Raw genomic sequence first — 288,358 nt, 5'->3', positions numbered from 1 at the left:
CTGCAAAATTGCTAATATTTTCTGTGTGGTCCTTTATAAAAAAAATGATACCTTATTCCTGTCCTATGCTTCAGTCTGGGCATAACTTTAGTCAAGGCCCAGACAGAAAAAAAGTAGGACCCTGAAATACATGATGTAAAGTTTGAGGAGATGGTTTTGAGATCCTTCGATTCCCAGATTTCCCTGTACCCTCTGGCATGAAACAAACTAGCAGTATCCCTTTTATAGAGGAGATAAGACCTCCCATTTCCTGGAGACTCGATATTAGGCAGATGTTTCACATGATAATGTTTGACCTCCTCAAACTGGTAACTAGAGTTAGATCTCAGCAAGACTTAGGCAAGTCCTATAAAAGAAAATGGATGAGTCACCAATAGGTGTTTAGAACACAGTTAATATGTTCTAGAGAAAATGAGAACAATATAATTCAAACCAATTAATTGAACAGACTCTAATGACTAGTACTGAATTTGTAGCCAAGGAAACCCACCAAAGCCCAGAAGACAACCTATTAGCTATTACCCTTTAACTTTCTACTTTTCGCTAAATAGATAACTTGGTTGTAAAAGAAGGAAAGGTAAACCTTAATATGAGATCTGAAAGCTTAACTACACAAGAGAAATTCTGAAAATAGCCCTTTCTTCTATCTTCTTACTACTCTTTTTAAGAGCTTTTAAGAGAAAAGTTTTACATTCAATGATTCAGAGACTGAGAAGAATTCTAGATGATATCAGTAAGACCATGGAAATTCTCAGATTCTCTGTCCTATGGGATGAGAGCTATGATACATAATAGAAAGGCCAAGTGGAAACTTCAAAACTTGCCCTCCACCAGCCAAGAAATAAAAATTAATATCATATCCTGGGGAACGGGGATGATGGAGGTTAGCGATGCCATTAAAGACCTGTAGGATGAAGGTCATTATTATATCTCTGATTAATTCTCTAGTTTGGCCCTTGAAGAAACAGGGTGGATGTTTGTTTGTTTGTTTGTTTGTTTTTAAATAGCCTACTGTAGTGTACCACAGGTATAACCAAGTACTGTAACCAATGTCAGGGGTTGTGCCAGTTGTGGTATCATTGCTAGAGGAGACTAATAAGAACGTAAGTAGCTGGTGTGTGGCTGCTGATTTGATGAATGAGTTATCTTTCATTCCAGTTATAAAAGAGGATCAGCAGTAGTTCATGTTTGTACAAAATAAACACAATTATTCATTTATACATTCCCCTCATCCTTATTTTAACTCTCCTCCCCTCTGTTATAATATTGTATGAAGGGTCTAGACCACCTTGCCATTCGACAGATCTCTTATGTTGGTAGCATCATGATGATTAGATAGGATGAGAAATAAGTGACTAGTACACTGTGCACCGTAGTGAGGTACATATGTTTTATAGTGTGGAAGATAAACCCAATGAAGATAGAGTCACCTTTCATATTAGAAGATTTTAGGGGTGCCGTGATGAAGAACATTTTAGTATATCCTCTCCAAAGTCAAAGACAAATAGTTGCATGTTGCATCCTTCCCATCAGGAAAGAAACACTGCACTGAGTGAGCCCCTTCATGTCCTAGAAGTAACACATCCCACATCCAAAAGAAATATGCTGCAAGCTTAAAGTTGATCCTAAAGCAAAAAAGTGCTCTGTAGTAGACCCAGGTCACAGTGCAAGCAATTATGCCAATAAAACCATGCATATATTAAAATGTTGATGACAGGAAACAGAGACTTGCTTTGTGGGCCATATGGTAAGGTCCAATGGGATAATCACATTGTAGAATTTGGATTTATAGAGCAAAGCCTGACCAGCCCTAGCAAGGAATTATGTGTTCCTTGAGAAATAGCTCTTAAGTGTTTTAATGGTAAAAACTGAACTTGACCACTGGATGCCAAGTAATTATGTGTCCAGAACTGATAGTATGAGTTGGGTTCTATAAGATCCCAGCAAGTCATAAATTTGGACATAGTAAGCAGTGGCCATCATATATTTGAAATGGAATATACTGGGTTGAAGTTAGACAGGACTAGATACTACAGGTAAGTTGCACAATCAGGCAGATCAAACCCACATGATACCCTATCTGTGTCAGAACCCTTTCCCTGAGTTGCAACTATGGTCACATGAGAGCCATGTCTTGTCAAGTGAAAGAGGAAAAAGCCCAATTTGTTTCACAGATGTGTCAGCTGGTATGTAGATACAAGCTACTAATGGATGGGCAGAGATGTGAGTGGTACCTTGGTCACCACCTTAGGGAGGAACGGAAAAATGGCCTGAAGTAAGAATGTATACAACAGATGCCTGCCCATTTTCTTAGAACCCTGACAGCAAAAGCACTAGAAGATGTGAGACACAGACATGTGAAGTAGAAGGATGTTTATGAACACATGGCAACAGACATGAAGTGTGAAGGTTGTGTATCATCCACTAGAAAGCATCCACCATGGAAGAAATACTGAGCAACTAAGTAGACAGAGTGACTTGGCCGGTTGAAGTTGTCAGGCTTTGCCATTGGCTGCGCCAGAACTGTCAGGATGGACACCTATATGTAATAATTTCTGTAGCAGACATGGTGGCTATGTATGAACCTAAAAACATGGACTCCCTCTTACCAACATCAGTATAGCTACTGTGGCCTCTGGATTTTTCTTTTTCATCAATAGCAGTAGGTTGTTATTTTCTGTTGAGAGGTCTCTTTGGCAGTATCAATCAAAATTTAAATATGCATATCTTTGAAGTAGCAATTTCACTTCTAGGAGTATATACCAGGAAATACTTATATATTTAGACAAAGATTTTATGGAGTATACAATTTGACACATCACATATGTAAGTCAAATTGTCTCAGAATAATTTTATTGCACTTACAGAGTTTTGTTTTTGTTTTTGGTTTTGGTTTTGGGTTTTTTGGGGGTTTTTTTGGTTTGATTTTTGTTTTTGTTTTCTTTTGTTTTTTGGCTTTAAGATTTTTTTCTCCCTCTTTTCTCTCTCCCACCAGCTATTTTCACCTCTTTCTTTTTTATTGACAAAGGAAAAACAGACAAGAAAAACTTTTAAAAGTATGTGAGGGTGATTGGGTTACCTCAGACAAGCTTAAATACAATAGAATTTTAGATATTCTGCTTTTGTCTTCATATATGCTGCTGAAAATATATACTAAGAGAGGTGAATGCTTGGAAAACTTTATTTCTCCAAAGATTGCGATGACTCTAAGGATAGAGTAAAGCAGGAAAATGTATGCTCATGATACTGGGGGCATTGTTGACATCTGGGATAGTGAAAAATGAAAAAAAAAGGACAAGTTTATAATTAGTGCCATTGACAGGACTTGGCAAATCCCAGAGAAAGTCACTGTGATCATGGGTTCTGTTTGAAAAGAAGCCTCCAAATTGGAACCAACTTTGATCCCCAATAGCAAAGGGAACTGCAACTCTGAAAAATATTTACTGTTAATTTTAACCATTAACAATGTTAAATCCAGAAAGTACCTAAATGATCACCGGATCCCAAGGTTTTATTTTGTAGATGAAACGACTGTCATCTATTTGCTTAAGTCAGACCACAGCTGTGAGCTGCTCCTTCGCCAGGCTAAGGTCTCCATCCTTTCTTGTTTTAATGCAGTTTCTTTACCAAAATGATCTTTATAAATGTCATTTCTCTCTTTCTAATGATTTATCTATTTTATTTTTTAAAAAGTTGTATAAATTTTAATCTATCACAAAATGCAATTAGTATTTACATATTTTGACTGAGAGTGAACGCTTAACGAATCGCACAAAAAATAGGAATTTTGTCCCCCTTTGTTTCCTGAAAAATGGGAAAAATTAGGCCATCCAGAAAAAGGAGAAAGTTTGAACAAATTCATTAGGTTGTGATTTTTACGTCACTATTTTCCACATCACAAAGCAATTAGTGTCCGATTTTTTAGCTGTGCTCGTCTGCGGTAACCTAAGACCTTACTCTGGGTTCATAGCAGAATCTGACAGCAACAGCATATTAAATTATAAACGGTATTATTTCTCTATGGGTTACCCATTAGGTGGCAATGTTATCATATCCGCCTGGAGTTTTAGATGTACTTTTAAGCAATACTAAGAAAAATAATGTAGCTTTTTTGTTTGAACAGCTCAAAAAATAAGATTTCTAAAGGACTGCTACTGTACAGTTTGGGCGTGTACAAGAGCACACTCCTGCGTGGGTGTGTACGTGCTGTGTTTGAAAGACGACGTCTTATGGCAAGTTCGCACCTCTTGTACAAGGCCTCCAATGCTTCCACAGTTTTAAACTATGAATTCTGTATGCAACCTTGATCATTCTTCCTAAAATCTGGCCCGTTTATGAAGAGATTTGTGCAAAAGAAATGGAAAATCTATTTCGTAGCATATTACTCCGCTCAATGGAGGTGAAAAATCTTCTTTTAGTATAATTATTTTAAGAGCAAAAATAAACAGCAACAACACGATTGCAGAATGGAGTGGTGATAGAGAATATTATTTGATTGGAAACAGTGCTTGGCTACTGAGAATTGGGTGACCTTTAGGAAAACAGTTCATTTGTCTAGCCTACCTAAGAAAAGCATTACCCAAAATGTGGACTGTTGACTCATGGTTGACCTGCAGATCCACCTTCATCAGAAACACCTGGAAACTTACTAGAAAAGCAAATTCTCAGGCAGAGCACAGAATGTAGACTTTCTGTGGGTAGGTGGGATTCAGCAATCTGTGAGTTAACACACTCCCCAGATAATTCTTATGCCCGCTAAAGTTGGAGAATCTCTGCCTTAGATTTGCCACTGGACATGAGGAGTTAGGTTATATTACTGACTAAAGTCACCACAGTTAAGTTAAATGGCTTATTGATTAGAAGTCATAATTGAGAGGTAACAATGAAAAATGAAAGAAGATAAATTTAATTTTACCATCTCACTTGCTAGTTGAGTTGTATTTTAATACTTCGGAGGCATAAAAGATAAAACTAGTCTTTCAGAGGCACCTGGGTGGCTCAGTCGGTTAAGTGTTTGACTCTTGATTTGGGCTCAAGTCATGATCTCACAATCATGGAATCAAGCCCCACATCAGGCTCTGGGCTGACAGCGTGGAGCCTGCTTGGGATTCTCTCTCTCTCCCTCTCTCTCTACCTCTCCCCTGCTCATTCTCTCTCTCTATCTCTCTCACTCAAAATAAATAAACATTAAAAAAAACCTAGTCTTTCAATAAGATGGTCTAATATCAGGCGTATATATTTTATTTATTATGTTTTTTAAGTGTATTTATTTTGAGAGAGAGAGAGAGAGAGCGCACACAAGTGGGGGGAGGGGAGCAAAGAGAGAGGGAGAGAGAAAATCCCAAGCAGGCTCTGCACTGTCAGCATGGAACCCGACATGGGGCTCAGACTCACAAAGTGTGAGATCATGAGATCATGAGATCATGATCAAGAGTCAGACGCTTAGCCAATTGAGCCACCCAGGCACCCCGAGATGAATATATTTTAATCATTAGGTCTAATTTGATTACCTTCATTAACTATGTGTTTTTATTTCTTAACTAAATCTTTTTTAGATGATTATAGATTCATATGCAGTTGTAAGAAATAATTACAGAGAGATTCCCATGTATATCCCATTTCCCCCAATGCTAACATTTCACAAAACTACAGTATGCTATTACAACCAGGATAATTAGCATTGATAGGGTGAAGACACAGGAAATTCCTGTCTCCAAAAGGATCCCTCTTGTGACCCTTTAACAGCCACACCCCGTTCTTTCCTGTTCCCATACTTTCTGTAACTCCTGGCAACTACTGTTTTCCATTTCCATAATTCTGTCAAAGACTGTTGTGTAAGTGGAATTATGTGGTTGTAATATTTTTTAATTGATTTTTTTTCTCAATATAATTTTCTAGAAATTCAACCAGGTTGTTGTGTGTATCAATAGTGTGTTCCTTTTTATTGCTAAGTGATATTACATGATAAGGAAGTACCACGGCCTATTTACCCACAGTTGAGTGTTTCTTAATTGTTCACCCATTGAAGACTAACTGAATTGTTTCTGGTTTCTGGCTATTATTAATAAAGCTTCTAAACGTGCATGTTTTTATGTGAGCTTAAGTCTTCATTTAGTCAGAATAAATGGTGAGGAAAGAAATTCCTGGATCATATAGTAATTGTATGTTTAGGTTCGTTCTAAGAAACTACCAAACTCTTTTTCAAAGTGTCTATATCCTTTTTTATTCCCACCAACAATGTGGCCCACTTTCTCTGCATTCTTGTCATTATTATTATTATTTTAATTAGTCTGTCTCATAGTTGTGTAGAGATATTTTGTGGTTTTAGCTTGCATTTTTCTAGTAGCTAATGATGTTGCTCACTTTTTTATGTGTTGATTTGTCCCCTCCATGTATCTTCTTTTTTCGTAAAATGTCTCTACACATTTTTGCCCATGTTCTAATTGGAGCATCAGCTTTTCACTATTGAGTTTTGAGAACTCTCTATATATTCTACACACCTGTCTTATATTAAATATCTAGTTTGTAATTTTTTTTTCTTTTTCTGTACCTTATCTTTTCATTCTCTTACCAGGGTCTCCCATAGAGCAAAAGTTTTTCACTTTGATGGAGCCAAATTTACCAGTTCTTCCTCTTATGAATCGTACTTTCCGTGGCAAGTCTAACTACTCTTTTTTTTTCTAGTCCCGAATCTTGAAGATCTTCTCTGTATTTTTCCAAAACTTTTATTGTAGTTTTGTGATTTATATGTAAGTCCACTATCCATTTTGAATGAATTTTGGTATAAGTTGTGAGAATCAGGTTACAGTTATTTTGTTTTTTTCCCCTATGAATGTCAGTTGCTGCTGTACCATGTTTGAAAGGCTATCCTCTACTAAATTGCTTTTGATCACGTATCCCTTATAAGCATTTAAAAAGGGTAGTTATTATAAGCTCTTTGGTATAGAAAGTCGAGAAAGAAAGGGTATAGTGGTATAAAACCCTACACAATATTTAGAAATGTGCCTTTAGGGAGCTGTAAGGAATTCTGGTGTGGATGAGTACTCATCTGCCCCTTTAATCTGTAGTAGGAGGCCTCCAAGTGGGAGTATGACAGACAACCCATTGAGATGTGAAATGAAAATGTTAGAACTTTATTTATTTATTTTTTTTAAATATCTGTAGGCTGGCCGCCTGGGTGGCTCAGTCAGTTACGCGTCCCACTTTAGCTCAAGTCATGATCTCACGTTTCGTGGGTTCAAGCCCCACGTTGGGCTCTGTGCTGACAGCTCAGAGCCTGGAGCCTGCTTCATATTCTGTGTCTCTCTCACCCTCTGCCCCTTCCCCACTCACACTTTGCCTCTCTCTCTCTCAAAAATAAATAAGTATTAAAAAAATTTTTTTAATAAATAAAAATATTTGTAGGTATAAAAGACTCTCAAATATAAGGAGTATAAAGAATAGTGATTTAATTAATATCAAGTTAAGAAATAAAGTAATATAGTTTTCACATCCCCTGTGTTCCTTGCCTGGTCCATCCACCTTCTTTTTCACCCAGTTAGATTAAAAACCACTATCTTGAATTTTGTGTTTATAATTTCCTTGTTTCTAATAATTTTATATGTTATTTCTAATCTATAATTACATTTTATATGTTTATGATGAAATTATGTTGTCTGTTTACTCCTGTGACTTGTATTTCTCAATAATAACCAAGTTTTTAAGATCTGTTCATGTTGTATATAGCTGTAATGTACTCAGTTTTAATGTTGCATCATATACTCTAGATGATGAATATAGGAAGGACTTAATCCATTTTTTGAATGGATGATAATATTCTTCCCAGGTGTCTGTTAATCTATGGCCATTGATATTCTTGACCTAGTCTCCTGGAGCTTATTAACAACATAAACTTCTTTACGGCATATTCCCAAGATTAGAATTTATAAGTGTTTTGCATATGTTCAAATGTATTAGATAATACCAACTTTTTTTTAGGTTTGTTATACCATATTACATTGTTCCAAGTAGTTTATTAGCTTCTGGCTATTCTACATCTTTTCTTTTTTTCTTTTTCTTTTGAGAGAGAATGAGGGAGAGAGAGAAAGAGAGAGAGAGAGAGAGAGAGCGAGAATTTTAGGCTCCACGATTAGCACAGAACCTGACTCAGGTCATGACCTGAACCCAAACGGAGTCACCCAGGCACCCCTACGTCTTGCCTAATACTTGACATTTTCAGATGTTAAAATTCTTGCCTAGCTAGTGCATGTGTGAAATAACATATTATTGTGATTTTAGTTTGCATTCCTCTGATTTCCAATGAGATTAGGCAAGTTTTCATAAATTATCAGTTGCTCTTCCCCCTGTTATAGGCAAGATTTTTGCCTATTTTTCTATTGGGTTGTTCATATTTTTCTTGTTGATATATATAGAACTTCCTTTTGATAATATATAATAGATGATATATGATGTTATAATACACATACACACATACGTACATACAGACACTCGTGTATACAATTGTTTTAGCAGTAGTTGTTAAAGGGCCTGTCCATGTACAGTGAGCTGCAAAATCAGTCCTATTCTTGTCATTTCCTAAGTGTGTCTTTCTAAGTATCTATTACTGATCTCTATTCTGTATTCATAAATCTATATTTATTTCCTTAGACCAATATTATACTGAATTATTTACTTTTTAATGACACTTCATATCTGGTAAGTCAAGTTCATTCACATTGTTTCTTTCCTTCAGGAGTTTTTCAGCTATTCTTGGTTCTTTGCTTTTAAATGTAAATATAGAGATTTAGTTTGTCAATTTCTACAAAAACCAGGTTTTATTGTTTATTTTTTATTAAAAAATTTTTTTAATGTTTATTTATATTTGAGAGAGAGAGAGACAGAATGTGAGAGGGAGAGGGGCAGAGAGAGAAGGAGACATAAAATCTGAAGCAGGCTCCAGGCTCTGAGCTGTCAGCACAAAGCCAGTTGCGGGGCTAGAACCCAGGAGCTGTGAGATCATGACCTGAGCCAAAGTTAAATGCTTAACCAATTGAGCCACCCAGGTGCCCCAACACCAGTTGGTTTTTTAATTGCATGGAATTGCACCAATTAGAAAAGAAGTATGATATTTAAATATTTAGTTTTCCAATCAATGAACATAGTATTAATTTGCATTTTCTTTAGTTGAATCTTTTTAAAATTCTTTAATAAAGTTTTATAAAATTTTCAAAAATATTTTGAACACTGTGTGTTAAGATTTCTTTGATTTACTCCTAGAAACTTTATATTTTTAATGATAGTATAAATAGGATAATTTTTTTTTGCTGGTGTTCAGAAATTTACTCTTTAATTTTTTTGTGTATTTTTATTTATATTTTGAGAGACAGACAGAGAGCAAGCAGGGGAGGGGCAGAGAGAGAGGAAGGCAGAAACCAAAGCAGGCTCCATGCTGTCAGCACGGAGCCTGATGTGGGGTTTGAACCCATTAACTGTGAGATCATGACCTGAGCCGAAGAGTCAGAGGCTCAATGGGCAGAGCCACCCAGGTGCCCCAGAAATACACTCTTTTAAATCAGACATTTTTATTGAGTTAGAATATTCTTACATAAAAGTGCACAAATAAGTTTAATGAAATTTTAGCAATTGATTTGTATACATTAATTTCTTAAATCTGGTACACTTGCCAATTATCTTTTTAATTCTAGTTATTTATATCTGTGTTTTTTTTTTTTTTGAGTTTTCTACATAGAAAAATACTCTGTTAGTAATGACAATTTTATTTTTCAAAGCCTTTTTTCACTCAGATTTTTTTTTTAATTTTTAAAAATTTTTTAAATATTTATTTTTGAGAGAGAAAGAGACAGTGTGCAAGTCAGGGAGGGACAGAGAGAGATGGAGACACAGAATCCGAAGCAGCCCCAGGCTCTGAGCTGTCAGCACAGAACCACAGAACTCCACGCGGGACTTAAACTCATGAACCATGAGATCATGACCTGAGCCGAAGTCAGATGTTTAACAGAATGAGGCACCCAGACACCCTCAGATTTTCTCTTCAATATTGAGTCAATAATAGTTAACTAGTTTTATCAATTTCTTCCAAATTTTTAGAGTTCTGTACATAACGATTTGTAAGCTTGTTTATGCCTCAGCTCTGTACTCAGGAAGCATTTCCAATCCTATTACAGTTTGTGTGTGTGTGTTTTCCCTCTGTTTTGATCAGAATGCTCTATGCATGATCACTTATGTTTTTGTTTTTGTTTTGTTTCAAGATACTGGATATTGACTTTTTGAGGCATTTTATTTTTTGTTTTAATATATCCTTTTTCTTTTTTGTTTTATACTTTCCTAAGTTTTTAATTTTTTTCCTAACACATTAATTTCAGCTTTTCATTTTGTATATTTAAAGCATTTATAGAAATAAAATTCTAAGAACTGCTTTATCTGTATCCTACACAATTATATATTCAGTTTTAAAATAATCAATTATTTGGTTCAATAGTATAGTTCAAAATGATTTTGATTTCTATCATAATGTTTTCTTTATCATAAGTCATTTCAAAGTACATCTCTTAATTCCCTGAAACATGTATTTTTATTTCTTTTCTATAGTATTTTTAATCTTATTTGACATATTTTTATAAGAGAATATGCTATGTATAATATCAAACTTGAAATTGACAGTGGTTTTATGTCCCAACAAGTGGTTAATATGTCCACTGCTTTGTTCATTTAAAAAAAAAAAAAGTATACTTTGCAGCTCTCAAGTGCAATGTCTATTAAATTAAAATACTAATAGAGTCATATCCTTACCAGTTTTCCTTAAATTAAAAAAAAAACTGTCTCTTTCTATAAATAATAAATGATGTTAAATCTCTCACTGTGATGGTGGATATGTCTATTGTTTGTAATTCTTTTACGTTTGTTTCATATATGTAAAGGTTAAATATTTACTCTAAAATACCTACAATTAGCATATATAGTTGGTGAATTAACACTTTTATTATTATACAGAGACCTTTACTTTCATCAATATTTTTCCCCTAAAGTCCATTTTGTCCAATATGAAAATGTTACCTCAGCTTTCTTACTGTTAGCACTTTCCAGATATACCTAATTCAGGTTTTTTACTTTGACTTTAAAATAAGGACACTGATGTTCAAGCTCTATTTCTAATGAGTTGTATACAATTGTATTTAATTTTTATAAACTTTAGTAACATATTAGTTTTTTTAAATGGAACATTTAGTTCATTTATATTTATTGCAATTACTGATTATTTACATTTAGTTTTTGCCATTTTAATTTCCCTTTGTCTTTTAAAAAATATATTAGGGGAGTCTAGGTGGCTCAATTGGTTAAGCTTCTGACTCTTGCTTTAGGTTCAGGTCATGATCAGGTCAAGTTCAGGCCCTGACAACATAGGGCCTGCTTGGGTCTCTCTCTCTCTCTCTCCCTCAAAATAAATAAATAAACATTTAAAAAATATATTATATTTATGAATTGGTCATATATTTACACTTCAAAACAAATTAAAATTATAAATTAAGATGTATTCGCACCACCTTGTATATGTGTATCATGCTTTGTCTCCTCTCTTTACTAATGTAATGCCTTCTAATTGTTTACCATTCCAGTGTTTTTTATGTAAATAAAAGCCAATAGAAAAATATATTTTCGTATCATCCATTTCCAAGATAAAATGTAGAAGTCCATGTAAATTTTCTAGATGCTGTTTATGTCCTGTGGTTTTCCATATAAGGAAAAAAAAAGACCTCTACATTCCTTTATTTATTTATTTATTTATTTATTTATTTATTTATTTATTTATATTAGAGACAGAGGGAGAGCACGTGTGAGCAGGAGAAAGGAGCAGAGAGAGAGAATCTTAAGCAGGCTCTACACTCACCATAAAACCTGACATGAAGCTCGATCCCATGACCCTGGGATCATGATCTGAGCCAAAATCAAGAGTCAAATGCTCAACCCACTGAGCGAAGCAGGCACCCCTCTATGTTCTTTTTTAAGCAACTTCATTTTATCCCATTACATAATTGCACCCTAGTTTAATCTTTTTTCTTTCCTTTTTCTCTTTCTTCTCTCTTGTCTTCTTTTTATTGAAAGTCCATTAAAAATGTAGCTAAAGAAAAGTTTTATGTGTTAAATGATAGTTTCAGTGCTTGGCTTACATAACTGTCTTGCTAGCTCATCAATGAATTTAAGAGTTCTCCCCACCACATTATTTGTCAAGCATTTTTAGCTTGGAAGGTCTATCAGGGAAGATTTTCTGTCTTATTCCAGGAACAATGCCTTTTTGTATTTGTTTTGTATTTTAAAATTTAAAACCTAAATAAAAGTTTTAATGTATTAATATTCAGAATGATCCTAAACCTTAGTGCTTTTAATCATTTTGTCAGATGACCATGTGTTTATGATTTGTGTTATCTTAGGGTTGGGGAGTAATAGAATATATAAGATATTGCAGTATTATTTTAAAATTATTTCTACCAATTAACTTGAGATTTTAAATAATTACAATAATACAAGAAAAATAAATGCTAACAAATACCACAGCTGACCCTTTCTCCTAGTATTAGCTTGCTGTTTGCTGTATTACAGAATGAAAACAATATTATATCTATAACAAGCAAACCCCCCATTTATCAAGAATATTAAGTTTTTAAATACATACAAATTAAAATATTTGACAGACATTTTATATAACACAGAAATTCAGTGATAAACAAATCCACAAAATGAATATGTTTTCTTTTCCTGTGTAATTCGTTACCTATTCTCACTCATAATATTCTTGAAATTCCAAGGGGAGTTTACATCTAACAAGCATAAACAATCAGAATTCCTTTCTGATGATCCAGTTCAGTAACAACATGAAGTCTGTCTATGTGTCAGTAACAACATGAAGTCTGTCTATGTGTCTGGATCTATGTGAAGATAATGCCTGATCCCTTCCCCTATTTTCAGAGCCTGTATCAAAATGGTTCTGTCTACGGCAAAGGCAATCTCTCCTGATGCTTCTTTTTTCTATTTATAAACTTGCCATTTTTAAATGAGTTTTTTCAGTTATGGTAGAATAGTGATTGTGTCATCGGTTTTCAACATTGGCATCAAGTATACAGTCATTTACAAGAGAGAGCAAACAACTGCACAGTGACAAACCTGGAGGGCCCTGAGAGAATTTCATGTTAAAAAAAAAAGTAAAAACAAAATATTGCAAGTGGTAGAGACTGCATACAAGGAAATGTTTAAAGATATAATTTGGATAGATTTCTATTAAGCCAACTGGTTCACTTAGATTTCTTACTTAATGAAGCTCTTCATCTCTAGAGCTGTTCTGTTTCTTCATATAAGTGCCCTATGGGATAGGACTTATACTGGTAACATTTGGAGTTTCTTAAACATAGCTTTTTTCTTGCCTGCTAATGAATATGAGACAACATCTCTAAAATTTGGCACATGATTCAGTATGCACCTAGGATCTATGTATTGGCCAGACCTACCAAATCAGAAGTAATAGAAAAAAAAATGAGCAGTTACTGGAGAATATCCTGTGGTTGAATCCTCTAAGGAGGGATGATTCCTTCTAGGCAGAGTCTGGTCCATCTTAGGGTTTGAGGAGTACGACTACTATCCTCTGATGGAAGAGTTTCTGAAGTCAAATTCTGAAGCTGCATCTGGTACATCCCTTTGAAATAAGGGAATGAGCTTCTCCTTTTCCTTAGTTCAAGGAATATGGCAATCTTAAGTTGTGAATTATGAGGATCAGAGAAGTATGAAGATTGTGTTTCTGCCTACATGTAACAGATGATACTCAGAGTGTGCAAGCACTCCTCCTTTTCCTACAAAGTCACCATATGTGGGTGCTGCATTGTACTCCTCGCAGTTGTAGGGAGAGAGCCCATTCCTCCTGTGCCGGGTTCACTTGCCCCATTGCAGTTTTCCCTTTCAAGGGCAGCATCCCTGAAAACTCCCATTTCTGAAGGGCTGGCAATAATAACCCATAGCTGAATTCTGGGCTGCAGGGAAGGCTCAAGCCCAAGGCTATGCCCATTCTCAGGGATAGCCCACTCCAAATGAATGGTGGGTGGGGTTAATTTGCGAAGTCAAACTCTTCCTTTCCCCAGACCTGCTCTCCTCGGTCCCTTAGAAGTATTCAACTCCCCTCATCAGCCTCCTCTCTCTCAATTATATACCCCTATACACAACGTATGTACAAATCTCCGTTTTATAGTCTGTTTTCTGAGAAACAACCAACAGAACGAAGGTGTGATGTTGGCAATTCTGTATTTTCCAGAGTCCTGCATGACGCAGATAATACAGCTTTCTCCTGAAGACCCTCTCGGTCATGAGTACATTAGTGCTGGCCAAGGATATTTGGCAGATACTTATATTACAATAACAGCAACCCCCTTTGCCAATCTAACTTCTCATTCTCTTCATAAAAAACTGATACCCAAAGGACCTATCATTTAATTGATTCAGTTCCAATAGGCCTGGAATCTGATCAAGATTCAAACTTGGGCCCCCTGTATTTTTTCTTCCTCTTTCTTTCTTTCTTTCTTTCTTTCTTTCTTTCTTTCTTTCTCTTTCTTTCTTTCTTCTCCTCCTCTTCTCCTCCTCCTCCTTCTTCTCCTTCTTCCTTTTGAAGTTTTGGGTTGTTGTTGAATAATAACTGACATAATTGACATAAAATATTGTTTTAGTTTCAGCTGTACAACATAGTGATTCAATATTTATATACATTATGGAATAGCCATCACAATAATTCCGTTTACCATCTGTTTGCTGTATTTTTCAAAAACTATAAAGCATAGTGTCTAAAGAGCAGGCTTTGGAGACAGACTGAGTCTGAGTATCTTTTTCAACAAACTACTAGATGTGCAGACTTGATCAAATTATACTCTGTTCCTCAGGGTTTTGTTGTTTTTTTAATATATGAGAGCTAGAACTAGTACTCAACTCATAAGGTTGTAAGATAATCCGTGTAAAGGTCTGAGAAAGTGTTTGATAATCTCCCCTAAGAGATATGTTGAAGTTCTAACTCCCAGGAACTCAGAATGTAACATTACTTGCAAGGAGAGTCATTGCAGATGTAATTAATTGAGAGGAGGTCATAGTGAGGTAAGATGACCCCCTAACCCAATATGACTGGCGTCCTTATAAGAAAATAGCTTTGGGAAAAAAGAGACTCACAGAGAGAAAGGCATGTGATGGCAAAGGCAGAGATTGAAGTCATGAAGCTTTAAGCCAAGGTGCACCAAAGATTGCCAGCAAACCACCAGAACCTAGCTTTCAGACTTCTGGCCTGCAGAGCTGGAAAACAATAAATTTCTGTTATTTTAAGCCACCCAATTGGTGTCACTTTGTTATGGCAGACTTAGGAAACTAATACACCAGCGTTCCAAACATTTACTGCTTTGTTCCCACTGAAATAAAGGCCATATTTCAGATCATTAAAGATAGTTTTAGATATAAGATTCAAAATTTACCAGAGTGTGAAATTGCAAAGGGTCTTAAAAAATTGAGGCCTGAAGTATCATTTTATAATTAACTATATTTAAATGTGGTAAAATGACATCTAAAGTACTAAATTATACATCCTGAAAGATATAACATGACTTCAACGATAATCCAATAAAATTAAGTTTATTCTTAAATGGATCAGTTTTTCCCAGGGTTGTATAAGCATGCATTTAGGTCTGCAGCAAGCCTGGATAGTGACTTAGAAATCCAGGGCAACTGAAAGTCAGTGTGTCCTTCCCCCTCCTTACCCTGCAGTGCCAGGACTATAACTGGAACTGGAGAAATATTGTTGCCCAATTGAACACTTTGTCTTTAAATAGAAACTTCCTAACAAAGCAACAGAGAGCCACCTACCAATTAAAGCAGTTATGGGCAGAACTCCATTATAGTTCAAAAGAGCATCTTACCTTCATTTGTTTTTACTTGTGTACTTATTCTAGAATCTATCCCGCTGGCCCTGTATCATTCAATCAACAAAAATTTGTAGGGAACCTCTGTGTGTCAGTCCCTTGATCTATGGTGGTGAGTAAGATAGATTAATAAAGTCCTGCTTAGTCCTGCTTAGATTGCTTATTACATGGTGACTTTAGATGTTGTCACCAAGGCCCAGTTGGTAAACTGGGTGTGAAAACTGAAATCAAGTTTTGCCACAGAGGCTCTTGATATCCCCTCAGGATTCACTGTGTCCTCAGCTCTGGATTTTTACACTGCCTTCATTTGAAACTACTTCCTGGCCAGCCACCAATCTCTGAGATCTTGGTTCTCACTGTCTGGTGCACATCTACACTGAGATACTTCAAACATCCCTGGAAAGGCAAGAGAGAGTATTTCATAGTTGGCTCGATGGTTGACCAAAGTAGCCGAGCTGACATAGGTTTAACACTTGCAGTTACTTGTACATAACTCAGGCTCAATAAATATTTGTAGATTTCATTCTCTGGTGAACATCGGTTTATTGTTTAATCTGCTTATTTGTATCCCAGAATATTCATTAGATTAAATTTTCATTTTGTGTTTATTGATGATCCATATAATCTTTTGAGCATAATGGATTTAAACACTGTCCTAAGTATTGGAAACAGTCTCATCAACTCACTCATCTGGACTACTGACTTTAAGATATATTCATGTGGGGGCGCCTGGGTGGCTCAGTCGGTTGAGTGTCCGACTTCGGCTCAGGTCATGATCTCACGGTCTGTGAGTTCGAGCCCCGCGTCGGGCTCTGTGCTGACAGCTCAGATCCTGGAGCCTGCTTCGGATTCTGTGTCTCCCTCTCTCTCTCCCCCTCCCCTGCTCATGCTCCGTTTCTCTCTGTCTCAAAAATAAATAAAAACATTTTAAAAAAATTTAAAAAAAAAGATATATTCATGTGGTAAAAATATATTGTGCTGATATTACCAAGAGAATCACCTTTCTTCAACTACAAAAAGTAAGCCATTAACCTACACATAAAAAAAAAAAATCCAGAATAATTTTTTTACTGGAGGGCATTATGGAGGGAAATTCTCAGCTGATGTTCTTTCTCCAGCTTCTACTTCTGGGGATTGGTCATTTTTCCTCACTCTTGCAGTCTCTGAAATTACTGCCTACTTTATGGCTCCCAATAGTTTTCTTCTTTACTCGTATTTACTCTTGAGCTCTAACTTACAACCACTGCAAACAGACAGATTTTGTTGTTAGTGCTGGTGGTCAGTATATCCTGCTACTAAACAGCATGTCCCAAATCATGTCCTTTGCCACTAATCTTATTTTTGTGTACCCTCACTGAAAAAAATTAATATATGTAAAAAATAAATCGTATATATTTTGCGTATATATACATCTTACATTCTGTATGTATGTATATATACACTGGCTGTATACACACACACACACACATCTTATCACCACTATCAATCACTCCGTCACTCTGATTTATAACATTAACATTCTGCCATACAACAAGACCACGCCAAACATGAATCTCACTCTTGTCCTTCAACAGGAAACTTCTATTTTCTTTAATACACTTTAAATGTATATAATTCACTACCATGTTTATGTTATTTTCCTCTTCTCAAAAAACAGTCCATTTTATTTATGCCTGGAGTAGAGTATAGGTAATTAAATTCCTGGAAAACAACCTGAAATTATTTTTCCTTGCTAATATTGTTAATATATAGTCTAGAAATCAATTACATTAGGACTTATTTGTTTTGTTATTTATTTAATATACTCTGCTTTATTCCAAAGAGGATTTAAATTAGTTTTAGAGTTGAGATAGTTATTTTTCAATCTTGTCTTGAAACCTAATCTTTGAAGATACTGTTTTGTTTCTGAAAGAGTTTAATCTGTGTTCCAAAGAACTGACTCAAGACAGGCCTCATGTAACACAATGTATTATATGGATTATGGGCATGAGTTTACATATGCTTAGATACCCATCTCTTGTTGCACATATTAACTATATGTCAAACAAAACTCATAGTAAAATGAAAGCAAACAGCTTCAAAATGCACTTCTATATTTCCCACAGAGACCAATTAGCAAATACCAATACATTCCCCAAATTTATGTGGAAACATTGAAAGATGGGTTATCACACAGAATTACAATCAATTCCCTCTGGATTTAATTACAGGCTATAGCAAAATATAAGGCACTGTGTGTAGAAGACAAACAAATCTCTTTGGATTTTATTACAAGATAGCTATACGACATTTCTCCTCTTCATATTTTACCTGGAAATCTTCATTAATTTAGGAAGAAAGTACACTGTTTCTTGACAAGTGAATTTATATAGTACTTCACTGACCATCACATTCAATGTGTTATATGGCACAATTATGTCTGAAAACAAAAACAGAATTGCCATCGAACTGCAAACCAATGGTAGATTTTTATACGCAACTACACATGTCTAATTCAGCCATTGACGCTTTCATTTCTAATGTTTTTATTCTTTCTGTCGCTCATTCTCCAAAGTTTATTTTTTAATTTTTAAAAATGTTTTTATTATTTATTTTTGAGAAAGAGAGACAGAGTGTGAGCAGGGGAGGGGCAGAGAGAGAGGGAGACACGTAACCTGAAGCAGGCTCCAGGCTCTGAGCTGTCAGCACAGAGCCCCATGGGGGGGCTTGAACCCGTGAACAGTGAGATCATGACCTGAGCCGAAGCCAGACATTTAACCGACTGAGCCACGCAGGCACCCCTCAGAAACAATTTTTAACTTAGTTATTTATAAATATTAGTACCAATCCTGAAGATCTTTAAAATATTAGGATGTATCAGTCTTTGTGAACTTACAAACTATTATTGAAGAATAGGAGGTCATTATGCATAACCCTTAGCATCCGGTAACTATTCTCTACCGCTTCGTCTAAAATCAAGTTTCCCTGAAGTAGCACATTGATGAACAACAATACTTAGATATTATTTTTTTTAACTACCAAGTGCAGAAGAGTCACAGTGAAGAAGCATAAATATAATGGATTGTAAAAAATGATTGTAAAAATATAAAAAAAATATGCTTGAGATCCCAGTTCTTTATTTTCTTGCTAGCTTTGTTCTTTTTCTTTTTAGCTCTTAAGAGACAAATTATTTTAAGTTAAAAGAACAATCATTTATTCTCATGCTCATGGGTGTGAGAGCTGGCTGCAAATTGGTTGGGTGAGATTAGACTCAAGGCTCCAGATTCTGGGTCCCAGCCTCCAGGCTGCAGATATAGATTCAGGTTAGTTCCATATTTATCTCATCTTCCTGGAACCATCAGCTACAGGGATTGTGGTCTGTTTTATGTGCCCCATTTTGAGGCCTACATTATCTGGGGCATATTTCTCTCATGACAGATCACCAGCTCGTAAGACCCAAGCCAAGTCTTTGCTCGTAATAACATCATTATATTCCATTAGTCAACATAAGTTACATAGCCAAACCCAACATTAATGCAAGAAGGAAATATACTGTACTCACAGTGTCAGGGAATGTTGAATATTTTCTGAAAAATAATCCAAATGATCATTTGTGTACTTGTATTTTGTATTCTCCACCTTTACCTTTGTCCTTATATTCTAAATTAAGGTTATATTTTAGGACTTTTATTCCATTAGATTTATTATTCAATCAAATTGGATTTTTTTTTTTTTAATTTTTTTTTTAACGTTTATTTATTTATTTTTTTTTTGAGACAGAGAGAGACAGAGCATGAACGGGGGAGGGTCAGAGAGAGGGAGACACAGAATCTGAAACAGGCTTCAGGCTCTGAGCTGTCAGCACAGAGCCCAATGCGGGTCGAACTCACAGACTGAGAGATCATGACCTGAGCCGAAGTCGGACGCTTAACCGACTGAGCCACCCAGGCGCCCCTCAAATTGGATTTTTTAATTGCATGATTTTAATAGTTGTTTTTATTTTAAATAATGTGGTAACTACTCAATGTCATGAATCTACAATGAACACACTTTAATAAGTTTTATTTAAAGCTTTCTTGCTCACCTATTTCCTTTCAATCATGAACGAATCCGTTACATTAATTTCAAAAATCACTTTCATGCAAAACAATTTATAGTTTCATGAAAATATGCTTTGAACCAAGACAGCTTTGAAGATTTGTTTGTGTCCTCACCAATATTTATTTTAGAACTTTCTTACTCTAAATTAATCTCGGCAAGTGACTTTGAGCATCTCTATATTTTGTAAGGAGTAAAAACTGAATATGATTTCTAAGGGCCCAGTCCAGTGATACAGTTCATACCTATAAAATAACAATTATGTAACTTTATTTTTCTATTTTTAACATCAAATGATACTCAGAAATGTAAATAGAGAGGGCCTTGCATTAATTCTGTCCAAACCTTCTACCAAGGATGGAACTCTCTATTAAGCAATTAAGAATATACAGTTCTTTACTGAGTAATTATCATTCTGCTCTTCTTTTTTTTTAATGAAAGAGAGATAACATACTTTAAAGAGGGAGTTTCCAAGTGTCTTTTTGCTCCTATAAAATTTGATCTATAATTTGTCGCTTTTTATAGAGATTGTCTAGCTCATTGTTTTCTATTGGAAATAGTAGAGGAACCATGAATTATTTGGCTTTTTCTACATACTACTTTATATTGATACAATATTATACATGAATCATACCCAGGAATGTGGGAAGCTAGGGAAATTGTCTTATAGAGCATGTATTCTAGGGGCCTTTAAATAGGGTCATACTTTCAAAACTTCTGCCGTTAATTAGAAAAATATCTAGAAACAATTGTTTCTTGTGTGGTGCCTATTCTTAATTGATTCTAAATAGCTACCAAATATCTGGATGGCTAATAAAGAGAAACATATAAAGGTCATTGACAATATTAATTCAGCCACATTCTTTAGTATAGAGTAAGAAGCAAATAAGCTGTTCAGAAATCTGGTCACTTTGTTATCACCTGTTAGAGCAGGTGTTTGCCAAGCCTACTGGGGAAGTTTTTGACCTGTCATTTTGGGGTTTTAACACTTCTTGCCATATGGCTCTAATATCTCATGTAGGGTCCTAAGATCAGCTTATGGAGAACAGAAAAGATATAGGAGATGATTTCTGCTTCCAATATAGATACAAGCATGTATCAGGATGTAGCCATACAGCAAGGTATGCCCTCTGAACTTGGATGAAAGAGGTGGTAGTGACGATTATTGGGAATGGAATCATCTTATGTCTAATGCAAAGTAGGTTTGATGATAGAATATGTGAATTATAAAGAATAAAATATTTTGTAAGTCCATTTGACCCAGTGTATGTTAGGTCATCCTAACATACTGATGCTAAAGAGTCATCCACATGCTGATATTGACATATGTTACTGCTATCCCTGGAATTCCTAATTTATGTAAATCTAGGCACTCCCACTGACCTCACAATTCTACTCAAGAATCTCTACTTTTGTGATACTTCCCTAATGATTACAGCTCCCTGAAAGCCTTAGTTTAAATTCCGTGCTCTTTCTGTGACACATAGATGCTTTTACTGCTGCAAAGATCACATTACAATGTATTTATTTTTGCAATAGCTCAGCTCAGGAAACTGTGCCTTGTTTTCCTCCCCCCACCCCCACCCCCCCCACCCCCGTCTTAAGACTATGCTTGGCAAATGATAGTTACTAAAAATATACCTGTTGAATGGAAAGGATGTAAGCTAAGAAATGTGAAGCTCAAAAAACTTTTATTTTCAATCATAGATTTACTGGTTTTTTTCATCATATCCAGATTTTTTTTCTCTCTACCATAACTATGAGCCAGGAAATATTATAGTAGAAAGGTATGAAGAAATGCCATTTTCGAGAAAAACTATTAAAAAAAATTAGATGTGTATATGTTGGCTTTGTATAAAGGGTGTAGGAATTTCTTGTGGATTATCAGAATTCCAATCACCAGGAGTCTAAGCTAAAGAATTGGAGGCGTGGGTCAGTTTATTGTAGCCGCACTAGAGGAAAAGCCAAGTGATGAATTGCCCTTGAGTAGTACACAGGTGAGGAGAACTGAGCATTGAACAAGGAAGTGGGGAAGGTTTTTCCAAAAGGACATTACAAGATATGTAGAGATAACCGGAAAGCAGCAATTCAGCAATGCAGTGCAAAATAGTTTATGTTGGCACCATTTTCTAAAGGATGCTTTTGTAACCCTGATACCTTTTGAAGGGTAGGTGAGAATAGGAATTTTCCTTATGAATGATAAACTTTCATTTTACAACCTCTGGGTTTTTTTTTCTCATAAATGTTAATTTAATTCACAGGTTTTGTGGTAGAGTCCCCTCCCTAAGGAATGTGGTGATAGGAAAAAATAAAAATAAAAAAAAACTCTAGATAAAAGAAGGCAACCTGCATATGTGACATTCTTCATGACTCTGTATGTCTGTACATGACATCCCTCACAACCCTGGAACATGAGACCACCCAATCAGACTGTATGTCTGTGTGTTACCATGTATGGGAGACAAAGAAGTAGAAAATTTATAAAGGTCTGCACTACCGTGCACTCAGGGCTCAGGTTTTCGGATATGAACCCAACAGAGCCCGTGCCGGCACAAATGAAGTTGCTTCCCAGAAAGAAAAGTCTCAGTATCACAACTCTGTGTGAACCTTGGTCCCGTTACAGTTTCAGCATACTGACTTTTAATAAAATATATATTCCATGTTCTGTTATGTAAAATATACCCACGTTTTCTTTTCCATATTTTCCCAAATCACAGTATTAATTCCTAACCTGCCCTTCTTATAACAGTGGTGACTTGAAAGGAAAAGAAAATTAAGTACACTGTTGTCAATTCTCTCAGACCTGTGTGAACATAGAGTTCTGAGTTGCTAGCATTCTTTTTCTTTCTTGTTTCTAATTAGACTTGTTCAGAAATTTTGCCTTTAGAGTTAAGTATATGAAAAAATACAAATTCATGAATAAATTCAAATTTGCTTTGAGGTCCTCATTAATCATGTTAGAAGATGTTGAGCCAGACTGAGGATTCCTGACTCTGACCAGCTGCGTGTTACTTCCACAGATTCATAAGGGAAAAGTGCCAAATAGATTCTTCATGTGGAATCACTCTATTACAAGACCCTTCAGCCTTCTGTAGTAATAGCTGCCACACACGGGCCTACCACTGATTTCTTTTGCAAAAGCCAGCAGAAGCCTACAGTCTGTAGTCACAGCAAATGGAGAATTGCTTTGGGAGTTTTCTGGAATGTTTTATGACCCTATTGGCATAAAAAAGTGAACCTAATGTGGGAAGGAAATATCTTTATAATAGACTACTTTAAGTATTCACTCCATTCTTTCTTTCTTCTAAGTTTCCCCTGTCTTCTACTTGATTTTTTTAGGGGACAGGGGGCAATGTTAGAGAGATTTCCAAATTTCTTTCACTACCGGTGATGAATAAGACTTACATGCCAAGAAGGCTTGTCACCAGAAATGGATTCCAGAGAAAAAGAAGTAAAACGAACACACAAAACAAAACAACCAAGCCTGCAGAAACAGATACATTGAAATCCATCTTCTTTGAGCACAGAGCTCCACCCAAAGTTACATGATTGTACAATGAATATACCTGGATTTGATTGAATTATTTCATTCTTGCTCAGGAGGTAAAGGAAATCAAAAGCAATATTGAACTCTCTGCAAACCAATAGTCTGCAAGCAACACATTTTGTATAAATTAATGACTGTTCTAGATGCACCTTTGGATTCTAGATGCACCTTTGCAATAACCTTTTTTTTCACTTTCTGGTTCTACAGGCATCCAGTGTCATTTCCAGGATCTCAGAATTCTTGATTTGACAATCTGCATTCAGTTGCTAACAGGAAAAGAAAGAGTAAGCTACAGACCAACCAGGAGATTTCAGGTGTCCTGTCACATTGCTGATGCTCCACATTCTATTGGACAAATTTAATTTATTTTTTTAAAGTTTATTTATTTATTTTGATTGACAGAGAAAAAGTGGGGAAGGGGTAGAGAAAGAGGGAGAGAGAGACTCCCAAGCAGGCTCTGCCCTGTCAGCATGGATCGCACAAACCATGAAATCATGACCTGAGTTGAAATCAAGAGTCAGACACTTAACTGACTGAGCCACCCAGGTGCCCCTGGGCAGACTGAATTTAAAGACACTAGGAATCTTAGATGTTAGGAATCTGGAGAATGGAAGGAAAATAAAATGATTGGATGAACATATTGCATGTCTCTGCCCAATGACAAATCACTCACTATTTTTTCTACACCAGTCAGACCACAGATCAATGGAACAAACCTATATTTAGACAGTCATATTATTCAACAAAAACTGAACTTTACTAATTTTCCTGAAATGGTCACTATTCCTGGGAGCCTGTAGGAGAGTGATGGGAAATAAATTTTAAAACAACAAACTGCAGTGCAACACAATATGATATAAGATCTCACTGAGGTAGAAATAAGAGCTAATTATAATGTAAATATCGAGATTTCAGGAGAACTTTTGAAGGATTATTCTTGAGCTGGTATTTGACAGATGAGTAGAAACCTTTCAAGTGGAGGCAGTATGAAAGCTGAGGCCAAGAGGAACTTAACTGGCAAAGAAAGAACAGAACAAAAACATAAGGGACTCATTAGGGATTTTAAGATAGTTCAGCCTGGCTAGTACATAGGGTCCAAGGCAGACACAAGAAACAGAAAGGTCACTGGGGGATATGAATCATGGAATCCTTTATTGGTCACTTAGGATTTTACACTGAAGATGATGAGGAGACATTAATAAATTTTAAGCAAAGGACTGACTAGATTTCAATTTAGAAATGTCACTCTGGTTACAGAGTGAAGAACTGGAAAAAGAAAAAGGAATAGGGCAAGAAAGGAGATGAATATTGAAATAACCGAGGCAAAAAAATCATATAGCCTAGAACTAAGCAGTTGGTATGGATTTGAGAGCTGTTTAGAAGTATAGTTGACAAACATTTTTGTCTACATTGATGTAGGTACTGAGGAAAGTTAGGTTTAGGATAGTGTTTAAGCACTGGCATTTGAGGAAGTGGAAATAACAATTCCAGCCATCTATCCCAAGGCATGTAGAATAGCGATCTTTCCATGAACGTTACATGATTTCTCATGTTTTCTGGTAAAAACTGATGGAATAACTTCTGGAATTATGAAGTGTTATGGGGTTTTGGAGACATCTAGGTGGAAATGTTCAAGAGAAAATCAGAAATGCAGGACTGAAGAGGAAAGAATATTTTTGTAAATTGATGTATATTTGGGAGTAATCAGCTTCTACAATATAATTGAAACCACAAGTGTATCGTTAAGAAAGCTAGAGAGTGTCACAGTTAAAAATTGAACTAAGAAGGAGTAGTTCATAAAAGAGAGTGAAATTCAGTGGTCAGAAAAGTAGAAGGCACTAGAAAAAGTTGACATTAAATCACCAGCATCCAATTGGGACACAAAAAGGCATTAAAAATGACTACTGAAATTAATACTTAGAAGATTATAGATAACTTGAGAAAAAGTGATTTCAATGAAATAATGGTAGAAGTCAGGTTTCAGTTGTTGGAGAAATAAATAGAGAAGAGAGAGATCAAGGCCATCTTAGTATGGCTATATAAAATACTGTTGCATATACATATAAGGGGATAAAGGAATACAAACTAGTATAATGCTCCCTGCAGGGTACTTTAATTTTAACTATAATTGTCTTTACATTAAACACTAAAAGCTGGTGAAAATTCTATGAATCATCAAAAGCACAGAAAAAAGAATGGAGCACTTAAAACATTAAATACCAGGTTGGTTAATGATCGCTAATTAGTCAAGAAATGTGATAGGGTCTCTCCTCTTGTTGAAGGCTATATTTATATGACATGCACACCAAAGAAGAATGTCTAGAGATGAATCACATTTATCTGAATTATATAGACTAGGTTCCCTGCTATTATAAAAGGTAGGAAAGGAAAGGAAAGGAAAGGAAAGGAAAGGAAAGGAAAGGAAAGGAAAGGAAAAGAAAAGAAAAAGTTTTTCTTAAAGCTTTAGTATTTCTTTTTGCCTACATTTGTACATTTTATTAGTTAACTATAAAATCCATTGCATAAAATTAATAATGTCACCTTCCTATGACACCAACGCACCTGTTATTTCCTTCACACCAATTTTTCCAGAAGTCAATAATATGTATTTTTCATAATTTGTTAAATTATTCAAAACATACTCAAGTGAGTATTTGATTATAATAGATATGATGCAAAGAACTAAGGATGGATGAGAAAATGTATGTCATAGTCTCAGCTATCCTGAAACTTCATCTGTAAGAAAGTTGAGACATGTTCATAACTAAGTATAAAAGGTAGTGCAGATTAATGTTCCACTGGTATGTGCTAATCATTTTAGAGGATCAAAAGATCTCTTCAGATTGTGGGTCTCTGTCATCATGGATAAGGTAGTATGTGCCTGGGAGCTGAAGGATCCTAGAACATTGCTAGATGAACACAGGTGGAAAGTTAAAACAGATTTTCTAGGGAAAACGATGACACCAGAAAGGGAAGTCTGAATTGGAAAGTGCAGAGCTTAGATTATGCAAGTTCAGGTGGAGGCTTTCACTGTGGATCCAGGAATTACATAATATACATCTAAACAAGGAAGGTAGTAGTAGAAATGGAAGGAGAAAGTCATTAAGAGAGATGGGCAGGAAAAATAAAAGGTGCTGAGGACTATATTGATAGTATGAAAAAGAGGTAAAACTGACTCCAAGGGGCTGAAACTGAATGGGAAGAAAACTGAACAAAGGAGTCAGTGCAGTGCTATTTTAGGGGAGAAAAACCATTTGATTTTAATCATTTGAATTTTATGATAGAAGCAAGATTCTACGTGAAAATGTTCAGAATAAAACAACATACCAAGGGAAAATAACCTACAGATAGAACTTGTTGTGTGGCAAAATTTTTCCCAGCAAATTTTACCACTAACTAGTGTGCACATTTAAGAGAGAGAGCATTTATTGCCATAAGTAATGGAAAATTCCAGGCTCTCAAGACATTTAAATTATTTCCATGTAAGTCTTCACAGTTTTAATATCGTTATTTACATTAGCATGTGGCCTTTGGTTTTCAATTCTTACTGTTTGGAGAAAGTGCACCCTCATTCACCAGCCATCTGTCCTTTGGATTCCTACATAGTTTGCAGGGTTCCATTACATACTAACCACTCCCTAGATTAAATCTCCTGTCAAGATTTTTCCTGGAAAATTTCCACTATGTGCCTTCAAACAGACATCTGTACTCTGCTGCTTTAAAAATGTCTCCATATATAACTTGTATATAAAAAGTTTAAACATAACGTAATACTAATCTCTATGCATATTGTAAAGAAAGGCAGGGTCAAAATAACATCACATAGGATGAAGACTATGAGAAGAATTTTATTTTTGGGTACAGTTTTGTTAGTAAAACAAATAAGTCAGCAACCCCTTCATATGTTAATGGAAAGCCTTATCTATTATTTATTTAAGTGCATACTTAATTTGCCTACTTATTTATGTTTGCAAGTTTAAAACACGTTGCTGGCAGACAGTCATTGCTTGACAAGTTGAGATGATCCTAAAAGTGCAGAAACTATTTCAGTGCATATTTGGATTTGGAATTACTTTGCTGCCCTAAACTGATATCTAATATGCTAGGTGTTAGCTCTGTGAGACCAATCATTGAATTTTATCCTTAACCTGAAGCTTTATACCATGAACTAGAAGCCTATCTTTTCACTTATATTTTTCTTCACCTGATAAATTCTATTACAGATGGTTTTCACTTAATTGTGAACTTTAAATGGCAGACATCAAATATAGTCTATAGACAAAGGTATACAATCCAATTAGTAAATATGAGTATGTGTAGCAAGTCATAGAACTAAAATGGGAATCCATCCATTGAATTTCTTATATTTCATCTATGAGAATGTCTACTATAATTATATGAATTATATGATACAATATTACTTCACTTTGAATTTTAATGCCACTTAGATTTAATAGATTTTTTTGAATCATCTTACTTTTAATATTAGACTTTAAATATTTAAAAAACTGAAAAGACAACTTAAGAAAAAATTTACATCAAAGAAAAGAAATAAGCGTATGTATTTTTTCCCCAAAAGTTTTGTGTATAGAATTGGAAATTCCATATTCAATATTGGCCTACCTAGAAGGGTTTGCCAATTTGACCATATGGGATTTCATGAAGAATTTATATATGTAAACTAATCCAGGTTATGTCTTTGGCTACATAGATCCATACCGTTGAATTTATTTTTTTCTCATGTCCATTTTTAAATTGTTTTCCTCAATTTTCAACTTTTGTTGTATTTTTTGACATTTTGGAAGTCTTTTTTGTATTGGGCTTCCATTAAATTGAAGTAATACAACATAGTTCAGAGCTGCACTCACTAGGGTAGAATGAGAGATGAGAAGAACTATCTGGGTTTCAGTTAATACCCTAAAGTAAAGGAGCTGCACAGATTGAGCTAGTGTCCAAATAATTTGGTAAACATAGGCATTAGTCTGGCAATATTCAGCAGTAACTGGTACAACATCAGAGATGGAACAGAATGGTGGAATATTTAAATAGCCAATGATTGTTGAGAGTTGAGTAAAAGGTGATCATTCTTGAGAGACTGGTTATAAACAGCAGGGCTTCCAGAAGAGAATGGAATATAGGGACAATATGACTTGGTCTTTTAATTTAATTTAATTTAATTTAATTTAATTTAATTTAATTTAATTTTAATTAATTAATTTATTTATTAATTTATTGAGAGAGAGAGAGAAAATGATTGGGAGAGGGGTGGGGGGAGAGAGAGTCATAAGCACAGGCTCCACTCCCAGCACGGAGCCCAAGGTCAGCCTTCATCTCACCACCTATGGTGAGATCATGCCCTGAGTCGAAACCAAGAGTCCCATGCATAACGGACTGAGCCACCCAGGCGCCCCATGACTCAGCCTTTTTTAAAATATATTTTTAAATTTTTAAATTTATTTTTGAAGGCGGGGAGGGACAAAGAAAGAGGGATACAGAAGATCTGAGGCAGGTTCCATGCTGAGAGCAGAGAACCAGATGGGGGGCTGTAGCTGGATGTGGGGCTGGAACTCATGAACCGTGAGATCATGACCTGAGCATTAGACATGGGACACTTAACCAGGTGCCCCAACTCAGCCTTTTTAAAGGAGGGTGGTATTGACAGTAGCTGGGCAGATTCCATGGTCCTAATCAGGGAACATGATTCAGACTGACCAGTTTCTGATGGGACTAGGCAGAGTGACTTATTATACTGTAAAGGAGATTTGAGACTGATACGAACATGACTTGTTGAAACTTGAATCATCCATTCTCAACAAGTGCTAAAATTCATGGATTATTTCTAAAGTTAAAGAAAAACAGTCATGATTGCTACCAAGATATGTATTTGGGGAACTTATGTCAGGCCTGATGGACATAGGGCTCCTTTTACTCTTCTTGCTTATGGCATAATTGGCTCAAAAACCACCACAGACCTGGAACTGTAGATAGTCACCATCTGTAGTCTCAAATTTTAAAAAAAATGAAAAAAGAAAAGCATTGCAAAAAAGACAGAGAATGACATCTTTCCTTGAATACACGAGACAGATTACTTTATATTTAAAATGAAATATGTGTCTCCTCATTGATGACTGCATAAAATAGATATGGTGAGTAGATTTGTGATTGACATGAACTTTAATCATCCACCAAGTAAGTTGTATTACATTACAACAGAAAAACATGAAAGGTCATGTTTGATGAGAATCAGCTTTGGAAGAAACCACAGTTCATGAATAATAAACTTCAATAAAAGGAAATGTAAATCACAGAAATGTTATCAAGAGAGGAAAGTGAGCATCAGTGTCTGATATGGTAGTCTATTAACTGATGTAATGGAAATGAAGATCTTTCTAGTGAAAAATCTATACAAAGGAAAATGGACCAGCTGTTCATAGCTCATCTGTCTTTAAAAATCAACTCAGTGAGACTCAAAGGACAGTGATTTCTGAAGCTAAATATGAATTTATTTAACATGTTTTGAGAGGAGTCAAGCACCTCATTTAATTTCACTTTCCTCATTCATGCTGAATAACATTTTCCCACTTTTCACATTTGAGCTAATATATTTGTTTGTCCTTCAACTATGTATATGGGAAAAATCATCCACAGTTCTTAGCGATAAAATTTCTAACATATTTTTTTTAGAGTTTTGAAGTACAATGTGTGTGTTAAAAGACCCATGAAGTAGAAATGTGCAATTTAATTTCCTAATATACAGTGAGTGGTCACATAATTACCACCAAAATGGAGAAATATAGTATTGCTGGCACTTCAGAATATTTGGCTTCCTTATAATAAGCTCATTTCTGCCCCATAAAAGTTATCACCCTCCTGACTTTTATGTTAAGAAAAGAAAATCTTGCCTTACTGTTGTTTAGTTGTTGTATTTTATTATCTCAGGAGACTGGTGTGCCTGGATGGCTCAGTCGGTTAAATGTCTGACTTCAGCTCAGGTCATGATCTCATGGTTTGTGAGTTTGAGCCCCACATAGGGCTCTGTACTGACAGCTCAGAGCCTGGAGCCTGCTTTGGATTCTGGGTGTCCCCCTCTCTCTGCCTCTCCCCTGCTCACATTCTGTGCCTCTCTGTCTGTCAATAAAATAAATGTTAAAAAAATTTATTATCTTAGAGGAAAACCCCTCATTAGTTTTGCCCATTTAAAAGCTTTAGCTAAAAAGAAAAGAACCATGAAGTATATATTCTTTTGTGTCCATCTTCTTTTACTCAAATACTGAAATGAAAAATTCATTATAGAAATTCAATGTCAGATTTTAGCATCCAGAAGAAAAAAAAAAATCAGTGAAATTCAAGATAATGCATTGGAAATGATCCAGTCTGAGGACTGATGAGAAAAAAAGGATGAGGAAAAATGAACAGAATCTAAGGGACGTGAGGGACACCATCAACAATAGAAAAATACATAGTGTGAAAGTCTCGAAAGGAGAGGAGATTGAGAAATGGGCAGAAAAAACATGTAGTAAAACTAATAACTCAAAACTTCCTACATTTGATGAAGACATGAATCCATATAGCCAAGAATCACAATGAAGAAACAGAATATAGTCCAAGAGATCCATTCCTAGAAACATTATAATAAACTGTTGAATTAAAAAAAAAAAGCAAAAATAAAGAAATTCCAGGACCAGATAGCTTCACTGGTAAATTCTACCAAGCATTTAAAGAATTGAGGGGGGCACTTGTTGGGATGAGCACTGGGTATTGTATGTAAGTGATGAATCACGGGAAGCTACCTCCCAAACCAGAACACACTGCTCCAACTTGACAACAAATTATATTTAAAGGAGGAGGAGGAGGAGGAGGAGGAGGAGGAGGAGGAGGAGGAGGAGAAGGAGGAGGAGGAAGAGGAGGAGGAGAAGGAGAAGAAGAAGAAGAAGAAGAAGAAGAAGAAGAAGAAGAAGAAGAAGAAGAAGAATTATTATTATTATTATTATTATTGAGGGGCATCTGGGTGACTCAGTCGGTTAAGCTCTGACTCTTGATTTCGCTCAGGTAATAATCGCACAGTTCACGGAGTCGAGCCTGCATGGGGCTCTGTGCTGACAGTGTGGAGCCTGCTTGGGATTCTCTCTCTCCAACAAATTAAATCAAACAGCACACTGAAATAATAATATTATTATGACCAAGTGGCATTTATTTCAGATGTGCAAGATGGGTTCAACATAAGAAATCAGTGCTATGCATCACACTGATAGAATGAAAGAAAGAATGATCACATAGGATCAGTTCAATAGATGTAAAAAGAATTTGGCAATATTCAACACTCTTTTATGATAAAAAAAAAAAAAACTCAGTAAACTAGAAATAGAAGACAATTTACTTAAAGCAATTTACCAAAACCCACAGCCACCATCATATTCAATGGTGAAAGATTAAAAGCTTTCTCCTCAAGATCAGAAACGAAATAAGAATGACTGCTTTCACCATTGCAATCCAGAAGTCCTAACCAGAACAATTAGGCAATTGTGTAACCACCATTGCAATCAAGATATAGAACATTCTCATCACTCCAGAAATGTCCCTGTGCCCTTCTGTAATCAATCCATTGTCACCATCACCACCCCCTGAGAACCACTGATGTATTTTCTGTCCTTTGATTTTGCTTTTCTAGAATGTCATATAAGTTGAATTGGATGTAGTATATGAATTTGGCTTTATCACTTGGCATAATGCATTTGAGATTCACCCACTTTGCTACCTATATCAGTATTTTGTTTCTTCATTGCAGAATTATATTCTATTGTATAAACATGCCACACTTAAGTAATCCATTAACCAGTTGACAGACAAATGTTGTTCTAAGTTTTGGTGATCACAGAGTCACTGTGAGCATTTGCATGCATATGTGTTTGCAGGGACATGTGCTTGATTTCATCTATTTCCTCTGAGTGACCATCGGTAGTTTGTGACTTAAAGACTTTGGTGTCGTTCACCTAAGTCATCAAATGTGTAATCATAAAGTTGGTCACAATAATCTCATTGTCTTTTTCATTTTTATGTGTAGTATCTATTTATTCTGTAAGCATTCTAAACATGTTTGTTTAAGGTATTTTTTTCAGACTATTTAAATTCATTTAGATTAAACTGTTTTCTTTGTTGTTTCTTTGGGTCATTGGAGATTTTTGCTTGCTAGATATTTTTGGAGGAAGGCTCCCCTTATTACTGAATCCAACCATTTTCACCCCTAACTTTTCAAGTGGGTTGTGCTGTCTCTAGCATTTTTGGGGGGACTGCATGACAGATCTACATTTTGTATCGATGATTTGGGCCTTCTTTATATCTGTGAATGTGGGAATTTGGAAACAGCAACAAGGCAAATTACACATTTAGTTATTGATTGCTTATTTATATGTATACTTTTTCTTCTGATGCCATGCCCTCTTACAGGCCAGTGCCCCCCCAAATGGCTGGCCACTGCTTTTCTTCCTTTCATGTTCCTTCTCAGACCTTTTTTTTTTTTTTTTTTTTTAGGAGATATGCTTTCCTTTCAGTCTGACTTTGGCCTTCTACCCTACAAAGGACCAACTTTTTGGTCTACTTTATCCTTCAGGAACTGAACTTCTGGGCACCTCTGTTTCTCACTGGACATAGAGCCAAGCAGTTCTGCAGTATCAGCACTCCCCATGGCTCATTTGTGTGAAACAATTCATTCAGTTTCAGGTGCATGCTGATATTTAGCTTTTTATGTGAGTAAAGTTAAATGTTTCCAATGTTCTCTTTGTCATCTCTGTGTGTATCATATAACAGAGTTGCCTCAAACTATCTTATATCTTTTTTTAAATTAAATGTTTTATTATTAATTTTGAGAGAGATAGAGCCAGAATGAAAGGGAGAGAGAGAGAGACAGGGAGAGAGAGAGAGAGAGGGAGAGAGAGAGAGGGGAGAGAGAGAGAGAGAGAGAGAGAGAGAGAGAGAGAGAGAGAGAGAGAGACACAATTCCAAGCATGCTCCGTGTTGTCAGCACAGTGCCATGATACAGGGCTCAATCTCACCAACTGCAAGATCCTGACCTGAGCCGAGATCAAGAGTCTGGATGCTTAACCAACTGAGCCACCCAGGCACCCCACCTTACATCTTAATCACAAGTTTGACCTCTGTGTTTTTCAGAAGTTCCTAGTCACAAATTTTATAAAACTGAGATATTTGGGGGAATGTTGTGGTTACAAATATAACAGAATAAAAGCAGGCATTTTAGATGCCAATCAGACTGTGCACACACATTAAAAATGCAAAGTTAAAAAATGCTAAAAAGAGGAATATTATGAAACAAATGAATTTGTTTTTTAAAAATAAGTATTCAAAACATCACTTTTTAAATTTTTTTTTATGTTTATTTACTTTTGAGAGAGACAGAGACAGAATGTGAGTGGGTTGGGGCAGAGAGAGAGGGAGGCACAGACTCTGAAGCAGGCTCCAGGGTCCGAGCTGTTAGCACAGAGCCCGACACGGGGCTTGAACTCACAGACCGCGAGATCATGACCTGAGCCAAAGTCGGACGCTCAACCGACTGAGCCACCCACGAGCCCCAATTCAAAATATCACTCAACCAAATTAGAATTTCTGGATATAATTATATTGATTGGTTTGAACATACCCTTTAGAAAATGTTCTAAAGGAGAGAATTGTTGAAGAACCAGATAACTATGGGAACAAGAGAAGACACAAGGCCAAATATAAATCATGCTTTTTTTCTCCTCAAAGAAAGCTTAAAAAAAAAGAGAATTGTGAATTCAATATAAAATTTCTGTTCCATCAAACTAGTATATTTACTCATACAGCTTCATGTGAATTCCTTTTTTCTTATCTAGAGTTTAATAGACCTTGCTGTTAGTGACAGTATTTATGTCAGGAATGTAGCAACAGAGGACATTGTATCTTTTATTCATAAACAATTTAAAAGAAAATAAAAATACTTTTTGTTACTTAGTTTGTTTTTAGTTTGACTCTAGAACATTTTATGCAAAATCTTGAAACAATGCAACATGATTTTCAGTAGATTAACAGGAGTCTAAATGCTGAATCTTCACTATCTTTTGATCTTACCATTTTTCTTTGCCTCTTTATGCTTCTATAGAAAGTGCCACTTTTAAAACTATGGCACACTTCTAAATATAATGATTGATATGTTAAAACAAAATTTATTTTAAAATAGAGAATGACTTTTTATTTCAATAATTTTTAAACCCGGTTATTGTAAATTGTAAATTTATTACCTGTATTTTTATTCCCTCATAGTCCAATGTCTTAGTGTGTTTGGACTATGTAGCAAAATATCATACTGTAGGTAACTTACAAATAACACAAGTGTGTATATATCTATATATATAGATATATATATAGGTATATATAGATATATATTCATTCAAATTTATTATTTTAATTCCAGGTAGTTAATATACAGTGTTATATTAGTTTCAGGTTTATATTATAGTATTCAACACTTCCATACATCACCCAGTGCTCATTATGACAAGTGCACTCCTTAATCCCCATCATCTATTCACCCATCCCCCACTTACTTCCCTTCTAGTAACCATCAGATGTTCTATATAGCTAAGAGTCTATTTCTTTTTTTCTCTTTTTTTCCCTTTGCTTATTTATTTTGTGTCTTAAATTCCACATATGAGTTAAATCATATGGCATTTGTCCTTCTCTGACTGACTTATTTTGCTTGGCATTATACTCTCTAGTTCCATCCATATCTTTGCAAATGACAAGATTTAATTCCTTTTTATGCCTGAATAATACCCATTTTATATATCTCTATCTATCTATCTATCTATCTATCTATCTCACATCTTCTTTATCCATCCATCAATCCATGGACACTTGGGCTGTTTCCTTATCTTGGCTATTGTAAATAACACTGCTATAAATATTGGAGTACATATATCCCTTTTAATTAGTGTTTTTGTATTCTTTGGGTAAATACCAGGTAGTGTGATTGTTGGATCTGTAGAGTAGTTCTCCATACTGTTTTCCAGAGTGGCTACACCAGTTTGCATTCCCACGAATAGTTGCACAAGTGTTCCTTTTTCTCCATATCTTCACCAACAGTTGTTGTTTCTTGTGTTTTTTATTTTACCCATTTTGACAGGTGTGAGGTAATATCTTATTGTAGTTTTGATTAACATTTTCCTGATGATGAGGGACGTTGAGCATCTTTTCATGTGTCTGTTGGCCATCTGGATGTCTTCTATGGAGAAATGTCTATTCATGTCTTCTTCCCATTTTTTAATTGGACTGTTTTTTGGGTGTTGAGTTTTATAAGTTCTTTATATATTTTGGATACTAACCTTGTATCAGTATATCATTTGAAAATATCTTCTCTCATTCTGTAGATTGCCTTTAAATTTTGGTGATTATTTCCTTTGCTGTGCAGAAGCTTTTTATTTTGATGTAGTTCCAATAGTTCATTTTTCTATTTGTTTCTCTTGCCTCAGGAGACCTATCTAAAAAAAAAAAGTTCCATGGCTGACGAGCAGAGAATTTTCTGCATGTATTCTCTTCTATTTTTATGGTTTCAGGTCTCACATTTAGGTCTTTAATCAATTTTGAATTTATTTTTGTGTATGATGTAAGTGGTCCAGTTTCTTTCTATTGCATGTCACTGTCCAATTTTCCCAACACCATTTGTTGAAGAGACTAACCTTTTCCATTGAATATTCTTTTCTGCTTGGTTGAAGATTAATTGACCATATAGTTGTGGGTTTATTTTTCTATTCTATTCTATTGATCCATGTGTCTATTTTTCTGCCAGTACAACACTGTTTTGATAACTCCAGCTTTGTAGTATCTGTTGATAACTGGGACTGTGATTCCTCTAGCTTTGATTTTCTTTTTCAAGATTGCTTTGGCTATTCAGGATCTTTTGTGATTCCATAAAAACTGTAGTACTTTTTTCTAGTTCTGTGAAATAAGCTGTTGACATTTTGATGGGGATTGCATTCAATCTGTAGATTGTTTTGGGTAGTATAAATATTTTAGCAATATCTGTTCTTCCAATCCATGAGCATGGAATGTCTTTCTATTTCTTTGTGTTATCTTCAATTTCTTTCATAAGTGCTTTATGTTTTTCAGAATACAAGTCTTTAATCTCTTTGTTTAGGTTTATTCCTAGGTATCTTATTATTTTTCATACAATCATAAATGAAATTTTTTTCATAAATTCTCTTTCTGCTCCTTCATTGTTGGTGTATAGAAATGCAACAGACTTCTGTACATTGATTTTATATCCTGTGACTTTACTGAATTTGTTTAGCAGTTATAGCAGTTTGTGTGTGTGTGTGTGTGTGTGTGTGTGTGTGTGTGTGTGTAGTCTTTTGTGTTTTCTATATATAGTATCATGTCATTTGCAAATACTGAAAGTTTTATTTCTTCCTTACCAATTTGGATGCATTTTATTTCTTTTTGTTGTCTGATTGCTATGACTAGTCCTTCCACATTTACGATATTGAATAAATGTGGTGAGAGTGGACATTCCAGTGTCAGTTTTCCCCATTAACGATGATGTTAGTTGTGGGTTGACACATTTATTTCTCATAGCTCTGAAGGCTAGGCAGTCCAAAGTCATGGTACATGCAGGTCTAGTGTTTGGCGAAGTTCTGCTTTCTGGTTCATAGACGGTGACTTCTCATTATGTTCCCACATGGTGCAAGTAGTAAGGGAGTTCTCTGATGCCTATTTTATATGGGTACTGTCCATCTGACCTAATCATCTCCCAAAAGCCTCACCTCCTAAACCCATCACCTTGGACTTAGAATTTCAACATATGAATTTTGTGCAAACACAAATATTCAGTCCACAGACCCTGGAACCAGGCATTTCAATACATGTCTCTATTCTTTCCTTTATTTGCTGTTTCTCTTAGTCAATGTATACAATTTCTCATCCACAGTGATCTCAAATAAATATGCACAATATTTATTTCAAATAATAATAAAATGATGTTTGTTTGTTTTTTAATGTTGGTTCATTTTTGAGAGAGAGACAGAGCATGAGTGGGGGGAGGAGCAGAGAGAGAGAGGGAGGCACAGAATCTGAAGCAGGCTCCAGGCTCTGAGCTGTCAGCACAGAGTCCGACACAGGGCTTGAACTCAAGAACCGCAAGATCAGGACCTGAGCTGACGTCAGACGCTTAACCGACGGAGCCACCCAGGAGCCCCTAAAATGGTACTTTAAAATAAGGTAAAGCACATAACAAGTTTAGGAAACTGAAGTAGACTCTAAAAACACATAGATTTATGAGGAAGTTTAGCACAGAGTTTAGTGGGCAGAATCTGGGTTGAAGTTCAGGCTTAAACATTTATTAGCTGTGTGATTTTGGCCAAGTTATTTCTCCTTTTGATGCCTCAAGTCTCTATCCTGGAAAATGAGAAAAATAACGAAGTGCTTCCTCATATAGTGGTTATGAGGATTAAGAGAGATAATAAATGTATGGTGCCATGACAGTGTCTGAGAGGTAGTAAGCATTCTATAAATGTTTATTTCATTATTATTAATACTTTACCTCCTTGAAATCACTGGGCTTAGTCCAAGGGTTTCTTGAGCTTCCTTCCTTTTCTAAGCCTTATATTATATTTTTAAAATATTACATTGCTCTCCTAGACTACTCTAAATTACTATGAACTATAAAAAATTTTATATAGATAAATTATGACACACAGAGAAAAAGCATTACTAAAATATATTAAATTCAATATATGACAGCATATTTTTTATTCTATATAGCAGAGATGTATGGAAAACAACATATCTTGGATTATGGATTGACAGTAAAGAGCTATGGGCTAATATAACTGGGGCTCAGGTGTGCTATTATTTGCTGGGACAGATCATGAATTCTGAAAATGCTGAATAAAGAAGTTAGTATGTACTTTTTGGGTAAATGTTATTAATTCAGCTTCAAGTTTAAATAGATGACTATGGTGTGTAAATTTCTGGATGTTCTAAAAATTTTTTATGCGATTAAGTTTTTACTATTGTTTGTTCAAAAGTTAGCAATTATACAAATTTGCCAAAGAGGTAAGGCAAATGACATTAACAACTTAATGTTGGTTTATTATCAGTTAATAAACTGAGAATATATTCTGTTATAAAAATTTCCTTTTGTGTGTGAATTCTAAATAATAATTATAGACATGCACAATAGATGTGTGTTTGTTATATTATAGAAGTCATTAGTAATTTTACTTCTTTTTAAATTAATTACAAAAATTAATGAAATTTAAAAGTAATTTTTATTTTTCCTGATTTAGTAAATAACAGAATTTATGGTGGCCACACCCAAGGATAAAGTGTTTTAGAATAGCAATAAACTAACTTAAAATTAAATTTAAAACAAAATCTCTGCCTATCCACTTTTTTTTAAGGCTTGGTGGATGGTTTAAAGACAGAGGATGCAAAGTGGAAGGTAGTCTGTGGCCAATCATATGGATTCAAAAATTTATTGGCCTGTGTTCATAATCTTACTATTGCCTTTTATATGATCAATGACTTTAGGAAAATTTCTGACCACATTTAAACTTTAATTTTCTCAGAGTTACAATGGAGCAACTCAAAACTTCTTTACACAAGTATTATCACTATTAATGAGATGATAACAATATTTAAAGTTCTGAACACTGTGCCACAGCATGTAGGCAGTGAATAGTAGCTTCTTAGGTTTTTTCATTTTCTTTTTTTGGTAATAACGCTTAACCTGAGATCTATCCTTTTAACAAAATTGTATGTATATAACACCATATTGTTAACAAGAGGCACAATGTCATACAGCAGATGTCGAGCATTAATTATCATGCATAACTGAAACTTTATACCCAACAAATAAAAACCCCCCTTTGCCTCCTCTCATAGCCCCTGGCAACCACCATTCTACTTACTGATTCTGTGTATTTATCTATTTCTTATACCTAATGTAAATGCTATTATTCACTAAAAATATGCATATTACCGGCTTGTTTCACTTAGCATAATTTCCTCAAGGTTCATCCATGTTGTCACAGGATTTTCTTTTTTAAGGTTTAATAATGTAAATGATATTCACATTCAAAAGAAATGAAATTAGACTCTTATCTTACATTATTATACTATACAAAACTCATAAAGGCCTAATAGAGTAAGACCTGAAACTGTAAAATTCCTAGAAAAAAAATAAAACAGCACAAAGGGGAAGTGTTCCTGACCTTGGTTTAGGCAATGGTTTCTTAGATACGGCACTAAAAGCACAGATAACAAAAGCAAAAAATATACAAGTGGGACTACATCAAATTAAAAAGCTCCTACAAAGGAAACAAAGCGATTAACAAAGTGAAAAGGCAACCTACAGCCTGTGAGAAAATTTTGAAAACTATATTCTGGTAAGGGGTTAACAGCCAAAATATATAAGCGTCTTCATTACCTCACTAGAAAAGAAAAACACTAAAAACAAATAATCCAATTAATAAATGACAAAGGACTTGAGTAGGCATTTTTCCAAGGAAGACATACACATGGTCAACAGATATATATGAAAAGAGGCTCAACATCACTCTTCATCAGTGAAATGTACATCAAAATCTCAGTAAGATATTACCTCATATCTGTTAAGATGGTTGTTATCATAAAAACAGAAGATAACAAATGTTGGTGAGGATGTGGAGAAATTGGAACTCGTGGTGGGAATGTGAAATGGTGCAGCCACTTTAGAAAACAGTTTGGAGGTTCTGCAAAAAAATTGAAAATAGAACTACCATATGATCCAACAATCTGGATATATATCCAAAAACCTTGAACTTGGAATCATGAAGAAGTATGTGCAATGCTACTTTCATTGCAGTTATTCACAATAGCTAAGACAGAGAAACAACTTAAATGTCCATCTCTCAGAAGAATGAATGAGGAAAATGTGGTGTGTATGTAAAATTGAACGATATTTAGCTTTAAAAAAGGAAGAAAATCTATTGCTGTCTTTTTTAATGTTTATTTTTTTTGACAGAGTGATAGAGAACAAGTTGGGGCAGAGAGGGAGAGGGAGAGAGTGAGAATCCCAAGCAGGCTGCGTGCTGTCAGCACAGAGCCTGATATGGGGCTCAAACCCACAAACCATGAGATCAGAACCTTAGCCAAGATCAAGAGTCAGGCATTTAACCGACTGAACCACCCATGTGCCCCTATTGCTGTTTTTATGATTATTAGCCTTATGTTAAAATTATCATTCTTTTCAATGCTTTTCAAAAAAAAAATCTTATTTAGAAGTAAAATGTTATAAGGTATAATTTTAGCTTAAGTATACTGATCTCAGGGCAGACTTCTTTTTTTTTTTTCCCAGAAAAGACTTTTAAAAATTATATTAGGCAAAAACTTTATTTGAATATTTATTTTTGGAAAGCCACGTGTTTTATCTCCTGGGAATATGTCAGTAATTAAATCATCCATTTGAACCCAAATCATATGTATTGCCTGGTTAAATGTCTCTCAACTTATTTCACTTGTGCCTAAACTACTTGAGAATTCTGAAAAATTTATAGATCAGTTCATATCATTTTGTGTTTAAAAACAAATTGTAACAGTGGATTATTTTATGGCACTAATGAAAGCATACGCTAATATAATATTCTATGTGCAATAATAGAGACTCTGTCTGACTTATTAATTATAAAACATTCGGTGATTCATTTAACACATATGGTTAACTAACATGACTGAGTGGTAGGTGAGAGGCAAGTATTTTTGCGAGGAAAATAATTCAATATTCTTGGTATAGAAAGAGATTTTAAAAGTGGAGGCATGCAGAGGACCCAAGATGGCAGAACAGCATGGAAGTTTTTTGTGTGTCTTGTGTCCATGAAATACAACTAGACCAACACTAAACCATCCTGCACACCTAGAAACCTGATTGGAGGATTAACACAACAATCTACGCAACCTGAACCACAGATTCAGCAGGTACACGGCGCGGAGAAGTGAAATTGGGGAGCAAGAAGCCATGGAAGGTAGGGAACTGCTTTTGCGGCGGAGAGAGGACAGAGACTGGGGAGGGGGGCAGAATACTGGAAAAGCACCCTCCCCAAAAGCAGCTAGAGAGAAAGTGGAAAATTGGAAACAGCCACAGGGACTAAACTAAAAAGGGAGAAAGGAGAAAGGAGAGGGTTTAAATTCCACTAAGAGTGTAAACAAGGGGAGCGCAAAGGCTGCAACTCCGCAGCTCCATACCTGGCGGTGCTCTGGTGGGAAGGGCGAATCCCAGGAACAGAGTGGGGTCCGGGAAGTCCTTGGGCCACATGGGGAAAAGCAGTTCCTCTGCTGGAAGGACATTTGGTAGAGACTGTTGAAGCCACCTGGTCCCAGCAGACCCCAGAAAACGGCCACATTCGCTGGTGCTGGAACAAGGTCCTTAAGGGTGAAGCCTGGTGCCAGATATGTGTGGTGATTTTCCATAACCCTGAAACGCTGCTGCTACACTATCCCGCAAACTTTTTCTGGGGCGGGCTGGCACCTGGCCGCAGTCTTGGGTCACCAGCAGCAGCAGGGTCCAGCAGGCGTTCCTGGGTGCAGCGGCATTTGGGCATTACTCTTTCGGCCATTGCTCGGTGACACCCTCCCGCAGAGGGGCGGAACGGGTCAAAGCTGCAGTCCTTTAGAAGTAAGGGGCCGGGGAAAACAGACGCATCTGAGACAAAACTTGGGACAGAGGTACTGCCTGGGGCTTGGTCACAGACAGTGAAAAAGCAGGGAGTAGACGAAAGCTGAAGATAGAGGACGAGTGCGCGATTGCTGATTCTGGAGAACAGACTGGGTAGCTGGGTGACCCTAGGTTCATCGCTCCCGCACATGCGCAGATGCACCTACTAGCACCACAACACTCAACCCCAGTAGGCTAGCAGCGCCATCTAGTGGAAAGCAGAGCTATTACACTTAGCCCCACCCAAATGGGCCAACTTCGCTCTCAAGAACACAAATCTCACCGCTAGTTTAGTTTATGGACTATAAAGCGATACATAGACTGACTTCTAGGGGAAAATGAAGCAATTTCAGTGCTCCTTCAATCTGTTAGCAGGTTCATCTATTCAATTAACTTTTTTTCTTTTTCTCTTTTACACTTTTCTTTTTCTTGAATACAGAAAGAGAAAAATTAATCTTTAATTTAAATTTTATTGAAAATAATTTTCTTTATTTTTATTACTATATTTTTTACTTTTATATATTTTTTTCAAACTCTATTTTACTTCCATCATTTTATTTTAGTCTACTTCAGTGTATTCACCTTTTCAAATTTTCAAACAATATCCTTTTTTTCTTTTTCTTTTTTTCTCTCTTTTGTTTCTTTATCTTGAATGCAGAAAGAGAAAAACTTCATTTTACTTTCAATTTCTATTAAAATATTTTTATTTAATTTTTTTACTATATTATTGTTTTATGTAAATATTTCCAAATTCTATTTTACTTCCACCATTTTATTTTAGTCTGCTAGAGTGTATTCACTTTTTCAAATTTTTGAACGATTTCCTTTTTTCTATTTTTTGTTTCTTTTCTTTTTTCTTAAATACAGAAAAATAAAAGCTTCATATTTATTTTTAATTTTTATTGAAAATATTTTCTTTAATTTTTTTCTACTATATTCTTTACTTTTGTGTATACTTTTTCAAATTCAATTTTACCCCTATCATCTTATTGTAGTCTACTTCAGTGTATTCATTTTTTTCAAATTCTCAAACTATTTCCTTTTTCTTACCCCCCCGCCCACTTTTTTTCCTCTAATCTGTCAAACCACTTTCAACACCCAGACCAAAACACACCAAGGATCTAGCATAATCTATTCGATTTGTGTGTGTGTGTGTGTGTGTGTGTGTGTTTAATTTTTAATGTTAACATTCTTTTAATTTTAATTTTTTTATTTCAATTTTTATACCTCATTAATTACTTTTCTCTCTTCAAAATGACAAAATGAAGGAATTCACTCCAAAAGAAAGAGCACGAAGAACAACAGCCAGGGATTTAACCAACACAGACACAAGCAAGATGTCTGAAACAGAATTTAGAATCATGATAAAAAGAATACTAGCTGGAGTCAAAAATAGATTAGAATCCCTTTCTGCAGATATAAAAGAAGTAAAAAATAGCCAGAATGAAAATGAAAATGCTATAACTGAGCTGCAATCACAGATGGATGCCACAGTGGCAAGGATGGATAAGGCAGAACAGAGAATCAGTGATATAGAGGACAAACTTATGGAGAATAATGAAGCAGGAAAAAAAAAAGAGGGGGATTAAAGCAAAAGAGCACAATTTAAGAATTAGAGAAATCAGTGACTTATTAGAAAAGAGCAACATCACAATCATAGAGGTCCCAGAAGAGAAAGAGAGAGAAATAGGGGAAGAAGGTTTATGTGAGCAAATAATAGTAGAAAACTTTCCTAATCTGGCAAAAGACACAGACATCAAAATCCAGGAAGCACAGAGGACCCCCATTAGATTCAACAAAAACCGACCACCAACAAGGTATATCATAGTCGAATTCACAAAATACTCAGGCAAGGAGAGAATCATGAAAGCAGCAAGGGATAAGAAGTCCCTAACCTACAAGGGAAGACAGATCAGGTTTGCAGCAGAACTATCCACAGAAACTTGACAAGCCAGAAAGGAGTGGCCGGATTTATTCAATGTGCTGAATCAGAAAAAATATGCAGCCAAGAATTCTTTATCCAGCAAAGCTGTCATTCAAAATAGGAGAGATAAAAAATTTCTCAGAAAAACAAAAATTAAACGAGTTTGTGACCACTAAACCAGCCCTGCAAGAAATTTTAAGGGGGACTCTCTGAGGGGAGAAAAAATGAAAAAAAGTGTATATATATATATATATATATATATATATATGTAAATAAATAACAAAAACAACAAAGATTATAAAGAACCAGAGAACACCAGCAGAAACCCCAACTCTACAAGCACCAAAATGGCAATAAATCCATATCTTTCAGTACTCACTCTAAATGTCAATGGACTCAATGCTCCAATCAAAAGACATAGGGTTATAGAATGGATAAGAAAACAAGATCCATCTATATGCTGTTTACAAAAGACCCACTTTAGACCTAAAGTCACCTTCAGGTTGACAACAAGGGGATGCAGAACCATCTATCATGCTAATGGTCAACAAAAGAAAGCCGGAGTAGCCATACTTATATCTGACAATCTAGACTTTAAAATAAAGACTGTATCAAGAGACGCAGAGGGCATTATATCATAATCAAGGAGTCTATCCACCAAGAAGACCCAACAATTGTAAACATTTATGCATCAAATGTGAGAGTACCCAAATATATAAATCAATTAATCATAAACATAAAGAAACTCATCGACAGTAATACCATAATAGTAGGAGACTTCAACACCCCACTCACAACAATGGACAGATCATCTAATCAAAAAAACAACAAGGAAACAATGGCTTTGAATGACACACTGGACCACATGGACTTAACAGATATATTCAGAACATTTCATCCTAAAGCAGCAGAATATACATTCTTCTCCGGTGCACATGGAACGTTCTCCAAAATAGACCATATACTTAGACACATATCAGCCCTAAGTAAGTACAAAAAGATTGATCATACCGTGCATATTTTCAGACCACAATGCTATGAAACTCGAAATCAACCACAAGAAAAAAATTGGAAAGGTAACAAATACTTGGGGACTGAAACATCCTCCTAAAGAATGAATGGGCTAACCAAGAAGTTAAAGAGGAAATACAAAAGTATGTAGAAATCAATGAAAATTATAACACCACAACCAAAAACCTCTGGGACACAGCAAAGGCGGTCATAAAAGGAAACTATATAGTGATCCAGGCCTTCCTTAAAAAGGAAGAAAGATCTCAGATACACAACCTAACTTTATGCCTTAAAGAGCTGAAAAAACAACAGCATATAAAACCCTAGACCAGCAGAAGACAGGAAATAATGAAGATTAGAGCAGAAATTAATGCTATCAAAACCAAAACAACAGTAGAGCAGATCAATGAAACCAGAAGCTGGTTCTTTGAAAGAATTACCAAAATTGATAAAACACTAGCTGGTTTGATCAAAAAGAAAAAGGAAAGGACCCAAATAAATAAAATCAAGAATGAAAGAGGAGAGATCCCAACCAACACAGCAGAAATAAAAACAATAATAAGAGAATATTATAAGCAATTATAAGCCAATAAAATGGGCAACCTGGAAGAAATGGACAAATTCCTAGAAACATATACACTACCAAAACGGAAACAGGAAGAAATAGAAAATTTGAACAGACCCATAACCAGTAAGGAAATCGAATTAGTAATCAAAAATCTGCCAAAATCAAGAGTCCAGGGCCAGATGGCTTTCCAGGGGAATGCTACCAAACATTTAAGGAAGAGGTAACACCTATTCTCTTGAAGCTGTTCCAAAAAATAGAAAGAGAAGGAAAACTTCCAAACTCTTTCTATGAAGCCAGCCTTACCTTGATTCCAAAACCAGACAGAGACCCCACTCAAAAGGAGAACTATAGAGCAATTTCCCTGATGCACATGGATGCAAAAATCCTCAATAAGATATTAGCCAACCAGAACCACAAAACATTAAAAAAATATTCACCACGACCAAGTGGGATTTATACCTGGGATGCGGGGCTGGTTCAATACCCACAAAACAATTCACGTGATTCATCACATCAATAAAAGGAAGGACAAGAACCATAAGATCCTCTCAATAGACACAGAGAAAGCATTTGACAAAATACAGCATCCTTTCTTGATAAAAACCCTCAAGAAAGTAGGGATACAAGGAGCATACCTCGAGATCATAAAAGCCATCTATGAACGACCCAACACTAATATCACCCTCAATGGAGAAAGACTGAGAGCTTCCCCCTCAGGCCAGGAACAAGACAGGGATGTCCACTCTCACTACTGTTATTCAACATAGTATTGGAAGTCTTTACCTCTGCAATCAGACAACACAAAGAAATAAAAGGTATCCCAATTGGTGAGGAGGATGTCCAAGTTTCACTCTTTGCAGATGACATGATACTCTATACGGAAAACCCAAAAGAGTCCACCAAAAAACTGCTAGAATTGATTCATGAATTCAGCAAAGTTGCAGGATATAAAATCAATGCACAGATATCGGTTGCATTCCTATATACCAATAATGAAGCAACAGAAAGAGAAATCAAGGAATTGATCCCATTTACACTTGCACCAAAACCCATAAAATACCTAGGAATAAATCTACCCAAAGAGGTGAAAAATCTATACACTGAAAACTATAGAAAGCTTATGAAAGAAATTGAAGAAGACCCCAAAAAATGGAAAAAGATTCCATGCTCCTGGATAGGAAGAACAAATGTTGTCAAAATGTCGATACTACCAAAAGCAATCTACACATTCAATGCAATCCCTGTCAAAGAAACACCAGCATTCTTCACAGAGCTAGAACAAATTATCCTAAAATTTGTATGGAACCACAAAAGACCCCAAATAGCCAAAGCGATCTTGGAAAAGAAAACCAAAGCAGGAGGCGTCACAATCCCAGACTTCAAGCTCTACTACAAAGCTGTCATCATCAAGACAGTATGGTACTGGCACAAGAACAGACACTCAGATCAATAGAACAGAATAGAGAACCCAGAAATGGACCCACAAACGTATGGCCAACTAATCTTTGACAAAGCAGGAAAGAATAGCCAATGGAATAAAGACAGTCTCTTCAGCAAGTGGTGCTGGGAAAACTGGACGGCAATATGCAGAACAATGAACCAGGACCACTTTCTTACATTGTACACAAAAATAAACTCAAAATGGATGAAAGACCTCAATGTAAGACAGGAAGCCATCAAAATCCTTGAGGAGAAAGCAGGCAAAAACCTCTTTGATCTTGGCTGCATCAACTTCTTACTCAACACGTCTCTGGAGGTAAGGGAAACAAAAGCAAAAATGAACTACTGGGATCTCATCAAAATTAAAAGCTTCTGCACAGTGAAGGAAACAATCAGCAAAACTAAAAGGCAACCGACAGAATGGGAGAAGATATTTGCAAATGACATATCAGATAAAGGGCTAGTATCCAAAGTCTATAAAGAACCTATCAAACTCAACCCCCAAAAAACAAATAATCCAGTGAAGAAACGGGCAAGAGACATGAAGAGACACTTCTCCAAAGAAGACATCCAGATGGCCAACCGACACATGAAAAAATGCTCAACATCACTCATCATCAGGGAAATACAAATCAAAACCACAATGAGATACCCCTTACACCTGTCAGAATGGCTAACATGAACAACTCAGGCAAAAATAGATGTTGGTGAGGATGCGGAGAAAGAGGATCTCTTTTGCATTGCTAATGGGAATGCAAGCTGGCGCAGCCACTCTGGAAATCAATATGGAGGTTCCTCAAAAAACTCAAAATAGAACCGCCCTACGACCCAGCAATTGCACTACTAGGCATTTATCCACAGGATACAGGTGTGCTGTTTCAAAGGGACACATGCACACCCATGTTATAGCAGCACTACCAACAATAGCCAAAGTATGGAAAGAGCACAAATGTCCATTGATGGATGAATGGATAAAGAAGCTGTGGTATATATATACATTGGAGTATTAATCGGCAATCAAAAAGAATGAAATCTTGCCATTTGCAACTATGTGGATGGAACTGGAAGGTATTATGCTAATTGAAATTAGTCAGTCAGAGAAAGACAAAAATCATATGACTTCACTCATATGAGGACTTTAGGAGACAAACCAGATGAACATAAGGTAAGGGAAACAAAAATAATTTTAAAACAGGGAGAGGGACAAAACAGAAGAGACTCATAAATATGGAGAACAAACTGAGGGTTACTGGAGGGGTGGTGGGAGGGGGGTGGACTAAATGGGTAAGGGGCACTAAGGAGTCTACTTCTGAAATCATTGTCACACTATATGCTAACTAACTTGGATGTAAATTTTAAAAAGTAAATAATAAAATGAAAAAAAAAAGTGGTGGCATGCAGAACTCTCTGAATTCAACAATGTCCTCAAAACTTCCAGAAATTCCACTTGTGAAATACACTTAATAGTATAATACATTAAAAAGATCAATTTAAAAAAATGAAAATTATGTTTTCCTTGAAGTGATTTTGATATCTGAAAAGTGATATCTCAAGCACATTTCTTAGTCTATATTTTATACAAAGTTGATAAACTAGACCTTAAAATGCAATAGCCATAAGGGAGCTAAGAGATTGAAACATATATTTGAGCTTACAATTTGGTTTTAATGAAATCATCCGGCTGAGTGTAAAAGCAAACATCTGCATCCTTGTTTTCTGCAGGAATCTGTGGCTAATTTTTGTGCAGGACAAAGAATAGAGTAATTAGCGTGTTTGATGAGTTTTTTAAAAAATATTTTCACTTGCCAAAAGAGAACATATAGTTCTCTGATCAGATGTTGGGCAAACCTGAATTAATATCAGTGATTTTCACCACAATACTGAAACAGAAAAAGGATTGTTTTTCTACTTTATTCAAAATCAGTGCAATTATCATTACTCTTTAAATTTTATATAAATACCTTTTGTAGGGGTGGCTGGGTGGCTCAGTCGGTTGAGCGTCTGACTTTGCCTAGTCATGACCTCACGGTTCGTGGGTTCGAGCCCTGCATTGGGCTCTGGGCTGACAGCTCAGGCCCTGGAGCCTGCTTCAGATTCTGTGTCTCCCTCTCTCTCTGCCCCTCCCCAGCTTGCTCTGTGTGTGTGTGTGTGTGTGTGTGTGTGTGTGTGTGTGTCTTAAAAATAAACATTAAAAAAATACCTTTTGTGATAACAGTTGCATCTGCTTATATTAATTCATATGGAGCATCTGTATTATAACTGCATTAGTCTAAATCAAGAGTTTCTTAACAGTTTTGGCAGTTTTGACATTTGGGCTAGATAGTTTTTGTAGACAGGGGATATTCTGTATTGTGTAATGCTTAGCAATAGCCTGACCTCTCCCACTAAATGCCACTAGCTACACACTAAATGGCAGTAGCAACTTCTCTCTCTGCAGATTTGATGACAAATACCACTGTTTCAGGCAATGCCAAATGTCTTCTAGGGGATAAAGTCAAAACCAGTTGAAAAACAAAGCTAAATGAAGATTGAATAACCATTTTCATTTCAAATTCAAGATTCATTCATCCATTGGTTGAGCTTATACTATGTAAGAAACATGGCCCAATGCTTTTTTGAAAACTAGAGACACAATAACTGCCTTTGTTTATTATAGGTGTCTGAAAAGCCTAATTTGATGAACTTATAAATCCATGAGGTCAAAGATTTATCCAATTTTTTTCAACCTTAAACATTGCTGACTTCCTTTAGTGTGGTTATATTTTTTCATTTGTTGTTTAGTTAGCTTCGTGGTTTTTTTGTTTGTTTTGTTTTGTTTTGTTTTGTTTTGTTTTGTTTTATTCCTGTATGTGTTCCAATCTGGGTTCCCACCACCTCCAAAACCATTAAGTGATTTTAATTACTCACTTATTAAGGGGCATGTAAACATGAATATGATTCTAAGAGTAAAAGCTATACAAAGTAGACCCATCATAATGACCCCTCCTCTGCATGCCTATTACTCAATTCTTTATTTTCACCATTTTCCCATCCAGCCCCTTTAATTGATCAATCTCTTTTATTTTGGGTTAACCATCCTAATTTTCTTTTGCATAAGAGTGTGTCAGAATGGTTTGAATATTTGTGTTACTCCTAATTCGTATGTTCATATGTTGAAATCCTAATACCCAATATGATAGTGTTAGGAAATAGAGTTTTGGAGAGTAATTAGATCATGAGGGTGGCATAGCCATGAATGGGATTAGGGCACTTAGGAAAGGGACCCCACCTACTTCCCTTAGCCTTCTCCACTATGTGAAGACATAATAAATCTGCAATTGGGAAGAGCACTCTCCCCCAACCATGATCAGGGACCCTGATCTTGGAGTGCCAGTCTCCACACCTGTGAGAAATGTGTTATTTAGAAACTATCCAGTCTGTGGTATTTTGTTATAGCAGCCCTAACGATTAAGATATATAGCTATGGAGGCATTTTCCCCTTAGGTCCCTTTTCTTACATGAAGAATAGCATATATCTGTACTCTCTTGCATTTTGCTTTCTGCATATCCTGGAAATAATTCCAGATCAGTTTATAGAGATTTCCTCAGTCTTTTTACAGCCAGATCGTATTTGTGTGTGTGTGGATATACCAAGCGTTTCCCACCATTCTTCTAGGTTTAGGCTCTATGTTTCTAATACGTTTCAGTTACAAATAACGCTGCAATGAATAACCTGGTGCATATATATGGTTGCAGGTTTATTTTCCAGTAGTTTCTTAGCAGTGGGGTAATTGGGTCAAAAGGTATACATTGCAATTTTTTTTTTTTTTTTACATATTGCCAAATTCTTCTCTTGAATGATTGTACCAGTTTGCATTTCAACCAACAATATGGGAGCCTGTCTGTTTCCCTACAACTTTGCCAACAGAATGTATAATCATACTTTTTAATTTTTGAGAGAGCTTAAACACTCTTTCATATTTTTAGTTCCATATATTAATATGATATTTGATATATGATTATATCATATGACTTATTTTTGACATATATTTATATATGCTATATATTATATATATAGAATTGTGTGTTCACGTCTCTTGTTTTGCCACTGGGTTTTGGACAATTGTTTCAAAAAAGATGTTTTACACTGTCCTATTATTATGTTTTTATCTATGACTCTTTGCACCTCTTATAGATTTTTGCTTAATAAACAAGGTTGTTACATATGAGGAGTCTGGCTCCAGGCCAGGATCCTATGTGTGATCTTTCAGGACTAACTGTAGTCCAATACAAAGGCTTTTCCTGGCAGGCAAATGGCTTAAACAACAAATATTTGTTTCTCCTTTCTCTGGAGGCTGAAAGTGCGAGATTGGAGAGATAGGTGTTCCGTCTTGGTCTGGTTCTGGTAAGGGTTCTCTGCCAGGTTGCAAACAGCCAACTGCTCCTCACATGGCAGGAAGGGAGCTTTCTGGGGTCTCTTTTATAAAAGGCGCTAATCCCATTCATAAGCACTCTACCCTCATGACCCAATTTCCTCCAAAAGACTCCACCTTCTACTATCATCTCAGTAGGGGATTAGGATTCGAGCACAAGAATTTTGTGAGATACAAACATTCAGTCTGTAACAGTGTTCTTTTTTTTTTTTTCCTTTGTTACCCAGTTGCTGAAGCGTGTTTCCTTTTCTCTTCTCCTCTCCTCTCCTCTCCTTCTCTTCTCTTCTCTTCTCTTCTCTTCTCTTCTCTTCTCTTCTCTTCTCTTCTTTCTCTTTTTTCCTTCTTTTCTCTTTTCATTTTCCTTTCCTTTCCTTTCCTTTCCTTTCCTTTCCTTTCCCTTCCTTTCTCTTCCTCCTCGTCCTTCTTTTCTTTTTTTTTTTTTTTTCGGACTTTTCACTTTCCCAGAGTCATACATCTGTTTCCAGGAATGCCCATTTCAACCCTGTTTGTGTCTTTAAATCACATGCACATTGGGGTGCCCTTCCCTGTAGCCCATGCTATTTTCTGGCCAGAACAGTTTTGTTGTTGTTGTTGTTGTTGTTGTTTTGCTGTTGCTGTATTTTAATAATTTTAAATTTATGATAAACTTAGGTTTTTAGGCAGTCATTTCAGACGAATACACACAATTGTTAATTTCCCTTTTTGTATTCCCCTCAGTTTTCCCACTTTGTCTTTCTTGCCACAAAATCTTAAGGTGGGTTGGGAGTGGGAAGGAAGCACACAAGTTTGTGTGCAGCTTTAGTGTTTCTTTTTACTTATTACTATTTTGAAGTTTGGGCAATATCTGCCTTCAATATATGGTGAGAATGTGGTTTTCGGTCAACTTTAATCTTTACTTCTTTTGTTGTATGGGGAGGAAATACTGGGAAGTAGGTGGCTATTTTGTCACCATTGTTATCAGCTATCTCAAAGTGCCAAACCATTACTTTGTAAAAGAAATCCTTACTAACAAATATGTTCTGGGAGAGAGATTAGACTTCAATTAAGCAAGTCAGGGGAACATGTAGAATAAATTTTATGGACTATAAACAAAAAGACATAATTAATAATTACATGCATAGCTTTATTCATATAGCCCCATTACACATTATAGTTAATTATCATCTTGGTTTTAGTGTCCATAATGCATAGAGCAAATGTGTACATAGAAAAGTAAGAATAATTTTAGGGAAAATCTCAAATGATCCTAAGGTTTTGAGGCACTCTGAACCATTCAAGTTGTATCTACAGACCCTGAATGTATGATATCCAACTAATAGATGAACAGCTCAGATGACAGTTGTCTCCACATCTATCATAGCTGCTTTGAAATATATGTTATTTTTCAAACAGGCTTATTTATTTATATACAAATATTGCCTTTCTATACCTTCAACTGATGAGATGTTTTCTCCATGAATCAAAATTACAGTTAATAAGTATTTAAAAATACTTTCAAGTTAATAAATATTTATAAATCTCTCTCTTTAATGTCTTTTCCCCAAACAGAGCTGTATAAATGATCATGAAAGACCCCCATATCTTTATGTTTTACTGTAGTAGTTCTCAGTATCTAACAGATTAACAAAATATTCAGTGAATATAAAGTCAAAGTGTAAATATCTTCTAGGAATATATACAACAAATGTAGACCTTCCAAAATATGTCAATTTTTAAAATATTAAAAGACAGGCATAATGCACTCTAAATGTTACGAAACCTTTAACTTTATATTATGAAAATTTGAGTAATTTTTTCATTATGGTCACCACTCTTGGAAATGCTAGATTCTTTAATGTTACTCCAAAAGCTGGAAACAATAAAATAATCTCTTTAGTTAAATTCTTCGAGTTTCAATTTAAGAATCTTTAAAATGGATAAACTTTTACTTTGAAAGGTTATTGTGAATATCATCATCTATTAAAATACCAGATGTTTTTATAAAACACCTTTATGAAATATTCCCTTAGTTAATTATCAATTGATCTGGCAAGAACTGTCATATAGTAGCTTGATCACACTTAAACACAGACAAGAGATTTATAAATAAATACTATATATGGGAAAATTCTGTGCTAGAAAGATTATTATTATTATTTCATTTTTTGGCAACTCATCAGCATATTGTACAATTTACTTGGTCCAGATAGAGCTCTTGGATGCAGTGTAAGAACTTCTGTTAAAAAACAATATATTTTCTTTTAAAAATAGGTTATGATCTATAGTTCTCCCTTTTTTAGGGTCTCTGTCTAGTTTTAGAGTCAGGGAATGCTGGCTTCAAAAGAAAGTATTGGAAGTCCTAACATCAACAATCAGACAACACAAAGAAATAAAAGAATCCAAATAAGCAAGGAGGAAGTCAAACTTTCATTCTTCATGGACAACATGATACTCTACTTGGAAAACCTAAAAGACTCCACCAAAAAAAACTGCTATACCTGATACATGAATTCAGCAAAGTCATAGGATATAAAATCAACATACAGAAATCAGTTGCATTTCTACACACCAATAATGAATCAACACAAAGAGAAATCAAGGAATCAATCCCATTTACAATTGTACCAAAAAACATAAAATACCTAGGAATAAACCTAACCAGATAGGCAAAAGATCTGCATACTGAAAACTATAGAAAGCTTATGAAAGAAATTGAAGAAGACACAAAGAAATGGATAAACATTCCATGCCCATGGATTGCAAGAACAAATTTCGTTAAATGTCAATACTACCCAAAGCAATCTACATGTTCAATGCAATCCCTATCAAAATAACACCATTTTTTCACAGAGCTAGAACAAGCAATTCTAAAATTTGTATGGAACAAGCAAAGACCCCAAATAGCCAAAGTAAGGTTAAAAAAGAAATTCAAAGCTGGAAGCATCACAATTCTGGACTTCAAGCTGTAATCATCAAGACAGTATGGTGCTGGCACAAAAAACAAACACATAGATCAATGGAACAGAACAGAGAACCCAGAAATGGACCCACAAAGGTGGGGTCAACTAATCTTTGATAAAGTAAGAAAGAATATCTGATGGAAGGGGAGAAAACTGTGTCTTCAGCAAATGGTGTTGGGAAAACTGGACAACAACATGCAGAAGAATGAACCTGGACCACTTTCTTACACCATACACAAAAATAAACTCAAAATGGATGAAAGACCTAAATGTAAGGGAGGAAACCATAAAAATCCTAGAGTAGAAAACAGGCAACAACTTCTTTGACCTTGGCCACAACTGCTTACTTGACATATCTCCAGAGCCAAGGAAAACAAAAGCAAAAATGAACTACTGGGACCTCATCAAGATAACAAGCTTCTGCATAGTAAAGGAAACAACAAACCTAAAGGCAAACTACAGAATGGGAGAAGATATTTGCAAATGACATATCAGATAAAGGGTTAGTATATAAAACCTATAAAGAACTTATCAAACTCAACATCCAGATATACATAATCCATGAAGAAATGAGCAAAAGATATGAACACATACTTTTCCAAAGAAGACATCCAGATGGCTAACAGACACATGAAAAAAATGCTCAACATCACTCATCATCAGGGAAATACAAATCAAAACCACAATGAGATACCACCTCACACCTATCAGAATGGCTAAAATGAACAATTCAGGAAACAGATATTAGCGAGGATGTGGAGAAAGGGGAACTCTTTTGCGCTACGGATGGAAATGCCAACCGGTGCAGCTCCTCTGGTAAACAGTATAGAGGTTCCTCAAAAAACTAAAAATAGAACTACCCTATGCCCCAGCAATTGCACTACTAGGTGTTTATCCAAAGGATACCAAAATGCTGATTTGAAGGGGAACATGCACCCTAATGTCTATATCAGCACTATCAACAATAGCCAAATTATGGAAAGAGCCCCAATGTCCACCAACCAACAAATGAATAAAGAAGATGTGATATGTGTATACAATGGGATATTACTCAGTAATCAAAAAGAATGAAATCCTGACATTTGCAACAATGTGAATGAAACTAGAGTGTATCATGCTAAGTGAAATAAGTCGGAGAAGGATAAATATCGTATGATTTCAGTCATATGTGGGATTTAAGACACAAACAGATGAACATAGGGGATAAGAGGCTCTTAAATAAAGAGAACGAACTGAAGGTTGCTGGAGGAGTGTTGGGTGAGTGGATGGGCTAAATGGGTGATGGCATTAAGGAGGGCACTTGTTGGGATGAGCACTGGGTGTTATACGTAAGTGATGAGTGCACTCTTAAACCATTATTACACAATATGTTAACTAACTTGAATTTAAATAAAAAATTAAAAAATAGACTATGAAATGGATTAATAAGAAACTGTAGTATATATAAATATTCATGTCTTCACGGTTATCTTATTCCAAACTCCTTCTAGAAAATAAAAATATAATAAATATTATGCCCTTTAAAAGAGCCTGGAAGTTTTTCCTTAATGGAGGCATGACAGCTTTTTTGTTTGTTCTGTTTCAGACTCTTTCAGAATAGTTGATGTGCTTATCTATATCTAGAACATAAGTTCTAAAGACTCAACAACTATAGAAGATTTGAGTAAACTGTGTATCATATTGTTGTTCCATTTTCTGTATACATGGGAAAGCAGCATGTTACATCTGATGTCTTGATTCACTTTTACTGAATCATGAAAATGTGCCAAACTCTGGATTATATCACTAGTGCAGTGAAAAGTAGAGCTCCCGTGACATGAAGTGCATCTGAGATTCTCTGTATCAAAATCATGACTGGACGTTTTTGAATTTTTTCTTAGCCTTTCTTAAAAAATGGTAAATATTATTCTATTCGAAAGGAACTATAAGGTGTTCTATCATTTTTTTAAAGAGAAGCCATCTGGGGCACCTGGGTGGCTCAATCAGTTAAGCTTCTGACTTCACCTCAAGTCATGATCTCAGGGTTCATGGGTTTGAGCCCCACATCAGTCTCTGTGCTAGCCACTCGGAGCCTGGAGCCTACTTCTGATTCTACCCCTCTCTCTCTGCCCCTCCCTCCACCTGCACTCTCTCTCCCTCTTTCTCTCTCCCAAAAATAAACAAACATAAAAAAAAAAATAAAGAAAAAAAGAGAAGTCATGAATAGCCTGACATTTCATACTGTGTCAGTTTACATATGACATGTCTTAGCAAACAGTACAACTAGAAAATAGAAAGTAATAGCATGAATTTGTTGATGTAAATAATTATGAAAAAATCATGCAAAAAATGGAACTACTTAAAAATAGTGCTGTGTCAAAATTTAAAAAAAGAAAAAGGTCTGGGTTTACAAAGCATGTTAAGCAATGATACTATTAGAACACAGAATAACAATATACAGACTTTCATAAGCTTATGGAATAATTTGTCATTATCACATTCATTAATTTTGAAATGGTAGGGGTTAAAACTGTAGTATTAAGAGGTAGCCTGGAGAGGACGAGGTAGAGAGTTACTCCAAACAAAGAGTCAATAGAACTTGACAAGCAAGGTACAGTGAGACCAAAAAATAAACAAAGATAAAACTGAGAACTGGGTTTTTTTTTCTTAATAGTTTGGATAACAGCAAATAACAAAAACTTTGACAGAAAAATTTGTATGTGAGAATGATTAATTCAATATTTGGCATATTACATCTGATCAAATAGTAAGATAAACATGAAGAAATAACCCATACGAAATTGTAGGTTTGGAACCAAATCTCAGTAGACACAAAAATCTCAGTTGTAAAACCTACTTATGGAAAGATTCCTACAGATTCTGATTTCTACATTAACATTGGACCTAGTTATTTGATGTTATGGAAACATGGAAAATCTAATATGGAAAGAAGAGAAATCTATTTTAACTTAATCTATTTCCATACTTACACAGCAATAAGCTGTCAGTTTATGCACTTGCAAATTTCCATTTTCTTTCAAGATAACATGGATTTTGTATGTACAATTTGTGTCTAATTTTATCACATACTGTTATTTTAAGGCAATGCAGCAGATCTATTTTTGTCAAGATAGCATCATAATTTTAGAACCTGTGTGAAAATTAACTTCCAGATCTACAAAATCACATTCAAGTTGTCATCATTAATTCCTCCTGGTACTTTTCAAGAAAAAAAAAAAACACATTCACTTCCTCTTTAAAATATGCAATATAAATTCTGCTATGTTAATTGGTTCCACAAAACCAATGATTATCATTCAGTACTTAAATACTCTGCAGGTTGTTGTTTTTTTTTTTTCCCCCTTTTTACACTTCCAGTCTCTCTAACCCTCTGAAGAACTCCTAATTGAAAATTTTTTTTTCTTTCCAATGGCCGCTCTATACTTTAATGACAGTGGCTGCATTTCATTGGATCTCATATTTGTGTATTAGCCTATAAAAAAAATAACCCACGTTATCAGAGACATCTATTGAATACTTGCAATGCATTAAATGTTGCATGAAGTAGGTAATATTTAAGGTAATATTTAAGCAGATGGAGCATGATGTATTAGTTTTCTATTACTTTGGCAACAAATCACCACATACTTGGAGCCTTGGGAAAAATGCAAAATTGTTTTCTTAAAATATTTGGGAACATTTTAAGAAATATTTGGGAAATTAGAAGTCCAAAAAACAAACAAACAAACAAACAAACAAATAAAGGTGTTGGCAGGGCTGTGTTCCTTCTGGAGACTTCATGGGAGAATCTGTTCCCTTGTTTTTTCCAGCTTCTAAAGACCAGCTACATTCCCCACCCCCTTCCTCCACCTTCAAAGTGCATTGTTCCAACCTCTGCTTCCAGTTGTCCCAGCTCCTTCTTCTTTTGATCTTCTTACTTCCTTTGCCAACGGCATTTTGATTACATTGGGCCCACCCAGATAATCTAGGATAATGTCCCCTTCTCAAAATTCTTTTCTTTTTAATTTTTTTAACATTTATTTATTTTTGACAGAGAGAAACGGAGTGTTAGCAGGGAAAGGGGCAGAGAGAGAGGGAGACAGAATCTGAAGCTGGCTCCGGGCTCTGAGCTGTCACCACAGAGCCCAGCTCAGGGCTCGAACCCACGAAGTGTGAAATTATGACCTGAGCTGAAGACGGATGCTTAACCGACTGCCACCCAGGTGTCCCTCAAAATTCTTAATTTTATTACATCTTCAAAGATGCTGTTGCCAGGTAAGGTTCTAGGGATTGGGAGGTGGGCATCTTTAGGAAACCATTATTCTGTTTAACCTTCATGAGCCAGAGAGATACATATCTTTCCAATGTTGCTTAGCATGTTAGGTAGCAGAGGTCAGAACAAATCCAGATTTTATGACTCTGAAATAGCTCTTATAGCCTCCACCGTTCTGAAGCCATCTAACTACTTTAACTCCCAAGAAGAGTACCAGAAAAACACATACTGTACATATTAATGACTGCAGAAATGAAATAGCCAAAGAATACCTTTTTAACTCCTTCAGAAGTAATATGGGCATATATTACTTTACTATAAGTGTTGAGAAACTTTTTATATTTCTTTTCACTGCTAGACAAAATAAAGGGTATAGAATTGCATTGTTTGACTTTGATTCTAAAAAACATCCTCTTCTTTGCCACATGTTCTCCCTACCTATATTTATTTAAAACCAGTGTGTTAGACCTCTGTGTATCCTGTATACATGTGACAGCATTAAAAACATATCCAAAGTGTATTAACTTTTCAGAGCAGTGGATACCCACTTTAAAATTATTGAATAAGAAGACTTAAAGAATTGATATGATACCAAAGCACACAGGATAGACAACTCTAGGACGCCAGGTCAAAGTAGAGTATATCTTGCTGTCATTGACTCCTTCATCTTATTATATACGTTCTCTTGAGGCAATGAAAATCATCATGTGCTCAGCAGAATTTCATCATGTGCTCAGATGTGGAAAACAAGAGAGAATATCAGTAAAATAAACAACCAAGTTGCTACTTGGGAATGAGGGTCTCCAAATATATTTTAAATTCTACACTTAGCTACATAAATTCTTCAAATAATATTTATTGGGTACTCACATTAGAAATTAATCTGCATATAGATAAAATATCTCATTTTATTCAGAAGTTCATAAAATTGAGATTCTTATTTCCCAGTCTCTCTTGGGATGTCTCTCTTCTTTTCCATCTATTCAAATATTACTATACCTGTAAGACAAAACTAAAACTACATTTTCACTTTGAAAGCAGCTTAGTTTCAAACACTCACTGTATTTTGTACTATCTGGTCACTTCTGGCACTTCTGTACGATATAATTTAATTATTTATAATGTATTTTCTGGGACTAGTGCCTCTTATAAACAGTACACAATAATCTTTTAAAATCAGAACAAAATAAGCCTTTTGAAAACAGGATCACACGATAAACACCTTTATACCTCCTTAGCACTGCAGCTGTAAATATATTGTGTACACAATTGGTATTGAATACAGATTTCATCAGACAAGTTTGTACCAGATAAGGTCCTTTTCCCTTTTTTATAGAATTAGACGAGAATGGGCAAAACAAAATTTACTCAAATAATAAGCATACATGCAGCTAACTAATCTTTCAGTTTTCCAATAACATATTGGCCTAGATGTTTATTTATAAAAAATAGATGAGTGACGATAAGTTGATACATGATTAGAAACTCACTAAAGCAAGCACAATAGACAATGTGTGTAAAATAGGCTTAAGTGTCATCTAAAACTCAAATGTTATTTAATATTTGAGTAACTCTCTTATAAGAGAGTGAAAAAGAATCCAAGTCCTAACTTCAAAAACGGTACTGCCATGAGTATTCAAATAGACATATTAGGTAGCCAGGCAATTCAGCCCAACTAGAGATTTAAACAAGACAGCTAAGTACATGAGATATTGTACATAGTCTTTTGTTTCCAATTAGTATGCTAAAAATGTGAATTTTAAATTAATTGTAATTAATAAATCTGTGAGAGAACATTAAATAGTAAATTACATTTAAGGAGGCTAATATATAGATTATATTTAATAAATATAAATATTTATTTATGCTATTTTTTAAGCTTAAATATGTTCTCTTTTTATACTTGAATTTAAAAAGAGGGAAATCAGATGCAGAATTCTAAGGAAGAGTCATTTTATTTTCTCTTCCCCTTCTCCTCATCCTTGTCCTTGTCTTTTTTTTTGGGGGGGGTGGTTGTTGGTAATCTATGGAAAGCTCCAAATCATTATGCAAGCTATACAAAAGAGCTTTTCAATTGAGGAAGAGTCAGGTCTTTGTGTCTTTGCATTTATGCAAGATTTTCTCACAAAAGCTTAAAGCCCTGTGCAGACATTGTATTTTTTATAGTACATACTAAACAATTTCAAATGTGCTGTCAAACTCTAATTTTCTACTTTTCATGGGTGATATACTATCCTGGAATAGAAGAAGAGTCCTCCATTTCAAGTTGATGATTTAAACCAGCACATTTGAGTTTTCTTCTTTTAAAACTCTCATTGAAATGCCACAATGTCTGATATTGTTGTACAAAATACAATGTAGAAGGTCCTGGACAAAAAGAAATACAACAAACATGTGGGATGATCAGTTCAATGAAAAAGTTCACCTGAGCAGAAGTTGAATAGAATCTTCTAAAAGAGTAAAAAAGAAAAAATACTTCAAGTTAGTGTACCAGGTGCTGAAAGTGAAGGGTGGCCATGACAGAAGGTGTTTAGGCATATATCAACTTTAAGAAGCACGTATGGATGTTGAGTAAATGTCAGCACGAGAAGGGGTGCTGTAACGTAATACCACTGAAACTAAGGAGAGACACAGAGATTACTATGAAGGAGGTTTTTGCCAGGACAGGCTCTCAACAAGACCAAATATGCCAGTGTTAAAAAGACAGACACCAAATGGAGTCGCTTGTGCTAAGCCCCATATCAGTAAACCAAGACTTAATATGTAACCAAACTGCATTTTCAGCCTTTCCCAGGAATATAATGTAAAATCAGTCAATTTTCACCAGAAATTTCCTGGTGAACAGTAGAGGGGTATTCTGCCTGACAGACTCTCTTCTGTCCCCTAAAGAAGGATGAGCAATCAGCTCTTCCCTTGTCTCTGAATCCTTCTGCCTATAAAAGGCTCCCATTTTGTACAGTTCTTTGAAGTTTCTCTCTATTAACTACATGGAATGCTGTTCACTTTATGAATTGTTGAATATTGCCAGTTAGATCTTGAAATTTACTCAGCTGAATTTTTGTTATTTAACTACATGTTGAGAAGAATGTTGCCCCAAGCTGATATCCAACTATCAAAAATAATCCCATGGTGGTAACTGTTTCTTCCATCCCACATTTCTTCTCTATGGAGCTCTCTCTTTCTATGTGTTTTGTGTGAAAAATACAGTTCTCAGTTAAGAACACAAGAATGCAAACAATATCGTTTTCCTTTTTTGCCTAAGATTAATTTTCCAGCTGTACTCATAAAAAACCTATTAGGACAGTCTTAATCATAATGGGGAGGAGCCAAGATGGAGGAACAGCATGGAAGTTTTCTGTGTGTCTCACATCCATGAAATACAGCCAGACCACTAAACCATCTTGCATACCCAGAAAACTGATTGGAGGATTAACACAACAATCTGCCCAAACTGAACCACATAATTCAGCAGGTATGCAGCGTGGAGAGGTGAGCTTGGGGAGCGAGAAGCCACGGCGAGCAGGGAGCTGCTTTTGTAGTCAGAGAGAGGATGGAGATGGCAGGGGTGGGGGGGCGCGGAGAGAATATGGGAAAAGCATCCCTCCTCAAAAGCAGCTGGAGAGAAAGTGAAAAATTGGAAACAGCCGCAGGGACTAAACTAAAAAAGGAGAAAGGATAAAGGAGAAAGGAGAGGGTTTAAATTCCATTGAGAATGTAAACAAAGTGGAGCGCAGAGTCTGCAACTCCGCAGCTCAATACCTGGTGGTGCTCTGGTGGGAAGGGCGAATCCCCAGGAGCAGAGTGGGGTCCACGAGGATCTCAGGCCACATGGGGAAAAGCGGTTCCATTGCTGGAATTTGGTAGAGACTCTTGAAGCTACCTGGACCCAGCAGACCCCAGAAGGCAGCCACATTTGCTGGTGCTGGGGCAAGGTCCTTAAGGGTGAAGCCTGGTGCCAGATGTGTGTTGTGATTTTCCATAATCCCTGAAACGCTGCTGCTACACCATCTCGCGAACTTTTTCTGGGGCAGGCTGGCACCGGGCCACAGTCTTGGGTCACCAGCAGCAGCAGGGTCCAGCAGGCATTCCTGGGTGCAGCCAATATTCGGTCACTGCTCATTCGCCCATTGCTCAGTAAGACCCTCCAGCAGAGGGGTGGAATGGATCAAAGCCACAGTCTTTCTGAAGTAAGGGGCTAGGGAAAACAGTCGCATCTGAGACAAAACTCAGGAGAGAGGTACTGCCTGGAGCCTGGTCACAGAGAGTAAAAAAGTGGGGAGTGGACAAAAGCTGAAGACAGAGGATGGGTGCGTGATTGCTGATCCAGGAGAACAGACTGGGTAGCTGGGTGACAACATTTTCAACTCTCCCGTGCATGTGCATTCGCACCTACAAGCACCACAACACTCCACCCCAGTAGGCTAGCAGCGCCATCTAGTGGAGAACAGAGCCGTTACACTGAGCCCTGCCCAAATGGGCCAAAGTCTCTCTTCCAAGAACACAAGTCTCACTGCCTGTTAGTTGATGGACTATAAATCGCTTCATAGTCTGACTTCTAGGGGAAAATGAAGTAATTTCATTATTTAATTGATTTTTTAAATTATTTAATTTTTTTCTATGTTTTTTGCTTTTATGTAATTTCGTTTCAAATTCTAATTTACTTCCATCATTTTATTTTATTCTGCTAGAGTGTATTCACTTTTTCAAATTTTCAAACATTCTTTTTTTTTCATCCTTTTTCTCTTTTTCATTCCCTTTTTCTTTTTTTTTTAATTTTTTTTTAATATTTATTTATTTTTGAGACAGGAAGAGACAGCATGAATCAGGGAGGGTCAGAGAGAGAGAGAGACAGAATCTGAAACAGGCTCCAGGCTCTGAGCTGTCAGCACAGAGCCTGATGCAGGGCTCAAATTCACGGACCACGAGATCATGACCTGAGCCGAAGTCGGATGCTTAACCGACTGCGCCACCCAGGCGCCCCACGTTCCCTTTTTCTTACACAGAAAAGAAAAACTTCATATTTATTTTTAATTTTTATTGAAAATATTTTCTTTAATTTTTTTCTACTATATTCTTTACTTTTGTGTATATTTTTTCAAATTCGATTTTACCCCCATCATCTCATTTTAGTCTACTTTGGTGTATTCATTTTTTCAAATTCTCAAATGATTTCCTTTTTATTCTCCCCCCCCCCCGAACTGTTTTTCTCTAATCTGTCAAACTACTTTCAACACCAAGATGAAAACAAGCCGAGGATCTAGCATCATCTATTCGATTTGTGTGTGTGTGTGTGTGTTTAATTTTTAATTTTAATATTTCTTTAATTTTAATTTTTTTAACTTCAATTTTTTTACCTCATTAATTCCTTTTCTGTCTTCAAAATGACAAAATGAAGGAATTCACTCCAAAAGAAAGAGCACTAAGAACAACAGCCAGGGATTTAACCAACACAGATACAAGCAAGATGTCTGAAACAGAATTTAGAATCATGATAATAAGAATACTAGCTGGAGTCAAAAATAGATTAGAATCCCTTTCTGCAGATATAAAAGATGTAAAAAATAGCCAGAATGAAAATGAAAATGCTATAACTGAGCTGCAATCACGGATGGATGCCACAGTGGCAAGGATGGATAAGGCAGAACAGAGAATCAGCGATATAGAGGACAAACTTATGGAGAATAATGAAGCAGGAAAAAAAAGAGGGAGATTAAGGCAAAAGAACACAATTTAAGAATTACAGACATCAGTGACTCATTAGAAAAGAGCAACATCAGAATCATAGGGGTCCCAGAAGAGAAAAAGAGAGAAATAGGGGAAGAAGGTTTATGTGAGCAAGTAATAGTGGAAAACTTTCTTAGTCTGGCAAAAGACACAAACATCAAAAGCCAGGAAGCACAGAGGACCCCCATTAGATTCAACAAAAACCGACCACCAACAAGGCATATCATAGTCAAATTCACAAAATACTCAGGCAAGGAGAGAATCATGAAAGCAGCAAGGGATAAAAAGTCCCTAACCTACAAGGGAAGACAGATCAGGTTTGCAGCACTCCTATCCACAGAAACTTGGCAGGCCAGAAAGGAGTGGCAGAATATGTTCAATGTGCTGAATCAGAAAAATATGTATCCAAGAATTCTTTATCCAGCAAAGCTGTCATTCACAATAGAAGGAGAGATAAAAAGTTTCCCACACAAATAAAAATTAAACGAGTTTGTGACCACTAAACCAGCCCTGCAAGAAATTTTAAGGGGGACTCTCTGGGGGGAGAAAGAAAAAATAAATATATATATAAATACCAAAAGCAACAAAGATTAGAAAGGACCCGAGAACACTACCAGAAACCCCAACTCTACAAGCATCATAATGGCAATAAATTCATATCTTTCAGTACTCACTCTAAACATCAATGGACTCAGTGCTCCAATCAAAAGACATAGGGTTACAGAATGGATAAGAAAACAAGATCCATCTATATGCTGTTTACAAAAGACCCACTTTAGACCTAAAGTCACCTTCAGGTTGACAACAAGGGGATGCAGAACCATCTATCATGCTAATGGTCAACAAAAGAAAGCTGGAGTAGCCATACTTATATCTGACAATCTAGACTTTAAAATAAAGACTGTATCAAGAGACACAGAGGGCATTATATCATAATCAAGGAGTCTATCCACCAAGAAGACCCAACAATTGTAAACATTTATGCATCAAATGTGAGAGTACCCAAATATATAAATCAATTAATCATAAACATAAAGAAACTCATCGACAGTAATACCATAATAGTAGGAGACTTCAACACCCCACTCACAACAATGGACAGATCATCTAATCAAAAAAACAACAAGGAAACAATGGCTTTGAATGACACACTGGACCAGATGGACTTAACAGATAATTTCAGAACATTTAAAACATCGCATCCTAAAGCAGAAGAACATATATTCTTCTCCATTGCACATGGAACATTCTCCAAAATAGACCATATACTCGGACACATATCAGCCCTAAGTAAGTACAAAAAGATTGATCATACCGTGCATATTTTCGGACCACAATGCTCACAAACCAAAATCAACCACAAGAAAAAATTTGGAGGGGCGCCTGGGTGGCACAGTCGGTTAAGCGTCCGACTTCAGCCAGGTCACGATCTCGCGGTCCGTGAGTTCGAGCCCCGCGTCAGGCTCTGGACTGATGGCTCAGAGCCTGGAGCCTGTTTCCGATTCTGTGTCTCCCTCTCTCTCTGCCCCTCCCCCGTTCATGCTCTATCTCTCTCTGTCCCAAAAATAAATAAAAAACGTTGAAAAAAAAATTTAAAAAAAAAAAAGAAAAAGAAAAAATTTGGAAAGGTAACAAATACTTGGAGACTGAAACATCCTCCTAAAGAATGAATGGGCTAACCAAGAAGTTAAAGAGGAAATACAAAAGTATGTAGAAATCAATGAAAATTATAACACCACAACCAAAAACCTCTGGGACACAGCAAAGGCGGTCATAAAAGGAAACTATATAGTGATCCAGGACTTCCTTAAAAAGGAAGAAAGATCTCAGATACACAACCTAACTTTATGCCTTAAAGAGCTGAAAAAACAACAGCATATAAAACCCTAGACCAGCAGAAGACAGGAAATAATGAAGATTAGAGCAGAAATTAATGCTATCAAAACCAAAACAACAGTAGAGCAGATCAATGAAACCAGAAGCTGGTTCTTTGAAAGAATTACCAAAATTGATAAAACACTAGCTGGTTTGATCAAAAAGAAAAAGGAAAGGACCCAAATAAATAAAATCAAGAATGAAAGAGGAGAGATCCCAACCAACACAGCAGAAATAAAAACAATAATAAGAGAATATTATAAGCAATTATAAGCCAATAAAATGGGCAACCTGGAAGAAATGGACAAATTCCTAGAAACATATACACTACCAAAACGGAAACAGGAAGAAATAGAAAATTTGAACAGACCCATAACCAGTAAGGATATCGAATTAGTAATCAAAAATCTGCCAAAATCAAGAGTCCGGGGCCAGATGGCTTTCCAGGGGAATGCTACCAAACATTTAAGGAAGAGGTAACACCTATTCTCTTGAAGCTGTTCCAAAAAATAGAAAGAGAAGGAAAACTTCCAAACTCTTTCTATGAAGCCAGCCTTACCTTGATTCCAAAACCAGACAGAGACCCCACTCAAAAGGAGAACTATAGAGCAATTTCCCTGATGCACATGGATGCAAAAATCCTCAATAAGATATTAGCCAACCAGAACCACAAAACATTAAAAAAATATTCACCACGACCAAGTGGGATTTATACCTGGGATGCGGGGCTGGTTCAATACCCACAAAACAATTCACGTGATTCATCACATCAATAAAAGGAAGGACAAGAACCATAAGATCCTCTCAATAGACACAGAGAAAGCATTTGACAAAATACAGCATCCTTTCTTGATAAAAACCCTCAAGAAAGTAGGGATACAAGGAGCATACTTCGAGATCATAAAAGCCATATATGAATGACCCAATGCTAATATCATCCTCAATGGCGAAAAACTGAGAGCTTTCCCCCTCAGGCCAGGAACAAGACAGGGATGTCCACTCTCACCACTGTTATACAACATAGTATTGGAAGTCTTTACCTCTGCAATCAGACAACACAAAGAAATAAAAGGTATCCCAATTGGTGAGGAGGATGTCCAAGTTTCACTCTTTGCAGATGACATGATACTCTATACGGAAAACCCAAAAGAGTCCACCAAAAAACTGCTAGAATTGATTCATGAATTCAGCAAAGTTGCAGGATATAAAATCAATGCACAGAAATCAGTTGCATTCCTATACACCAATAATGAAGCAACAGAAAGAGAAACCAAGGAATCGATCCCATTTACACTTGCACAAAAACCCATAAAATACCTAGGAATAAATCTACCCAAAGAGGTGAAAAATCTATACACTGAAAACTGTAGAAAGCTTATGAAAGAAATTGAAGAAGACCCCAAAAAATGGAAAAAGATTCCATGCTCCTGGATAGGAAGAACAAATGTTGTCAAAATGTAGATACTACCGAAAGCAATCTACACATTCAATGCAATCCCTGTCAAAGAAACACCAGCATTCTTCACAGAGCTAGAACAAATTATCCTAAAATTTGTATGGAACCAGAAAAGACCCCGAATAGCCAAAGCGATCTTGAAAAAGAAAACCAAAGCAGGAGGCATCACAATCCCAGGCTTCAAGCTCTACTACAAAGCTGTCATCATCAAGACAGTATGGTACTGGCACAAGAACAGACACTCAGATCAATAGAACAGAATAGAGAACCCAGAAATGGACCCACAAACGTATGGCCAACTAATCTTTGACAAAGCAGGAAAGAATAGCCAATGGAATAAAGACAGTCTCTTCAGCAAGTGGTGTTGAGAAAACTGGACAGTGACATGCAGAACAATGAACCTGGACCACTTTCTTACATTGTGCACAAAAATAAACTCAAAATGGATGAAAGACCTCAATGTAAGACAGGAAGCCATCAAAATCCTTGAGGAGAAAGCAGGCAAAAACCTCTTTGATCTTGGTGGCAACAGCTTCTCACTCAACACGTCTCTGGAGGCAAGGGAAACAAAAGCAAAAATGAACTACTGGGATCTCATCAAAATTAAAAGCTTCTGCACAGTGAAGGAAACAATCAGCAAAACTAAAAGGCAACCGACAGAATGGGAGAAGATATTTGCAAATGACATATCAGATAAAGGGCTAGTATCCAAAATCTATAAAGAACCTATCAAACTCAACCCCCAAAAAACAAATAATCCAGTGAAGAAACGGGCAAGAGACATGAAGAGACACTTCTCCAAAGAAGACATCCAGATGGCCAACCGACACATGAAAAAATGCTCAACATCACTCATCATCAGGGAAATACAAATCAAAACCACAATGAGATTCTACCTTGCACCTGTCAGAATGGCTAACATGAACAACTCAGGCAACAACAGATGTTGGTGAGGATGTGGAGAAAGAGGATCTCTTTTGCATTCTTGGTGGGAATGCAAGCTGGCGCAGCCACTCTGGAAATCAATATGGAGGTTCCTCAAAAAACTCAAAATAGAACTACCCTACGACCCAGCAATTGCACTACTAGGCATTTATCCACGGGATACAGGTGTGCTGTTTCAAAGGGACACATGCACCCCCATGTTTATAGCAGCTTTATCAACAATAGCCAAAGTATGGAAAGAGCCCAAATGTACATCAATAGATGAATAAAGATGAGGTAGTATATATATATATATATATATATATATACATACACACACACACACACACACACACACACACACACACAATGGAGTATTACTCTGCAATCACAAAGAATGAAATCTTGACATTTGCAACTACATGGATGGAACTGGAGGGTATTATGCTAAGTGAGTTTAGTCAGTCAGAGAAAGACAAAAAATATGACTTCACTCATATGAGGACCTTAAGAGACAAAACAGATGAACATAAAGGAAGGGAAACAAAAATAATATAAAAACAGGGAGGGGGATGAAACATAAGAGACTCATAAATATGGAGAATAATTGAGGGTTACTGGAGGTGTTCTGGGAGGGGGAATGGGCTAAATGGGTAAGGGACACTAAGGAATCTACTCCTGAAATCATTCTCGCACTATATGCTAACTAATTTGGATGTAAATTAAAAAAAATAAAAAATAAAATTAAAAAAAACATAATGAGGAGCGAACACATACCTTCTTGTAAGAATAAGCAAAGTGAAAAAATATCAAGTATATATAAATATTCTAAAGAAAGAGATTTACATAAATATGAAAAAGTAAATGTTCTCCTCTTAGAGAAAAGCTCTGATACGCTTGAGAAAGGTTTTCAAAATCTCTTTTTATAATCTTAACAAGGTTTAAGATGTCAATGAATTTATGAAAAATTCTGAGATAAATGCTAATTTTTTAATTGTCATTACCAAACTAAAAAAAAAAATCACTTAGCAGGAAGTAATAAATAGCAGAAAGAGTGAAACTGAATCAGTGAGGTAAAAACCCAGTTTGAAGAATCCTCTAAAACACTAAAAGAAAAAAGCCAGTAAGATTGTGTCAGGAGCAAAAGAGCAAGGAATGTGTAGGTAATTCACTGTTGATCTAATGTATTCTAATGCAAATGCAGGAAAAAAAAAAAGGACCTAGAGAAGAATTCAACAATCATATGAAAAGTAAAGAAAGATCTAGGTTCTTGGGCCAACAGGGTCTTGTAGGTATTAAGAAAAGCTTTTGCTAGTTTGAGTCAAAATTGTCTTCCTACTTTAAAGGAAACCAAAACAATTTGAAGTCCAGGATAATACTGAAATACTGATTTATATTCTGCTTTCATGCATTTTTTCCTTCTCTTTTATCACAGTGATTTCCTTCTTTGCCTCAGGCTGGACTGTATAATCATGCCTAAAGCAGAAATTGTCTGGGAAAAAAACAAAAGAAGATAAAGCACAAAAACAAGAAAAACGTAAGTAAATCTTGCTTTGGTTTTTTAAAACATAGTTGAGAAAAACATAATTGAAAGTGTTCAGGGATTCTATAGGAGAAAATAAAAGGTAAGTGCTTATGAGGGGTAGATAAGAAAATGGAAGCATTAGAGAGAGTAGTGACAGATATCTCAACATATATGTGGCTACTAATTAATATATCTGATAAGGGGTTAATATCTAAAATACATAATAAAGAACTCCTACAACTCAACAGCAAAAAATCAAATAACTTGATTAAAAATGGGCAAAGAACTTAAAAAGATACACAGATGGACAACAGGTATGTCAAAGGATGCTCAACATTATTAATCATCAGGAAAATGCGAATCAAAATCACAATGTATAAAGCCTCACACCTGTTAGAATGGTTGTTATCAAAAAACAAACAAATAAAGAAAACAAAAGATAACACATTTTGGCAAGGATATAGAGAAATTGAAACTGTCATATAGATTGGTGGGAATGTAAAATAGAGCAGCCACTGTGGAAAACAGGATGGCAGTTCCTACAAAAATTAAAAATAAAACTACCATAGAATCCAACAATTCCACTTCTGGGTATTTATCTGAAAAAATTGATATCAGAATCGCGAAGATATATTTGCACCCCCATGTTCATTGCAATATTATTCATCATAGCCAAAATATGGAAGCAATCTAAATGTCCACTGACTGACAAATGGATAAAAGGTGGTATTTACATTCAATGGAATATTATTCAGTCATAAAAAGGAGGAACGTCTGCCATGTGCAAAAACATGGATAAAACCGTAAGACATTATGATAAGTGAAACAAGCCTGTCACAAAATGACAAACACTGAATAATTCAGTATATGAGGTATCTAACAATTGTCAAACTCATAGAAACGAAGAGTAGAATGATGGCTGTCAGTGCCTGGGGGTAAAGACAAATGGAGAGCTGTTCAGAAGGTATGAAGTTTCAGTTACGCAAGATGAAGAAACTCTAGAGATCGATGTCACAACAAGACTATAGTTAACAATTCAGTATTGTACACTTAAAAAATTAAGAGGGTAGATCTCATGGTACATATTCTTACTACACAATAATAAAAACAACAAAAAACAAACAAAAAGTCCAAAGAGGAAGGAGAATATTTTTGGAGGTGATAGATATGTTGTAGTGATGATTTCAAGGGTGTTTTTGTATCTTCAAACTCATCAAAGTATATGCATTCAAGCATCCAAGGTTTTTTTGTGTGTTTATGAATTATACATTAACAAAACTGTTTAAATTAAGTTAAATTAATATAAGTGACAAATTAGAAATCTGCATTAACATGAACATCAGGGATGGAATTCAAATGAGAAGCCCATTTATTAACTCTCTAATTTAGACACACGGAGATATTTAGGTACACAATTGAAATTTTAAAACGAAAACCAAACTAACCTATTTTCTTCTAAACCAAAACCTCACTATAAATTATTATAAACTGTAATACACTTAATCAATGTCAATACTTTCTTCCTGATTTCGGTCTTGTCAGTTAATAATAAGCGAGGGTTTTTTTTTTTTTTTTCCTTATTATTTTGACTCAGACACAAATGCATCCCTTTGATGCATTTCTTTTCACGTTTCTTTCTAGACCCTTAAAGTTTAACTTTACAACTGTTCCCTGTTCTTTAAAGTCTCTGTCGTTAAGTGGTGAGTGAAACATTTCTCAATACCCTGTCGTTCTAATTCTTATACCCTTTTCTAACACTAACACATGTCTAAATTGCCCGACTAGCTCAAGGCCCTTAACAACCATCTGCCTGACCAAGAGCTCTTCCACTGGCATTTTATAAAAAGTTCTCTACTCCAAATCTAGACCTTGTAACATTGCCTCAGGGGATTTTTCTAGCCCTCACTTTCCTAAGAACTTATTTTCAGTTGCTAGTTTCTAAACTTGTTTTTACTCCTTTGGGCTTAATTATTTTTGGTATGCTCCTTTATTTTCTAGCCAACTTCTGCCTCTCCAGCGCAGCATACAGCCCAGATCCACCCTCCTCCACACCCCTACTCAGCGTCACTCAGATAGGATACCAGATACATTGCACATGTAGCAGAAAGAACTGATCCAGGCATCTAGCTAAAAATGTAGACATAAATCTTTCCAGACAGAGGAATATCTTTTAATGTAAATCATTTCTGGAGGAAGACTTGATGACAAGTTAGTCTTTCAGTGTTTAATGATTCTGTAAATAAACTCTACTATATCGAGATTCAGATTACATTGTGTCTTTATTTTTTCTTCCACAGACACAGACATGAAGCAGCAATAAAATTCTATATCACAATGATCCTTTAGAAGTTTAGAGTACATGTATTTTAACATTGTCAAATAATGTGATCAAAGTTTAATCTCAATAAGTCAAAGTATATTGAGCTTTTAGTATCAACTAGGTAGTATGCCTATTTTTTTTTCCAAAAATTATGTATAACCTTTACCACAATCCAAGAAAGCACGTGTTGTTATCTTTACTTTACATATGATACCAAGAATGGTTGAGGAAACTTTCTCAAATGGCGATTTATGTCTTTAGACACATTTGTCAGATGAAGGATTTTAAACTTGGTCCCTATGACTCTAAAGGCAATATTTTAACTACTTACTATGTTTACCATTCTCACCTGTAGAAAGAATCTGACCTTGGATTTATTTTTTTTTAATGGTGAATTGGCAAATATTTATTATATTAACTGACAAGAAACTTCTGTATTTTAAGTTTATTTTTATTCTTTATTTTGAAAGACAGAGAAAGCTCAAGTGGAGGAGGGCAAAGAGAAGAGAGAGATCCCAAGGAGGCACTGTCAGCACACAGCCTGATGTGGGGCTCGAACTCACTCATGAACTATGAGACCATGACCTAAGCTGAAGTCGGATACTGAACCGGCTGAGCCACCCAGGTGGTCCAAGAAGCTTTTATCCCTGTAATGTTTATTTATTTTTGAGAGAGAGAGTGTGTGAGTGGGGGACGGACAGAGAATGGGGTATAGAGGATCCAAAGCAGGCTCTGCACTGACAGCAGTGAGCCTGATATGGGGCTTGAACTCACAAATGGTGACATCATGACCTGAGCCAAAGTTCGACACTCAACCAACTGAGCCACCCAGGTGCCACCCCCACCCAAGAAGCTTTTTAATTTCTTAGGGTTACTTTACATTTTGCGAAGTTCATGATATTTATGAAGTATTGCATTGCTTTAATTCTGAGAATATATTGATCTTCTAATATATTGTGATGTTAACATGTTTTTAAAGAAAGGAAAGTCTATAGCATTAAATATATTCTTCAATGTTTAGATACAACTCTATTTCAAAAATATTAAAACAGCAGCAGCATAATGCTGAACACGATAAAATAAATGTAATAATGATTAAGCTTATAACACATTTCTAAAGTCTAGACCCAAAGACTCTCCCCTTTATCAAACTTAAGTCAGGCTCCTCTGAACCCTTTTCTCAACTAGCCCTTGGCATTGATCTCTATGCTTGCTGAGCCTGCATAGCTCAGGTGTAGCAAGAATCCTGCCAAGTCAGTTTGGAGAGAATCCCCCACTCGTGATGTCTCATCACCCTTATTGTTGATCAAACCCTTCATCTCTAACTTTTGATATCTTATCACCTGGAATTCCTTGAGCAAGGATTCTCCTACTCTTAACAGTCATTTTCCATCCATTCACCCTTTCATCCTGCTCTTTGGCTATCAATCCTTACTTTTCCTTGTTGCATTTAGAATTGAGGCTAGTTCTACACTGAGGTCTTTTTTTTTTTTTTTTCTCCTATTGCAATAGTTCCTAAATAAAATCTCCCTTGTAGCTCTAACTACTATATGGCTCTGGTCCTCTTTAACAAGGTTTGTTCAATTTAAGTGCTAAATATCCTATGGTATCAAGTGCAATATTTTTGGCACTTAAATTTAAGCCAATAACAAATTCCATCCAAAGCTGTTGGATAAAAGGATGAATGACATTCTTCTGTCCACAGCAAAGAAATTTGTACTGGATTAATTTCTCCAAACAGGGGCAAAATATAAAACAGGGGCAAAATATAAAAGACAATGATTTTCAGGCAGTGAAGAACAGGGCGACGTTATGATCTCTGATAGAGAAGTTTGAGAGATAATCACTTAACCCATGAGCTCTCCACATGAGGGCAATTTCCTGAAAATACCACAGAGGAGAACAAAATTTTCCTGCTAAACTGAAGTTACTAAAATTAGGATTAAGGAAACATCAAGAGTCTGGGAACTTTAGATAGAGCAGGGAGCTACACAGAGTTGAGGCCCCAGTGTCTGTTTGGAGTTGCTCATGAATCCATAGTTGGGGTCCGAGCTGTACCTGCACAGGAGGGCACCACTCTAGGATTACCTGCTGCAATGGATTGAGAGTGAATTAGAGATACCAGATATAGAACAGTGTGGAGGGAAAAGAATTCCTGGGGAGTATTGTAATTCTGGCCAAGCCAAAGCAGAGATATCTTATTAGCATTTAATAATAATTATGGCTTCTAAGTGGAACCCCATAAAAGTCAATGTCTTAGGAATAATCACCATGCTGTAAACTATTAGATTCTTGGCATCTGCCCTAACAAAATGCAAAACCAAGCTTTGATAAGATTTCTAGATGGGAGTGAATGTGAAGGTTGAGGGCTTTCAACCTTTGATTTTTCATGGATCGGAACTAACAAAGCACAAAACCAATCCTTAACAAGCTTTCATGGTGGTGATGATCCAGTAATTGAACTTCTTCACAAAATACAAATTAAAACTTCTCAGTGGAAGATAACAGAATCCAAACAATCTATGACATATTACTCACAAGGTCTAGTATCCTATCAAAAACTATTAGAAACACACACACATGCAAATACCCCCCCACACACACACACAGAAAAAGTAATTGTGATCCATGAAAACTTTTTAAAAATCAGTCAATAAAAAAATGTGAAAACAAGATGATCAGATGTTAGATGTAAAAGACAAAAACTTTATGGCAGCAATTATAAATAGGTACAAAAATTAAAGGAAATATGTTCATTGAATTAAAGAAAAATATCACCTAGTGAGTTGACACAGAGTGCATCTGAGCAAAGGAGTGAAAATATAAATGTACAATAAAAATTCTAGTACTAGAAAATAAAATAACTGAAATAAAAATTTCACTAGCAAAACAGAAAATAAAGTTGGAAATGACAGAAGAAAAGATCATACAAATAAGTTTAAATTATCTAATCTGAAAAACACAGAGGAAAAGAAACATTGAAGATAAGCAAAGTCTTAACAAAGGAAAGAGAGTATGATCAGGGAAGAAAAAACACATTTGAAGAAACAATGGCCCAAAAGTCACACACATAATGAAAAACACCTACTTACTGATCCAATAAGCTCAGTCAACCACACATATAAAAATATAAATGTAAAGCAAATCACATCTGGCAGTATGAGAGTCAAATTGCTGAAATAAAAGATAAACAGAAAATCTTGAAAGCCACCAAATAAAAAAGACATATTGCATAGATGTATTTATTGTTAAAAATAATAAAGACTAGAAGGCAGTAAACAACATATTTAAAGTTAAAAAATCAATCATCTAAGTAAGATCTAAAGAGTCAGCCGAAAAAAATCCTCTTCGAAATAAAGGTAAAATAAATACATTTTCAGAATAACAATAGGTGAAAGAATTTGATGCCATAATACTTGCAGTACAAGAAACAGCAAGGAACAGTCTTGCTAGAGGGAAATGATGCCAGAAGGAAAGCTACATCTACAAGAAGGAAGAAAGAGCACAGGGGAAGTTAAACAAGCAGATAAATATAAAAGGTTATGCTTTCTTTCTTATCTTACTTTACTTAAAGAAAAACTGGCTGATTAAAGTAAATGATAACACTGTGAGATGTGAGTTTATAACATATACAGGAATAAGAGATATGACATCAGATAATGGAATTATAAATCTTGTCACTCTAATGGCCTGGTAATGGAATCTGTGGCTAAATTGAGTTATATTGTTGTAAGGTTAATACATTTGTAAAACAGGAAATGAAAAGTGGGCAGAGAGAAATGCAAAGTGTGAATCCATAAGAAGCAAGGGTGAGATAGACCATATAACATATCAGGTGTGAAGCAGGAAGTGGAAAGAGTTCAGAGGAACAATATTGTTTGTTAATGTATTTTGGTCAGATAAGAATAAATGGTTAGCCTTAGAGTAACCACTAAAATAAACACTAGTGAAACAAGTGATACCTAATAAGCCAATGAGTGACATAAAAGGAAGTGATAAAAATTTCAATTAACCCAAAGGAGACAGAAAAGAAGGAAAAAGGATGACAAACCAGAAGAGGTAAATGGAAAACAAATAGCAGGATGGTAAATTCAAACCCATTCAAAGGCAGAGATTAACAGACTATAAAAAAGCAAGAAACTATATGTTATCTATATGATATACATTTAACATGTTATAAAAAGAGATGTATCATGCAAACTGTAAGCAAGAAAAGAGCATGACTATATTAATATCAGAAAAAAGGGACATAAAGACAGAGTCCTACAAAAGAATGAAGGACTCTAGATATCAATAAAAAAAAAACACAACAATTTTCCAGGAAGAACTGACAACTCAAGATATGTATGCACCTATAACATGAGACAAAGAAAAGTAGAACTAAGGGAAGAAACAGACAAATCCATAATTATTGTTTAGGATTTTAACACTCTTCTTTTAATAACTGATAGGACAAGTAGGTGAATAAAAAGAGCTAAAGTATTCAGGATTTAGACAACACAACCTAGCAACTTGACCTAATTGACATGTAAGGTGGAACATTGCAACCAGCAACGCTAAAATGTGACTTTCCAGGATGCATTGAACATTGGCCAAGAGAAGTAATATACCTGGACATAAAATAAGTTTCAATAAGTTTTAAAAAGATTGAAACCTGACAAGGAATTTTCTCTGATAATGAAGAAATTACATTAGAAACCAATATCGACAAAACATCTAAATATTCAGAAATTTTAAAAATGCGCTTCTACATAATTCATGACTCAAATAAGAATTCCACAATATGTATAATAAAATATTTCAAACCAAATAATAACGTAAACAAAAATATTTAACTTTGCATAATAAACTAAAGCACTTTCAGGAAGTCTACATAGCATTAAATAACTATAAAAAAAAAGAAAGCTTAAAAACGGTGACCTAAGTCTCTTCCTTAAAAACTTAGAAAAGTAAGTCTATTTTTCTATGCAGAAAAATAGAAATAATAAAAATCACAGCAGAAATCGATGAGTGTGAAAAAAAGCTCATAGAGAGTATTAACAATGCTCGTATGTTGGTTCTTGGAAAGCCTAACTCAATTGCAAAGTCTCACATAAATAATGAAGAAAATAAGAGACGATATCTCACAGCATGGTAGTTATAGAGTTACTGCACTTCTTGCACAGTGGCTGTCTTCCAAGTGTCAAGTAAAAGAAACTGACCCAGTAAATGCTACATGCAGAATCAGCCACCATATTTTATTAAACAAAGCAGTCCCAAAGTCTGATCAAATTCAAGAGATAATACACAGACTCCAATTAGCAAGGTCCCACTGCAAAAAGCATGCTGGATGGGAAATATTTTGCAACCATTTTTTAAAAATGCCGAACACTGTGCACAATCACATGCGATAAAAAGCATCTGGCAAGAATCAATACCCATTGATGATAAAAATTCTCTGCTAAATAGGACTAGATGAACAAAGACCTATGTAGATATTTAGACATCATTTGATATGATTATTGCACAACAAAGAACTTTTAGAAGTGTCTTCTAAATGAACAATTATTTTAGATGTTAATGGTGACCTACAAAGATTAAAGAACTTTTTGACTGCCCATTTGTAAAATCAGTAATTATTTTTATAATTATTTGATTATGATTAACTAAAAGCAATTCAAAGTATATGAACATAAAATATTTCACCAATAGAAATTTTACTTTATGAAAAGCAAAGATCTATTTAAAAATTATACTGTAGCTTCCCTTACATACAAGCCTGTAAGTCAGATTATTATACTTTGTTTGTTGTTTCATAAATACAGTACTCAAATAAAATTTTTATACATATTAATTGGATTCATCACCAATTAATATGTCTGCATATTCAGGTAACACATTTTATTTTACATTCTGATGAAATCAGTCTTTCTTAAAAAGAGTTCTTTTGTAATTTGATTACTTTTTTTCCCACCTCAGTGATTCAAATATGATCAATCTTTAAATGCATAGTCCTCAGGGCGCCTGCGTGGCTCAGTCGGTTGAGCATCCGACTTCAGCTCAGGTCATGATCTCACGGTCAGTGAGTTGGAGCGCTGCGTTGGGCTCTGGGCTGATGGCTCAGAGCCTGGAGCCTGCTTCCGATTCTGTGTTTCCCTCTCTCTCTGCCCCTCCCCCGTTCATGCTCTGTCTCTCTCTGTCTCAAAAATAAAAATAAATGTTAAAAAAAAAATTAAAAATAAAAAAATAAATGCATAGTCCTCTTTAGAGATTAATACTAATATTCCAATTTATAAGATTCTTATCACCGAATATATCAATAATTACATAATTATTGTTATATCACAATGTTTTTGTTGACATTATTATCAGTTGTTGAGTAGGAAAGTTCTATCAAGATTTTTTGTAGTCTTAATGGTCAAGTCTCAATAATCTGAGGTGATGAGAAGGACCCTTCAGTCCATGATGAATGCAAAGGTCTCATTTCAATCCATTTCATACTCTCGTGATTTTAAGAGGATCATATAATAGAAGCATTTGTTGATTTAAATTTCCCACATGGTCTATTCCTTACAAGACTTCTGGTGTTAATAAGCAGTAAAACCACTATAAAGTGGGCAATGGAAAGATGAGAGATGAATAAAGAAAATGGATAATCCCCAGATTAGATAATTGAGAGATGACAGATATTCCCAAAGTCATAACAATTATATCTTTCTTTTCATAAAAAGACACCCTGCTTGCTTCCCAAAGCAATTTAAGATACATTTTATTTGATTAGAAATACAGACAGGATTTTATAAAATCTTATGTTTAAATTCAAAGGGGTTTTTCAGATGATTGGCACTTGGAACCTCAACACAGAGATGAGAAATTTGGGACTAGATGTGGTTATGTGACCCTACTGCAATCCAGGTACCTTTCAGTCACTCATGCGTTGTTTCTCCTGTGGTTTTTGGAACTTGCGTGACTACTCTTCTTTCACACGTCTCTGTCATGCTGCTTCTCTCACTCCTTGTGATTTTTCTTTGCTCTTTTAGGGCCTTCTATTCATTCTCTCCACCTAATATATTAATGTCATATGTATTATTAAAAGACATTTTATAGTTTTATAATCCTTTTTTTCAAATAGTACTTTATGGGGTGCCTGGGTGTCTCAATTGCTTAAGCACCCGACTCTTGATTTTGGCTTAGGTCATGAACTCACAGTTCAGGAGTTTGAGCCCCGCGCGGGGCTCGGGGCTGTCTGCTGTCAATACAGAGCCAGCTTCAGATTCTCTGTCTCCCTCTCTCTCTGCCCCTCCTGCACTCGCACTCCCTTTCCCTCTCTCAAAAATAAAATATACAATTTTAAAAAAATTCTGTAAATAATAAATAAATAAATAAATAGTTCGTCTTAATATTATACGTTGTAAATATTACAACTAAGAGTGGAAAAGATACTCCAACCCATGAAATATATAAAGTCTTGAGCCCATGTATAGTTTTGTTATTTGTGTTAAATATGCCCAATCTCCACAAATGGACTTGTACTTCTATTAAGAAAGAAAATTACATGTGAAGTCAAAGTGGACCTCCATGTATGACTGATGAGATAATTTAAAAACACTGTGTAAGCACTCAATAAATTTTTGATGACCTGTTAATTTAAGCACACTAGGAAATAATTGCTTTACTTAAATATACTCACTTATGTACCATTCTATCTAGCTAAAGTGAAAACAATATAATCCTAAAATAAAAAGTGGAAATTGGAATCTGGATAGATATGGGAAGCACTGTAGGCTCATAACTTGAAAAGTAGCCTTAGAAATGATCTAATACAATGTCCTACTTCTAGTACAATGTTCCAGTTAAGGAACTCTGGTTCAGTGTTTATTGAGCTTCTGAGTGAACACTCCTTTCGAACTCTATGTGACTTGTGCCATATGTTTAAATCAAAATCTGACTCCATCTCTCAATTATATAATTTTCATCAATTTTACATACAATTTAATGATAATAATCCTCTCTTCCTCCCTTCTCTGCCATGCTTCTTTTTCTACACATAATTTTCCCATTTCTCTAATTGTCAACTCTTTTCCTGTAACCTAATATCCCAAAGCCTCATCATTCCATTTACGTCTTTGCATGCATCTCATTTTTAAAATATAGTTCTTAAATTGTCAAAAGCCAAAGTAAACATAATGCATTAGATGGATGATTATTAAGAAAGAGTAGTGTGTGAACATCACTGTTTCTGAACATATTTTTAACAAGGCAACATAACATAGGATGATTTCTTATAAGAGACACATGACTTTATTGTTGAACGTTCTGTTTACAATCAGAAAGCCACCTCCCAGTGCTGCACTTAAATGATGTATTTATTTTCGAATCAGAAAACAGAATATTACATTTATCCTTCACAAATACTTTTCTAGATATTAATGAAATAATAAAGCATATAATTTTTTTTCATGAATTTATGAGCCAGTAGGGGGCACACAGGAAACATCTAGCTCACAGTAGACAGTAAAATATTTACTGAATAATTGAATAAACTAATTTTAATACATAAAAAAAGAATTAAGTATCCTCATGGAGATATAAACAAAGTGTCAAAGCAGAAAAAGGGAAAAAATTATTTTAACCCAAGACTTCAAGAAAGGTTTCAGTGCATAAGAAATTTTACTAAGTTTGAGAAGATGGAAAAAAAAATGTTGAAACACTGTATTGCATTATTATTTTTGGTTGTCTTCATCTCTCATGTGATGTTTCTTTTATGGTAGTGACCCATCCTAATACTTAATTGTCTTTAATACCATATATAGACCCTTGTATAGTTTAGACACCACCACATTCTGCAATGGATGAGTAAATTACAGAGAATATTGGGAAATGATATAAGATTGAGAAAATATTATAAGAGGAGTGACACAGCAGGTTCTTTTTCCAAGGTAACTGTAATAGAGGTTTCATGGGGAGATTGGTTAAAAAAGACAGTAGAAAGGGCACTTAATGTCACATAACAGCAGTTGTGGTTGCCATGGTAAGAATGTTAATGTGTGGATCCACGACACTATCCGAAAGACAAGTGATATATGATTGGCATGGTTTTCTAGAAAAAAGACGCTAATCATAAATGGGAAGGCACTGGAAAGGTTCTGTTAGAGTGGCAAGGCAAGATCAGCAACTATTAAGATAACCCGAGACAGAATGAGAATTATCAAAATTAAGGCACTGTCAGAAGAAAAATTTTTTTTAAAGCTGGTTACAATTCACATAATGGAGATACAAATTATAGATTCCCTTACTAACTTTTAGTTGAGGTATTAGGGAAAAAAATCCAGAAACCTAGCTGTGCATCTAAGACTGGGATGACTTTAAAGGAAATAGTTCTCTCACCCGTTCTGTTTACCCACTACTCTGTCCCCATCCATCTTGCCCTCCCTAATTCTTATTTATTATTCAGATTTTTCTAGTTTTCCTACTCCTTCTGTGCATCCAAACTAACCTTCACTTATGCTGGTATTTAGCTTATGTTTTAATTCTTTTTTTAAGTTTTATTTTTTCCTAAGATGTTTACATCTTGAAGGCAGGGGTGATTTCTGGCTTATTCAGTGTTGTGTCCTGATGTTTAGTACCTTATATATAATATATGAAATGTAATAAATCTTTTCTGAAGAATTCTTTCATTGCACGTATATGGAATCGAAGGTAAGTTATTTTATCTTCTGGGCTTGTGGTCATCAATTTATGTATGAATTCATTTAGGCAAATATTTATTTATTCTTTTATTTAAACACATTTCATATTTCTGTGCACTGTTCTAGATGATAAGCACAAATGAAGTATAAGACAGCCATATTCTCCATGGAATTGTTTGTTTGAAGTTTCTTGATATTAATTTCTGTCTTGCAGAGATAACCAGAGGAGAAAGTGCTAAGAAACCTTTATTCTGTTATCGATAACTTTCTTAGATTTTTTTTTTTTCAAATCCAGTGCTCATGTATTGCTCTTTCCTCTGAACTATCCATCTTTATCCAATCCCTAATAGCACAAGAACTTAAATAAGGGTAATACATTATATAGAATATATTCAAAAAATATAATATCAAATAGGCTGATGATTTCTGTAATTTTTTAATGGTTATAAAATATATTTTTGAAATTATCAAATATATGTATGTATATATATATATATATATATATATATATATATGGGGTATAAAAGGAAATATTTTCTGTAGAATTTTATTCTCAAGAAAATGTGTCTTTCAACCAACTGGAGGAAAAGTAATCAGCAAATCTGTTGCTTTTGGTTTAGGTATCCTGTCCAAAAAATAAACAAGACTCCTATCAAGTAGCTTTTTTATACCTTTTTATCTGTGAGTTTCATTATTTCAGGTCATATGTTTAAGTCTTTAAGCCATTTCAAGCTAATTTTCCTGAGTGATGTAGGTAGGGGTCCACTTTCATTCTTTGACATGTGAACATCCAATTATCCGAGCACCATTTATTGAAGAAACCAACTGTTTAAATTCCGAAGATGGGGACAAGGGACTGTCATGGCCTAAGAACAGATGGACAGGACTGTTGGCTTGGTTCCTTACCCAATGGAGGCTGTGGGGTGGGCTCCACACTTCCTTGAATAGTCTGGCCAGGCCCAATAGATGTTTGAGACTGGGTATTATATTTAGTAGTTAATGAAGCTATGCATTTGCTGCCCTACCCTAGCAGGGAAAAATTGAAGCAAAATTTTCACCATTTATTTGTTTTCTCTTTTGTATCAGAAGACTATCAAAATATCTGGCTGCTACTGTAACGGTTTATTAAGAGATCATGAACAATGATGTCACCACGATGGTGACATAAGTTGTTCCTAACTTCTCTCCCCTTCATGAGAAAAACAGCTAATATCTATTCAAGAAGAAAACACCACTGAGAGAATCCTAGAACATAGGGTGAGGCTGAAGCAAACTCCTGAACCTCAGAGACCTAGACAGACTGCATTGAAGGGTAAGAGAAGGGGGCTACATATTGACCACATTGCCCTTTCCTTAGAATAGTATGGCATTATATGGACAGGGTTCTCCTGAGCCATCAGTTCCCCAAGTGGGAAAAGAGAGACCAGGGGGAAAAACCAGCTCCCCCGACCCCTGGCCCTGTGGGTCATTTTGTAAGAGCCCCTACTCTGATCTCATACCACAGGGATTGCAGAAGAATCTGAGGGGCTCCACCTGTGATGGAGAAAGGGAAGGGTGCTTGCAACAACCAGCAAACAGATTTGCAGACAGAGTTCATACCTGTAGTGCCCAAGTAGTAATCCCAATTAGTGGTTTTACTCACTGACTCACTAAGTGGGGGGCACACACTGAGCAGGGCACTTAGTGGGGTACAGATCTGAGTGATTTGGCAAATGAGGAGTTTTGCTGGCCTTGGAACCCAGTGTGTTCATGTCCAAATAAGGAGTCACAGTCCCATCCACTGTGGAGAGAACACCTTCCAGCCCTATGTGGTCTGAAGGGCTGTTGCCAACTTCAGAAGCTGTGTGCCCAGTGGTGCTAGAGCCAACAGAAGTGCAGACAGCACAAAGAGTCCCCAGAGCAAAGCCAGTAGTGGGCATGCGATTTTTCCAGGCTATGCACAGGCAGGGCGATTAATTCATTCATAGGTCTGAGGATAGCTCCTGGACCTTTCCAACTAGACAGACTGGAAAATTGAGTGTAGCCTGGAGTGGCCCCTCCCTTCCCAACCAGGAACGGTAGTTGAGACACCGCCCCCCCCACCTACTCTGGCGAGTACCTTTCAGCCCCATCTGACTAGAGGGGTGGTGAAAACTTGAAAGGGATTAAAGACTTAAATGTATGACATGAAACAATGAAAGTCACAGATGGAAACATAGGAACAAAGTTCCTTGCTATGAGTCTTATTAATCATAGCAACAAGCAACAAAATCAGAAATAAACAAGTGGGACTACAGCAAACTAAAATGCTTCTGCATAGCAAAAGAAACTATCAACAAAGCAAAAGACAACCTATTGAATGAGAAAACACACCTGTAAGCCATATATATGATAAGGAGTTAACATCTAAAACATAAATTACTTATACAACTCAATAGCAAAAAACACAAATAACCCAATTAAAAAATGTGCAAATACCTAAATAGACATTTCTCCAAAGAAGACATATAAAAGTTCAACAGGTACATAAAAAGATGCTCAATATCACTAGTCATTAGGAAAACACAATTAGAACCACAATGAAATATCCCCTTGCACCTGTTAGTATGGCCATTGTCAAAAAGACAAGAGATAACGAATGCTGGCCTGCACATGGAGAAAAAGGAACCCAGTTGGTGGGAATGTAAATTGGTACAGTCACTATTAAAAACAGTATAGAGTATCCTTAAAATATTAAAAATAGAACTATCATATGATCCAGCAATTCTACCTCTGGGAATATATCCAAAGGAAATTAAAATACTGACTCAAAAAGATATTTACACCCCCATGTTCATTAGCAACATTGTTTACGAAAGCCAAGATATGGAAACTATGTAAGTGGTCATCGATGGATTAATGAATAAAGAAGTGTGTGTGTGTATATACATATATATTCATATATATACACACATATATGTACACATACACATATATATGCACACATACATACATACATATGCAATGAAGAACTATTCAGCCACAAGAAAATAAAGAAATTCTGCCATTTCCAACGACATGGATGAGTCTTAAAGGCATCACACTTGAAGTGAAATAAGTTAGAAAGAGGAAGACAAAGGTTGTATGATCTCAAATATATGTGGAATTTCAAAAAAAATTCTTTTTAATTTATAAAGAAAGAGATCAGACGTGTGGCCACCAGAGGCAAAGGATGAGGAAGGGCAATTATGGAAGATTATCAAAAGATACAGATTTCCAGTTGTGCAATAAATGAGTATTAGGGATGTAAGGTACAATATGATGACGATAGCTAACACTGCTGTATGATTTTTGGAAAGTTATTAAAAGAGCAAATCCTGAGTTCTCATCATAAGGAGGACTTTTTTTTTTCCTTTTCTTCTTTTTCTTCTTCTTTTTAATTGTGTATATAAGAAGATGAATATTAGCCGAACCGGTTGTGATAATCATTTCACAGTATCAAACCATCATACTGTGTGCCTTAAACTTATCCAGTGCTGTATGTCAACTGGGAAAAAAAAAAAAAAACAGATCATGAGGAAAGCAATCTAGATGTGTATTAGTGCATGTTAAAATCAGTAGATTGTTTCAGTTTATAAGTACAATAAAAGGAAAGTCAATCATAGGTGTTAGCACAAAATTTGAGCTTAGCATGTTACTATGCATATAACAGACATTGGATAAATCCTGAGTTATTCAATAACTCTAGTGACAAACTCCTGACCATTTGGGACAAAGTGGAAAGATAGCTCAATTTGTTAATTTCAGGTAATTATAATTTAATAATAGCCTCTGCACATAAGTTAAAAGCTTGGAATATATGAATTTCTTCAGTCTTGTATCTGAAAATTATAAACAGCAGTAAAGTATGTATTTCAAATATATTTATTAAAATAAAAAGAATTATAATCTTTCTATAAAAACAGATTTATAGGGGCGCCTAGGTGGCTCAGTCGGTTGAGCGTCCGACTTTGGCTCAGGTCATGATCTCACGGTCTGTGAGTTCCAGCCCCGCCTCCGGCTCTGTGCTGACAGCTCAGAGCCTGGAGCCTGTTTCAGATTCTGTGTCTCCCTCTCTCTCTGGCCCTCCCCCGTTCATGCTCTGTCTCTCTCTGTCTCAAAAATAAAATAAAAACGTTAAAAAAATTAAAAACAGATTTATAAGGCATACACTCAAGGGCCCAGTTTATTTCCAAGTATGCTTACCTACAAGTATCACATTATATCCATTATTAAGAAACTTGCTGTTTTTCACTTAATAATGAGGCTCAGAGAAATTTCTTTTTTTTTTTAAATTTTTTTTTTAACGTTTATTTATTTTTGAGACAGAGAGAGACAGAGCATGAACGGGGGAGGGTCAGAGAGAGAGGGAGACACAGAATCGGAAGCAGGCTCCAGGCTCTGAGCTGTCAGCACAGAGCCCGACGCGGGGCTCGAACTCACAGACCATGAGATCGTGACCTGAGCTGCAGTCGGACGCTTAACCAACTGAGCCACCCAAGCGCCCCAGAAATTTCTATATCTGTACATCAAGATATGGACTATGGACTTTCATTATTTATTAAACACATCTTTTTGGTTTTCATTAGTTTTCATTATAATTCATGGTGTTGTAAATATTTCTTTCCCTTACTTTGTATGCACATGCTCATGCACTGAAGAGAAAGAGGGAGAGCGGGAGAAAGAAGAAATAGAGAACTAGAAGTCCAACTCGCACAATAAAATTTATGCATTTTTCTTTTGCGTGGACAATTCTAATTTCCTCAATTTAAATGGAAGATTTCACACTCCCACCAGAAATGTGTGATGATATACATAAACTTCACCACACACTTATTAGCAATTGATAGGATTAATATTTTTATACTTAAAACTATGTTCAGTTGGATGTTTTCTTTTTATTGATTTATTATTTATTTATTTATTTATTTATCTATTTAAGAGAAGAAGAGAGAGACAGAAAATGAGTTGGGGAGAGGGACAGAGTAAGAGGGAAAGAATCTTAAGTAGTATCCATGCGCAGCACAGAGCCCAGATGAAGGGCTTGATTTCGTGACCCTGAGATCATGACCTGACCTGAAATCAAGATACCTATGCTCAACAGACTAAACCACCCGGGCATGCAGATGTTTTCTTTTAATTATATTTTCTAATAGTAATTTTGCTAATAAATGGGAAAATTGTAAATTTCTTATCTCATATCAAGCCATATTAAGTCATATTAGTTTATATATATATATTTTTTTAATTTTTTTTTTTAACATTTATTTATTTTTGAGACAGAGAGAGACAGAGCATGAACAGGGGAGGGTCAGAGAGAGAGGGAGACACAGAATCTGAAACAGGCTCCAGGCTCTGAGCTGTCAGCACAGAGCCGGAGGCGGGGCTCGAACTCACGGACCGTGAGATCATGACCTGAGCCGAAGTCGGACGCTTAACCGACCAAGCCACCCAGGCGCCCCAGTTTATATATATTTTGAGGGTATGTTGTGTTTTTTGCATTATTATTATTATTATTATTATTATCACATTATTTAATATTAGGTTTAAGGCAGTGAAATTTTAGCATGGCAAATCAGGATTTGGAACTCAGGTTTAATAGTGACTTCTTAATCTTAAGTAAATTCTTTACATTTATAAAAGGTCTTGACTTTAACTTTGACTACCCATTCTATTTCTTCTATAGTTTTTAGTCTAGTCAGGTTTCTGCCTCTTGGTCAATTTTGGTGCTTTGTATATTTGTAGGAGTTAACCTGTTATATCTGATTTTAAAATGTATTTTTGTGAAGTTGCTTTATGCCCACTAACTTTTATCTATCATCTATCTATCTATCTATCTATCTGATATTTGTCTATACCTTTACTAAATTGTATTATCTTTGATAGCTTCAACAAAGTTGTGCTTTAATTATTTTATTATGAGTAGGCCTACACTGTTATTGTAAATTTCACTATTTTTACTTTATATCTATTATTTTACCTGAAAATAATTTTGACGATACTTCAGAGATATGGGATGGACAATTCTACTTGCCTTTGATTTCTGAATTATATAGCAGCTTAAAGAATCTTTTTTTGTTTTATTTATAAGTGAATTTGTATGTGAGCATACTTTTAAGACTATGCTTTTGTTGTTTTAGTTTGGATTTATTACATTTTGGTTAAATAATATGAGTATGCATGATTCTTAAGTTTTTGAAACTCATTGGGATTTATTATGTTTTCTAATATATCAAGTTTGAAAATGATGCTTCAGTGGATGTTTATTAATCGTATACTATTTTTCTTTGCTTATTTATTGAATACATGATTTGTCATTCTTTAAAAGAGACTTAATGAAGCTATTAGGATAAATAAAAAATTAAAAATTTTGTCTCGTGTCCAATATTTTTTGCTTTACACATTTCATAAATATATTGTTAAATATAAATGAATACTCATTATTGTTCTGTCTCCTGGGTGGATTTAAACTTTTATTAATGTGAAGTATTACTCTTGTTTCCATTTAAAGTATTATGTCTTCGATTTTATTTTATATTAGATGTATTACAATAGAGTGCTTTAACATTTCCCATGTTATTTTCTTTCATATCTAGGCATAAGACAGTTGTGTCTATAACATTATTTCATGTTCTTGATTAATGTATACCTTTATAAATGAATATAAAAATATAGTATTTTTTAAATTTCCCTCAACAATGTGTTTTGCACCAAATGTTTTGGGGAAGTTTAATTTTTGTTTTCTTCAATTTGTCAATAAATTTTGGAAAAATATATTTCAGAAAATGTCTCTTATTTAGTCTGTGTATTGGAATGTTTGTTTTTCTGCATAGGATGATAGGTTTAAAATAATTCTCTTTCCGGTTGTCATTGTCTTTTAGTAACGATGAAAAATCCTACGCCGAGGATTTTCTGTTGTTGATTTTAAATCTATTTATTTTTGGTGTTTGAAACTTGAGACAGATATGTCTAAATTTGTTTCATTAAAATATGTTGTTGGTTTTTTTTTTTCTTTTTTTTTTTCTTGTTCTTGCTTAAAGCCCTTGTTAGTCCTTTCCATTTTAAAAAGAGTGTATTTCCACAACTCTAGGAAATTTATTCAGCCACGTCTTTATTTTTCTCTGTTCATTTTTTCTGTTATTTATTTTTACTTCTCTTATATAGATCTTGGAACATATGGATCTTTTCATTTTTTCTACTTTTTCTTTAATATATTCTACCACTTTGCCCTTGACACAGCATCCAAATAGAAACTTTCAATGAGACCTTCCAATTTACTAAGTCAGTATTCAATCATGTTTGTTTTGTTTCTTTTTAAAAATAATGTTGTTTTAATTTTTTTAAATACTCTTTATTTGTGTTAGCTGCACGTTTTTATTGAAGATATTGAATACTCAGTTTTTACTATAGCTAAAAACTGCATGATTCTGAAGAAGGAAACTCTGCAGTTAATTGTATTCTACCTACAATAATTGTGCACCCCTCTTAGGCTCAAGAATTTGGGGACTTCTCTACTTTCTCTCTCTAGCCAGAGCCTGCCATGTCAGAGGTCTTGATCCTGAAAGGGTCACTGCTTCTGCATGAGATCCTGAGTCAGATCTGTTTTTTCTCTCTTTGTTTCTGCCTCAGTAGTCTTTGTGGTGGTATGGATTTACATCCTCTCCTGAAAATCTCCAGTCTTGACTATTACAGTAGGAGTTCTGCCTTAGCAGATGGCTCACAGTGTTTAGAAAATGTCTGAGGAAGATTAAGAGTGAAGACTACCCATGATGCCCATGGGCAGCTTCTCAGAATAAAGATCTTAAAAATGCTAACGAATGTCCTTGGAGATTCCATCTTGCTTTTGATTATTACATCATTTAAGATTGTCTCAGAATCTTCCTTGGTGTGGTGTTGATTGTCATTTTCTCTGCTCTTTCTTATCAATTAATCTACCTCATAATTTCCAAGAATTTCTGGAAATATAGGATCTATTGCTTGCATATTATCTGGCTTTCCATCATGATTATGAGTTTACTCTTTAAAAATGTACAGAATCTGTTATATCATTTCAAGGACTTCTTGGGTAAAAAGCAGGAGAGATGGGGCAATTGTGCTATTGGCTTTTCATTAAAAATATAAATATTAATTATTGTATATGCATCCTTCCACTCAATAATAGTCTTTTCTTCATCCTCTTACGTTGTTGTCTTCAGTATCTTTGTGTTTATTTAGATATATGTATTTCATACTTAAGCAACTGTGACATTTAATGCAGCCATTTTTAGTGCCAACTTTTTTTTACTATACACTATGGAAGGAACTTTGTATGAAGACCTTTGATATAAAATAATAGCAAGCAATTAACTTTAGGTACGAATAGAACTGAATTTGAGTTCTAGTTTTTGCAGCTACTAGTTGTGTGACCTTGAAATATTTGTTTATTGTTTCTAAACCTCTGTGGCTGGAGATACACAATTATCATCATCATCATCATCATCATCATCTTTCCATTGTGAGAGTTAAATGGGATAATGATGCAAAACATTTAGAACACCGACACCAGTAAATACTCAATAAATTCTAGTTTATTATTAATAATATTAACAATATCAATATAATAATTTAAATATTGCTTTTTATATTATAGGTTTCAAGTTATTTTACATACATTGATTGATGACTATAAGTTTTTCCAAACCATAACTAGAGTATTATTGAAATGAAATATTATGAGTTTTTAGTGGGCTGGGTCTGGACAGAACTTGTTACTTGACAACAACTCCATGCCACATGAGAAGAATTTACCAAATTACTTTGGTAACTGTAGTGTTTAATGCTGGACTAGTCCATACAGAATGATTGTCAGAACATTCCAGAAGTTTCTGAACATGAATGTCCAAGCTGAGCAAGGTGTCATAAAGAGCTAATAGAAACTGAATTGGAAAGAAAAATCAGAAGACCCACTGTGAGTATATTGTATATAAAAATAACAAAGCTGTTACTGTGAAGAAATTCTTTACAGAATAAGATCATAACTTCTCCTACTCTTGAGGATTATGCTGAAGATAGATGTTAGATGATAGTTATACATACAGATATAGATGTGGATATAGAGAGACACAGGCCTACCTCAGAGATATTTCCAATTCAGTTCCAGACTACCACAATAAAGTGGATATCATAATAAGGTGAGTCAAATGAATTTTTGGTTTCCCAATGCATAGAAAGTTGCGTTTACACTTTACATAGTCTGTTAAGTGTGCAGGAACATTATGTCTAAAAATACAATGCACACACCTTAATGAAAAAATACTTTATTGCTAAAAAATGTTAACCATCACCTGAGCTTATAGTGAATCATAATCACTGATCACAAATCACCATAACAAATATAATAATGATGAAAAATTTTGAAATACTGTGAGAATTACCAAAATGTGACACAGAGACACAAAGTAAGCAAATGCTGTTGAAAAATAATGTCGATAGATTTGCTTGATGTGGGGTTGCCATAAACCTTCGATTTGTAAAAAAAAACAAAAAAACAAAAAAAAAACAATATTGTGAAGCATAAAGAAGCAAAACAATAAAATGAGGTATGCCTGTATATATATATAGATGTAGAGCTATAAAGATATATAGATACAGATGTATTTTCAAATGGAGAGTTAGTATTTACTAGAATTTGTCATGGCTATATATAAACTTACTTAAGCTCTGCTATGAAAAAACTACCAGAATAATAGTCAGGATTGCTATCAATTTTAGATTTGAATCCTCTTTGAACTGAGTAACTACCTGATGTCAGGGCTTCTGTTGTTTTATCAACAAGTCAGGTATGGGGCTATCTTACAGAGATGTTGTAAAATGAAATTAATGACAGTTCTCAAAGCATCACACACTTAAAGTTGAATTTTTTCTGTCTCCTTTTAAATGCCCCCACGAAGCTGAACACCTTGATGTTGACTTAACCTCCATACCTCTCTAGATCTACCTTCTGTCCCCCCATTCAGCCTTCACCCTACTTGCTCACTCTGCCTTCATCTCGCGCGTAGGTTTCCATAATAGACTCAACAATGATCCTTAGTCTTGTTTCCTGTCTTCCACCCCACCCAAATGACAGCAAGAGTTATCTTTCTAAAATGGAGATGGTAATTTAAATTGTATGATATATCTCTAACCCACCTTCTGGTTTGATCTCCCACCACTCATGCCATGTTCTATCCGCATTAGTTGCACTGGATTGCAACCCAACATGGGAATGCCCCATGTAGTTTCACCATGTCTGCTTGTATGCTATTTCCTCTCCCCGGAATAATCTTTTTTTTTTTTTTCCCCTTCCTAGTCTGAAAAAAAATCCTATCAATCCATAAAGTTAACTCATATAGCTCCTTCTTTGGGATTCTTTTACTTTTAGTTCATGTATTTGCACAGGGTCATAGCCCATTGCATTGACACTATCTCATCTGTTAGGTGGCTCATTTCCACTATGAAGCCAGAGATTCTATATTTTTAATTTTGAATTCCAAGTACTTTGTACAATATGTAGTTGAATGTGTGAGTACTTAAATTATTTGAATTGCACAGTCCTACAAATCAGAGTGCTCCTTATTTTATTAACTGTATCAATGAGTATATTCTGGCTGGTTGGGAAATTTTAACACTCTATTTTCTGTCTAATGTGCTTGTGGTTCATCTGGTTGCACTTGCCTTAGATCTGTACTAATATATTTAGCATTATTACATTTTAAGGGAAAATATATAACCACTTTCACATTTAACACTAGTGTTGAAGGATTTTTTTTTACCTCAATACCTGGGGTTTGTTGTCTCACCACTTCAAAGAATAAAGAGGTAGGCACCAGATGAGCAGCAGGCAAAAGTTAAAAAAGAGTGTAAGATTATAAAGGAGTATAATATTAGAAAGTAAGAATATTGGGGCGCCTGGGTGACTTAGTCAGTTAAGCATCCAACTTCCGCTCATGGCTTGTGAGTTCAAGCCCCGCATCGGGCTCTGTGCTGACAACTCAGAGCCTGGAGCCTGTTTCAGATTCTGTATCTCCCTCTCTCTCTGCCCCAACCCGGCTCACATTCTGTCCCTTCTCAAAATTAAATAAACATTAAAAAATTTTTTAATAAAAAAACGTAAGAATATTAGGAAAGCTCTCTTTACAGAGAGGGGACATTCAAAAGTGAATGCTTGCAGACTATAGGTAACGGTCCTTGTTTTATAAGGTTCTGATCACCACCCCTCCCTTTCCCCCTCTTACTTCTCAGATCCTACCCTTACTGACTTGATAACTCTAGGTGCTGTGTTGTCCATTCTTTATTGGCTTATTTCCATTGTATGAGGGGTGGTCTATGGCCACATCCATTCCTTGTGGGTCATACTTTTATGGTCTATTTATTTTTAGTCAGGTCTTTTGTCAAATTCCTAAGGGAAACCTGGGGGGAGTAGGTGGTGTCTGTTACATTCTTTTTTTTTTTTTTTTTTAACATTTATTCATCTTTGAGAGACAGAAAAAGACAGAGCGTGAGTGGGGGAGCAGCAGAGAGGGAGACACAGAATCTGAAGCAGGCTCCAGGCTCTGAGCTGTCAGTAAAGAGCCCGATTCGGGGCTGGAACCCATGGGCTGCGAGATCGTGACCTGAACCAAAGTCAGACGCTCAACCGATTGAACCACCCAGGCGCCCCTGTCTGTTACATTCTTAAGAGGAACCTTAGGCTCAAAGAAGTTTGCTTGCTGTGGTCAGAAGCCCCCCCCCCCCCAGCATTGTTCCAAAATATATGTTTTTCCACACTGAGGGAACTCAGGTCCTAATCTTTCCCTCTCTGCCTACTAAATTCTATCTTTTCCCATAATACTAGCATTCTTGATATCTCCCTGCCGCCTTTGTTCTTTTCTCATGTGGTGCTTTGGTTCTAAAACAAAGTGTGAATAATAACATTTGAGAAGTAACATGCTGGTGTTGTCTTATGAAAGAGTGCTAAGCTGGTGAAAATAAGAAGGCTCTTATTTGTAGCTGCTATCTTTCACAAAGCAATTATCTAACATCAATCACTTGGCTAATAGGAAGGTACCTTTCAATCATTAACTTTCTTTCAAAGGATATGACTTCCTAACAGCTGCGAAGACAATTAGAAACAAGAAGTCTACTTAGAAATTGTAGAGCAAGGACAGACAAATCTATACTGCAGAAATTCAGAACGTATGTTCATTTCTTCCTCACATTCACACAGCCTATCATTCACAGCAAGAATTCATTTGAAGGACAGCAAGGTCTTGCTATAAAGTTACATAATAATCTTCTGAGGCTATTGTGATATGCTCCTTTATTTATTTCTAAATTTTTACCACCAGAAAACTAGAAGTTCCAAACGAGATTTTTTTTAATGGCAGAAGGAAATGATGATAGACAAAACATATGTTTGCATAACTTTGTGAATAGCAAGAACCAGAATTTCGCTACCAATCACAGGGTTATCATAAATTGCATCTGCTAAATCCAGACCTTACACTTAACACATGTGAAGATGTACACAGCAAGCTTATGCCTCTTCGCCATGCAGAGAAGACAAATTCACATAGCCTGTTTTGTGTCTGTCTCAACCTATTAATAACCACTGTTGTGGCTTGACTAGACCCTGTGATTTTTATTATGACTGCAAGAACTCCTCAGCAATAATCATTAGCTTGGGGGTGGGGGAGGGGGAGGAAAGGTGGTATTTCTTCTAAGTAAGTCTGGAAAATTGCTTGGCACACCTGGAGCCAGACAGCCAGGTCACATGGAGAGAGAGCGAGTACGTGTACCTGGGGTCTGTGTTTATTGGGGCTGAGGGTGGGGACCTAGGGTTTCCAGGGCTCAATCTTTATCGGTGAATTTAAAATAGAAGATTGGGAATTTAAAGTGTGGAAAGAGAAAAACAAGCAGCCCAAATGGTCACTTTTTGAAAGCAACTATGATCTCTAAGACAGAGGAGATGCAGAGTGGCCTGGCTCTTTATCTAGTCACATGTCTGGCAGTGTGTTTGGGATAGCCAGGTTTGAAGTGGGTGCTTCTTTGAAGTGAATGAACAATCAAACTTAAGTCAGACACTCACATTATAAAAAGAAAAGATGGGGGCACCTGGGTGGCTCAGTCAGTTAAGTGTCTGACTTCTGCACAGGTCATGATCTCATAGTCTGTGAGTTCGAGCCCCACCTTGGGCTCTGTGCTGACAGTTCAGAGCCTGGAACCTGATTCGAATTTTGTGTCCTCCTCTCTCTTTGCCCCTCTGCTTGCACTCTGTCTCTCTCTGTTTCTCTAAAAATACATAAACATTTTTAAAAAAATCAAAAAGAAGAGGTGGGACAGCACTTGATCTAGTGGTTGTGAGTTCAAGCCCCACGTTGTTGTATGTAACAGCCATTGCTTCAATAACAACGACAACAACAACAGAATCCTAAAAAGAAAAGACAAGAAAAGAAAAAAGAAAAACCAATGTCAGGGCTTATGCTACAATCAGAAAGCCTGAAATTGAAATCACATTAAGATAATCAACACTGAAAATGCTGTAAGGAAGTTAGTAGGCTTATTTATTTATTTATTTATTTGTAAGATGAAACAACAATATTTTGGAAGACAATTTTGAACTTAAATAGAATGGTATTTACATAAAAAGGTGTAGCATTTATTTTTTATTTTTTAAAAGTATTTATTTTGAGAAAGAGAGAACACGAGCGATGGAGGGGCAGAGAGAGACAGAAACAGAATCCCAAGCAAGCTCACTGCTGCCAATGAAGATCCCGACACGGGGCTGGAACTCATGAAGCATGAGATCATTACCTGAGTAGAGATCAAGAGTAGAACACTTAACCGACTGAGCCATCCAGGGTACCCAAGGTGTAGTATTTAAAAACGTGGACTCAGAAGTTCCAGAAAACTCTTTCCAAATCTATGGTCTATCATGTACTGGCCACATACACTGGGTAAGGTACTTAGCTTCTCTGGGCACTAGTTTCCTATTGTGCAGAGGAATGCTAGGTTTTGGATTATAACCATAGGTATTGGGTTATGGTGAAGATTGATTAAGGGAATTCATCTAAAGTAGTTAGCACCATGTCTTGTACATTATAAATTCTCAATAAATCATAGCCATTTGTAAAAAAATAAATAACGACATTTTTTAAAAAGATTTTTTAATGTTTATTTATTTTTGAGAGACACAGAAACAGAATATGAATGGGTTAGGGGCAGAGAGAGAGGGAGACACAGAAGCAGAAGCAGGCTCCAGAAGCAGAAGCAGGCCTGATGCAGGGCTTGAACTCATGAGCTGTGAAATCATGATCTGAGCCAAAGTCGGACGCTCAACTGACTGAGCCACCCATGTGCCCCTAAATAATGACATTTTTACAACATGGCTAGAATTGTATTTGGCTGACTCTTTTCATTTCCATCACAACTTAAGAAAGCATACTATATTTATTTTATCAGTTATAGATACATAAAAATAACACACATACAAGGAAACAGATACATATGCATGCACATATATATATATATGTATATATATATGTATGTATATATATATGTATGTATGTATGTCAGTTATATACTTACATGTGTATCAGACAAGTTGAACTTGAGAAGAAATAGTGTATTATAGAGAAAGGAGATTTATAAGTATATCACAAATATCTAAATTATTACACTTTAAAAATGAAAATATTTTATTTCCTCTACTTATATGAACAATTTAGGCAGTATGTAAAGAATTAAGCTAGTAGCTTTACCCATACAATTCAGAAATGTTCACTGTCAACATTTGCTAAATAACCTCCTAGGTGTTTTCTTATGAATATGCAAATACACATATGTTTTTAATGCTGGGTCATTGCTGTTCATACTGTTTCATAAAATTTTTCATTTAAAGGTATGTCCTCAACTTCAAAATATTAATTTATTTAATTAAGAGAAATTTTTCCATTTTGTCATCATTAGTATTTATTACACTACCAAGTATATAGTAGGTGTTCAATAAATATTTTTTACACTACCAAGTATATAGTAGGTGTTCAATAAATATTTTTTCCAATAAATAATTGTTAAGTAGGGGCACCTGGGTGGCTCAGTCGGTTAAGCATCCAACTTCAGCTCAGGTCATGATCTCGTTCGTGGTCCGTGAGTTTGAGCCCCACGTAGGGCTCTGTACTGACACCTCAGAGCCTGGAGCCTATTTCAGATTCTATGTCTTCCTCTCTCTCTGACCCTCTCCCATTCATGCTCTGTCTCTCTCTGTCTCAAAAATAAATAAACGTTAAAAAAATTTTAAAAAGTAAAAAATAAAAAAGTAATTGTTAAGCAAATGAACACCTAAATATTGGCATCATCACGTCTGAGGATGAACAAATGTCTGTATTATTTTAATAAGCTAATTTAAATAAATTCTATTGATGTACATTTATCTAAGTGACCCATCCTTGTGGAACATTTAGGTTGTCTCTATATTTTGTCTATTTTAAATAACACCATGCTAACACATTAGTACATTAGTACATGGTAACTAATTAGTACATAATTAGTATAGTACATTAATCTACATACACTTCACTTGGCCAACACCAGAAATGGAGATGAGAAAGCTGTTGCACCAACTGCCAACCACAGTTTCCCATCACTTAACTACACTTCGCAATCTAAAGATCAAGAAGTAACCACCAGAACCATTGGCTCCAAAGTCACTACACGCTTACTTGCCAAGTGGAGGCCTTGCCTCTTGTATCCTCCTCTTTATCTACATCTGTCTGTCTCTGTTTCTCTCTGATCTTTCCTCGCTCTTCCTTATTTTAATTCAGTTTTCAATTCAGATCTCATATGAACACATCTGCTGATAGAAATCTAAATCACACATAGCTGTATGAGAATTCAGCTGCTGTGAATTCAGGGGCTCTATTTCTTTGCTTGCTAATCTCTGCAGTACAGGAAATTACATGGGAAAGAGGTTAGGATGGATGATGGATAAACTAGAATATTGAATATGTACACCCTCTGGCTCTGGCTCTCTGCCTTAACCTCCAATAGGAAATATTGTTATGTTTTCCTCGATTTTCTACAAGATACTTCCAGTAACTCTCTTCTGGTCTCTGGAAAGGCATTTTCTGTTACCATCTGATATCTTACTTCAACTCAGTTCAATCTGCACTGCGTGCCTCAGACACTCCAAGTTGTTGAGATGCCATTGCCTGGTACAATGATGAAATTATGGAAATTTATTTCTCTTCAGCTATGCTTTCTCAGAGAGCATAGAAAGAATGTTCTCTTCAGTTCTCTTCTGGGTGCCTGGGTGGATCAGTCAGTTAAGCGTCTGACTTCAGCTCAGGTTGTGATCTCCTGGTTCATGGGTTCAAGCCCCACTTCAGGCTCTGTGCTGACAGTTCCGAGCCTGGAGCCTGCTTAGGATCCTGTGTCTCCCTCTCTGTCTCCCTCTCCCCTGCTAATGCTTTGTCTCTCTCTCTCTCTCAAATATTAAATAAAACATTAAAAAAATTAAAAAAAAAAACCCAATATACAGCTTTTCTCTCTGAAGTTCCTTATTTTGAAGCTGATCTGAATGTCTTGAATTAAAAGGTCACTTAGTGCATTTAAAATGACATGTTAAATAAAAACTACATTTAGATCAAGATTTCTCAATCTTGGTGTTATTGACATTTTGAAGAAGAAAATTACTCGTTGTGCAGAGTATCCTGTGTGAAACATTTATCCGCATCCTTGCCTCTACCCGGAAGAGAGTAGTAGCAAACCCATTAGGGACCAAAGTTGTCTCCAGACATTGCGAAATGTCCCCTGAAAGTTGTCATTGCACTTGATGAGAAGCGCTGCCTTATGTGTTGTTTTTAGTGTTTACACTAGGTGATTAGACAGCACATTTACAAAGCCGTGAGTTCTAGAGCAGTCTGTAGTTAACACAGTATTCAGACTTAAGCAATCTTTTTTTAAATTGTTATTTATTTATTTTAAGTGTATTTATTTATTTATTTTAAGAAAGAGAGACAGAGAGGCAGGGAGGGGCAGAGAGAGAGAATCCAAGAAGGCTCCACAATGTCAGTGCAGAGCCTGATGCAAGGCTCATACTCATGAACTGTGAGCCCATGACCTGAGCCGAAATCAAGAGTCACCTGCTTAACTGACTGAGCCACCTAGGCACCTCAAGACATAAACAATCTTACTGAATCTTTGGCTCACGTTTTTATTTGTGAAAATATTATAACCTAAAGGAATTGATAGTGAGGGTAAAAATGTATAAGTATGTTTGGATGCACTTACTTCCCTCTTCCCTTTTGCTTCATGACTATTAATCCTGGTCTAGATTTAAGAAAGTAAATGAGTGTTAGAAGGAAGCCTCACCACTTAACAAAATGCATAATACAGAGTGTTATTTTCATTTGGGGAAAGAATGGTGACTACTAGTTACGCTGTTTAAAAACAAGCATATATTTACTTATATGTAATATATTTATAATTTATATTTAATATATATAATTTATGCAATGTTTATATATATTTCCTAACTGATGAGTTGGAGTAATGATATCCAACCTAAGGAATAAAATCAGTTTAGATAACATTGTGTTTAGAAATTTGATCTCTCATTAGAGGGGACACAAAGAGGAAGGAACTGCATGTAAAATAATGGTCAGACATGCATTTGTAGAGAAGTCATATATATAACTAAAATATTTGTGTACTTTTGCATTAAAGTGCAATAGATTTGTTTACAAATAGAGATAGAATTACAAGTTCTTTATATTCATGGCATATTTTCAAATATTACTAAATATAATAGTTTTAATGATATTTTATTTTAAATTTTAGACTTGATTCAGAGCTTATCAACAGTAAGATTCTAAGGCAAAGTAGATACTGTAACTTGTTAAAAGTCAGGGTTACAGAAATTATTTTTCATAAATCATTTTTTATGATATGAAATAACTTCAGAAATTTTATCATTTTTCCTAAAAATTGATGAGTCACAAAGTTAAATTGATTATTTATTAAACATAGTAAAATGCTATGGTATTTTGGTAAATATAATTTCAATTTTTGTTTAGGTTTAATTATGAAGCAAAGCGGGAGACATTTTTGTTTTGTTTTGTTTTTAGTTTTTATTTCAATTCCAGTTAGTTAACAATGTTAGTTTCAAGTATACAGTATAGTGATTCAACAATTCCATCCAACGCTCTACATGCACTCCTTAATCCCCATCAGCTTTTTCCCCCACCCCCCCAATAATCTACCCCTTGTCTAACCATTAGTTTGTTCTCTATAATTAAATGTCTGTTTCTTAGCTTGTCTCTCTCTCTCCTTTTTTCCCCTTTACTTATTTGTTTTGTTTCTTAAATTTAACATATGAGTGAAATCATATGGTATTTCTTTCTCTGACAAATTTATTTCACTTAGCATTATACTCTTTAGCTCCATCCTGCAAATGAGAAGATTTTATTCCATTTTAAGGCTGAATTACATTCCATCGTGTGTGTGTGTGTGTATCACATCTTTTTTTTTTTTTTAGTTTTTATTTAAATTTCAGTTAGTTAGCAATACCACATCTTCTTTATCCATTCATCAATCAATGGATATTTGGGCTGCTTAAAGTGGGAAATATTTTTTTAATGTTTATTTATTTTGAGAGGAAAAGAGAAAAAGTACATGTGTGCATATAGGGGAGGAGCAGAGAGAGAGATGGAGAGAGAGAGTCCCAAGCAGGCCTCACATTCAGCATGGACTCATACCCGGAGCTCGATCTTATGACCATGAGATTATGACCTAAGAGGAAATCAAGATTAGAACGCTTAACCAACTAAGCCACCCAGGCACTCTGTGTGGCAAATATTTTTGATGCATTATTTTTGTTTGATATTTGGAAGTTTTTGTAAAATATCAAGAATTTATCTATTTAAAAAAATAATACATGGGGCACCTGGGTGATTGACTTGGTTAAGTGTCTGACTTCGGCTGAGGTCATAATCTCACAGTTCATGGGTTCAAGTCTGGCCTCAGGCTCTGTGCTGACAGCTCAGAGCCTAAAGTCTGCTTTGAATTATGTTTCTCCCTCTCTCTCTGTCCCTCCTTGGCTCGCATTCTGTCTTTCTGTCTCAAAAATGAATAAACATTAAAAAAAAATTTTAAATACATGAATGAATAAAACTGTATTTAGGTTGCATTTTCTAAGACACGAATTTCTCTTACCAATTTATTTTCTGGGAAATTCTCAAAAGAAGAAAAAAAATGAAAAAAAAATATGCAAGATATTTCCAGAAAGATAAACACAAAAAATCCAGAAACCCTCTGCATTTAGTATCTTTTCCATTCAGCTTTACTATATTTGTACATTCTTGATTGGATTGGGGGGGGGAATGAGGTATTATTCAAATGTTTTTGTCATATTATTTGACCTCAAAGTTATACAGACAAATATAAAAGAATGGGATGCCTGGGTGGTTCAGTCGGTTAAGCATCCGACTTTGGCTCAGGTCATGATCTCCCGGGGGTTTAAACCCCGCATTGGGCTCTGTGCTGACAGCTCAGACCCTGGAGGCTACTTTGGATTCTGTGTCTCCCTCTCTCTCTGCCCTTCCCCTGCTTTCACTCTGTCTGTCTGTCTCTCTCTCTCAAAATAAATATAAAAAAAAAAGTTTTCAATTTAAGAGATGTTCAAAGTTGTTACCAACTCTGTGTAACAATTGGTGTTTAAGAGCGTCACAGAATTTTACACTTCCCATTACTTCTAGTAAACTTTCATAATTGTTTCATAGGATTTGCTTTATACTTAAGTTCTTGTCATTTTTAAACCATAAAAATAAGTGGAACATGTAAACACAATAAAAGTCATTTTTCTAACAACACCTGAAATTACTCATTTTTATCTTGTATGAATCGCTTAGTATAATGACTTTTCTATGACATCAGATTAAAGGATTCTCTGCTTCTCTGAAGTAACAGATAGGAATGAACAAATGAATTCACCAGTCATTTCATTTAACAGGTTTCATTTTCTACCTTCAATTGGAAAGAGACATCTGCTGTATTTTTCTTTTATAATCATATGACCAGTATTTCCATCCCATAGTGTCTTTCACAACTTTTATCCACTTCTACTTCTGTCTTTTTAAATGTTTGCAAATAATACTTTAAAGTACTAAACAGGGGCGACTGGGTGGCTCAGTCGGTTGAGCGTCTGACTTCGGCTCAGGTCATGATCTCGCAGTTGATGAGTTCAAGCCCCGCGTCGGGCTCTGTGCTGCCAGCTCAGAGCCCAGAGCCTTCTTCAGATTCTGAGTCTCCCTCTCTCTCTGCCCCTTCCCTGCTCATGCTCTGTCTCTCTCTGTCTCAAAAATAAATAAACTTAAAAAAAATTTTTAAAAAGGAGCTAAACAGTTCTTTAAATGCAAAAGTAGGATTTTGAAATATAATTATATATTTATTTGTTTCCATAAGGACTGAAGAAAATCCTGCTTGTTCATACATATGAAATTATTACCTCTCCTTATAACCAGAGTAATAATAACACCTAGATCTTTCAAGCAACATCCATACCTGCAACATACCACTCACTCATTCATTTATTCTTTATTCTAACAGAGGTTTATTGAACCAGTACTCCAGTGATGGACATCAATAGTCACCAAGAGTGGAAAATACCTACTTTAGTTGACCTTATGTTCTAGTGCGAGGAGGCAGGTGACACACAAAAATTAGTACATGAAATATACTTGTCTAATGGTAATTGCCTGAAGAAAATAACATAGGTTAATGGAATAGAGAGTGACTCATCAAAAAATAATATTTCGTTTAAAAAATAAAAGTGAAAACTCCTCCAACTGAGTCTCCATTTGGCACGTAAGATAAGAAAACAGAATATAGTCAAAGAATTAGAAATAATATATGCATAGTGTAGGCAAAACAGAACTGTTATCGCATTTTCAATCTAATTTGCTATGGGAGAAATTCAGTTTTAAAATTTTCAGGCTTAAATCACACATATACTCTAAGGAAACTAAATTGTATATGTAAAGGAGGATTAAGCTGAAAAATAGTGAAGCTGTACAACTGAGAGTCTCTGCCTTATACTAACTACACACTAATTGTGTGATTGTCTTCTGTGGAGATTGTGCTTTTGTGATGGAAGAGTGCAAATTAATAAAGAAAAGAAATTCACAAGTTAACATTTCTATCCAGTGTGGGACCCAAGGAATTTAACAAAAATCCCCTACCCCTGGACAAGCAGAGCAAGACTAACTCCATTTTGTGCTACACCCACCATCTCATGTATAACCCCCACATGACCTGCTTATTGCTTAAGACACTCCCCCACCCTAGTCAAGCCGCTGAACACACCCTTACTGGAAACCGGCTCATACAGGAATGCGGAACCCCTAACCGCCAAAGAATGTAAACCCCGCCTTTTGCCCGCCAAACTTGCAAGCCAATTCTGACCAGAGTGATAGGCTAGTTCAAACAGTTACTATAGGGTAAATTGTAATTCAATTGGCCACCTGCGTGTGGACTGACATGAATGTGCAACTTTCTGTGTGTGTTACAATCTCATTGGCCACTGGCCCCCGTAAAACTGCTACGTCTCTTAACCTAGGGGTCCAAGTCCCTGCTCCGCTGTGTCAGGTATACTTGGGCCCAAGCTCGAGCATGCAAATAAATCCTCGTGCGTTTGCATCGGTATCGACTCCTTGGTGGTCACTCGGATTCGAAATCGGGGGCATTACACCAGAAAATATTTTTACCTCCAACCAGCTATTTCCTCTTCCTAGAATTGTCTACCTGACTCCACCACCAGCTTACCCATTCACGGCTTTGACTAATTTACTCCCAAACTCATTGCCGTTTAGAGAAAACTCCCAGGAAATATTTTTCCCATCATCCAAACTGGGTCTAGGCTCATATTTAACTCTCATAATGTCACATAGATTTTTTCATCATTAGAGTCAGGCTTCTGCTTGTATCTTTATTTGTGTGACTCCTACTGTCTACTCCTTCCTCCACATTGGGCAACTGGAAGAAACCTGATGACTTTGAGGTAGCCGCATTTACCTTTAGATTAATATTGACAAGTAAAAAAAATTAAAAAAAAGTTTTAAAACTTTCAGAAGAAAACATACACACACACATGCACACACACACACGCGCGCACACACACACACTCAATAGAGTAAAATTTCCTAAAAGTACTTACTTCCTCTCAAAATAATTTCAATTTCTTCTCCCTGACAATTGCTAAATCTGTCTCTTGATATTGGTCAGTTTTAAAATAGCACATAGGAATTGTCTCTCTTTTTCATAATCACTATTCTTTTTCTACTTTTCTCCATTTCCCACCTCTCTTCACACACAAAAAAAATTAGCTTTTTGAAATATTTATTTCCATTTACCACCCTGACCTACAGCAGGACACAGCAGCCAAAAAACCCAAAGAAAGGATCTCCTCTCCTGGACCCCCAGGAGCAAGGTTTTGGCGGCAACAATACACTCCTTGAGGGCAGAGGTCATATCTATTTCCCCCCTCATTCTTCCCCATTACCCAGCACAGTGCTGGACCCAGAAAAGTCACATAGTAAGTGTCTAATAACTATTCATGAATGAATGTGTAAAAATGGAATCAATTGACATTGAAGAGACCCAGTTTTGTGGGAAGAGCCATTTGCTTTTGCTTCATCATTGTTCTTTTGAATCAGAATATGGAAAAGATAAAAGATAAGAAGGATTAAAGAAAAAAAAAAGGCAGTTGAGAAGTCTCCATTTGAAATTCAAATTCCCCTTTAGAGACATATAGAGCCAAGGCCATTTTAACTAATAGTAATTATTAGTGCTAGACCTAAAGCCTTTTAATTTCCTACAAACATTACCTGAGAAATGATGAAAGCACATAAGATTGCTCCCAAAATACTTAAAAAAATTCTGACAGTTATCAGTGTATTGCTTCTCAGCTCCAAATTCACTCTTCAATACCTGTTCTGTAATAATGACAGAATTCTGTAAAACATTTCTCTTTCACAGTGAGCATGATGTTAAGCCTTCTCAGGAAGGGTCTGGAGGGATGTTGCAAGAGGGGCTTCCCTTGGTTCTGGCCACAGGACTGTTCCTCAGCAATACAAATGTGAAAATGTTTGCTTGTACTTTCCTATAGCCACATACCTACAATGCGAGGTCCCGGGGCAGTGGGCTTCTGCCTGGCTTAATGATCACCTCCCTTTGGGCAAGTACGATTTTTTTTTTAATTTTTTTTTTTTTTATCGTTTATTTATTTTTGAGACAGAGAGAAACAGAGCATGAACGGGGGAGGGGCAGAGAGAGAGGGAGACACAGAATCAGAAGCAGGCTCCAGGCTCTGAGCCATCAGCCCAGAGCCCGATGCGGGGCTCGAACTCGCGGACCGCGAGATCGTGACCTGAGCTGAAGTCGGATGCTTAACCGACTGAGCCACCCAGGCGCCCCCTTTTTTTTTTTTTTTAATTTTTTTTTTAATCGTTTATTTATTTTTTAGACAGAGAGACGGGCAAGTACTATTTCCTGGAGGGTTGCTTTCTACTTTTGTGACAGTGCACCAGCTCTCATGCTGTTAACCGTACAGTGACATGTAACCAACCATCTCCAGTTAAGTTTGAACTCCAACCAAGGGGAGGGGACTCCACTTTCAAGTTTCTTCTTCCCTGGGTTCTTTCCTTCAGCCCTAGCATTGGTTTTTTCCAAAGATGTGCACTAATTACCAAGAAATCACAGCCAAACAGAAATTGAACAAACTATTTATAACCAGTGATTTTCAAAAATCACCATTCTGTTTTAAATTTATTTTTTAAAGAAATGTGTAAAAGAAGATGTTGAATTTTTAATATTTTTCTATGTTTTAATTGATAGGCCTCCAAACTAAGAGTCCCACAGATATCTACCAAGATATTAAAACTGACTTGGTCAGAATAAAAATGAACCAAAGTTAAATGATAAAACCACGTTGCAATAATTTCTTGTTTGTTAATAACTGTCATTACAAAAGAACTGCTTACATATGATGGCTATGTCTATGGCTATGAACTTTTCCCTATTTAAATGATGCAGACTATCCTTCATAGAAGGAGAAAAACAGGGTCAAAATTCTGTTGGTGATTGACAACAGCAGTAACCATTTCAATGTTATCACTTGATATCTTTCTTTACATATGCTCTCCACATATCTAGCTTCATACTTTCTAAAGTTTGGATTAAAACTGCTAATGTTTAATTTTACAAGTGTTTAAATGGCCGAATCTGAGGTTGTGACTATGTCTCTCAGTCATCTGGGCTTGAAGAAACTGTCATGTCTCCAAGGACTTCCTGATAAATCATTGAAAAACGTTCCTTGAAATGGAAGGTAGTTTCACATCGAAGGATTCAGCAACTCGAAATATGTCATGAAAACATTTTTATTTAATTTTCAGAATTTATACTTCAGGAGAATGACTAATTCATTATACTATTTCCTGACGCCTGTTAGTCCCTTGAAATCTATTTCTCTGCCTGGTTCTTCCAAGTCTTAGTTCATCAAAAATGTGAAACTTTGTAGGAAAGTTCATCTTGCAGTATTGCAGAACAAGTGTATTTACTTCCTCTTCTCTCTCTTTTTTTTTTTAACATTTATTTATTTTTGAGACAGAGAGAAACACAGCATGAACGGGGGAGGGGCAGAGAGAGAGGGAGACACAGAATCGGAAGCAGGCTCCAGGCTCTGAGCCATCAGCCCAGAGCCCGATGCGGGGCTCGAACTCGCGGACTGCGAGATCGCGACCTGAGCCGAAGTCAGACGCTCAACCGACTGAGCCACCCAGGCGCCCCTCCTCTTCTCTTTTTTAGAAAACACTAATTATTATTATTTTTCATTTTTTATTCTGGTAAAATATATATAACCTCAAATGTACCATTTTAATCACATTAGGCGTGTAGGTCCAGGGGCATTAAGTAGATTCACACCACTGTACAACCATCACCTCCATCCGTCGCCAGCATGTGTTCATCTGAAACCATCCACCAAAAAGTTGCAAACTGAAACCCTGTAGCCATGAAACGATCGCTCCCCATTCCATTCCTTTCCTCTCTAATGCTATTTTCCAAACTATATTTTTCCACTCAATAAACAGCCGCAGGCATCCCTCCATGACAAGAGACGTCCATGGCAGTACATCGCATATGAAATTTTATATACTTCCTGGTGAACCATTCGTCCCGAGCTCCCTTCCGTCAGAGCACTTAAACAGTGTTTTATAAAGCCATATGTTCACTTGCCTGTCATCCTAGAGAGTTTTGAACTTCGCAAATCTAGAGTGCAAGTCTTCATCGAATGTTTATCTTTGGCCAAGCATGGTGTCTGATTTGCAGTAAATGATCAATTAGTGTGTATTGAGTGGATAACTCGGTGAATGAAGGAGGAATGCCAGCTCCTTGGACTGAGGAACAAAAGGTACCGTAGCTGCAGATTCTGGGCAATCATCCCCAAGACATAAATTGCACCAATATGTTTTAGTTAGAGAATACCTAAAGCCAAGGATTTCAGAGTGTATACTATGGTTTCTGAGATATATTGATTTCTCTTTAAATTTATGATGAGCTCTCTGAATCCATGACTTCACTTGCCAGTGTGTCGTAGTTTCAAACTGTACTTGTAGAAATATGTCACTTTGTGCTTATGTTAATATAATTGTTTCTAAAGGACCAATTTTGACAGAACTTATAAATAGTAAATTGCAAACATAGTTTTAGCTGTTTTATTTGTTCAAAAGACAATAGCATTCATTAATAGTGAATTCAATAACAGAGGTCAAGAGCCAGTTATGTATAAGTGAAGAGATCAATCAGAGAAGTGGAAAACAGAAATAATTGGCTTATAAAGAACGTCTGAGAGCATGAAAGTGCATACAATCATTTCTAGTAAACAAATCTGGCTGAAGCAGCAGCTTTGATTCCCTTCTCTTTATCTTTTGTGTATCCACTTTAGGGGTTTGCTTTGTGTTTATTTGTGAGGCTTGCATAAAACATCTTACAGATAGAACTGGCTATTTTAAGCACAGCCGGGCCATGGGCTGACAACCTCTTTTACTTTCACAATGGCATTCTCCTCCAGGCCCGCAGATTCAGGCCAGCTTTCTGCATTTGCTCACTAGCTGTCTGCAAAATCTTGCTCTTGCCACCATTGGGAGAGTGCAAAGGAAACTGCTCATAGGGAGGGATAGAGAGAGTAAGTGAGGTGCCTGCAGTGCTGGGGGTGTCTGTGGGCCACTGGGGGTGGGTATCGACAGTGAATTGAGGACAGGGCCCTCTATGGGGTTCTTGATGCAGTTAGTGGGATCTGCTTCCCTTTAATCTGCTGTGCTCTGAGCCTTGACTGCTGTGCTCATGAATCAGTATTCTGGATGAGGTAAAAGAGAAATGGGTCTCTTTGGTAGTGTCATGCACAGCAGTGAAACAACACACTCTCACACACTCATTCACATGCTCTCACTGTCCCCTGTGGGAGGAATCACGGGCTGAGAAGGGTTTGCTGGCACTGAGCTGTACTACCTTGGGGGTAAGATAATGTAGATGAAGTCCAACTGTTTCTCTTGTCTTCTCCAATATATCTAATTTTGGTTTTTCTGTTCCAGGAGTATGGTAGAACTGCTTCCTTGGAATCCTGAACTCCCAAAAAGGCTCTCTTATCCATGGGTGATTCTCTAAGTCAGTGTTCTCCAAGAGCACCTGGATTGTGGCCAAGTGGGGTGGAGTCAGTTTATAGGTACTTCAGGGTCTAGAGCCATAACCAAGGTCTGTATACTTATACCCACACACCAGTGCGTAAGTCTCCCCTGGATCTCTTTATGTAAGTTGCTGATGACAGAATTCAATCTAAAACAGGGGGTTAGTGAAGTTCTCTGGGTTTATGCAGTTGTTTCTGGGTCTACTGTTGAGACTTCAGTGGGTGAGTCAGCTACCTGGGTGTAGGCCTGTCTTCTTAAAATGGCCCTCCTCATTTCTGGACGGCCCTATGGTTTCATAATTTCTTACACGGATCCCATAGCTGCCCCAAAGCACTTTTGAGAGAACATGGATGCCAAACTGGTGCTGTGGGGGGAAGGGGTATGAACAAGGATGCCTATTTGGAACCTTGTTAGCATCACGCCAGTTCTTCTCTTGTTGTCGACATTCATCCAGCTTTACGTGTCAAATGTGCCTCAGAGTGTGGTTTTATCTTTTATCTGACTTGCCACTGATGTCTGTGGGAGACAGATATTCCCTGCAACACAAAGCAGACTACATTTGCACTTGACATCCAAGTGGGGAGTATCTGCTGCTTTTGGCCACAGTTTGGGTTCCCTCTTCTTCACGTCCTCATTAACAGTGCAGCATCTTTGAGGGAAGGGACACTGAGGTGTCTTTCTATTTGTATAGGATTGTCCAGATCTCCAAACCTTTGATCTGTTTTATATAGTGTTTTCCCATTAGACAGAGGGTATTTCCAGAGTTGCAATGAGTTAATCGTTCAATAAATGCAGTCAGTGTAGCTTAATTCAAAATGAAAATGGATGATGTTAATAAGCTTACATTTCTAGCAACCCAGCTTCATTTAAAGCAATTCCTCAGGGGAATGTACATTAGACTGCATTTAGCCGAGTATAAATTTGAAAAGTCATAACTTTATAAAAAGTTATAAATATTGCTTAATGTTACGAGTGCATTTATTATGACTATAGTAGTTTACTTACCAAATAAACTAATATTATTTATGAATAGAGCTGATTTGCCAAATGGACAATTTAAGGATCAATATTAATATTCTTTACACATTTTGATTAAATCTGTTGAATATTATTTGTCTTTAAAAATTAAAATGCGGGGCGCCTGCGTGGCTCAGTCAGTTAAGTGTTCGACTTGGGCTCAGGTCATGATCTCACAGTTCGTGAGCTCAAGCCCTGTGTAGGGCTGGGCTCTTTGCTGTCAGTGTAGAGCCTACTTCCGATCCTCTGCCCCCTCTCTTTCTGCCTCTCCCCTGCCCTCTCTCTCTCAAAAATAAATAAACATTAAAAAATTAAAATGCAGGTCACATAAGGAAAAGTTTATACTTAAATTTTGTCAAGTGTTCATTGTGAGCTTCTGATACGGAGGTAAATAGTTATGAATATTTGTTGTGGACTCAGCAAGTGCATGCCATTAACATGGGTATTAAAGTGATTGCATCAAGTTTTTTAATGGTTTGAATAAAAGTACAAACTGTCTCTCTAAAACACGTCCAAGCATGTGGTTTGTGTATGGTTTCAGAGATCCGTCAATATCTACAGTCTCTACAGGGACCTCTTAGCTCCTATGATCTCCTTATTGAGACACTGCATATATGCACAAACTGCATCATATTGTCATATGAAAGCCTACAGAATATCAGTGATATCTTACATTAGCTTGCATGTAATCTCAGTACAACCAAGTCTATTTGATAAGAAGTCATCATTGCGATCTTTCAGTTCTCTATTGACCAATCTGTTTGGGGGAACATATTATTAATATTTGAGAAAAACCTATCCCTAGTCGTAAGAAATTGAAGCTACAATATCGATATTACCATTTAGATAAGCATTACAGTCGCTGTTTCAGAGTACCAAATGCCTACTCCTAATGTGGGGAAACCAATACCTATCATAATTTTGTACTTCTGTAAACTCATGGATAGAAATGTGACACAGTGTGATGAGATTTTAATAGGGTGTTTCAAAAGAATCTCTTGAGCAGCAAACCACTTTTGTTCACTCGTGTGAAGTATCTCTGTTAAGATGTGAAGTAGAACATTTTTTATTGCTTCTCATTGCACTTCTTTTTATTTTGGGAGAATGAAGGTGGAAACATGGCATATTCCTCCTTGACCTTCAGCATTCAACAACTGTGTTATAACTAATCCAGAATAAGTGGTTAAAATCAAATAGAATTTTAATCCACTAAAGAAAGATTTAATCAGTCAAAAGCATTCATTAAAATATTGAGATAATACAACTAAAACAATAAGTAATCATCATCATAATAAAAACCACTAATTTTTACACCTTTTTCTGTATTACACATTATGTTAAGATCATTAGATGCATTGTTCCCACATCTAACCATAACTCTGAAAAAATATAGATTCTAATTTTACAGGTGAGGGAATTGAGATATAATAGTGTTGGTGGACTTCCCTAGATCTCAAACCATAGTTCCAAACAAATTTTATCTGCTTCCAAAAGTTTCTCTTTCTAAAAGTAACGTGGCATATCTCTAAAGGAAAATAAAAACTTGATCAGTGTTGCATTCCATTGGCTTTATCTCTTTTGTGCTAATAGACATAATTTTGAGCTTAATGTAAAATAACAAATGGAATCCTTCAAGATTTAGTTAGAAATTTCTCAATTTCTTTTATTTTAAATTTAACTAGAATTTGCATGTAAAATTCAGCCTTCAAAATGTAAAATTCAGTGGTTTTTAGTATATTCACAAAACTGTGCAACTATCATCATATGCAATTGCAAAATATTTTCATCAGTCCAAAAAGAAATCCTGGACCTATTACCAGTCAGTACAAATTCCCCCTTTTCCTATACCCTTGGCTACCATTAATCTAGTCTCTGTCTCTCTATGTTTGCATATTCTAAATATTTTATAAATAGAGTCATATAATATATGGTCTTTCTGTCTGGCTTCCTTCAACAAGCATAAAATTTCCAAGGTTCATTCATGTTCTAGCATGTGTTAGTAGTCTGTTCCTTTTTTATAGCTAAATAATAACCATCATGTGGATACACCATTTGTTTCTCCATTCCTCAGTGGATGGGCGTTTGGGTTTTCCCCACTTTTTGGCTATTGTGACTAATGGTGCTATGAATGTTAAAATACATTTTGTTTTCTGTGTGGACCTATGTTCTCACCTCTCTTAGGGATATCCCTAAGGTGTGGATTTGGCTGAATCGTGTGACAAATCTGTATTTCATTTATTAAGAAATAGTAAACTGTATTTTTTTTTATTTTTATTTTTTTGCTTTTGGTATAATATTTAAGAAACTGTTGCCTATAAGCTATAACATCGAATGCCTATCAACCTGCATTCTTAATTTAATAAACTGTGTTAAATGTCTTAAAATGTATTTACTAAAAGGTAAGTGTTTAATTAATTTATAAACCACCAGGGCTTTCTAAAAAATCAAATAGACACAAAATCAAAATTGTTGGCATCTTAAGTGTATATTTAAAGTGAATTTGGAAAACTACTTACTATATGGGAATTTAAATCCAATATTTATTTAAAGAGATAAATAGAACTGGGTATACAAATGTTACTAGAATTGTAAGTAATTTGTTTTAGCCAAATGCTAAATCAGGCTCAAGACCCAGTTGTTATGTTATGTTTCTCAAAACACTTATTAACTATAGTATGATTCAGGTTTCTTGGCATACTGTCTGGATAGATAGTAGTTTGATAAATCTTCGGTGTTTAAATGTTCTGAGTTCTACCTGCACCAGCTTTGCTTAAAATATAACTAAATACACAGGCAAAAGGACTTTAATTGTTTATGAGCGTGTTTCCATAAAATGAAGCACATAACAGCTTTATATTGACCACGGCATTTAAAGAAAATGATTGCTGTGTGATTTCTCATTTCTACTCATTGAATGAATAAGCCTTTCTTTCAAACATAAAAATGGCAGATTGCAGCTCCCCAGCATCTCTATTTGGAATCCTAGCTATTCTAAAAATGAACACTGCTGATCGCTTCTATGTAAATTTCCAACATTTGCTATTCTATTTTAATAGCTGAATACATTGGAGGACTAGGAAATCACATCATCTGTGTAGGTAAGGAATTTGTTTGGCAAAGGAAGAAGCTGAAGATTGTCCTCTTTATATAACGAGTGCACAAAGGGAGCCACAATGTGTAACTAGTGAGATAAAACCACTTACTGATATAAGCATCTGAATTACATTTGATTATGGTCTTTTTATTTTAATTTTAAACAAATTGTGCATCACAATACCACTCTTAAGTCCAAAGTGGGACTATTATAGGCCTCTGGCTTGAATGAAACATCCAGGGTTGCCAGGATACCACAGTAGGTGGCTGCCAGGGCAGCCTACAGTGGAGTTTGTTGAGCTCCTGGCTGGCTCCAGTGGTAATCCTGCTCACCCGAAGGGCTGAAAAATCAGCCTTTAAATTCAGTAGTAAGGAGATAATGTATTTTCTTGCTCAGTGCTGAGTTATGTTTATTCACTGTTTCTCCCAAAAGTCAATCCCTTACTATTGCTGAAAAACCTAGAGCTGAAAACCTAGCTGGCTTGCAAAGAAGGTTTTCTTTCTTTCTTTTTTTTATGTCCAGAAAGCATATTCACTCTAAGCTATAATAGCCATGTGACCTTCATTTCAACTGCATTGCAACAGGAGACACCAGATGTTGATATAGAAGTTCATCTCCTCGATTAACATGCTTCATCTGTGTACTAGGGTATGGTTATTATACTTAAATTATCATTTCTTGCCTCACTTGCATTCTTTGTATATTTGTGGGAACTAAAAGAGGTTTAATCAGTTGTTTTTGAAATGCATGTATAGATTATATTTAATTAATCATGAATAGTATACAGTATTTTCCAGGCATATGAGTGTATTTGCGGTGTGCACGTATGTGTGTGTATTTCTGTGTGTATATTGATTAGCACATATTAATTTACAGTGTAATTTATTTATTTTGGAAATGGTTATTAATTTCCTACCTTGAACACACAGTGTCTACACATAAACACATAGTGGTAAACAAGATTAAGTCCCTAATATTCTGAAGTTTATATTCTGGTAGAGGAGGTAGAAAGTAACTGTTAATTTTCTATGACTTCTGTAACAAGTTATCACAGATTCAGTGGCTTAAAACCACACACATTTATTCTTTTATAGTTTTGGATGTCAGTAGTCTTTAACCAAGATAGAACTGTGTTCTTTCTGGAGGCTTCAGTGAATAATCTACATTCTTCCTTTTCTAAGCTTTCAGATCCTGTTTGCATTCCTTAGTTTATGACCACTTCCTTTTGTTACTCCAGCCTCTTGGTTCTCTTATCATGTCTTCTACTCTTCTGATCCTCCTGTCTCCATTTTATAAGACTCTTTTGATTACATTACGTGTGCTTGGATAACCCAGCCATCTCAAAATCCTTAATTTAATCATATCTTCAAAGTCACCTTTATGGTGTAAGGTAATAGGTTCTGGAGATTACGACATGGACATTTTGTGGCGGGGGGGGGGGGTGGGAATATGGCATTATTCAGTCTATCACAAAGCAAGTAACATTTTTGAAATATAAAATAATATCAGGTACTAATTAATGCTATGGGTAAAAAATAAGTAAGTTAGGGGGATATTGAGTAATAGTAGCCACTAAAGATCATATCAACAGAGACATGAAGGGCAGATATTGAGCAGAAACTTGAATAAAGCAATGGAGAGAAGCAATGGAGGATGTGGCAGGAAAACTTTCAGCAGAGAGAGCAGCCGTTACAGGGGTCCTAACTTAGGCACTTGATGTCTACAAGAATTAGCACAAAGAGCAGGCTGAGCAGAGTTGGAGCAGGGCTTACGGAGGTGGGTAGAAATAAGAAAAAGTCGAGCTTTGTAGGCCGTGGCAAGGACTATTATTCACTAGTAAGTCTCTGAATCTATGACATGTGGTCATCCATCATTTTGCTGGTGTACAATTGTGGATTCTGTTTATTGCTATGAGGTTTATCTGCAGGAATGAGTCATTGGGCTTGTGACAGACGTGAACTAGTGACCTTCCATTGTATCTACTGTTCCCTATCTGTCTGTAGGAAAAGTGACTCCTGAAGTCATAAATCCTAGTTTTGTTGGATTAGCCCATAAAGAAAGCAATAGTCCATTCATACTCCATATTCTGTAAAACTGTTTCAGCTAGTTCTCCAAGCTATGTAGAGGTGTTCAGGAGGTAAGAACTAAAAGGCCAGAGAAAGCTGAGCATTGGTGAATTTCTTGTTTTGAATATGGAAAAGTACAAGTGATTTCAGACTTCAAGCCTTGCCATGCTGTATCAATTAGCAACTGTGAGCTTGTTTTCCTAAATATCTTTGTATGCATGATTTTTGTCTCCATTACCACCATTAATTCTAAGACATTGTGATCTTGCCTCTCTATTACCTACATCCCTTACTCCAGTTCCCTCCATTACTCGTATTAAACTTCCAGCAGCCCGATTTGTTTTCCACAGTGTCAACAGAGTAATCTTTTGTTTAAAAAAATTAAAATGCATCATATAGTTCCTCTCTTTAAGCTCTTCAGTGCTTTCTTTTTTTTTTATTTTTTTAATGTTTATTTATTTATTTATTTATTCATTTTTTATTTTTTATTTTATTATTTTTTTTTTTAAATTTTTTTTTTCAACGTTTTTTATTTTATTTTTGAGACAGAGAGAGACAGAGAGAGACAGAGCATGAACGGGGGAGGGTCAGAGAGAGGGAGACACAGAATCTGAAACAGGCTCCAGGCTCTGAGCTGTCAGCACAGAGCCTGATGCGGGGCTCGAACTCATGGGCCGCGAGATGATGACCTGAGCCGAAGTCGGCTGCTTAACCGACTGAGCCACCCAGGCGCCCCCCTTCAGTGCTTTCTTAATGAAGTTAACTTCTATATGGAGCCGCAGGATCAAGCTCCTGGCTTCTCAGCACCTTCTGATTACAATTTCAAGCAAACATTATGATTTCTTTTTTTCCCCGTGCCTTTATACAAACTGTTTTTTCCTCTTCAAGGCCAGCTACCTCCCAATTCCAGTTGACAATAGTTATCACCCTTCAGATCTCAAATCACAGATCACCTTCCCAAAGCCCATTCTGTAACAAACATTACTGTCATATGTTTGTATGTCTCTATACTTCTTCAATGCTGTTTTCACAACTGCTAATTATAGACTTTTAATGATTTGCTTGCATCTCTATCAACCACAAGACTGTGTGATCCTTGAGTATAAAAACTGAGTCTGCCATATTCATCGGTGTCCCCAAGACTTTAACACCATGAAAGCCAGGGGGGACTCTGGCTATTTTTGCTTAATAGTGTGTTTCCAGCTCCTCTCACAGTGTCTTCCCACGGTATGCAGCTAGCAAATATTTGTTGAATTGATGAATAATAAATGAAAAGCGAAAGAAGGCAACATGCCTAAACTGTAACACTGTGGGTCATTAAATCTATTATCAGTACAATGAAAATTAGGTAGGGGACTGTCAGCTGTCTTTTAAATATCCTTCTTCCTCTGCAGTTTTTATATGAGGGTTCTGCTTTCTGTTCTCACCACTTGCATAGTGTGAAGAGCTGTGCACAAATATTTGCCTGAGATTGCCATTTGTATAGAGAAAAGCCTCATTCTTTGAGTTGGATAATTCGTAAAATGTATATTGTAATGGTTTTAAAAACTAAATATATATTCAGGATTCAGAGTGGATAGTTACTCACAAATATACCACAAAGTTTTAAGTTAAGGCATATAAGGCAGTGTAAAGACCTAGAAAAATAGAAACACCTAATAAGTTTAGTAACACATAAGAGAAATTGCGGTTGCTTAATTTTGGTTCAACTACTTGGTAAAAAAAAGTAATTATTCACAAGTAGAATGATAAAAACAGAAATATTTGTATTGAATGCCCAATTAATCAATAAAAGAAAATGACATGTATAAAACTAAATATTCAGATTTTACTTAAACTGCCTGGGACATAAATTTGATTCTTTTCTATATTATTTTCCTTAAAGCTTTGGACAAATTTATGCACCAATTAAATTTATAAAAATGGTAGAGATTGTAAAATTACCTTTTCTCCTCTATTCTTTAGGAAATCATCCTGAAGTTTTAAATGTATCGCTTGGGGAAGAATAGCCTTGATATTTCTTCATAATTTGCTATTAATTTCATATAACCAAATATGAATGCATTTTTCTTCTTGGGTATTGCTGACAACCTCCAGGCACCACACCCTAATTTGTGAAATCACCTAGATGTAAATGGGGGAAAGGGAGAAGTTATTTTTAAAATGCAGCAGTTTAGCTAGACTGTCCATTTATTTGGAATATGTAATAAAAATATATCTTTCGATAAAGAAATAGTAATTTGATCTTAAAAGGTGGAAATATCTCCCTCTTTAAAAGCAATAGTCCTTTTTATCCTGATTTACAATGGCTAATTTCTAGTCAATGTCTACCACATGGCAGGAAGTTTATGTGTACCTTTATATATCATCCCTTGTGTTTCTAAAAACAACTAATTGAATGGGAATTATTCTTTTAGTAGAGATGAAGAAACCAGGCTCAACATTTTTGAAGGAAGCACAACAAAGATATTAAACCAGAATAATTTTTTTTTGCTCCAAAGCTTTGTTCTTATGATTTGATTAAATGTTCCCATAGATCTGTGTACTTGAGAAGGCTATGTATGATATCAAAAGTGAAAGTGGGGTGTGATCGGTCTGTTGAATAAATAGTTTTTTAATACTGTATGGATGGGACAAAAAAATAAATACCATCTTTGAGCTATTTATCATGCATTCTTGGTTGTGTCATCAGGGAAATTGGAGCAAACAGCTCTGTCAGACATTCCAAAAACATTTCCGCAGAACTGAGGCCATATGAATTGATCTTAGCAGCTAACTAAAACTGCAGGTTGAATAAAGGGTATTGGGCATTAAAAATGGAGGAACTACATTGTCAATAAGGTATGAGAGCAAAAATTCATCACATCAATTTGCTTACGTGGGCTCCGCACAATTCAAAGATAAAGCAATCTGACCAATGTTGAATAATGTATCAGCTTTATTAAACTTTTGCATCCCTAAACTGAAGGCTCCCACCCAGGAGAGGAACACCCAGTAGGCTGTATATATGTGTGTGTAGAGACACATAGAGTAGTAGCAGGTACATGCCTACTGCGGGTTACTAGAGCTCAGAGAATTAGAGAGGATTCCTACCTGTCTATTACGTTCAGGTTCTTTCTTGAAGTTCACCACTAGGAATCCCTTCCTGCCCAGTAGATGTGGGAGTGAGGAAAGATGTTTGAATGAACAGAAATAACTTCCTTATTACTATTTCCCTCTAATTAGAGTGGAATGGAAGTTTCTTCATTGACACATTAACATTAGTGATAGATGTGGTTATGTTTTATAGCTTTTTCTTCTCTTATTTGTTTTAGCCATTAATCCAACAGTCAACCTCTTAGGGGAAAAAGAAAAGGTAGAACTACTGAATCATCTTCATGAGGCTCTCTCCATCTGTCCATTGCTTCTCTGAGTTTTCTGAATCCCAGGACAACAGTTCAGCTTTTTTTCCACAGGAAGGTCCTGAAAGGGGTCTGAATAGTTAACTCCAAGATCAAGTTTCCTTTCTATTCTATTTGCCATTCAAAATATACAAGCCATATCCAGTACAATTCACTGAAAGTGATGCAGTGAGCTCAAAGGACAGCCTAAGTACACCTCATTCAGTAACTCAGCCCCGTATGTGAATCCCTTATATGAATAATATGAATACCTTTTGCTGATCCAAATCTCAAAAAGTCAGCAAGGCTGATATGATAATGTATTTGCCTTGAATCTTAGAAGTAAAAAAAAAAAAATTCAAATTCATTAAGGTTAGATCAGAGGAATCATAAACCAAATATTTTCCTAACCATTTTATTATTCTTTTCATCTCCAACAAGTGAGGTTTTGCCCTGATGCCCAGGGAAAATCTGGCTTCTTCTGGCAACTTCAGCGTAAACTGTTTTCCACCCAAATGAGTGTAATTCCTCAGGTCTTTTGAGGCTGAATCAAATTGATCCCAAATTTCTCAAATGTCCTCCTCATAACATTAACACAGCATTAAATGCATGACATTAAGAAAATACAAACATATTCCAGCACCTAAAGCATTTATTGAAAGCAAAAGTGTGCTTCCAGAACCCAGGACTGATTTTCATACAATTCAGACCCGTGCGATTCTTTTGCAAGACCAAAGTCTTAAAGCATGAAGCAGAGACAGGATGAAAGAAAAACAAATCTTAGATTCAGTTCTTTTAGAAATTTGACATCTTCAGGGATAATGATGCCACTAAATTTTCAATTTCTGGAAGAAGGAAGAATGCACTTATGTAGACAGCATCTCCACTCAGCAAAGGGAATGTGCCATGCTTTCTGCATGAAAGTTTTAAAATCTTCAGGCAACATTACCACACATACTTGAGGCCGACTTTCATCTCTGTGTCATACACTCAATATGTGCATTTTGCTTTTAAGATCTGTTCTCTGAACATCCTGGGCTTCCTGGAGTGTGGACTATGTCTCGTTTTCTGCTGTGTCCCTGCATTTGTTTCAGCCATATAATCATTCTGAACAGATGCTTGAAGGAGGCTGCCCTTCATACATCTGAAGCCCGCGCACTTAGGACACTAGTGAAGAAAAATGCCTCTGTAGTGCCTGCTTCAGAAACCCTGTGCCTTGCCTAAATTTTGAATTTCATAGGCTTTGAATAATATGTGCTTCTGCAATGGTAGCACAAATATTTTCTTCTGCCACATGATCAAGAAATAGAAGTTGGAAGTGCCTCTGGTATTTTGTCTCTTTCTCTTGATGTTTCTCTGCTTTCAGCCAGCCTCAGCTTATTGTTCTACCATTTTTAATTTGATCCTTAAGTTTGTGTCTTTTTTCTTTTCTACTATATTCCGTGTACCTATCCTTTGCTGGATCTTTCCCTTGCTTTCTGCTGTATACCCATTGCTTCTCTTTCATCTTTCCCTGGCTCTGGATATGGAATTTTTTACCTTTTTTTTTTTTTTTTTTTTAGGGAGGGTGGGGTTTAGAAGAAGAATGTAAAGGGTGTCTGGGTGGCTCAGTTGGTTGAGCATCTGGCTTTTGATTTTGGCTCAAGTCATGAGCTCAGCATTGTGGGACAGAGTCCTTCATTGGAGCATGGAGCCTGCTTGGGACTCTCTCTCTCTCTCTCTCTCTCTCTCTCTCTTTCTCTCTCTCCCCCTCCACCCCTCTCCCTCTCTTTCTTTCTCTCTAAAATAAAAAAAAAATAAAATAAAGTAAAAATGAAAGTACAATACTTATACAGAGACTCCACGCTTATTCTGACTCATTTAAATATTACTCTGTACACAGATATTTATGTCAATCCTCATTGTGAAATAAAAGGAAGTTCTGATACGCTAGTAATACCTAAGCCCCTTAGCCCCTGAACTTACTATGCTGTGAATTTTGGTAAGCAATTTAATCTCTTGAGTTGTCACTTTTGCAACTGTAAAAAGAAATTTTAAAAAACAAAGCACAAATTCTTGTCCTATCTTTCTCATTTTATGAGCTGTCTTTAAAAATATTTTTAATATATTTTTAAATATAAAATTTTGGTTGCTAGTATATGTTTTATATGTTTGGTTTTTCATGCATTGAATTTTTTTAAAATTAGGACACAGATGTCTGATTTCATCTCATTTATATTTTATAATTTATATTTTCATATAGCACTTAGAAATTGACAAAAAAATTCATTTGGATATCTTTAAACCTTGCAATAATTCTGATGGGTAGATATTGTTAGCTCTGAAAACTCAGGGTTAAAAGAGGTAAGTCACTGGCCTATGGTCCATACCTCCAAAAACGAAAACAAAATTTAAACTATAGCTTATCTGGATGCAGTTTTAATGCATGTTAAGCAGTGTGTGTGTGTGTGTGTGTGTGTGTGTGTGTGTGTTTCCTCATGTGGACAGATCTGGCTATGTGGATGTTTTACGATGTCTAGTTCTTAATTAGATAACATGCTGACCGGATAATCATACAGCTAGCAAAACTCATTGACTGTCATCTAGGTTCAGAGGTGACAAAGTACCGAAAAAAGGAGCATTCCCCATTCCTTAGCCACAAGGAGATAGGGAAAAGGGGAAAGTCTTTTAAGATACAAAAAGAATGTGGCCTTAAAAACAGAGGACTTGGTTAGAGGAATGGCTTCTTTGTGGCTCTAGTGTAGCAAGGCTAATCTAGATGGAGAACACAGAATTTCTGAAGTTCTCATTTAGTTTTCTTGATAACAATTGATTTACATAAGTTTAATGGACATTGATTTTTATGCATCATCTTCCTGTCTAAATTTTAAAGGTAATAGCTGCAATTTATACTATTTAAAAAAATGTCTTACAAGTGAGATGGGAATGCTTCCTCATTATAGTTAAGAGGTACAGATACTGGAGTAGGGTAAAAATTATTATAGTTAAACAGCAGCAAAGCTAATCTGTATTGCTGGGCCACTAATTTCCTCTTTAAAAATTTTGAAATCTTTTTATTATAAAATGTGAAATCTATATTTTCACATGTACATAAAAACATATATTTGTGTATGTAAATCATAAATATGTAACAGAGTTTTGGCGAATATAGTATAACTATCATACACTGTCTTTAAAATAGTGGGGTTGGTCATGAAAACAATAGATTTCTCTATCTTTCTTTGTATACTCAAGTTTTCTATTTAGCAACTTTCAACTAAGCCAAAAAAAAAAAAAAAACTGAGGCAAAATCTAATCAATTTGGATATCCAGGCTAAGTTAGCTATTGCTACATAGTTTCACTTTGTGTCATGAAGAAATCTTAGCAGCAGTCTTATGGAATCACTTTTTAACTAGGGAAGTTCCTCCGTGACAAAAATAAGATTGGGGGCATCTGGGTGGCTCAATTGGTTCAGCATCCTACTTTGGCTTAGGTCATGATCTTGTGGTCTGTGAGCTCAAGCCCCACCTCAGGCTCTGTGCTGACAGATCAGAGCCGGGTACCTGCTTTGGATTCTGTGTCTCCCTCTCTCTGTCCCTCCCCTGCTCACGCTCTGTCTCTCTCTATCAAAAATAAATAAACATTTTAAAAAAAGATTGAATTATAGCTGATTTTTGCTTTGGTTTTGGTTTTCATGCAATTAGTCCTAATTTTCTTTACAAATCACTGCTTAGAAAATTAAAGCATAGCTCTAATTTTTATATACTGTACAGGCAAAAGGTTGAAGTGAATTTCTAAATTCATTCACTTACATCTCATATGCCCTAATAAATACCTATTTTTTTTTATTTCCCTATTACATGTACATATTTTGCAGTAATAAAATTATCACCATTCCCTTACTTAAAATGGTATATTCTTTTTAGTGACGAGTAAGATTTATCTAATATGGATGAATGAAAACAGAAATACAGAGAAAAGGTCAAGCATATTTGAAAGTAACTGTGATATGTAAAAGTAACTAATGGTCGGTTAGAATAGTGTTGGAAAATGATTAATTTGAGGTATTAAATGATTAAACAGAACTGCATTCCATAGAGCTCAGAGCTTCCTCAGGCATGCTTTGCATATCACTATGTATTTTGGGCTCTCTACCCCTTAAACCCATTCAAACCAAAACAATTCTCCTTTTATGTATATTATTTATTGATCTTCTTTTTAAAATTCTGTTGCTAGAAAGGTTTCTCAAGGTCAAAAATGTTTGAAAACATTTTACTGCTATAAAATATTAGAGTATTTTCTTTCCATTAATGTGCTCCATAGGAAAGTATGCATTGCACATGATTTTTGAGCATGATTGTTTATTAAATTAACTTATTTATAGGAGATCAACACTTTAAAAGGGGTTTGCTGTAGTACATATATGATATTAGAGCATTTATTTTTTAATAATTTATTTATTCTTAATTCTTTTTAATTTTACACACAGTTGTGAGTGAGGGAGAGGGGCAGAGGGAAAGAGAGAGAGAATCTTAAGCAGGCTCCATGCTTGGTGTGGAGCCCGAAGCAGGGCTTGATCCTACAAGCTTGGGATCACGACCTGAGCAGAAATCAAGAGTCAGACGCTCGACCAACTGAACCACCCAGGTGCCCTACATTAAAACATTTCTTAAGTGTATTTAGTATATATGTTGTGATCACATATGTCTTTCAACTAGCATATAATTGATTCCTATTTTACCAAAATAAAACAATTTATAATTCTGTTAAAAAAGCGTGTCATATAAATGAATGCTCTTAATATTTTCAAAATTACAAGTATTTTCAGTACTGTAAATGGTATCATTTAAAATTTGTGTAAGAGCTTTAAAATTACTAATGAAAACCAATTAATCTAAAAGTAAATGATGTTGCTGATGAGATTTTAAAAAATAAACATCCTCCTTTCATTCTCCATGAAAGAAATCTTACCTTAGCTTTCTTTTTTGTATGAGTCACTCATAACTTGTATTTTTCATGTTCAATCTATATGGAACTTTTAAATATTTGGCCTGAGATAGAAATCTACACTTATTTTAATAGATTGCTAATTGTCCTATATATTGAACAATTTATTTTCCACTTATTTAAATTACCAGTTTTATTATATACAAAGGCTAATGACTTAAAAAGTGCTACCAAGTATAGAGAATTGTGTTCCATAAACTTGGATGTTCACATTGATGGTGAATTTCCATTCTGAAATAAGTGCCAGATGGAGTCATAAGCATTTGAATAATCAGAAAACCTGGTCTTGATGAAGCTAACCATGGTGAGCATGTAAAGAGACAAAAGTGCTATCATGGAATAGTGGTGAACTAGGGTAAGAGACTAGACAGCAGGCTAAAAATGTAGGAGAAAATCTAGGGTAGCAGCTCCCCATAAGCTAAAATGTGTGCACTCAGGAAGGCATAAGTAGCGACACATTTTAAAAAGTTCAAGTATGGGAAAAGTATAATGTGTCCTTTGTCTTTAATAGTAAAGATGTTGTTGGGGCGCCTGGGTGGCTCAGTCGGTTGAGCGGCTGACTTCGGCTCAGGCCATGATCTCACGGTCCGTGAGCTCAAGCCCCGCATCGGGCTTTGTGCTGACAGCTCGGAGCCTGGAGCCTGTTTCAGATTCTGTGTCTCCCTCTCTCTGACCCTCCCCCATTCATGCTCTGTCTCTCTCTGTCTCAAAAATAAATAAACGTTAAAAAAAAATTAATAATAAAGATGTTGTAAGTAACCTTGGTTAGAGTAGTACTTGGAATGCTATTTCTGAAATACTGCAAAACTTTGGAATCTAGAAACCAGGCATGTGATTTCCCACCCCCCACCCCCAAAATTCATTTACAAAACAAGTGTTAGCATGGCATTGAAGTTAATTGCCCACAAATAAATGGAAATTATAGAGGGAACTAAAACCACCAAACCCAGGAAATAACTGTTTTTATTTTAGAGAATTTTAAGTGGTTGACAAGGGAAAATTGTGCGTATTTCATGTTCAACACATTCCTGATATTACAGCTATTCATGTGAAAAATATACAAAGTGTACTGACTTCAAAAGGTAACACTTTGTTTCTCTGAGGGTAAAATGAGTTTACTTTCGAATTTGGGGGCAAGAAGTCTGATTTAAAATTTGTTTGAATAGGGAAGTGTAATTCTGTTTGAGAAAAATGAGCCTGTTGTCCCAGATAAATGTAGCTCTATTGCTGTAGAAGAATCATTACCATGATTGTAATAATAAAACTCCATTTTTACAGTATATCTGCACTCGGAATTACGTAGAATTACACCAGATGGCTGGTATGCAGCACGCTCATTAAATGCTATTTATTATTATTAAACTTGATATTAAAAATAAATAGAATTTTCATATTGGAGACAGTGATGACGCGAAGATAAAATGACAGCAGTAGTAAAGTAACCCCAGATCAGAACAAAAATTCCAGGAAGCAAATGAAGCCTGCGATCGCAAGGTATTTGTAGAAAATACCTGAGGTCTATCTAAATATTCTAATGTCTATATCAGACATATCCATTCAGTGAGGGTACATCAGGCTATCTATTTGAAATGTAATTTTTATTAAATTATTTAAAATGTAACGGCATTAGTTAGACCCTATGAATATAAAGCCGATCTATATCTTATACTCTCAGGATTTTGTAGTGTAGTGGAATTAAAAAAAAAAACCACAATGAAACAAAGAGGGTTGAGAGGTTGTTTTAGGAAATAAGGGGAGTTTTTGAGGAGGAGAGTGACAGGTTGACGGCGTGGAGATTATTAGCTCAGCCTATTCAGTGATTACATCATCGAATAACCCCATGTGTCTGGGGAGCAGTCAGGAGGGCTGGAACTTTGACATTTCTCCCTAGATGGTCCATACCCTGCAGCCCCACATGAGCATTTCAAATATATATATATATATATATATATATATATATATATATATATAATCACTGATGAGTCTTTAAGTGTAATTTTGTTCATTTTGTGGTTGTTATTATTTTACACAAAAACAAAATAACTCTGAACTATAAAAGTAAGAAAAGCCTATTAATTTTTCCTCTATTTAATTGTTCCTAGTTCCTTCCCTTTCTTGACTTGTTCCTTCATTTCCAAATGCTTTGGTTTTGCTGCAGCACTTAAATGAAACCCACCTCAAAGGGAGGTGGAGAGCTTCTGAACCACCTTCTAAAACCAGGTCCCTTCATATTGATGAGGAGTCAGAAGTACTTGACCCCAGCAGAACATGGTGGCCGTCCTCACCCAATTTCCAGGAGAGCATGTATTTATCTCTGTGTCTATGTATGTTTCTCACTTTTCCCTGCTGTAGCAACAGCTGGAGAGAGAAGAAGCACAAACTTTTTCAGCAAACCTAGTCTCCCTGTGGAATCCACGCAGACAACATTTCTTCTGTTGTGTGCGGACTTGAAAAGGAAAGTCCCAGTGGTATATAACTTCCAGTCTCCATGACTTCTGCGGCTGCTTTCATGTGCCCTCTTTTCCTCATTTCTCCAGGCGTAGTCATAAAATACGGTGGTATGCTTATTTTGGTAATGCAGATTTCCTTTGTGCTTTTTCTAAAAACTATTTTATCTTTGATGTTAGGTCTAAGATATTGCTTATAAACATATCATGCCCATATCTGAATGCTTTAATACCATTGGGAGTGTCTTTTCGTTTCAGATTTCATTTCATTTCGAGGCTACCTCATTCAACACTTAAGACTGCATTATCTCATTCTGTTGGCTCTCCTATATTTGACATAAGGCAAGTCTTTCATTATCAGTGTCTCCTTCACTTTTAAGGCTGTTCTTTCTATTGAAAACAGGGGATGATGATTTGGGGTTAATCTCATTTAATTATTCAGTGATTGCTTTTAATCATAGAAATATTTCATATGTGTTCCCCAGTTTTCAACAACAGAAAACTATATTGGTTTACTTAAATATCCTACTTGTTCTATTTTTTTCTGTCAGTATTTATACAAAATAAATTTTTACTTATCAAAAAACAAATACAAAGACATTAATTTTACAGAAAAAGAGAGCATTTTCAAATTTTATATTCAAGTCTTCTCTTTGTTGATCATCACTTTAAAAACATATACATTTATCTGTTTTCTGGCTATATTCTGAGCTGGGTATTAATTTCTCAGTCACACTCAGAGGTATGTTTTTATTTTTCTGTAAATATATTATAAGTGAATGAACACTGAAGCATGAAAGTTTTCTTATATTTAATTCTGAAAATCATATAGGTTTTGGTTTTATAACAGTTGATCAAATTATGCCAAAACCCATTCAAGTGAAGTTTTAGCTATATAAAATTCTACTGCTTTCTGGGTAAAAGATAGCAAGTTTAAAAATATTGATTCCATTTGATATTATTTCTTCTCTAGTACTTGTAAAACATTCTAGTTTTATTTTAAACCTTATATTGGGAATCCATTTTCTTAAAATACAGATTTTCAGATATTACACTATGATTCACATTTGAAGGTCCATGAAAATAAACAAAAAAGTGAGGGCATTTCATCTGGTTCCTAAAGGAGCAAATATTTTGGAAGCATCACCTAGTTCTGTCATGTGTTATCAGAAAAAGGAAGAACACTGAGGATCACAAATTCTCTGATATGTACATTTGTGATAGTTTAACACCACTATAAATAATCCAATCTCTCTCCTTATCTCTTGCCTTTACAATGTTGGGAAGTAATATTTCTTAATCACAGATAACATCATAATATCCCCTTTCTATGTAGTATCAAATAAATCCCTCAGATCTTAGTAACATACTGAAGCATCTCAAAACCAAGCGTTCTTCAGATTGAGCCACATCAATTGAGTAACATCAGTTTGAACTGCTAGCTCTAAAGACAGTCTCAAGTAAAAAAGTATACATATATGTTTCTATGTCCATAGCCTGTGCATGCATGGTGGTATGGTTCTGTTTATTCAACAAATAATTACTGATTGTCTGTTGTGTGTCAGGAATATGTGAGGTATGGGAGAAAAATAAGCAAATAAGATCCAGCTTTGCATCAAAGCTTCTTTCAGCCTGATGAGAAGAGCAGCTCAACGAAGAGTTACCATACAATGTGAGAAGTTCTTTCTGAAGAAGTTATACAAGGAACAAGTGGTAGACTATTTCCCAATAAATTATAAAACGAAAAAAAATGAAGTGAAGGACCACACTTACTCCGCCCTCTCTAAAGAGATCTTCAGAAAAACAATGTTAGGACTGAGGATATGTGAGGTAGCTGGGACTGGAAAGACCATTGCATCTGTGGATACATCTGTGAATCTGTGGATGCATAACAGGGACCAGGGACCTAGATGTTGTGCACTGTTTGCTTTTCCAGTGATGGTGGAGATGAAGCAGGCTAGGAAAATTGGAGTGGAACATTGGAGACTTTCCCACACCACTCTAAGGTTAATGAGGCTTTTTCTTTTCCTCAAATTTTCCAAAGTTCATTAATATTCATAATTTTATTTCTAGTGTCACATAACTTATTGTAAGTAAGATGCCTAGTGTTACTAATACTTGTAATAAAACAAGTAATACTTGTGGCATATCTGAAGTAGTCAAATATATTTTGGCTTTTTTTTTTCTTCATTTTGAAAGGAAACTATACCGATATCACAGCTGCGTTCTATAGGATAAAATCCCAGGAGTATCACATATTCCTTGCATCTTCCTCTTCTCCAAGGATCTGACTATATTTCTGACATTGATGCTGAATGTTGCTGTCAGTTTCCAAATGCCCAAGAAACTCTTTTTTTAAAAAATTTTTTTATGTTTATTCATTTTTGAGAGAGACAGAGACAGAGCACGAATAAGGGAGGGTCAGAGAGAGAGGGAGACACAGAATCTGAAGCAGGCTCCAGGTTCTTAGCTGTCAGCACAGAGCCGGTCACGGGGCTTGAACTCAGGAACTGGGAGATCATGACCTGAGCTGAAGTTGGAAGCTCAATCGACTGAGCCACCCAGGAGCCACTGCCCCCCACCCCAAGAAACTCTTTGTATGACCCACAGGCAACATCTGGAATTCTTAAGATTTCTTTCCCTTCAGTTTCAAATATTAGTAGAAACTTCGTATTCCCTCATAAAACTGAAATTAGGACAATAAGGAACAAACATCATCTAAGAAATGTAATGAATGAATCAAATCCATAAGATTGACATGACATCTGCTCCCAGTAGTAAGCAGGATATAAAACGAAATTCTTTCTTACTTAGAATGTCAAGTTGCTAATAAGTTGTATTAAATATATGAGATTTAATGACATAGCATAAGGAGTTAAAGAAGATCATGGCATAACAATTTTTTTATTACTGTGTAAAAGATTGCTATTCAAGAAACTTACATAGCATGAATAATGGAAATGGGATGTGTATGGATAAAATAAAGTTTTAACCACATTTCAGATATAATGCAGAGGGACCTTGCAGACAATTGCCCTTGGCAAGCTGCAGTTGGAAAGAAAGTGCTTTATTTTGGGTAAAGATTTCTGGCTGGTTCTCAAATCAAAAAAGTCAATAAAATACCTGTGTCTACAAATTGGTACAGCAGCTACATATTAGCGGGTCATTTTTCGTTATTCATGTTTTTGTGATGAGAGTGGGAGTTGCGCCTGCATGGCCAGTGATAACCTATATTCTCCAGGGGTTTGTGGAAGGATGCTCTTTGTTACAGTTTTGTGATTTCAAAGGTACCAATTATAATTACAGGGAGACATTACCCTTTTAAGGCACGGAGATCTTTATATGACAGGGGAAGAGCCAAAATTAAAATTAAATTATACCTGTTTAAAAAAAAGGATGGAACCACGTTCTTTTACATTCTACATCTATAATTTAGTATGCCAGTTCTGATACCCTTGGCAATGGATTTCCTATTCTCAGTTACTTTGTGGGTGTAATAGCATGTTAAGACCTACTCAGAAGTTATAACTGTAATGTCTGTCTTGCAATACTTTGACTTTAGTTCTAGTAAAATAATAAGTAACCGTTGTGGTTAGGATTTTTAATTGAGAAATGTAGAAAGATTCCCTGGGACAAGGAAAATGGGAGAAAAATTCTGGACTTTTCCAGAGGGAACATTAATTCCAGTGACCAGTGAACTTTTTTTTTTAGTGTAATGTAATATTTTTTATTAGAGTAATGTAGTACATACAGCATATTTACATTAATGCAGTATCATGCATACAGAAAAAGAAATTGTATTTAAACTAGTGGGTATAGACTCATAATTATCCAAGCCTGCAATGTAGAAATGTTCCAACAGAATTTCACCATTAATTTTCTAAGAGTTTCCAAAGCTGAATGGGCCTAGTAGAGTAACTCAGTAAGAATACATCCTGGGTTGATAACTTTTAGGTCAATGTCTGTAAGGTTGAGTATTAGAAGCCCTAAACATACGAATTATTTGAATTAACAAGAGCAGAACCCATTTCCACTGTTTCCCTGAATCCGTGACAACAAAATTAGAACATACGTAGTTTTTATAACCACACTATTAGATTATAAGCCTGCAAAGCCTGCTAGCCAGATATTAATCCCTTCCAGAAAGAGTCCTCTTTCAAGTTGTATTTTCAGGGTGTCCTCAAGGTGCATTGCTCAATAGATTCCTACATTCTGGCCCTCTGCACTGTCTGTGCCAATTGCCAATACCAATGCTCACGGCAGGACCCCTGTTCGGGACAGATGTCCTCAGCTGCTCAACATGACCCGTGCTCCCATTTCTGCCTCAGGACTCCAAGTTGATCCCTGAGCTGTTGCAGTTCTAACCACCCCACCTCCCCATGAAGAGTGGGGGCCAATTTTGATGCTCTTTATACTCAGTCTGTCTCCACCTCAATGTAACAATAATAAAACAAACTTACTGTTTCTTCTACCACAGCAAATGCGTTCCATGTGTTCATGTCTCAGAGCCCAGGGTGGTACTTCAAAAGTCCAGAAGCAAGTAGATATCCCTTAGTCTATCGTAATAGTCAGATATTAGTTGCCCTCCCCAGAATTAACTGGTTCACAGAATGTGTGACTATGGAATCATCAATCCGCTTAACAAGGAAAGAGACTATCAGCCTCCCCCATTAATATCCAGTCTCATCCCCGAGCCCAAAGGAGATTCTCAAAATATAAATAGATAGACAAACAAATAAATAAAGTAGCTTCTATGAACCTTAGCATGGAGATCGTTTCTTTGGTGTGTGGACATATGTTTTCATTTCTCATGAATAAATACTAGGTAGGTGACCCAGTAAGTTTATTCCTAGTTATTTACCCAAGAGAGATGAAAACATATGTTTGCAGAGAAACTTCTATATACATGTTCATGGGAGTTTTATTCATCAAGTAAAAAAATAACTAGAAATGACACAAATATCCTCAACAAAATGAATTTAAAATGGATTTTAAATTTAAGATGAAATGGAGTTTTAATTTTTTTAAATGCTATTTAATTTGTTTTGAGAGAGAGAGAGAGAGAGCAAGCAGGGGAGGGACAGAGAGAGAGGGACAAGGAGGATCCCAAGCAGATTCCACACTATCAGTGCAGACCCCAATGCAGGGCTCAATCTCTCGAACGATGAGACCATGACCTGAGCCAAAATCAGGAGTCAGAAGCTTAACCAACTAAACCACCCAGGCGCCTCCAAAATGAAATGGAGTTTTTAAATGTAGTACATCCATACAGTAGAAATCGACAGAAATAAAAATGGGCAAACTTTTGATATTGCAACAACATGGGTGAATTCCTCCAGCATTATGTTGAAGAAAGAAGTTAGACACAAAAGAATGGGCACTGTGTGATTCTATTTATGTGAAATTCTTGAACGGGCAAAATAACTTATGGTGACATCAATCCAAACAATCATGGCTTAAGGCTGGGGAGTGGAGGAAGGGGCAGAGCCGCAAAGAGAGGAATGTTCTGTATTTTGGCTGGGGTAGAGTCACTTAAATCTATAAATTTGATCATACGTCAATTATTCCTCAATAAATTTGTTTCTTTTTAGATCTAGGGAGCATAACTTCCCAAGGTCTGAGCCATTCAGCTCCTATCTTATTACTCTTATCTTTTATAACACTTTACTGATGTTATTTTTATACGCATATTCTTTACTGATTTTATAACTACTCTTCTACATCCAGCTTCTATAAATTAAATAAGGCAGATATGAGTACCCCATTTTGCAAGCTTTTGCATATTTTGAAACATGATTGCCTTTCCCCAGACTCGGCTTCCCTTCTCAGTTCAAAGCTATTGTGCTTACCAACGCATTACACAATGCACCTCTTTGCACTAACAGGGAACAAAGCTCAAAAATGTTTCTTCATGATAGATAATAGAAAAAGGAAAAAAAATACTTTGCTTTATTTACCCTTTTCAGTGCATTTGTAATAATAATCTAGTTTTAACTTGTGATAACTTATAATTTTGAAGTTTGGCTTGAGATAGAACGTGATGCATCCTTGATTTATGCAAAGAGCATCTAACCTCTATAAGACATAATAATTCATGACATTCGTTAATCATATCCCTTCATCTTCTTACCATCTGGTCATTTCCCCACAGAGTAAACTTTTATAAAGCTATTTCCAAAAATACATTTTTCATGTTTTTAAATGCTTTGCAAAGTCATCTTTATTCTTTTCACTTGATATTTTTAGCCTTATCTCAAGGTTGCCACTGTTGCATTGCAAACAGTTTTTCCATCAGAAATGGTACTGACTGTAAAATAATGTTCTTAAAATAACACTCCAAAAGTATTATTTATTTTCTCTTTTGGCACAGAAAATATACTCAACAACTTTATAAACTTGTTCAGCAAAGTCAGCCAAGAGCCACTTACAACATATGCTGTATACACAAGGGCACTGTGTTGGCTTGAATTCTTAACTAATTGTGTGTTACAGCAAAGAAAACCTTAAAAATGGTTTGAAGAGCAAGTACTCCATAAAACTTGCATTTACCTCATAAAATCTGTCAAAACCAAATTTCCCAGTGTCGCTGAGATCGCTGTTTCCATTATCACTCGGTATAGTACATGAACTTATAACCATTGAACAAAATGAGATTGATTGGTATTTCAGTTAGTATCTTAATAAACATAAACCTATGTGCACAATCTCACACACGATTTCTTTTCTTTCAATTTATGCAAATTTTTGGTTTGTCTAGCCTTATGTATCTAAGATAATTGTACCAGGTTAATATTAAACGTGTATAAGCACATGATATATCTTCCAATCTGGAAAAATTATTCCAATAACTTGCATTTATATTTTTATTTTATCCTAGTTGTTAATAAACATAGAGTCAAATTTACTCTATAGTTATTTCTGATTTCTTCTTGTTTCTAGAAATTGTGCACAACTTTCCTTCTTTACTGAATGAATTCATACTCCAAGATTGGTACGGCCTTGAATAATCCAGAATGCTTAAATTTGTTTCTGTGTTGCTTAAATTGCAAACAGCCTGAACTTGAAGAAGGTAATGCATAACATAATCTAATGTTAACTGTTCTTTATTTCAATATACCCAAACTCATAGCTAAAGGAAAAGTTATCTAGGTGTTACTTTAAAAGCATCATCTACCAACAAATTAAATTTGAATAATTCACTCCTGCCCCATTGCTTCATCTCGAAAAGGTGCAGAGGGGCAAGAACTTCAACTTTAAAAGGGGAAGGTAGAATCTTATATGCATTTCTCTTCCTTTCCAAGTCTACCTTTATAGCTTAGTGCAAAGATGTGAGAAAATTTTGAAATGGTTTTTGATGCAGCAGTTTTAACTTAAAAAATTGTGAGAAGTGTGGCCCCTTGCTACATGATTTGGAGAAGATATAAGTAATTTGATTTTTATTAAATTAATGAAAGAAATTAAAAGCCATGCTAAGCTCTAAAACTTCATAATTAATTCTAAATCGCTTATATTTTGTAAATAAAACCAGTATGAGTTGTAGTCTTTCTGACTACAGATCTTTCTGAGATCAGAGGACAAATTTAAGAAGTATGCAATAGAGGATATCTTTGATTTTCAGTTTTTATTGAGGATTGATTGTATATACAAAAGTGTGCCTACCCTAACTGTACAGTTTGGTGAATTTTCATACATAGAATACACCTATATAACTAACACCCTGATCAAGAAACATGATATTACCAGAAGCCCAGTCCACTTCATACCTTCATCCAGTCACTAACCACCACCCACAATATAAGTGTAACCACTGTCTTGACTTGTAAAAACATACTTTAGTTTTGCTTTCTACTCTACATAAATTAAATTATACAAGTGCTTTATTGTGTGAATACGCCCACATTTATTTTTCATTCACGTGATGATGAACATTTGTATTGGTTCCAGTGTTTGGTTGTCCCAAATAATGCTAGAGTGGCCATTTGAAATCTGTCTTTTGGGGAATGTATGTAAATACATGTCCTGTTGGGTATGTACTTAGAAGTCCAATTGTTGGCATAGAGTGTGTGTATTCAGCTTTCCTGGATACCGTCATATGATTTGTTCCAAACTGATTTTGTCATACTTACCTGCCGTCAGTAATTCATGAGCATTCCTGTTACTTAGCATCTTTGCCAATACTTAGTATTATCAGATTTAAAAAGTGTTAGTATTTCCTATATGTGTAAGTAGAAGAAGTATTGCATTGTGTTTTTAATTTGAATTTATCTCACAACAAATGTTGTCAAGTATCTTCTCTTATGTCTTATTTATTCTTTTCTCTGATGAGTTTGTCCAAGTCTTTTTCCCATTTTCCCTCCAGTTGTGTCACATTCACTTAAGCAATTCCCAAGATCTCTGTGAAATACAGTGTGTGTGTGTGTGTGTGTGTGTGTGTGTGTGTGTGTGTGTTTTATAATGAATTGCAGTAGTTTCTTGTACATTTGGGGATATGAGTTTTTTTGTTGGATATCTGAATGCAAATATCTTCTCCAATTCTCTGAGATGCTTTTTCATTTTCTTAAAATTGTTTTAATGGAAATTTTAAATTTCAGTATAAGTTCATTATCAACTTTCCCCTGGATGATTAGCTCTCTTTGTCTTAGTCTATTCCAAATTAACATAGTTGTTTTTTTCTGTTATCTTCTACAAGGTATATTGTTTTATAAGGTAATTGCCTTTTAGATCAGCAATCTCTTGGAAATTAAATTTTGTGTATGGTGTGGAGTAAGAGTCGAGATATATTTTGTTTCCTATATGCTTATCCAAATACTCTGGCACATTTTATTAAAAATATTATCTTTGCTCTATCATACTGTACAGCCACTTTATCATAAATCAAATCATCATATATATGTGGGACTTTTCCTAGACTCATATTTTGGTTTTTGGTCGTTTCATATGCAATAGAACGAATGCCATATTGTTTTAATTATCTGGTAGATTTTGTTTTATTTTATTTTTTTCTTTTTCAAGCTTGCCTTGTCTATTCTTGGTTCTGTGCATTTCTATATAAATTTTAAAATCATCTGGTCAATGTCAGTAGAAAAAAAGAATACAGACTTTTATTTGGATTACATTATACATAATACATATAAATATATTGTGCCTTGTTTATAATGAAAAACAAAGCTATGTATGGAATTCCATTGTTATTTCAAATTCAATTCTTATAAGAGTAAATAACTTCCATCTAATATGTGTAAAAGATAACAATGCAATGAGCTGAACATTCAATAAAGTCAGATTTAATAAAGATGGCTGATGGTTGTTACTTGAGAACCAGAAAAAATATAGCAAGAATTTAACCATGGAGGGTTAGTGGAAGAAGATTGTAGCTTGTATTCAAATTTTACATCTGATTTCCATTCAAATAAAATTGGAAGCTTTTCAGCATCAAAATACCATATAAACAGAGATCAAAGCACTTAAGGAGAATTCCAAATGTTGGATAGATTTATGAAGTAATGTTAATAAATATTTTCAATTGAGATAAAAAATGCATTTGACTTTTTCAGTCCTCAACTGGTTAAGAAATAAACCTAAAATGTCGGGAAATTGACAAATTAGACTGAAATAATAAGAATCTAGTTCAAAAAATATATTATGATCTATTCACATTTTTTAAACCTCCAAAGAGTGAGTTCATTTAAACAGGACTTTTAAGCAATCAAAATAATTGGTATCACATGTTATCTGTAATGTTTTCTGAAAATGCTAAATTAATATGAAGAAGCCTAAAAGCCTAAGAATAATTTTAGTAAGATTCTATAATGATAAAGTGTCATTTTTAGGTATTATATTACCTTAAAATTATCTCATATATATTGTATTATTGACTATCATTTGAACAGTTATTGTGATTTACCAGTTGCTATGATCAATATATCTCAGCATAGAGGTAAAATATATTTTTTCCTCTTCAAATGCTCAAAAAATCATTCTATAAGCAAAATAGTAGGCTAAAAAATGTCAATTAAATGTAGAATTAACTGGAGCAGCTTTCTTCTCCTTAATCGTATTTTCCTTAATCTCTGCTCATATCCAGTGACCACATTGCATGCACTGATCTTAGGTGAAAAGTCATTAGAATATTGGAGAAATATCTAATATATTAACTTCACCAGTCTATTAATAAATATCATTGAGAAGGGCTAGTACATCCTTTAGCAAAATTATCCTTCATGTAAATTTGACAATGGTTCTTTCAGAAATGGAAAAATGTGAAATAACTTGGGAACTGTTTTCAGGAATTAACAGAAAAGGATAAGAGAATTTGACCGTGTGCATGAAGCAACAGTAACTACATTGTTTGGAATTATGTGTTTCCCTTTTCTTCTTTGTCCTTCATTTCAGACATATTTTCCCCTGTACTGTCAGATGCCCTTTAACATACAGAGAGAACTGTTTAAACACTTGCTTTTATTCTCCCATCTCAATCCCTAGCTACATGTGCCTAATATTCTCCATTTGGGTAGGCACCTCAGAAGAGTTAATTCTAGACAGAAAGAAATGAAGAAACCACCACTTTCAGAAAGTCACTGAATCATATCAAGTTGTTTCTAATGCCCTGTGCCTGGGTACTGACCTCAGATAGCCTGCACGGAGCCTGGGTTCTTTTTGTTTTTTTCCTTCTCTTTCATCACCTTTGCCCATTTACTTGATTCCCTTCCCTCACTGAACTTCTGCCCACTTTTTTTGTTGCTGAATTGATGTTTTGGTCCTTTCGTCTGCCCCTCAAATCTCCATCAGCCCTATCCTCATGTCTTCCAAGCCCCAGACTGACAAAATCTGTAGTTTTCGTGAAGAGTATGTATTTAAGTTTCGGGGTGGGTTGGCATGAAAAAGACTTTAGGATGTTTGGATCTGTCCAAACAGAGTGATTCAGTTAATATTAAGTGGATTTCTTAAATTAAATCCAAATTCTGGATTCTAATTCTATTGTGCAGTTTTTGTTTTATATTGTTCTTTCAGTTTATGTAGGGCTAAATAAGTATGTAGGGCTAAATGTAGGGCTGTATAAGATCATACAGTCATCTTATAACTATAGCTTTAGTGCCCTTGTTCTTTTAGAGTGGATATTTATATTTAACATAATATTACAGAAGCATCTAAAGGGTATCCTAAGGAAATAAGTCCTGAGAGATGGTAGATTAAAACAAAAAGAGATTATTTGGCCAAAAACCTTTGGAGTTATGATTCATACCAGAGACTCTTTTGGGGGTGTTTATAACACACATTATTACATTAAGGTCCTGCAATTTAATATATATATATATATATATATACACATATATATATATATATATGTATATATATATATATATATTAATTTATTAATACATACATACTCATAGGCCATTATATCCTATACTTATTTGAAAGACTTTGGAAAGGAACAACATCATTGTCCTTTTTTGTAGGCATATACAATAGTTATTATACCCATCTACATAATACACTTTGGAACAATCAGCACTAGATCTATATTTATTCCTGTTGCCCTTTCCAAAACTGGGTTGGAAATGGCCTCTGAGTGCTATGTTTCAAGAACTTTGACTGCTTATCTTATTTATATTGCTTAGATTCAAATTCCAACTAAGTGACTACCAATTTTGTTGAACTCCATAGTTTGATAATAGTAGAAACACCCTGTGTATTGGACCTGAGTAAAGATAGATCTATTTCTTGCTTTCTCTACTTACTATCTTTATGGCCTTGGGCAACTTCACTAACAGTCTGGGTCTCAGATTTGTATCTGGAAGACAGCCTTCATAGAGTTAGCATTTGTCCTGTAGAGAATTAAATGAGATAAGTGACATTAAGTATACATCACAGTTCCCTGATACAGCAGCCCATAAATGTTAGCAGTTATTGAGAACTGTTTCTGAATATTTATGAAAGCCTTTGCTCCATAATCATTTTAAATTATTTCTTAGCACAACCTAGAATTTAAAATTATGGATCCAGACTTGTTGTATATGAGAGGAAATAAACATATTTTTAAAAATTCATTTGGTGTGTGATAATATATTTTACCTAAATGCTTAGTAAAAAAAATCAGTTGTTTAACAATTAAAAAAGAAAATGCCTGGGGCACCTGTGTGGCTCAGTTGGTTAAGTATCTGACTTTGGCTCAGGTCATGATCTCACAGGCCGGTGATTTTGAGGCCTGCGTCGGACTTTGTGCTGACAGCTCAGAGCCTGGAGCCTGATTCGGATTCTGTGTCTCCCTCTCTCTCTCTCTGTCAGCTTCTCCCCCACTTGTGTTCACTCTCTCTAAAAAATAAACTTAAAAAAAATAAAATATCTCTTTTAAGCATTGTTATTGAATGTAATTCTTGTTGATAAAGGTATATCAACATTCCTTTTTTATCTAGATATGAGTCCAAGCACCAAAAAACACTCAGGATAAACCTTATTTAAACTCTCTATTTATTTGCATGATTTTGTTATTTCAGGATATGTATGAAAAATTATTGTTTTAAAATTGCAGTTATGAAACTGATATTCACTATATGTTAACTAAATACAATATAAGTAAAAATTTGGAGGAAAAATTACAATTATTCTTTTATTCATTTTGAATATATTTCATCTTGCATTTGGTACGGTACTGTGTTTTCCTTCCCATTCCTCTGGTCTCCTACTCGATTAAAACTATATAAACATATTAGAAATAAGAGATCCTGCCCCTCTCTGTCTTCTCTGCAATGGGAGCAACCCCCCTGCAACAGCCCCTCTTCCCCTGAAAACATCCACCTGTGCAAAGTTTGTCTCCTGCCCCTTCCTGGTGAGGAGCACTTCTTAGTTGTTGAGCGCATCACTGCAGCAGTTCTAGGACCACCAGAGACCCTGACAGATGAAAGCCTCAGTAGTTTGGCAGCCCCACGTCCCATCCCTTGACCTCACTTATTCCTAACTTCAGCTTCAGAACCAGCGCCATTTCAAAGGACAGCCACACCGAAGTCAAGTTCACTGGGGCTGGGGCTGCCATGGTAGGGGTGGCTGGCTCTGGGGGTGGAACCCAGACTGTTTAAGTGCCTCACCATTGGTTATGCCAGGAGCCCATCTCTGAAACAACAGTTCTTCTCCTATGCCATCCTGGGCTTTGCCTTTCTCCAAGGCCTTGGGGCTCTTTTGCCTGATGGTGGCCCTTCTCATCATCTTTGAGTGTGAAGAAGCTTTCTCCCCCCCCCCCCCCACTGCCTTGTCATTCCTTTTCCCATACCTCCCCAGGCAGTCTGGGGAAAGTGGTTGGCTCAGGGTTTGAGAGAGAAAATACAAATACTGCATTAATAAGAAAAAAAAAAGAAATAAGAGAATCCTTTTCATGTATTTTGAAATGAACAATGAATACCAAAACTTAGAGAAAACTGAGAGAATTTTGAGTTCTAAAAAGTCAAACACTGTACTCAAAACAGAAAATATATAAATAGATATATATATATAGATATATATATATAGATATATATATCTATATATCTATATATATATATATTGATTCCAAGCATGCCCTTTGGAGACTGTGACTGAAGACCACTGCTCAGGTCCTCCTTCAGAACCCAGGCCTCATCTGACAGCTCACAGCCTGGTCCATCTCCAGAATTTCCTGCATCCAAAAGAAGATGCCTCATCCAGTGACATGCCCTCTCCAGGGCAGCTAGCATCCCAGGACTATTCATATAAGGGTTTCAAAAGGTCCGTGCCCCCTGGTGTCTAAAAAAATCCAAGAGGCATGGCAGCTCTGGAGCTTTCTGAGTGAGTGATTGAAGCTCTCACATGACTGTCCAGACCTGCTCTCCCAAACAGCACCTGCTAAAAGTCCTGGTTGCCAATCTGATTTTCAGTCTGTTTCCCTAGGACCACCAACCAACAGCAATCCTGAAGGAAGTTGTAACAAATGATTCAGTTACAACTCAAAGAATTTATATCTTCCTCCAGTCCCATTGTATTCCAAAGCCTCTGTTAAAAAAAGGGGGGTGGCGATTGTGAGGCAGAAAAAGCTGTACCAACGAAAGATAGAGGATCTATGGTGGAAATAATTGAGAATAACCATGTAAAGCAATCAATTTCTTATGGGAAAATATATATGAAAACTATAATATCTCTCACAATTTTGTAAATGCTAATAAGTGCAGTCAATTAAACCCTTTAACATTTATTTATTCAAGTGAAAATGATATACGAAGGCATTCCATTACCAGTTGTCTGTCCAATCCCTGGAGATCACACACAAAATCATTCTTTGTAATATGTTCTCTAGGACAGAAACATTGTAATCCAAATGTTTTCATTAGTTCATTGGCAGAAGGTGATACGGGTTAACAATCTATCTAAATATCAATACCAATGATTTGTAAGTATTGACTGAAGTGAAAGTCATTAAGTAGCCATTAGATTGAAAGCAATACACTTGATAATGAAAAGTACAGGTAGGCTTTAATAGTGGAGAAAGAATTGCGTTTGGTTCCTGGGCAGCCGACTGGAAGAGGAAAACACAGAATAACGAAGATAGAGATGTTCCATTGCATATCAGTCAGATATATTATATTCCTAAGAGGTTTGAGGGTGCATATTTACCTAGACAAAAAAAATTATAATAAACCCCATAATTTAAACAAAGAGAAAAGAGCCCTTATGGAGTATGGATTTAGTGCCAAGTCTTTAACATGGAGACAAAACCTTGGAGATCAAGATTCAGATTCAGCTTTTAACTCAAGTCTAAACTAATAAAAACTAACATATTTTCTTTCCTGAGGTTTTGATCTAATAATTTGTAGCCTCTTAGGCTCAGATTCCCCTATGATTCAAAAACAACCTCAGATTCTATATTTGGAAACTTATATTACTATGGTCTATAAACTGGTAAGAATCCTAAGAGCAAGATGAAAATTATAGGAAAATAATTTTGCTTGTACTATAAGAAAAATAAATAGTATTCTTGTTCTAAGAAAAACTTACTTGAGGGGCTCCTGGGTGGCTCAGTGAGTTAAGCAGTCTGACTCGGTGTCATCTCAGGTCATGGTCTTGTGGTTTGTGGGATCAAGCCCCAAGTGGGGCTCTGTGCTGGCAGCTGGGAGCCTGCTTGGGATTCTCTCTCTCTCTCTCTCTCTCTCCCTCTGCCCCTCCCCCACTCTCACTTTTTCAATCTCAAAATAAACATTTAAAAAGTAAAAACTTACTTGAGTCGTTAGATCCTGTAATCCCAGGACAGCTAGAACTGTGCTAAATTCCAAGCTGCTCCATGTATTTGCTCTGTGATCTTGGGACAGAGTCTAAGCAGATCAGAAAATCAACTTTCTTAAATGGGAATGATACAGTATCCATCTCATAAGACACTTACAGGAACTAAGTAAAATTTCACATGAAAATACAGAGTACAGAGTTTGTATGATAGATTAACAACAGTTCACCAACTACTAGTTATTTGAGCCACTTTCAGTCATTGAAATTTATTATTAATCTTATCTTAATACTTAAGCTTAACACTTCTCCAACAATTGTAATTTATTTCATCAAAATCAATCATTGGGGAGGGGCGCCTTTTGGCTCAGTTGGTTAAGCATCTAATTCTTGTTTCTGGCTTAGGTCATGATCTCAATTTCTCTCTCAGATCCTGCTCTGCTCTTGTTGGCTCTTTCTCTCTCTTTTTCTCTCTCTTCCAAAAAAAAAAAATAAATAAATAATAATAATAATAGTAAAAACAATTAAAAATCATTGGAAAATTAGGACTATGTTTTTTGTTTGTTTTTATTTCTAAAGTTTATTTATTTATTTTGAGAGAGAGGGGAAGGGAGGGTCTGAGAGGGAGAGAGAATCTCAAGGAGGCTCCATGCTGTCAGTGCAGAGCCCAATGCAGGGCTGGATCTCATGAACCCTAAGACCATGACCTGAGGGAAACCAAGAGTAGGATGCTCAATCAACTGAGCCACCCAGGCACCCCAGGACTGTGTTTTAAATATATTCATATATTGCATAAGTTATGTTTTCAATAAACAATTATGCATATATAAATATCATAAATAAATAGTATCTTTTAAATTATTTTTTTCTTTTCAAGTTTCTGTAGATCTTATTGAGATAATTAATTTTATAGTTTTGCAAATCTTTTTCTTATAACCTGAGTATTGTGTAGCACTAGGTAGATTTAACCACTGTGATATTCTCTAGAACTGAGTTTCCACTGCCATATTATTATTTTGGCCTTTCAAAATCTTTTTAGAACCTCTTATATAAAATACAAATGGGTTGTCATTGAGTGACTGGCGTTCAAAGTCTCATCTTCCAAAAAAAAACTTGTTCTTTTCTATTCCAAAGCATAAGACATAGAGATCACTGATATTTCAATCTGAAAGAAAAAAATTTATACAATTAAATGGATATTTTTAAAAAGATAAAAAATCATTGATTTACTAAAGTATCTATCTCAAGAAGTTAAAAAGCCAAAGGAAAAAATTAAACATAATGAATGTGGGAGTTAAGAACTATTAAAAAATAAGAGTAAAAAAATCAAAGTAGAAGACAAATATAGAATTGAGAAACCCACAAACTACAAAGCTGAGTCTTTGTGAAGCTTAATAAAATTAAATATTATAAGAAATATTAAAAAAAACAAAATTGAAGAGATCAGAAATATCAGCAACAAACTGAAAATAAAATTTAAAATACTAAATAAATTAAACTAAAATTAAAATATTACTAATAAAAAGGTATAAAGACATCAAATAAATAATACTAAAGTTATATAAGATCTTTAAAACAAAACAAAATAATACTATAAAATATGTTTGAGAAAAATTAAAAACAAATTAGGATTATACTATACTTATGGATGGATTCAGAGAAAATATTATAAGTATATTAATGTTTTCAGAATATTCACCTATAGATTTAGTGTAATCCAAGCAAGTTTCTAGTAGATTATTTTATGAAAATTAACACACTGATTATAAAATATACACGGAAATGCAAATGATCAATAATAACAAAGACAATGGTGGTACTGGAAGACTTATAACACCAGATACTTAACTTTCATAAAATTTTAGTGTGAGTGAACAGTGAGGTATTGACATATGTACTAACTGCTCAAGGGAACAGAATATGAAATACAGAGGCATACCCACACATATACAGTCAGCTAATTATGACATGAAAAAAAGTAACCTAAAAAAAAGGAAAACTGACAAATTGGACTTCATTAGAATTAAGAAATTCTGTTTCTCAAAATACACAATTAGGAGTTTGAAAAGGCAAGCCATAGGGAAAAGATTATATGTAAACATGTGTGTGGTGTATGTGTATGTATGAATGACAAATTTGAGAATACAAAAAGAAGTATTTCAATTAACAATATCAAGATAGACAACCCAAGAAAAAATAAGCTAAAGATTTGATCGGGTACTTCAAATAAAGGCCATCCAATGATCCAAAAATATGGAAACATGCTCAACCTCATTCATCATCAGGGAGATGAAAATCAAAACACTGAATTATTACTCCACTTGCTAGAATGGCTAAAATATAATAAAGTACTTCCCATTTCCAAGTATTGGTAAGGATATGTAACTCTCATAATATATGGATGATGGCAGTGTTACTTTGTACACTAGGGGAGTGTTTTTTCCCTTTGGAAAAGTGACGATATTTGCTGAAGCTAAGCATACATACATTTTGCAAATCAACAATTCTATATCTATGTATATAAGGTGAATACATATGCTCATCAAAATACATGAAAACAATCATTATATCAATACTACTTATAGTAGATAAAATATCCATCACTATTAACTAGATCTAGAATTATGTATCCATATTATGGAAAGCTTTATGCTAATGAAAATTAGTGAACTAGTCATGTACAATGACATTGATAAATTTCACTAACATAATGTTAAGCAAAAAAAGCTAGAACAAAATGTACATATGGTATAATTTCATTTATATGCATTTCAGATGTAATTAAAAGTAGTTAACGGTGATAGATGTTCAAAGGGGTAGTCTTCCACGGTGGAAGCAATAACTATGAAACATAATCATATTATTATTGAGTTATGGGATGTACAACTGTCAGGAATGGAACATATTGTATTTCCTCTCTTTAGTTTCTAATATATATTTTTAAATAGGGTTTCTTTTTTTTTAATTTTTTAAACATTTATTCATTTATGAGAGACAAAGAGCACAAGCAGGGTAGAGGCAGAGAGAGAGAGAGAGAGGGAGACACGGAATTGAAGCAGGCTCCAGACTGCAAGCCGTCAGCATAGAGCCGGACGCGGGGCTCGAACTCACAAGCTGTAAGATCATGACCTGAGCCGAAGTCGGACGCCCAACCAACTAAGCCACCCAGGAGCCCCTGGTTTCTTTTTTTAAAATATTTATTTATTTTTGAGAGACAGAGAGAGACAGAGTGTGAGCGGAGGAGGGGCAGAGAAAGACAGAATCTGAAGAGGCTCCAGGCTCTGAGCTGTCAACACAGAGCCCGCCGCGGGGTTCCAACTCAAGCCTTGAGATCGTGACCTGAACCGAACTCGGACACTTAACCGACTGAGCCACTCAGACGCCCCTTAACTAGAGTTTCCAAACTACAGGATTGCCTTTGCCTTTAGTAACAAAAGATGAAGAACACTTAACAAGTAGATTCTAAAAGAAATATGATGCAATCTGTTAGCCTCGTTGATCCAAAGCTAACCTGTTTTAAAGATCTATTACATCTCATGAATCAGAATCGAACCATATGTGTTCAGAATAATGCAAGTCAGATTCACTGAAATTCTCTTTGCTTTATTCCCCTAGAAATCAAATATGAATACCTTGAAAAGGTGATGGTGGCATCCAAATTAAATGATGACCTCTGATTTGTCATGTTGTGGACCCATTTATAATCTTCCCCAGTCTCAATTAGCAGAATAAAGAGGAAGGACACTTTCAATTATCTTATTGATCCATATATAACGTGAACAATGTTGAAACACATAGTGGTTTGCTTTTCTAAATCTGACCTCAGGAACTAAAGACAAAATTGTCAAGCTTCCAGCTGTGCTCATTCTCTGCCACAATCTAAATTGTACACTCATGCATGTTACACCCTCCCCTTTTCTTATGTGTTTCACAGTGTGTAATTTTGCTAAAACAAGCCCTTTAATTATACATTGCCAAAAGTGTCACCTACTGTTAAATGATTCTTGTGCTGCAAACAGAGAAACTGTGGGTCCTGTAAGGTTCTGAAGTTTCCATTATGTGCACAGACCCCAGGAGCATCTGTTAACAAATCTGTTGGTGGCTTTGTGTAAAAAAGAGCCAGGCTGGACTCCTGCTGTACTTTTGGTCAGAGAGTGCAATTTACATTTTGACAAGCTTAGTGGGTAAGAGAGAAGACCGCACAAGTATAAAAACAGCTCAACATGAAACATTTTGGACTAATAGATTACTAATGTTGAAAGACTTATTAAATAATGAGGAGTGATGATCAGAGATAAATTTATCTTGGGGAAAGGTAATAGGAAAGCTATTTATTTTGATTTTGCATTACTCATAAGTATATTTTTTAAAAAATGTATAGTGTAATAGTCCATTAGACTGTTTAACACAATTCTAATTTGATCAAAATCAAGTAGAATAAGACAAACCTGGGTGGTAATACAAATCAGTTTTGTCTTTAAGAATTTTTTTTAATATTTGAATTCTCTGTTCTTTCATTATACCCTAAATACTTTATCTATGTTGGACTTCACTATTTATGCCAAATAATTTAAGCTATAAGAAATTATACATAAATACAGATTTAACTTTTCCTGGTAAACAAAATACTTGAACTTTCATTGTAGTCACCACTCCATTTTTTTTTTTTTTAGCAGACCTTAAACATAGTGATTTAGAGTAGAGAATAAGTAGTGCTGGATTTAAATGTTAAATCTAAATGAACTATTATTGTAGCCAAATTATTTTACTCAAGTCTTCACTGGGTAATAGAGACAATAATAACTTCAAAAATTTTTACATCAACCATAGATCTCACCATAAAAGAATTCACATTTATAAAATGTTAATAAAAAATAAAGTCATCTTAACTGTGGTAGACTATTCACCAATATTTAGTGATTCTCTGGTGGCCAGACATACATAAATACCTTTGTTTTCCAGCTTTGTTTCTCTGTGGGGCCATGAGACATAATCTTGGCTGGAATGCAAGGCAATTGAATATCCCTCTGACACTTTCTGTCTTTCCTCTCCCAAGCCCTAAAAAAATGGCAGACACAATACAAGGTGGGGTACACCTGAGTCAGAGCATGGAAAGGAGCTGTCCACAAGAGCTGCCTAGCAAGGACCAAAGTTCTGGACCTCACACAAAGGAGAAATAAAATTTTATTGCATTAACCACAGAGATTTAGGGAGTCATTTATTTTCATGGTTACTCTACCCTGAGTAATATTATTATCATACAAATATTTAATCAAGATATGCATGCCTTCCTAAAAAAAAGGTCTGAATTAACTTCCTTAACTTAAAGTTTTCTTTTGTTGTTGTTGTTGTTTGCTGTTATTTTTGGCAAGTAAGCTAGACAATTGGAGGCCAATGTGGTAGAGACTCTAGATGTGAAACTTCGAATACAGAGACTCAAATATAGTACATGAGTAACCAAGAAAAATAGCATAATTCTTTTGAGATTTGTAACTGTTGTCTTAACTATCCATTATGTCACAAAAAATAAAGATAATTTTAGAGATAATTTTATTTTATTGCAAGTACCCATGCTTTGTTTTAATTACATGCTGTGTAAGCTACATAAAAACACAGGAATTTTGCCTTTAAAAAAGTGGCTTATAAGTAAGTGTACTAAAATGTGCATTTAGTTATCAATAAATAGTATAGTAACTCTATAATTCTTAGGTATATAGTATTTTTCAGACTAAAAACTCAATCTTATTTCTTTTTTTTTTTTAATTTTTTTTTTAACGTTTATTTATTTTTGAGACAGAGAGAGACAGAGCATGAACAGGGGAGGGGCAGAGAGAGAGGGAGACAGAGAATCTGAAACAGGCTCCGGGCTCTGAGCGGTCAGCACAGAGCCCGACGCGGGGCTCGAACTCACGGGCCGCGAGATCATGACCTGAGCCGAAGTCGGACGCTTAACCGACCAAGCCACCCAGGCGCCCCTCAATCCTATTTCTTTAGTTATATTATTGTATATCTAACCAATTTTTATACAAAAATTTTGTAGATTATACAGTCTATACAATAGATTCATACAATCTATTGTATAGATTAATATAACTAAACATTTATTTAACCAAAGGGGTTGGGAGTGAAGTAACATTGTATATATAATGTTATGTATATAATTATCATGTAATACAATGATTCCCCGAAAAACGAAGTACAAATCATATGCAAAACTAGGAAAAAGTAGTTTTCTGAGGTAAAACTTTTAAAACAATACTTTCTTAGACAAGTATACTATAACATTTTTCTCAAATAAAGATCTACAGTGAATAGAGAATATATCCTGAAGACAAACAGATGATGATTCATTTTAGTGAGTCTCTCTATGACTAACACATTTCTCATTTTTACATTTTCCCTTGAAGGAGCAGCATGTCGTAGGCCCTGAAGTGTCCAAGGCAAACACCTGCTTTGTCATGTTTTCCATTTCCGCATGGTGTCCACCTAACTTCTTTGTCCACCCCCCCACAGTCCCACTAACTTTCTAATTTTCCCACCACTCAACACATTCTGTGTGTCTCCAATTTGATCCGTGTAGCTATCAATCACCATTCCATTCAAGGTGGTACAATGACTTAGTACCAGAGTGCAGTGTTATGCAAATGATATTTCCAGACTGACTGGCAAACTTGAAGCTTAGCTTGCCTTATTGACACTGCAGCTCTGAGCAATATACAGGCAGTCCCCAAATTATGATGGTTCAAGTGGCCATGTTTCAACTTTATGATGGTGTGAAAGTGACATGCATTCAACAGAAGCTGTACTTTGAGTTTTGAATTTGGATCTTTTCCTGGACTAGAGTTACGTGGTACAATCCTCTCTGGTGACACTGGGTCCAGTGAGCGGTAGCTAATGGTCAGCTCTGCGATCACAAGGGTAAACAACTAGATACACGTACAATCATTCTATGCTTGTACAATTGTTGTGTTTCCTTTTCGGTACAGTATTCAATAAAATACATGAAATATTCAATACTTTATTATAAAACAGGCTTTGTGTCAGATGATTTTGCCCAAATGTAGGCTAATGTAAGTGTTCTGAGCATGTTTAAAGTAGGCGAGGCTAAGCTAGGATATTTGGTAGGTTGGGTGTGTTCAATGTATTTTTAACTTATAATATTTTCAATTTACAATGGATTTATCCTGACAAAACACCATCATAACTTAGAAGGATCTGTACAAAGGATCTTAATAAACTTTGCCCCTAGATGAGTTTGAGTTGTAGTGTTGATTGGGAAGTTCCCAATCAATTCAGAGATTTCTGACCAAATGTTGAAAATACAACCCATTAAAGCCACTGGTTTAAAGCAAGCCAAGTATCAGAACATTGAACAAATGGATCTAGGAAGGGTTTAATCCAGACAGTTGAAGATCAGCATGGAATAAACCCATGTGAAATGAACATATTTCTGATAAGAAATTTGTTTTTACCCACCAAGCAAATTTTGGATCAACGTGGTCGATTGAACACAGAGGAAAAGTACCAATCAGCCAAGCCTGTAAAGCCATCCTAATATATACCAATACAGAACTATTTTTTTAAACTTTATTCAATGTAAAGAATTGCAACATTTTACCTTTCATTCATTTTACTGCCAGATTTCTTGGAAGTTCTATAGCATGCTCTGCTTTAATATTTTCAACTGCAATTCACTACTTTCTCGACTCTTTACATCTGGTTCCTTTTTTCGTGTTTTATCAAGATTTCTGTCTTAAAGATCATAGAGAGACTTCAAATTTGCTGCATCCTCAAATTGTTCTAAGGCCTCATCTCTGCTATCATTTACTCACACTTGTATTAACAAAATGCTGTTCTCTCAGACACAGTGACATCATTTTTCTTTCCGATTTTGCTTTATGTGATACATTTGTGCCTTCCTTAGTTTTTTTTAAATCATGCTTTATTTTGCTGCACCAGATTACATTTCAATTTACTTGTAATACTCTTCATATCCTAACTGCTATGGATTTATCTCCAAAATACTTGCTCTCATATCAGATGCTTCAAATGTACTGAATTTCTTTTACTTGCTTGTACATGACATTTGTGTGAGCCGTCCTCTCTATGGAGTCCTTTGTACTTTCCTTCTAAATTATGCTCAGCAAGATGGCCTTAAAATTGCCCTCAGCTTGACTGGACTTTCAGCAGGCTTATTCCTGCCTCTAAGCCCTGACCTCTCTATCACAGAGAGCTTTACAGAACCTTACAGGCCTAACCACAGAGGTCTACTGCCTCCCATTTCTTAGAGCACTTACTTAAAAAAAATTGCACCTGTAAATTTTGTCTCTGTCCCTTTATGGTGTCAATCTTTTAAAAACTTCTTACCAGTTTTACATCTCAGGACTGTCTGTCCCAAGGACCTGACAGCCACCACTCCAAAATGGAATCATTAAGGAAGATGGCATCTCTATCTCCAGTCTCTGTGGGAAGTTCAGAGCCTAACTTCAGTGGGCGCCTCGTCACACGTTGTAGTATTACCTCCTGTTATAAAGATACACGCAAGTGTCCTTTTCCTTGGGGTAAGGCCAGTTAGCAACACAGGATGCCTATAATCTCCCACCCCAGCTATATGGAAGTGGCCACCTGAGAGAGATGTTGTCTTCGGTAAGGGTCACTTGCAAATCATAGCAACCCTGATAGAAGAAAACTAGGTTGGCAGGAGGTTAATGGAGTACACATCCTGATCATTCTCGCTCCTTTCCCACTATTTGCCTGCCAATACCCATCTGAAAGTCAGGGGTTAACAGAGCCTCTGGATGAGGTCATATGGGCCATAGAGTAGAGCAAGCTAGTTGATTCATCCATCTGTTCATTAACTCTTCAACAAACATTTTTGTGACAGACATTATATTATGTCCTAGAGATGAAAAGATGGAATACAGCATTATATTAATCAAAGCCCTATAACTGCTATTACAGAAATGTTTCCAAACCCTATGGAATTCCAGGAAATAAAGTTAGGGAAGTAGTGAAATCTTTATTTACTACCATTTGATATAGGACTTATAGATAAATACACTGCCAGAAAAGATGTGGAAGCTAAGCTTGCTAGGCGTGAGGAGCTCCATACACCTGGACCAGGTTAATGAGTGAACGAGATTAAAAAAAAATTCAAAGATGTTGGTAAAACAATAGATAGATGATGCATAGATAGAACATCACATTAGAGATGAAGAAAGGAAAGTGTTTCCAGTGGTTACCATCAGCAGTGTCTTCAATGTGGAATATTCAAAGGAATCAACACGATAATTGACCTTTGAGTTTTGATTGTGAGACTTGTTGACCTTCACAAGATTGCATAACAAATTACAAAAAGTAGATCTTTATTCCAAGTTGAAGAAGTCTAAAAAAATCTAAATAGTTATGTGAAAATGCTTCAAAATGATCTATGATAAAAGGGTTAGCTTGAAGTACAACTGTTTTTCTCATTTTTTTCCTTTTTTGTTTTTTGACAGAAGAGATTTTATTTTATTTTATTTTACTTTAAGGTTTACTTGTGTATTTTGAGAGAGAGAGAGAGAGAGAGAGAGAGAGAGCAAGAGAGGGGTAGAGACAGAAGAAGAGAGAGAATCCCAAGCATCCCAGCATGGGGCTCCATCCCAGGACTGTGAGATCATGACCTAAGCTGAAATCGAGAGTCAGACACTCAAATGACTGAGCCAGCCAACTGCCTCACAAGAGATTTTAATGGTGTATTGTATTCTCACTGTCTTCCAAACCCAGCCTTTGTCATCAGCGAAAAGAATAAAAAAAGGTGAAACCATTATCTACAGACAGCACATGAAATGTTCTAAATTGATATTACCATGTATACATAAATGTTGAGCCATATCTACATAAATCCTAAATGTATAAGAAGTGAACTCATATTTTTAATCTATCAGATCATTAAAAAGAATATTTTTCTATCATTCATTTTCTGTTTTTACTTATAAAGCATCAATGAAATTGTCAACTACAATCTATTAATTATGAACTTGTGCCTTACTTCTAGGTAGTGTTTGCAAGTTGTTAATTATAGGTTTAATTATAAGTACTATGAGAAAATATTTATACCTTAGTATTCTAAGATTTTATTTTGAAAATTGATATCTGATCCTATTTATAAGAGCTGCTCCAGAGAATAAATCAAGAGTAAATACAAGAGTGGGGCAGCTGGCTCACTTAATCAGTGGAGAGTGTGACTTTTGATCTCAAGAATGTGGGTTTGAGCCCCATGCTGGGTGTAGATTACTTACAAAAATTTTAAAAATCTAAAAAAAAAGAACAAATATGAAGAAAGTACATATCAGCCTATAAGAAAAAGATAAAGGACGGGTCGCCTGGGTGGCTCAGTTGGTTGGGCATCCAACTTCGGCTCAGGTCATGATCTCGCGGTCCGTGAGTTCGAGCCCCATGTCGGGCTCTGTGCTGACAGCTCAGAGTCCAGAGCCTGTTTCAGATTCTGTGTCTCCCTCTCTCTCTGACCCTCCCCCATTCATGCTCTGTCTTTCTCTGTCTCAAAAATAAATAAACATTAAAAAAAATTAAAAACAAAAAAGAGAAAGAAAAAGGAGTGCTGTAAATCCAGATGGAAAGACAGTTTCACTATAAGAAGCAACAAAACAAATCAAAGTCTAAATAGATCATACTAAGAATACAACTTTTAGAGACGAAGATAATAAAAAAGATACAATATATATCAATCCAACAAATTATGCCAATATACCCTTATTTTCCCATTCATTTTGAATTCCATTGTCCATTAAGACATTCTGTAACTTTGGTGGCCAAAGATGTTAATTGAATTCTTACCATGTGTCAGTAAATTTGTGTAGAGTTTAATATGTTTTGTTATTCAGTTACTAACCCATAATAGAGGGATTTTTCCTAGATAAACCATCTATTGGTGCTACACTGTAGCATTTCACATTATAACATTATTGCATGTATCTTTTCCCCACTCTAGACTCTAAGCTCCTTAAGGCATAAATTAAACATTTTCCACCTACTCATTTTTCTCTTTACTACCACAGTGACAAGCAATGTATGAATAAATTGGAATGTAGATATATATATCATAACACAATAAACAAGATACCATAATATACATGGTAACAGTTTAAATTATATCAGAAATTCTAGAAATCAATCAGTGGCTTCGTGAAAATCCTGACATGCTGAGCAAATACTAAAGGAATGGCCAAATGTTTGCATGACCCAGGGATGTTTTACTTGGAGCCTGGCAGATTTGGTTTCAAGCTGCTTTAGGAAATTAATCAGAGTCTGAAAACCAAGACTTAGGAAAAATTCCAATAGATAGATGATAGATAGATAGATAGATAGATGATAGATAGAAATAGAAAGAGATAGCTATCAGTGGCAAAAACAAAACAAAACAAAAAAACTCCTGAGAACTCAGAGTCAGCTGACATAAAGCAAACTGGTCATGAATTCATAAGGTTCTGTAGGTCATTATGAAATGCCAGTAAGCACAGAATCTAGGTGACCCTAGCTAGAAACTTTTGTTTCTGTAATTTCTTCTATAGTTAGGGACACATGTGGTTGGTCTTGCCTGTGACTAGAAGGTAAACTTAAAAGGCAGAATCAAGAGTAAGAGTTTTTAATTTTTCTTTCAGGGAAATAGATATTCCTAGGATTATAGGGACCATTTCTTATATGGAAAATAACAGCAAAAATGTTTTGTCACCAATTTATGCAACAAGCAGTTCATACACTTAGGAAATTAGCTTTGTAAAACTTGTCTGCCACCAAAAGTAAGAACCAAGTGTGGAGTAAATATTTAAATGAATATCTATCCATTTGTGGTCTTTTAGAATAAGACTTTGGGTAGATATATGTATATACTATCTCATGACTGAATGAAACTTACCTTCCCTATTTCCTCCACATTAAAAGAATTTTAGCATCCTTAGGGGATAATATAAGGTCTGATAACAAGTTTTAAAAACGCAATTTTGATCTAAAGGTCTAAGCTTATGAACCTGGAAAAAATATTTGAAATCATTAAGATTTTGTCAATTTGCCTTTCATTGGTAAATAAAGCATCTGGAGTTTAAGGGATTTTTGGTATTTTTTTTTCCTTTGAAGCTGAAGTCATAAACGAGTTTTAGAGTGGAACATGCTACCACGTGAAGAAATTAGCAACCGCACTAAAATTCCCAAGCCATTATATTGCATTTTCCTCCTGAATTTATCATATATGTAGGCCTATGGAAAAGTTTTGTGTTAGAAGACAATGTTTTACAAGTAAAATCATGTATGGATGTGGATGTCCAGTTGTATCAGAAATGCTTTGTGGTTGAAGTGATATTTGGTATTGCAAGGGAGTGTCACCAGTAATTAGAAGACATGAAAAAACAAATAGGGCATGGTGTGTGGCCCTTTCTGAGTAAATAAGCGCGGAGAGACTTGTGTGACCAACAAAACAACTTATGAATCAACTGCATAATTGAATTTTATATTTTCTAGAACCTTTTTTCTTCTTATACAAATAGCAATTAATCATTATTTGAACTACTAAATAAAAGCTTGAAGGGATGTCAGAACAACTATTTAAATAGTAGATATTATCATTTTTAAAAGTCATGCCTGGAAACCCAATTAGGTACCACATGCAATTAAGCAGAAAATATGTCACAATGCTGCTTCTATAAAAACACATCCGACCAGATTTCCAAACTGAAAACTGATTAACCAAGATGATTCTAAGTATAATCCCTAAGTACACTCTGTGTAATGAATTTCTTGAGAAATTGATAATCTCTTCTATAATGATTTGCTTGATAAAATAGTATTTATTATCCAACATTATTTAGGATTCAGAACACTAAGAACTTATGTTGCCTTTGCTGCCTTCATTTTCTGTCAGAACCAAAATATTTTTAATTCTGAAAGCTCATCCTGAGAGAAGAATGGGTGTAAGACAGTTTTAGATATATATAAACGTGCTAAAGGACTATCTATTGGGTTAGTTAGACAGGCAGACAAGAGTCTATTTGCATATAGGAGGAGGTGTTGAGGGCTCTTCTGAAAGAAAATGAATTCTAAGATGAGAAAGACCTTGACTCTACAGATATAACCCTATAATAATACTACCAATAAAATTATAGGCAGGAGTGATAATTCTGAACAAAATTTAATGCTTACTAATTAGATTTTTCTTCTTACCCAGCCTCTTAGTGTGAGGGACCATAAATAAACACTGAAATCTATAAAGCACTGGACCACAAAGAATATTGTTTTAAGACATCAAACGCATCACTGAACTAGAAGAGTATAAGGTTCACAAATATACCCTCTTAATTCCCACAGATATCACCTTGCTTTTGTACTGGGTGACAGTGTGAGTATCAAGTAGAATGGCTGAAATAAAATGTTGCTAAGAGTACTAAGGGGCCTGGAAGAACGACAGTGGTGTCTGGAGGGAAGCCATGAGTAAGCCATGAAACACCCTCAGCACTGGTGCTGGTAACACTGCTCATCCTTCTTAGGAGCAGAAGACATAACTCCCCAAGGGTTTCTGTATATATCCTTTCCTCTATCTGACTCAGTCTGTGACCTGTATATCTGGAATACACATAGACTTACACTGGATGTGGCAAATTTCTCATTTCATTTATGTTTTATGTACTTTCACACCTTTTTTGTTCCTAGTCCTGAAATGATGTATTCAGGAGGCTTTCTAAATAACTAACATGTTTCTCTGAAGCACTCACTGTGGTATCTGTTGCTTCCATATTACTGGCAACCCTGTTTTCTCTTTTTATTTTTCTTTTAGAGAGAGGGAGACGTAGGGGCAGAGAGAGAGAGAAGGAGAAAGACAATCGCAAGCAGGCCCCGTACTCTCAGCTCAGAGACCGATGTGGGGATCGATTCCATGAACTGTGAGATCGTGACCTGAGTGGAAATCAAGAGTCATTTAACTGACTGAGCCAGCCACACACGCCTGGCAACCATGTTTTTTATTTCTCTTTTATTATCAGCATGATGGAATAATTTCTTTTGTATCATGCAAATCTGCAATTGTATAGTTTATGCAAAATAGTCCTTAATCTGTTGTCATAGAGATTTTCTTCCAGTGAAGTTCATTTGCTCTAAGTGTTCAGATGGTACCTGTATTTTAAGTCACTCTTGCCCCCATCCCCTATACTTATTGGAGATTTAGTTTAGTCAGTATTGGTGTTTATTTGGGCTCTGTTAGTAATAGTGTAAGTTCACTGTTTACTTCTTTCAAACACAAGCTAGAGAAACATGGAAAATTCAGATTTTTCTTTCTCTTTGGTAGTACCAAAGCATTGCAAGTTATACAAATATGTGTCAAAGCTCTAGCCACAAAAATGTAGGTAGAAACTTGGGAAATGTTTATCTTGAAACCCTAAAGTCAATTAGGGAAAGGAAGTTTTTGTTGTTGTTATCATTGTTTCATTTTTACCCTTCAGCATCTGACCTGGATGATTGCATTTGCCATTGTGACATCCCATAAACACTTGTTTTTGTTTTTGTTTTTGTTTTTGTTTTTCAGGGGGAGGGTGACTGCTCTTTGCAGGCTCATGATTGATTTGGAAGTTTAGGATATATCCCATTTCTTTCCTGTCCTTAGCCATATTTCTGAGTTTTTTTTCTGTCAGACTCTTGTCTGTTACTCTCTTAGACTCAACTTTCATCAAATAGTCTTTGTATAGCTGGAATGTGGACAAGTATGGGTTTTACCTATTCTCTGGCCGGTGAAAGGATTCTAATTTGTCACCTAGACTGCTCTGGTTCTGAAGACAGATGGGTGTCAAATGCATGGGCCTATTAGACCACTACATTGGTCCTGAAAGTAAGAGATAGATGATGGATGAGAGAGACAGAGAGAGAGAGAGAGAGAGAGAGAGAGAGAGAGAGAGAGAAAGATCTTCATAACAGCTTTATTGAGATATAATTCGCATACCATACAACTTTGGTATATTCACAGAGTTGTGCAACCATCCCCGTAATCAATTTTGAAGTGTATCTGTTACCTACAAATGAGAGTCCCTTTAGTTATCACTCCCATAGCCCCAAACCCTAGAAAAGCACTAATATAATTTCTGTCCTTATAGATTTGCCTATTCAGGACTTTTATATAGATGGAATTATATGTGATCTTTTATGACAAGTTCTCTTGACACAATGTTTTTAAAGTTCGCCACGTTATGGCATGTGTTATACTTCATTTGCTTTTGTGACTGAGCAATATTTCACTGTTTGGGTATAGGACCTTTTATTTATCCATCTGTTAGTAGTTCAACATTTGAGTTGTTTCCATATTTTGGTTATTATCAATGTTGCTATGAATATTCATGTACAAGTTTTTGTACCTGCATATATTTTCATTTCCTTGGGGAATATATCTGGAAGTGGAATTTCAGGGTCAAATTATGCCTATATGTTTAACTTTTTGAAGAAATGACAGATTGTCTCCTAAAGTGACTCTATCACTTTACATTCCTACCAGTAGCTTATGAGAGTTCCAATTTCTCTGTATCTTCGCTAACACTTTTTATTATCTACCTTTTTGATTATAATGATCTTAAGAATGTGAAGTAGTATTTCACTGTGATTTTGATTTGCCTTTTCAGGGAAAAAGCACATATTCATGGGCTTATTCACCACCTGTGTATTTTCTTTGGGGAAGTTTGTTGACAGTGTCAATAGTGTTCATTTTTTTTCAATATATGAAATTTATTGTCAAATTGGTTTCCATACAACACCCAGTTCTCATCCCAACAGGTGCCCTCCTCAATGCCCATCACCCACCCCCCCCTCCCTCCCCCCCCCCCCATCAACCCGCAGTTTGTTCTCAGTTTTTAAGAGTCTGTTATGCTTTGGCTCTTTCCCACTAATAGTGTTCATTTTGATGAAGTACAATTTATCTAGCTTTCTTTTCTTGTTTGTACTTTTGGGGTTAAATATGAAAACTGCTGCAAATTTCAGGATGATGAACATTCATTCCTTCTAGACTTTTATAGTTTTAGCTCCTAAGTTTCAGTCTTTTCTCCATCTTGAGCTAATTTTGTGTATGGTGTGAGATAAAGGTCCAATTTCATTCTTTTACTTGCATATATCACTTGTCCCTATACCATTTGTTGAAAGACTATTATTCTCATCGAACAGTCTTAGTACCCTTCGATAAAAACAATTGACCATAGTTATATTCATGTATTTCTGTACTCTTGATTCGATTCCATTGATCTATATGCTTATTGTTTTCTTCTTGTTTATTGTTAAGAATTGTTTTCTTAATTTTTTTGTGCCTGGATTTTTCAATCTGGTGGACACAAAAACTATTGATTTTTTTTTATTTTGTTTCCTGCAACTTTGCTGAATTCACTTGTTAATTTTAATAGATTTTTAGTAGATTTATTACTATTTTCTATATATAAAATAATGGCATGTGTTAATAGAGATACTTTTACTTTTTCTTTTCCATTATAGATTTGTTTTTTTTTTTTTCTAATTTTGAATAATTGCCCCTGCCAGACTTCCAACACAATGTTGAACAGAAGTGACGGGAATGGACATCCTATTTTTGTTCCTGATATTAGAGGGAAATTATCTAATCTCTTATTTTCAGATGTGGGCTTTTCATAGATTTCTTTCAAGTTGAGAATGTTTTTTTTCTACTAGCTTGTTTTTCTTATTACAAAATAGTGTTAGGTATTGTCAGATGATTTTCTGCATCAATTGAGATAATCATGTGGCTTTTTATCTTTATTCTATTAATGTGATCGTAGCACGTTGATTGATTTTCATATGTTGAAACATCCTTGCATTTCCAGAATAAATGCCACTTGGTCATGGAGTCTGTTTAATAATATTTTTAAATATGCTTCTGGATATTGTTTGGTAGGTTTTTTTTTTTATGATTTTTGTATTAGGGGCACCTAAGTGGTTCAGTTGGTTAAGTGTCCAATTTAGGCTCAGGTCATGATCTCACGGTTCATGAGTTGGAGCCCCAAATGTGGCTCTGAGACGACAGCACAGAGCCTGCTTCGGATACTCTATCTCCCTCTCTCTCTGCCCCTCCCACTGTTCTCTCTCCCAAAAATAAATAAACATTACAAAAAAGATATTAGCATTTATATTCATAAGGGATATTAGTCTGTAGCTTCCGTTTCTTTCATGGCTTTGGCTTGGTTGTCAGGATAATGCTTGTCTCATAGAATGAGTCGAGAACTGTTTCATGTTCTATTTTTGTGGAAGAGTTTATGAAAGATTGGTATTAATCTTCTTAGACATTTGTTACAACTAACCAGTTAAGCCATTTGGCCTGGAATTTTTGGGAGGATTGTTATTTCTTATTATTAATTCAATTTCTCTACATGTTACAGATCTATTTAATTATCTATTTTTTCTTAAGCCAGTTCTGACAGCTTGCAACTTTTTAATAATTTGCCTATTTCATATAAGTTTTTATAAATCCATTGGCATGCAATTATACATAGAATTCATATATATATATGAAATGTTATATGTATACATATGTAAGATATATGTATATCTTCATTCCCATAATAGAATGTATCTATTCCCTTTCTGATGCTAGTGATTTTAATTTTCCTCTCTCTCTCTTTTTTCCTCATGTAACTAAACATTTATATATTTTCTTGATTTTTTTCAAGAACGAATGTTTGGTTTCATTGATTTTCTCTATTGTTTTTCTATTCTTTATTTTATTAGTTCTTTCAATCTAATATTTTTTTTTCCTTTTTGTTCCAGATTTATTTTGCTCTCTTAAAGTAAAAGTTTAGGCTACTGATTAGAAATTTTTCTTCCTTTTTATTATAGCTATTTACAGCTTTAAATTTTCCTCCAAACACTGCTTTACTTATGTTTCATAAGTTTTGGTGTGTTGTGTCTTCATTTTTATTAATGTCAAAGTATTTTTTTAATTTTTCTTGATTCTGAGTGTGGAAAAGTTTAAATCTAAGAGCAATCTCAAAATCACCAGAAGCTTTGGTAGAAAACAATGAAAAGGAGATTGAGATATTTGAGGTGCGTTAAATATAACCCAACATTTGAAATATGTTAAATCATAGGCCAATTTGTTTGTCAGGGAGGATGAATAAAATAGGTAAAAAAGAGCCTTCTTGAGGTCAGAGCAAACCTAAAATATTGAACTCAAATAAACTTGGCTGTTGGAGGAATAGAAGGAAACTCAGGTGGCTGTACTATGGTGGATGAGGAGGAAAACGAATATATATTTTTAGTCTTTCTGTCATCAAATCTCCTAATCAAATCAACATATGTAATCAACTAATATCAACAGCTAACTATTATATAAAAATGTAATTCTCACTCTATACCCCAAATTTTGCAAATTCTATGAAACATGATTATGATTACCAACATGATCTCCTGTTCCCATCATACCTGATTATTCTTAAAATGTAGGTATTTTGTAAAGAGAACTATTCTCAAGTTAGATTTGATCCTCTTGTTATTTGTCTATATTTGATGTTACTCTAAAATGCTGAGGGGTAATTTGTAATATGGTAATTCATTTATTTCTGCTTCTTGGAGTTCGACTTCATTTACTCTTCTTCCGTGAGTGTCCTATAACTTCATGTAGGCAGATTATTAAATAATTTCTAATTGCTCCAATCTAGAGCAAATTTAGCATTGTTAACCATGCAAAGTAGTTGTAGAACCATCTACAGGAACTCTGGAAATTATGTTGCCTGTGTAAAGAGCAGAGAAATGTGTGTGGTTCATAATAGAAATAAACAAAAATATGGTTTGTTGTTGTTCTTGATTATTTCTCTTCTCTCTTCATCACTTTTCCCTTGCATAAGAAGAACTTGAAACAGGTGTTGGGACTCTCTATTTTTGTACATCTTAATGGCAGGCACAGTGGTGTTTCAGAAGGAAATTGTAATAAAATGGGAAATCACAGGTTTTGGTACCAAAATACTTGAGCTTGTGGGTTAGTACCAATTTTTCTTGGTTATGTGATCTTCAAAAATTTACTTAAGTTTCTGAATGTTAGTTTATTCCTTACATTACAACTGGTGGTAAGATCCCACAAAAGGAAAATGTTATGAGGAATAAATAAAGTGAATAGATAAAATACAGAGAAGCATTCTGTAACTGTTTTTGTCATATTATTTACCATTATTTTGCTTGGTTTAACCAAAGCAGTTAAAATAAGTAAGACCGGTGGGAAGAGAAAGGGGGAAAAAAAGTTACAGAGAGGGAAGGAGGCAAACCATAAGAGACTCTTAAATACTGAGAATAAACTGAGGGTTGATCGGGGATGGTGGGGATGGGAATATGGGTGATGGGCATTGAGGAGGGCACCTGTTGGGATGAGCACTGGGTGTTGTATGAAAACCAATTTGACAATAAATTTCATATTAAAAAATAAAATAAAATAAAGTAAGGAGCTATAGGAATTTTCAAATTACACAATTCAAGGTTCGTTTATATGCTTAATGATCACATCTGGCATCTTTTTACTTTATGGAGATACAGTGTTCTATTATACAGCATCTATTCTATTGAAGACTTTGTAACTTTTAGTGTCCTTTGAGAAAAATTGGTAAATACCCTAAAAAGACATGAAGATCATAACTTTTTTGAAGGTTTTTTAGAACTTCATCCCAAGCTAACCTAGGTTAGTTTCAGATATTACTTTAGGGTCTTCTTTATTGTTCTTTGTTTAAATCATTCACAAGAGAGAGATCATGAGACCACTTGAACTAAAGTCGCATCTGGCATTGTCTGGGGTGGGGAATAGTGCAGAGTCAGGAGGATTGGGCAGGCATCAGGTGCTGTTTTCTGTTTAACAGTTAATAATTACATTGAGGAATTTTGCTCACACTTCTGTTGTATTCTAATTATTTATAGTTCAGGTCCCCAGCTCTGTCATCCTACTTTCTACACAGGTCTCTTGAGATGTCTGAAAGCAGCTGCAAGAGGACAGTGACTTCAGGCCATGCACTAAGTTGGATTTAAAGTCTTCATGTTGTCGAATATGTTACGTTGGTTTGTCCTTCCTATAACGGCAACAAAACGTCTTTTGCTTTATTGATCATTCCCAAGCCGTGGCAAAGAATGACAATCAATAGATAAATTGGAGGGGGGAAAATGGCAAAGAAGAGGTATTACATTCATGCAAGACCTCTGTTTATGCTGCTTGACATGATACATTCAAATGTGGTTGTGAGTGTTGGGTAAGGGAAAATAGTCCAGAAAAAGTTGAGTTCTTAAAAGACAGAAATCTGATTAAAACACAGAATCATACTCAGAGAGTGTACTGTACCTTTCTTGTTTTAAAATTTTCACATGTTACATTAAACAGGACATGCACCAATTTCGGATACGCAGAGGATTAAAAGATTGAGAAAAATCTTTAAAATACTAAAATGAGTAGGAGGAGTTGAAGAAAAATGAAGTAAAGACAAACATTGAAGAAAACAGCTCCCTTGGCTAAAAACTTCCATATAGCATATTGAGTTTCTTCTCAAAGAGTGTCAAAACTATACTTTGTACCAGATTGATTGAATCTGGCTGTCTGTGGTTATATACCTGTGTAGACAGCAAAGAAAAATGAAGGTCATATTGAATGTTATATGCAGTTACTATGTTTTTTAAAAACCAAGGAATAACTACACTTTAAATGGAATTTATTTTTTTTTTTAATTTTAGAAACTATGAGATGATTCTGTATTTATTTATTGCACATCAATCAATTATTTAATATGAATAATTCAACTTGTAGATGTGAAATATCTGTACTTAAATATTTTTTCAAGCTATAAATTTTATTACAACACATTCTTCTAGTCTGAAAAGCTTGTCAGTATAAATCCCTTGAATTAATGCAAGATACTAGTCACAAAAATGGTTCCAAGTTCTCTCCAACTTGTAAATTCCTTAAATATAAAGATCAATACTTTGGCTCACAGTGAATTAAGAAAAATCCAAATTCTAATATTACTACGTATATAAATATGTGTGCAAATATGCTGATTTATATGCATATTTTAGCTACATTAACAAATTAACTTCACTTGTAGCTTTTTTATATATATAATTTTATACATTCTTATATTTCAAAGAGAGATAAAAGCCTTCTTGATATACATCAGGGTAGTCTTGATAGTGAAACTGTGTTAAAGGTCAGCTGAAACAAAATGGGTAACCCACAAAGGCACCCTACAGAGATGGCATTAAAAATTCTCAAATCTAGGGGCGCCTGGGTGGTTCAGTCAGTTAAGTGTCCGACTTCAGCTTAGGTCATGATCTCTTGGTCCGTGAGTTCAAGCCCCGTGTTGGGCTCTGTGCTCTCAGTTCAGAGCCTGGAGCTTGCTTCAGATTCTGTCTCCCTCTCTCTCTGCCCCTCCCCCAGTCACTCTCTGTCTCTATCAAAAAATGAATAAACAGTAAAAAAATATTTAAAAAAAAATTCTCAAATCTACATGCATTTCTGTCCAGTTGCTTTCAATGAAAAAAGTTCTATCAAAAATTAAATTAATATTTAGTTAATTGTAGAACTAACCCAACTAAAATGACTTAAAAGTATTTCACATAAAGAATCATATGTAGAAATACATGGAAAAAAATCAGCTACACTTTGCAAAGATACTCTTCAATTAAACAGCAAGTTGCTCACAGAACTGTTCTAAATTGAGGGTAAATTAGAGATATAAAAGCATAAGTGAATGGAAGTGGCAGGTCTTTTCCAATATTAAATTTTTATAATTGCATGACAACATGTAAATCCACTAATTTACAATGAAAATAGTTGAGGACAATGGATCAAACAATGATGCAAAGTTCTAAATGTGATGGCTCCTTAATCTATTTTTTTTTGGGTATAAAACAAAAACGTGAGGTTTCAGAGTCTTTTTTTTTTTACTTTTATATTTGTCTTTCATTGCTACTAAATTGCTAAAGGCACACTTTTCCCAACATTATCTGGCATGCTGAAGAGAAAGAAAGATACTATACTTAATCAGATATCAGCAAATTATTGAAAATGTGGCCCCATTTGAAAATCTTACAGTCACACAAATATGGTGTTACTGTGGGCTAAGTATAGCCTCAGAGCTGAAATAGATACTAAAATCTATCTGATTCAACAGCCCTCAATTAAAGGTTGGAAGAATGAAGACTCAGAGGCCCTAGGATCAGGTTGAGAGTTAGTGCCAAGAATCTGAAATGGAAAACTTTCTGAATTAGAATCCATTTCTCTTTTGATTAGACATTTAGTCTCTCCATTTTATTTTGGCCTATATTCAGTTTTATCCATTATACTGGATTCCATTCATAGATGATGTTTGGTGGGGTAAGGAGCCAGGAGGAACTGTAATACCTAATAAAATTTACAAAAATTTAAAATTGTGAATACTTAATATTATTTTAAAATGCATTTGATTTTCAACCATTGAATTAACAGTGCTCATATAAAGAAATTGTCGTCAATATATGTGGCTTCAGCCAACGTTGTCAATTGATCATTCATATGCACATTAAATGCATCTGATATTTTTAGCAGAAAAATTACTCAAGCATCATTTCTTGTCAAAATTATTATAATGTCATAATAATGTGTTTAAAAGGCTGTAATTAGGAATGTCAGCAGTGCCATTTGAAACTCAAAATTGAAAGATGATTATAGTTTAACCCGATTACTCTATTACACATGATGTCAGCCTTTTAAGAAGTAACTAAACTTATATTGTATCTTTACTGAATATGTGCCACCTAAAATATTCTGATGATAAAGCTCCTGATTAAAATCATGTGTTTGAGAGAAAACAATCTGATGATCTCATGTATTGATAAAAATATCTAAAATACTCGTTTGATACTGTTCAAAAATGAGAGAAGCAAACCCGAACATATTGAAATAATGTCTAATTTTCTATGAATTGGCAACTCTTTCCATTTGTTTTGTGAATTCACAGGAATCGAGACTGGGAAAAACATATCTATATTTTGTCAAGTGAAATTATCTTCTGTTTGCAAAATATTTGTGAACTGCACTGGAAGAAATTGAATCTTATACTTGGGGTAAAATGCAAAGCTAAAAAGGAGAGAAGATAATTTTCTATCAATTTATGCCCCATAATCCCTTTTTTGCAAGTTGTTTCTAATGACCATGTATAGGAGGCAGGCAGCCTGGTTCTTAGAATGAATCAAATGGCACATCAATAAGTCACTTGTTCTTGTTCTAAATGGCAGAGGATTTTAAAATGTATTCATTCTATTACTCTGCACCTGATGTAGAAGTTACTGGGTTCTTCCCACCTTTGTGATAATCTCCCATGTTAAACTTTAACAGAGAAAATGTGCCTTCCTTCCTTGGCTTTTAGGTGCTTGGGTGCCTAGGATAGTTCAATTCCCTTTAGATGGATAGTACTCAAGCTATCTGTAGTGAAAAAAAATTTTCTTTTTATAATTATTCCAATGTATTGATTTTGTGCATTGAGACTTTTGTAAAATAAAATAACTAGAAAATTTAAAATGCACACAAACACAGCCAAACTGGACTCCAGAAAGATAATATTATTATTATGCTGTAAAATTTCCAAACACCTATTATATTATGGTATTAATCTCTTCACTGCTGTTAGTTTACTGGCAGGCACTGTAGTCTTTGCTTTGAGTAGCACTGCTTATTGAATGGGGTCATAGGGGGGAGAATTAATTACTTCCTGGCTTATTCTTGCCAGTTCCATTTCCTGAAAATGAAATCTTTCTCATTGTCTATTGTCTTTTGTCAAGTAGAATTCTTGGCTTGGTTTCGGTTCTGCCTGATTTATTTCTCTTTTTCATGTATGTAATGAAGTTCTCTAACTCTTTACCTGAGTATTCTTCTTTTTCAGATCTCTGTGTCCTGCCTAAAACCGAAGAGAATCTTTGATCTTTGTTCGTGTGGGCTTTATATGACACCCAGTGTATTGCCCTGACAACCAAATGGCTCCCTACCTAAAGGTACCCCAGCTTCCATTTCAGTCTGAAGTATGCCATGATGCTGTATTGCTTACCCTAACTTAAAGGTTCTTAACTGAGCTTCCTAGACTCCATAGATTTACTTTAAAAGGTTCATGAGGGGCGCCTGGGTGGCTCAGTTGGTTAAGCGGCCGACTTCGGCTCAGGTCATGATCTCGCGGTCAGTGAGTTCAAGCCCCGCGTCGGGCTCTGTGCTGACAACTCAGAGCCTGGAGCCTGTTTCAGATTCTGTGTCTCCCTCTCTCTGACCCTCCCCTGTTCATGCTCTGTCTCTCTCTGTCTCAAAAATAAATAAACGTTAAAAAAAATTAAAAAAAATAAAATAAAAGGTTCATGAATCTACTAAATTATGGGCAACATTTTGGGCATTGGTGCACATGTTCAGGTTTAAGTCTTTTGTATTAAAAAAGATTTACTGTCACAATTTATACGGAAATGTTATTATGCCACAAGGCAATAAACTGTAATAGATTTAAAATCCCAATCTTCTTGATAGGTAACTTTGGTTCAAGGCAATAATAGCATTATTATCTGTATCATTGCCATACATTGGTACAAAGCATTATTTTTCAGGAGTTAAAAAAAAAAAATATATATATATATATATATATATACACAATTTTTGCCTTCTTGTGCTCTGCACAGGCCAAATACAGCATTGACAAAAGAATCAAGCATATTTCTATCAACATTCAAATCTACAGCATGTGATCATGCCCAGCAGGTACAGGAAAGATTTGAACATGATACAATAGGAGAAAGAGGCAACCAGCCACTGCTGGTTTCGAGATGAAAGGGGATCACAGAGAAATGAGAGCAGCCTCTAACAGCTAGAAAAAGTGAGAAAACATTCTTACCTAGAAACCTTTAAAAAGGAAGGTAGCCCTACCAACCCCTCAATTTTAGCTTAGCGAGACCCATTTCAGACTTCTGACCTTCAGAATTTTAAGATAATACATTTCTCTTGTTTTAAAAAGCAGAAAGGGACCCCTTAACATGTAGAACAAACTGATGATTGCCAGAGGGGATGGGCAATATGGGGGAAGGGGAGAATGGGAGGTACAGGATTGCAGTTATGGAGTGGATAAGTCACAGAGATAGAAGGTGCAGCATAGAGAATATAATCAATGATATTGTTTTTTTTTTAATTTTTTTAATGTTTATTTATTTCTGAGACAGAGAGACAGAGCATGAATGGGGGAGGGGCAGAGAGAGGGAGACACAGAATCTGAAGCAGGCTCCAGGCTCTGAGATGTCAGCACAGAGCCCGACGCGGGGCTTGAACTCACAGACCATGAGATCACGACCTGAGCCGAAGTCGGACGCTTAACCGACTGAGCCACCCAGGCGCCCCTATAATCAATGATATTGTAATAGCTTGTGGTCACAGACGGTAGCTTCATTTGTGGTGAGCATAGCATAATGTATAGACGTGTTTGTTGAATCGCCATGTTGTATACCTGAGACTAATGTAACATTGTGTGTCAACTATAATTAAAAATGTGTTGTCTTAAGCTACAAAGATGTCCTGTGATAAGTTGTATATCACATTTTATTTAAAATTTTTTTTAAATGTTTATTCATTTTTGAAAGACAGAGAGACAGAGCACAAGCAGGGTTGGGGCGGAGAAAGAGGGGGACACAAAATCTGAAGCAGGCTCCAGGCTCTGAGCTGTCAGCACAGAGCCTGATGTGGGGCTCAAACTCACGAACCCATGAGATCATGACCTGAGCCGAAGTCGGATGCTCAACCGACTGAGCCACCCAGGCGTCCCTGTATATCACATTTTATAACATAAATGTTACACAAATGTTATAACATAAAGTCTTGAATGAAAAATCAATCAAATTTGTAATGAATACACCAGAAGTGTTTTCTTGGTAATACTCACCCTGACATTCTTCTTTTGCTTCCATTTTTACTTTTTTTTTTTTTTCCTCCAAAAGTCACAGTAAATGGCCATGGAACTACACAGTAAAGAAGTACATTTTTAAAGACTATATTCGATTTTAACATTTTTAATTTCCTAAAAGCCTTTCAATAAGTCAGTATGTCTATAGTTAGTAATTTGAAGAAGCCATTTAATAATCAGATTGCAGATGGATACACACTTCCATAAAAATGAATTATCAGACAAATTGAAAAATGAAGGAAGCTATATTTAGGTGTAATTTATTCATGTTCGATGCAGGCCTATGGAGCAGCAAAGACAAATTACAATTTCTAATAAATGATTGCAATGTGTAACATTTTTAAGAAACCATGACTAAATAATTCTGTGTGCTGCAGAATACATATTGAAGTGGCAGGTGTTGCGTGGGCAGTAAGTTTAAAGAGCTGCCATAAGTGTGTGTGTGTGTGTGTGTGTGTGTGTGTGTGGGAGAGAGAGAGAGGAATTAATGTCTATGTCTATCCCATATTAAACTACGAAAAATGAGTTCTTTTATTTAAAAACATATTTGTATCTAAAAATGACTTTTATCTTTTTATCTATACCAGAATCAACTTTATAGGTTACTAAAATAACACCTATTTTAAGAACTGGAAACACATTCGATAATCATGCCCAATTCACTTATGTGATCCCATCAATGTTTTATGAGATGAAAATGTTTTGTAAAATGAATGGGAAGGATCATACCTAGTGAAAGGAAATTATTTCCTTCTAATTAGAAAATGTTTATCAAATGTTAGTGAGTAAAAGTCATGAATTTGACATTATTAAAAATATGATATAAGCCATACCTCCCAAGCCCTTCAAATTTATGATCTAGTGAAAAATGTTTTACTTTAAACACATTTTCATGTTAAAGACAAAATAACAAAAGGAAACATGTCAAACTAGTCCCTGTTTATTTGCCAAATGAATTGCTATGGCATCGAAATAAAGTTATTGAAGTAATAACCCTATCTAACTCTATCCAAATGGCTCAGATAAATCTATCTAAAACGACAAACAAAATGCCAATTGAATAAAATTAATTCCTCAATTGTTATAGGAAGGTTGATACCTGTCTGATGGCACAAGATTTATATAACCAGATATAAGATTACCTAGCATATAGTATGACCTCAGTCTATATAAACATATTTCTATATATTTTAAAGTGTAGAAGAAAGAATGAGAGAGAGAAGTGTTGATTATATTCTTTATCTTGAACATTTATTTTATTCACATACATAAAAGAATGTATACAAATATTTCCAGCTTAGATATCTAAATGTAACATTAGTATCAATTGTTATATTTGACTAGTGTGAATTCTCCAAAGTTCCAATATTTTGCATATATTGCTGTCATAAAGAAAAATATAATTATCACAAAACAATAAATAAGCATAAAACAGTGAAAGTCCAAAAAAAATGATTTAGCTTCAAAAGATATTTATGTATATGCCATAATGAGTGTCTTCATTTTCTCAAGCACAGCTCCCTTTCTCTATCTCTCCATCCCTCTCTCTCTCTTTCAAGTAAGGGAAGAGTCAACACAGATTTAAATTTTACGTAATTACTCTAACTGTATTTTGGAGAATGAACTAAAGAGAGATACAGAAATCACTGTAAAAAGTTGTAGCAAGAATTCAATGATAGTGGACTAGTTTAGTAAAGTGTCAATAGAGATGGAAGGGAATAACTTACATGGGTTTTAAGGGTTATTTAGAAGGCAATATAGACAGAGAATTATAATTGCTCAATTTCAGAGTATGAGGAAGAAAGAAAATAAATAAGGGTTATGGTTTCTAACTTAGAAATATATAAAGAGATGATGTTGCAATTCATTGGCATAAAAAACAATGGTGAAAATTGGAAAACAGAGTCATATTTGGAGTATTTTGCAATGTCTATATTAGAACTAGGCCAGTAAGCAATCAAATGTGCAGGTTTGATTTGAAAGCTATCAATATATAATGTGATCGAATCATCCTAGGCAGCAATAAAATAAAGTTTAAGGAATATGTAAGAATAAGAAGAGAAAGTTGGGAGCAGACTATGTAAAATCAAAACATTTAATAAGTAGAAAGAAAGAAAGGATCACAAAGTGTCAATATCACAAAACCTGGGAATATGGACTTTTTTTTTACCAACTTTTTTATAACATTTTTATTTCAAATAATACAAGTTGGCCTAATCAAAGAATTGAGACGTGATTTTTTGTTAAATATTAACAAGTAGATTGACGATGAAACTGGTAAACTTAGGATGTGAGTTTCACTTTTGAGGTGAAATTTCCTTCTTTCTGCATGATGCCCTTCAACATCTCCCTGGTCTCAGTGCAGATGACAAACATTATTTGTAGCCATACACTTATCTTCATCTTCTTACTCCTGTGTCAATAACTCCTGAGATCTGAAACACACAAAATTATACAGTTTATTTGTGTGGTGTAAGCCAATTGTTACCATGTAATTTAGTGCAGCTATTTTTAACCAACATTATTGAGGTATAAATTACGTATAATAAAATAAGTCAATTACAGATCAATGAATTTGATAAATGTATATACATGTGAAACCATCAAAACAATCAAGATGTATGAAATATTTCTATCTGCCTTTGAAGTTCATTCTTCAAATTCTGAAACTCACAGTGTAAATCGTCATGCCCAGTATGCAATGAAAAATTAGTAGCCATGTGAAACAAGAGGAAAATATGATTCATAACTCATACCAATCAAACAGAGAACTAGTCATGGCAGAGATGATGAAATTACCAGGCAGATATTTGGAAAACGAACAGCTATTATAAATCTGTTAAAAATTACTGAAAATGTAAGTGTCAAGAAGAGAGAAAGAAACTATTAAAAAATGAACGAATTTCTTAATTTGAGAAAATATATCTGAAATTAAAATTTGTGAAATGGGCTCAAAAAAAGGCAAGGCACAAGAACAGGGGCACCTGGGTGGCTCAGTCTGTTAAGCCTCCGAGTTCGGCTTAGGTCATGATCTTGCGGTCCGTGAGTTCGAGCCCCGCGTGGGGCTCTGTGCTAACAGCTCAGAGGCTGGAGCCTGTTTCAGATTGTCTCCCTCTCTTTCTGACCCTCCCCCATTCATACTCTATCTCTCTCTGTCTCAAAAATAAATAAACGTTAAAAAAAAAAAGGCAAGGCACAAGAATAGTAGATCATTGAATTTAGAGGCAGGAAAACAGAATCTATCAAAATTGAAGTACAGAGAAAACGAGGGGAAAAATATTAAAAAATGAACAGAGGTTCAAAGACTTGGCTAATGATGTCACAAGAATCTAAAATATATGTAATTGTAATTGCATAAATAAATCAAAGGCAACATATCATAATCGAGTCTCCAAAAACCAATGATAAAGAAAAACCTTAAAGGAGCTATAGGGAAAAAATATGTACAGATAAATATATGCATGTTCATAAGATTCTCACCAAAAACAATGTAAGTCAAAATAAAATGGAATGACATGATTGTAATTGTTTTTAAAAAAAATAATATAAAATTTATATTCCACAAAAACATATTTCAAAAATAAATAAATTAAGACATAGAAAGGCAATGAAATGATGTTTATAGCTATGATGTTATTTCTGTCAGAACATTTTAATAAAGTTAAGTACATCAGACCTTACCATTAGGGGCTTATTAACCACAGTCAAACAGCCTTTTTATTGGAATACAAATAAACATCTGTGAATCCAAAGAAGTGACTTTGGGCCCATTTAAGTCATTAGCAATCATGATTTCTATGTATCTGAGTTTCGTGTTCATATTAACAAACAATGAATTGAGTCTAAATAAACTTTTCCAAACTATATTTTAGGAAACATCATCCTATAATATGATTAATAAAATAGAATTTCATGCTGAAATAAAGCTTAAAATGTGATTTTTAAATATTAATACATCAAAGGCTTTGAGAACTCTTAAAGACATTTGTCAACAACTGTTTAACTGAAAATATTTAGGTAGTATATTTTTTTCCAGATCAACACTCAATACCATTGTATTTTATTCCTTTAAGGAAATGTTCTTACTCCCATTTCAAATTTCAAATTTTATACTCATATTGTAGCTCCATATGCTACTATATCCCAAATGGCATAATATTGGCTTGCAAGGATATAATTATTATAATGCTCAGAGGCCTTGCCAATTTGCTTATTATCTTTACAGCAACGGACCATATCAAATGACACACAGGTAGCAAAATTTTTATGTGAGAACATTGATGTTTTTATATTATAAATCAGATACATGGGCTAATTAAAAAGTTAATCCATTAACTTGACTGTACCATTTCCTACTGCTACTGTAACAAATTACAAAAATTTGAGAGCTTGAAATAACACGAACTTACTATCTTTTCTTTTTGAATGTCAGAAATCTAAAATAGTTTCACTAGGTTAAAATTAAGGTGTTGTGAAGGCCACATTCCTTTCCGGAGGCTCTAAGGAAGTATCTGTTCTCTTACCTTTTCTAGCTTCTTGGCTATAGTCCCTTCCTCTATCTTCAAAGTCAACATATTATTTTCAAATCTTTTTCTCTATGATACTCTTGTATTTCACTTCAACTTTTATTAGGACCTTTTTGGTTACATTGGCCACCTGGATAAGACAGGATAATCTCTCCATCTCAAGATCATTAATTTGTTGACAGCTTGCAAATTCCCTTTTGCCAAAGAAGGTAACACATTTCCAGATTCTAGGGACTAGGGATTCTGGCATGTCATTTTTCTGACTGCTGCAGTAACAAATGTAATTTAGCATCTTCCAGTGCTGGACATCATGCAGGCATCTTCCCTACTACAAAGTGATCATCAGTGACATATCTGTAGACAAAACAGATACACATTTATGCTCTAGTAGAGCTTACATTCTAGCAAAAGGAGACAGACAATAAAGAATAAATGTAGTAAGTATATATTTTAGAAGGAGATAGGTACTAGGGAAAAAAAGAGCAGAGTAAGATAAAACAGGATTGGGGGTTGGTGGAGGCGACAACTTATATGGGTGGTCCGGATAGAGAACACTGAGAGGTAACGTTTGGTTAATTCCATGCAATTATCTGGAGGAAGACGTCGGAGGAAATAGCTATTGCCAAGGCTCCAAGACGGTAGCAAGTATGATAGTCTAAGAAAGTGAAGAGACTAATAATAGTTCGACTGCAGTGAAAAGAAGTGTGGTCGGTGGATCCTTGTGGGCACATGCAAGGACCTTCACCTTTCTGTGCATGAAATGGAAAGCATCCGAAGGTTTTCAGTAATAGGGAAAATGACTTAATTCATGTTTTGAACGTTCACTATCACTTAGGAGTCAGAGAAGGGAACTTGTTACCTGGCTATTGTGCAGTCACTCAGGCAGATTTGGGTGGTGGTCAATAGAAGGATATAGCAGCGTTTATGATAAGTGTCTGGATGAGATATTTTGAAGGAAGGTTCAATAAAATTTTCTGAAAGAATGGATGTGGGGTATGAGGAAAAAAATAAGAGGGACACATTTTTTTCTGTGTAAATAAGTTACAATTTGGGTCCATTTCTATGTTAACTTTTCTCAACATACATAGTACAGTCCTGTAAATATATTTTCTCCTCCTTATGATTTTCTTAATAATATTTTCTTACCTCTGGCTTACTTTATTGTATATAATACATGTACAAATACGTGTTCTTTGACTGTTTATGTTACCGGTAAAGCTTCCAGGCAAGTAGTTAAGTTTTGCAGGAGTTAATAGTTGTACTGGGATTTTCCACCATGTAGAAGTCAGTGCCCCTAGCCCTTATGTTGTTCAAGGTCACCTGGAATTTCGATTCTATATAGGAATCTTATATCTGATGCTTCGCTAATGTTTCTCAACTTAATAGATCTCATTACAATAATGCATACTGAAAAGAAACTCACTCAAATGAAGTAACACACGTGGAAGCAGTGTTTAGAGGAAACATAATTAGAATTTTACCGCTTGCTTAGACATTTCAGTGTTTTTCTAAAATTTGAATTTGTGTTTGGTACAATGCGAGATCAGTCAACTGGTATGAATGAGTGTCGAGATTGCTCCCGGTTTATTTTCGAAATGCAACTTCATTTTTCCTTATTTGTTAACCTATTTATACACAATTGCTCCCAAATTTACATGTTTATTATTATATGTGGTATTTTATTTTTTATTTTTTTAAATGTTTATTTATTTATTTTGAGAGAGAGAGAGAGAGAGAGAGAGAGAGAGAGAGAGTGGGAGGGGGGCAGAGAGACAGAGAGAGAGAAAATATCCTAAGCAGGCTGTCAGTACAGAGCCCAACGCAGAGCTCGATCCCATGAACTGTGAGATCATGCCCTGAGCCCAAATCAAGAGTCAGACGCTTAACCAACTGAGCCACCCAGGTGCCCCATATAAATTTATAAAATAAAATGTAATTTAAAGCCCACAGTTCAGTGTTCTCAGGAATTTCTCTTCTTGAGACTATGGAGATACATCACAGATTTCTGATTTTTCATGGCCTAAGTTTTCCATGATGAAATTTGTGATTCCCTCAGCATTTAGTTTATGATTACCTAGGTGAGGCTGACAAATATATTTATAATAAATAAATAATTGTACACAAACAAAGAATTATGAGCCAAATTTATTATGGATATTTTCCTAAAATCATATTTACATAAACTGTCAGTGATTATAATTCAGAGACAAATTATCTACTCATTGTAGCATCATTTTCTTGAGTGATGAGGGTAAATGGGATTTTGGCAAAAGGTGGTTGAGACAAGAGCACAGTAGACTGGTTTTCTTAATAGAACCTCATCTTTCTTCTTGAAAACTAATTGTCTGTTTGAAAATTAAAGTTGAGTGCATTGTTTTAATCCCATGCCAAAATGTCGCATATAAATTATATTGTAATTAACATGAGAACACATGGTGCATATTTAAGGCATAAAGTTTTAACTGAAACATTTTCAAACTATGATGTGCATTATTCATTTGTGGGCTCTATAAAAGATGCATGCCTATTCTCTGCTGACTCAGAATCTTTATTAATGGAACTAACTTGGAGAAAAAAAAAAAACTAACCTGTTTCTTGTGTGAGTCAAAAACACACATTAAGCATAGCAAATTTTTTTTTTTTTTAATTTTTTTTTTTCAACGTTTTTTATTTATTTTTGGGACAGAGAGAGACAGAGCATGAACGGGGGAGGGGCAGAGAGAGAGGGAGACACAGAATCGGAAACAGGCTCCAGGCTCCGAGCCATCAGCCCAGAGCCTGACGCGGGGCTCGAACTCACGGACCGCGAGATCGTGACCTGGCTGAAGTCGGACGCTTAACCGACTGCGCCACCCAGGCGCCACAAGCATAGCAAATTTTGAGAGCAACTGAACTAAAATATTCTTGCTTCATCACAAGTTTAAACAGTGTTTTCAAACGCTATAAAATGAAATTTGACTTTAAAAGTTGCTACATTGTCGCTGAGTAGTATTAAAAATTGAAATTGTGGATTTCCTGATAGGTGTTATATACAATGATAAAACCAGACTTTCTGCATGTGGGAGTGGGGTGGAGTGGATAAGCAGTTTCTTTAATGAGAATTTAGCTGTAACTCATGTTTTTGTAATACTACTCAGATAAATGAACAATCTCCATCAAATGTATAATAGTATTTTTTCTCTGTGCTATATTTCTACTGCGATTATGATGTAACTGCCAAAAAAAGAAATAGTCAAGAATACATTTATTTTAGTTTTTAATTTATATGCAGCAATATTAAATTTTACAGTGTGCAATTCTGTAAATTTTGACAAATATGTAGTGTCATATAGCCACCATTACTATAAGGATACAGGAATTACAATTTCTTCACCAGGAAAAATTACCTATTGTTGTTCTTTTGTGATCAAATCTTCCCCCAATCCCCCAATCCCCACCACCATCACTACCACCAACCCCTGGCCAACACGGATCTATTCTCAGTGCCTATAGAGTTGCATTTGCCAGAATGTCATATAATTTTCTTTTGGGGCCACCCTGGGTAGGGGAGCAGATCTGGCTTCTTTTGTTAGCTTAATGAATTTTAGATTTAGCCAGTTTTTTGACATTCAGTCATTCATTCAGTTTTACTTCCGAAGCTTTATATTCTCCTAGGGCATAAATATATTTATCCATTCACCTGTTAAAGGTATTGGGATATTTTAAATATGTGAGGATTAGGAAATAATGCTGATATATACAATTGTGTGTATGCTTTTGAGTGAACAAAACTTGTATTTTCTCTAATGTAAATACTAAGATCAGAACTGTGGAGTCATATAGTAAGTGTATATATGTATAACTTTAATAACAATGTACCAAACTATTTTCCAAAGTGGCTGTATTGCCACTGTGATTTAGAAAATTTCAATCTCTCCTCCATCTTTGCCAGCAGTTAGCATTCTGAGCTTTTCATTTATCATTTACTTATTCATTTTTATTCACTCATTTTAGCTAGCCTAAAAGGTATGTGTGAGGGGTGCCTGGGTGGCTCAGTTGGTTAAGCATCCAACCGTAGCTCAGGTTATGATCTCACAGTCCGTGAATTTGAGCCTGGGCTCTGTGCTGACAGCATGGAGCCTGGAGCCTGCTTCAGATTCTGCGCTCTCTCTCTCTCTCTCTCTCAAAAAGTAAATAAAAATTAAAGCAATTTTTTTTTTTTAAAAAAGGTGTGTGTGGAAATTTCATGATGTTTTAATTTGCATTTTCTTAATGACTAAATATGTTTTCATGGGATTTTGTCATCTATATACCTTCTTTAATAAAGTATTTGTTCAAATCTTTTATTTATTTTTATTTTTTGATGTTTGTTTATTTTTCAGAGAGAGGAGAGAGAGAGAGAGAGAGAGCTTGAGTAAGGGAGGGCAGAAAAAGAGGGAGACAGAGAATCCAAAGCAGGCTCCAGGCTCCGAGCCATCAACACAGAGCCTGACACAGGGCTGATCTCACAAATTGGGAATTGATGACCTGAGCCAAAGTTGGACACTTAACTGACTGAGCCCCTAGGCACCCCACTTTTGCTTATTTTTAAAATTTGGTTGTTTGCTTGCTAATTGTTGAATTTTTAGAGTTCTTAAAATTTCATTTTTTGAATTTTATTGAGATATAATTGACAAATAAAAATTGTATCATTAAGGTATACAGTATGATGTTTTGATATATGTATACTTTGTGCAATGATTGCCACAATCAACTTAATTAACATATCCATCATCTCACATAGGTATCTATCATTTTTTGTGGGGGAGGGGAAAGCAATGCTTAAGATCTACTTTTAGCCCAATTTAAAGTGTACAATCCAGTAGTAGTTTTTTAATTTTTTTTAACATTTATTCATTTTTGGTAGAGACAGACAGTGTGAGCCGGGAAGGGACAGAGAGAGAGGGAGACAGAATCGGAAGCAGGCTCCAGGCTCTGAGCTGTCAGCACAGAACCCGACGCAGGGTTTGAACTCTCAGAACTGTGAGATGATGGCCTGAGCCGAAATCGGAGGCTTAACCAACTGAGCCACCCAGGCCCATCTACAATACAGTAGTATTAACTTTAGTCATCATGCTGTACATTAGAGCTCCAGAATTTATTCATCTTAAGAAACTGACCTTTGATCAATATCTCCCATCTCCTCTGAGTCCAGCCCTGGGAGCCAACATCTACTGTCTGCTTTTATGAGTTCAAAGTCTTTTAGATTCCACAGGTAAGTTATCACAACTTCCTTAAGTGTTTGGCAGGTGAAAAAAAAAAAAAAAAAAGCAGTCCTTCTTGGTTGTACACGTGAGTGGAGAGTTCATGTTCTGTGCATTTCCAGAATCGTAATGTCCTCCACTGAATGCAGTGGCCCTACTGTTTACATGCCAACCAAGACCATTCAGGTCTTCCCAACTTGTTTGCAACCCACGTGCAGTCTTCTCTCCCCAGTTCACTAAGGCACACGCTCTGCCCTACAACACAGCACCCTTTCCTAACCCTCTGAAGAGCACCAGGACTCCCTACACAGGAGTCCTTCTTGCTTCCCTCTCCTTCTCCCCTCCTCTGTTCTCTCTCTCTCTCTCTCAAAATAGATAAATAAACTTAAAGAAAAAGCACAGAGAAAAGTAGAATCATAAGTGATACACCAATATACACAGATAGAGAGAAAGAAAGGTAAATCAGATGCTGATGACATCACCTGAGCCTGGATTTTCTAGAGACTAAAGAATATTTTACTCCTGGGCTTCTCAGCTAAATGATCTAATAAATGCCTCTTTTTATTTTTAAGGTGTTAAACCAAGTTTGATTTTCTGTCATTAGCAGTAATATATATATATAATATATATATATATATATATATATCTCATATAATATATATATAAATATATTATATATATATATGAGATATATATATATTTATATATATATATATCTCATATAATATATATATAAATATATTATATATATATTATATGAGATATATATATATATATATATATATATATATCTCATATAATTCCTTCTGGTGCCCAGTATCATAATTCTGTTTTTTCAAACTTGCATGGTCACAAGAATCAGTTGGTATTTATTTTCCTGGGTATTTTGTTTTAGTAAGGGTTCTGTTTTTAAGAATGGTCTGGAGATGGGGCGCCTGGGTGGCTCAGTCGGTTAAGCGTCCGACTGCAGCTCAGGTCACGATCTCACGTTCCCTGAGTTTGAGCCCCGCATCGGGCTCTGGGCTGATGGCTCAGAGCCTGGAGCCTGCTTCCAGTTCTGTGTCTCCCTCTCTCTCTGCCCCTCCCCCGTTCATGCTCTGTCTCTCTCTGTCTCAAAATAAATAAACGTTAAGAATGGTCTGGAGATGAATCTTATGGTCAAGAAACATCAAAATCATCATAATAGTACAATATCTGCAAAAGAAGAAAAAATATCAATATGCTATCACATCTTACTTGCTATATATTATATAATTCTCCGATTTTCCCAGTAAATCAGCATAGAGCCGCAGAATTATAAAACCGTAGAGATGGAAAGAATGGTAGTTATAATCTGGTCCAACAGACCATTTTTTACAGTGAGAAAATTGTAGTTGAGTGAAGTAAAGTCACACATATAATCTCATAGAATTAGTAGCAGAATAGATACTATAACAATCTCCTGCTAGTTTCAATTTTTTTATTACCAAAATTACATTTCTTTCCTTCTTTTTTTCTTTCTTTCTTTCTTTCTTTCTTTCTTTCTTTCTTTCTTTTGTTCTTTCTTTCTTTTTTCTTTTTTTCCTTTTTTTTGAGAAAGAGAGAGAGGATGAGCAAGGGGTGAGGGGACAGAAGGAGAGGGAAAAAGAATCTTAAGCAGGCTCAATGCTCAGTGAAGAGCCCAATGCAGGCCTCGATCCCATGACCCTGGCTGGGATCATGACCTGAGCCAAAGTCAAGAGTCTGAAACTCGACCAATTGAGCCACCCAAAATCACATTTCTGAATTAGAAAAACATAAGAAAAAGCACATAAATAGCAGGATGCTGAAAATTTACCTTTATTCTTCAAAGGCATAGAAAATTAACTAAAAGAGCTTATAGCATATTCTAAATTCTTAGCATCTTTATTATGAATGAGCACTCATTATTTGACCATTATAACATTAATGAATTCTTTACTATTTAAACAGACTCTAAACACTTATCCTAATCCATGCTGTGATTTTGTAACCATACCCTCTAATGCTCTTATACCAAGTATTTTATTTATAATAAAATATTGAGAGCTATTATGGGTAAAAAGACTTTAAGAGGGAACAAGTCTTTTCTTTATTGTTTTTAATCTAAGAATTAACATAAGAAATTGCCTGAAGAATCAAGTGGTCTAAATGCAGGGGTCTGGCAAGCAAATTTATAGAGTTTTATATACTGAATAAGGATTTTTTCCTATTTTATTTCCCTAGTGTTTGGTAAAGAACTGTAAGCAATAAAGACCTACACCAGTGGTGGCTGCTTATAAGATCATCTGATGGATGTACAGGAACAAGGCTCCTTCACATTATAAAATAAGGCATTTTCAACTAAACATCCTTGTCATTTTTTCCTCCTCTTGAGGAACAAAAATCAAAGTGATCACCAGCTATTGCTGAAATTATTAAAGAAAGCCTTCCATAAATGTCACAAAAGATGATATTCTAAATTTCCTATTGCTATCTTAAACTTGAATGCCCTTAAAAATATGTAAGTCATTGTTCAAATAAAATAAGATACTGGCATTGCTCATATGAGGAATTTTCTCACAGCATTATATTTACAATTATAAGCTAAAAAAATACATGTATTTACATGAATATTATCATCACATAAATTCACTGCAGATATATTTTATTTCTAATAATAATTTTTTTTCCACAGGAAATGTTTCTGAGTGTCTTTAAATGTAAAAGGTCAAGCTTGTTAACTATTTATAATGAGAATAAACAAATACCCACAGTTCGGGAATGGATTCAGAAGAAAAGTTAAAAATATTTATGCCATTATACAATATTTGCTAACATTATAATGAAATAAAAATTTTATTTTTTAATTTCAAAAAAAATGTTTAAGTTTATCTATTTTAAGAGAGAAAGAAACAGCACAAGTGAGAGGGAGAGGAAGAGAATTCTCCACTGGTAGCGCAGAGCCTGACGCACTGCTCCAACTCACAAAACTGTGAGATCATGCCCTGAGCAGAAACCAAGGGTTGGACTCAACTGAGCCACCCAGGTGCCCTCCAAATTTTATTTTTTTTTAAGTAAGTTCTATGCCCAATGTGGAGCTTGAACTCACGATCTTGACATCAAGAGTCACATGCTCTACCAACTGAGCCAGCCAGGCACCCCAAAATTAAAATAAAAAAAAACTTTGTCCCCAAATAATCTAAACCATTGTTTTCCAAATTTGGCTGTATATCAGAATTAGCATGGAAGCATTTCAGAAGACAGACTCCCAATTATAAACTTATTGGAAGCTTAAGAAGTAGTGCTAAGGACTTTGTATTTTTTTAATTGTTGGTTTTTTTGTTTGTTGTTTTTCATTTTGAGAGAGAGAGAGAGAGAATGCAAGTGAGAGAGAGAGGCAGAGGGAGAAAGAGAATCACAAGCAGGCTTCACGTTCATCATGGAGTCCGAGGTGGGGCTCGATCCTACTACCTTGGGATCATAACCTGACCCGAAATCAAGAGTCAGACGTTCATCCAACTGAGCTACCCAGGTGACCTCGGACTCTATTTTTTTAAAGAAACTTTCCACCCTCATTTCCAGAGGATCATCCATATCATCACTGAGCTCTCTCTTTGTGGATTCCAGCATCCTATCTAGAGGAAAAGGTGGACAGCAGCATCTTTTCCTACGTGTTGGTCAACTACACATGTCTATCAAGCCTTTTTGTAGCAATAGATGGTTTGATGTTCAAAAGATCACCAAACTGTAATGTGTCTATCCATCTCTTTTCCTTCAGCAAATAATAACAGCAACTAATAAAGTCGATAAGATGTTCTGATGAAGGTTATTAGAAGCACAGATTAGTGTTGATTGTCTAAAAGCACTTTAAAGCTTCCTGAGTTTCAATTTAGTTGAAAGCGTGAAAATTAAGTTATTTTATATAATCTCTACTGTCTATACCTGCACAATCTAGTTACAGAAGTAGATCTACACATTTATAATTACGGGAATCAAAGAGAGGAACAGGCACTGAGAGAGCTCCTTCACATGGTTTGTTGCGGTGCCTTTGAGTAATGTGCTGTTTTCATCCTGTGCTTTTCCCCAAACCAGTGTCAGTTTGCATCTTTAGGGATTAAAGATAGAAACACTGAATACATTTTTATGTGGTACTTCCACTTCTTGGATGTTTGAGCTACCCATCCTCTCTACCTTCTGAATTTCAAATCATCTTAAAAGTTGATAGCCTCATTTGAAGTGTTACGCTCTTGGTTTGTTTTGATATGGAAATCACTCTGAGACATCCATACAAGCTGCCTTATTACACAAATAACAGAGACTGGATTTTCATCTTTTAAGTGGTTTTGCAACTCACCTCTTTGAATGAGAAAAGTGCAATAGCTCGCTGAGGCCTAGACACACAATTTTATTTATTTTGAAGAATCTCTATTTCTCACTAAGCTATAATTTGTTATTATGAGGAATTCAAAGACAATGCTACTAGAATATTTAACACGTGAATTACCATACAACACATTTCTTTTCTCCCAACAAGAAGTACCTTATGCACTATGAAAAACATACCAGATATGCTTTCTTGTCACCCAAGATATAAACAGTAAGCAGTCTTAATTTTTATCTATTTTTCTTTCTTTATATGGTTTGGCTGCATTCACTTGGATCATTTGTTTTTCCTGTTCTTGATGTTATTTGAGAAACTTTTATGGTATTATTAAAGTTAAAAAAAAAGGAAGGGCAGACACAGAGGGAGACACAGAATCTGAAGCAGCCCACAGGCTCTGGGCTGTCAGCACAGAGCCTGATATGGGGGTCAAGCCCACAAACCCTGAGATCATGACCTGAGCCAAAGTCAGACTGTTAACCGACTGAGCCACCCAAGTACCCCAATATAATGTCGTAAAGGTGGTAAAGAAAAATAAATTAAAGGTGACTTATAATAAAAATATACCAATATGTTTTAGACTATTTATCAATCTTAAGATTTTCTTTCTTATGTTTTTATGATTAAATATTTAAATATGAAGATTAGAAGCCATCCCATACAAGAAGAATACGAAAATGTACAGTTAAACACATGAGTGAATGGACACCATAATTAAAGGGAATATTAGACCAGGTCAATATTTGAAAAATCTATTTCTATATATTGGTTATGGACATTTGAAAGTCAAAATTTAAAAACAACAGATATATTTAGATGTGATTCTAATAATATATAAGCAAAATCTGTATGTTAAACATTAGAAAACATTAACGAAGAAAATCAAAGAATGTCTAAACAAATTCAAAGAAATACTGTGTACATGGATTGGAAAACCGAATATAGTTAAGATGCCAAGACTCTTCAAAGTGATTTATATAGTCAATAATTCAAATCAAAATCTTAGCAGGTTATTTAGTAGATATTGAAAAGCTTACTTAAAAAATAAATTTAAAATATATTTTACAATATCTACTTTCAATATTATGATCTCAAGTTTCGTGATATTGTGCTCCGTGTCTGGGCCTTGCATTGACAGTGCAGAGCCTGCTTGGGATTTTCTCTCTCCTCTCTCTCTGTCCCTCCTCCACATGTGTTTTCTTTCTCTCTCTCTCTCTCTCTCTCTCAAAAATAAATAAAACTTTTTTAAAAATAAAGAAATCCACATATATATGGTCATTTGCTTTTTGACAAAAGTGCAAAGACAATCATTGGAGAATGGATAGTCTTTTTAAAAAAATAATGTTGGAATAACTGGACATTTTTATATAAACAAACTAATCTCAACCAGTACCCTCATACCTAATATAAATAGTAACTTAAAATGGATCAGGGATTGAAATATAAATCCTAAAATTTCAAAACTTTTGTAACAAAACCTGGGAGAAAATTGTTTATGACTTTGAATTAGGAAAAAATTTTAAGTACCATCCAAAAGCACAAATACATTCATAAATTAGAGCTCAACAAAACAATATTATTGTCTCATGTAAGATACTGTTAAAAAAAATGAAAAGAAAAGTCACAGACTAGGAAATACTTTGGCAACTGCATATCTGACAAAAAAAAAAAAAGTAGTATCCAGAATGGTAAAGAACCTTCAATCCTCAATAATAAGAAAAGAAACAACAAGAAGGTACTGAGCAAGTAGAATTCCCATTTTATGGCTGGTGGGAACACCAAATTTTATAGTCATTTTGGAAAATAGTTTGGCATTTTCTTATGAAGTTAAACACACACTTACCGTAGAACCCATCAATATCATATAATCAACACTTACCCAAGAAAGGTAAAAACTCATGATCCCACAGAAGCTGTCATATATTTATAGTAGTTTTGTTCATAAGCACCAAAAACTAGAAATAACACAACCCTCTTCCAACTGGGTGAATGGATAAACAGACTGTGGTACAACCATACTATGGAATATGGCTCAACAATAAAGGGTAATGAGCTATTGACACATGTAACAACATAGATGAATCTCAAACATGTTATGTTAAGTAAAAGCCAGACTTGAATGTCTACCAACTATATGATTCCACTTTCTATAGTATCCTGGAGTAAAACTAGAAGAATAGAAAATAGTCCAGTGGCTTCCAAGCATTATTGTTGGCAGCAAGAGAGAATTTAAGGGGGTGATGGACCTGTTCTGTATATTGATTGATGCTGATGTCTATACATTTGCTTGCATTTGTTAAATGCAATAGTTGATACTGACACCATACTGATATAATAGTTTACTGACGAAACTCTTAAACTGATGGAGAGAATTTACTATATGTAAACTTTATAAAGTGAATTAAAATTTTAAATAAGTAGATATAAAGCAGACTAAGTTTGTGCTCAATAAGGCAGAATACACTAACATTCTAATCAGTGAAAACATTCCAAAACACACGGCAGACCACTGCCACAAAGTGACGCATAATGAAGTATGACACGCTCAAAGGCAAGCTTCCCTTATTTACATTGACAGATTGTCATCTGACCTATGTTTCCTATCTTGAAATATCATCATACGAAGGAAATACACTTTGTCTTTTGTACTTAAAAATACCTCAGAGAGGCCCCAGGGTGGTTCACTTGGTTAAGCATCTGACCCTTGATTTCTGCTCAGGTAAGGATCTCAGGGTCATGGGATACAGCCCCAGGTCAGGCTCAGCACTGGGCATGGAGCCTCCTTGGGATTCTCTTTCTCTCCCTTTACCTCTCATGTTCTCTCTAAATACATAAATAAATAAATAAATAAATAAGAATAAAATCGCCTCAGAAATCATATCTTTAGATTGGCAGCAGGGAAAAAAGATGTAATGGGGTATGGGGGTGGGGTAGGGTGGACAGAGTTGTAATATAAGAAACATGGGGAAGCTGGTTTACTTTTATTTTATTTTTTTCCAAATAGCATTGGCTTGGCTTAGTCCAGGGTCATTTGTGCTATTCCTAAAGAAACAACAGGCTTTTTATTTCTTATTTAATGTTAAAATTCTTTTTTTTTTTACCATTAAAGTGACAGTTTTAGAATTTTTAAAAGTTTTCTCTAAAGCTTGGAGGGACAATCTATTTGCCAACTTTATTAGCATGTTTCATTGTAAAAAAAAATTCAACTTAATATTTAATTATTTCATTACAATAAAAATAGTGTCAGCAGATTAGGAACATTGATTACTGTTATTTGTGGCGGATATTTAAAACAACTTGAAATATACAACCAAAAACGTTGATATGTGTTATTTGTAGCTAACGTGTTGGAAAAAGAAACCCTTAAGAAATAAATGTTGGAATAAGAAATTCATACAAAATAAATATTTTCTTTTTTTAAGAAATAATTATTTTCAAATATTAATGTAAATTCATGTGCCAACACAGACTGGCATGAATGAAATGTACTGGCAACTAAAACCCCTTACATAGCTTTGCCATTAGTCGTACGATTTCTAACATTTTTAATTACATTGGATAAACTTGAAACCAGCTAGAGTATAATCACTCCTTAATTTACTTATTAGGTTTATTATAAAAAATTAAGTATCATTAAGCCAGGCAAAAGTAATTTTTGTGGATTTATATTAAAATTTTTTTCTAACATTTGTTTATTTTTGAGAGAGAGAGGGACAGAGCAGGAGTAGGGGAAGGGACAAAGAGACAGGGAGACACAGAATCGGAAGCAGGCTGCAAGCTCTGAGCTATCAGTACAGAGCCCAATGCAGGGCTCGAACTCCTGAACCATGAGATCATGACCTGAGCCAAAGTTGGATGCTTAACTGAACCACCCAGGCACCCCTGTGGATTTATTTACATTTTAAAAGATGTATTTATAGGTTTGTAATGTACATCATTATCCATCAAAGCATTTGAATGTTGTGTGGGATATAAAACCATCATTTCTAGTTTAAAGTTGTCCAACCCATGACAAAATATTTTGTATCTATGGCACTGAACTACTAACTGCCATCATCATTAACATATCATTGAAACAAAATTCAGATAATATCCCCTAGAATTGCACCACACAGATAAAATCTCACTGCCAAAGACCATGGGCCTCAATCTATCCAATGGGCCTTCTCAAAATTATATTGATCATGTCTCTGCCTAAAATTTACAAAAGCTTGGGGCACCTGGGTGGCTCAGTTGATTAAACGCCTGACTTTGGCTCAGGTTCATGAGTTGTGGTTCATGAGTTCAAGCCCCAGGTCTGGCTCTGTGCTGACAGTGTAGAGGCTGAAGCCCACATTGGATTCTGTGATTCCCTCTCTCTCTGCCCCTCCCCTGCTCACACTCTGTCTCTGTCTCTCAAAAAATAAATAAACATTAAAATAATTTTAAATTTACAAAAGCTAGCCCCCCGTTTCCTTAGTCTAGCACCTAGTATCTGCCATCATCTGGCTCTAAAACCCAACTCTATCTCTGCCAAGACATCGTATCTTAATGTTGCAGTTAGTAAAGAACTTTTACTCATTTTGAACTGTTTTTCTTTCTTTTATTTTACATGGCATTTATGCTGTGCTACTCTACTCCTGGTATCTGTCTGCATATCTACCTTGATTTGCGCATTATGTGGATTTGGTATAGATGAATTATTCATCCTAATTGGGTTTGTCCAAAATTTGTAGTTACTAGAAGTAAATTCTTAACATACACAAAATTATTATACTATGCCACAAATACTATTCACACACCTATATCCACAAGTAGAACAACATTAAGGTGTTAAGAAACATTAAAATCTTTTGGGAATACATTTTATCCCAAAGCTCAAATAACAAAATGCAAAATATAAAAATCCTTCTCAGATATTCAACTGCTTCTGCTCTATTAGCAGCTTATTTACCAGATTTGCTTGGTTCTCAAACCATTTTTGAGAATCATATTCTCTCTGGACTCCTAGAATTTCCACTGCATTTCACCTGACACAAAAGTGACAAGAAGAGTTTTAAGCCCAATTAAAAAATAAAGCTTTCAGAGTCAGGCTGAGACTGTATGTATGTAGTTGAATCAAAATGATCTATAGGTTTTAGTGGGGTCAATTTGTTACAAAGAGCCTGCATGATTCTCCCAGTAACAGAAGCTAGACATGAGAGTCTCAACTGTACAAGACACAATGTGCATAAGTCACAGTAAATCAGGTCTATAAAACCACTCAGTTACAGAATGATCTCCCACAGAAATGTAAACTCTGTCAAAGATACCCCTTAAACTCCCTTAAGCCTAGAGGATCTAATATTAAAGAAAAATTTGATCTGTGTGTTATATATGAGTCCTTGAACGAACTACAACAAAAAAAATACATGGCTTTATATTTATGATTGAAAGATATAAATGAAGGGGGAAATACAGAGCAGAGAGAAATGTTAATGGCTAAAGACAAAAATTTTTTCAAAAGATTGTACTTAGCAAGTTAAAGGGAAAGTAAGAAAAAAATAAAATTTTATATTAATTAGGAAGTCAACAAATTAATGGAACAGGTTATTCCCTTCTTGATAATCACAAAGAGGGAAAATTTGAACTGGCATCAATTGGCCTGGTGTTCTACAAAAACATACTAAACTAGACTCTTCCTTCAATTCTACAACTTATTAACCAGTGACCTTGCTCAAATTTACTTAATTTTTGTAAGACTCAGTTTTACCTGATTTCTTTGGACCTTGGTTTCCTTGTTTGAAGAAGAGTTGCTGGTCTTTATCACATCTTTCAATTACTAGAAATTCAAAGTTTATGACTTAGATTGGACAACGTTTCCTGTTCAGGTTGTTTTCACAACCAATCTTTTAATGAAGTCTTTCTGTGAAGCAGATCTTTGTGGATTACATGCTTTGGTTCCCACCTGAACCACATGCAGATGTAACACACTACTTTAAAGAATGATACATTTTATTTTGTTTGTAAATATATGTGATGTTTTAACTGAATTAATTCCTGAACATTCCCAAATGATCCTATTGACTTACTTGAGGTTTTACTCGAGTTGGTACGATGGAATATCCCCTTACTCCCTAGGGCCCTTGAAAACTGTTCATTCTTGGTTCATATGGGAATCAAACCAAAACCCTGGGCTACATTTGAAGTCACCTACTGCCTCTCTCAACTCACACAGAGTTGTGACAGTCCTTACTACTTCTATAAAGAGCATACATGTAACCACATTAAATAAATTTGTACTGCAAAATATTTTCACCAGCACAAAAGGGATACTCTCTCCTGCAAAGTAACATAAATACTTGTCACCTACCTAAGTGTAGCAAATCAATTTTTTTTTTCTGTTGATCATAAGCAAAATCCAATTTCACATGTATATAACATATACATTTATACTTGTGTGCATACTTATACACACATATATAAGTATTTCTGGAATGGCCTAGATATTGATATATTTGTGGTGAAAAAATATATTAACAAATTTTTGAAGAACTTTGACTTCAGCAATAATATTGTACTGGAATAAACTTGCCATCATGAACAACTATAAAATTGGGTGAAATGTGTAAGACAACTTTAAGCCTTCAATTTGTCTGTAATGTCAGTTCAAAACTACAAGTCCTGAGAGAAGAAACACTCATGATTTCTCTATAAATTTCCCTATGTCTTTGCCAGAGGATAATTTCTCAACTGTGATTCAGTGAGCTGGAGTCCAACAGGCAATGGCATCTCTTCCAAGATGAGGAGCCAGAGAACAGAAAGCTGAAGAGACAACAAAGAGAAGGAAGGCACAGAATGATGTTCCATTAGGAAGGCCCTGTGTAGACTGGCTGGGAGACCACGACTAAGGGGTGGGCAAAGTGGTTTTAAAAACCACTGCACAACCTGTATGATGGTTAAAATTAACGCATTTGCCATTTGATAGCAAAGGAGACTGAGGCTTAAAATGCATCGGAAGAACTTGGCAAAGCTCACAGGGCTGGTCTGTGTAACTAGGTGTTCATAAAGCCAGATGTCACTCTGAGGCCTGATGGTTTTCCACTGTGCATCCTGACTCTGCAAATTTGTAAAAACTGAGCCCAGGTGATGACAGTCAATGACTGACTGCTGTAGACAGCAAATATAAAATGTGAGGATTCCACTTATGGCTGTGATTAAATTATCCTTTCTTATTATAAGTTCTCAGGGTTAAATAAAATGCTTACAACATCCTCCACTACTTTGGCTTTCTTGATAGATAACAACAACAACAACAACAGCAAAAACAAAAACAAACTTTTCTATTTGAAGCAGTCCTTCTACAGTTAATTAGTTTTGTACATGAAAAAGCAAACCAAGAGCAATGAAAACTATGGAAGAGCATTTTGAGAATAGTGTAAGATAGGAAGATCATCCTACATTGAAAGTACATTTCTTAGATTCTAAGCTTAATATATCTGCTCTCCTTACATGAAAGTAGTTTCTCATTGGGGTACTCACTTATCCAGACTGTCTTTGGGGAACATATTCTATATACCTTCATATGTTTGTTTGTTTTCTTTCAGATTCTGTGATGTGTTTGCCTGAGGCTATTTGCACATATCCACCTATTTTCTGATAAAACCAAGCTACACCTAACAGAGTTAAATCCAAATATCTCCCCCCCCACGCCAAAGAATGTTAAACCTATTAGAATTCCTAAGCTTAATTTCACTATAATGTGGATCTCAGGCATCTTTTAATTATGTTTCCTAAGTTACTAAGCATATGCAGTCCTGTGATATTAACTAACACTATAGAAAAATATAAAGTAGACTGTTACTATTTTAATTACCCAGCGTTTTGTTTCCTTTTTGGGGGAGTAGTATCCAGATGTTTCGTCTTCAATACTTAGGCACTACGCTTCAGTAGAACTCACTCATGCCTGGATCCAAGGGGTAGTCATGCAGCCACAGTTAAGCCAAACTTGACATTCCATTCTCTGAGTGCCTGATACACATCAAACCAATCAGGTCAAGAGTAACAGAGCACAGGGATGCATGGGTGACTCAATAGGTTAAGTGGCCGACTTCAGCTCAGGTCATGATCTCGCCCTCCCTGCGTTTGAGCCCTGCTTTGGGCTCTATGCTGACAGCTCAGAGCTTGAAGCCTGCTTCAAATTCTGTCTGTCTGTCTGTCTCTCACTCTCTGTCTCTCAAAAATGAATAAATATTAAAAACTTTTAAAAAAGAGAAATTTTAAAATTTGCACAGAGGTGCATATTGAGGTCTGCAACCCCTGACTGAAAAGGACTCTAGTTCTTAATTTTTCAGTTGATATGGTCCAATGAATACTCTTTTTGTTGAAGCCACATTGGATAGAAGTCATAGCACCTATTTGTTAGAAAAATACTATCTGATACAAGGTAGGCTAAGGGGAAGGGAATACTAGGAACAAATTAATATAGAGGAAATACATAGCCCTGTGTATAGACATCATCTCATCACCACTAGGGATAGTTCAAAAATCATCTTTTAACTTCCATTCCAGCTCACACTGTCTTTCTGGACCATTCCTCTGCTATCACCATTCATCCTGTTCTAATTTCTCCCTAGGGACTCCCCTTCTCCTTCCCATCTGAATGGATAGTAAAACTAAGCATTTTTCTTAGTTTATTATGCAGACAAGATAGCATTTTCACAGGATTTGTCAGCCACATTATGATGATGATGATGATGATGATGATAATGATGTCTTAATTTTTAAAGGCAGTACATGTACCTAGTACAAAATTAGAAAGGCACCAAAGTATACATAATGAAAAGTAATTTTTCCTACATTTACTATCTCCCAGATATACAACTTCCTTCCATATATGTATCTCTATATATATCTATCTATAGATATCTATAGATAGAGAGATATATATACCTATATATATACACAGATATATAGAGATATATAGATATAAAGAGATTATGCTTTCATCAAGCATTACAAAAAACATTGCTTTAGTTAAATTATAGTAAATTATTATGCAAAAAAGTATAAAATAGAAATAGAATTTTATGTTTCTTAAGGAAGTACATAGAAATTGCCTTTCTGTTTGCCCTTAGATTTATTCCAAAAAATAGATTAATAAGTTATGAGTTAAATAAAATATAAAAATGATTCTGTACCCCTTGGTTATTATATATATTATTTTTAGGTTTGCATTAAAGGATGAAAGAAGAATATTATTATCAATTATATAAAAACATAAATATTTTGAAATATGCAGATGAAATATTCGCCTAAAGCTAACTGTCAATTAATCAGTGTCTTGGTTTTCTTTTTACAGTTGAACATCCTAAGTTTAACAATGAATTAGTCTTTAAACCTCACTAATTTCTTTCACCATGATTTTAAAAATAGATCAACTGTAAAAGAGCATATATTAAAAAAGAAAAATTGTAATGTCTATGAAATGTACTAGTATTACATTTACTTTATGTTTATTCTTAGAGCTCACCATATCCTGGTCTAATTCTTGCCATTCCAGGCTGTATATGTGCGAGAGACAAGGACCTGAGCACAGACACACATATACATTCATTGAACAATATCAGTGTTTTATACTGGTTTTCATGCAGTGTCTTTCACTACTTCTTTTGATTATCTGTGAAATAACCACATAAAAGTAGAACCAAATCTTCTTTTAGTAATAAGTTACATGGCGTAGCTATTTCTGTCAACTTTGATCTTTCCATTATCTTGCATTACTTAACATTATTTTGGATAAAGAATCTGTACTTTTGCTTCAGAGAATGGATTATTCTTTTTCAAGCCCCATCTAGTGCTCAATAGGAACTCATCTTTTCTACCTACATATTTTATATTTTGAAACATCAAAACCACTAATAAAGCTTTTAGGCTGTACTTGGGTAGCAATTTTCCTTACTTTATACTTGAGAAAATTGTGCTGTAAAAAAAGCACGTTTTACCAAGTATTAATGTTCTCACCATGACAGGCTATTTTTTTGTCCCCTTATCACTGACATAACGGCTTTAATGCAATAAGCCTAAAATGTCAGGTATCTGACAATCATTGAAACGAGATACGTACAATGTCCATTTTTAATCCCAAGTGAGAGTAGAGAGGGGGCAGAACAATATAATCCTTAATGAAATGGAAATCAAATTGTATTATTCTGGTGTCGAAAAATGAACATTTTGGCTCCAGTATTATAGATATTGATTATAGTTCTAAGGAAAGTACACTATCATTATCCTAAAAGAGGAATTGAAAACTGAAAAAAAAAAAAGTGAAAAATTGTCAGAGAGGACAAAAAAAATGAAATAAACCAAGGTTGTGTGTTAAGTGTAAAATTCAATAAATTGAAAAGAAAGATATGCTTTCACAGATCCCAAAAACTCTCCTTCATGGGCCCAGCCAGTGTGAGAATTTTTCTATTACTTAAATGCAACATATTTGGTCTATTTCCATTGAATCAAAACTTCTTTATCAGCCTGCATCTGGAAGGCCCTGAAAGACAAGTGAAGCATTGGTAAGATCTTGGAGAAAAGGATGGGTAATTCTGGTTGATTATTGCAGTCAGGGACTCCTGAACAGAAGAATCTGGAAGGAAGGATTAGAAACTTCATGCGGTAAATGCAAATGCATTATAATGGATAAAAACAATTCATTTAGCAAGGCTTAAAATGTTGTTTTATTCTTTCAATCTTTTTCACCAAGGAAGTACGTTTTTTTTGTTTTATTTTTTATTTAAAAAAATTTTTTTTTTTAACATTTATTTATTTTTGAGACAGAGAGAGACAGAGCATGAACGGGGGAGGGTCAGAGAGAGAGGGAGACACAGAATCGGAAGCAGGCTCCAGGCTCTGAGCCATCAGCCCAGAGCCCGACGCGGGGCTTGAACTCATCACAGACCGCGAGATCGTGACCTGAGCTGAAGTCGGACGCTTAACCGACTGAGCCACCCAGGCGCCCCAGTACGTTTTTTTGACAAAAGATTTATAGATGGATTCCAGTAATAACTTCCATTTGTGCAGAAATCATACTTTACAGAATACTCTCACATACATGATTTCAATGTGCTTCTCATTTTCTCCTAAAAGTAGACCCAAATTTTGGTCTTATAGTTCAACTTAGATTTAATGCTATTAAGTTAAGAATTGCAAAGTGGTTGCAAGAGTCATCGTTCTTTTCCAAACTGGCACTGGTTAAAACCAATTTTCAGTAACTCGTCTTCTCTTACAGATAGCATCATGAACATGTTAATTCACATATCACTGTTTAACTTTGCTAAATAATACACACATAAAAACAAAGCACATATTGATACTGGCGAATGATTGGATAGCAGTGCTTCTGAGGAAAATACTGCTGATAACTGAAGACATGCTCCACATAAGATTATGCACAGTGTGTCAGAGTGAGACAAAAATATGAATTGGAGAGAAAGTAACTGCAAAAAAAAGTAGATATGCATGTAATACTTCTTGAGAAGAAATACGCTGAAGATAAGGAAGGAATAAAGAATGCCAGCTCTTTTTGTTAACTTTTCCGATCAGACTTTATGATCTGACTCTGTGATTATCTGCCTGTAATTAATTTTGTTGGGAGGGTGGGTTAAAATTTCACACAAAAGATCCAGGTTTGCTTAATCTAACACAAATTTCTCCACTAATGTTGCACATAATCAGATTTCCTTTATTGAATTAGGTTTGTAAGTTAGGTATCAATAATTTATACTTAAGCATGAAGAGTTGTTTACATAGGCACCACACAATGTGTTAGCAATCACATGTCTTTATTATTTCTTAAAGTCAATGAGTGTGAGAGCATTTTATTTCAGGAGATGGTATTGCACCGTGAGCTCCTACCTAACAGGGGCTTCTGTATGATGGGAGCAATCAGCTAGTTTAATAAGAGGCATTTCTATTGAAACAAAAGAAAAAACAAAGGTTAATAGTTCCAGCAAAGTATAAACTCAGTTTCTGAGTTTGCAGAGCCAGTTGAGAAGATTTTTAAATTTGAGTTTGAAGTGGGGCGCCTGGGTGGCTCACTCGGTTAAGCGTCCGACTTCAGCTCAGATCATGATCTCATGGCTCCTGAGTTCGAGCCCCACGTAGGGCTCTGTGCTGACAGCTCAGAGCCTGGAGTCTTCTTCGGATTCTGTGACTCCCTCTCTTTCTCTGCCCTTCCCCTGCTCATGCTCTCTCTCTGTCTCTCAAAAAATAAATAAACATTAAAAATTTTTTTTAAATTGAGTTTGAAGCATTTTTAGATGATGTAATGAGGATGTCAGTTTCAACTTGATGGATTTGTCCTGGTTTGTAGCTTGACTGTCTTTGAGAATGTCGATTTCTGTTAACTTATTTGAGTGACCTCTACAGCAACAGACATGAAGCCTGTCTACACGTGATCTGTTGTGGTGACTCTTTGAAGTTTACAAATAGATAATAAGACCTCAAAGACAATGAATAGGACTAGAATCTGATAATAGGTACACTACAGCTTTCTAGTGAAACACAACTTTTTTAATAGTCATTTCATTTTTATCAAAGACAATTATGGTCAAACTAAATTGTTTATAAAATAAGTCAGTCTTATTAAGCTTCATCTAATTATTTACAAAAATGTAACAAGAATGATAATTCAATGCATATTCTAAAAGATTTGTTAATATCCAGGAGCTTTATTGGCTCAATAAAATCAACCTTATTTCTTTAAAATAGTTTGGTAATGAGGAATATCAGATTAGAGCTTGAAAAGTCCCAATAGACTAAGAAACAAAACTGAAGACTTCCCTAATTGTATCTTACTACAAAGAGAACAGAATCTTTTCTTTTTTTTTAATTTTTATTTTTTAATGTTTATTTTATTTTGAGAGCAAGACAGCATGAGCTGGGGAGGGGCAGAGAGAGGGGAAAACAGAATTCCAAGCAGGCCCCATGCTACCAGCGCAGAGCCCAATGCGGGGCCCAAACCCAGGAACAGTGTGATCATTATCTGAGCTGAAATCAAGAGTCAGACGTTTAACTGACTGAGCCACCCAGGCGCCCCAAAGAGAATAGATTGTTATTGGCCATATGTAAATATGCTTTTTGCCGTGAAAAAGAAGAATACTTAATCTGAGTTTCTGAATTCTGGAGGAATCAGGTAGGGATAGAAATATAAACGTTTTAAACTGTATTTTTCCAAATTGCTGCAAGTTATAGACAGCTTAAAAGAGGGGAAAAAAAGATCATTTATATCTGGAAAACAAAACATTAAAGAACAAGCAATGTGGGGCACCTGGGTGGTTCAGTCATTTAAGCATTCAACTTCAGCTCAGGTCAGGATCTCACAGGTCCTGAGTTTGAGCCCTGCATCCGGCTCTGTGCTGACAGCTCAGAGCCTGGAGTCTGCTTCAGATGATTCTGTGTCTCCCTCTCTCTCTGCCGCTCTCCTGCTCATTCACTCTCTTTCTCAAAAATAAATAAACATTAAAAATTTTTAAATAAAAAAGAACAAGCAATGTTTTATTTTACTTTATTTTAATTTAATTATTATTATTATTATTTTTTTGAGGTGGGAAGGGGCAGAAGGAAAGGGAGAGAGATAACCCCAAGCAGGCTTCATGCTCAGTGCATAGCCTAACAGGAGCTCGACCCTGGGCTTGATCCCACGACTATGAGACCATGATCTGAGCCAAAATCATAAATCAGATGCTTAATCAAGTGAGACACTCAGGTGCTCCAAACCAGCAATATTTTAAATAAAGTCATAAAAGTTATAATTATCTTCATTAGTTCATCCAGTCTCATGTAATTAATGCTTGTTTTGCTTCATCTTGGGTTAATGGCTTTATGAATCAATAAGTTTTCCATTAAAGTTTTAGAAATTCTTACCCAGTTCAGTGTTACGATCTTAAAGTTATCAGAAACCTGTGTTCTAGAACATTTGTCTGGGTCTTTTCCATGAATATCTTGAAAGATGAAGCATTGTTTGTCTGTAGTTGATTGTAAATATTTTCAAAGAGAATTGGGAATAACAGAATAACTGACTGGAAATGACAAAAGAGTTTAAAAGAGCAATGATTGCCAAGTAGTATTCCATTGTATATATAAACCACATCTTCTTTATCCATTCGTCAGTTGATGGACATTTAGGCTCTTTCCATAATTTGGCTATTGTTGAAAGTGCTGCTATAAACATTGGGGTACAAGTGTCCCTAGGCATCAGCCTACTGTATCGCTTGGGTAAATTCCTAGGGAGGGGAGGGGAAAGTGGGTGATGGGCATTGAGGAGGGCACCTGTTGGGATGAGCACTGGGTGTTATATGGAAGCCAATTTGACAATAAATTTCATATTAAAAACAATTAAAAAATAAAATAGCAATGATTAAAGATGTAGAGGGGCGCCTGGGTGCTCAGTCGGTTAAGCATCCGACTTCAGCCTGGGTCACGATCTCGCGGTCCATGAGTTCGAGCCCTGCGTCGGGCTCTGGGCTGATGGCTCAGAGCCTGGAGCCTGCTTCCGATTCTGTGTCTCCCTCTCTCTCTGCCCCTCCCCTGTTCATGCTCTGTCTCTCTCTGTCTCAAAAATAAATAAACATTAAAAAAAATTTAAAAAAATAAATAAAGATGTAGAAAGAGTTGGTACACAAAAAATGATGTAATTTACAAATAAAGAAAGAGAGGTGGCCATGAATATACATATTCGTCATTTTCATAATACTTGCAGCTTCAATTAAAACATGTTTATTTGTTGAAGCTGGAGGCTCAACATAATAGGAAAATATATTTACGGGAAGAAGGCATCTTCCAGTCATGCTTAAATTTGAGAGCCTGAACCTATCCTAGTTTCTAAAAAACCACATGGACCCAGGACTCAGGATGAGGAATATCAGTCAGTATAGGCTACCTTAGGTTTAAAAAAAAATCCCCAAATGCTAATTGTTCACAACAACAATGGTTAATTTTTCTCTAGTATGGCAACCTTTCATGGGTCAGCTGCACATCTTCATGCTGGGACTCAGGGCATATGCAATGGGAAATGAGAGAAGTAACAGATCATAAGAAGGCTCTTAATATTCCTAAGAGGCACATGTTATGTATTTTTATGTTAATACTCTATTTGGCAAAGCAATTAAGATGACCAAGTCTCAATTCTGTGATTTAAAATGTTTAATTTATCTGTAGCAAGGGGTTTTATAAAGGGAGGCTGAACATTTTGAGAAGCTGTGATCCACCAAAAAAAAGTTTAGATTTTATTTTTCTCTGTCTTCTCTACAGTTCCTCTGTAATAATATTTGTCTCTGGCTGCTTTTAAGATTTTTTTCTTTATCTTTAATCTTCAGAAGCTTAATTATAATGTGTTTTAGCATGGATTTCTTAGACTTTATGAAATTTGGGGTTTTCACAGCTTCTTTAAGCAGTATGTTTTTGACTCTCACCAATTTTGGAAAGGATTTGGCAATTTTTTTTTTTTTTTTGATTACACTCATCTGATTGTTTTTCTCATCTGATTCTAGGACTCTGGTGATACGAATTTTGGATATTTTTTTTTGTCCCACAGGTTCCTGATAGTCTGTTTTCTCCCGATGTTCAGATTTAGTAAACATTATTGCAGGCATGCCTAGAAGATATTGCAGGGTTTTTTTCCAGACCACCACAATAAAGTAAATATCACACTAAAGTAAGTCAAGAGAATATTTTGGTTTCCCAGTGCATACAAAAGTTTTGTGCACACTATACTGTAATCTATTGAGTGTACAAATAGCGTTATGTTTAAAAAACAATGTACACAGAATAATTTAAAAATACTTTATTGCTGAAAAATGCTAACAATGGTCTGAACCTTCAGTGAGCATAATCTTTTTGCTGCTGGAGGGTCTTGCCTCAATATTGATGCCTGCTGACTGAACTGCTGAAGGTTGGGGTGGCTGTGGCAATTTAAAGAAATAATGCAACAATAAAATTTGCTACCTATATTCCTTTCAGGAAGTACTTCTCTGTGTCATGAGATGCAGTTTGTTAACATTTTACACAGTAAAACTTCTTCCAAAATTGGAATCAATTCTCTCAAACCCTACTTCTAATTTATCACCCAAGTTTATGCAATACTCGAAACATTTTGTTATTTCCGCCATCCTCACAGTGTCTTCACCAGGAGTAGATTCCACCTCAAGCAACCCCTTTATTTCCTCGTCCATAAAAGTAATTCCTCATTTGTTAAAGATTTATCAAAAGATTGCAGCAATCCAGTCATGTCTTCAGCCTCCACTTTTTTTTTAAAGTTTATTTTTATTCATTTTGAGACAGAGATAGAGAGCAAGCAGGTGAAGAGCAGATAAGGAGGGAGAGAGAATCCCAAGCAGGTTCCATGCTGTCAGTGCAGAGACGCTTGTGGGGCTCAAACTCACAAACCTAGAGATCACGATTTGAATTGAAATCAAGAGTCGGACACTTAACCAACTGAGCCACCAGGCACCCCTCCACTGTCAATCTTAGTTCTTTTGCTATTTTCACCACATCTGCTGTTACTTGTTCCACTGAAGTCTTGAACCCTTTAAAGTCATCCGTGAGGGTTGCAACCAACTTATTCCCAACTCCTGTTAATACTGACATGTTGACCTCCTTCTGTGAATCACAAATGTTTTTCATGGCTGCTAGAATGGTGAATCCTTTCCGAAAGACTTTCAATTTACTTTGCCCAGTTCATCAGAGGGATCACTATCTATGGCAGCTATAGCCTTAAGAAATGTACTTCTTAAATAATAAAACTTGAAAGTTGAAATTGATCCTTGATCTGTGGGCTGCAGAATGGATGTTGTGTTAGCAGGCATGAAAACATTAATCTCTTTCTCCACCTCTATCAGAACACGTTGGTGACCAAGAATATTGTCAATTAGCAATAATATTCTAAAAGGAATCTTTTTTTCTGAGTAATAGGTCTCAACTGTGAGCTTAAAATATTCAATAAACCAAGTTGTAAACAGGTGCACTGTCATACAGTTTTGTTGTTCAGTTTATAGAGCAGGCAAAGTCGATTCAAGAAGTAACATATGCATAGCAAACTATAGGAGAGAACATACAAGAAATGTAGGACAGGACATGAATATCTAAAATACATAAACTTAGACTCCAAGGAATTAAGCAGAGAGAATATGAGGCACAAAAATATATTAAGAAATAATAGTGTAGCATTTTCTAAAACTAATAAGACATTAAGCCACAGTTTCAAGATTGCTATGAACTTTAAGAAAAGTAAGCACAAAGAAAGTCAAACCTGCAACCAAAAGGAAAGAAAGGAAAAAGAAGCCAGCCAAAAGAAATGAAAAAAAATAAAGGAAAAAAAATATATATCCAGATTAAAAGAAGGCAGTGAGTGACATCTTCAAAGCAATGAATAAAATAAGGAACAAATTAGAGCTCTGTATTTATCAAAAATATCCTTCAAAACGGAAGGCAAAGTACAGACAAATAAAGTCTGGGAGAAATTATCACCAGAAGACTGACATGAATGTAAATACTGAAGGAAGTTATTCAGTCAGAAAGGAAATGACCCACAGATGGAAACACAATTAACACTGCAGTTAATGGTGAACAGTTAAAAACATCTTCCCCTCCCTTGAAATTAAGAACAAGACAAGACTGTCTGCCATCATCAGTTCTATTTAACGTCATACTAGAGGTCTTATTCAGTACAAAAGACAATAATTTTTTTTCAAAAAAAGTTTAATGATTGGCCCATAAGAAATAAAACATTTGTTATTCACAGATAATATATTTATATGAAAAGAAAAGCAGGAAAGATGTCTCTTGTATTAGACATCACAATACGGGTATCTTGGTGAAAAATCTAGAAGGTTGCAAGGGAGGATTTGGAAGGGGCTTAAGGAAGACTCCTGGGGCTTGTCTTGTATTATATTTTGATCTAAATGGTGATTAAATGGGTGTGTTCTCTTGGCAAAAATTCATTTAACTCTCTAGGTTATACTTTGGTGAAAATTTATGTACAAGCATTCACACGTACACACATATACATGGAAGAAAGCAATAGGTCTACAAGTTCATCAGGAACAAGAATTTTTTCCAGAGCATCCCCTTTTTAAATATCGATCAATAAAAGAAGTAGAACTTAAATAAAACAAAAGCATTTATTTAGAGTCTGAGAGTTGCAATTCAGAGAGCACAGATTTGGGTAACAACCCAAATCCTGTCCCCCTACATAGGGAACAAAAGTCACGAATTTTTAAAGACAAAGGGAACACTCGTATGTGTTGTTTAGGAAGAATTTTGATTGGTGTTGGTAGCAGAAAACTAATCTTGTCTCACTAAGCAGTCTCCTACTGTAGCAAGTTGCAAGTCTTTGGGCAGAGTCCTTGATGTATTTGTAGTTTGGCCCCGTTCAAAGTTCATGGTTTCAATCCATGAGAACACGCCTGAAGCTGACTTCCTTAATGTCCTCCCAGATCCATTTTAAAACCCCTTAATATAAATAACTCCACTTACGTTCACCTTTCACAGAACCAAATTTAAAACTTTCATAATTGAGGACCCACTAATTTTTGAGTAACCCATGCACACCAAAATACTTACAATTCTCTGCATGATGGAATGAGAGATGGTTTTAATTATTCATTATTTATATTTTCTGTATATTTAATAATCAAAATATATTGCTTATAAAGTAAGAACATTAAAAATCAATTTTTTTAAAGAAAAATAGTTACCAATGAACAGAAAGCAAGTAACAACCCAGGATAGAAGCCAAAGTGATAACATTGCCTGTTGTTGGTGATTTGAATCCAACAATGCCAACTTGTGAAGGCAGATGACAGGACCCTTCTTAGTTGCTCTCACATCAAGGTGTTAAGAAAATAAAGACTTGTTCTTAATGAGAAAAATAAAATTAGCATCTGATCTCTGGAACTAATCTGATGTTCACAGCTAAATGTCAGTGTTATTACAAGCTAGTCATTTTGTTCTCCATTTGATCATAAACAATCTTGCAATATACCAAACTCATATAAGGAATACTCTAAAACTATGATAAAACGAGACAAAGAAAGGTCATCTCACAATTTCATTTAAGCACAGAAAAAAATCAAAGTTACTGTACACCCTAAAAATGCCAACCAATCCCCTCTCTTGGCTAAAAGAGTAACTGCTACTTTTGTACCAATTACAAATTTATCTTCATTCTAGTCTCCTTTTCCTGTATATGAAATGTGTTGAGTTGCTGATTACAGAATTGCCCCTGATTTATGACATCATTCAATCGACAACAAACCCCTGTTTCCTTAGATCCTCCCCCAAATCATCTAATACATCTTTAACTGAAATACTCATGTTTCCCCATGGTATATATTGTCCTTCACTGCAATAATAAACTTAACTTGTTTAATTTTACTTTTTTAAACTTGTTTAATTTGAAATATCTTCCTGGTAAACATTTGCTTAAGGACATACATAGAAGATTCTACTTTCCTGATAACTTGTTGACTAACTTTATTGAGCAATACTCAATTTTGGTGAGATTTACAGTCAAATATCTTTCTATGCTTGGGTAAAAGATATAAACTATTAACATTAATTTTTGTATTTCAAATATTAGTCACAGAAAGAGAATTATTTGTGTTGCTAAACTCTTATTTGTTTACATAACTCAATTAAATGGAAACATGGAAATAGTTTCTTAAATTTGTCTAGAATTAATAATATTTAAAGCCTACAATGTTATAGAATTCACTTGCAGCTCTAACTGAAAACTCCCAGTTGCTCTCAAGTTACTCTGAATACAGTGATTAAAAACAAATCACCTCCAGGTACCTAGATAATCTCAGAATATAAATATTTTACTCTATATATAAATGGATATTTCATGGTTAGGAAAGTTGGGTTTTTCGATTATTAACTTATATATTTTAAACAATTTTTGTCAGTTTATTAGAGCATATTTCCTTATAATTCTTTTTTTTTTTAATTTTTTTAACGTTTACTTATTTTTGAGACAGAGAGAGACAGAGCATGAATGGGGGAGGGTCAGAGAGAGGGAGACACAGAATCTGAAGCAGGCTCCAGGCTCTGAGCTGTCAGCACAGAGCCCGACGCGGGGCTCGAACTCACGGACCATGAGATCATGACCTGAGCTGAAGTCGGCTGCTTAACTGACTGAGCCACCCAGGCGCCCCAATATAATTCTTTTTTCTCTGGTTTTCTTGATCTACAATTGACATATAACATTGTATGAGTTCATGGTGTATAATGTGAGAAGTTAATACATATACATTGGTAAGTGATGACTAAGTTAACACCTTATCACCTCATATAATTACAATTTTTTTCTTTTGTCTTTGTTTTGTGTGAGAACATTTAATATTTACTCTTTTAACAACTTTTGAGTTTACAATACAGTATTCTTAACAACATACTGCATATTAGATCTCCTGAATTTGCAAATGAAAAGAATTTCCTCTTTTTATGGCTGAATAATATTCCATTGTGTATGTGTGTATATTATATATAATATAAACATTATAAACAATATAAACATTTATATATAATACAAAACACACACATTCTCTTTATCCATTCATCAGTCAATGGACATTGAGGTTGTTTTCATATCTTGGCTATCGTGAATATGCTGCAATGGACATGACAATGCAGATATTTCTTCGATGTAGTGATTTAATTTCCTTCAGATATGTAGCCAGAAGTGAAATTATTGGATCATATTATTGGGTCATTAGTAATTCTAATTTTTGAGGAATCTCCAAATAGTGGCTGCACCAATTTACATTCCAATCAATGCTGCACTAGGGTTGCCCTTTTTCCACACCTTGCCAACATTTGCTATTTCCTGTCTTTTAATAATAACCATCCTAACAGATGTAATGTGATATGTCACTGGGGTTTTGATTTGCATTCCCCTGATGATTAGTGATGTTGAGAATCTTTTCTTGCATCTAAGGGTCATTTGGATGTCATCTTTGGAAAGATGTTTACTTAGGTACTCTGATCATTTTCAAAATCAGATTATTTGTTTTTTTGTTACTATGTTGTATGAGTTCCTTATATATTTTGGGTATCAATCCCTTTTCAGATAGACGGTTTGCAAATATTTTCTCTCATTCTATAGATTGCCTTTTTTATTTTGTTGTTTCTTTTGCCATGCATATGCTTTTTAGTTTGATGTAGTCTCACTTGCTTATTTTTCTGTTTGTTGTCTATACTTTTGGTGCCTTATCCCAAAAGTTGCTACCAAGGTTAATTTCAAGGAGTTTTTTCTCCATATTTTCTTCTAGGAATTTCACCATTTCAGGTCTTACAGTTAGGTCTTTAGTTCATTCCAACTTAATTTTTGTGAATGGTGTAAGGTGGGGTCCAATTTCATTCTTCTGTATATGATTATCCAGTCTTCCAGCACCAAATACTGAAAATAACGTTCTTTCTGCACTGAATATGTTTGGTTCCCTTGTCAAATATTAATTGACTGTGTGGGTTTGTTTCATGGATCTTAATTTTATTCCATTAATATGTATTTATTTTTATGCCACTTACATACTATTTTGATTAGTATAGCTTTGTAATAAAGTTTAAAGTTGGGAATTGTGATGCCTTCAACTTTGATCCTTTTCTGAGGATTGTTGTTGCTCTTCAAGGTCTTTCTGTGGTTCCATACAAATTTGAGGAATGATTTTTCTACTTCTGTGAAAAATGCCATTGGAATTTTGATAGGGATTTCATTAAGTTTATAGATAGCTTGAGGTTTAATGAACAACTTTATGTTAATACTTCCAAACCACAAACATAAAGTATCTCTTCATATTGGTGTCTTCTCCAATTTCAACTTCTGGTTTTCCTTCCTGTTATTGATTTCTAATTTCATACTATCTTCTTAAACTTGCTAAGACTTGTCTTATGACCTAACAAATGCTCTGTCCTGGAGAATGTTCCCTGTGCACTTAAGAAAAATGTACATTTTGCTGCTGTTGGATAGAATATTCTGTATGTGGCTGTTGGACCCATCAAGATTAAAGCATAGTTCATATCCAATTTTTCCTTATTGAGTTTCTGTCTGGATGATATATCCATTGTTGAAAGCAGGGTATTCAGGTCCTCTGATATAATTATTATAGCATTGTGTATGTCTCCTTTCTGATTTGTTAATATTTGCTTAATATATTTGGATGTTCCCCCGTTGGGTACATATGTATATAGATATTTTTTAAAGTTTTTTAAATTTATTTTGAGAGAGCAGGAGTAAGGGAATGAGGGGCAGAGAGAGAGAGAGAGAGAGAGAGAGAAGAATCCTAAGCAGGATTCACACTGTCAATGTAGTGCCCAACACGGGGCTCAAACTCATAAACCGTGAGATCATGACCTGAGCTGAAATGAAGAGTCAGACGCTTAACCGATTCAGCCACCACAGTGCCCCTGGGTACATATATATTTACAATTGTTATATCCTTTTGATGAAGTAATTCCTTTATCATTATAAAACGATCATCTTTGTCTCATGTTACAGTTTTTTATTTAGTCTATTTTGTCTGATTTTAGCATAGTTACCACTGCTCTCTTTTTGTTTCCATTTGTGTAGATTATCTTTTTCTACTCCTTTCATTTTAAGTCTATGCTTGTTCTTTTTTTTATTTTTATAAAATGTTTTTTTTTTTTTTAACGTTTATTTATTTTTGAGACAGAGAGAGACAGAGCATGAACGGGAGAGGGGCAGAGAGAGAGGGAGACACAGAACCAGAAGCAGGCTCCAGGCTCTGAGCCATCAGCCCAGAGCCTGACACGGGGCTTGAACTCACGGACCCCGAGATCGTGACCTGAGCTGAAGCCGGACACTTAACCGGCTGAGCCACCCAGGTGCCCCAGTCTATGCTTGTTCTTAAAGCTAGTGAGTCCTTTGTAGGTAGCCTAAGGTTGGGTCCTGTTTTTTTTATTCATTCAGTCACTATATGCCTTTGACTGGGTAATGTAATTCATCTGCATTTAAGATAATTATTGGTAAGTAAGGACTTATTAATGCCATGTTATTCATTGATTTCTGGTTGTTTTGTAGTTTCTTTGTTCCTTTCTTCTTCTCTTGCTGCCTTCTTTTGTGAATTGATAATTTTCTGTTGTGATATGCTTTGATACCCTTCTCTTTATATTTCGTGCATCTACCATAGGTTTTGTTTTGTGGCTATCATGAGACTTACATAAAATGTCTTCTAGATATAGTAGTCTATTTTATGCTGATAACTTGACTTCAATTACATGCAAAAACTTTATGCATTTACCTCCTCCCAAGTATTTTGTTTTTGATATCACAATTTGCATTTTTATTTTGTATCCATAAACAAATTGTTATAGTATAGTTATTTTGTAATACTTTTTTTCATGGCAAAAATGCTTTTTTCCCAGTTTTTGATTTTTAAGATTCATGAAAATAAAAGAAAGCAAAGAATACAAATAAAACAAGTAAAGTAAACAACAGTTAATATATAGGAAATAACTGAAGGAGTAATATACTGATAATATGTGATAGTTGCTATTAGGTAGTATCCAATAATTATTGTATTTTTACAAAACTTATTCAGTTAATCAGAAATAGTAAGGTAGATATTGGATTTTATACATTAAATAGTTACAAATATTGAATTTTAGACCTGTTCCATATTAGAATAGCAGAGGTTTTAAGTCATTAAGTTATACATTCTATTTCTTAATGCATCTTGGGATATTATTAATAGTAAACTATGTAGAAATTATACAGTACATGATAAAGTTGCAGTTTGATTCTATTTAGGACTTTTTTTAAGGCACAAATAAGAATAAAAATGGTCTATTATGTGAATTCCAAACATGCTTTATCCACATTTTTTGAAAATGTGTAAGTATATAAGATTTTAAGATTTCTGTGTTTTTATTTTTTTTTCAACATTTTTATTTTAAATATCATACAGCTCCATTCATTATAGATCTGAGATGGTGATTTTTTTTAATTCAGTTATGTTTGTTTTTCCTAATTCATTTGTGTATTTTCACCTAAAGGATGTTATTTTGGGGCCGCCTGGGTGGCTCAGTCAGTTAAGCTTCCAACTTCAGCTCAGGTCATGATACCATGGTTTTGTGGAGCCCTTTCAGGGATCCTCTTTCTCTCTCTGCCCTCCCCCACTCACATGCACACGTGCATGGTCTGTCTCTCTCATGCTCTCCATAACTCAAAATAAATAAATAAACTTAAAAGAAAAAGAATGTTAAGGGGCACCTGGGTGGCTCAGTCAATTGAGCGTCTGACTTTGGCTCAGGTCATAATCTTGCGGTTCAACAGTTCAAGCCCCACATTGGGCTCTGTACTGATAGCTCAGAGTGTGGAACCTGCTTCAGATTCTGTATCTCCCTCTCTCTCTGCCCCTCCCCCACTCTCTCTCTCTCTCTCTCTCTCTCTCTCTCTGTGTGTGTGTCTCTGTCTCTCTCTCTCAAAAATAAAGAAACATTTTTAAAAAATGTTATTTTCCCTGCAGGGAGAAAATGAGATTGCTCCCCATAGATGGTTATTTTAATTCTCTTTTTGTAAGCAATACGCGCATTCAACAATATACCGTTCATTTACTCATTAAAATCAATGTTTTTAAAATAACAAATCACATAATAAAAATATATTTGCATTATGCCAAATACATATTACACATTTATTAAAACAAAAACTAGAAAAAAGTTAATTCAACTGTGCATTTCTAATTTAAACAATTAATTTTTTTTTTCTTTACATCATAATGAAATGAAGTGTCTATCACTTAAAGTGGCTTTAAAGTGGAGTGGCATAATTCCATACGTCATTTCAAAAGTCACGCACTGGATGGATTAGTGATGCAGTACGAAACATTTTCCCCTTCAGGGCAATCTATTAACACAATAAATTATAATAAATGATAACTGCACCTAGTTGCAATTTGCTATTGCACAGCACAATAAGCAACCAAGCATTTTTTTTTAAGTGAAATCATCATTTGCCTACCTTATAATCTTATGTAAGATTTTGGACATTTTTCAGAGTCAAATTTAAAAGTAGTAGTTGTCAATTCTGGTTGATACGTTGAATCATCTAGACAACTTTTAAAAATTCTTATGTCTGGGGTTTTTTGTTTTTTCTTTAAGTAATTTTGATGTAAATACTCTGGAGTATAGCCTGGGCAACAGTATATTTTATCTAGTTAATGCCATAAGCATAAGAGACAGCCAAAGTTAAACAGCATTGCCTTAAAAGTCACCTACATGTTTCCTCTTAACATATTTCTAATTAAAATAAATAGCTATTATACCTACTATTCTCTTTTTTTTTAAGTTTATTTTATTTAATTTATTTAAGTTAATTTATTTTAATTTTGGGAGAGAGAGTGAGCAGAGGAGGGGCAGAGAGAGAGGGAGAGAGAATCCCAAGCAGGCTCCACACTGTCAGCACCGAGCTCAAAGCGGGGCTCTAACTCAGCAACCCCAAGATCATGACCTGAACTGAAATCCAGAGACAGACACTTAACTGACTGAGCCAATCAGGCTAAGAACCTACTGTTCTTAGACTCTGCAGAATATCACTGGTTATGACTTGCTATGATACCAGTTTAGCACTTCACACTTGGGAGAAAGTCAAGGTGAAGATTAAAAATTTTTAAAAAGTTGACATATCAAAACATTTTATAAGTGTGTTTCTTTTTAAGGGCACAAATGCCTATTTCTATAGTTAATGAAATAGTCTACAGGATAATATCTTAAAAACATTATCTTTAAGGCAAACCAGTATGGAAACGCAGGCTTTACTGTTTAATATTGGCTCTATTGTTTAATATTGTTTAATATTACTTACTTTCCCTAAATCTTGATTTCTTCCTCTCTAAATTAGAAAAATCACCTAAAGTCATTTTGAAAATTAATTTAAGGTAATAAAGAAATAATTTAGTAGGTACATTGTGAATATCAGTTTTCTCCCAAAGTGTTCTTACATTTTTATGTATTAGAAAATTAATTACACAACTAAAAGTCAGATAGCTTAATTCCTTGAATAAAATATGTATGATTCTCCTTTGAAGTCCACCTAGTAATTATATACTAACTAATTAATTCATACTAATTAAACCAATGAAGTAAGGATTGACTACTGAAATTTCAAATAGAATTGTTTTATAAGCGGACACACGCATAAATATTGTAGTACCAACCAAAATCTTTCATAATATGATTTAATCAAACTTTGATTAGCTCTCAGGTTTTCATAAATATATCAGTTATGTAAAGTATATGACATCTCTAGTTTTTCAGGACTATTAATGGTATAAAATGTTCCTTTTGGCTTATTACATAGAATACAGTTTTTGACCTTGATCACATAACATTTCTCCATTATATATACATTCACATTCTTCTTGCTCTGCTCTTGATTTTCAGACTCAAAGTATTTCTGTATAGCCATTACATTAACATTTCTGTTGTAAATCTATATGGTCATAATTTCTAATTAAGTATTTTTGTAAAAGGAAATAAGGTATACTAATTTCTCAGATATCCAGAAAGGCTATATTCAAAAACCCCAAAACCTCATCAATTCCATAAATTATGTGTCTTTGCTCAATGCCCGGCCTGACAGGCTCAGGGGATATAGAATACAGCAACCTATAAAGCAGGGAACTCTTTGGGCAACTCCCTTAACACAGAATTATTTTGAGACATAGCTTTTGCAGTAAAAACAACAGAATGCCTTTTTTTTCATTGCATTTCCTTGCTTTGCTAACTATCCTGTCTAATTTTTAAGTCTCCAAGTTTAGTAGATTTTGACTGTCATAATCTCTCTTCTGCGGTTTACAGAATTGCAGTTCTATCAGAAATGACCTTTCATTTTCTTTCCCCCTTGTTAACTACACTTCATCCCTCAGATTCAACTCAGTGTTGCCTCTTCTGGGAAGCCACCCCTACATTCTGCCTGCTGGCTAGTTAGAAAGTCTAACCTGTGTTTCTGAGAGTACAGTATTTTTTTTCCATATAAAGTACTTCTCAGAGTAAACAGAAACTGCTTACCTCTACCTAGAGGTTATTCAATAAATAACAATCCCGACATTTCACAGAAAAGTATAGATAGCTAGCTTCTCAGGAAAAACACATACCTCTGCTAATACTGGAATGACATGGCACTTGTCAAGGCTGCGTAGATGCTGTCTCCTGAGAGGGGGAATGACTACAACTTTTGCAAATACCATTTTAAAACTAAACCTCAGCTTTCTAGCTAAATTTTAAAATGTGTCCATATAATTACCAAGATAACAATCCAAGATCAATATTGTCAAAGTATAAATTACATTTAAAATTCAGTTTTGGGGCGCCTGGGTGGCTCAGTCAGTTAAGTGTGTGACTCTTGATTTTGGCTCAGGTCATGATCTCAAGGTTCATGAGATTAGCCCAGAGCCTGCTTGGGATTCTCTCTTTCCCTATCTCTCTGACCCTTCCCCCCCCTCCCCCGACTGCTCACTCGTTCATACTCTCTCTCTCTCTCTCTCTTTCAAAATAAATAAATAAATGTTTTTTTAAAAATAAAAAAATAATAAAATTCAGTTTTATTGAAGAGATAGAATAACTACAAATAATAAAATAATAAGTCAGCACAATATGCATGTATTTAAGACACATCAATCACACAAAGAGTACATGCAAAGAGAATTAGTGGAAGGATTGAAGAAAAGGAATTCTTCACTTAGTAATGTTCTAAATGGATATGGTTTATGTGAAATAATGCATAAAGTCTGAAAAAAATCTCATAAGGGTAACATTGCTGTGGCTTTGGTAACCATAACCTTTATGATCCATAATGTAATGATTTAATGGAAAGAAAAGTAAACTCTGTCCATGGTTTACTTAATAAAGGCTGGAAATCAAAACTAAGCACAATCAAAAAAAAGATTACTCACATCAAATTAAGTTCAACATGAAGGAGGAAAATATATCAAAGATATAACATGTATGTTAAACCGATAGCAAGAATACACCAGTCATAAGGAAAATCTGTACTTACAATTTATACAAAAAAATAATATTCTGACTCCATGAAAATCAAAACCTACAAAAAAACTATTGACAACTCTCTTGCTTACTTTATAAAAGCATCATTCTGTGACATAGAGTATCCGTTTCATACAAACATTTTAATAGATGCTAAATAAAAATTTAATACACTTTCCTGCTAACTTACTATATAGCATATTTGCTTTTGTGAAAATTCTATAAATATTTTTGCAAGAATTTTCATCCTGAACTGGTTATAAGTAATTCTAACTGTTCTTATTTGGAAATAGACTTGATCTTATCAAGGTCAATTTTTAAATCAGTGGTAGAGAAATTGCAGAGCACGCCATATAACAACTCAGCTGTAACCGAGATAACCTCAAACTTGTCTCTCAGTCTCCATCTAGGCTAACGTGACACAGCAAAAGGCAGAAGAGAAGGCTTCCACATATGTATAAGAACTGTTACCCTAAACTTCTCTTTGATACCAGTGTAATCCCCCTTAACTGATCCAGATTTATGTTTGTTTGACATTTATTTATTTATTTATTTATTTATTTTTGTTTATTTGTTTGACATTTATTTAGTGCCTACTAAATGCCAGGCACTGTGCCACTGACACCTGCCTGGTGATTCTTAGGGGGCATATTAAGAAAATAAAATATCATTATGTATTAACAATAGCAAATACTGAAATGGTTTAGAACAAATTGGTAATGAATATTATCCAACAGCTAGAAATGTGAACATCAGTACACCGGATGCATTACATTTACCCTAAATATAACATTATTGATTTTGCAATTTCTATTCATATTTTAAAATATGTTCACACTGGCATTGGGCTTCTATTCAGTTTTCATATAGAGTAGGATAAACAAAAAAAGTACATAAAAGGAGCTCACTGTCTTTGAAAAAATCTCCGTCTTTTCTCTTAAATATGATAAAATTAGAGTCTTTTCTTTTCTTTTTTTTTTAAGTAGGCACTCAGTGCAGAGCCCAATGTTGGGCATGAACTCACAGCCCTGAAATTAAGACCTGAGCTGAGATCAAGAGTGAGATGTTTAACCAACTGAGCTACCCAGAGACCCCAGAATGGATGTTTAACAACTAAGTAAGAAAAATATAAAAAAGTAAATGTGACCAAAAGCTCATTTTATATGTAGTCTATACTTGGATAACATTAGGCATGTTTATTTTTTTTTTAATTTTTTTTAACCTTTATTTATTTTTGAGACAGGGAGAGACAGAGCATGAACGGGGGAGGGGCAGAGAAAGAGGGAGACACAGAATCGGAAGCAGGCTCCGGGCTCCGAGCCATCAGCCCAGAGCCATCAGCCCAGAGCCAGACGCGGGGCTCGAACTCACGGAGCGTGAGATGTTGACCCAAGCTAAAGTCGGCCGCTTAACCGACTGAGCCACCCAGGCGCCCCAACATTAGGCATGTTTAAAGTTACATTTGTTTAAATAAACTGCGACCTTACAATATAGGTGTGGTACCCTAAAGGAAGTCAACTGAATTAATATAGTGTAATTTAATAGATGCTTCTTTTTGTAAATATTTTTGTGAAATTGATGATTTTTCCAAAGTTTTCGTTGTTTCACCTTGGTTTTGATTTCGTAGACCGAGGCACAGAAGGGTTCATGTGACCTCCGAACCCAGAAATAGGCATAGGAGTAGAGAACTGTTAATTTGGTTCAAGAAGAAAGTAGCAGAACTCCTAATGCTTATAGCGTCTGGCGGCCTCATCCGGTATTTTTATAACTCCAGTCAAGCATATGGATAGTGTTGTCTTTCCCTCACCCTCTCTCAAAAAACTGAATTACTTTGAGGCAACTTGTGACAGATTAAAGGTATATCAGTGGTGACAGGATGGTTTTCTAGAGACTTTTGTGGACTCAACTTGTTCCAAGAGAGGAAATGGGAAATATACTTAATGTTTTTTTTTTTTTTTGGATTCCAATTTTAAAAAGCAATCCAATATCTTTACAGGAAGCAAGATAGATTATCATCCACCTTGCACAATTCAAAACCACCTGTTTGGATCACAAGCTCAAGATCCGTTTGGGTCATTACACAAAGTAATGCTTGTCTCTGATAACAAATACAATTTGAAATAAATATTTTTTAAAATAAACAGGATTTCTCAGCTACTTGGTATTAGACAACACACATATAGACAACTGTTAAGTCAAAAAAGAAATCAAAGCAAAATAAGGTATGGAAAGTAATAAAAAAATACTGTGAACATCAAAGTATATTTACAGGAAATGTTTTAAAATTAAAATGATGAAAACAAAGAAGTTTACAGTCAGATTAATCGAAATAAATTAGTCATTATATAAAAGATATTAATGGGGCGCCTGCATGGTTCAGTCAGTTAAACATCTGACTCTTGATGTTGGCTCAGGTCATAATCTCACAGTTCGTGAGACAGAGGCCTGCATCAGGCTCTGCGCTGACAGGGTGGATGGAGCCTGCTTTGGATTCTCTCTCCCTCTCTCTGTCCCTTCCCCACATGCTCACACTCAAAATAAACTACATACACATTAAAAAAAAGACAGAGAGTAAGCAAAGGTATAGGCTGAAATTAATAAAAACCAATAAAATGCCTTTTGTAAAACTTATAAAAAAAGGAATACAGATAAAAAGATATATTAGAATTGAGAAAAGGTACATAGACACAGAAAGAGCATACTTTGCTTTCTGTCTCTCATCGAATGCAGCTAAATGTGGAGAGAATACACAGGGTAGCAACTTGAGGACTCAAAAAAAAAAAAAAGAAAAAAATGGTGTAACAGATAGATCAGGGAAGAAGACCAAAATTCAAAGTATAACTGAATGAGTTTGCCATTTAATTTTTCTTCCATATCCCTGACTCCTCATTTCCACCCCTGCCTGATCTCAAAAGACACTAAAATCTAGAAGTGGCCAGCAGTGCAAAGTCATAGACAGTTCCAAGAGCACCCTGCTAGTTCTGGTTCAAGAAGAGGGTGACAGAACTTCTAACACTGTGTGAAGATTCCTCATCTCCTTTTTCTGTGCCTTCTCCAGTCCTGGTTCCCAGGCAATCCTATGGAGGTCATGGCCTCAGCAGCAAAGGAAGCCCAGAGCAGTCAATTTCCAGGGAAGGGTAATCTTCCTCTCCAGTTGGTGGAGCTGTAGTTCCAAGAGTATGGGGCAATACCCCTCACGCATTTGCCTTTTTTTTTTCTGTCCACCTGCTACTTGGCCTAAGAAATACATGCATTTTTGGAATCACAAACCAGAGCACACACTCTTTGACCAGAAGACTAAAGGGAACCAGTAAATATCAGGGAGATTGCAGAGACTGGGAAGAAAAATTAATGCCACAAAGTTGTTTGTGAATACTCCGGCTCACTTCTGAGTTGTACATACATGGATCTGACCCTGAACAATAAACCAAAGATTTCTGAAAACTGAACTAAAAATTACGAATACCAAATCCCAGTACTCCTTAGTCAGAAGTATAACCACATTAATCTTCAGAGAAAACACAGTGTTTTTCATGGCAGTTCACAAAATGAGTTCATTTCCAGGAAGGTGTTTTGGTGAGAAGAGATGTTGACTCTACAGAAATGTCCCTAGCAGAAATGTTTCCTCCTCAGCTCACTTGAATCAGAATGCTGTTACAAATACTTCACAATTATTAGTGAAAGGTATAAGTGATGAAAAATAAAAATAAAAATAGTTTCTACCTCAAAAGACTTCATTATTTGTTAGTGGACTCAAGTTGGCACTAACACTGGGAGAGAAGGAAACATCCAGAATAGCAATAGGCTCTTATGCATCACTTTTCTCCCAAATACCAATAATTGTGCTTGCCCACATGCGTGTGCACATGTATGTGTGTATATATTTGATATTGGGACATAAAATAATTTTATGAAAACTGAATATATTTATTTCAGCCCATTAAAAAATTTCATATATTGGAATCAGAGAACAAAGATTTTAATATTGGTGAAGTATTTACGGAATATGCTTATTTAAAGAAGTTTCCCCAATGCATTTAGGGCATTTACTCTCTCTTTATTATCATGTATTTATAGAGCAATAAGTCTAACAAAAATAGAAGATTATTGGAAGTCAGTAAACAGAGTGAGGTCATGGCTCCCTCTATTTGGCTTAGGATCCTAGAAATATCAGTAGTGAAAAGAGCAAAGTTTGAGTCTTTTCAAATGTTCTTACAAAAGATTTATTCCTCAACCTCCCTCCCTTACTCCCTTCGCCCTCATGGTCTCCTAATCACACTCAAATATCCACAGAGACCTGTGGATTGTTATTTCCTAAATTGTGGGGAATATAAATGTGATGGTAAAATATTTTAATGGTTGTCAATAATCTACATGTGATCTCCTTGTTTTCCAGTTGTCCTTGATGATGCTGGGAGTGGAGTCAGTTGTAAAGAGTAAATAAAATATAAGGGAAAGTGGGTCCTTTTATGATAGGAAAAAGATAGGATAAAATAGGAAGAGAGGGGAAGGATAAGACCTGAAGCCTAAGGGTGGGGGAAAAACACCGATTTGGGAACAATGCTGGGAGAGTCTGATTACAGCAAACACCCTCGGGCATAAAATTCCTCTTAAAAATATAAGAGCCACCACCTACTTCTCCTAGGGTTCTCTTCAGGAATTTGACAAAAGAGCTGACTAAAATAAGTAGTAGACCATAAACGGTATGACCCACAAGCAACAGTGTGACCCAAGAGCACCCCTCAGAAAATGGAAATGAGCCAATCAGGAATGGACAAGCCAGCACCTTGATTTATCTGGCCAATAAAGATAGAACCTGAGAAGGAATAAGGGGGAAGGGGTTGGGGAGGCGACCAGACGTTACATACCAAGGACCCTTGCTTATAGTTGCGGGCATTCACTTTTGAATGTCCCCTCTCTGTAAAGAGAGCTTTCATACTATTCTTACTTTTTGATCTTATACTCTAATATAAACTTTTGCCTGCTACTCATTTTATTTTGGGTCCACCTCTTCATTCTTCGAAGCGGCAAGACAAGGAACCCCGGGGCATCGAGGCAAAAAAAATCCTATAACACTTTTAGGGAACTTGTATTACAGGATTTTTTTTTTTACTTCAATACCCGCGATTCGTTGTCTCGCAGCTTTGAAGATTGAAGAGATGGACACAAAATGAGCAGCAGGCAAATGAAGGCTTTTGCTGTGGTCAGACATTCCCAGCATCATTCCAAAATAAGTGTTTTCCCCATCAGGGACCTCAGGTCCTAACCTTTCCCTCTTTGCTCACTTTATCTTATCTTTCCCTATCATACATATATATTTCCCTATCATATCATATATAAAGAAACTGTGAAAAAATGTCAATCTTGATTGTTTTTGTTTGTTTGTTTGTTTGTTTGTTTTTTACTGTTTATCTTTGTGTAAGAGAGAGCATGAACAGGGGAGGGGCAGAGAGAGAGGGGACAGAAGATCTGAAGTGGCATGCGGACAGCAGAAAGGTGGAGGTGGGGCTTAAACCCACCAACTTTGAGATGGAGACCTAAGCCCAAGTCTGACACTCAACCAACTGAGCCACCCATGCACCCCTGTCAACCTTGACTCTTAAACACAGAGAAGGAACCATGGTGACCAAAGGAGGAGATGAGTGAAGGGGATGAGCAAAATAGAGGGCAAACTTCCAATTATAAAGTAAAGAAATCATGGAGATGAAAAATATAGCCGAGAATATAATCAATAATATTATAATACTGTTGTTTGGTGACAGATAAAGACTACACTTATCGTGTTAAGCACTGACGAATGTATAGAATTGTCAAGTAAATATGCTGACACCTAAAACTAATTAACATTGTATGTCAATTGTACATCAAAAATACAAGAAAAATATGATAGAAAATAAACAGTAAAATGGCATAAATAAATAAACAAAGATAAAGTCAACCAGTGCTTTGCATTTTGTGATCAATATACACAAATATACAGATTTAATACTTTGAGGAAGAGGATTGTTCTATTTTTGCCTTTCTGCACTACTTAAAATCTCTGTCCAAGAGCGTAGAATTCATTTCTTGACAGAGGGTTCTATTGTAATTCTGATCTGACCTAGATGTGTTTAGGAAACAAAGAGAGTTAGAAAATTTTCTATACCATGAATTGGATTGAAAGTCTTTCTCAAGATTACTTTAATTTTCAGGAGGCCAGCTTCTGACTACTTTAACCTCTAAATAATAAATAGGGTCCCCAGGAAGAGTCTCCTGGATGATTAAACCCTGTCATTAAAAGTGGGGCAATTCTGGGGTGCCTGGGTGTTTCCGTGGGTTAAGTGCCAGAGTCTTGCTTTTAACTCAGGTCATGATCTCAAGGTTCTGAAATTGAGCCCCTGCATCAGTCGTCAGTCGGGCTCCAGCTCTGGCTCCAGGCTGCTTAAGAATCCTTCTCCCTCTTCCTCTGCCTCTCCCTTGCATTGGGGCACACTCATTCTCTCTCTCTCTCTCTTGCAAAAAAAGAAAAGAAAGTAGGGCAGTTACCTTTTTTTTTTATTTTTTTAAGTTTATTTATTTATTTGAGAGAAAGCAAGAACAAGGGAGCAGGGAAGGGGCAGAAAGAAAGGGAGAAAATTCCAAGCAGGCTCCCTGTGGTCAACAAAGAACCCAATGCAGGACTTGAACTCACCAACCGTGAGATCCTGACATGAACTGAAACCAAGAGTGGAATGCTTAATTGACTGAGCCACCAGGCACCACAAAAATAGGGCAGTTATTAAGAGAAACAGGGTCTGAGGTAGTCCTGCAGTAATGTTGAGCCCTTTTTAGCTTAAGAAACTTGTGATTGCTGTGTTCACCTAAAAAACATCAGTAAAAATTATGCAATTCTACTTTCTTTATGGAAAGCCTGGCAATAACAAGCAAACTCAAGAGTAATAGAAAATAATGGGGAAGATAGTAGTTCAGACTGAGAGACATAATGTGACATGCAGTTCACTTTTACCATGTCAAGGGAAATAAAAGGTTATTGAGTGTTATGGAAAGTACTAGCAAAGCAATAGAATTCCAAGAATGCTCTCTATGAATGAAGGCCATAGTGATACTGCTTCCTGGTCATATTTTGATTTTTTTTTTTTTATGTCAATACATTCCTGAGTTCACATCTGAGTTCTTATCTTAGTTGTATTTTACTACAAGTTTTATTTCTCCTCTCTTCTATGTAGAGGGATGTATGTTTACTTCCTGTATTAACATGAAATTATTTTATGTTCTGTGATGACAACTATTAAAATCCTCTTTTAAGATTATGCACATGTGGGGCGCCTGGGTGGCGTAGTCGGTTAAGCGTCCGACTTCAGCCAGGTCACGATCTCGCAGTCCGTGAGTTCGAGCCCCGCGTCGGGCTCTGGGCTGATGGCTCGGAGCCTGGAGCCTGTTTCGGATTCTGTGTCTCCCTCTCTCTCTGCCCCTCCCCCATTCATGCTCTGTCTCTCTCTGTCCCAAAAATAAATAAAAAAACGTTGAAAAAAAAAATTTAAAAAAGATTATGCACATGAAAAATGCACAATACTAAACATTTATGTACCTAACCCAAATTTAAAATTAATTTTATAATTCTTGAGTTCTGGTTTTCTTTTGACCTTTATTTCAAGTCTATTCAACATCTTTTTCATTGTTCATCTGTTCCCAATAATGCTTAAGCTGGAACAAAGGTATTAAATACCTGCTACGCATGGCAGAAGCTGCAGTAAATGTTCTATTGTTATTGAGGTAAATGCAAATTTAGTATAATCTAAATTCTCCCTGAGCATTATTCTCTAGCTTGAGGAATTTTGCAGGCTGTAGACCAATTACTGAAAATCTTTGTGACTAGATGCCCTCTTGTGAGCACATGCATCCTGAAAAAGAAATTAAGATTTAAAAAAATGTATTTATTATTATTTTTTTAATGTTTCTCCATTTACTTTAGAGAGAGAGAGAGAACAAGCATCGGAGGGACAGAGAGAGAGGGAGACACAGAATCCGAAGCAGGCTCCAGGCTCTGAGTTGTCAGAGCAGAGCCCAATGCAAAGGTCCAGTTCATGAACCTTGAGATCATGACCTGAACTGAACTCAGAGGCCTAACTGACTGAGCCATCCAGGTGCCCCAAGAAATTAAGATTTTTGACAAGCTTTTGGAAGCTCAGAAACTACAAACAAGTGGGGTTTTTACTTTCTAACCACAGTGGTAAAATCTCCTCTTGGAATTTAAGAAGCACTGGGAAAGATCACTGGAGAAGGGCAGAAGAAAGAAATGCGACACTGTGTGGTTCACACAAACTTGAGTCACTCATGAATTTTGATAATTCTTGGAGCAAGATTGTGGCTGATGTTAGATCTGATAGGAACATAACTGCAAAATATCAAATGCTGTTTCCCTTGAAGTAATGGCATTATTCTACCTGTTGACCTAAGCTTTTGGGAATTCTGAATAAATACAGCAGCATCTGTAGTTCTTAAAAAATACCTGCTGATGAGGTAACTGCTTAGGCCTCTACCTCAGGAATTTATGCCACCAAAGCTGCCACTAGAAACATTTATGGAGAGTAAGATTGGAAGAACAAAAGCTGGTGATGGAAGGTAATTTATATGTGTGATATATATGTATATATGTAATAATATATATATTATAATTATATGGAATACATAACATGTTATGGTTATATATAACTAATATTTACATGTAATTGACATTAATTAATGTTTAATAAAATTTATTATTATTATTTTAAATAAGTATACTCTTTAATCCCCAACACCTATTTCAGCCACCCCCCATCCATCTCCCCTCTGGTAACCATGTGTTTGTTTTTTGTAGTGAAGAGTCTGTTTCTTGACTTGTCTCTCTCTCTCTCTCTCTCTCTCTCCTTTCTTTGCTTTGTTTCTTAAATTCCACATATGACTGAAATTACATGTTACTTGTCTTTCCCTCACTGGCTTATTTCACTTGCATTATATTCTCTAACTCTACCCATGTTGTTGCAAATGGCAAGATTTCATTCTTTTTTATAGCTGAATAATATTCCATTGTATATAAATACCACACCTTGTTATCCATTCATCATCTTAGGCTGCTTCCATAATTTAGCTATTTATATAATTCAGCAATAAACATAGAGGTGGATGTATCCTTTCCAAGTAGTGTTTTTGTATTCTTTGTGTAAATAGTCAGTAGTGGGATTACTGGATTGTAAGGTAGTTCTATATATTTTTTTAAATTTTTTAAAGTTTATTTATTTATTTTGAAAGAGACAGAGACATGCAACTGGGGGAGGGACAGACAGCCAGAGGGAGGGAGAGAATCCCCAGCCAACTCCATGCTGCCAGCTCAGAGCCCAACACGAGCTCACAAAAGTGTGAGATCATGACCTGAACTGAAACCAAGAGGTAGTCGTTTAACCAACTGAGCCACCCATGCGCCCCGAGATAGTTCTATTTTTAACTTTTTGAGAAACCTCCGTACTGTTTTCCAGAATGGCTGTGCCAATTTGCATTCCCACCAACAGTGCACAAGATTTCCTTCTTTTCCACTTCCTTGCCAACAGTTATTTCTTGTGTTTTTGATTTTAGCCATTCTGACAGGAGTGATGTGATATTTGTAGCTTTGATTTGCATTTCCCTGATGGCCAGTGATGATGAGCATTCTTTCATGGGTCTCTTGGCCATCTGTATGTCTTCTTGAAGAAATGTCTGTTCATGTTTTCTGCCCATTTTTAATTCACCATATGTAACATACAATGTGTATTAGCTGATGGAAAATCTTGCCCACTTTAGATGCTGAAGGTAAATGTTTGTTGACACATTGATTAACTCACTAAAAAGATGTAAAAAAATGAATTACATATTATTTTTAGCTCCCAGAGTAAGGATGAGGCTTTGGGTTTTATGAAGTTCCCCAAAATAACGTCTCATTTACCAATTTGAATTGTATGCCCAGACTAAGACAAAGAAGTATGACAAATAGAGATCAAAATATCCTTATTACCACTAAAGGTTAAATATCAGAGAAAATGAATTATTTCCAGGACAATTATATTTATCTACTCACTCAACCCTAAGTAATACTGCAGAGGGGGTATGGCTTTCAAGATGGGGCTTTCCTCCAAGAGTTTTAAAAAAGGAATGGCTATGTCCTGCAGGCAACTTGATTGCCATAATTAACTATCGTATTTTCTATATCTGATGCTCTTTATTCTTTGTGCAGATCTAAGTTTCCATAGAGTAATTTTCTACCTGCAAGAATCACTATTGTTAAGATGTCAGTTCTCTCTAAAATTCTCCGTACATATACAGATTCAATGCAATCTTTTTTCTCCTTGGGAAAAAAAAATCCCCAGATACTTTACCAAATCCTGTTGACAAATCACTTGTTACGAAAATGAAAACTAAAAGTGCAATGAGATTCTACTACATATGTATTACTATAGCTAAAATATAAACAGGCTGACAATGCCAAATGCTGGTAAGTATGAAGACTAGCAACGAGACGTCATATACTTATGTTAGGAATAGAAAATGCTGATAGATGCTTTAGGAAAAAATTGGCAGTTTCTTATAAAATAAATCATACACTTAACATATAACTCAGCAATCCTAATCCTATGTATTATTTATCCAAACTAAATGAAAACTCACGTTCACATAAAACACCGTAGGTACATGTTCATAGTGACTTTAGTCATAATGGCCAAAACCAAGAAACAGCTTAAATGTCCTTCCACATGTGAATGGATACATAAACTAGATACATCTTTGTAATGGAATACTACACAGCAATAAAAAGCAATGAACTTTTGATTCATGGAAGAGCACGTAAATGCATTATGGTAATTTATAAAAAGATGATAATTGATTGAAGGCCGACTCAAATGATTACATACTCTGATTCTGGAGAGGCATTTCTACACGCAAGGAGATAATTTGGGTTGATGTAACTGATCGACATCTTGATTACGGCGGTAGTTGTATAGCTGCATTCATTTGTCAAGACTCATAGGACTGTACAACAGGATGAATGGATTTTACTGTATGTAAATTACATCACAAGAAAACATGAATTGAGAAGTAGGAGAATTTTAATTTTGATAGTGGAATAAAAAAAAAAGTTTTCCAATCATAATTTGCTCTATTACAATAAGATTTGCTTTATTATCAACAACCACCCAGCTTGCTTGCTTAAGAACCACATTTGAGTTCAATTGCTCCTAGTCACTGTTTATTTTAATAAAAAAAATCCTTGCAAAAAATTCAATGAGACTATTAAATACTTGTTATGTGAGAATTGAAGCAGTATGCTAGAAAAGGAAAAAGCTAATTGATGATGATGATGATGATGATGATGATGAGAATAAGTATGTAAAGGAAATGTCACTTGTGAAAGGTACTCTTGAATTTTTAATAATTGTTGCCCTTTAAAAATAGGATCAATAAAATTATTGATTAGATTCATTTAATCCACCTCCTCATCAGTTGGTAAAAATATTCAGATTCTTTACAGGTCAGACAATACTCTTAGCATTTCTGGTTCTCTTCTCAAATTATAATTTTTCTTATTTTTTCTTTTCTTTTCTTTCTTTTCTTTTCTTTTGCTTTTTTCCTTTTTGTTTCTTTTTATTTGAGAAAGAGAGAGAGATGTGAGCAGGGGAGAGGGGCAGATGGAGAAAGAGAGACAATCTTAAGCAAGCTCCCTGCTCAGCACAGAGCCACCCCAAGGTTTGATCCCACTGCCCTGGGATCATGACCCGAGATGAAATCAAGAGCCAGGCGCTCAACCAACAGAGGCACCCAGGTGCTTCTAAAATTCTATTTAAATTATAGTCATGTGCAGCAGCATTATTGTACAAGAACAATTAAGAATTATCTAGTCCAATCATTTGTGTGGTATGTTATGCCCTTTCACTCAATGCAGAACAAATGAAGAAAGGTAAAGTAACATGCCAGGCAGGTCTATCTTTAACCTGGGTTGTGCTATTGCACCTGAACTATCCACTTTGAGGACCTTCAAAAACTCATTTAAATATAAGGAAAAGCCTTTTAGCTACAGAAACTTCGTATCCAGTTCATCTGAATAAATGAAATTCCTAAGGGTCTGAAGGCAAAGACACAGAGACTTTCATATGGAACTCGGAAAAACTGAGAAAAGTAAGCAAAAGTGTGTATTATCAGACTGGGAAGTATCATCCACATGTATCCCAAAGGATAGATTATAGAGCGCTTTCAAAATAACTCAAAAAGATTAAATCAAGATGTGTAGTTCTATAGCATTAGATTTGGGTGTATTTGTTTACTTCTTATTGAAGGAATCATTCCATATTCCTCTGAACCAGAAGGGCTAACCCATAGTTCCTAACACAATTCAGGTTGTCAAGAGGGAACTAAATACTACTAACTACTGAATTTAACTCAGTCATCATACAAAACTTTTTATGACTGAAGTTAAGTCTGACTTTTAAATATGACTTTGGATAGTGCTTCCTGAAAGGGTTATAATTATAGACTTGCTTTTTCTCTAAGATTTTATGAATGATTAGAATAAGGTAGGAAAATCAATCATAAAATGACTGAAATTAATTGCTTACATATTACAGAATCTTTCATAAATCACGTTTCCATCAATGATCCTAATGAGCATTTGTGTAAAAAACTGAATAACTTAATGTAATACAGCAAGCACCGGGCAGATTAGCTTAGAATAAAAGAAATACCTATAATTAACAGCTAAATTACAAGACAAACATACACATAAATAACATCAGGGGGAACAAACATATCAACTATTTAAGTTAATACGATGGCTATGAGTGAAATCCAAGAGAGAAAATAACTCTCGTTCTATAAGAAAAAGAAGTATGTACATTTTCCTGAAATTAAGTGTTTCAAAATTTGATCGCAGAGTATTTGCAAAAAGACCTTCAGCAAAATCACAAATATTACTTTAAGCAATAATCTGATGCTGCTAAAGCATTGTATAGCTCACTGCTGTAGGACAAGCAGGTTTACTGACACTGAGGCCTGATAAGAATTGCACATTAGTAGTGTCAGTGTTTATAACCGAAGACCCATCTATTTTTTTGTATATTCTTTTGCACCATATGTTTATTTAATAATTGCTTGTTCTATTCCTATTCTAAGATTGACACCATGTTAAGCACCTAAAATAGCTTTAATTTTATAAAGCAAAAAGCTTTCCTGATTTTGCCAAAGGGAGATGAAGTCTTACCTAAGATTTTTATATGATACTGTTTAACTATTTTCATCAGTTTTTAAGCTCAATCTATGGAAATCATATGTACCTTCTAATTTATTCAAAAATAGCCTTCAGAAACAGTTGGAAAACACCAGAATCTTGGATGGTTTTTCATTTTTCCGCACACCATTTCAGATAATTGGCATTAATACACATGTTTGCTTCTGAGTACAGTGCATTGCTGGCCATCACTACATATTGCAACTTCTCAAAAAGAAATCAGATAATTACTTTACTTTCGTGAGACACCAATAGTGTTTGTGATGATTACACTTAATTTTAGAAACCATACCATGTAAATATACTCTAATAACTATCCACATATATACAAAATGCACTAATACTTGTAGAGAAATTGCAGTTTTCAGTGCGTCAAAGGCAATTGGTAGCAGACAAAACAAGGCTAGGCTGTACTAGAATATATGCCCACCAGAAATAAAGCAAGGTCATGTGTATTAGCAGGGCCTTCCCTGTGCCGTTTTCAGAGCACCAAAGCCAAGGTAAAGCTCTTACATCGTTGCAGTTGGAGAGCAACAACAATAAACAAAAAACAAACAAACAAATTCCTTCCCTATGAGAAACTCAGTTTCTCAAACACAGATCTTTCTGGTCTTGCCTTAAAACAAATAATTTAGAAGAGCTCTGAGAGGCAATAATGGAGTCACAGAAAGCAACTCTATTAAAAATACCAATTGGGCTAATAGCTTGGTCTGTGTCCCTGTGAAGTAGTGCTTTGTGAATTGAATTTCCTTGCTGATATTTTTAGCTCTGAGTCCATCACGTAAAGAGGATCATCCATCTCTTAACTAATGCAGTTTCCATTTTCTATCTTAGCCTGGAAATCAATTGAAAGTGATTGAAGGTACAAGGAATTCTATCTGCTTATGGAAGTCTCTCAGCCGTTTTGACAAACAATAGAGAAGGTCTACAATAGTCTGCTCTTATCCCACCTAGCCAGTATTTCCCCAGTCCAAACTGCAATCATTTATTACCGTCAGAGTGATCTCTATGCTGTCCTCCAAATGTGGCAGATAAATGCCCAACCCTGACTTTAGAGCATTTGACCCAAAGCCAGACAGCCTGGATCCAAGTGCTAAGGCTACTACTTATCATACTTTGTCAATCAACTGTTTTGAGATCATTACCACATCTATAAAGTAAAATACTAATATTACTTTCTCATAGGGTTAGTGCGAAATATATATGTAAAAAATTAAAAATAAGATCCGACACTCAGGAAGTGCTATGTAACTATTCAGTTCTTTGTTCAAATGCTCTTCTGTCTTTCAAGGGCCAATTTTATGCTTTTCAATTGCCAACTTGAGCAATAATTTTGCCTAACTACTGTAGTTTATTCAGACTTTGATTTCTTTTGAATTTCTAAAGCACTTTGGTAATATCATTCATGTACTTAGCAATTTGCTAATTGTTTCATACATTTCATCCCTCTACAAAGGAATTGTTAATACTTTAAATAGGTAAATTTTCCTTTATTTCTATGCATTCTAAATTTAGCCCAGTGCTAGGAAAATAAGGCACCCAAATCATTTTTAAAATGATTGACTTATAAAACCCAGTTTATAAAATTGAAGACTGTATTCCATTGCAAGTGACTATGATATGTCAGGTTCACAAACTTTTTTTTGTTTTTTTTGTTTTTTGTTTTTTGGGGATTTTTTGTTTGTTAGTTTTTAGTGTTTTTGTTTTTTGTGTGTGTGTGTGTTTTTTTTCTTTTTTGAAGCCCCAATATGCTGTTAAGCCCATTCAGGAATTTTTATTGCAAAAACTGTATTTTGAATTTAAGAGTTCCATTTTTTTTAAGTTTACCTTTTTAAGTTTATATTCTATATGCGCTCACTCATCATGTACATCTTGTCCTTTAAATAAAGTTAATATAGCTGTTTTAATATTTTATGCTAATATCCAAATTGTGTCATTTCTGAATCCATTTTTGGTTCTTAACATGCCTGGTTCTTAATATACCTAGTTATGGGTTATAAAATTATGGCTCTTGAAAAATTCATAAGAAATTATAGATATTATGTTGTTAATTAATATATATTCCCTTCATTTAAAGAGTGCTATTATTTCTGGTTCCCTTTTAGAATACAGGAAACTGGTAAAAGCATTGCTTGCATTCTTCAATCAACCAACCAACCAACCAATTGAGACAACCTGCATCATTATAAATTTTCAAAAACTGATCACAAATGGAAGGTCACAAACAAAACAACCAACCTGAAATCTAAAGAAAGGCACGTGCTTGCAAGGAAAGATAAGAAAGACGTGAGCATTTACATACCTCAGGCAGATGCAGCTACACAGTAGTAAGAATTTGGGCAACAATGGCGGTGAGTTGATACATGTAGTGTATATTCTCAGCAAGAGAATGTAGAAACCCTGGTGGCCACAGATATAAGGAGAATAAACATCTATTCACAGCTTCTACTCCACAAACATCACAGGGGCTCACAAAAAAAATATTGGTGACTGTAGTGATACAGAGTCATTTGTGGTTTATGCCATAGGAGACGAATAGCTGCTCTATGGGAAAAAAAAGAAAAGGCAATATCTCTCCCCACACTCTTTTTCCCTTTTCTCCCCCAGAGACAAATATCTAAACTGAGCCAAGTGGGAAGGAAATGTTTGGTTTGTTTTTTTTTTTTTTCCTTTCCCGTGGCAATAGCAAAATCCTTTGCACCTGGAAAAAGAAACAAAAGAATACTCTCTGTATCTGAGGAGAGGTGAAGAAATACATGCTGAGCACAGAACTGCAGCTGGCAATGGGCAAAACCACTGAAATGAGCACACGTATGAGGTCCAGAAACACAGGGTTTTACCTTGGATTGAAAGGTAGTCGCAAGAGTGAATATTCCCCCTCCCCATCGCTAGGGTAAAAAACACTGAGTTCTGGGGCGCCTGGGTGGCTCAGTCGGTTGAGCGTCCGACTTCAGCTCAGGTCACGATCTCGCGGTCGGTGAGTTCAAGCCCCGCATAGGGCTCTGGGCTGATGGCTCAGAGCCTGGAGCCTGCTTCCAGTTCTGCGTCTCCCTCTCTCTCTGCCCCTCCCCCGTTCATGCTCTGTTTCTCTCTGTCTCAAAAATAAATAAATGTTAAAAAACAAAAACACTGAGTTCTGTGAGCACACTAGAGCTGGTAGAGATTTCTAGGAGCGCGCCACAAAGGGGAAACGTAAGGTCCCATATACAGTAGACAATGGAAAAATCTTCTGTCAAACTAGTACCAACCACAAACACAAGGTCTCACAAAAGGAAGTTAAGGCTTGCAGTGCAGTATGGGAAACCACACCAACAACAGACACTAAACACGGCTCAACCCTGGACTGTATGAGTCAATTCCTGACACCAAAAGCCTTGCAGAAGAAAACTGCCTATTTCATAGCAAAATTTCTATTTCATGCCTAAATTATTTATCCACAGATATTCACTAACTGAAAAAAATTTTAAGTCACACTCAAAATCACCTTCTCATAAAACCTCCCATTATTATTTTTTATAGAAGCACACTTTCTTCACAACTCTTGCTTTTATCAGAAATTATGTTATTTTCTTGATTACTTATTTGTTTTGTCTTCCTTCCTTTTATTCTTTATTAGTGTAGACTTTTTCTTAAATAAGAATCTTGCACATGAAACTACTATAACATTGTATATTAACTATACTTCAATAATAAAAACAACAAAAAAAAAACAAAACAAGAATCTTATCTCTCATATTTGCTTCTGCTCTGGGTTTCCAGAAATTAGAATAGTGGCTGACACAAAGTACGCACTCAGTAATATTGAATGAATGATAAGTGAATAAATATTTTCCTAAATATATTCTTTTAATAAGTCTCAGCATCTGATTTTTTTTTTAAATTCTTATTTAAATTTCCTGGACAATTCTTAATTGGAATATCTATTTATTTCCTTCCTTCATAACCTATTATGCTCATGAGAATTTAAAAGTTAAGAAACTTTTCCTGCTGTCAAAATCAATATATATTGAATACAGAAGGGATTTGTGAAAATCAGTTCTTGGAAGGTATCTATAAGTGCATGGGACTCTTTATGAAGTTGCATGAGTTTTCTTCAATGAAACATTTCTTGGGATTATGATAGTTTCCATTCCATATAAATACTCAGTCGTTCAATATAAATGACATCTTTTATAATAATGGTATCTTTGTTGTTGGGTAGACTGTTATGAATAATACCTTTTCTGTTCTATTTAAAGCTCTTTTTATTTTTTGAGGTTTTTATATTTACATAATTTTGCATTTAAGGAAAAGTCACAAAGATATCGCAGAGTTCCTGTACACCATTCAGGAGCTTCATTTAATGTTAGCATCGTACATTTATCAAAATTAAAAATTTAACCTTAGTATTTTACAACTGACTATGTTATCAGACTTGCAGATATCACCAGTTTTTTTTAATACTTAACTTTTTAGAGAAGTGTTGGGTTCATAGCAAATTTGAGAGGAAGGTAGAGAGATTTCCCATATACTCTCTCCCCCAACACATGTGTAGCCTCGCCTGCTATTAACCTACCTCACCAGGGTGGCACATTGGTCATAATCAATGAACCTGCATTGGCCCATCATAACCACACAAGGTCCATAGTTTGCATTACAGCTCACTCTCCGTGTGTATTTCTGTGGTTTTTGACCAATGAATAATGTCTTATTCACCATCATAGTATCACTGCTCTAAAATTCCTCTGCGTTCTGCCTATCCCTTCATCCCCATTTACCCCTAGTGGTCACTAACATTTGCACTGGCTTCAGAGTGTTGCCTTTTCCAGAATGTTATATAATCAGAAGCATACAGTTTGTAGCCTTTTCAGATTAGCTGCTTTCACGTAGTAATATGCATTTAATTTCCTCCATGTCTTTTCATGGCTTGATACCTCATTGCTTTTTAGTGCTGAATAATATTCCATCATCTGGATGTGCCACAGTTTATTTATCCATTCATCCATATCCATTACTGAAGGACACTTTGGTTGCTTCCAAATTTTGGCAATTATGAATAAAACTGCAATCAATGTCCCTATTCAGGCTTTTATGTAGATGTCAGTTTTTAACTACTTTAGATAAATGGGAAGGAACATAATTTCTAGATTGTATGGTAAGAGTATGATCAGTTTTGTAAGAAACCGCCAAACTGTCTTCCAAAATGTACCATTTTGCATTCCCACCAGCAATGAATGTGAGTGATATTACCGGTTCTCACACTGGGTTTTTGTTTTGTTTTTGTTTTTGTTTTTTCACCATCTCAGGATTCAATGCAGGATACCACATTGCTTTTTGTCATTATGCTTCCTTCTGACACTTTCTCAGTTGTTATTTATTTTTCATGACCTTAATACCTTTAAGGAGTACTGGTCAGGTATTTCTTTTTTTTTTTTTTTTTTTTTTTTTTAATTTTTTTTGAGTATTTTTTTTTTTCAACTTTTTTTTTTTTTTTTTTTTTTTTTTATTTTTGGGACAGAGAGAGAGACAGAGCATGAACGGGGGAGGGGCAGAGAGAGAGGGAGACACAGAATCGGAAACAGGCTCCAGGCTCCGAGCCATCAGCCCAGAGCCTGACGCGGGGCTCGAACTCACGGACCGCGAGATCGTGACCTGGCTGAAGTCGGACGCTTAACCGACTGCGCCACCCAGGCGCCCCATGGTCAGGTATTTCATAAAGTGCTCCTTAATTACAGTTTGTCTGATTGTTTTTAATGATTGGACTGGGGGTAATATGACAGAGAAGGATGCTTTTCATCCCAGCATATCAGGGAGCACATAGTATCCATATGACTTATGATTGGTAATTTTAACCTCAATCACTTGGCCATAGTGATATCCATCAGATTTCTCCATTATGGTTAGTGTAAATAACATTTTTGAATTATAGTGGGTGCTCATTTCCTGATTGGCAACATGATTTATGTAATAAATAAAATGAATTTTCATTCTTGGACCAATAATGTTGGTATCGTTGTACTTTTTACCAATTTCATTGTAACTCCTTCTGCATCTCTCTTGAGTAGTTTTCAGAGCTGACCAACTAAATGCAAGAAAATAGATTTAGAGGAACTCTTAAACTCCTACTACAAGTAGGAGTTTTATTCCATTACTACAAGTTGAGATTGATAAAAAGGGAAGAGTGAGAGCAACTCAATTTTCTATTTCATTTTTAATAAAGTAAGAGTCAATACAGCCATTAGGCTAATTTTACTATAATGTTTAATCAATATTGTTAACATTAATGTATTTTGTTTCCTTTGTGTTATTTCAGAAAAATTTGAACCAAGGAAATCTTTTCTTTGATGCTTTTTACCTTCATTCAATGAGTCTTTCAAAGAACCTAAACCTTCTGAGCCCCTTGGCTGGGCCGAGAACACTCACTTTTTGTAGCAGACACATTCCAACACCATTACCCTTCTTCAATTTTTCCAAAACCATTCATCCACATATGAAGAGCTAGGCTAAGCTCATAGGCATACATGAAAATTACATAGACTGTGATCAGTATTTCCTAAGAACTCACAACTGAACTGGGAAAACAAGGGTTATTCAAGAAAGGAGTCAGTGAACGCATAATAAAAGAGATGGAAATTAAAATGTGTCTTTTATCTAAGTGGAGAAAAGAACATTTAGGAAGCATGATAAAATAACTTCAATGATGAAATAATGAGATGTGGGGTGGGGAAGGAAGTGAGCATTAGAAAGCCAAAAGAATAAATGGGGACTTGTCACAGTTAAGTAACAGGATACAAAGTAAGAGATTTTTCTGAATCATCAATCAACCAGTATTATAGGGAGCAAAAAGTAAGTGCTTAGAAATTTTATTTCCAAAGGATCCTCATTTCTGTAGCTAGCTAATGTGATTAATAAGGTTTGTTAAAGGGTGCTAATGGCTAATCTGTGATGTGTTTGCATTTTTAGACAGTGATCTAAATAAGTGGATGTGATGAACGGAATTGCGTATTGGAGAAAATACTCTGGTTCTATCCATCAACACGTACTTTCAGAGATATCTATTTAAGCCAATAAATTGACTATCCTCATCCATTCAATGTAAATCAGGGCCCAATGATTACTAGGTACTGCAAATACTAAAAATATGAAAGTGCTCATATATCTAAAATTTTATCTCACATCATATTAAAACCTTTTAGTCCAATTAGAATCCACAATTGCCCACATAGGAAACTTTTTAAAGATTTATTAAAGATTAAAAAAACTGATATTGCCATGTGAGGTATAGGATTGTACTCTTTGATTAAATCTGGATATTATCCTTTCTCCCAAATTCAATTAATTACATTATTTAATGACTCTTTTTTTTCCAGTCAAGAGCTGATAATAAATATACTAGGCACGTTCAAAGTACAAAATGAGCATTTTAAAAAGTTATTAATTAATATACAATCTTCTGAATGACATATTTCTTCCTATGATGTCTACTAATATCTCCACATTCATCCCTAAAACTCTGGTTAAGATATTTTTAAATGATGCACTTAAGTTATCTCTACAAAACTTAGTAAAATCCAAAGATCTAGCAATTTTTGATGTAAAAATCTTCCAAAGTCCATAGTAAAATTTAGGTATTAAGCGTCTGCTTAATACTATCAAACTATTTTTACTAAAAAATATTTAGCCATTGGGTTACTGCACATAACCTTTCACATAGGGCATTGATGTAGTTATTTTCAATTTCATTATAATGATTCTAAACACCTGGGCTTAGTGGAGTTTTCTTTTCTTACCAATTCATTTATTCATTCACTATATTTGATGTCCAGTATAGAGAAGCACACATGACAGAGCTAATTTTGAATCAATTTTGTCCATGGGTTTTATTTTTGCTATTTTATTTACTCTGTGTTTTCTTTCTTTCTTTCTTTCTTGCTTTCTTTCTTTTTTATTGTGGAATTTGATTGGTTTAAAAAAAAGAAAAATACTATCCTGACTTAGCTGTTGTTTTTCCAAATCCCATCATAATATTTTATATTTTGAGAGAGAGAGAGAGAGAGCATAAGTGGGCAAGGGGCAGAGAGAGAGGGAGAATCCCAAGCAGGCTCCCTGTGGCCCTCATAGAACTTGTTGTGGGGCTTGATCTCTTGAACTGTGAGATTATGACCTGAGCAAAATCAAGAGTCCAACACTCAACCCACTGAGCTACCCAGGCACCTCTCTACCCAGATGATTCTTAATTGTACTCTCTCTTGCAACCAAACTTATAAAATAATATATTTCTTTTGTTTGGAGAATTTAAAGAATGTCACTGGGGCTGTTCCAAAAAGTCTGTTTAAGTGGTACCATTGAGTTTTGACCACTTAGTAATCTTTAATGCTCTTAAAATGTATGTTCTGACTACGATAACTGTGTAATTTTTCTACAGTCGTGGTGTGAGGTCTCAGGAATTGGAATAGCTTTAATGTATATTTTTGTATGTGTTTGTTCAGTGTTTTGCCTTTATTCTTCTTTTTAATGCAAATGTTGGTATACTGTAGGTCTAATCAAGATTGCCAAAACCCTTCGTTTCCCCCAGGGAAATGTAGGATCTTAAAATAATTCTATATTTTTATCATTCATGTTGGCCTTGCCTCGAGTGTCTTAATTTTGAGGGACAGATCTGTACTTTGGTCACACATAACTTTTAAAAATTAGGTCTTATCACATTCTTGTTGAATGGATATTGTTTTCTCTTGGGTTTTGATCCAGATATATTTTGTTTTTGTGGATGCATACATATGCTTTCAGATGAAAGGTTACCATCCAATATGTTTTCTCTTTTCCTTTGTTCCAAGAAAACTAAGAATAAATTTCAGTGCCATGTTGCAGTTATCAATTTATCTTCATGTGTTTGAAAACATTTACTCCTTCTGTTTTCTGTAAATGTATTTCATTTTGGTTTACCCCTCAGTTTATTTATTTTTCCAACAATGTGTTTTAAGCATGGATTACTTAAAGTCTCCTTAGAAACAGATCACTTGTCAGGGGCGCCTCAGTGGCTCAGTGGGTTAATTTATCTCAGCTCATGATATCACGGTTCATGGGATCAAGCCCCTGCTTGGGATTCTCTCTGTCCCTCTATTTTTGTCCTTCTCCTGCTCGTACTCTCCCTCTCACTCTCTTTCTCTCTCTCTGTCTCAAAATAAATAAATAAATTTTAAAATAAAAAAGAAACAGATCACTTGTAAACCACACACACACATGTGCATATATACTTAAGAAACTAAGGCACTGGCCAAAACATTATGTTGACATTAACAGGAATTAATACATACTCTTCTTGAAATAGAAAAATGGAAGTTATATCCCCTTAACATATAAAGGATTAGTATTAACTAAAGATTAAATTTCATGTAGGTAATCACAAATATAAAGAAGAGATGAACAAGTCAATGGTTGCATAATATGACAATTATTTTTAGTGCATTAGTCAGGACAGTAGCATTACAGAAATCAAATAAAGAAAATGTAAGAAAAATGTGGATCAATTTATAATTAAGAAGCATTAAAAACTTTAAACTATACAAATTTTACTAGAAGAAAATAATTTAAAAGATTTTCAAACCACAACTCTTTTTGCTGCAGTTTTGGATTATTTTTTTTTTCTCCCCAAAGGACAGGACCAATGCAGCTGCATGATAAATCTGAACACTTCATGTATAAAGCAAGAAATTGGACGAAACATTTTGTGAACCCAGACATGAAAGCCATCAAAGAAAACTTTAGTGGAAAAGTACAAGATAACCAGTTTCTCAAGGCTCTGTGAGACCCAAAGAATTTTCATAGGTTTTTGTGACCTGTAAAGATCAAAGAGAATAAATTTTAAAAATTCTAAAAGAAGAAACCATGGGTCTTGTGATATTCATCCAAATATGACCTACTTAGATCAATATGTTCTTGGACATAATGAAAGTACACCAAAATTCTTCATGAATTAAATTTTCAGATGCATCCATTTGTGTGGTAAAGGGAAAACCACAGTTGCATGTTATTGGTATCGAGATGAGCAGAATATGATTATTCAGAAACACAGATACATGGTCGTTTTCCTTTTTATTAATTCCCTGCCAAGAACTTAGAGTTTAAATCTCTTTGTGAGCCCACAATTAAGTGACTTTTTCTATTCCTTTGCTGTTTCATTTCTCCTTCCCACCAGAATGATACATTGATGAATGCTGTTCTAAGTCCCCAGGAGAGTCACATGGTAAGTAAGCATCCTGTGCTCACATCATGGATCACAATGTCAGGAGCCAGAAACTGATCAATCAACTTCCCAACTGCTGTTAGTTTCTCTGAAGCAAAATCATGCCAGTTTCATTCAAATATTCCCACATGAAACATCACTAAAGATAGAAGCCTGCTTTCCTTATTAAATGCACCTTAAACAGAGTTTTAACTAATATTTGGGATGTACATGCAGGCTAGAAGAGTATACAGTTTGGAATGCTCACAGTTGCAAATTGAAATAAAAAATGGAAATGTGCATAATTATATTGTCCATATGGCACAGCAGCAGTATGATTTTATAAGATTAAATCTTCTATGGGGATGAGAAATGATAAGCCAGTGTTATTATTATGAATCGCACAATAACATATGGGATGTAGGCCAATAGCATCACTCTAAATCAACCTTAGAATTTCATAAGCCACTGAATGTCACAGATGGAAGCTATTATTCATTCCACCTGCTTGACATGATGAGAGATAATGATAAAAGTTTAGAAGTAAAATTAAAATGAAGACAGCTAAGCCTCCCTGTATTCTACTGACTACAATTATTAGCGATGCAGTGGGTGCAGAGGCCAGAGGTTCACATTGATCACCGGGCTATGACAAGATGACAGTACATTAATTCTAACAAAAATTTAATAGGAACCTAATTTTATCATTTACATGAGTGAAAACAAGGCTCATATAATCCTCTTCATAAAGAAGATCCCAAAAAGAAGAAAACATGTCAGGTTATCTAAATATATAGATCACCTATGCATTATACATAGATTTAAGATAAAGCAAAGTAGAGGAAAGGACTAACTAATTTCTTCCTGGTTACTTAACTTAGGATATTATTTGTCATTTTTCTTCAATTTGTATACCTTGAATCCAGGCTTATTATAAAATATTACAATACAGAAATTTACAGAAAGAAAAAGTGAGTGTGCATCTTCTTTTCCTTTCACATGTACATATAACCTTACTCTTCTCCTTAAGTAACCTGTATATGCACATATCTTATACAAATGCATATGATTTTGTTTACATACACATGTATTATTTTTCCCACGTAAATGGAATTGCATTTTATATGCACATTAATAGACACAAAGTAGATTTGTATTTATATAAATGATGTTGTATTGTATATACTTGTCTTGCACTTTTTATTCAACAATATAAGCACATGATTTATGTTTTTTTTAAAGTTCTGTATAGTATTTCTCATGAAAGAGATAAGGACATTTACTTAACGATTTCTTTACTAAATACTTTGTTTTTATTTTAACTTTTCACTATGTTAAACAAGCCTGAAAAGAAAATTATATATAGGTATAGGTATATATACATATATAGATATAGATATAGATATAGATATAGATATAGAATTAGATAGATAAATATATACTGAATACATAGGAATGTGTATATTCAATACACACACAGTCTGTTTTCCCACTTGCTTGGTAACACAGAAAACTATTGACATATAACTCTTTTTTTCTCATTTTATCTTCTAGTCCAATGTTCTCTATAAATAACAACACACTAGTAATAATACACTTTTTATTTTTGTATTCTTATAATTTTTTAAAATTTTTTTTTAACGTTTATTTATTTTGAGACAGAGAGAGACAAAGCATGAACGGGGGAGGGTCAGAGAGAGAGGGAGACACAGAATCTGAAACAGGCTCCAGGCTCTGAGCTGTCAGCACAGAGCCTGACGCGGGGCTCGAACTCACAGACTGCGAGATCATCACCTGAGCCGAAGTCGGCCGCTTAACCGACTGAGCCACCCAGGCGCCCCCTTATAATGTTTTAATATATAGATGAGAAAGACTTACATCTTTAGATTACATTAAAGAACTGAATCATATTATTTTGATGTTCGTCAACCAGATACCTTATGTCTTTCAATAACATTTTAATTTTTTTCATAAAACATTTGTATATATGTGCTCACATTTGTTCTTCTATATTTATAGAGCCTTGTGGGTCTATAAAAGTAATTATTTTTCCCATTATAATTTTTACCCTAGTTTGGCTGGTGAATAAGATGACCTTTTATTTCTATTGAAATGAAAACTAACCAATTCCTCAAATTCTCTTATTTGCTTTAAACATAGCTAAAAACAAAACAAAAACTCTTAAAATTCAGTGAGTTAAGCAAGGTTACAGTATACAGTTAGAAACTGATCAGATAACTTAGCATGCTAACACTGTCAATTCTCCTTCAACTGATCTATGGATTTTTCACCATTATTTTTCTCCCAGCAGGATTTTGGTACCTATAGACAAAGTCACTTGAAAATTTATATTTAAAGGCAAACAAACTAGAACAAGAAGTAGATTGACCTAAACAATTTTAATAAGGGAAAATCAAAGATGGACAAATCATGCTATCTAGATTTAAGACTCTTTGTGAAGCTATGGTAAATACAAAAGTACAGAGTTGGTAAAAGGATAGACGTGTGTATGGATAGAGCAGAAAAGAATCCAGAGACAGACCTAAACAAATATGGCCAATGATTTTTTTCAAGTACAAAGGCAAATCAATGGAAAAAAAATTATGTTCTCAACAAATGATGTTGAAACAGTTAGAAATATAAAAAAAAGAACCTGAACTTCAACCTGATACCTTATATAAAAATTAACTCAAAATTAATTATAAATCTTAAAATGTAAAACTCAAGAAAAATACACTGAAGATACTTTATGCCCTTGGGGTTAGGCAAGAACTTAGACAAGGCAAAAAAAAAAATTTCTCTGCTCAAGATGCTGTTAGTAGAATAAAAAGAATGTCACCGACTGGTAGAAGATATTTGTCAATCACATATTTAATGAAGAATGTGTATGTAGTATATATAAAAAATACTTCTTAAAAAAATAAATAGCTCAATTAAAAAATGGACAAAAGCCTTATATAGACACTTGACTGAAGAGAATAAGTGAATGTAAAATAACACATAAAATTTTATTTGTCACCATTAGGTATTCAAGAATTACAAATTCAAACCATGGAAAGATACTACTGTTATCTAATAGACTCATTAAAATAATATTTGTATATTCTTACATATATATGTAATATAATATATATATTGCTGATAACAGGAAGTGCTGGTAAGGATTACGAACAATGAGAATGTTCCTATATTGCCAGTGGGAATGCAAAATGATTCAGCCATCCCGGAAAGGAGATCAGGAGTGTCTTAAAAATTTAAATTTATACTTACTCCGTGACCTAGCAATCTCAGTCCTAGAAATTTACTCAAAGGGATTAAAAATGTATGTTTACACAAAAACCTGTATATTAATGTTCATAACAGCTCTATTCACAATTGTCAAAAATTGGAAAGAGTGTGAAGATCTTTCACAAGCAAGTACATAAACTGTGCTATTTCTCTGCAATAAAAGCAGTGAGCTCTGCATACACCCAACACCTTGGATAGATCTTAAGGGAATTTTGCTGAATATAAAAAAAAAAAAAAAGCCTGCTTCAAAAGGTTTAATACCATATTCTTCCATGTATTTGACATCCTGAAAAAGACAAAACCAAAATGAAGGAAAAGAAATTAGGGGTTGCTAGGATTGCGGGGTTGAGAGGATGTATCTGCAATGTGATAGGATAAGACAATTTTTGGAGAGAGGCCATAAAATTGTTCTGAATTTTGATTGTGGTAGTCATGACCACACAGACCTATGGAGATGTTAGAATTCTTAACATCCTGCACCAAAAAAATGCATGTTAATTTTCAAAAAAATAAACTCTAAGGAGAAAGGAAAATAAATTTCTCTTCTCTTCCATTCCAAAAGATTTTCTCTTGCATGATGTTTCCCGGAATACTTGTTTCAAATATTGCGAACAATTTGACATCCATCCTTTGATATACTCATCAGGTTGAAATACAGTGAAATATATGAAAGAAAATATAGGGTAGTGTGGATGGTGTGGACGAACAGGTAAATAATATCTTCTGAACGCTTATGTACCAGGAACTTAAACTGAACACGTTGCTGTTTCCAGTAATGCTTCAAGAATATAAGCAGCAAGTACTCTAGGGTAGATCGTATTTTCCAAATGTGGCTATAATATCTCCCATGTCATTTGCCTTTTACCGATGTCACCTTGCCACTTCTGTGTCTAAACATGATATCCATCTCTCTACCCCCTTAATCAAGTCCGAACAGGCCTTATTATTGCCATAACCAATCACATATCACTCAGTTCCCAGATATGGTCCCTCACAGCTCCAGAAGCTGCTGCTTCCTCCCTGGTGGGCCTTTGTGATAATGCCAGTCTGAGCTGTTACTTGACACAAACCCATGAGAGATCCCAAACAAGAATTCTCCAGCTAAGCCAAAAAGTCACGGAATGCTAAGAAATAATTATAAATCTTCATTGCCACTAAGTTTTCTTAGACTGTAATAGGTAACTAGAACACAGTCACCACCTCCAAATTCAAATGTATACAACTAAAGGTGTTACATACAGCTAACCACCCAGCTCCAGCTTATATAAGAATCTGGAAAGATCAAGAGAGAGGTGGAATGCCAGAGAGGGAATTTAGTGGAGAGAGTGGTCAGTGTACTTCCTCATCACAGGAAAGTAATGAACAGGGCTCCAAAGAGGCCATGTAGGGCACTTTATAAATATTTTCAGGAGTTTTCAGTGGACAATAGGAAGGGGGTCACATAGATATGTACCTGCCTCAATATTGAGCAAAAATTCAAAAACGCAAGAAGCTTGAGAAAGTGGCCTGTAGCAGCACAATAAAAGACTATGAAAGGGAAATAACTATTCTCTGACCAAGAAGAAATAAAATATTCGTGTTTCAGGTGGACTAGATATATGAATATCTGGAGGAAGGTGGTGGGGTGGAGAGAGAATGTGAGATACTTGCTAAGAATGAAGCTTGTCCCAAGACCGATATCATGTGATTTCATTCACATGTGGAATTTGAGAAACACAACAGATAAATGTAGGGGAAGTGAAGGAAAAATAATACAAAAACAGAGAGGGAGGCAAACCATAAGAGACCCTTAAATACAGAGAACATACTGAGGGCTGCAGGAGGGGAGGGGGGGGTAGTGGGGGATGGGTTCAATGGGTGATGGGCATTAAGGAGGGCACTTTCTGGGATGAGCACTTGGTGTCACAAGTAAGAGATGAATCACTGGGTTCTACTCCTGAAACCAAGGCTACACTGTATGTTAACTAACTTGAATTTAAATTAAAAATAAATGAATAAATAACCAAAAGAAAAAAAGAATGAAGCTTGTCCCATAATGCCTGCTGGGCCCAGAGTGTGTCGGCCCACCACAGCAAATAAGACCTTCCGTACTCTATATCCTGGCCCTTTTCTTCACTTTAGCCATGAGGCAGTGAGGAGTAACAGTTAAGGTGAAGGAGGAGCTGGCCAACTCAAGAGAGAAGAAGCCTATTGCATTCTTTGTCCACCCCCCACACTCGTTCCCTTGTTTCCATTTCAACTTCCTGTCATAAGCAAGTCTGAGCAGAGAAAGGAAGAAGACTTTAAATAAACTGCGAAAGTTTGACGATGATGCAGAACATACATTTTAATTATGAAAATGAGAGTGGTTTTGTATCTTGAAATCCTGAAGGGTTTTTGTTTGTGTGTGTGTTTGTTTGTCTGTTTGTATCATTATCTGAGAATGACCAAAAAGACTTTCCTAGATTTCACCCCTGGGTCAGGCTGGATTGCGTCCGAATGGAGAGAGAATAAAGTTGTTTTCTGTTCATCTGATGGGTCGTACTTGTTTATGAGTTTGGTTATAGCTACTATGTTCTAGGAATGGTGATAAATTGTTTAGTTTGTTCTCAGAAACACCTAGTCATTAGTATCTTCATGGGAAAAACTGATGACTGTGCAATTTAATGACCAAAATTTTATAGCTGGAGAACAGGAAAGCACAGTCCAAGAGCTTCCTTCCAAGTCACCTGGTAGGACTGCTCATTAGCTGTGGCTTCAGGCACATCCTCTCTGAGAAATACAAGGAAAGACAGCAGGCAGCGTCTTGCTGAATTATGCCTATTCATATTTAAGATCCTTATTAAAACAAATACTATTGCTCTCAAGTTGGAAAATCCTTTGCTTTCAGCCTTGCATCTGTAAGAATGGTGACTCTTTCTTGAAATCTAGTCATTAAACATTTTTAATGATAAATTTTAAAAAGAAAAGTAAATAAAAAATTAAAAAACATTTTTTTAAATTTCTTTCATTACCATGGTTTTATGTTTGGGATATTATACTTTCTTCTTTCCTATTTAGACCTAGTTAATGCCTTTTTGAACTATACTTATACAATTTTTAGAAATATCCTTCCATATATTTAGTAGATATAATAACTTTATATTTTAAAGAGGCCTCTCCTCATTTATAACTTGCCATGAAATGTTTTTTTTTTTTTTGACGATCATGTGTATATCTAAGAGATATGTGATTCCCATGTGATATTTAGCCTAAAGAGTTCTCCCCTACCTTGTGGCTAAGGTGGTATAATTTAATGATTGATTTTCTGGTCACCAAGCAATGTCCTTAAGCTTCTTTAAATATCCTTTCCAGGATGGAAAGTTTACTTTACTAGAAGACTTTTATTCAAAGTATTCAAATTAGTGACAAAAGACAAAAAGCATATATTCCTGGAGCATTCATATCTGCTCTTGGTCACACACAGTGCACTTGACTTCTGTATAGTATTTTCTTGAGAGAGAGATTTGGAAATGAGCACACAGGTGCAAAGCAGTGGTCTGGCTGGGCACCAAAGAAGAAGGTGTTGCTAAGGGACCACCAACGTTGCAAAGGAAGGTAGATTTTGGAAAAATCATGTTCAATCCAAAATATTGCTGACATTTTTTAAACATTTGGTGGCTCACATTAAATTTCTTTACAAAATCTTCCTCTTTTACTTCCTCTCTCTCTCTCTCCCTCTCTCCCTCTTTTTTTTTTTTTTTTTTTACCTTTTTCTCTTATTTTCCCTTTTCTTGGCATTGTTTCGGTTTCTTACCTATGCCTCAGGCATGTTGTTAATACCAAGAGACCCCAACAACGGTTGAATTCAGGAACTCTGCATTAAGCTCATTAAACTTGTGAGTCGCTTCATAAGTTTTAATTTAAATTCTTTTTATTTTCACAAAACATAGGCACTTGAAATTGATTTTCAAATATTTCTAAAGTAACATTACAGAGTAACCATCTTGACTTCTCAATTATTTGATTTCACTTGTCTGCTTAATTTACCTAGTAATTGTAGGCAGTATATTTGTAATAACAGAAGAGAAAAAATAGTAAATCACCTTTGTGACATCTTCTGTTTTGTCAACTAATCCTGACATTTGCTTTAAAAGGCTTGATACGGTTCTCTGTGGGATAAGTTTTGCAAAATCATCTTCATCGACTTAATTTGATTTTCTCTTAAAATGTCATATAGATTTTCTCCTAATACAGCATAAATACACTTTGCCTCTTAAGTGGATAAATGTAAATAAATTCTTAATTTGTTTTACAAAGACAAATATGTGTGACTAATTTTGTTAAGCATAGAAGACAAAAATAAAGAATATTTTTACAATTAAAAATTTTAAGAGCAAATGCCAAGATCTTAATCACCACTGTCTAAAAATGACAACTGGTAGGATATTTATCATTAAGACTTGAGGCAAAAAAAAAAAATAAATAAAATCTCTGAATAAGTACTATATATCATTCTTCAAACAACTATGCAAAAATATCAGAAAAATGTTGCTCTATTTAACTTTTATTGGTAAGTGCTAGGAAAGAAATAAAAGGAAACAAAAAGGATTCCTCTTTTACATGAGAAATTTAAGACTAAAAGCCATGTTAAACCTATAAAGCTACAAATGAATAAATAAAAGTCATGACTTTGGCTCCACTGTCAGTTACTGGGCAACAAGAAATAGATTTAGTCAACAGGAAAGCTGAAAATCCATTTTACACCACAGCAAAACATTTGGAGAAATAGCAGAAAGATAATAGATAAGGCTTAGAAAAGTGGAAGGTTTACAAACTCCCTACTGAGTGTATAATCCTAGACGACATTGAAAAAGAGTCAACATTTAACTTATTCTTGATTCTTCCAACAAGATATTTCCAAAAGCAATGAAGTAGGGAACAGACTAGCTCTTCTGGAAACAAAGGAGGGCAATATGGAGAACCCAGATCTTAAGCTCTTCCCAGTTTTGGAAACGCCAATAGTTCCTGCAGCCCAAACAGCAAAAAAGTAAAACTGAAAAGATGTTGAACAATAAAGGCCCCAGAGAAGGACCAATAAAGGGGGTAGAGTATAGGGGTCTTTGAGCAATAAAAGCCCTTGAAGAAACAGCAAAAGAAAGGCCCTTGGTTTTGTGACAAAACATAGGTAAAGCTTGCCCTTTCTAGTCAATCTTATGGTTTCAGAGGGTTTCAAGGTAGCTGCCCTTTAGCAGGCAGAGAAAGAGAGGCAATGGCACAAAAGAAGTAAAGAAATAAAATAGGCTTAAGCACTACTTCTAGAGGGGTGCCTGGGTGACTCTGTCGGTTAAGCGTCTGACTTCGGCTCAGGTCATGATCTCACAGTTTGTGAGTTTGAGCCCCACGTCAGGCTCTGGGCTGACAGCTCAGAGCCTGGATCCTGCTTCAGATTCTGTGTCTCCTCCCCTCTTTCTGCCCCTTCCCATGCTCATGCTCTGTGTCTCTCTGTCTCTCAATAATAAACATCAAAAAATAAAAAGAAATAAAGAGAAATAAAAAGAACTGTTTCTAGAAAACAACTAGGGGTGTGACTAAAATCACATAGAAATGTGTAGACGCAGAGAACACTACTGAGATTTTAAACTAAATTATTTACTAAAGTCTGCACATATGTACAAACATTCACAAAATATAAGTTTGATGAATTTCAACATGGTTAAAAAAATCCCTGTAAAGCCATCACACAGAGAAAGAAAAATAATGTTCCATATACCACAGACGTCTCCATGCCCATATTTATATAAATTAAATAAATGAATACTATCAAATATAACTTGGGATATATTTTTATTAGAAAAGTTTAAAGTGGCATTACTTGTATCTGTGCCCTCATAATAATTTTCTAACAAGTATGCTTTGAAAGGAAAACTTTATAAGTTTTTTTTTTTTTTTTTGGTTTGCCTTTTTCTATAGAAGACAAGGATGTTCTGTTTAAAAAAAATACATATATATTTATTTGACTAGGATGATAAGACCAATTAGACAAAATTTGTGGTTATGTATCCTTTCTAATAGAGCACAAGTTAATTTTATTTACTATGAAACAAATATTCCTTCATTGATTCTTTGTTGTTTCTTATACAACATTGGATAGAAAGTGAAAAGGCAAGCCCATTCATTTTCGGGAACTATAGTGAGTGACTGGAACCAACACCCTTCTCATCTCGTCATAAGCTGAGAAGATATCGAAAAAATATATCTCCGCATATTTAAGCTTAAATTAATAAAACTACGAGGACCAAAGCAACAAAGTTAATTTTAAAAACAAAATGTTTAAATCAAAATTAACTTCATGTTTTTATTTCTAGAGTTTCACTTAGTCGACTCACTAAACATTATAATAGATAAGAGTATCAACCATTATATCAAAAATAATTAACGCTGAAACAGGGTAATATGAACATCGTTAAAGATTTTTAGATCGCAGAGTAACTATCTGTCATGCATTGTGTGGGTAAACTCTACTGAAATCAGGAAATTGGGTCAGATGACAACTAGTTACAAACCATTTAATGTCTACTACAAGCACTAACTAAGTTTGATGTGATATAAAAATTAGAGAGTAAAAGCTTTGACTCTAGGGATCAGTTGGTATTCATAGCCTGTTCACTTCTCTAATCTAAATGTGAAATTCTAGATATAAGAGAAAAGTGCTAACCCTTTCATAAATGCAAGCCTGAATATTTAAAAGTGGCTACCACAGACTAAAATGATAACCATTAGCAGCTGACACATTCAAAGTATTGGAGAAGAATTAAGAAGTTAAGTGTATCCCTTCAGTGCACTTTGATGAAACTAATATCAAATACTATCAATAGGATTTTTCACTCCTTCGAACTACAAAGAAAATCTGTCGCCAGACAACTTTCACAGCTCTAATTACAGCATTGCTTCTGCAACTCTATAATTAAGAGTGAACTACAATTTTGCTTCCTACTCTCAGCTGTACAAAATAAAAATAAAATAAAAATAAAAGAGTAAAAAAATAAAACTTGTTCTGAATTTAACATGGTATTTACGTCTGTAGTTCCTCATCATATTTGCCTCCAAAATTTTGTGGAAATCAAATTCAATTCACTTACAGATATTTCTAATTAGCAATAGATGTCAGTCTTTTCATATGTATGTCTATCTCAAAATGTCAGCTTCTCACAATGCCTGTTATTTTCTAGATTTCTAGGTAATTATTTTCAGTAGCTCATCTGTATGAATCAACATGTTTACAAATAAACTCGATTTTCTGCTTTCACTCTTTCCAAGGTGTGTAATGTTTCCCAGTATTTTACAATGTTACATGTTTATATCTCAGGTTAAATGCTATTCTTTAAAAATTACATGATGCTTCAGATATTCCTCCAGCTAATATCTGGATTCATTTTGCAATTCACTCTTGACATTATGGCTCCAGCTATTAACCCAAGCTATTAATTGTTTTCCTCCCATATACCACATGATTTTGCCAATCTTGATAAAGCTTCCAAGGAAGCAAAATTCATTTAGCATGGCAGTTTGGAGAATAGTTAAACATGCAGTTGAATCCATTGGTAGTGCTTATATGTACCTCATGGTCTAGTCTATTGTTCACATGAGACATTAGAAAGGAAATACTTGTAGCCTGAATTTCAATCCTAGGAAGTGACAATTTAGTGTTACTCGCTCCAGGGAATGAAAGTTGGAGGACTTTGCAGCCCATTGTTTAAAGGTACAAATGTGAGCCCATATGGATCTTACTCATGCTAAACCAGAGAGCCTGCTTTGGAGTTTCCACTCTCTAGGACTCCGAAGAGTCAACCCTTCTGTTACTTTAGTCGGACAGATAAGGCTACTCACCATCCTGTGTTTTTCACCTTCCTGTCTCCTCCGTGCTTCTTTTTTTTTAATTTTTTAATGTTTATTTATTCTTCAGAGAGACAGAGAGAGAGAATGAGAGTGCAAGTGGGAAGGGAAAGAGAGAGAGGGAGACACAGAATCCGAAGCAGGCTCCAGGCACTGAGCTGTCAGCACAGACGCCGATGCAGGGCTTGAACTCTTGAACCATAAGATCATGACCTGAACCAAAGTCGATGCTTAACCGACTGAGCCACCCAGGCGTCCCTCCTCCCCTCACAATTCTTGCCTGGATTCTTCTTGCAGTTATTCTACCTCCTCTCTCTTGCTCTTTGTTGTCTCTTTTATCTTCTCTTTATATCCTTACTATCTTCTCCCTTTTTTCTGGCTCCCCTTCTTGATATAAGAGAGTCTAGGTGTAGAAGTAAACCAAACTGGGGTGACAAAACTTTTCAATAAAAGTATCATATTCCCTGGGAATGCAATCTAGTGCAGCCACTAAAAAACAGTATGGAGGTTCCTCAAAAAACTGAAAATAGAACTATCCTACAACCCAGCAATTGCACTACTAGGCATTTATCCATGGGATACAGGTGTGCTGTTTCAAAGGGACGCATGCACCCCCATGTTTATAGCAGCACTATCAACAATAGCCAAAGTATGGAAAGAGCCCAAATGTCCATCAATGGATGAATGGATAAAGAATGTGTGGTATATATATACAATGGAGCATTACTCGGCAATCAAAAAGAATGAAATCTTGCCATTTGCAACTACGTGGATGGAACTGGAGGGTATTATGCTAAGTGAAATTAGTCAGTCAGAGAAAGACAAAAATCATATGCCTTCACTCATATGAGGACTTTAAGAGACAAAACAGATGAACATAAGGGAAGGGAAACAAAAATAATATAAAAACAGGGAGGGGGACAAAACAGAAGAGACTCATAAATAAGGAGAACGAACTGAGGGTTACTGGAGGGGTTGTGGGAGGGGGATGGGCTAAATGGGTAAGGGGCCCTAAGGAATCTACTCCTGACATCACTGTTGCACTATATGCTAACTAATTTGGATGTAAATTAAAAAAAATAAATAATATTTTTTTTAAGTATCATATTCCCCAGTACTGTGAATCTCGGAACTCTGACAATAACAATGGTAGAGAAGTAGTAACAGTAATACTAGTAACTACAGTTACCATGTGCCTGACATCATTCTAAGCACTTGCTATATATTAAGTCAGTAAGTCCTCACAGCACCCCCTTGAGGTAGATGGTATCATAATCCCCATTTAACTTATACAGAAATTGATTTGCTGAGAAATTAACTAGGTAACTATTCTGGGGTCAGACAACCAGCAGGTGAAGAAACAGAGATTTGGTTCTCTAGTGCATATTTTTAAGAAATGATTAGCCCTACAGGATCATCTAGCCACAAACTTTCCGTTACAGTCAAGGTAAATATCCCATGTAAATCTTCCAAGATTTACTGTTAAAAGTTCTGTTGAAAAGTGCACTTTACATTGTTGTGATTCTTAATTTTGTCTCCAATTACATTGGAGTCATTGCTATAAATGTGAATTCTAGCATAAATATTTATGCAGTTATTATAAATAACTGAATTCTAGCATAATTCTAGAATTCATAATTCTGAATTCTAGCATAAATATTTATGCAGTTATTATTTGGGAAACTTGTGAAACATAAAAGTAACAAACAAAAAACAAACAAACCTATGAAGTTGGCTATAAGCTTTTTAGCAAATAGACCTATCCAAATATAGCGACAGCTTCGGGGGCCATCTGAAACTGCAAAAAATTGATACCTTTTGATGTCAAATGATTAGGATCAATAGATAACTTGCCCAAAAAGAATACTTTTGGCACTTCTCAATATGCAAATTTATCACCATTCCTTCTAAGCCGCTCTTGTTACTCTGTTTGTTGTGATTCATTGTGTTTATCTGCTTGTTGCCTGATACAAACTGCTATGCCCTTGCTCATACTTATTTATCACTTGTCAAATTTGTTTCGATTGATCTGTAATTTTATTCTGCATTATGATGAGAATGAGGGCTCTGTGGTATGGCTTGGATTGATAACCTGGAGCAAGCAGTAAGCTAAGCCTTGCTCCTCTGCTAGTCCGCCCTGTGTCTTTCTCCTCTCCCTAGGTTGTCAGCTTCCTCTTCTGCTAATGAGTTGTAGGTGACATCGCAGGGCCTTTACCCGTGATCTAATAGTCTGATCTTCCCTCCCTTATTGGGGAATTGAAAAGTAAATGGATGTGTGTACTTCTGTGAAAATAGGCTGCTCTCCGCATTGTGTTTACTAGTGTTTGACTCTCCTTGTTATAGGAGATGGATGTTTAAATAAAGATCTCCATCCTGACCAAATGAGTGTTTCCTTCTTGCTCTAAGCTGGTATCTTATGCTTCTTTTATATCGTTTGAAATATTGTCTGCCATGTCTTTTTCTTCTTTTTAACTGGAATAAGCTATATTTTATTTTCATGTACAAAAAGGCATAGTAGGAGTACCTCTCTATTAATCATTACATACACTGCTAAAACTCAACACAATTAAGTTGAATTACCAAAAAGAAGACCTCTTCTTTACTTCACTGTTTGCTTCTACGCTACAAATGCTGACTACATCACCGTTACCCAAGGGTAAAGTGCTGGAATAACTGCTACCATGTTCTCAGTTCTACATAAAAAAAAAAAAAACTATATAAAAAGGTATCAACTATGACAAAAAAATAACAGTATTTCTCTTTAAAACACGTTTTTGTAATACTTTCGTTCCTTTGGCCATTCAACAAATATTTATTGAGCACTCACTTTCCCCTAGACTCGGATGATAGCACGCGTGCGCGCGAGCACACACACACACACACACACACACAAAGGCCTGCCTTCATGTATTTATATTACAGTAGAAGTGAAGATAATAATCACAGTAATAATAATAAAATTATTTGTCAGATGGTGATAAACATCACTGAGTATAATAAAACAGAATAAAAAAGAGAAAATAGGGAAGACTGGGGGAGTGTGAGTGTAATTTTTAGAGTGTGAAGAAAATCTCTGGAAAGATGGCATTTGACTACAATTCTGAAGAGAATGAGGTGCAAGCCAGGCAGAGGGAACAAATATAAAGACCCTGAGATAGGAGAATTTTTAGTGTGTTCCATGAATGGCAAGTTGCCACTGTGGCTGTAGTGGAGTTTACACACAGAAAGTGGGAGACGAAATAAGGGTACAAAACACATGATGTTGTGGGCCCCTGAACACTGTAGCTTTTGCTCTGAGTGAGATGGGCTGCAGTGCAGTATTTTGAGCTTTGTAATTATATATTACAGGGACAATTCAAAGTAACCAATCATACTTAACATTTCTACAATCTGCGTGCAGGTATTCTTTAAACTCAGTTTATCCATGTGTTCAATATGTTTTTTTTTTAAGTTTATTTATTTATTTTGAGAGAGACATAGACAACGTGAGTGGGGGAGGGGCAGAGAGAGAGGGAGACGGAGAATCCCAAGCAGGCTTGGGCTCGAACTCACAAACCGTGAGATGATGACCTGAGCCGAAACCAAGAGTCGGATGCTTAACCAATTGAGCCACGAAGGCACCCCACAATATGTTTTAAAAGACCACTCTACTTCCTGAGTGGAGAAAAGACCAGAAAATCTCCAGGGTGCAGAAAAGGAGATTATTAGGATGATATGTGAGAAATATATGTAATATGATGGATAGGTGTGCATACTTCTACATTTGAGCATAAACTTATCACAATCACCCAGCATCCTTAATTCACCTTGGGGTTCATTTTTGCTGTTGTACATTCTATGGGTCTAGACAAATGGATGATGGCATACACCGATCATTTTAATAATATATAGAGTATTTTCACTGACTTATAAATCTGCTGTGCCCTACTTATTCACTTCACCACCACAAGCCCTAGGAATGATATTTATTTGTCTTCATAGTTTTGCCTTTATCAGAATGCCATATAGTTAGAATCATACAGTATGTAGCCTTTTCAGACTTGGTTTCTTTCAATTAGCAATAGGCATTTAGGTTTCCTCCTTATCTTTGCATGGTTTGATAGCTCATATCTTTTTAATGCATTATCTGGATGTACCACGGTCTATTTATCCGTTGACCTACTGAAGGGCATTTTGGTTGCTTCCATGGTTTGGCATTAAGAATAAAACTGCTATAAACAGATGTGTGCAGATTTTTGTGTGAACATTAGTGTTTAACTCATTTGGGAAAATACCAAAGATCCTGATTTCTGGATCATATAGTAAGAGTATGTTTACTTTTGTAGAAAATTTCCAAACTCCCAAGGAGTTGTATCATTTTTTTATTCCTATTAGTAATGAATGAGAGTTCCTGTTGCTCCACATCTTTGTCAGCATTTGCCATTGTCAATGGTTCAGAATGTGGCCAATCTAATGGATGTATAATGGTATCTCATTGCTTTAATTTGCATTTCCCTAGGACATATGATGTGGAGCATCTTTTCATAAGCTTATTTTCCTTCTGTATATCTTCTTTGATGACATATGTCTTAAGGTCTTTGGTCCATTTTTATTCTGGTTGTTTATTGTCTTATTGATTTTAAGTGTTCTTTGTATATTTTGGATAATAGTCCTCTATTGGGTATATCTTTTGTAAATATTTCCTCCCAGTTTGAAATTTGTCTTCTCATTTTCTTGGCATTGTCCTTCAAAGAGTAGGAATTTTTATTAATTTCATTTTTTTAATGAAGTCCAGCTATCAATTATTTCTTTCTCAGATTATGTCTTTGATATTGTATCTATAAAGGCATCACTATATTCAAGGCTATCTAGGTTTTGTTCCATGGTATCATCTAAGTTCTTTAGAGTTTTGCATTTTATATTGAGATCTCTGATCCGTTTTGACTTACTTTTGTGAAGGGTACAAAGTCTACATCTAGATTCAGTTTTTGCAAATGGATGTCCAGTTATTCCAGCATAATAATATTTTAATGGTGTTTTCTTTAGTCATAATTTTTTATTAAAATTTGTTAATTGATTATTTTTTTAAATGTTTATTTATTTATTTTGAGAGAGACAGAGAGGGAGAGAGAGTCCAGGGGAGAGGCAAAGTGAGAAGGAGACAGAGAATCCCAAGCAGGCTCCATGTGCTGTCAGTGCAGAGCCTGACATGGGGCTTGACCCCATGAACCATGAGATCATGACCTGAGCTGAAACCAAGAGTTGATGCTCAACTGACAGCTGCCTAGGCACCCCAAGGTTTGTTAATTCAATTAGCGACATTTTAGATTAGCTAATATGTATTGCCATTCTTATTTATTTTTTAAAGTTTATTTATTTGTTTTGAGCAAGAGAGAGCACAGGTGGGAGGGGCAGAGAGAGAGGGAGAGAGAGGATCCCAAGCAGGCTCTGCACTGTCTGTGCAGAGTCTGATGGGGAGCTCACACCCAGGAACTGTGAGATCATAACCTAAGCCAAAATCAAGAGTCAGACCACCAACTGAGCCACCCAGGCACCCCAGTACTATTATTTTTAATAGATAGAAATTTGGTACAGAATATATGAACAAAAACATATTTATAATCAGTTAATTACATATACATTTTAAAATAAGTGGAATCGGGACTCCTGGGTGGCTCAGTCGGTTGAGCATCCCACTTCGGCTCAGGTCATGATCTCACAATTTGTGAGTTCAAGCCCCGCGTCGGGCTCTGTGCTGACAGCTCAGAGCCTGGAGCCTGATTCGGATTCTGTGTCTTCCTCTCTCTCTCTCTCTCTTTCTCTCAAGAATAAATAAGCATTAAAAATTTTAAAAAAATAAGTGGAATCAATTCTATATATTTCTATAATCTGCACATATATAGTATTCAATGCATAGAGTGATTTAAAAATGTATAAGTACACACTTATATACATATACACACATATACATTGCCTAGAAATATTTAAATATGCATGTGTATATACAAAATTACAACTGAAATATTTTTAGAACTATATATATATATATATATATCCTAAATATATATATCTTATATATATATATATATATATATATATATATATCCTATATATAGGATATATATAGGATATTATAGGATATATATATAGGATATATATATATATATGATATATATATAGGATATATATATATATATATATAGGATATATATATATATATATAGGGTATATATATATATAGGATATATATATATATATAGGATATATATATATATAGGATATATATATATATCCTGCCGCAAGTTTATTTGTACAAATGGAACAAGAGGACACTGGCCCCATGCAGACAGAGACCTTCACATCAGCAGACAGAAGCCTCTACACTGGAGCCTTCATAGGAGCCTGGTCACCTTTGGGAGTCTGAGCCATAGCAAGAGTCTGGGCCTTGGACTCTGTTCACCAGAGCCTGAGACTCTTAGCAATGTAGGTACGATCATGTTTCCAAAGCTTGAGGTGAGAAATGTGGTCAAGTTGATTGAGCTTGCGGCTGCCACCCTTTGGGATGTGGACTTGACCTCCTTGGGCTCAACAAGGGTTTTGATAGCCTAGCACGTGTACTCATGGTGTTGGCATTGTTGGCCTGCATCTTCTTCAGGCCCTTTTTGTCGTGCTTCTTGGCAAAGTGCATGTTCCTCAGGATATTGGGGTACTCTCCTAAGAGATTCATATCTTTGTGACTGGGCTTCTTCAAGCTGTTTCTGTGCCATTTTCATGACTGGTTGTGCATGGTGTGGTTCTTGGTCTTGGCCGTGTCTGCACTGAAGCCCCTGGCCCCCAAAGCACCAGAAAAGAAAGAGAGAGAAAGATAATTAGAATGTTTCTAAGCTTATTTCTCCATGCAGTCATTTTTCTTCTTAAAATTTCTCATAAAAAGTTCTAAACATAGTGAAGGTGCAATGAAGGTAAATGATTAGTCTCTAATCATATTCTTCTGACTATTTGGATGATGCTTTCATTCTCAACATTGTTCAAATGGGAAATGCCTTATTGAATATCTTACCTACAAACAATTCATGTGCCACTCAGGACTCCTTTAACCTAATCTCAGATTTTTTTCTTTCACAATTAATAATAGAATCTAAGTCAAAAGGAGGGTGGAAAATTTTCTAGCTATCAATCATTTTCCAAGTTTTGCACCTCACAGTGTGATTGTTAAATGAGATTATACACATGAAAGCACTTTGAAAAGAGCTGCACAAATGTTAATTATCATTTTCAGATTTTTTTTTCCTAGATTTCAGCTCTGCTATCTAACTAGATGCATGACTTTGAAACATCCTTAAACTTACTGGCTAGATCTGGAAACTTTTTCTTATCACTGGGGCCTTCTTATCCTTCATATCTCAGGTTCATTATCACCTTCTCAGAGAGGGTCTCCATGACTCATCAAAATAAATTATTCACTTTTCTTATTCTCTTTTCTGGAAACTTATTCCTTTGTTCACACAATTTACCACAGTTTGTAGGTATGCAATTTTAGTTCTTGTGTGGGACTATAAAGTACATGAGGTCAGGGACCATATCTATTCTTCTCACCACTGTATTCCCAACACTAATCACAAGTCCTAACTCAGAACATTTACCAAATGGGGATAAAAATAATCCATGTATTTATATTGAACATTGTCATGACGATCAAGCAAGATTATTTATGTAAAAAAAGATTCACAAACTTACAGAAATAGAGAAATTTAAGGTGCTATAATTATTTTGAGGAATAAGCTTAAGGTGTTAGTTTTCTCCAACCTGTTCTCCACCAACCCCTCAACATGAGGTACAAAGCACACAGGGGACATGGACCAATAAATGTATATGCTCTATCTGGTCTTTGGCTTAAATGACAGTGTGCAATCATGGGCAAACATCAGGACCACATGAAGAATACTTTCCTTAAGGTGAGAGGTAGGTAGATAAAAGAGACGAGGCCTGGAATCAAAGCAAGACCAGTGCCCACTGCTGCGTGTCTCCCCTTGAGCCCTTGTGACTCAGAGAGGAAAAAAAAAAATCATTGTCCAGAGCAGAGGGCCAATTAATTTGAGCTATTTCACACCCAAATGAAACACATTCTGTCTGACTATAATCTCTTCTAGTGAGGAAAAGTCTTCTTACACTTTTATTCAGGTTATGAATAACATACTTGCTGCCACTTTGGACCATCGGGATCATCCTCTTTGGGAAACTAATTCTGACACCTTTGTGTATCTCACAGTGTGCAAAGATAAGAAAAATTGAACATTTCCAATACCTATCTGCACTTCCTCAAGTTTCTGCCTTTATTACTGAGTTTGCATCAAAGAAATATACACATAGTATTGTTTTGCCTGTTGATTATCATACAGTTTCATATAAATGCTGGAAGATGAGGAATCTCAACTCCCCTTGAGTTCTGCAAATTAACTGCCACTGCTGTCTGCTGGCACCAGAAATGCACTTTTTTCTATTTTACATTCTATAGCAGAACAAGGGAAAACGAGAGAAATTACATAAACTATATGGGTTTTTGGAAGCCGGGGAACAATTTATGGGTTTGGAACTCAGCAGTAATGAAGGCTGCACCCTTTTAGGATAACTTCCGGTGTTACAATCACATGCAACATTCACTATCCCTAGCTGAACATTCAGGAACTTGTGTTTAAATTGTTATTTCTATTTATATGTTGGCAGATGTAGATATTTTAGTCAAAATTAAATGCATATTCTAAGGCAAGAAGTATAATTAAATCCAAGAAAAGGAGAGATCACTTGTGGTTTGTATGAACAGGCGACACATGTTAGAGATGATGGATAGTGATATTTAATCTGGAATGTCAAGGCTCGTGAGATCTCATCAAATGTATGTCAAGATGAGGGGTATTCTAAATACTTGAAATAAATGTCTGTTGCTTTCCTTCAGGGATACACAAGCATCTAAATGAGTACATGAAGGAGAGTAGGAAAAAAGAAGGCCATAAAGGTAATTTGAGTCCAAATATGAAAATTCTTTAACATCAAGTAAAAATGTAACATTTAAAATAAGAAACAATGGCTCCCTGCCAGGTTTTGAGCAATAGATTGGCACAATTAAAGCTTTAGTGAAATTTGTCTCACAGCTTATAAATTAAAGTGAAGAGAATTTGGAAACAGAGATTTGAGGTTTTTAAGAAGTCAAGAGGTTAAGTTATAGGACCAGATAAGAATGGCTCAACCAAGAATTGTGGCTGCTCAAAAAGTTTAAGATAGAAGAACTCCCCAAAGACTTTTCATTAGGAATGTGAGACTCAAGGTCATATGAAAATAGTGATAAAATTTTGTAAATTTGCTGAAATTATGATGTGTCCCCAAACAAGGGCATTTAAGTTTCACCAGCTGACAAAAGATGGTAATTCAACAATTTTCATTAATTGAGGCAAAGTCAATGCCAAAGTATACTATTATGTTCTGAAAGAAACATAATTAAGATGCAGAAAAAATGATATACAAATCAAATGAGAAATATGATAAAAATGGAAACAGCTCTAGACTGTGAGTCAGGAGACATTTTCTCACAAATCATTAAGCTTCTGTGGACTTCAGTTCTGTAACTGCATCACAGTAAGTGCAGACCTGCTGTCCTACATGGCCCCTTCCAGTTTTCTTAAACCCTATAATCCATGACTCAAGAGTTGGAGATTTCAAACAAGATACTCTCTAAGATGGTTGTCAGCTATGATATTATATCATTCCATAAATCTATGTTTTTACGTGTTTTAAAAATTAAAAAATCTCCAGTTTTCTTAACTATAATTATATTTACCAATTTTTGGATTAATTTCCATTGACATTTCATTGGTTGTATATGGATATCTTTTGGAAAATGCTTTGAGGTGATTTTTTCCACCATTAAATTCAATCATCTCCCTTGTAACAGCTTTATCACATTATAGTTGACATGCAATGAACTTCACATATTTAAACTATAAAATTTGATAGGTTTTTACAAATGTGTATACCTATGAAACCATTGCTACAATCAAGATAGTGAAATATCCATCACCTTAAGAAGTTTTCTTAGGACTCTGAATGGCTTTGTCCTGTCTACCCTCAACTTCTTTTGAACGCAGGGGTTATTTCCAGTTTGACGATATGGTAAAAAAAAAAAAAAAAAAAAAAAAAAAAAAAAAACAAAAACTTCTATGAATATGTGTATACAATTATTTATATTGACATATACTGTAGTTGCATTGTTTTCAACAAGAAATCTGTCATCTTTGTCTTTGTTCCTCTGTACATAATTTATCTATGACTTCTTTAAGATTTTGTCTTTATTCCTGATATGAGCAATTTTATTACGATTTACCTTGATGTAGTTCCCATCATATTTCTTGGAATTGGGGTTCATGGAGACTTTTGCATCTATACGTATATACTTGTGGTCAAATTTGGGGAGGTTTTGGTTATGACTTCCTCAAATATTTTGTTTCCTGTCCCTTCACTGTCTTGTCTCCTTCAATCTTGCTCCAAGGACTCTAAATGCACATTTGATAGGGCCGCTTAAAGTGGTCCCGCAGCTTGTGGGCACTGTGTTCATTTTATTCTATTTGTTTTGTTCTTATTTTGTTTTCCCTGTTTCAGTTTGGATCATTTCTATTGTTATATCCCCAATACTAACCTTTTCTTCTGCAACAGCTAATGTGCTATTGATGCCGTATGTTTTCCATCTTGCACTGTGTTGCTTTCATTTCCAGAAATTTGATTTTTCTTTTTTTTTAATGTTTATTTATTTTTGAGACAGAGAGACAGAGAGAGAAAGAAAGACATAGAGCATGAGAGGGGGAGGGGTAGAGAGAGAAGGAGACACCAAATGTGAAGCAGGCTCCAGGCTCTGAGCTGTCAGCACAGAGCTGGAAGCGGGACTCGAACTCAAGAACCAAGAGATCATTACCCGAGCCGAAGAAGTCGGACGCTTAACCGACTGAGCCACACACCCCCAGTTTGTTTGTTCTTTATATTTTTCCTATGTATCCTTAAATTTTAGAGGACATGGAATGCAGTTGTAATGTTTTAATGTCAGTTTTTGCTAATTCTGACATCTCTCTCAATTAAGGGTCAGTCTTTGTCCTCATTATGGTTCATATTTTCCTGTTTCTTTTCATTTTTGGTAATTTTTGAGTGGATGTCACAAATCAATCTTACTGCGTTGTGTGTTGAGCACTTTCGTATTTCTATAAATATTCTTGATATTTCTTTGGGGGCAAAATTAAGTTTGCTGGAAAGAGTTTAAACCTTTGAGTCCTACTTCTAAGGTTTATTAGTCAGAAACAGAGCACGAGTGGCTCTAGAGGTAATTATTCACTACTACTGAGACAAAATTTTTCTGAGCATGCTACCCGTTGGTCTGTGAATCTTGAGATTTTCAATCTTCCAGGAGAGAACAGGCCCACCCTGTCCTAAGCCCTGTGGGACGTCTTGTCATTGCTCCCTCTAATCCTGCCAGGAAGTTCTTTCTCAGCCTTGGGTGGCTTTCTCACATACTGATCAGTGCTCATTGACTGATCAGTACTCATCTGAATACGTGAGGGGACTTTCCATATTTCTCTAAAATTCTTTCTAAGGGCAGTGTTCTGCTATCTTAAACCTTCTCTTGTGAACTCTGTCTTCATTTGCTCAACTCCGGGAGTCTTCTGTCCTTAGCCAGGTTACACTTTCCCTGTTCCTGTTGCCTGGCAACTCAAGGGAGTAAGCTAGTACAATCATAGGGCTTCATTGATTTGGTTCCATTGCCTAGAAAATCGCTGTCCTTCCTTGTCTGATGTTCAGTTTCTGGAAACCATTGTATCATGTAGTTTGTCCATTTTTGTGTGGTTTCAGAATGGAAGAGAGGGCAAATTATGTTCATATTTTATTCCATGTTAGCCAAAAGTTCAATTTCACATTTTTGGTTTAAAACCTTCAATCTCTCATGACTTTTAAGAAGTTGCAAGGATATTCTATTGTTTTTAATTCTCATTTATATAATTAAGTACATTGATATGAGTCTTCTGTTTGTTCAAGAATAACAAACTTCTTACAGAGGAAAATTCATATAAAGCCTTTAAACCAGATTCCCTCTACTTCCTGTGCAGACATGCCCTGGTCACCAGGAAACTGCGTAGTGTCACCTAGGAAATGATTACTGGCAACCAAACAATATCTCCCTGAAGATGGCATTTAATTTGAACTCAGTACTGACTAAAATGAGGCACTTTATTTTGCAACTGAGAAAATGAGTCATGTCAGTGTGTCTTTACATAGATACTTGAGACTCCTAGCTTCAGCTAAAGAATTAAAGAATTCTACACAAAAAGAAGTAAAAAAAATGAAACAAAGGCAAAAATTGAAATAAGCAAATATATATTGAACACCTACTCTATGCCAGGCACTGATTTAGACATGGACATGTAAAAATAAAATACTCATTTATAAGTTTACAATGAGAAATATAATTGTTATATGGAAACCACACTGCCTTTTTGTTCTGTTTGTTTTCTATTATGCAATCACTGAAAAGTAAGCATGCCTGGTGACTAAAAATTTATATGTATAATATCATAAAATTAGTTCATTGTAAATGCATTTACCATGGTAATGTCCATTGTGAAAAATAAATCTATCTATAAAGATAGATTCAAATGCTGCCTTGAGTTGTTAAACCTTCCACTGTATCTTAAACATGATTCGATTGGAAAACCACTTCTCTCTATACTAGATTTTGAGTAGAATTTGCTTTTGTAAGATGAAGATTGTTGCATCTACTGTGGGCTTTGAAAGAATATTACACTCCAGCTACTTAACCGACTTCTTCAGTGCATATATAAATGTTTTACAAACCATTTTAAGGAGACTCAAACAAACATTCTTGTTTGAGTCTTTACTTTGTACTTCAGATTTTTATGACACAAAGGGAACACCTAATGTGAATGACAAATACTATTATCACATTTTAGATCAGTATTATAATTTGCAAATTCTGCTCAAGCTTTTCTGTACTTGATTCTACAACATTAGGAAACTCCATACTTTTCTTAGAAAGGTTGCATACATTTGCATTCCAGTCTTTTAGAAGTACCAGATTACCCTTGTATGTATTTATTTATACCACTCAGAACTCCCTACTGTTTCTGTAATAACAATGCAACAGTGACCAACTAAGTTGTTTTTTCTTGGGGTATCTGCCTCTATGCCTTTAAGAGAAAATTGTTTTTATACGTTAAAACAAAAAAAGAAAAAAAACTAACTTCTATTCCAATTGTTATACTATAAAAGAGTATCTGTGTACTTTGACACTGGTTTTCAAAAGTTTAAGGATGTTTCATGGGAACCAGGAACAGAGGAAATGAAGGCTGACCAACATGAGATGTCGTCAAAATAAAATTAATTAAATGTAATTCTTCCCATTCTCAGAGTGGCAGACTTGAGAACAAGGAGCCAGCTGAAGGAATGAAACCCACTCTCTGAAGTGAGTCTGCCAGGACTTTCACTGTGAGCGTCGGTACTAGGTCCTGAGAATTAGGGAAATGTTCATGATAATGTATCCCATACACTGTCTCACTTCCAGACCCTCTCTCAGAGTAAATTATTTTATTCTAATCAAAAGCTGTGTCAGACAAAGAACATGACCCTTTACAGATTAAGAAATAGACTCCATTGTCCAGAAAGAAGTCTCAGTTTAACATTGCAAAAGAATCCTGCAGTATCAGTAAGCTGAAAATCTAACTCCACAGTAACATAATTAATATAGAAAAGAAATGACTGTGTTAAAATTAATAAAATAGATGTTCCTTGAATTATCCAAGAAGGAATCACATTCTTTTTTTTTAAGCTTATTTGTTGATAATCTCTGCACCCAGCATGGGACTTGAACTCATGACCCTAAAATCAAGAGTCACATGCTCTACCAGTTGAGCCATCCAGGCACCCCAAGAAGGAAACACATTCTGAAATTAAAGCCAGATTCAAAAATCCAAAAGCAAAATAAAACAAAAAAAATTTCAATACACCATTTTCAAAAAGATGTCAGATCTCATCTCACACCTTACACAACAACCAGCACAGTAGATAGAATGTTGATCAAAATGCTTTTTAAAAAGGTAAACTATAGGCAATAGAGAGAATTCAATTACAGTGTATCCATTCTTTATTGCTGAATTCCCAGCATCTACAAGAGTGTCTGAGAAACAGTGGGTGCTCAGTGAATGATAAGTGAGTTAATGAGTTGGTTGCAAACCTTAATTTCAGTTGGTTTATACCCCAACTCTTTTCTCTCACTATGAAAGTGGGAAAGTTGAACCAGAGAATCTCTGTACTTGGGAACATTCACAGTGATTAGCATCATCACTGTAATGAAAATAAAGAGCTGTGGAAATGTACAGACTGAATGTACAGACAGCAGCTTTCCCTCAATCTTTTTCAGGAATGCCAGTATCCAAATATCAATCCTTCCCTCATGACTACCATTATGTAGGAAATTGAAATATTCATCTCTGCAAAAATTAAATGTCCCCAAACTCAAAACCCCTATGCATTGACATCTGAATGTCTTACAAGGAAGAAAGTGACTTACCTCCTCCATAACCTGATGAGTAGTGAAGTCCACTACCCACCCTAGAGCCTCCAATCAGATTATTGGTGTCCTCTTATCAAAATGAACTGTGAAATTTCACTTGACTTTTGGAAAAATCCATGGGAGACATTCCAAAAATTATGCAGAGAGAAAGAAAGAAAGAAAGAAAGAGTAAAAGAAAGAGAAAGAAAGAAAGAAAGAAGAAAGAAAGAAAGAAAGAAAGAAAAAAACATGCATAGAAAATAAAAAATCTACACTATCTCCAAGTCCATCCATAAAACAAAGCAAGGGTGCTATGAGAAAAAAAAAAAAAAAGGAGAGAGACCAAAAAAAGTAAAATGTGGATAGTTAAAATTGAAAGCTTAATAAAAACAGCATTCAGAAAATCTTTATGAAAATTTTAAAGTTGTACAAAGTGATGGGTGGTTGAAAAAGAAACATGAGTGGGCCCCTGGGTTGCTGAGTCACTTGAGCATCCAACTCTTGACTTCAGGTCAAGTCATGATCCCGAGGTCGTGGGATTGAGCTCCACATGGGGCTCCATTCTGAGCACAGAGCTTGCTTAAGATTCTCTCTCCTATTCCTCTCCCTCTGCCCCTCTCCCACCTCAAAAAAAAAAAAAAAATACAGTATATTCTAAAAGAAAAAGAAAAGAAAACATGAGCAAATTAGAGGACCAATCCATAAGAACAATATAAGGACAGCTGAAGCACCATCATACCAGACATACTGCCTGAGTTTGAAACCTAGATCCTCAAAGTACCAGTAGACTTACCTTACTAGTTACATGACACTGGAGGTCAGCTACTTTATTTATAAATCATCTTCCTCGTATGATTGTAAGAAATTAAATATTAATATTAGCCAAACTTCAAGAACAGAACCTGGTAAGTTGTAAATAGCATATCATGTTTATTACCAGTTGGTGTTCCCTTATACCTCCAGTGACCAATTGGTGTCCCCTACACCTCCAGTGACCTAATTTTCCTTTGGCAGCTTAAGGCTTGTTGTGGTACCATTTTGACATCATTCAGGTGTGTTCAAATAACATCTCTTTAGTAAGGGTGCCCTAATCATCTTGTCAACAGTGTAGCCCCACATCCTCTCTAACTCTTTATCCAACTTTATTTTTATTTGTAGTAGTTATGTTAACTTGAAATTATATTATAAATGTATTGATTTATTTGGTTATTTTTATTCTCCATAACTAGAATATATGTTCCATGGGGCAGGAACTTTGTCTGTTGTGTTCATCCCTGAGTCTTAAATGCCTAGAAAAGTCCCTGGCACATAGTAGCTGCTCGGTAAATAACTGTTTACCATAACACAACAAAGTGGTTAAGAACTAAAGCTTTAGAATGAACTTATTCCCTGGCACATAGTAGCTGTTCAATAAATAGCTATTTATCATAACCTAACAGAGTGGTTAACAACTAAAGCTTTAGAATGAACCTGCCTGTGTTGAGATTCCACTTCTGCCATTTTGCAGCTCTGGGGTCTTCAGTAATTTACTTAACTTGCATGCCACTCATTTAGCAAAATTGGAACAAAAATAGTAGCACCTATGTTTAATCTTGTGATGCTTCAGTACATATAAAACTCTTTGAAGCTGTTTGGCATATATCATTTATAGATGTCAGCTATTATTTCTAACCTATGTTGAGAGAATAAGAACATAAGTGAATTTATGAATGAATAAATAAATGTGGAGCATAGGGGAAAGAGGACTTTCATTTATATATTGCCTTACTTAATTCTTTTATGACAATCATGTGGCTCATGTTACCTTCCTAATGTTTAGAAAATTAATTTTAACATTAAGGAGAATAAGGAGTATTTGTGTTTTTCTCCCAAAGAAAAGAAAGCATGTGGCTTAAGATGCCTTTCCCACTTCTCAGTTTTCCCTGCCACAAACATACTGCCCTTGACCTTGAAGTTCATCTCAGGTTGCTCAAATTGAGAATAACAGCTGTGCAAATATGCCAGTCATTCTCTTTTACTCTCTTTTGTCCCCAAACTCATAATCCAAAGTTTGCCCTTCTGTGCCCTGCTTTCTAATTTGAGAGGCTGAATTCTGTGGACGGTGTGATTTTCACTCTTTTACTTTCAGGGCTCCAGTTGGATTCCAGAAATAAGAGACACTGATAGGAAATTGGAGAAGAAGGAAGAGAGAGCATGAGAAGGGTGGCCTGTGTCCCCTCACCTCCATGCAGGGTATCAGGAGTGTCAGTGGCTACATCCCCTTGTGACCACAGCTAAAGTGGGCCTGCTCCTCTTCTATGGACCCCAAATCCACTCACTCACTCTGCCTCCCTTGTCCCTTCAGGCCTAGGGAGGGTAAATAACTTCCTGCTGTTGCTAATCCTTGGGTGTCTCACCATCCATGGTTACTGTCTATTACCCTAAATTATTAAATTTATTTTCCGTTCATTAAATTATTTCCAGTCGAAACCTTTTGAACGGGCCATATATTCTTTTTAAACTTTTTGAGTGTTGTTGACACACAACGTTATATTAGTTTTAGGTGCACAACATAGTGATTCGACAACTCTATATGTTATGCTGCTCAGCACAAGCATAGCTACCATCTGTCACCATACAAAGCTATTACAATACCATTCACTGTGTTCCCTGTGCTGTGCCTTTTATTCCCGTGTTTTATTCATTCCATAACTGGAAGCTTATATCTTCCGCTCCCCTTACATTTCTAGACCAACAGTCAGGAAATTGTGTTTCATGAGGGGTCTAGAGCATGTGACAAATCCATCTGCATCCACCATCAGCCCTCACTGCACAAAGGTAGTGACCCTCCAATGAAGACGATCCAGTTTCTGCTGTGAAGTCCATAGCCGTCTTTATTCTTTGTGTTGGGTTTCTCCCTCCACATTTCCTGAGGCTTCTCATAATCAGTTATAAATGGAGTATGGATGGATGGAAGATGGCCATTGCTACCGAACCGTTCTGTAAATGAGAACTTTCCTCGTGATTAAGTCCACAAAATGTTCTGCTAATCCTCTCTGGGAAGAAACGAGGCTTAGCTAAATTCTCAGGAGTCAATTCTTTGGAATTTTGAGTGGCAATTTGCGATCAACAGTTATAGAGGGGAAATAACTTGGCATAGAAATGTTCAAGAATTCCTCTATCCTTGGTTAAGCATCCAACTCTTGATTTCAGCTCATGTCATGACCTCACCTCTGTGCTGAGCGTGGAGCCTGCTTAAGATTCTCTCTCTCCCTCTGCCCCTCCCCTACTTGTTCTCTCTCTCTCTCTCTCTTTCCCTCCCTCTCTATCTCAAATAAAAATTCCTCCATCTAGACAAATGTTAGGTCTCCTGGGTATGCTTTTTTTTAAGTTTATTTATTTAATTTGAGAGAAAGAGAGAGACAACAGGTGTGAGGGAGGAGCAGAGAGAGGAGGAGACAGGGAATCCCAAGCAGGCTTTGTGCTGTCAGCACAGAGCCCGAGGCTATGGAGCCGGACACGGGGCTTGAACTCATGAACTGTGAGATAGTGACCTGGATCTGAAACCAAGAGTCGGATGCTTAGCTGACTGAGCCACTCAGGTGCCCCTCCTGGGTATGCATTTCTAAAATGAAAATAACCACTCAAACTATCCTAATGTCAGCTTCAAAGAGGGCCAAATAGGGATGCTCTCTATCTGGATTGCACTGGTCCTGTCCTTCCTATTCCCCATGGGCATTGTCTTCTCTACATACCTGATTTTTTGAGGGGAAAAAAATGGTTCTAGGGATGAATAAGTAGAAAAGAATAAAACCATTGTCACTGAGAGTTAATGTACTCTAAATAAATGCCTATTTCTGTATTTTAAAGACATCAACGTGACATAAGTTTGTAGTGAAAAATCTTTGAGAAGTAAGAAGTGAAGTCTTCATCTGTTTAAAGATTGCTTATATTATTTTTGGATTGAGTATATGTATTTATCCACATTAATGTTCCTCTGAGGATATCTTTGAAAAAATTTTGGACTCTTCTGAGTACAGATACTTAGTCTAATCAATCCATAAAAATACATTGGTATATTTCTTAAGTAAAGGTATAAAAAATGTATTAATTTTGTTTATTTATGAAGGTTTTAATTACTTCCTCCTTTAAAAATTTACCTCTTAGGGGCGCCTGGGTGGCTCAGTCGGTTAAGCGTCTGACTTCGGCTCAGGTCATGATCTCGCGGTTCGTGAGTTCAAGCCCCGCGTCAGGCTCTGGGCTGATGGCTCAGACCCTGGACCCTGTTTCAGATTCTGTGTCTCCCTCTCTCTCTGACCCTCCCCCGTTCATGCTCTGTCTCTCTCTGTCTTAAAAATAAATAAACGTTAAAAAATTTAAAAAAAAATTACCTCTTAGAATGTTCCCAATTTTTTTTCTGTTGTCAAATTATTTGTTAAAAATAGAACAATAATTTTACTTTTTCCACATAAAGCTTTTAGTGTATTTAAGATCTTTTTTATACTGAACAAAGAAAAATTAATTGTATGGTTTTGTAAGTGGGTATATGAAACATTGGGAAAGTCCTTTACATGGCTTCAAAAAGGTTATTCTTTGGAACTTACCTTTGCTGGTTATTACCTATGTCAGTTGTATAATGCTCCCTTGGAATCAGTATTAAAACGCATACATATATATAGATGCATTTTAATGAAAGGAGCCTGTTGTGCATGGGGGAAAGAAGAAACAGATCTAGAAGAAAAAAGAATCCCAAGCGATAGAATGTGGTACCACTTTCAAAGAAGAAAAGATAACACGTTCAGGAATTAGGCCTACTGTGGGAAAAAATGCCAAACAAAAAAACAAACAAGGGAAGGCCAGACCTAACAGTAGAAAATCTCCTACGTCACTATCCTCAGAGGTCACTCAGTGATAAGGAGCAGAGAGTGAGGAAGAGAATTTCAATGTCTGAGTCACTTTTAGCACACTTGACTTTTTTTCTAGGTCCAAAAGCAGAGTCCAAGAAAGTGCCTGTCTTGCAATGCTGCAGTTGTGAGGAGCGTGGTGACAGCTGAGGGGCCCCAGAGAGGTGGTGAGAGGGCCCTTCCCATCACCCACTTCATTCGCTGGCACCCGGCAGCTCCACTTTGATGAACATTTCATTCCTATAGCTGAAGGAAAATTTGATCAAAAAGAAAAAAAAAAAGTAAAGAAAAGAAAAGAATTAACACTTGAAGCCTCATCAGAAATATAAATCCTAGTGTGAGAATTTCATCTAGTGCCGTCTGGATAAAAAAGACGTTTCCGACAGACCGAAGATGGAGAAAATAAGAAAGAAATATAATACTGAGTGTCTTGGAGAGTTTGAAGCGGGAGGGTAGTCAAGGTGGCTGGGGAGAAAGGCAGAGAAAAGTGCAAATTTGGATGCCAAAGATAAAATTGGCTTCTTTCTAATTTTGTCTAAAATGACATAATGAAACCTTGTCCCGAGCACATGCAACATCTGACCACCTGGAAATGAGAAATTGCCTGAAAACGACGGAGGGATTTACATGCTAAGGAGAGTATTAGAAAGGATTTCTGTCATTCTATAGTTATCTGGTCTGTCTATCCTAGGGAACCACAGGAAGTTTTCATTTCACTGTATCTAGGCTCTCTTTAAACAATACCTATTACACGGCATGCTTGTAGGGCCACAATTTCATCTTCCAAATTCTCTGACCCTGTCTGCAGAAATGTGAAGATTATAATAATATTGTAAATTTGTGAAACTTACTCAACTAGTCAAAAGGACACAGGCAATGGAATTAATTCATTCCCCATTCCAGATGGAAGAAGAGCTATGAAACCATGGTCCAAGTCAACTGGACTCAGTGGCCAGGTTATCTATTGTTCAGTGGTTTTTACTAATTCCCTGAATTAGTCCCAGACTCTTCGACTCTGCTGTTTAAAATCTAGTTAGTATTTTGTCCCTTACACTGTAATGGATTCTGGCAGTCCATTGGGGGTCTCTAGAATGAATTACTACCACATTCATTGTTCTACTAACCTTCCAATGATTCTGTCAAACCACCTACTAGATTCCAATTTTCGATTTCCTCAGTGAGATATCTGATTTCAGTCAGTTGTTTTGCAGCTCTATCAAAAGGAGCTTGAACCTACAATAAATCATTGAAGGTTACCAGGGGAAGAAAGAACCTGTAGCCTTGAATCAAGCCTCCTTTAGAAATATGCTCAGCACTAGCATAGAATAATACAGGAGAATCTAGCATAAAAGGAACACATTGGAACGTGTTGTAAGTCTTTAGTTTGAAGATCCCTTGTGAATTCTTATGAGTGCATACCTCAGTTTCCTCCTGCAATTAAACCTCCACACAAAGTTGAATATAAATGATAGCAACCACCCCAAGTCCTCAGTTTGCCTCTATTCCTCTACACCAAGTTTTTGGTTTGGGGAATGAATATCCATCTATTTGCCCAACTTTCAAATATAGGAATTATCTTTAATTTCTTGTATTCTTTTAACTCCCACATCCATTCATACATCAAGTTTTACCAGATCTGACACCTACACACCTCCAGAGTCCATCCTCTTTTCTATTTTCACTTCTATTTCTTTAATGTGTGCCCACCTCATCTCTTACCTAGATTATTTTAATAGCTTTCTAACTAGGCCTCCCCTCCAAGTCTCATGTTTTTTTAAAGAAAGAAGTTAATTGTAAGGATCTCTTATTTAAATAAGCCACAGAGATAAAATTCTAAAATATAGCAAGCAAATCTAGTCTTTTCAGGATCTGGCCTGTTTCTATTTCCTATAAGCATCCTTACATACCCCCATATATGCCTTAACTTCCCACATATTGCTGAATGAGTCATCTTCTCTTTTGCTCACTCTTCTGCCTGGAATACTTTTCTTCCTCTTGTCCACTTAGCAAACATTTACTCATTCTTCGAGATTCATCTCAGGTATCACATTTCCATTTAAACCTTCTCCAGAACCAGTTTTGTCCAGTCAGCAAAAAATGACCCCAACTCTTGGATTCCCAAGAATCACAGACATGATTCTATTACATAGTTCCTACGTATGAGTGAAATTTTTCACATGTATATTTGTCTCCACCAGACCCAGGCTATATGAATTTAGGGGCCACATCTTATACTTGTGTTTAAACACATTGCTTCATAGTAAGGATAGTAAGGATGTCGTAACTATTTGTTGAGAGTGATATCTGAACTCTATGCAAATTTAAGGTAGTTTTGCAAATACCATGGCTTTTAAAGCTAGGTTGATATTCTCTTACTCATGTGTATTGTTTCATTACTTTTGGATATCCTGTATGAATTCCTAAATCTTAATGTCTTACCGTCTTAAGCGTTTTAGGAATATTAGTCCATTCCGATAACGTGTTTTGTTTATATACAGACCCTAGCATAGCACCATATTCCTATTGACTCTCAGATCAGATACCTTGACTGAGGTTATCTGAATGGGGCAGTGTTAATAACCAACATTGCCAACCATCTCAAATTAGAACTAGCTGAAGAGAGACAGAGAGAGTGAACTTTAAAAAGATGCTTGCCATTGCCAGAGAATCATCTGGTAAGAAGCCATTTCTGGAAAATAATCTGTGCTAATGAGAAAAAGAAGTGAAGAAAAAGTGGGATGTGAGCTTTGCTATTTTCAGCTCTTTGTTTTGCTTTCTGCAAGGTGTCTTCTAATCCTTGCCATGAATATTGTACATGCTGTCTGGGTTGCATGCTCTGAGAAGTGCAAATGAAATCATGCCAAGCCACAGCCCATGATACGTGTAGGAAGAATAACCTAAATCATTAACTTAAAGACAGTACCTCTGGAGACAGTTATGCTGAACATGAAAGACACGTTAATTCGTTTTACTATTTGGGACATGCAAACCTCCAAAAGGAACATTGCAAACTGAATAAACAAGCAAGAAGATGGTAAGCCATGAACACATAATTTCAATGATTAGGCATTCTGTGTTCAGATTCTAAAAAGAAGGGTTAGAAAACACAAACTCCTAGACTAGCTCTGAAAAACTCAGAAACTTGCAACCTGCATCACTTAAAAAAAACAGTAGGTGATGGGGTCCCTGGGTGGCTCAGCTGGTTAAGCGACCAACTCTTGATTTTGGCTCAGGTCATGATCTCACAGTTCATGGGTTCAGGCCCCACATCAGGCTCTGCACTGTTAGTGCAGAGCCTACATGGGATTCTCTCTCCCTCTCTCTCTGTCTGCCCCTACCCTGCTCTCTCTCTCCCTCTCTCAAAATAAATAAATAAACTTAAAAAAAAAAAAAACCAAGAAGCAAAATCATTTTCAAACAAAATGCCATGAATTTGAGTAGATTGAGTGTAAGAAAAGTTACCATTTATCCCTTTTGCCTTAAATTATTTTCCTGGAGGCAAAGTAAGAACACTCAAGTCTCTTAGTATCTCCTTATTTTTCTATTACCTTATCATTCACAAATAATTAAGTAGGTATTCAACCTGCTTTCATATTTCATTTTGTTCAACATTTGTTTCACTGCATGTATTCTTTTTAAAACATTTTTTAAAATAAATTTTATTTACTTTAGAGAGAGAGAGAGAGAGAGAGTGTCTGAGCGGGAGAGAAGCAGAGGGAGAGAGAGAATCTCAAACAGGCTCCATACAGAGCCCAATGAGGGCTCGATTCCACAACCCTGGGATCTTGATCAGAACAGAAACCAAGAGTCAGGTGCTCAATTGATTGAGCCACCCAGACACCACTCACTGCACATATTCTAAATAAATAAATAAATAAACAAACAAATAAATAAATAAATCACATTAGAATCCATTCTTCTACGTTAAATAGGTAAATAAAAGATTTTCCCCTTTTATCCCTTTGTCATTCCATATTGTGCCACCAACTGAGCTATAAGTGATACAATCCCAGAATACACTGAAGCATACCTAATACCTTTTTATTTAGATACAGCCTCATCTTTTAAAGCAAAGAAATGGAATTTTTCTCAGATATGTCTTCTAGAATGCCAACGTTTTCCACACTTGTTACAGAACCTAAAATAATTTGGTGAGCTTCTTCAGTGCTAGGGAGCCAAAATGTAAGATGTTTTAGATAAGGCTTTTTCCAGGTGAGGTGATAATTCAGGATGGAAGTATTTCAGGGCAGCTGGGTGGCTCAGTCATTGAGTGTGTGACTCTTGATTTCAGCTCAAGTCATGATCTCATGGTTCATGGGATGGAGCCCTACATCGGGATCTGCACTGACAGCACAAAACCTGCTTGGGATTCTCTCTCCCTCTTTCTCACTACCCCTCCCTTTCTCTTTGCCACGCCCCCCCACCCCTGCCAACCCTGCTTGTGCATGTGTGTGTATGTGCTATCTCACCCTCTCTTGCTCTCTCTCTCTCTCTCAAAATAAATAAACTTAAAAAAAGAGGAGTGCTTCAATTTATAGATCTGGGAAGATGATGGAGAATTATGTTACCCTATAAGTCACTAAAAATCAGGTTGTTCATGGCTATCCTTATCTTTCTGTATAATAAAAGCACAAGTTGATGGTGTGAATAGGTGTGCAATAGATACTGTTGTTCTGTCATTTATATCCCAAGTGAGAATAAAGTATTTTCAAGTACAAAAAGTCTAAATTATAATTCTGTTATTAGGTTCATATTATCTCTATACCCAACGAAGAGCATTTCTGTATCCTTAACTACATGGACAATCTTAACATAACCTTGTCTTTTTATTAAACTTAAAGACAAATTTCTGGTTTTCAGTCATTCTAATAATCAGCACATCAGCATATACATATACACACATAACTCGTACCTTGCAGATTGCAGGGTGACTGACACAACAGTCTTGTAAGGTATATATTACATCTTATTCCTTGCTTATATTTGTTCAGATGAGGAAACTACAGCCCCTAACTTATGTAAACTGAAGGACATCACCAAGTATGGAAGTGATGGGCACAAGATTTAAATCAAACTCTTCTCTTGGACCCATACTATCTAGTGTGATAGCTACTAACCACATGTGTCTATTGAACATACCATACATGGCTAATTTAAAGTGAGATTTATTGTAAGTGCAAAATACCCATCAGATTTTGAAAACTTGAGATGAATAAAAGTTGAAAATATCCCAATAATGCCTATATTGATTGTATATCAAAAAGATAATTTTTATATATTAGGTTAAATAAAATATGTTATTAAAATTTATATCACCTGTTTATTTTTCTTTTTTTATGTTTATTTATTTTTGAGAGAGAGAGAGAGAGAGAGAGAGAGAGACAGAGACAGAGACAGAGTGTGAGTGTGAGTGGGGGAAGAACAAAGAGGGAGACACAGAATCCAAAGCAGGCTCCAAGCCCGAGCTGTCAGCACAGAGTCTGACGTGGGGCTCAAATCCATGAACCGTGAGATCATGACCTGAGCTGAAGTTGGACGCTTAACTGACTGAGCCACCCAGGCGCCCCTGTTTTTATTTTTTTATAATTTAGCTACATTAAAAAATTTGAAATGCCATATGTGGCTCACATTTTGACTCCTATCCTGTTTGCACTGGACAGCATTGTATCTAACCATATGTCTACACCTCTGTAGGAAAATTCTCATTCGATTACCTACCGGTGTTTTAAGAGAAGTAAAACACTTGTTAAAAATCGGATTGTGCTATCAGCCTCAAACTTACATGTATGCTTTTTATTTATATGTACCCCAAATGCTGATTATCCTTGAAAGAAATCACTTTCCCCAAGAATGTGCCTCCCAGTTTCAGCCTAGAGAGACATCATATTCTCTGCTCCGTGTTTTTTTGTTTGTTTTGTGTTGTGTTGTTTTTCTCTGCAAGGACTGTACTCTCAAGTATCATCTGTTCTGGTGAGGATTGTTTGTGCTGCAGAGAGCTTTCAACACCTGGATACTCTGCACAACTGGAAAGTTTCTCAGATAATCAACAGTGTCAGGAATTACATTCTCATATTGGGAGAAGGTCAAAATTGTGTAGCAGCTGCTCTCACACTTTTGATGTACATAACAATGGTGGGGGCAGCCTGTTAAAATGATCAATTCCCAGGTTTCTACTTCCACTGAGTTTTGATTCAGGAAGTTTCCATAGCATCCAAATGTCCAGACTTCCCCAGTAAATCTGATGTAGATAGCCTGTAGACCTCCTTTTGGAAGTCACTTCTCCAGAGCAAAGGCTGGATCTGAAAGCAAGAACATAAATATCTGACAAGTGGGGTGGTTGTCACTCATCAGAACCCAGGTCTTATTTTTATGTGTTTGTTTACAAAACTATCAGCTACTCTATAGAGCACGGAGATAAATCAGTGTCATGTTAGGAAATAGAAACTAACCAGAGATGAAATGATTGTGGATACATAGGTTTCAAAGTCCTGCATTTGTAAATAACAAGACTTTTTTAATTCCTTAAATTTCAGGTTCACCATCTGTAGAGTGAAATAGAATTATGTGCATCACTAGAAAGTGCTGTAAAATATTGTTATTAATTCTTCAAACTTTATACATGAATGATACTTTAAATACATGAATATCTGGGAAGATCCAATACATAGCCTTCATTGTAGGTTGGAAAAACACGCAACCTAAGTAAGAAATTCATCAACATTATAAGATTTATTCTCTGAGTCGGATCATATACAGGAAACCTTTCAAAAACATTGAAATGGGATTGATATTTTGAAATGTATTGTTTAATTGATAACGTGATATATTATATTATATTATATTATATTATATTAGCTTTCAGATGGCCAATTACTGATCTTCTTGTCTTTTGGCATTTACTGATATTATCTGCAAAATTTACACAAGAGTATGTCCAGAGCCCAAAGCAATCTGATCTTGCTTTCTAGAGTCAACTATTGAACTTTGTGATTTATTAAATAATGTCAGTAGGTTACTGAATTGGCAAAGATTAGGTTAAATAAAATATGTTATTAAAATTTATATCACCTGTTTATTTTTCTTTTTTTATGTTTATTTATTTTTTATAAATAAACCCATAAACATAAACCCATGTTTATCAGCATGGGTATGCTGCAATATATATGATTGGTTTCCAACAATAAAAGGTCAACACATATAACTAGACAAAATAAAGTTATTGCCTTTCTATTAATAAAATCCAGCAGCCCATCTCATTTCTCCTGTTCATAGGGGAACATAAAATGTTAAAGTAAATGGGTTACAGCAATTATTTCCCAAGAATCATTTTCAATAGAACTGAGTGATCATAATGTGTAAGGCATCCTACTAAGTACATTGTTATAGGAAAGCAAGTATCATGTCTATGCCTTGCAACATAAAGTTTGACAAAAAGTCATTTAGAATATACTCCGCATTCATTAAACATCTGATGAATAAATAAATTAATTAACAAGTGAACAAATACAAATGTAGCTAAACAGCTCTGTTAAAATTCAGGACAGGACACATCCTTAGCTACCAGGGCTCTCTTCTCAGGGTATATGAAACATTTCTTCTCAGGTGTCACTAGCTACTTCTGATAGCTGCTGGAGGAAGGATTCTGAATGTTAAATGTAATTGTCATAGACACAACTATGTTAAATACTATATTGCACAGGCTGAAGATTATCATAATTAAAAAAAAAGTTAAAAAAAAAAAACACCTCCACTTGCCAGCTATGAGAGTGGAGTCTGAGAAGTTAATATAATTCACTTAATGTCAAGTCCACTACTACACAAAATTTGGAATGACAGGATGCAAATCTTTTAGCAGGTGGTTTTTTGCTAGGGCAATGGTCACAACACACAATGCTTAAATTCACAATTAATGCTAGTAATTAAATATGCCCTAACCATCAAGAAACAAGACTGATAGCATCAGGACAATACGAATAGGGAAACTAAAGAGAGGGATCCAGTATTTGTTGAGGGCTTGCTATGCACTAGATCCTTTAATTTTGTTTATCTCAATTAATCCTGACACCAACACTGAGGGCTAGGCATTACTTTAATTTTTCAGCAATGGAAATTGAGCTTTTCTATTCTATTTTCTATTCTTGCTTTCTATTGGCAAGCTGTATGGTAAGTAAATGATGGAGTCAATATGTCAACTTTAATTCTTCATTTTCTATGCTTTTTCTTCCCACTGTACTGCCCCTCAAGGACGAATATGGCTTCACAACTGTCTGAATAGTTCCTGGCATCATTGGTCATAGTTTTAACTTTCATCCCACTCACAGAGCCTCTGGTACCTTCTAATATTATTTGCCAGACAGAAAAGAAGAAACAATTATGAATAGGAAAATGTCCTAATGTTCAACCCAAATGAACTCTGCATTCGAAAACAACATGGAAGGCAGAAGTGCAGGGATGAGTCTATAAAGTACGTAGAAAATTGTACTCGCATAGGCAGAGTCTGGAACAATCTATCAAAGGAGCCACAACCCTTGCATGAACCCATGCTGATCCCATTCATTTCCCTGGAGCAAATTAGACAGGTGAGAGGGAAATAAATAATTAGCACTTGGCCAGTTCCGGTAGGTTTTTCTCTCTAGTTATATGTGTATGTTTTCATGTCAGCAAGTTTGAAACTGGGAAAGGAATCATGGAACCAAAAAGAACACATAGTTAGTATCTCTCAACTGTTCAGGTTCTGTATTACTTTTGTGCAGTCACTGTACGTCTTTAAAGAAATGACCTACTTTATGAAATGAAAGAGAACTTTTGGGGGAGGGGTGGAATGCAAGCATTTATGTTAAAGAGGGAGAAAGTCAACTGCTCTGAGAGGGCAAGTCTTAAACTAGTCCTAATTTGTACAGATGACAAAAGCTATATACTGGAGAGTAGCTGACAGAACTCTAGAAACTGTAGGAAGTCACGTATATGGGAAGTAGATGCTTGTGCAGTGGATATTGATCTCTGTGGAGAGATATCTGGAAATTCCTTGCCTGCATGCAGGATTCATCTTTCCTGAAATGGATAGGGAATGCTATTTAAGTAAAACCTTTTCTGACTATGGCTGTCTGCTGCGGAGTCCCTCCACCCCACCCCCTTTTACTCTGCAGCATGCCTTGGGAACATCTCTGTTCTTGTGTTTGCCATACTTTATAGGAATCGTTTATTTATATGCTCACCTTTACCCATTTATTTATGAGCTCTGGAGAGCAGTGACTATGTTTTATTTATTTAACCACTTCACCCTCAAAACGTAGTGCCTGGCACCACTGGAACCTAGTTCTTTCACCCATATACCCACATAGACAGCTCCCACTAAGAATTGGCTACTAGTTTCCTAACTTGGTCCATGGTTTAAGTCCTCAGCCACATATTTCATTACACTTTATAATCTCTTCATGTCTCCATGAACACCTTGGTTCCTGTTCTATTGTCTCTCTCTTTTGCCTGTGGTCTCACATACGCTCCCCTTACAAGTGGCACTTCATGCTGAATCTACATGAATTGGCCCATGAATTTGGTATGAAAGGCCGGGCTTGACTTACCCATGAGTGATAACCAGACATTTAATTGGCACTCGAAAAATATTGCTGGCTACATTAATATTTAAGATGCAAGACGTCTTGCAAGGATGAATGATGATATCATACAATGAAACAGAAACTAAGATTGCTTCAGTTCTATGCACCTAACATTAAAATAAATAAGAAGCTTAATTTACAATCTCAATATAATTTTAAAATAATTTAAAAATATACTGGTCTTCCTTAATATAATAATTTCAGAGACAAACTTTAAAAACAGACACACAAGGCAAAATCTGTCATTATATTTGAAGATTCCTATGCTCAAGCACAGGGAATTGTGATGTGAATTAAAATCTAAATTAGTTGTAATTTGCATGGGTTCACAAATCCTCATATGCAATTCCCAGAGCCATATACAACAGCATTCCCAATATGGGCTCATCAAGCTGACTTGGTTTCTAGGGTGTCCCAGTGCTTGTTTTGGATTTGTTCACACACAGATTCAGATGCATTTTAATCTCCAGCTCAGCCCATATGGTCACCCCATGAGCATTCAGAATAATTCTCAGGTACATAGTCACTCAGCTCTAAAACAAAAGTATGAACATGTCAGGCATGTAACTTATTCATCATCTTCTATATAGTAATTCATGAACCTTAAAGGAATGGTACAAACTCTACTGAAGCCTATTAATTTTCAATTGCATTTAATAGCAGGATCAAAAGCTGCCTGTGCTCCGAATGTGAGGAGCATGCAACGTTAGAGAATGGATACTCAGAAACGCTTTCACCATCAAGCTGAGGTAGGAAGCTTCCATCTGAGTAGGAGTTCAGGATCTGTTCTGTGATTTCTGTTGCTAAGCAACCGCTTCCTTTGTCTGCTTTGTTCAGAACAGTTGCTTTATTTATACTTGGTTTAAATGATGCAGATCATAATGTGAAATCATAAAAGAAAACAGGAAAAAATTTATATTAAAATTGTTCCAGAGAATTTGTAATTCTGTATGAAAACTAATGAATGTTGATGCAAATAGAGCTCCCACCAGGAAAAAAAAAAAAAAAAAAAAAAAAAAAAAAAGAACTATAACCCAGCAGGCCCCATCTACCTGATACTTTTTGAATAAGCTACATAATAACCTAGAGTTGACTTTTGAAATCATCTGTGTCTAACCAAAATAAAATCAAGTATTTAGGCAACAATTCAATAATATAACATGTATCTTGAGAGCAATTAGCAAGAATAAATAATTTGCTTAGTGTGAGATGTTGAGATGATTTGGAGAAGATTAAAACACATTAAAATTTTTAAAAATTAAAAAAAAATAGAGAAGCAAGGAATGCAAAATAAGGAAGCAGATTGAGGGATACAGGAGAGGAAAGGTATATTATTAAATTTTCCAAAATTTTGAAATATGTAACACATTTTTCCATACCTCTGATTGGCACATACTATAAAAATTGAACTAATCTTAACTTGGAATCTATCGTAAGTGACTTTGTTATTGGTTGCGATCCATTACTTTAAAGGTGATTTTTAAATGAAGCAAAAATGAGGCTATGCTCTGATCATGTTAATTTTCACTTAAGTTTTGCTTTGGCCTTACCTGTTCATTCCTTTTATCATTAGCAAGTTCTTCATTTTTTTTTCACCCATTAGTAACAATAAACAAGTACCGGCCCACAAGGATCAAATATTTCAGCACTTTATAGATCTTAGTTCATTTGATCTAAGGGCCCTTGGAAGAAAGTACTATTGTTATTTTCATCCCCATTGTATAGATGAGAAAAATGAAGCACAGAGGTGTGAAATAATTTTCCCATCAGGATCCAACTACTAGGTGGCAGAGCAAGGATTCAGATTCACATATTTTGATGTGGATTCCACCTATTGAGCCACTAACTTAGGAATTGTGATCCCCACCCCACCCACACTGCAACACAATTTTATGATTGACTATTTTCTCTCTAAATACCTTCCTTGATTTGGGGTTTTCATAAATAACCAGCTAACTCAGTATCTTTCATCTCCATCTATTTTTATTCTTACGCTTATGCACCATGGGTTATAAAACATTTGAACTGCTGCGTTCTAATTATAATGAGCCCTACCTAAAATGTCTCCTACCTACAGCATTAACTTTCTTGCCTTTCCTACTGTTGCTTGTGGTGCTGAGTTGGCAAACTGTTCCTATAGACAGCTTACTTGCACACTTATGAATGTCTGTCTTCGGTTTCTCCATTATGTACAAAAAAGATAAATAAATACTAAGAATTAAGACCAAACACAGAGACGAAGACTCTGTGTGAAGTCTGACTATTGATACTGTGGCTAATGAAATTTGAGCTTTTATTAAACTAAACTGAAGTCTCTGCATGATTTTATGCCCCCATAATTACAAATCCTTTATTTATTTATTTTTACTCTACCTTGTTATTATTCCACAAGAAAACAGTTGGACAAATTTTTGAAGCGGTAAGGTGTCACAAGGTGTTTGTTACCTGTATGTCTATAAATGAACCTTGAATTTGAGAGGAGTGAAGTTTCCTTTTACCTATGCAGAGGCATCCTCAAAGGAAAACAAGAATGGGAAGAGGGGAGAGATTTTGATGCCACCGGGATTTGTTGTTTTAGGGTTAAACGTCAACAGGGGTCCAGCTTGCTGTATTCCACATGCAATTGGCTCCTGATGAAATCTTCAACTCTAAATCTATAATGCTCAAACTTTGGGTCTCAGATTAGAGAATAGAGTCTCAAATGTGTATCATGACCACTTGCTTCTTCATTGAACCAAGAAAGATGAGCAAAACCAAAGAAATCAAGATATACTGTGTAGGATGAGGGGGCATCTAATTTTCTTAAGGCTTATAATTTTCGTGTGATTCCATCCAACGGTGTTTTGAACCAAATGAAGATCATTTCAATTCAATCAAAAAATTATAACTTTTAGGACATAAATTCTTTTCTCTATCAAGAGTATACTTACAATGAAGTTGTTATTAAAAATATTATTGCTGCTCTTATTATTATCATCTTTAAACTCATAAGAAAATTTATTAATGATCCTTAAGATCCTCTTTGGAGTAATGAACTTAGACAGTGACCGTGTTTTATATACCTTTCATGATTTTCAAAGACCGATATTTAGAAATATTACTAATTTCTCAAACATGGAAATATATCTTTTTGAAATAAAATGTACAATATATTATAAAATATAAAATATGCAAATAAAAATTCTTAAAAGTAAAAGTAAAAACTATAATGTGCGGTTTAAGGAAGGAAGCCCCTTACGTGCGCTGAGTGTGCGATTGAAAAATGAGCCAACAACTCCAACAATAAATGTCTTTTCTTCATTTGCTACAGTGCAGAGAGCACTTAGGCTTCAGTCAAAGAATAGACAGGGGTAGTACAAAAGTCTACCATCAAATGTAACAAAGTCGCAATAGTCACTGAGAAGAAGAAGCATCAGTAATTCAAGAAGTATGCAGGAAAGCAGGACGGAGATGTGAAGAAGCAGGACTTCTCCTCTTGTAAAAACATTACAATTCTGCCTCTTGGCAGTTTAGAATATCAATTTGGGTTGAAGTTTCTCTTCATAGCATCACAGTATAAAACTAAATGACCACAAAGGCCACACAGGTGTCAAAACATTTGGATCGGGATAGGTATTAAATAACAAGAAGTGCTAATTATTTGAATGAAGACTTCCACATTTGTTATCTGGAGCTAGATTCATAATCAGCCCACTGAAAACAAACTGGGGGATCATTTTATATAGTAATATGGGAAATATTATTTATTTTTATTTAAATAAATAGTAACCACAAGATGGAACACTCATAATACTTACACCAAGCACTACTTTAAGACTTTTTTATATACATTGGTTAATTTAATTCACATAATAAACCACCAAGTGGATACGATTTTATCCACATTTTAGAGACAAGGCACAGAGCAGGTAGGTAGTCGGTCCAAGGTTGCATAGCTATTATCTACCGTAGTTAGGATATGAACCCAGGCAGTCTGGCTCAAGAATCCCGGTGTTTACATTGACCTAACTTATTAATTTTGGGTAAATATTGCTTTGCCTTTCAAAAAATAATGAGAGACGCCTTGATAAAAATGATCAACTTAAATATAATTTTCTTTTTGTCTGGGATTTGTCAAATTTTTCTTAAAAACTTAGTAACAGAACCAAAACATGACAGCTAGGGCCCATGTTCCATAATTACAACTTGATATCATAAATGAAATCTACTAGGATGTAGACTGCCCCCTCTGTTCCAGTAATAGATCCACTTAGACTTAATGAAACCTGTTTCTGTATTATCATGTATCTTCTTATCAGGTATCAAAATTGTCTTTAATTTTGTAAAACCAATAATGGGTAAATAATAGCTCAACTTCAAATTATACTGTTAAGAAAAGAAAAAAAGAAAAGAAAATACAAGATGATGACACTCATATTTCAGCAAAACAAATTATTTGTGTAATAGTACGTCTTCTCTGTGTATATAATACTTGTCGACTGTGTGTCCCTCTCATAATATGTGTAATTAGATGTTTGAGCAATGAAAACGGACTATGGTAACACGGGGCTTCTTCATACCTGTCAGAATATAATCACTCAAGATTTATAGGCAAGATCTGAGTTTATATCTTTATTTTTAATTAAAAACGTTTTAAAAGGTATAACGTTTATGCTTTGTTTTTGGTATTTTTGCTTGATCTATCACTATTTGCTCCTCCCCCCGCCAACCCTTACCAGAGAATTATAGTGAAAGCTAAGAGCACCTTGAGCTCTTAGTTGACGGACTAACTCGAGCTGTTTTTTGATCTCTGATTAGGGTAAAATCCCAGGACGAGGAATTCAAGTCAATTAGCGATAGACTAAAACAAGTTGTGTTCTAGGTAAATAAAAGTACACACTATACACCATGTTATTGCAACCTGTCTACACCTTGGAAAATAGAGGAACTAGAAACAATTCTAAATGGCCAATGAATTGTGAATTTGTCATTTGTTGGTTAGAATTACTAAAGAATTGTATTTTGTTCTCAACAGCCTTATGTGCTAGAAACTGTAAATATTGAATCAAGTAAAGATACATTGTCTATTTATATTTGGAGCCATGAAAGGGCACAGAATTACATGCCATTTGTTATCATTTAAAAGCATTTTAAGTGTTAGATAAGTGATAGTATTTTTCTCATACTGAAATGCAGCATCTTCTAATTCTAGAATGGGGCATTCAAATGCATGTATGTGTTTAAACTGATGGTGTTTCTTGGTCCACAATTTCTTGAGGCTGTGTAAATAGGGAAAGTGTCCTTTGTGACAGATAATAAATTCATAAGAAAAACTCGTGTGGTGAGAAGGATTAAAGTTGAGACATTGGGATAACAATGAAATGTGAATGCTCTATCTCCTTTGGTCGACTCACTTTATCCCTAGTTTAACTTTTTCTTTAACTGGGAAAATTTTATTGGTTTGTTTATAAATTTCTGACAGTTTCTTATAGGGCAAATCTGGGAATTTCATGCTGATTTAAGTACATACTACAAATATTTATTTAAAAATTTTTAAAACTCAATTTAGAAAAATCTCCTTTTTAAATAATCTTTGATAAGAAAAAGGTTTCTATTTTTGTTCACACGCTGACTAATTAGGCATAATTATATGGTGATCCTGAAGATATCTGGATTCCCTGTTGGAACATTGCTATTCTTCTGTAGTGCCCCTTAGTTATAAACTCTGTGCCTCCAGGATTTAAAAGACTCAGTATATTAATGATTGTGGATTAAAACCACAACCATTTGGCACATAGAGAAGGTTTAATGCATTGCGGGTGGTACCATCAGCAAGAACAGCAGGGATGAGCTTTATGAAAGTAGTTTGCCAACCTCTGCCTATAAAACTCAAGCTGTTCTTAAACATTAGTCCTGATGTAGGTTGCCTCCTAGAAGTGGAATTCTTTGCAAAATTTCACAATGGAAGTTCTTACCCGGGGCATGTCAATGGGTTTTTAAAAAAAGAACCAAAGAAATAGGAACAGAAACCTTTTCTTATTGGTTTTAAATATTCTGACATTCTTTCTGTCTATAGTTTCCACTTTAGCTCATAAACATATGCTGCTAGATTTAAATGGAAACAATCAAATTATATATATTTTAAGATATGTTTTACATTATGCACTTTTGTCCTGTGTTCTATCCAAGCTCCAAAGAATTTGGTTGACATCTGGTACTTTACATTTGACAACCCTATTTTGACATAACTAAGTCCATTTTTAGGAGATATTAGAAGGTTGAATGATGGCAGCAGATAACACATTCAGTCACATCATGGCGATTCTTGATAAATTAAAAACCAAAATTTTAACATTTATTCATTATTGAGAGACAGACAGAGACAGAGCATGAGCATGGGAGGGGCAGAGAGAGAGGGAGACACAGAATCTGAAGTAGGCTCCAGGTTCTGAGCAAGCTGTCAGCAGAGAGCCCAACACGGGGCTCGAACTCACAAGCTGCAAGATTATGACCTGAGCTGAAGTCAGACAACCGACTGAGCCACCCAGGTGCCCCAATAAATTTTTAGATTGATCCTGCTCTTGAAGACTGGTTGAGTCTTATGTGTTCATCAGACTGAAAATATCCTGAATTTCTAGCTTCAGCTTTCTATTTTTTATAGATTCTCACAGCATTAAAGAAGCAAGTTGTTCCTTAGTGTTGTAAATTTTCTAGTGATGCTTTTGGATGTTCCTTAATGTGTTACGTGAAAAAAAAAAGTAAGAAGATAGAGAAGATTGCTTGCGCCAAATTCACTTTTATATCTACCTACATACATGTGGCATGAAGGTCCCTGCTGAAAATCATTGCATGGTCAAAGATTAGTTCTTGAATTTGCAACAGAGAGGCTAAAAGGAAGAATCGAAATAAAGTAGTAGCATGAGGCATTTAGATAACATAGAAAGAAGAATTTTACAGTCACGCTTAGTGAGGTTTTAATTTTTAAGAACTGAATAGCAAATTACCAGTCCACATTTCTCTCAGCCTAACCTCACAAACCAAAGTAGATGGAAGAACAGAGTATTAGAAAATCTGTTGCATGAACAAGTGAGATCTGGAAGCAGTCTGTTGTCCTATACCTTAAAGCAAAGCTCCTACAGTGAAACAGAACCTAGATGCCATGGGAAACAGTGGCCTCATCTTACTAGATTCTGCCCAGAGTTTTCCCACATCCTTGGTTCAAGTATCTTAATCTGTGTGCTGGTCAAAGAGCAAGAGATAGTCCATTTTTTCTTTCCTTTTGTCCTTAACATTTCCTAGTGCTGGGCCATATATATATATATATATTTTATCTTGACTGATTTTTTTTTTTCATGCCTGCAATCAACACAAACTGAAATTTGGTTGTAAGAAATACTTCCAAAATGCTAAAAGACATCATTTCCCCTTTGCCCAGCCCTGAACTCTTCACTTACCAAAACAGTCTGAATTCTTACTGTCTACAATTTTTGTTTTGTTTTATTTTGACTTTAGTTTATCTCATCTTTTTAAAAATCAATTTATTTATTTTTGAGAGAAAAAGTGCAAGCAAGGGAGAGGCAGAGAGAGAGAGAGGGAGAGAGAATTCCAAGCAGGCTCCACACTGTCAGCACAGAGCCCGAGGATGCGGGGCCTGGATCCCAGGAACGGTAAAATTATGATGTGAACGGAAGTCAGACGCTTCACCAACTGAGCCACCTAGGCGCCCCTATCTTATCTCTCTTTTTTTTTTTTTAATCTCTGTTAACTTCCAGAACAGAAGAAGTTAACCACCCTGCTTTGGTGTTTCCCCTCTTTTGATTACTTTTTCCTTAAGCCAACATTGTCCCCATGGATCTCAGTGCCCTGTGTGTGACACCATCCCTCTCTACTGTGATAAACAGTATATATGGAGTCTGGTTGTGATTTTTTTTTTTTTTTTTTTTTTTCTGGAAGGTTGGTAAGGGATAGTGACCTTGTGTTTCTATTTATTATCAATTAAAAAAAGAGTAATAAACCTTTACTGATCCACTAATATCTCAAGAATAAAATAATGTGGGTCTCTTATTCTTAGTTTTCCTAAGCAAGGTAATAGTAAAAAAGTGGAAATAAGTGGAAACCCAACACACTCTTAGGTGTAACAATGATAATAAGAATTAAGGCCCCTTATCTTGGGTGAACATGTAAGGAATAGGTGGAAAGAATACTGAATGATTATTGACTCCCCATGACAGAATGACCTACTGTGGTGCATATCTTACCTGTTTACATGACACCTTGAGGACTGACCCAATCTCGTTGACTTTTCAAGGAGAGTGACCTTGGAAAAGATCCAGTGCAATCTAGACATAATTAAAAAGAATCGAGATGCTGAATCCATTACCTCCATTCATTTACAGAAAAGAAGCCTAATCCATGGAGACAGCTGAGCAGAGTTACAATTTCCATGGGTTCCTTTCAAAGATGATGGATTGTGCAAATACATTGCCCTCCTTTCAGCCACAACACCCTCTTGAAATGAGAAAATAGTTTCACAAAAGGAATAAATCCTTAACAGCAACGAGGATGGAAAGGAGTGTCCTTACTATAGGACAAGATTTTTAAACCTTGTAGAAGATATAAATAAGAGGCTGGTGCATAGATGCTAAAGAGAAAGAAGCATGTAACTGTTGGTAAGAACCCGGGGGAGGATGGAGGTTCTATCAGCAGGTATATGCAGTTTGAAGTGAAGGACGGGGGCTGCAGGGAACTGAAAGTTCGTCTGTGGATCAACTGTCCTACTCAGAGAGAGTTAGGTTACAATGAAATTGAAATTTAGCATACCGGCCAGGGATGGACAGTATTTGCCTCATCAAAATGATAATGAAAATATTTTCAAATTATTCTCAATTTTCAGAGTCAGGGTATAGGCAAAGATTTAGATGTGATTAAGGATGTAATATAATTACCTTGACAATGTAAAAATTAAAGTGAATATAAATAGTATGTGGAAAGGGGAAAGAAGAGAAAGGATTTCAGAGGCATTATTATTCTCATACTCAAAAACAGGGCATTAATAAATGCTATAAAATGTAGCTGAAACAAGAAATAAAAATGTGATATAATATTTAAAATTATGTAAGCAACCAGTACCAATCAAATAATAATATAACTGTCAAACATTGAGGAAATAAAAGCACAAGAAGGGAGGAGGTAAAATGCACCAAACTGGTAGTTTCTTTTTTTAAGATGCAGTCAGTAAATATTTCCTGAGATGATGAATTAAGAAACTGAGGTAGAGTAGCATTTTTATAGTAATGGGAAGAATTATCAGGAGAAACTAAAACAGAAAGACTGTCAGAATATTGCTCAAGATAGGAACACCGGAGTTGGGAAGGGTCGTTCTGAAGACATGACTTTAACCACAAACTCTTCTATATTAATTGGTTGATATTCATTACATTTTTTAAAATGACAGACTAACAAAATCAGGTTTATTTAACTCTTGAATTTAGACATGGCTCTAACTTGCTCTCTTTAAGCCAGTTTTCTCAGCTCAAAATGAGATTATGAAGATAAACTGCTTAGCAAGATGCCTCTTACATAATAAGAGCTCAGGAAAAAAAAAAAAAAAATTTGGCACTGACCTAGTTCTTCCCTTTATTAACATCGTTTTCATTTTCTCAGGTGAAAGAGTGGTCAGTAGAGAGGAAGAAGATAAATAACAAGTAATGTAGTTATATATCCACATTGTCCTAACTAGTAAACTGGAACTCGCTAGTGGAAAATAAATCCCAGAAATGAGAAACCTATGATCAGGAAAGCTACATTCCCGCTACCATGTGTAAGACTTCAGAAGAATGTAACTAGTGTATTTTGGGATTCTCTCTTTAGTATTAACACGATCACAGAGTTTTGAATTGTCCCAAACAGAGATATGAGTTGCAGGTCAGCATTAACACAGTGATTTTAGTTACGGCTTCTCTACTAGTGTCTAACTTAAGTATGGAGAGCATTTAAGCCACTCTGATTCATTTCATATAATTTTTATGCAGCCTACCAACAGGGCAGGATGTTTTGCATACTGCTTCAAATTTTAATTTGAAGTATTTTTCTTTTTTAAAAAAAAGAACTGCTTTTTATATATTGTTTTATTTAAGTGCAGATTTGATTGGAGATGACATTAATTATAAGTAAGTTTAATTTAACAGATGTATGATAATGAGACAAATTGAATAACCAATTGAGATGAAAATACACACATAGAGAATGACAATGACTATACGCTGGTCATTTGTAGACTGTGTATCCAGTATTTTAAATAGCCACATTTAGAATACTATTATCGTTTTTAGATAGAACATACGTATCCTAAAGGTGAGTTATACTTACACCAAAATACCTGATTTCAGTCACGCTGAAATAATATATCCATATTAGGACATTTGTTATTAAGGGTCTAAAAGTTGAGGCTATCATTCTATTCCACAGAATCCCCCACTAAGTTCTATACTGACATTTATTTTTTGTTGTTGTTTATTTATTTATTTTTGAGACAGAGAGAGAAAGAGAGAGAGAGAGCACAGGGAAGGGGCAGAGATAGAGGGAGGCTCCATGCTGTCAGCGCAGAGCCTGATGCAGGGCTCAAACTCACGAACGATGAGATCATGACCTGAGCCAAAACGAAGAATCAGATGTTTGACTCCCTGAGCCACCCAGGCGCCCCTCTATATTACCATTTAAATTTAACAGGGTAAATTCATGTTTTTTTTTAATATAATAAAGTGGGTGCATGAATTTCTTTAAATATTATATATACACATAGCATATCAATAATATACTAAAGTCCTAACATGCTTAATTATTTTTAATGCTGATTTAATAATATTTTTTATAATGATTCAATAGCTTTATACATTTCTCGGTGCTCATCAAGATATGTGTACTCTTAATCCCCTGTATCTATTTCACCCATCCCCATCCACCTCCCCTCTGGTAACCATGAATTTGTTCTCCGTATTTAAGAGCCTGGTTTTTCTTGTTTGTTTTCTTTTTCTTTGTTTATTCACTTGTTTCACTTCATAAATTCCACACAGGAGTGAAATCACATGGTATCTGTCTCTCTCTTACTGACTTATTTCACTTAGCATTATTCCTTCTAGGCCCATCTATGTCGTTGCAAATGGCAAGATTTTATTTTATTTTTTTATGGTCAGGCAATATTTCATTATATACATGTATATATGTATATCACATATTCTTTCTCCTTTTCTCGGTTAATGGAAATTTAGGTTGCTTCCATATCTTGATTTAGTAACATTTAATAATTTTTAGGGAAGTTGAACATATTATGATGAGAAAAATTAAGAAGGCATTTAAGAGGAAAGTGTGCTTCACTATACATTTATTAAATGATTAAAATAATGGTGAATATGTTAAACCTGCATAGCATATTTCAAAGGGAAGGAACATGATTACAACACTACTCTCATTCTCTGAAAATACAAGTCTCCTCTAGAAGAGACTATAGTGAGAATATTCAAAGCCTTTTGTTAAATATGCTTTGACAATTCCATCAATGTTCAGGTATGTCAACAAGCTTTGCCTTAAGGAATTCTTTTGCATATAATTAATTAACTAGAATAAGATACTTAAAAATAATCATGAATATGAACAAACATATTCCTGGGGTTGTCAATTCTTTATTAAGATTTTTGAAAAATTTGTCTTTGGGGTGCCTGGGTGGCTCAGTTGGTTGAGCATCCGGCTTTGGCCCAGGTCATGATCTCATGGTTTGGGAGTTCGAGCCCCACATCATGCTCTGTGCTGACAGTTCAGAGCCTGGAGCCTGCTTCAGATTCTGTGTCTCCCTCTGTCTCTGCCCCTCCCCTACTCACCTTCTATCTCTCTTTCTCAAAAATAAACAAACATTTAAAAAATTAAAAAAATAATAATAATTTAAACACCACACACACATACACCACACATTCTATACTATCTCGATAATTACCTTTTAACCAGGCATTACCAATTGATTTCAATGCCTACATCTCAGTTTAGGATAGGTTTAAGAGCAGACAACACAGTGTTGTTTGTCCCTGACTGTTGAGAAAAGGATTCAGGCTTAACTTGTAAGTTTTCCACTTGTACCAAATGAAATTCAAATGTTATCCATAATACTTAATAAAATATATATAGGTTTTTCAGTTCAATTAAAAAAGGAAAAAATTTAGAATTTCTCAGATATGACACCTAAAGTAAAGGCAATAGAAGAAAAAAAAATAGATCAAAGGTACTTGATCAGAATAAATATGCTTTGTGCATTAAAGGACACTATCAACTGTGTGGAGAGGCAATTTAAGGAATGCAAAAAAAAAAAATTGCATATCATATATGTGATAAGTGATTAATACCCAGAATATGTTAAAAACTTCTTTAGCTTAACAGCAACAAAAAACAATCTGATTTTGGGGTGGCTCAGTCAGTTAAGCGTCTGATTTCAGCTGAGGTCATGATCTCGCGGTCCGTGAGTTCGAGCCCCGCGTCGGGTTCTGTGCTGACAGCTCAGAGCCTGGAGCCTGCTTCAGATTCTGTGTCTCCCTCTCTCTCTGCCCCACCCCTGCTTGTGCTCTTAGTCTCAAGAATGAATAAATATTTAAAAAAGAAGAAGAAGAAGAAGAAGAAGAAGAAGAAGAAGAAGAAGAAGAAGGAAGAAGAAGAAAATCTGATTTAAACACAGGCAAAGGGCTTGAGTGACATTTGTTCAAAGAAGATATACAAATAGTTAATAAATACATGAAAATATGCTCAATATCACTAATCATTAGTGAAATGCAAATAAAAATCACAATATGATAACACTGCATGCCCATGGGAGTGACTGGTTTAAAAAACAAAACAACAACAAAAACAGAAAATAACTATTGTTGATGAGTTGTACAGAAATTGGAACCCTTTTATTTTGCTGTTGGGAATGAAAAACAATGCAACTACTGTGATAAATTGTATGCTCACTCTTCAGAAAATTAAACACGGAATTTCCATATGATAGAGTAATTCTACTTCTGAGTATATACTTAAAATAACTGAAAGTGGGATTGAGCAGATATTTATATACTAATCTTCACAGAGCTCCTTTTCACAATAGCCAAAATATTGGATCAACCCAAGAGTCTATTGATAGATGAATGGATAAACAAAACGTGGTACACACATATGATGGAATAGTATTCAGCCTGGAAAGGGAAAGGAATTTTCACAGATGCTACAAACTGAATGAGTCTTGACACTATACTAAGTGAAACAAGCTAGTCAAAAAGGACAAATACTCTATGATTCCCCTTGATAAGATGCCCAGATCAGCTAAATTCAGAGATGATTGAAGGAGAATGGTGGAGGCCAGGGGCTGGGAAGAAGCATGAGTTTAATGGGTATGAAGTTTCAGTTGGGAATATGAAAAAGTTCTGAAGATGGATAATGATGAATGTACTTAATGTCACTGAATTATACACTTAAAAATTGTTAAAATAGTAAACTGTATGTATGTATAATTTACCATAACTTTTTAAATTAAAATTAAAAATTGAAAAAAAAAGCTGTTTCAGGGCCTTCTAAACATTATAAGCAACAAATCAAAGGATCTTCTCTAAAACAATTATGTTTAAAATCATAACATTTGAATTATGGGCAGGGTTGCTATTAGTCATGACAATCATTAATATTGTCATCAGCACAAAATGGAAAATGTGTTGCAGAATATACAAAACAGATTTGAAATTGACTCTCTGAGAGACTATTCTTGTTTTAAAATGTTATGCATTTCTTCATTAAAAAAAATTAAAAAAGGAGGGGGCATGAGTCGGTTGAGTGTCCGAATTTATCTCAGGACATGATCTCATGGTTTGTGGGTTCGAGCCCAATGTTGGGCTCTGTGCTGACAGCTCAGAGCCTGGAGCCTGCTTCGGATTCTGTGCCTCCCTCTCTCTGCCTTCCCTCACCCACACTGTGTCTCTCTCTGTCTCTCAAAAATGAATAAACGTTAAAACAATAATAAAATGTTATGCATTTCTTGGCATAGAAGTCATTAAAACTGACAAAGAGATATTTCAAATGCATAGTCCAAAAATTAATTTTAGATAGAAAGGCATAACAAATATATAATCTAATATAGACATTTGTAACTCTCAGAACTTCAAATTTCTGGATTGATTCTCTTGTGTCTTTTCTCTCTGCTGGGATTCAGCCTGAGGCTTTCAAAGACATTAAATCTTTTCTGAAAAAAATAAATAAATAAATAAATCTCTTCTGTTGACAGTATTTCTGCCCAAAGTTTTCTAACTTATATCTGGATGACACAAAGTTGAAATATAATAGCTACCTTTTCTTTCTAGTATATTATGACAACATATCCTGAAACAAATGATTGGACCCTACTTTGCTCATCTGAACAACAGTGAACCATATTTTTGTGAGATCAAACTTACTGAGGTATAAGTTGATTATTCATTGTCAGTATATAAGTTCCTTATATAAATTGAGCCATTTTGAGTGAACTGTTGAGTAGTTTTATCAAATGTATACACCTTTTAACCACTAACATTATCAATATGTAGAATATTTCTATCATCCCAAAATGCTCCCCCCTCACCCTGTCCAATCAGTCCTAACTTCTACCTGTGATCAGGAAACCACTTCTCTGGTGTTTAGAGCTATAGATTTGGGTTTCCTAACATTTTGTGTATGAAATTGTACAACATGTGCTCTTTTGCATCTGAATTCCTAAAAGTAGAGAGCTTTCTGGAGGAAGAAGAGATGAGACAAAAAGAGAAGCACCAGAAGGACATGGCTTGTTGCTGCAGGTTTGAGGATGGAGGGGCACCACGACAGCAATGCACGTGGTGTTAAAGAGCTGAGTGAGGTGGGGCGCCTGGGTGGCTCAGTCGGTTAAGCGTCCAACTTGGGCTCAGGTCATGATCTGTCTCTCAGTCTATGAGTTTGAGCCTCGCATCAGGCTCTGGGATGACAGCTCAGAGCCTAGAGGCTGCTTCAGATTCTGTGTCTCCCTCTCTCTCTACCCCTCCCCAGCTCGTGCTCTTTCTCTGTCTCTCAAAAATAAATAAATGTTAAAAATATTTAAAAAATGTTTTAAAGAGCTGAGTGAGGAGTCTTGTTGTCACACAGCAAAGCAATGAAGACCGCAGCCCTATGGCCACAAGAGACTTATCAATGCCATGAATTAGCTTAGAAGCAGGTTTTCCCTCAGATAAGGACGCGGGGAGGCCAACACCTGGATTGTGGCCTTATGGGACCCAGAACAGAGGAATCAGTAAAGCTCATCTGGGCTTCTGACTATACGAATGTAAGACTATGTGAGAAGGGTCAAGCCACCAGGTTTGTGGTGAG

At 35.4% G+C, this 288,358-nt stretch overlaps 1 pseudogene; it reads left to right on the top strand.

The window, feature by feature from the left end:
- Window positions 1-135,375: 135,375 nt before the first annotated feature.
- Window positions 135,376-263,610, top strand: LOC122226016 (annotated as a pseudogene).
- Window positions 263,611-288,358: the final 24,748 nt, after the last annotated feature.

The sequence above is a fragment of the Panthera leo genome, chromosome C1 (assembly GCF_018350215.1).
Source record: "Panthera leo isolate Ple1 chromosome C1, P.leo_Ple1_pat1.1, whole genome shotgun sequence".
NCBI classification, from domain to species: Eukaryota; Metazoa; Chordata; class Mammalia; order Carnivora; family Felidae; genus Panthera; species Panthera leo.
This window is presented reverse-complemented; position numbering and strand designations above follow the sequence as displayed.